Below are 269,848 nucleotides of genomic sequence, written 5' to 3' on the forward strand. Positions count from 1 at the left end.
GGTGCCCCTATCCTTCATTATTTCCTATGGAAGGAAGACATTTAAAAAGGTGTGCTGTCCCTTTAAATGTGATGGCCAGAACTCCCTTGGAGTTCAATTATGCTTGTCACACCCTTGTTCCTGGCTCTGCCCCAAAGTCTCCTGGCTCCACCCCCAAAGTCTCCTGGCTCCACCCCCAAAGTCCCCAGATATTTCTTGAATTGGACTTGGCAACCCTACGTTCAGCTCTCCACACGTTTTCAGATGCAGCGCAAGAGAGCAGGGCGCAAGGTACGAGTCAGCTTTTTGTCAGGAGAGGGGCCACTGAAGGCGTAGCCAGTTCATTTGGGCTATGCAACTGGAAGCCACTCCTGTTTTTATGAGAGGCCATTGGTGCCATGTGCTTTGAGGCAGGCGGCAGGCACCCCACTGGGCAAACTAGAAAGATCACGACACCAGAACATGGAGCCAAACTGCACATTACAATTTTTCTCTACCCAACTCATTTCTCATGGCTACATACAGCTTCGGAGAATGGCTTGGGTGGTGGGAGCCTAAACAGGCAAAGAATGATGCTGTTGGGGGAGAAAGGGCTCCTGTCCCTCCAAGTTGATTTCCCATGTAAAAACTCTGCCAGGGAAGTTATTTCACTGATTTTGCTGCTCCTTGGGGAAGGACAGAATGGTCCTTCAAGTCCCTGAGCCATAGATGGCCTTACAGGTAAGCACCAACACTGGGTTCTAACTACATCAATTCCTCCATGGTCCTCACCCAAGACTACTTCTACTTCCTCCATATTCTGGAGACAGATCTGTATTTTCTCCACCGCCTGAGGTCAAGATGGACAGAGCCGGTCCACTGGCGTAGAAGGACATCCCACAACCATAAACCTGCCACTTGTGAGTTCATGTTTTTCAAAGCTTTACATTTTATTTTGGGCATATGACTTTTGTGCATGCACACGCTACTTCTGACACACTGAGACAGAAGTCATCAGCCAGGACACACAGGTGGAGGGTGGGGAGGGTGTTGCTAGGAAGGGCTAATTAGAGTCAAAATGTGTAAGTTACTGAGCAATAAATACAGCTAAACTGGGTGAAGACAGTTGATAAAGACCTGTGAATAGCAGCAAATTAGCATACAGCATAATAAAAGAGTGTACAAACAGATGTGGTAACTGCATGACTTAGCATGTGTACTGAGATAAGAAATCTCTGTTAGACCCTGGGGGTTCCATTGTCCCAAGTGTTGTAGTAACTTGGAACTCATAAACCATTCTAATCCCTCAACTGAATACCCTGAAAGGTTGAATTGTTCTCCTACATATTTCTCAGTTTTCTGATTCCCAATATCAGACTTGTGTCCACTTAACCTTTGGCATAGAATCTGACCTGTTTGCCCTGTGTAGAGATCTGAAGGGCATCGTTGACATTTAATGGCACATACAATGTTCGAATAAGAGCCCCGTGGCACAGAGTGGTAAAGCTGCAGTACTGTAGTCGGAGTCCTCTGCTCATGACCTGAGTTCGATCCCAGCAGAAGCTGGTTCAGGTAGCCGGTTCAAAGTTGACTCAGCCTTCCATCCTTCCGAGGTCGGTGAAATGAGTACCCAGCTTGCTGGGGGGAAAGCGTAGATGACTGGGGAAGGCAATGGCAAACCACCTTGTAAAACGTCTGCCGTGAAAACGTTGTGAAAGCAACGTCACTCCAGAGTCGGAAACAACGGGTGCTTGCACAGGGGACTACCTTTACAATGGGCGTTTTCACACTTACCTTACGCTGGAGCGACGTCCCTCTTCACCGCGCAGCGTCTGCGCGGATTTTGCACTAATTGCTCCGCAGAACCCAGAAGAGCCGCAAAGTCCCGCGGCTTTTGCGTCGCAAATGTAAACTGGTTTTCGGCGGTTTACATTTGCAACGCAAAAGCCGCGGGACTTTGCGGCTCTTCCAGGCCCTGCGGAGCAATTAGTGCGAAATCCGCGCAGATGCTGCGCAGTGAAGAGGGACGTCGCTCCGGCGTAAGGTAAGTGCGGAAACGCCCAGTGTTAGAAGATGAGCAAGTGAACGAGCCTGAGATGGTGTAGTTGATGTTAGGTCCAGTGACTGTGTTGCCTGGCAGCAAAATTGGCATCTGGGTTTATTGTTGGTCTTCAAGATGCCCCTTCAAGGACTCCGACTTTGTTCTGCTGCTTCAGGCCAACACAGCAGAATCTGTTTATAGACTGTGCTTCAGATTAGCTTCACTCATCTGTCAAGGGGAGCGCATTATGGCTGGCTATAACATGATGCCTTAAAAGGTGCTCCTGTTTTCCTCTTTTCCTACAACACATGAAGCTGTACGTTAGGGTTGCCAATCCCCAGGTGGGGCCAGGGGATCCCCCAGTTTGGAGGCCCTCCCCCCACTTCAGGGTCATCAGAAAGCAGGGAGGGAGGGAGGGAAATGTCTGCTGGGCACTCCATTATTCCCTATGGAGACCAATTTCCATAGGGTATAGAGAGCCAGTTTGGTGTAGTGGTTAACTGTGTGGACTCTTATCTTTATTTATTTATTTATTCATTCATTCATTCATTCATTCATTCATTCATTCATTCATTCGATTTATATCCTGCCCTCCTCACCAAGGCGGGCTCAGGGCAGCTTACAACATAAAATTCAAAACAATAAGGTTAATAAATATTAAAATACATTGAATAATTTACAACAGTTATAACAAGAAAACGATCTAACAGTGCGGTGCTATTCTGCAACCTTCCTTCGCAGTTTTTAGGTACCAGTCAGTTGTATGCCAACCAGAAGAGGACCGTCTCACAGGCCTTGCGGAACTGCCCAAGGTTCCGCAAGGCCCTCACCTCTTCTGGTAGCTGGTTCCACCAGCAGGGGACTGTCGATGAAAAGGCCCTATCCTTGGTTGACTTCAGACAGGCCTCCTTTGGCCCGGGGATTACTAGCAGATTTTGGGAACCAGATCTAAGCACTCTCTGGGGAACATGTAGGGAGAGACGGTCCCTAAGGTAGGTAGGTCCTAGGCCATATAGGGCTTTAAAGGTGATAACCAGCACCTTTGGGAGAACCGGGTTTGATTCCCCACTCCTCCACTTGCTGCTGCTGGAATGGCCTTGGGTTAGCTATCTCAGGAGTTGTCCTTGAAAGGGCAGCTGCTGTGAGAGCCCTCTCAGCCCCACCCAGGGCCGGATCTGGGGGGGGGGGCAGAGGGTGCCTACAGAGAGGGAGGGTGCCAAATTGGGTATGGAGTCCACTGTATTCTATGGGACCATAAAACAGTATGACCCATAAGAGGGCATCATTTTTTTTTAATTTTGCCCCCCCTCAAAAAACATGTAGATCTGGTCCTGGCCCCACCCACCTCACAGGGTGTCTGTTCTGGGGGGAGAAGATATAGCCGCTCTGAGTCTCTGATTCAGAGAGAAGGGTGGGGTATAAATCTGCAGTCTTCTTCTTCTTCTATAATGGAGAATCAATCCATGGATATCTGGGGCTTGGGGGGTGGGAAGGGTTGTTTTGAGGTAGAGGCTCCAAATTTTCAGCATAGCATTCGGTGCCTCTCCTCAAAACACTCCCTAAGCTTCAAAAATATTGGACCAGGGAGTCCAGTTTTGTGAGCCCCAAAAGAAGGTGCCCCTATCCTTCATTATTTCTATATGGAGGGAAGGCATTTAAAAGGTGTGAGGTCCCTTTAAATGTGAGGGCCAGAACTCCCTTTGGAGTTCAGTTGTACTTGTCACAGTCTTGCTCCTGGCTCCACCCCTAAAGTCCCTAAACATTTCTTGAGCCAGACTTGGCAACCCTACTGTAGGTTCAGAACTGTGTGTCCCCTGGGGGTGCTGGGGATATTTCCCGGAAGCAGGAGGGACCTGCCATGTGTGCAACTAACATTAGGGAGCAGGCTTTGGGAGGGGGGCGGGATGTAAGTGGTCTTTTGGCCGCTTGAGGTTTTTGAGAGACAGAGAGAAACCTGGCATCTGCACAGAGATACTGTAGTTAACCGACATATAGTGGAAGATTAAAGCTGGAGCCCCGTGGTGCAGAGTGGTAAAGCTGCAGCACTGCCGTCCGAGCTCTCTGCTCATGACCTGAGTTCGATCCTGGCAGAAGCTGGTTCAGGTCGCCAGCTCAAGATTGACTCAGCCTTCCGTCCTTCTGAGGTCGGTAAAATGTGTACCCAGCTTGCTGGGGGGAAAGCGTAGTTGACTGGGGAAGGCGATGGCAAACCATCCCACTAAAAAAGTCTGCCATGAAAACATCGTGATGTAACATCACGCCAGAGTCGGAAACGACTGGTACTTGCACAGGGGACTACCTTTACCTTTTTAAAAGATAATAATCTCCTCTGACAACACTCTGATTGTTTTTTTCGGAAGGTAGCCATGGAAGTCTGCCATAGATACAGCTAGATACAAATCCGGGGGCACTTTTGAGGCCAACCAGATTTTCAGGGCAGGAGAGTTTTCAAGAGTCCCGTCAGATCCCCATTCATTTATATATTGCTCCTGATGCCCGAGAGGAGATCCGGAGTGCTAGCTTTTGCCACCCCTTTGGGAGGGAGATGACTAAAAGGAAGCCCTGCAAGTGAAAACTTGTGGCAGTTCCTGTCCTTTCCACTCCTGTCCCCGGGCTGCAGATTGACCTCAGCCCATCACATTGTCAGCTCGAGGGAGTGCCACATGGAGAAGCAAACGGTACGACAAACTAACAGAAGGCAACAGGAACCGGGCAACCAGCAAGTAAGGAGTTGTACTGCCTCAGGCACCCGTGGCAGGAGAGGAAGAAAGCACAGGGGTGGGGACCTTGTTATCTGAGCACATAAACGGTCTGAATGAACCAGAAAGAATGCATGAAATGTGTGCAACGACTGATCGCTGAGCAGTTGCCCTGGTTGGCCAGGCCAGGTAGCACCATATGATGTAGTCGCCAGTTATTGGCTCTCCCGCAGAAGGAGACAGAAGAAGGAACGGTTGACTTTTGCCGTATTTCCAGTGAGGTCTTAAGCAATGAGCTTACATGATAGGGTGCAGCTTGTACTGGAGCCAAGCAGGTGAATCACTGAAGAGAGATTGTAAAACGAACGGAAGTACATGGAGATGTTTCCATGAGTAAATGTGAGCGGGGGGGGGGGGGGGGGAGGGGCACATCTAAGTGAACAACCAGGCAGTAGGCAAAGAGTCAAAGGGATTCAAAGCTCAATTACGCAAATTTTTTGGCAAGAATTACACAGACTGTTAATCCTGCTGGGAAGCAGTTCGGCCTTTTCCCAGATATATGGAATTCCTGCACAGCAATTTCAGGTTAGAGCCATCACCCGCCAGCCCAATCTTGGGACAGTTGGTTGATATAGCAAGAGTTTTGCCCAGTCATAGAAGTGTGATGCTGCGTGCAATAAATAAATCTCCCAAGAAGAATATTGCAAAAAGGTAAAAACTTATGGGGTTTTTTTCCAGGTAGATCTAGTTCACGTTCAGTTGCAGTCAAAAGAAGTGAAAGAAGCCTAATCTAAGAGTATTTTCCCTATCATGAGTGGCCACTTAAATCCAGCATCACGTATATGGAAGAAGGAGGACATTATTTCCAAAAGTGAGCCCTGCAGAAACACGTGTCTCCATGGAAGTTCATGTCGAGGGAGTGAGAGGACAAACCAAGAGGAAGAGGGGTCACAGTCAGAGGGCAGCTCTCAGGTTAAGACAAAGAGAGACATCCCATTCTAGAAGGAAACACCCATAGGCCCCTTTCACATTACTGTTCTAAACTGGATATTATCTGTTGCTGACCTGATTTCAAGCAAAGCAATACAGCGACAGGGGGTTCATATAGCGAATTTTCCATGAGTGGTGTCTGAAGCCATCTAGTGTGATGCTATTTTCAGCCCTTTTTCACTTCCTTGAACTCCCCCCCCCCTACCATTCTAGATTAAGCGCTACAGCCCTAGAGCAATATAGTATCTCTCAATGTATCTCGACATTGCTGCTGTAGCACTGAAGTGCTATATTGATCTAGTGCTATAGCACTCAACTTAGAACGTTCAAAACAGAATAGAACAGAGGTGGCCAACGGCAGCTCTCCAGATGTTTTCTGCCTACAGCTCCCATCAGCCCAGCCAGAATGGGGCTGATGGGAGTTGTAGGCAAAAAACATCTGGAGACCTACTCTTGGCCACCCCTGGAATAGAACAAAGGTGGAGTCCAGTAGCACCTTTAAGATCAACAAAGTTTTATTGAAGTGTGCTAAAAGCACACTTCATCAGACAATGGTCTTAAAGGTGTTACTGGACTCCAACGTTGTTCTATTGCTTCAGACCAACACGGCTGCCCATCTGGATAATTCAAAAAAAGTTAAAGGAAGATCACACAGTGGGAAAAAAGGTGTGGGGGGGGGAAGCACAGCACTATTGGAAGTGTTGCAGATGTTTTAAACAGTACACTACAGCAATTCAGAAGTGCAAAGAGGTGAAAATGGAAGAAAGCCATTTACCTCAAGAATGGCTCAACTAGGCTTTGCTAACTGGACAAAAGTGACTTTCGATGAAAAGGTAAATAAAATCTGTTAGCAGCTAGTTGCTAAAACAGTTGTGTCTGAAATGTCACAAAAAAAAAAATCTGTTTGCAACCAGCCACCAAAACAAATTTCAAAGTCTGCCAGAAAGGGGCCTGAGAGTGATGTAGCAGCCCCCCCACCACACGTCCAGGGCTTGCCAGTGCAACTAACCCACCAGCTATACACAGTAGCCTCCGGGGGCTGTATACATTTTCTGGTTTTACCGCCTTCCTGGAACTGCAAAATAACAAGGGGAAGGGTCAAATGCCTGCATTTGGGATCACTATCACTCCCTCTGCCTTTTTACAATGTTCATTTCATGTCTGAAGCTGTTATCTTCCTTGTCTGGGTGAGCTGGGATACGTAGGCGGGGGGGGGGGGGCTGTGTGTGGCTACAGTAGCTCTTTGTAAATTATTGGCAACAACATAAGTAAAAACGTGTGGCCATTTCCTCTTGCTAAAAGAAGTCACAAGGTAAGGGCAACTTTAGAAGGCTTTATTTAGACTTTACAAGAAACAAATGGACATTTTGACTATAAAATTATGTCAGTTTTGGGGAGCAGGAAATCTCCCCCATTGACACTTTCCCAGTCACCACCTTCTACACCATTGTACACCTTCTCATCGCCATGTTGTTCTCTCCTCATTGCAATGCCTCTGTTGCTAATCACGCACACACTGCTAATTATAACAACTGCATGAGATCTTCGTTGGCATTTTATTTCTTTATCCAAGTTGGAGGGGCACTCATTTTTTAACCACAATTTGTAGGGTTTGGGGTTGTTGGTTTTTTTTTTTTTTTTGCAAACCTGGCAACTCAAACCTACCTTATTGCAGACTCCCATAAAAACCTATGAAAAACTAAATAAATTCTCTTATATCATCAATAATGAGAAGCAAGAGAAGGACATTGATAGGGGTCTTCCAGATCTTCATCAGCCCACTCACAACTGGGAACTAAGATGAGCCACCAAAATGTTATTTATTAACCAAGCAAAATTATTCTTGGAATTTTCCCCTCCCAAGATAGAGATATATAAGCTGGGAGAATAAGTGACAAACCAAAAGACATCTTAGCTATTTTAGGAATGAGATAAGGGAAATCGATTTAGGGACTTTAGAATGCTTAAGCGGTCCAATATGCAATCAGTCAGCCCTTTTGTCTTTTCATTCTAGATGTACACCTGCATTATGGGTGTGCAATAGGTTCTGAATGAAGCTTACTTAACAAAAGGCATTTCTGAAATTCCAGATTGTCCTCTCTTATGGGGGACAGGAAAACAAGACGTTTACAACATAAAGCAAAAAGAAGCAGACGATAGTTCTGTCCATCGTGTGAGGAAAGGACAGAAGAAGACCTGCCTCCTCTCTAAGCGGGCCATGTTGAAGAGAGAGGAAACATCCAGAATTAGCTTAAAATTTATTAAATAGAGAGTAGGCTTCCCAATCCCCAGGTCCCAGCGGGGGATCCCCTGGTTTTACAGGCTTCCCCCCTCCCCCAGCCAGCTGGCCGGCGGGGGAAGCCCCACCCCCACAGCCATTATGCACCTCCATGAACAATTCCCATAAGGAATGATGGGGAATTGATCCGTGGGTATCGGGGCTCTGGGGGGGCTGTTTTTTGAGGTAGAGGTGCCAAATTTTCAGTATAGCATCTAGTGCCTCTTCCCAAAATACCCCCCAAGTTTCAAAAGTATTGGACCAGGGGGTCCAATTCTACGAGCTCCAAAAGAAGGTGCCCCTATCCTTCATTATTTTCTATGGAAGGAAGGCATTTTAAAAGGTGTGCTGTCCCTTTAAATGTGATGGCCAGAACTCCCTTGGAGTTCAATTCTGCTTGTCACACCCTTGCTCCTGGCTCCACCCCCAATGTTTCCTGGCTCCACCCCCAAAAGTCTCCTGGCCCCACCCCCAAAGTCCTCAGATATTTCTTGAATTGGACTTGGCAACCCTAATAGAGAGTAAACCTCCACTGAGTGACCTCACCTTACCCGTGAAACCCCAAGTAATACAGCAACCAAAATAAGGCAAACCAGAAGAACATTCCAAGGAAACCCCTATGATTGACCCTTTCTTAATGGAGGCCGTGTTAACAGCTTCTTTTGGTTCATTGCCAGGGATGCCAGAACACACACACACTCCGTGGAGGTGGGGGGGCCCTGCTCCCAGGCCCCACCTCTCCACCATTGACCAGCTGGCCAGCAGGGTGTGGGGGAACTTACAGCAAAAAAAAGGGGGGGGTCACCTGACATTTTATTGATGTCCCCAACATAACTTCAACATGACCTGGAAGTGAAGGAGGCACATTGGGGATGTTGGGGTGACTCTCAGGTTTTTGGGCAAAACCTCTATGGTAGAAGCTAATTCTACCTATAATTCTACCTATAATTCTACCTATAATTCTACTAATGCTTTCCTATAATGGACTAGACCCTTCTGTAACCCTTACAGCATATTTAAAATTTCTGACTATACTCAGATACTGAAGTATTTTTTTGGCTGCCAGATTAAATGCCATATCATCTACTGAATTAAAAGGCCAATTTGCTTTTCAGAATGGTGCTTTTGTAAAATGGGGGAGACAGGAATCGCAGCTCACCTGATCCTTGAATGCCCTTTTAGCGAAGGTAGAGAGAGATGGATAAAACTTTTGTTGGATATGAGCAAGTATCATAGCTTTTCCTGTCTTCTGTAGGTTAAGGATCCAAATGTTACAAAATCCTTGGCCTTTTATCTTTTAGTAATCTCACATAAAATAAAAAAAATTAAAACTGAAGCATTAGAACGGATTCAGGAGGGGAAAGGAAGATTTTATATATATACTTCTGGGTTAGGTTTATGGTTAAATCCAATAAAACTGTACCATGGAAAGGGAGGGAAGGAGGGAAGGGAAGCTGAGGAAGATGACATTTATGTTATCTTCAGTGCATGGTGCACTGAAGAAAATACTGGCCTGGTGGGACTCAAGTTTCAGTCCCTACTTGGGGCTCAGCTATACAGACACTGTACATGGTCCATACCAATGTTCCCTCTAAGCTAGATCTCAGTCTTTTGCCTCCAGCTCACACATTTTTGTCTTCGCTCAGGAAAAATGGCCCCAGAGCAAACTCATGTATGCAGTGGCCCGCAACTTTAATGCCAGTAGTTCAGGAAGTAGAATTTTTGCTCACAAGACTCCACAGCTTAGAGGGAGTATGGGTCCACACATGTTTTTTTTCCTCTTTAAAATGTCCTGATTTTAAGCAGGCGAGGATGCTCGGGAGCAACCTGTATGGTAGCTGAGATTTGGCTGAGCTTCTGTCCCTCCTCTGGAGCAGGTATTTAGCCTGGGCTTGGAGAGATGGGCAAGTCAAAAGGCAAGAGCCAAAGGGTTTGTGTTCTGTTTGTCTTATCATCTGTGGCTCTGAGGAAGGTGGGCCAGCAAATTCCAGGGTAGTCCAAGTTTTAGTTATTATCAGGGCCGGATTAACAATAGGCCAAGTAGGCATTGACCTTTGGGCCCCCACACTGTTGGTGGACCACCTGGGTTTTGGTCAGTGTGTGACACAGAGACCGATTTCACACCACGGCTTGTTCCGGGTGGAGATCCCTTTTGCCCCCAGCGCTTCTCTTGGTTTTCGCACAAGCTGCCCTGGAGCTGCGAGTTGGCGCATCGCTTTTCCGCAGCAAGCAGAAACTGCTTGTAAGAGGATCTTGCTTACTGCGGAAAAGCGGTGTGCCAACTCACAGCTCCGGGGCAGCTTGAGCAAAAACCAAGAGAAGCACTGGGAGCAAAAGGGCTCTCCACCCGGAACAAGCCCTAGTGCGAAATCAGTCAAAGTGTTGGACTGGATGGGCCATTGACCTGATCCAACATGGCTTCCCTAATGTTCTTAGCTCTGCCCTTTCTCATAAAGTGAATAGACTAGACAATCTCTCTTAGCACACAAAACTGTTGTGAGGCTAATGTAGGAGAGGGGGCAAGCATATAGGCAGTTTTTCCTTGTATTATACTATTTTTAGATCTGATTTTCTGGTTCAGTTTCATTACACTGCTGTCTACTAAATTTTATTTTAAGTTTTCAGTAGGGGTACAGAAGGGAAAAGAGGGAAGTGGGGGAAAGGGGAGAAACATATTGAATTAGCCTTGTTATAATTGCCCAAATACACAATATATGGGCAGTTTTACCAATATGAATACTGAAGATATTTCTTTGTCAATGTACAAATAAGTACAAAGAATAATTTAGCAAATACATAATGCGACATGATATAATAGCACAGGGGTGCGGCTCAGGAATCACATGTGGCTCCTTCACACATACTTCACATGTGGCTCCTTCACACAAGCCGCCCTGAGCCCACCTCGGTGGGGAGAGCGGGATATAAATCGAATAAAATAATAAATAAATAAATAAATAAAATACTGTGTGGCTCTTGAAGCCCCCACTGCCCTGTTGAAGAAGGCATTTGTCTCTTTATATCACTTCTCCAAGCCAAACCAGCCAGCAGCCTGGAGAATGCATTTAAAGTTACTTTCTTTCCACCTCTCTCCTCCATCTATTTTCCTTCCTTCCTTCCTTCCTTCCTTCCTTCCTTCCTTCCTTCCTTCCTTCCTTCCTTCCTTCCTTCCTTCCTTCCTCATGTCTTGTGGCTCTTAAACATCTGATGTTTATTCTATGTGGCTCTTACATTAAGCAAGTTTGGCCACCCCCATATTAGCATAATAACATGAGAATATTTAATGATAAAGTATATATAACATATTGTGACTATTTAAGGTCCAATATAGCCTCCTATAGACTTTATCTATATTCTAATATCCTCTTACTTTCTTAACATTGTTATCCTATCAATTTGATCTGTTATAGAATATGATATAAGTAATCTCATAAGGGTCATTTTAAAGTTTTCTCGCTAGCATTTGTTATATTAAAATAAATAGTCACAACTAGAAGCCATGAAATTTTATGTTAAATCTATCATATCTCTCATACAATATTATCATAGACAGAGCTACTGAGCGACACATTTAATTACAGTTTTATTACACCGTTGATTGTTTTTAGTGTGTCCTCTCCTTTTGTTGACTGAATGTATTGTACCGTTCTTACGACATTTTATTTTAAGCTGTAATTTGCTTTCATCTCAGCAAGAAAGGCTGACTATACGTGAAGTAAACAAATGTGAACCATGCTAAGTTCTCCGCAGAAAAGGCGGGATAAAAACATGACCATTCCCTTCCCAGGCCTGCGGCTTCCCTGTGGAGAAGGAAGAATTATGAAGCTGCATTGAAGCTGAACTTGGGGTGGTGGAAAGGGCCATCGAGTCACAGCTGACTTACGGCAACCCCTTGTGGGGTTTTCGACGCAAGAGAGGTTCAGAGGCATTTGGCCGTTGTCTGCCTCCGTGTCACAAACCCTGGGCTTCCTTGGAGGTCTCCCATCCGCATTCTAGCCAAGGCTGACCCTGAGATCAGGCTTGCCTGGGATATTCAAGTCAAGTGCCACTGAACTACTCCACTGTTTTTCTTCTCTATTCACCAGTTCCACCATAAATAACTTTACTTAGCCATGTGCCACAGTGCCTAAGGTAGAGTCCATCCCCTCCTCCAAAAACATGGTTTATTCTGAGTCATTCCCACAGCTGGCTTTGAATGCTGCCCACGATCCAGTCCTGGAACATACAAGATATCTGTAACATGCTTCTCCATCCATAACTGCAGCTGGGCCTCACACATCTATCACTAGGGAAGTTGGACTTCCGTCAAGTGCCCTAGCAGCATCTCTCCTGTTTAATAATACAACCGATAGCCTGGGGATTCCCTTAACTCAGTTACTGGCTTAACTGTGCAAACAACTGTGATCTCCCAGGGCTCTTTAAGACACCGCCCAGATTGTTTTTATTGGAAGACGCCCTTAAGTTGTGTACATAGAGATTTGTAACAAAGGTCCTGGTATACTGATGGTTCCGCATTACTGTTGTGATCTTTGATGTTGTTCTTCAGTTATGGGATTCTGTAGTAATGCAAGTACAGGATCCCATAACTGAAGAACGACATCAAAAATCAGTTATGGGATCCTGTAGTGATGCAAGTAAAAGCCCCGTGGCCCAGAGTGTTAAAGCTGCAGTACCGCAGTCTGAGCTCCCTGCTCATGACCTGAGTTCAATCCCAGCGGAAGCTGGTTCAGGTAGCCGACTCAAGGTTGACTCAGCCTTCCATCCTTCCGAGGTCGGTAAAATGAGTCCCCAGCTTGCTGGGGGGGGGGAAGCGTAGCTGACTGGGGAAGGCAGTGGCAAACCACCCCGTAGAAAGTCTGCCGTGAAAATGTCGTGATGCGACATCACCCTAGAGTTGGAAACGACTGGTGCTTGTACAGGGGACTACCTTTTTCCTTTTTCTTTTTTAAAGTAAAGCAAGTGGTCCAATATCAGTCCCAGTTTCTTCAAGTAAAAAGTTCAGTGATTGGTTGGAGTTAAAATTGTGGGAGAGCCAGCTGCATTTCGGCATTTGCAAAATAAACTCCTGCCAGAATCTTTCTAAGAGGATTTTACTTTATAACAAAACTTCATAACTTTATAGCGGAACTTTATGAGTGGTCATTTTCTCCAGGGGAACGGATCTGGAGAAGAGGAGATTGAGGGGGGACGTGATTGCTCTCTTGAAATATTGGAAGGCTGTCATTGAGAGGAGGGCAAGGAGCTGTTCCGCTTGGCAGCTGAGGATAGGACCCGAAGCAATGGGCTCAAATTAGAAACAGAAAGGTGCCGGCTGGATATTAGGAAAAAATTTTTTAACAGTCAGAGTATTTCAGAGATGGAACCAGCTGCTAGGAAAGTGGGGAGCTCCCCTTCATTGGCAGCCTTCAAAACGCGGCTCGATGATTCTTTGTCGGAGATGCTTTAGGCTGATCCTGCATGGAGCAGGGGGTTGGACAAGATCAGGGTTCTCAAACTCATTTGTTACGAGGGCCGGATCTGACATAAATACGACCTTGTGGGGGTGGCTATGTACGTCATAAAATGTAATGCCAGGTAGGGGAGGTATAAACCTTATAAAGGTGTCAAGTCTGTGTTAACTCTGGTCAAGCCTGACCTCAATCCTTGGTTCAGGAAAGAAGCATCCTGGGTAAAGCCATACTGTATGCCAATGCTGCTAGCTTGAACTCTCCTCACCCCCCTCCTTTCCTTTGTTATGTAGCTTTGCTTTGAAATGGGAATATGTGAAAGAGATTATGGTGCCTTCTCAGGCCGGGCATCGGGGGAGGTTGGAGCCGAAGAGACGCTCAAGGCCAAAGCAGGCCTGAGAATGAAATTGTAACATCAATGTGTGAATATGCCCTGCATAGTGCCCCTCCCTCAAGAATCCTTTTGAACTATACCTTATATGATTGCATTTTACTGTATGATCTTTAGTCTTTCAATCTCCTTGTAGTCGAGAACTATGATATCAATAAACTAGTTACTTTGTATCAACAAAGCCTCGTTATTGAATCTGCCGACTTGACAAAAGGATGCAGACAAACACAAATATTTTTAAAAGACTTAAAATAAAACATAGTTAAAACATTAGCACTGGTTGGTCTTAAAGATGCTTTCTTGGTATCTCTCCTAAGACATCCAGGGAACTGGGCAAAGAAAGCTTTGGCTCTTTCCTTCCTTCCCTGGGGGATCAGGAGGGGGAGGAGCCTCAGCCAATAGATGGAAGAGAGGCTTGGCTCAGTAGCTCTGCTGTGTGATTGAGAGAGCCTGGCAAAGCAAGCTCTCCCTCCCCCTTTCCTCCCTAAGGGAGGAGCCTCAGCCAGTAGCTCCTGTGTGATTGAGCAAGCCTTGCAAAACAAACTGTGATGCAGAAGGAAGCAAAAGAGAGAGAAGGAAGCAGAAGACAGCCAGTTGCTTGGGGGCCAGATAGGAGCCCTCTGGAGGCCTGATTTGGCCCCCAGGCTGCATGTTTGATACCCCTGGACTAGATGGTCTGTATGACCCCTATCAACTCTATGATTCTATCTCTCCAGGAGATCTCCAGCCACCTCCTGGAGGTTGGCAGCCCAAGCCTGAAGATGACCGTGAAATAGAAATTCCAGAACTGGGTACTGGATTATATATCCATAATTCACACATAACAGGAAAAACATAATACACTTTAAAAGGTAAATAACTTTATTTTTAGCCATTCCAAAGCCAAAAGTATCAAAAAGTGCATAGCAATGACACCGTCAGTTTGGTAAGAAATGTCAAGAGAGATGTGAGGAGAGCCAACGGTAGATATTATATACATTTTTACAGAGTTTGTAACATCCAAAAGTAACAATTGCATACCACATTTACATATATGATCTTCTCTGTGTAAGAAAATAAAGTATGGAGCCAGTGTCTTCGGGTGGGCGGGGGGGACTTTGAAAAAATGTTTAAATATTTGTTTTGACAATTTACCTCTTATACACTGACACCGTTTTCGCACACAGCTTACCACGCGGTCACATTCCTGTTCTCTCCACAGCGTCTGTCGGATTTCCCATTATCTGCGCCGGAGTTACAGGAAGTGCCCTGGCTTTTGCGTAGCAAACGTAAACTGGGTTTTAGCGGTTTACGTTTGCTACGCTAAAGCCGCGGCACTTCCTGTAACTTCGGCGTCCTGTAACTTCAGCGCAGATAATGGGAAATCCGACGGATGCTGCGGAGAGAACAGGAACGTGACCCCGTGGTAAGCTGTGTGCGAAAACGGTCACTTTGACGTAAGAATCTTTAGCCAGGTACTTCTGGGTTAAATCTGGCCCACTCAATGGTATAATCTGATCCCCTCTTTCACACACAGAGTTGATAACATGAAAGCAAGAGAGGCATGGGAGAGGCAGTAATTATTATCACGGGATTTGCCAACAGTTCAGCTTGAACTGGGATGAGCGATCGCTCCAGTCCTCAGAGCAGACCTCTTTTAAAACTATATGCTGACCAGAACTGTAATGAAACGAAGGGCTATTTACAGTGGTTTTGACCTGGAACTTTGCACAATTTGAGCTAGGTTGCTCACGCAGTATAATTTAGCCTCCAGCATTCCTGTACCTTACTTACATTTTTTATCTTGTAACATTTTAACAACAAAGTGACAGAGAGATAGCCATAACTCTGAGCAGTATTCTTCAGCCACGTTTCTCTGATCAATATAATCTACATCTTCAACACAGTCACTGGATCCTCGTTCTGGTAGATTTTTAGGAGTATTAGGAGATGCTGTTGCCAACGAGGTCTCCCTTCCCTGGAGAACTGGATTCTCTTGTTTGGAACTGGGTGAGCTTACCAGTCGAAGGTGAGCGCTTGCTGGTCCCTTCTTGCACACTGAAGATTTCAAAACCTCTTTTGGGTCCTCACAGATGTTCTTCTTCTTCTTGAGAGACCTGGTGATTTGCTTCCAGAAGGCCTTCCTATTTTCTGAAAACTGTGGGCAGGAGGAAGGGTTGCCTGAAAATACACAGGAGACGTTGTGGTCCTCTCTCTTGCAATCTATTTTTAAGGTAGCCGTCTCGCTTTCACTCAGTGTCCAAGTGCATGGAGACTTCTCTTTGCTGATAAACCTGCCTTTATGGGCGCCTTTCTGTCCTCGACCTTGCCTTCCACCTTTCCCTGGGCGTGTTGGCTCTTTCTTTCTCTCTTTCTGTCTTTCACAGTCAGTGTGTAGGATCTGAGAGAACACAATCAGAGCGCACAAAAGGGCAAGGCATCTGATCTTCATGGTTCCTGACTGTAACAAACAAACAAACAAACATCATTATTTCATTTCTTCTAAAATAATGAATATATCCTGACAACTTTTGGATGGAGATAAAGCCTACTTTTTATGTTTTAAGCATCCATAATCTTTATTGCTCAGTTAGAGGAGGTTAAAACCCTTCTACAGGGCTTTTTTTTTTTTTTAGCAGGAACTCCTTTGCATACAGAGCCAGATTAACAATTAGGCCAAGTAGGCAATGGCCTACGGGCCCCACACCTTTAGGGGTCCTGGGCCAGCTCCCCCCCCCCCAGTTTCTCCCTTACTTACAGCCCTCCCAGTCTGCACACACAGACAGCAACTGAGCCACTCTTTGCCTGACTTGCCTGGTGCGGCTACTGCTGGTGTTGTTGCCAAGTTTGCCTCTCTCTGCCTCTCCTCCACAGCTTAGTAGAAGGGGCTTTTGAGAAGGTGCCTGCAGGCTATAGCAGGGCCATGGGCAGCTGGGCAGGGGCTCAGACTCTGAGGTAATTTGTGAGGGGCCCCTGAGATTTTGACTGCCTAAGGGCCTCCACAGGGTTTAATCCGGCACTGTTTGCCTATTAGGCTGCACAACCCTGATGTAACCAATCCTCTGGAAGTTTACAGGGCTCTTATTCCAGGGCCTCCTGCAAGCTCCAGGAGGATTGGCTACATGGGGGGGAGGGGGCTAATATGCAAAGGAGTTCCTGCTACAAAAAAAAAACTGCTCCTGGATCCTACAGTTGCCAAGGCCCAGCATGGTGCTTGCAGTCTGTAGCCTTCCCATGAACTGTCCAAATGAAGGCTGAGAGGAAGCAATGGGGGTCTGGCCTAGAAATGTGAAGGGCTGGGGGGGGGGGGGAGCAGAAAAATTCAAGGGAGGAAATTAGGGGAAAGGGAAGATTTCCCTCCAAGGAAGGTGTTGTGTTTTTCTTTTTGTTATGAAAAAATAGGGGGACACTGAGAGGGCGGGGAACTCCTGTGGATCCCCCCCCCCTTTAGGAATGAGTTAAATGCCTCAAGAGAAGGTTTTAGTCACCCAGAATGGATAGCCTGAAAAAGACTGAAGATTCCCCACCCCTCCTATTTTTTTCCCTTTAGAAGTTTTGGGAGAGCCCTGAAAGTACTCTTATGAAACTGATTTTTGTTTTCCTTTTGGAATGCGTGAAACATGTTAAGGGAACCCTGGAGATACAGTTGGCAACACTTTCTCTTTCTAGTACCAGCATATTTGCACTTCGGCTTGCAGAAAACTAAAGCCTGCTTCGGCGGGGAGGGCGGGGTATAAATAAAAAATTATTATTATTATTATTATTATAAAGCATTCATACTGTTAAATTCCACTAGGGTTGCCAATCCCCAGGTGGGGGCAGGGAATCCCCCGGTTTGGAGGCCCTCCCCCCGCTTCAGGGTCGTCAGAAAGCGGGGGGAGGGGAGGGAAATGTCTTCTGCGAACTCTATTATTCCCTATGGAGATTTATTCCCATAGAAAATCATGGAGAATTGATCCGCGGGTATCTGGGGCTCCGGGGGGGCTGTTTTTTGGGATAGAGGCACCAAATTTTCAGTATAGCATCTAGTGCCTCTCCCCAAAATACCCCCCAAGTTTCAAAACGATTGTACCAGGGGGTCCAAATCTATGAGCCCCAAAAGAAGGTTCCCCTATTTCCTATGGAAGGAAGGAATTGAAAAGGTGTGCCGTCCCTTTAAATGTGATGGCCAGAACTCCCTTTGGAGCTCAATTATGCTTGTCACAACCTTGATCTTGGCTCCACCTCTAATGTCTCCTGGCTCCACCCCCAAAGTCCCCAGATATTTCTTAAATTGGACTTGGCAACCCTAAATTCCACAAATGTGCCAACTAATACAATTTTATACACTTAAGTGATAAGTGGTGCATTTTATGCTGTTAAGCAGCAAAACAGATTTAGGTTTAATAGGAATAGAACAAAGTTTGAGTCCAGCGGTACCTTTAAGACCAACAAAGTTTTATTCTGGGGGCTCATACCCCATGAAAGCTTATTGACAACAACATCTAACTCCCAGAGTAAACTTTTGTTGGCCTTAAAGGCGCACGGGATTCAGACTCCTGCTGCTTCAGAAAAACACTGCTATTCACCTGAATCTAGGGACAGGAATAATATTTCAACCTTCATAAAAGTCCATTTCCCCCCTATGGCATCAGAATCCCTAGAAATTTTAAATCTTTACTCCGGCCCTCTCCTAGACTCCTGTTAATCTAAAGATTATCAAAGATTTCAGGTTTTCACGGCTGGCATCATCATTAGGGTTTGTAGGGCTCAAGTGCCGTGTTCTACTGGAGAAAGTTTTCCTCCCAGACGTTTCGTTCTCAGCTGCGGAGAACATCCTCAGTGGCGTTGCAGCCGGAGCAGGCGCTCAGACCTTCTTGGCTGCTGTGCATTGAGAGATTCGTTTGCACAGGGTCTATGTATGTACACAGGCTCCTTAATGTATGATCCAGTTTTCACAGGATACATATTATATCAACAAATGATGCCATAAGAAGTAGAGGGGGGGTTAAGTGGCGACAACCCCATTGGTACATTTCATAAACACTTTCACATGGCTAAAGAATCTGTTCTTTTTTTTTTAAAACGAATTTAGGATATTCTACATTGCAGACCAACTCAGATGAACAAGGAAAGAAACAATAGTTAGGAACAAAAGCCGTCGCAACTGAAACTACTATCTATTAGCAAGCAGATGAAAGTTTCATCTTAAATTTAAGAAACAGAATCAACAGAATTTAACATAAAATTAAAAGTACAATCGAACGGTTTGGCTGTAACGGAGGCAGAATCAAATAGCTAATTCCCAATTTAGCCTCACAATGTAGATTTTTTTAAAAAAAATCCTCATTATAGGGCCATGCTAGGATGGGGGCGGGGAATCAATGTTTCTGCAAGCCTGGGGGAACCCAGATTCTATGAATTCCTAGCTTGTAATCTTTGCGCTTTCATTACGGCTGCTCACATGACCAGTAAAATGTGCAGGTTTTAAAATGCTTTGTATTCTTGCCTCAGTAGAAAATAGCCGTTTGCCATTCCTCAGGCCCCGCAGGAATTACTTTCTAGGCAACAACATCTGGACTCCTGCATCAAACATGGACCTCTGAAGAATCATGAAAGGCTGTGAACTCCATGACACCCCCTTAGGAATAAATCCCCCTGAACTCACTTGGATTGATGTCCTAACAATCACGGGGAGAGAAATATTCTAAATGCGTTATGCAGGTACAATCTGTCCTCAGTTTCCATTTCTGGGTTTGTTTGAGTTTTTTTTTTTTTTCAAAGAAAAACATTAAAATGTACAGCAAAAATTGAAATGAAGAAGAGGAAGACTGCAGATTTATACCCTGCCCTTCTCTCTGAATCAGAGACTCGGAGCGGCTTACAGTCTCCTATATCTTCTCCCCCCCACAACAGACACCCTGCGAGGTGGGTGGGGCTGAGAGGGCTCCCCCAGCAGCTGCCCTTTCCAGGACAACTCTGTGAGAGCTATGGCTGACCCAAGGCCATGCCAGCAGGTGCAAGTGGAGGAGTGGGGAATCAAACCTGGTTCTCCCAGATAAGAGTCCGCACACTTAACCACCACACCAAACCGGCTCTCAAAGCATAAGTTTGAAAACACGTGCAGATTCAAAATGCATTTGCCTCCTTGAGAGGGGCTCCATAAACCCCTCTCTGCTGTGCAGTCTGCTCTGCTGTAGTTCATTCATTTGACTATCCACAGAACTGGAAGCAGCAGCAATGATTATTCATATTCTCCGGAACAGCAGTTTGTGCTGCGTTGTGGAAATGCGTCATTCTCTGCCACACTTTCCTTTTTCTAATGCCACTGCACCTTCTCCAACAAACCCTTTCCAAAGAAGTTCACGTTAGCTGAAGGCAAAGTTCACTCATGTGAGCCTCGCTATGCTAGCAGAACAGCCTTTAAAAAATAAATAAATCAGGGGATGACAATCTAATACCCACTGACTTCAAGTTCAGACTGAAACACTGAATCACCTTAGTTCAGGACGGCTGGTCGGTTTTGGTAGCAAATGCCAGCTGCAGCCCTTCAAATAAATGCTGCAATATTATTCTCCAGGAAAACTCTATTGAATGCAGTGGGGCTTACTTCTGAGCAAATGCATATCGGCTTGGGCTGCCCATTCCACTGAACTCAACCGGGGGGAAAGCATAGGTTGACGTGATGGAGCACGACCTCTTCCCTTCGCACTATTTGCTCTCCCAAAGCAGAGGAAAGGCCATCTATAGACCTTCTGCATTGGGAAGAAATCCATTTGGGCAGGGCATCTTTGAAGGGACTAACTGCTAGAAAGAAAGAAGTTAAGTTGCCCCTTACTCGTCCCATTGTTGTGTTCTCAGTTGCTGCTTTTTAGTAAAAAGAACATACAGTGGAAAGAAACACCAGGGGCATCCTAACATGTCTGGTTCTCATTCGGCAGCTAGAAAACAGACAGTGCCAGGAAACTAAGCCGACTACTTACACCCCACCCCCAGGTCCGCTTAAGTCAATCCACTTACAATGCGCTTTGCTTAGGATGGCACTCTAAGCCTCACCTTTCTGAGAGATTTCTGTTTCTATGGTAGAGGGAAAGTGCAAGTCGGCTGGAAAACATACCTCTCACTTTGTCTTTTGCGTTTCCCCCAAAATATAAATGTCAAGGTGAATTCTGTTTCTTCCAACGTTCCGCAGCCTCCCTGCTTATTTATACCTCCAGAGACACACCTACGGGCCTTCGAAAGATTATCACTGCGTAATTGTAGGCTTTCACGCCTTATTTACTTATCCTGACACACCTTCTGGCAGCAAGCCAAGTCTTGCCCAGAAAGGGGGGCTTTTTGAACATATGCACACACACACACACACGCACTCATTTCGGCTGCACTGAGAGATGTGTGCTGATGAAATGAAAGGCTTGTGCCAGCTCCTTTCCTTTTCGGACTTGGCAAGGGTCTGAGATACACCCCTTTGATAAACGCGCCATCCAAACAGGGATGAGCTAATATGCAAGAATGCACTAGAAGCGGCTGCAGTTGTTAGAACAAGCTGGTAATTAGGCAAATCACTTTCTTTTGTGGAACTCTTAAGCAGTCTGGTTGACTTTCCCCGTTTTGCGGGGGGGGGGGGGGGGATATGAAACACAATCCAAGTCCCCATTATCCCATTTTCTCACATTCAGTCCCTTATGATAGGCTTGCCCACTTCCAGGCGGAAGCTGGAGATCACCTGGGACTACAACTGACCTCCAATAGAGATCCGTTCCCCTGGAGAAAATGGCTGCTTTGGAAGATGGGCTGTATGGGATTATACCCCACTGAAAACACTTCCCTCCCCAAACCCCTCCCTCCCCAAACCCCACCCCAAATCTCCAGGTATTTCCTGTCCCAGAGCTGGCAACTCTGCCTTATGACTTCGCTTCCCTTCTCTTGGGCTCAGTTCAGACATAACACAAGAACCTGGTTTCATGAATGATGGCTAGTGTGCTTCTCTGTCCTTAACTCCTCCACTAACTATGGTCAGCTACACTCTCTTAACCCTGGTTTGAAGTTGTTTAATTAACCAAGGTTAAATTTAACTATTGTTTATCAGGCATGACACACAAATGCAGGTTTCTGGGCTTGTTGTTGGCCCTCAGGCATTGCCCGCTACAGAGATACTTGGCCAAAACAAAGGCCAGGAATCCAGGATTCAAGAGATCACCTTGAAGCTGAATCCTGGTTTCACAAATGAAACAGTTATAATCCAGGCTTGCATGTTATGTCTTAACTGATCTTCTGTTCTTCTCCAATTTAGACAAGTTTTTTTGTATTTGAAAATGCCACATAATGTCAGGCTGGAACCTGATATTTGGAACTCACATGCCCACCAGAGCTCTTCTGTAAGATGCGATACTTCTGGCATCCACTTTCCTATATGTCTTCAGGAAGCAGCCATCTGGAATCACAAGACTGGAATGGCCTTCAATATCAATTACTTGTGAAAAAATGTCAAGCATGGAGGTTTCAGATAACCAAGTAATTGTTTAACACAAAGTCTTAGTTTATTGATAATCCATTGTTGCTTCAAGGTGGAACACCTTGAAAGTGATACAAAGTACTGTATGGTATGAAGCTTTAAGGGTTACATCCAAGCGCATAGAACAGATAATAAAAAGACATAATAAGGACGTGTGAATTGCTACAAATATGCACCTTGCTATCTTTGCGGTTACAACTTCCTTCGGTCTCGTGCATTCCTGTTACAGTTGATAGTTACTACATGGAAATCTTTCCAGGAGGTGCCCTACTATCAAAGCGTTGCATTCCTACATTTGCTATTCAAAGGTGGGAAAGGGAAACGGGAGGTGATATCAAAGGGAGACTACTTAACTTTGATATGCAATTATACAGAAAAGAATTCTAGAGAACAGAACCAAACTTTCAACTTAATACTGAGTTTAAACCATATGCTTGACAAAAAATTGCCATAAGATGAAAGATACCATTTTAAAAATATGCAGAGTGAGTTTACTGAGAAATGCATTTAACACTTAAGAAAAAACTTTCTCAGAATTTTTCAAAATCCCCACTCAGCAAGGAATTTTCATTTTCTTACCAGGTACCAAGATTGGTTCACTTCTCAATCACAGCTGCTGGAACTGGGTGCCAGTGGCAGACTCCCAGCCTTGTGAAGAGATTTGGTCCATGTAATCTCCGCTCCTGAAAGAGGGTGCCTCCTGCTCAGTCATAGTGCTTGAAGAGAGACAGACTCTAATCCGGAGAACCAGGCTTGATTCCCCACTCCTCTTCCACATGAAGCCTGCCGGGTAACCTTGGCCTAGTCACAGTTTGATCCCACCTGCCCTTCACAAGGTGCCTGTTGTGGGGAGAGGAAGGGAAGGCGATGAAAGTCACTTTGGGACTCCTTCGGGGTTTAAAAACCTGCTCTTCTTCTATCTTTTCCTTCAGAAAGAAAGAAAAACAGAGACCATGTGGCGACTTACACCTTCCCAGAGCCCCTAGGTTCCTTCCTGCTACAGTGCAAATGTCTTCACATTTCTATTTGTGGAAGGTAAATGATACAGGGCTTTGCCTGTTATCACATCAGTACTTTTAAATGAGTTTAGGCTTTATTAAGAAGATAACCCAGAAATCCGGTGACACCAGAAAGGTGAACAAAAATGCTCCCAGCAATAGCTTCCATAAATGTCAGAGCTCAGTTCTTCACATGCTATGTGGGAAAGGTATCCTTCTGGAGATTTTTATAACAAAAAACAATCTCAAAATACTTGTTTAGCCTTACAGTTCCAAGATACAGGTAAGCATAGCGAGATTAAACGTGCTACCATCTGCAATTTCTAAAGGCCATATATCTGTCAGGTGCTGCACAATCCCCATCAATAACGACCTCTATGAGGAAATCAGAGTAGGTTTCTTCATTAAATGAAGATTTAACAGCTCCAAGACTTTCTCTTGGTGAGACCTGGTGAGACTGGGGCACGCAGGTTCAGGATTACAATTATTCCCTTGCAGGGTCCAGACCATTACATGTTTGAAGCACTAGCTGCCTTTTCTCTACCAATGAAGCATCCCCCTTTAACCCCAGTGGCCACAGTGGGAGGGCTTTTGGTGTCCTGGCCCCACTGATGGAGCTCCTGATGGTGTCTGAGGGTTTCTTTGGCCACTGTGACACAGAGTGTTGGACTGGATGCGCCATTGGCCTTTGGGGAGGGGGGGATGTCTGCTGACACTCCATTATTCCCTATGGAGATTGATTCCCATAGGGTATCATGGAAAATTGATCCATGTGTATCTGGGGCTCTGGAAGGGCTGTTTTTTTGAGGTAGAGGCACCAAATTTGCTGCATAGCATCCAGGGCCTCTCCCCAAAACACCCTCCAAGTTTCAAAAGGATTGAATCAGGGGGTCCAATTCTATGAGCCCCAAAAGAAGGTGCCCCTATCCTTCATTATTTCCAAATGGAGGGAAGGCATTGAAAAGGTGTGCCGTCCCTTTAAATGTGATGGCCAGAACTCCCTTTGGAGCTCAATTATGCTTGTCACAACCTTGCTCCTGGCTCCACCCCCAAAGTCTCCTGGCTCCACCCCCAAAGTCCCCAGCTGTTTCTTGAACTGGACGTGGCAACGCTACTCTAATATGATACAGCCTGTCCTCTCTGGCTTGATTTGTCCTTTTGTCTTCTTCAGATTGACTGATAGGACTCAAGACCTGCAGGTCAGAGGAGCAGAGACAGGCAGAAAGAAAGGTGAGGGGAGTGAAAAGGAAGGAGATGAGACCTAGCGGTGAATCCCATTGTAAACATTTCTGTCTGATTCTCTCTGTAAGGGACTGAGACAGATTTGGTTGTTCCATATAATGGACGTTGAGAGGTCAGAGATGTCAGCATTTCTTGGGATAAAAGTATAACGAAATTGGGTAAATGCTAAGACCATCCCAAAAACCACATCAGGTCTTCCTTCTCTCTGTTTCCTAGGCCCGTAAATTTCAAGCCAAGCCAGTATGGTCTGATGAACAGAATGCTGGGTGCAGATAAAGGTCGGCTCAAGGATCAGCCTCCTCAGATGGGGGTATCTGAAGGACCATCTTCTACCCCCTACATTTCTGCTAAGGAACTGAGATTACAGGGCGGGGCCTTCTTGATTGTTCCATTGACTGCAGAATTTGCCTGGTGGGCAAATGAGAGGGCCTTTTCAGTGGCAGCCCCCAGGGAGGTGGCTGACCCATTCTTCACTAACAGTCACTTCATCCCCAGGATCTGCTTTCCTCAGGTCAAGCGATCAATTCCCCAATAGTTGTTGTATGGCCGCATTTTGATCTACAGCTCCCTCCAATTTCCCTCACAGCTTCTGAATCTCAGGGGGGGAAAAATGAGCAGGAAGCTGTGAGGGAAATTGGAAGGAGCTGCAGATCAAAATGCACCTACACGGCAACTGATGGGGAATCGATTGCTTGATTTGAGGAAAGCAGAAGCCCAGGGGTGGAGCGACTGCTAGTGAGGACTCGGTCTCTGTCTTTAGGAGGCAGATGTAGACAGTCTTATTTATGACTTTTGGATCAATTGTTCTGTCTACCAGTAGTTTAAAATTATTGGGTTTAACTAGTGGTTTTTATGTATTTTATGTTTTTACTTTGTTTTATTATTATTTACATTGGAAGTCACCTTGGGTTTCTATAAGGTTTTTAAACACGGGCTGGATGGCCATCTAATAGCAATGAAGATCCTGTGAATTTAGGGGGAGGTATTTATGAGTTTCCTGCATTGTGCAGAGGGGTGGACTAGATAACCCTGGAGGTCCCTTCCAACTCTATGATTCTATAATAAGGTAGAAAGGTGGCTAATGAATGTTTTAAATAAGTGTTGTTAATATAATACATTTTACAAATAAAATATATATTACAAATTAGTACTTATTTTATTTATTTAAAACATTTTAGTCACCTTTCCACCCAAAAAGGGTTTTCAAGGGGGCAAACATTAAAGCAAACATTTGAGCATTAAAGCTGTCTTTAAAACAATACATAAAATAATTCAATTTAAAACATATAAAATATGACAAATAACACCAACAACAGGGAAAGCATAAGAACATAAGAGAAGCCCTGTTGGATCAGGCCAATGGCCCATACAGTCCAAAACTCTGTGTCACATAAGAACATAAGAGAAGCCCTGTTGGATCAGGCCAATGGCCCATACAGTCCAAAACTCTGTGTCACATAAGAACATAAGAGAAGCCCTGTTGGATCAGGCCAATGGCCCATCCAGTCCAACATTCTGTCACATAAGAACATAAGAGAAGCCATGTTGGATCAGGCCAATGGCCCCTCCAGTCCAACACTCTGTGTCACATAAGAACATAAGAGAAGCCCTGTTGGATCAGGCCAGTGGCCCATCCAGTCCAACACTCTGTGTCACATAAGAACATAAGAGAAGCCATGTTGGATCAGGCCAATGGCCCATCCAGTCCAACATTCTGTGTCACACAGTGGCCAAAAAAAATTATATATATATATACACACACAGACACACACACAAACACACACTGTGGCTAATAGCCATTGATGGACCTCTGCTCCATATTTTTATCTAACCCCCTCTTGAAGCTGGCTATGCTTGCAGCCGCCACCACCTCCTTTGGGTGAAGAAGTACTTCCTTTTATCCGTTTTAACCCGACTGCTCAGCAATTTCATCAAATGCCCACGAGTTCTTGTATTGTGAGAAAGGGAGAAAAGGACTTCTTTCTCTACTTTCGCCATCCCATGCATAATCTTGTAAACCTCTATCATGTCACCCCGCAGTCGACGTTTCTCCAATCTAAAGAGCCCCAAGCGTTTTAACCTTTCTTCATAGGGAAAGTGTTCCAAACCTTTAATCATTCTAGTTGCCCTTTTCTGCACTTTTTCCAGTGCTATAATATCCTTTTTGAGGTGCAGTGACCAGAATTGCACACAGTACTCCAAATGAGACCGCACCATCGATTTATACAGGGGCATTATGATACTGGCTGATTTGTTTTCAATTACCTTCCTAATAATTCCCAGCATGGCGTTGGCCTTTTTTATTGCAATCGCACACTGTCTTGACATTTTCAGTGAGTTATCTACCACGACCCCAAGATCTCTCTCTTGGTCCATCTCTGCCAGTTCACACCCCATCAACTTGTATTTGTAGCTGGGATTTTTGGCCCCAATGTGCATTACATTGCACTTGGCCACACTGAATCTCATCTGCCACGTTGACGCCCACTCACCCAGCCTCAACAGATCCCTTTGGAGTGCCTCACAGTCCTCTCTGGTTCTCACCACCCTGAACAATTTAGTGTCATCCGCAAACTTGGCCACTTCACTGCTTACTCCCAACTCCAAATCATTTATGAACAAGTTAAAGAGCATGGGACCCAGTACCGAGCCCTGCAGCACCCCACTGCTTACCATCCTCCACTGCAAAGACTGCCCATTTATACTCACTCTCTGCTTCCAATTAATTAGCCAGTTTTTGATCCACAAGAGGACCTGTGTCCTTTTACTCCATGACTCTCGAGCTTACTAAGGAGCCTTTGATGAGGAACTTTATCAAAAGCTTTCTGGAAGTCAAGGTAAACAACATCTATTGGGTCCTCTTTGTCCACATGTTTGTTCACCCCTCAAAGAAATGTAACAGGTTAGTGAGGCAAGATCTTCCCTTACAGAACCCATGCTGAGTCTTCCTCAATAACTTGTGTTCATCAATGTGCCTACTCATTCTGTTCTTGGTAATGGTTTCTACCAACATTCCCGGTATTGAAGTCAGACTGACTGGCCTGTAATTTCCTGGATCTCCTCTGGAACCCTTTTTAAAGATGGGGGTGACATTTGCTACCTTCCAGTCCTCAAGAACGGAGGCAAATTTCAATGAAAGATTACATATTTTTGTCAGATCCACAAGTTCAACTTTTAGTTCTTTCAGAACTCTTGGATGTATGCCATCCGGACCTGGTGACTTATTAGTTTTTAATTTGTCTATCAGTTGTAGGACCTCTTCTCTTGTCACCTCAATCTGACTCAGGTCTTTCAACACCCTTTCCAAAATAAGTGGTTCTGGAGCAGGCAAACACTTCTCATCTTCCACAGTGAAGACTGAGGCAAAAAATGCATTCAGCTTCTCAGCCATTTCCCTATCCTCCTCCAGTAATCCTTTGACCCCTTTTTCCTGCTTCTAATATATTTGAAGAAATCTTTATTGTTGGTCTTTATGTTTTTTGCAATATGCTCCTCATAGTCCCTTTTTGCCTGCCTGATCACAGTCTTGCATTTGATTTGCCACTAGGGCTGCCAATCCCCAGGTGGGGGCAGGGGATCCCCCGGTTTGCAGACCCTCCCCCCGCTTCAGGGTCATCAGAAAGCGGGGGGAGAGGAGGGAAATGTCTGCTGGGAACTCTATTATTCCCTATGGAGATTTATTCCCATAGAAAATCATGGAGAATTGATCTGCGGGTATCTGGGGCTCGGGGGGGGGGGGTGTTTTTTGGAGTAGACGATTGGACCAGGGGGTCCAATTCTATGAGCCCCAAAAGAAGGTGCCCCTATCCATTATTTCCTATGGAAGGAAGGAATTGAAAAGGTGTGCCGTCCCTTTAAATGTGATGGCCAGAACTCCCTTTGGAGTTCAATTATGCTTGTCACAGCCTTGATCTTGGCTCCACCCCTAATGTCTCCTGGCTCCACCCCCAAAGTCTCCTGGCTCCACCCCCAAAGTCCCCAGATATTTCTTGAATTGGACTTGGCAACCCTATTTGCCACAGCCTGTGTTCCCTTTCATTAATCTCACTTGGACTAGCTTTCCACCGCTTAAAGGAGTCCTTCTTACCTTTTACGGCTTCCATTACTTTGTTTGTTAACTCTGCAGGCCTTTTCTTATACCTGTTTGTGCCTTTCCTAACTTGTGGTATATATTTTATCTGAGCTTCTAGGATTGTAGTTTTAAATAGCCTCCAAGCTTCCCCAAGGGTTTTGGCTGTATTTACCTTCCCTTTCAGTTTCATGTTCACATGCCTCTTCATCTCAGAGAATTTACCCCTTTTAAAGGGAGGCAGGCCAATAACAGTTATTGTGAGTATTCCAAATGAAATTTTCAAAACCCTCTTCAACCACTCAAGGAAGAGAACTGTAGGGGGAGAATCGAGGATGGGGCCTCTGGGTTGGGAAATGCCTGAAGATGTGGAGGCTGGATTGGAACCTGGGGAGGGCGGGGCTTGGGGGAGAGAGAGATGTCAAGAGGATATAATGCCACAGAGCCCACTCTCCAGGACAGTCATTTTCTCTGGGAGAACTGATCTCTGTCATCTGGAAATCAAGTACTCCCAGGAGATTTCCAGTCACCATCTGATCACCCATTTGGGAGCCAAGTAGGAATTCAACCCCACCCCCACCCCCCGCCAGCAGATTGGCACTAACCCAGATGGTTGTTTCTTCTTCTTCCTCCTTCCCTCTTCTATTCTGAAAATTTTAATATGTAATCTTGATATGTAATTTTAATATGTAATCTCAAGCTTTCTAAGGAGACTCAGAAGGCAGCATTAAGCCTTCATGTACTTTGCCCTATGCAAGAATGCTGAGGGCCTAGGAATGTTCTGCCCTTTCATCTCCTTCCTGGAATACACATCTGGGGGAAAAGCTAAGGTAAATATCGGTCTCACCACTTTGCACGTTGTTAGTAAATGATTGTGTAAAGAATAAAATGACCACCACTGTCAAGAAGGCAGCAGCGTGGACAGACTGGTGTGAGATCCTCAATTCTTGAGTCGTGTGACACTCCTACAGGTGTGTGGCTTAATATGCAAAGGAGCTGCTGCTAGAATTCTGCTCCTGCATGTAAATAAATAAATGATTTTATTTCCCAACCGAGGGGTCAGTCCTCCTTCTTCTGCATCTGTAGGCAACCACGGATGGTCCCACCATTTGTCTTTTCAAATACCTTTAAGGCTGATGAGGCTTCTTTGAAGCTGTGCAAATGAACAGACATTGAGCCCTTTGGTGAGCTGCCTGTTGCATCAGACATATCTGGAAGGGGTTCTGAAGGCTGCTACACAGGAGTACTGCTGCCAAAGGCATGTGTAATTTCTGTTTATGATTTAAATTCTAACTGTAGGCCCTCCAAGACTTCAGCTTGGACCTATAGGAATGCAACATTTTTTAAACTGGTACTCTTCAGGTCAGGTCTGAAAAAAAGTTGGGATTTCCAAAAAATCCCAGATCCAAATACTGCACATCCTCTGCTGTTTTGGGATCTGTTCAGTAATTCCCGATTACATCAGGGATTTTTTGTGTGTCCCCAGTAAAACCCAGATACATTTGGGATGCTGAAATCTACCCCCAAAATAACAGTCAGGTAGATTTTTGGCTTAGGTAGACCCGAATGCATACTCCAACTGAACCCAAAAATGACCAGGTGCCAGCGTGGTGTAGTGGTTACGAGCGGCAGACACTAATCTGGAGAACTGGGTTTGATTCCCCACTCCTCCACCTGAAGACAGGTGGGTGACCTTGGGCGAATCACAGTTCTCTCAGCCTCACTGACCTCACAGGGGTGTCTGTTGCAGGGAGAGGAAGGAAAGGCAATTGTAAGCTGTTCTGAGACTCCTTAAGGTAAGAGAAAAGAGCGGTATAAAAACTTAGTCCTCCTCCTCTTCACCCTACCCCAAAGCCAACTGTCGGGGCATCCTTCAGAATGGATGGCAAAGGGCCATGAAGGGCAGAAGTGTGGGGGAGCGGAATTGGGTGCCTTTTTCTGGTAGCTTCATCTCTGAAAGTTAAGATACTTGGAGCAGAGGAGAGGGTTAAATGGGGAAAAGTGGCCTTAAGATACTTTTCAATATAAGCCACACTGTGAAGTGCAAGTCGTAGCCAAGCAAGGGTATGACCGATTCCCCACTAGCCTGACCTCGCTCTCGCTCCCCTCCTCTCAGTGGGGCTTCCGTCGGATTTCGCACAAGCTGCCCCAAGGCTGCAGCTCGCTCCGCCCCTTTCGCATGGCAAACAAGATCCTCTAAGAACCACTTTGTTTGCCGCGCAAAAAAGGCGAAGCTGGTTGCAGCCCCAAGGCAGGCAGTGTGAAATCCGACAGAAGCCCTGCGGATAAGAGGAGCGTAAGACCGGCACAAGGCTAGTGAGGAATCCGTCGATGACTTTGAAGCTGGGAATGAGTTGCCAGAGGCTTTCCCAAAGAGCTCAGAGACACTGGCACTTCCCAGCTTGCCTTAATGTTCCATTTTCATTCCCTGAGGTGACCAGACCTGTTTCTTGGGACCAGCCAACTTTGTTAACATCCCTGTACTGTCCCGGTCTTTACTCATCCCCGCCCCCGCACCCCATTCTTTCCTAAACTAGTTTTTCCTGGGTCCCCCCCCCCCCCATTGCAGAATGAATTTAGCCTCTTGCTTGGAATCTGAACATTTTTTTCCCACCTCATGGAATGTGGATTTGGGCAGCGAACTTTAATATTGGCATGCCAGTTCTGAAACATTTCAGGGTTCGAGGGCCCTGCACCCTTCTCCCACAGTCCTTCTGAGAGCCCCGACATCAGCTCCTGCAGATCGGGTGACGCTGACAGCTTCGTCAAGTGAAACCGCTTTGCTCTGAAGTAAGGCCCAGGGGAGGGAACCGCAGAGAGGAGGGGGCTTTCCTGGGGCCTCTTCTCCAAGAAAGGGCCCGGGTGCTGGAGACTGGGGCAGGCTGGTCCTGGAAGGAAACAGGCTGGTGGGTGATGGGCAGGGAATGCACCTGAACAGGGATTGCTCAGCCCCCTTGAGGCTGCTGAAACACTGCAACGCTAGGGTTGCCAATCCCCAGGTGGGGGCAGGGGATCCCCTGGTTTGGAGGCCCTCCCCCCGCTTCAGGGTCATCAAAAAGCGGGGGAAGGGGAGGGAAATGTCTGCTGGGAACTCTGTTATTCCCTATGGAGATTTATTCCCATAGAAAATCATGGAGAATTGATCCGCGGGTATCTGGGGCTCTGGGGGGGGCTGTTTTTTGGGGTAGATTTTCAGTATAGCATCTAGTGCCTCTCCCCAAAATACCCTCAAAGTTTCAAAAAGATTGGACCAGGGGGTTAAATTCTATGAGCCCCAAAAGAAGGTGCCCCTATCCATGATTTCCTATGGAAGGAAGGAATTGAAAAGGTGTGCCATCCCTTTAAATGTGACGGCCAGAACTCCCTTTGGAGTTCCATTATGCTTGTCACAGCCTTGATCTTGGCTCCACCCCTAATGTCTCCTGCCTCCACCCCCAAAGTCCCCAGATATTTCTTGAATTGGACTTGGCAACCCTATGCAACGCTTCAGCGCATGGGGGGGGGGGGACACCTGAAAAAAACCTAGAAAACCATCCTCAATGAGAACAGGAACAGATGGAACCATGATGGAGGGCGGGGGGGGGGCAATGTAAGTGTGAACCAATTGCACTGATAGCATGAGATCGCAACCAACGCAACACCCACGAAAACCTGAAAGGCAGCTGCAGTCTGAAAAATGCCATAGTTTTATGTCTATCTAGAGATCCTTGGGACACTCACAAGACACGTTTTCAGAGTTCCCCGTGGGAAAGTGTTGCACCCAAAGCCTATGAAACCCAGTTTTTCTATGTAGTGTAGATAGCACGCCCTCCTAATTTCAGTTGAGAAGAGTTGAAATGCTGTTTGAACAGCCGAAATGCTCCAGGTTCCTGAGAATGGATCCCAGCTGCTTATGAAGAAACGGTGCATGCTTATTTATCTTGCCGCCTCCCTTTCATCTGCACAGCATTACCGCCCAGCCTTACTGCATGTTCTGCATCTGTAATACCACGAGCAAGTCCTACGAGGCACACAAAGAACATGGGGAGCAGCTGCCGTGTTTGCAGTGGTAAATACAGCAGAGGATCTTGAGATGATCACAGCAAATGAGAGCCAGTTTGACATAGCGGTTAAGTGTGCAGACTCTTACCTGGGAGAACCGGGTTTGATTCCCCACTCCTCCTCAGGCATCTGCTGATGTGACCTTGAGTTAGTCAGAAGTTCTCACAAAGCTGTTCCTCAAAAGAGCAGTTTCTGTCAGAGCTTTCTCAGCTTCACCTACCTCACAGGGTGTCTGTTGTGGGGAGGGGAAGGAAAAGGAGATTGTAAACTGCTCTGAGATGCCTTCGGATGATAAAGAGCAAGATATAAATCCAATCTCTCTCTCTCTCCAAAGAAGTCTTTTTGGGAAAAATCAGAGCGTGCCAACAGTATGGTAGCAATTGAGCCATGCCTGGTCTTTGACATGAGATGCAATCAGTGACCATTAATACAATGTGACTGTTAAATGCCCTGTGACAGCCTGGAGCCTCTCCTTCAAATCATCCTATTTCTCCCAAAGCTTCCCCCAAACAGGACTATTTTCTAATCCTGAACTAAAATTCCATCAAGAACTTCCTTTCTTGTTGCCTTTTCCTGGTGCTGTTGAGTCAGTTCTATAGTTGTTCTCCCGCTATGGTGCCCCCCCCTCTCAAAGTGTTCTTTTATCTTCTGTCATAATCTTTTGTTTCTGGACAAGAACCCATTTTTATGCTCTGGGTCAACAACAGGGGAACTGGCCTGGCTTTAGAACCAGCCGTTGGAGCCTGATCCTGGACATCAGGGGAACTGCAACAGACTCCCATCTGAACACTAACCACTAGAATTGCTTCTCCCCAAGCTCCATCAGACCTCTGCTCCAACCATTATCTCTGTCTTGACCATGGGGCTCTCTGTAACTCTTTACCAAAGAGGGGAGAGAGACATTTATGGTCTCATATTGCAGACCATTGACTGAAAAGGTTGCAGTCCAGCTCCTACAAATAGCAGGAGGGTTTGGGGGGGGGGAGGATCCTCAAAAAACAGCAGCAGGTGCATTGCCATGTCACTTCCTGTGAAAGCCTGGAAATGACATCATGCCACCATGTGATAGGAATTTCCTCATATATCTGTGGGAAAGACCATAGAGATTTGGAGCATTTTTGGAGCCATGAAATTACTTCTGTTTTTTTGAACATATGAAGCTGCCTTATACTGCATCAGACCTTTGGTCCATCCAAGTCAGTCTTGTCTTCTCAGACTGGCAGCGGCTCTCCAGGGTCTCAAGCGGAGGTTTTTCACACCTATTTGCCTGGACCCTTTTTGGGAGATGCCGGGGATTGAACCTGGGACCTTCTGCTTCCCAAGCAGATGCTCTACCACTGAGCCACCGTCCCTCCACTTTTCATCAGAAGTGACCTTTTGACAAACATGAAAATGACACTGCCCCCATTTTGTGGGAAGGAATTGTAACCCGAACACAGATGACTCTAGTAACTCAGGCTAAAAGTAATTTTAAGGAGGCGTTGTCAAACAGACAAAAGCAGGGCCAGCGATTTGTTCATGACACAAATCAGAAAACAGGGTTTCTCGGTAAGCAAGGACAGATTTCCCACCAGCCTGACCTCGCTCTCACTCTCTCCTCAGTGGGCCTTCTGTCAAGATTTTGCACAAGCTGCCCCAAGGGCGCAACTCATTCCGCTTCTTTTGCGCAGCAAACGAGATCCTCTAAAAACCAGTTTCTGTTTGCCACGTGAAAAAGGCAAAGCGAGTTGCAGCCCCGGGGCAGATCGAAGCCCCGCTGAGAAGGGGAGCGTGAGACCAGCATAAGGCTAGTGGGGAATCGGTAAGGGACACTTGGGAGAGCATGCTGATGTGTCGTATTAGCATTGGTCAAAAGCAGTCATTCGGACCTCTTTTTGTAAATAAAGGAGAGAGTCAGGCCTCCAAGTTAGATTTAGGTCATTTTCGCACTCACCTTAATCAGCAGCGACACCCCTCTTCACCGCGCAGGATTGGCGCGGATTTCGCACTAATTGCCGCGGAGCACCCAGAAGAGCCGGAAAGTCCCGGCGCTTTTGCGGCGCAAGCGGAAACCGCCAAAAACCAGTTTCCATTTGCGCCGCAAAAGCGCCGGGACTTTCCGGCTCTTCTGGGTGCTCCGTGGCGATTAGTGCGAAATCTGCGCAGATCCTGCGCGGTGAAGAGGGTCATCGCTGCTGATTAAGGTGAGTGCGAAAATGACCAATGTGAAGAGTTCTAAAATGCTGGAATGATTTTAAAACTGAGACTCTCAATCTAGACAGGAGATGCCATGGCAGGTGGAGGGCAGCTCCATGGGCTCTCCCTCCTTGGCCATTTGCAAAGCACACCTGGAGATCTCGGGCTCCAGCCTTCCAGCCAGCACAAGCCAGGCTGAACTGGGGCCTGTGCCTCTTACAGGGACGGCAGCCGGCATTGGGCCAGGAGGTGAAGCCCCATGAACTGCCTGACAGCAAATCTAATAGTCGAAGCCCGGAGATGAAATGTACCACAGTATGATGTAAGTTTTAATTCTTAGAACTTGGCAATTGAAGGTCTCCGGGTTGAATGCAAGATCCTGAGAGAACCGCTTGTGTTCTTTTCCTCTGAGCTACTTGGACTGACCTCCCGTCCCTTGTCTTTCATGCCTGCATATGTACCACTGCAGAAGGTTCTACTCCACTATTTATTTATTCACTGATCCAGGCCCTTTTTTTGAGCAGGGACTCACAGAAATGCAGTTCCAGCTGGCTTGGCACCAAGGGGTGTGGCCTAATATGCAAATGAGCTCCTGCTGGGCTTTTTCTACCAAAAAAGCCCTGCACTGCTCCAGTGTTTATTTGTTGCATTTATACCTCTGCCTTTCTCTCTGTTGGGGACCCAAAGTCGTGTCCCTCTTCTCCTCTCCTCTGTTTTATCCTCACAGCTAACCTGTGAAGTTGGTTAGGCTGAGAGTGTGTGACTGGCCCAAAGTGACCTAGCAATTTCCCATGGCGGAGTGGGGGTTTGAACCTTCGTCTCTCAGATCCTAGCCTGAGTCTCTCACCATTGCACCAAACCAGCTCTCTTGCTGCACTTTCCTTTTCTATACCCCTGGCAGCCCTAAGACCCCAGATCAGCTTGATTTCATCAAAGCAAGTTGGAAACTAAGCAGGGTTGGTACTTGGAGAGGAGGCCATGGGGCTGCTGTGCAGGCAAAGGCAAGGGCAAACCACCTGTGGTCATCTCTGGCCTTCTTTGTGGTTGTGCCTTCAGTATTTTGCTTTTAAGAAACTCACTCCCTTCTCCATAAGGTCCTAGTGGTGAAGTGTGCGGACTCTTATCTGGGAGAACCAGGCTTGATTCCCCACTCCTCACATGCAACTGCGGATGTGACTTTGAGTCAGTCACAAGTTCTTGCAGAGCTGTTTCTCTCAAGCGCAGTTCTCAGAAAGAGCTCCCTCAGCTCCATCTACCTCACACGGTGCCTGTTGTGGGGAGGGGAAGGCAAAGGAGATTGTAAGCCACTCAGACTCCTTTCGGTAGTGAAGGGCAGGGTATAAATCTAATCTCTTCTCTTTTTCTCTTCTAGTTCAAGCTCCACTGTGGAACAACACTGCGGAATGCTCTCCCCTGGAAGCACACATTTCTTCTTCACTTACCTCCTTCCAGAGACAGGGTGAAGAGACTTTCTTATTCTACCAAGCATTCGAAGAGGAAGTTGAGATCTTTTAAAACTGAAGCATTTTATACCACTACTGAATTAGAGCAAGAGAGACTGCTGATTTGCAACTGATAGTGAAGCTTAAAGAATGCATCCTCCTGGACCGAATTGTGATCTAGGTTTCCTGTCTCACTACCAATGCTGATTTCTCCATGCCTACTATCCACCTGTATATCACATCTAATCCAATCACATCTGCTGTTGTCATTCACCTGCTAATGTAATTCAGCATCTGAAAATCACTCCACTTTCCAATATGTAGGACAGATGGACTCACATTCTAGCTGTGAAGTTTAGTCTGAAGAAGTGAGCAGTGATTCAACAAGGCTTATACCTTGTCACAAACTTTTGTTAACCTCTAAGGTGGTACTGGACTCTTGCTCTTTTCTACCACTACTGATAATTCGTATGTTTTCAGAGGATGTGGAATTGCTTTTAGGGTGTTCATTGTATTATTTTGATGTTTAGGTTGGATCCAGCTTAGCCTTTCCATGGGTGAAAAAAGGGAGGAAGGGTCCTCTTTAACCAACAGGAAGGCTGAACTGGCAATCAGGAGATCTGCATGGACAAAAGGCTTGTGGATACTGGGACTGTGGGAAGAAAGTGCTTGAGTAAGTAATAAAAAGCCTTACTGGGTCCATCCAGTTTCAAACTGAGAACAGCTTTGTGACTTTGTGGGCAAGGCAGTACAGAAATATGGCAAATACATACACATCAACTAGATTTAAGAGTAGACAAAAACCCCTCCATCCCAATGACACAGTCTTCTTTTGCAAATAAGTAGCCATCCTTTTTACTTTTGGTTTGATCCAAAGTTTTAATCCAATTCATCCACTGTTCAAATTACACAGCTGTAATCCATGCGTTCATTTTATTTACACAATCTGAGGACAAATTAAAAATAGGACCCTATTAAATCTATTTCCAACTTTATATATAATAGGGTAGTGGAAATAATCAATTTGTACTCTTAGGTAAGTTAACTTAAATTATTCCCAATTTTTATTAATTTGGAGAGCTGCTTTCATGTGCGGCATTTTTTCCAATACTGAGTTACACAGGAAAAAGTACTTACATTGGATGCCGTGTAGTGCATGAGTTAATTGCCACAGGTACATAGACTGGGCAAATGATGCACAAACACCAGGTAATTACGCAGGCCTAAGATCTCCAGTGGTCCCACTGAAGGGCCACCTATATGAACCAAGGTTGAGTATTAAAATCAGTCATCTTTGATACTCTGAAAGAGCTGACTCTTGTCAGAAGGTAAGAAAACGCCCCAACATGATAGGCCTATAAAGAGGATCCACCAATCAAGAGCAAAATGCCCCCTTATTTTCTCAGAGGGCTTTTAATTTTTGCCACACAGCTTTTGAGCAGTTCTTTTTACATTAGTGGTGCACCTTTTATGCCCGAATTCAAGACTTGCAGAGAGCCTCACCTTCCAAATACTGACGCAGTCTTGACAATCGCCTTTTCCAAAGTGCAGTGGACACGTTAAAACCATCGCAGGACTTGGTGGAAGGAAGGACTGGGTGGCATCTGCACTTGGGGCCTCCCCACACCTTTGGCAAATGGCATCATCTGGATGCAACAGCAGGTTTAGGCTGGTGCATCAGCTCCACCTTGTGCCCAGGCCTCAGTTCTGACATCTAAAATGGTGTGAATGCATACAACACATCTCTCTATATGCACGGCCAACACACAGTGTTTATCCCTAGAAAAGCTGGGCGCCGAAGGAATACCCAGAAATGTGGTTGCGTTTAGGCATTACATTGAACTGATGGCAGCAAAACCAAGGCAGGCCCCCGAGTACATTGTCTTTCTTTCCATTCAAGGTACATAATTTGCTGATGGTCTGAATAGGCCTTTGGACCCCACTGTCTACCATGCTATCTTTGCATAGGTTTCAAGGAAGGCTTTGCTATTCTGTTCCAATTGCATACTTGGCTGCCGTTTTCTTTAAAAATATATCCTTTTGGTCTTCATGACACAGTGCAGTAAATAATTCAGAAAGAGGGAAGAATAACCTTTTGATTATCGGAGCTTCTCCAAAGACAATGCACAAGATACTGCAGGCTTCCATACTTTATGGTCTAACGTGCCCGCTCAACAGAACAACAACAGAAAGAACAAAGACAAAAAAAAAACACCCTGATCGTATTCAACTGGTCGTTTGTGAAGTATAACAAACGGTATTTTAAAAAATCTGCTGCAAGACAGCTGTAAAAAACACTGATACAAAAGTGTCTGTACATAAAACATATTCTTCATGTAAACACAGTGATATGTGTCAACATCTCCGAACTTCAGAATTTGGACTGGGCAGTTAATCTGAAGTGAGCCCCTCCCTCCCCAAAAACCCTGTGTAAACTAAGCTGTTTATGCTACATGATGCAGAACAGACACGGAAGTGGAAAGAGAGTTTTAGAAAACAAGACCTCCAAGTCCTTTATAGTTCAACCTTAGTAACAGAACTGAACCGCAAATACTGGACGTTGTGTGGTCCAATCACCAAGGACTCCTCCAACATTTTATGGCAGAAGGTTCAGTCGCTTTCGTTCAGCAGGACTTTGGCCCCCAAACGGGGCAGTCTCTGGATTTAGAATGCAAATGTGGAACTTGACATCGTTGGAAAGATGCTGCATTTCTCAGGAGAACCTGAAGCATGATTTCCACAGACTGAAAAGGAAACCACAAGAGAAAAAATAAAGACAGAGTACGTCACAGTGCAAAGCGCTTGAAGTAAAAGGAGGTCCCGCCAAGTGACTGTTCCAGACACCGTTAGGGCTGGTTCAGATGTCAGGTGCCCCACATGGGGGCCTTCAGAGGAAGGGGAAGAGAGGGATTATCAGCAGGCCTCATCCTGGGCAGGAGCTCACGGGAGATGAATTCCAGAACCTCTTTCTTCTTCTCCCCACCCCCTGCTCCCCCAATACTTGCTTCGGGGCGTCATTGTTCAAACCCCCTGGGAGAATTTTGCTGAACTCTAAGATTTGACAAACTTTCTAATATTTCCCCCCACAAAAAAGGGGGGAAATAACCCAAACATACAAAGCAGACAGATGGAAATCTTCATCGTGCCCCTGAGGCCACATAGAAGAAAGTAATTTAAAAAGTATGATGGGAGTCAGGTTTTATTATGACAATTCTAATTCAAGAAGTATTTTAAAGAAGATGCTGAGCTGATACAATTTAGTGCTCTTTCCGGTGATGTCAGGGGTGTGTGGCCCTGACATCACCGAATGCAAATGAGTTATGCAAATATGAGTTGTGCTAATGAGCTCTGCTACCTCTTTTTCTATGAAATGACCCTGATTATCACTTTACATGAACCCCCCCTGAGCCCCCCCAAGAAAAAGACAAGGTACTGCAGGCTTTTGTACTCTATGGTCTAACATGGCTGCCCAACAGCACAGAAAAAACAGACACAAAAAACACCGTGACCATACTCAATAAGTCACTTGTGAAGTATAACTCTACTAGTATGTTTTGGGGGGCGGGCGGGCGGGTGGACAGTTGGGTTGTGAGGAGAGGAAGGGAAGGGAAGGGAAGGGAAGGGAAGGGAAGGAGGTTGTAAGCAGCTCTGAGACTTCAAGTGAAGGGCAGGGTATACATCCAATTTCTTCTTCTACTTTTTCAATGGACAGCGAAGGCACCTTCTTTTTGGGCTCAAAGAATTAGAACCCGGATGCAATCTTTTTAAAGCTTGGGGCTTTTTCTGAGGAGAGGCACCAGCAGCTATGCTGCAAATACCTTACTGGGTCTCCCCCCCCCCTTTTTTTAAAAATCTAAAAGAAATTAGAGTTTCTTTTCAGCCACCAATACAGCTGAGCCTAAACAAAAGATGAAATTTGTCTTCTGCTTGGGCGTGGCTTGGAGAAGGCATTCAAAGAAACAGCCGTCCCTCTGAATGCCTGCTAAGTTCACTTGCTGAGTTGTGCTGCTGCACTGGCTGCTTGTTTTGGAGAAGGCCACACTTTCTGCAAGATGGTCTCTTTAAATGCCTTCTCCAAGCCACGCCCGCCGGTACCGCAGCATCACAACTCAGCAAGTGAACTCAGAACTGCAATCTCTTTAAATGCGTTTTCCCCCTCAGTTGAAAGCAATGCCAAGTTAGGAGCCAGTTTGGTCTAATGGTTAAGAGAGGTGGACTCTAATTTTGAGAACCAAGTTTGATTCCCCACTTTTCCACATGCAGCCAGCTGGGTGACCTTGGGCCAGTCACAGTTCTCCCCTGAGAGCTGTCTTCTCAAGAGCAGTTCTGGAAAGTGCTCTCTCAAGCCCCACCTACCTCACAGGGTGTCTGTTGTGGGGAGGGGATGGGAAAGGAGGTTGCAAGCTATTCTGAGACTCCTTTGGGTAGTGAAGGGTGGGGTATAAATCCAATCTCTTCTGGACAATTGTGGGCCCGCAGAATTGGATCTCCAGTGCAATCTTTTTAGAACTGGGGACATTTTTGGAGAAGAGGCACCAGCAGCTATGCTGCAAATTTAACGGAAATTCAAACAACTCTCCTAGAGCCGCCCTGAGCCACTTGTGGGAAGGGCGGGATATAAATCCCAAATAAATAAATAATTAAATAAATAAAAATACCCCTGGATCAATTCTTCATTATACCCATTCGGTTCCCACAGGGTGTAATGAAGTTGAACAAATTCAGGTTTCCCAGCTCTTAATACCATACCGGTATTGGGATTTAGGAATATCAGGGAATGCCACTATTTTGCGGTTCAATATACTCGGACCTCTTTTATTTTATTTTTGCACACCCCTAGCGATGATAGGCTTGGGACCACACAGACTTGACATAACGTGCAAGAATTTGAGATCAAATAAGGTAGCCTATCCATGAGGGAACTTTTCTTTACATGGATAAACAATGCAACTTACCCCTTCGTATGTCTGGTCTGTACTACCACTGTTCAACAGAGCTGTAGGAGAAAACACACACAAAAAACAATCTTTTGGGCAACACCATCTTAATAGTGACAGTCAGCAATGTGAACAAAATGAAAAGCAGCTGGTTGTGAATGCAAAAAAAAGAAAGAAAGAAAGAAAGAAAAAGAAAAGGCAAATCCAAAAACTTCCTCTGATTTTTCCGAAAAGATTTCAAACCATGGTAGACAACTTGTCTCTGTCCTAGAAAATTTGTGGATAAGTTCTCCCTCATCCCCCAATTTGCTCATGCAGATAAACACTTTATGACCTTCTAGATTAAGCAGGGGAAAAACAGATCTCTCCCGCCATAAATATAGTGTTATAGTGAGGAACAGCTGCCAGTAAGCAAGAAATGAAAGATGCAAAGTTAGCAAAGATGTGTGACCTTGCAATGATCTAAAAAGTAAGAATTCGAAAGCTCTAAAACAGCTGAAAGACCAAGCAGGAAGGAGACAAAAATTGTAGAGCACTTCAGGCTTTCTCACCTTCTCATTTTTCCTTACTTGTGAGTTCCTGTTGCTTTGTTTTTTGTTCTGGCTGTTCTGCATGTGTTTTGCTTTCTCCAACGGTCAATGCAATATAATATCAGTTTACATTCAGTATAAAACCCGGCAGTTTAAATCAGCAGGGGATATGCCAGATATAAGAGTCCTGTGGCGCAGAGTAGTAAAGCTGCAGTACTGCAGTCTAAGCTCTGCTCACAACCTGAGTTCAATCCCGGCGGAAGTTGGATTCAGGTAGCAGGCTCAAGGTTGACTCTGCCTTCTATCCTTCCGAGGTCGGTAAAATGCTGGGGGGGGGGGAGGAGTGTAGATGACTGGGGAAGACAATGGCAATCCACCTCGTAAAAAGTCTGCCGTGAAAACATTGCGATGCGATGTCACCCCAGAGTCGGAAACGACTGGTTGCTTGCACAGGGGACTACCTTTACCTTTTTACGCCAGATATAAAGTGTTGTAATATTAAACTGACCACACTAGAGGGAGCAAAATGCACGAAGCAAGCAATATGTATGCACGAGCAAGAAAAATGAGAATGTGATAAAGCCCTTAGGCTAACTGCGCGTGAATTGTTTTTCCCTAGACTTCAGTCGCAGTCTCAGGTATCACATTTGGCATAAGAAACCTTGAAAGGGGCGAGGGCAGAGAATGATTTTAAGGGAGGACCTGTCAGTTAAAAATCATCTTCAATGACATTTTTGAAGTCAGATTTCTTTTAATTAGAGTGCTTTCGACAGATTGCTTTCAAGTACCCTCTTGGTTAAAAATTCTCCTTAAAATGAAGATCTGAAACCATGCAGGTAAGTGGAGAGGATTCCAGGCTCTCTTTGCCCACAGGGGCTTTGGGGCTGTCCCCTTCTAGTGACAGCTCCTCTCATTCCTCCTCCCAATTGCAGAGCACCCCCCATGAGGAGCAAGAGGTCAGGCTGGCCTTAGACCGTCCGGCACTTTAGGCAAGGCTAGCGTCTGGTGCCCCCCCATTGATAACATCACTGAGCCACATGGGACACCCAATTTGGCACCCCCAGAAGGCTGGCACCCTCGGCAATTGCGGAGTCGGCCCTGCAAGAGGTTGATGTTGAAGGGAGACCGTGTCCTGTTGCCCGTGCACACGGGAAAGCATTTCCTGCTTGCAGGAGAGCAATAAGGTCTCTAACACAGCGGAGCATTCCAGGCACAGTGGATGTCTAGACATCTGAGACCCATCCCCATCTAATGTCCAGCCCTTCCACTCCACAGAAGTGGGGAAGCAGGATGTCTGAAGCTCTCCTTCTGTCCTGCCATTCCGGCTCTGGAGATGGCTCGCCTGAGGAAGTCCTTTGCAAGCAATGCTGCACTCTTTACAAACCAAGAGGAATAATACTAATTAGAGTAATGAATGTACATGTTGCAGAGTAATTTCTTGTACATGTTGCAAGAAATTAATCCATGCAAGAATGAATGTTTTAGCTAATGCTTGATGGCAGAGGACAGGCTTCCATAGGTAGGAAATCCCGGGTTCAGCTCCTGGAATTCCCTCTGAAAAAGATCTCTGTGATCAGCAGGACTAAAAATAGTGCTGGATTAAACCCTATGGAGCCCCCTAGGCAGTTGAAATCTCAGGCCCCGCCCCTCCTTGCAAAGAGCAGCTCAGTTGCAGGCTGCGCTTGGAGGCTGGGAAAGCTCCAAGCAGGGGGAAAACTGGGGGGAAAGAAGATGAAGATATTGGATTTATATCCTGTCCTCCACTCTGAAGAGTCTCAGAGGGGCTCACAATCTCCTTTACCTTCCTCCCCCACAACAGACACCCTGTGGGGTGGGTGGGGCTGGAGAGGGCTCTCACAGCAGCTGCCCTTTCAAGGACAACCTCTGCCAGAGCTATGGCTGACCCAAGGCCATTCCAGCAGGTGCAAGTGGAGGAGTGGGGAATCAAACCCGGTTCTCCCAGATAAGAGTCCGCACACTTCACCACTACACCAAACTGGCTCTAGGGCCCCTAAAGGCATGGGGCCCATAGGCCAGTGTCTACTTGGCCTATTTGTTAATCCGTTCCTGCAGGGCTAAGAAAGGTGTCAGACCAGACGGTGATGGGCCCCTGCGTCAAACTAGGCAGCCCTGGCTGAGACGAATAGGAAGCTGGTGGCTGAGTCTATACGAGGCACCTTTAAATGGCCAAATATTTTCATCATATAATTATGAAGCCATCTCTTAGGAGGCACTTTTAACATCACGCCTCCTTGAGACAATCATTGTTCTGTATGACCCCTGAGGAGCTCCTACAGTGATACGAGGGCTCTCTCAGGAGGTCCAGACTTTCAAACAATTCTGGTTCACCCCCAAGCTCCTACTTTCATACGTGTGTGCAGCTTACCTCTACGTTCAATCCATTAGACATTTTTTACCTAAAATTCAGAACCACTTTGTTGAAAGAAAGCCTCTTATTGAAGCAGAGTGAGCAGCAAAAGAGCTCTCCTGGGTCTTCTTCTATCGAGTTGAGAGAGCTTCAAGATGTGCCTTTGATCGACCTAGATCATCAAGATCCTCCTCACTCTTCAATTTCCATTTGCCCTCCTTTAACAAACTCGAATGTGGACAATATGATATGAACCACCTTTTGTTTTGATACAGTTTAGAGCCAGATCCAATTTCACCGCTGCATGAATGCTTTGAGGACCAAACTGCTGGACAAGAAAATATTATTGCATTTTCTTATCTGACTCTTCAGTCCTCAAAAACTGTGTCCTGCTTTCCTTCGTTGCTGCTTTTTCCTTCTGTGTGGATGAACTACATGGGTGACGGCCACCCAAGAAGCTGCTGTGCATTGAATTACATCATACCATTACCTAGCCAATCAGATTTGGCTGTTGAAGGTCACTGAGGGCAATTGAAACCACTGTCTGAAACATTTTTACAAGAAGGGTGTGTCTGGTCAAAAAAGCCGGGGCATTTTTCAGCCCTGTAAAAAGGAAAAGGCACGGGAAGGATTTTCAGTTCAAACTAGTGGCAGGTCTCCATAAGATAGAAAGGCTTCTATATAGTGAATACCACCTCTGAGAATCTGCAGTTTTCAGAGACGCATTTGGGGGGAAAGCGTGGCTTAAAAGTTTTTGCAATCTGTGACATTTCATTGTGAAGTTATAATATCTCATGCTGTGTGGAGCATAAAAAAAAAAAAAACAGAACTAAGCAGGGCGAAGGCATGCAAAAAAGAAAACGTTCCCAGCTTTCCACATGCAGAGAAATGTGTTGAGTGATAGATTAAAGGAGGACTCAAAAGGCAGGCAGTTTCCAACATGGTTTACCTGGTCATAACTGGATTGTGTATACCATATAAATTCTCTTTATGATAACCATTATTACCATTTTCCAAACTGTAATAAAATAAATATACCAAGAAAGGACGGGATTAATGATAAAACGCAGCTGCATACAGAGTATGGTTACAAAGTTGATGAATGACAGCACGACAAGGGGGTTTCTTTCACTGGACTCAAACTTTCTTCTGTTGCTTCAGACCAACATGGCTTCTTCTCTGAATCTGTTCTTATAAGTCACCAGCTGCCTTTCCCAAAACTGTTGCCCAAGGCAACTTGCAACAAGCCCCCTCCCCCCCCCAATAATATAACAAAAAAATGCAAACAGCTCAATTTTTAGAAAGGTGTAACTAGGAACACCATTGCTCAGCCCGCAGAATAAGTGGGAGTGTACATGAAGCAGGTTGCCAGGTCCCCTCACCGCTCCAGTTGGGGGATTTGAGGGACATTCCAGGGATGGACAGGGATAAAATCATGTCGCCAGGAAGTGACGTCATCATCTTGGGGACGTCACATGGAGGACGCTCTGGATTTGGGGCAAACGCTATGGTATAATTGGGATTAAACCATAGAGTTTTGTCCCGAAACCAGAGCATCCCAACATGATGATGTCACTTCCAGGTGATATCATCATGTTGGGGATTTTGTGTAATGATGTCCCAGTTTAGGGGTGTGGTTTCCCCCACTGGCCAGCTGGTCTGCAGTGAGGAGAAGCCCCTGAAAACAAGGGATCCCACGCTGGGACCTGGGAACCTTAACATGAAGCCATAGGAACTGAACTAATTCCACAGAACACTCTTTAATATGCTCTGCACTGAACTAATCACATAGAGCAATATGCCAAAAAAGAACAAAAAGCAAGCCCTGTTTTTAAAAAAAAAAAAAAAAACAACCCCCCCTCAAATGCCACAATAGCAATCAAAATCTCTTACTTTTTCATGGGCATAGATTCAACACTAAAAATACAAAAAAAACAAAATAATGAATTAGTTATCTTCTGTGTGAATACAGAATTACGTGTGTGAATGGCTCAGGAGTCCCCTCCTGCTGTTCCAGAAAAGATTTAGCTTACAAAATTCGTTTGAAACCGAAAATAAAGATAGCGGACAGACTTACAGAAAAAAATGGCTTACAAAAAAATAAAAGTTAAAACCACAGACAAGTGAAAAATAAGTAAAAACAGCTATCATAAAGTAAAATGCCAAGTCCCTGAGACAGAGGAACTGTAAGTGGAAGAAAAGAAGACCAGTTAGGGAGAGCAGGATAAACTATGCAAAAGAAAAGCAAAAGGAACAAGAAAAATATCAAGTTGGCAAACTATATATTCAAGCTCATGTCCTCATCTACACCTAGGCCAGCAAGTGGCCCTTCGAGCTGGGACAGGCTCTGTTTTCAGGATCTTGTCCCAGAGAAAAAACTCCAATTGCATCATTTTTTTAAAAAGTGGCTGAATTTCATTTTCTTTCTCTATGTCTGGGTCAGCCAGGTCTGGGATTCTGCAGCACACTGTTTTATTTTTCACATAGAGGAAAGCAAAGAAACAGCAAAAGCAGTCCTTCAAATGCTGAGACCCAACCCAAACATTTGCAGTAATCATCCTTAAAAGTCCCACCTCTCCTTCAGAGCTTTGAACCAATCAATGTGGTTTAGGCCTCATACAAATCCAATCAGAGCCTGTGGAACTCCCCTGGTTGGGCGGGGTCCGTTTACAAAGGGGTCAAGAAATCTTTTTCATTTTGGGACAGGGATTTCATGGATCTGGAAAGGGGTGTCAGTTTAGACAGGCTTATATTATTGGGCTTTTTAATTAGGGTTTGGGCTTAGTTAGGCTTAGGGAAGAAGGCTTATTTTAGTGGCACAGCCCTTTCATTCCTAATGGGAGTGTGTCCAAAGTTCTGTGGAAACGTGAGCTCTGTGAGAGAAAGGAGCAGCCTTGAACCTGCTGAGGTAACCACCAGTCCCAAGAAAGGGGTATTCAGATCTTCCTTCAAGGGTTATTTACGTTAACTGTGAGCCAGCTTAACTTTATATATTTAAGCTATCTACACATCAGATTGACATTAAATAATTTACAAGGCTGGCCTGCGATACTTGCAGGGGAGATTCCGTCTTTCCCCACTTTCTCACGAGGTCCAGGGGCTTCGCTGCCGCCCCTGCCAGGCCCAGAACAACCCCCGGACCCAGTGGGGCCCTCAGGCTATGCAGCCACACCCAGGCCCAGTGGGGCTCCCAGGCTGTGCCACCAACACAGTTCTGGGGGGGGGAGGGGGGGTTGAGCACATCTCTTGGGCTGCAATGATGACTGCTGGAAGTAAGTGCTTTTGGGGGGCTTTAGATCCCCCCCCCATTTTCTGCAAACTGTGGAATCCCCCAAGTTTGCTGAAAAATCTGTGGAGTGTCTGCTTGGCCTCAATCTGCAGATTTAGGTATCCGCAGATGGGGGCCACATTTGGGAAATAGATATATAGATTTTCTGTTAAATAAACCTTTGCTGTTCATCTGTTTATTGATCACACAGAGGAGAGCAAATAAAAAAATCTGTCAAGTCAGAAATCTAGAGAGCCAGTTTGATGTAGTGATTAAGTGACTGGGCTCTTTTCTGGGAGAACCAGGTTTGATTCCCCACTCCTCTCCATGCACCTGCTGGAGTGACCTTGAGTCAGTCATAACTCTCTCAGAGCCATTCTCTCAGAACAGTTTCTGTCAGAGTTCTCCCAGTCCCACCTACCCCACAGAGTGTCTGTTGTGGGAAGGGGGAGGGGAAGGAGTTTGTAAGCTGCTCTGAGACTTCTTTGGGTAGTGAAGGGCAGGGTATAAATCCAATCTCTTCTTCTTTTCTAAGAAGTAGGGGTCTCTATTTACCTGAAGAAGAAGACTGCAGATTTATACCCCGCCCTTCTCTCTAAATCAGAGACTCAGAGCGGCTTACAATCTCCTATATCTTCTCCCCCCCCCCCCCCACAATAGACACCCTGTGAGGTGGGTGAGGCTGAGAGGGCCCTTTCAAGGACAACTGCGATAGCTATGACTAACCCAAGGCCATTCCAGCAGCTGGAAGTGGAGGAGTGGGGAATCAAACCCAGTTCTCCTGGATAAGAGTCCGTGCACTTAACCACTACACCAAACTGACATATAAGTACACAATCTAGCAGATTTCCAAATGAGGGATCTTAAGGCGTACAGAGCTTACATGCTACCAGTCTTTATTCTAAAGCTTGTGTCTACCTTTTTATTTGACTGTGGGTGGATGGAGTATAAAGAATCTATGGGAGATGCCATGGCGGGAGATTGGGTATTCTTCAATCCAGAATGTAGGCAGGGCAAGTTGTGCCTGAGAACTGGGTAACCTTTCTCCACTCCTCCTTCAAAGTCTGTTTCCCATGCTCTCCTTTCTTTGCGGTGGGGTGGGATACAGATCAGAAGAAAAGCCCGCAAGGAAAAGGTCAGCCCTTCCAAAACTGCACTATCCCTATCATACATTCTACTTCAACACACACAAGACCTCCCAGCATCCCGTGGACTTAAGCCTTTATCTGCACTATTAACACAGCGTGTCTTTTCGTTAGACGTCCAGTATGCCAACGAGGTGAATCCGTATTTCATCTAAATATTTACTTACTCGTCGTACACATCTTCTGTGTCCATCCTCCGGTAGTATTTGGCAAGTTTCACTGCACAAATGATGGCAGGGACGAGAAATACCGTACAACCTCCCAAACCAAACCAGAACAGGTTCTAGGCAGGAAACAACAGAAGAAAGTAAGACAGTGGTAGAGCAGTCATGAAGAAACACGTAAGTTTTCTTTGGAAGTTTGAAATGAGCAAAACCTTCGCTCTGAGCTTTAAAAGCTTCTCTGGGCAGAGAACAGGATGAAAGGGGGGGAAAGTCTGCTTTCCAGACTTAATTCAGCCCACCTTCATACAAGTGCTAATAGGTCTAGCTAGAGCACCCCTTTTATATCATTTCCATGTTCTCCTTCCACATCAGATCTGCTGACAGCAGCTCCCAAATGGCTGGCAGAACACTGAATAGGCACACGAGGTTGCTCTTGTTAATCAGATATGTTTTTGGTCCTGAACTGCCTCCATCTTAAAAAAAAAAAAATGGATTTCAGATTCTGACTTTGCCATCCAAAATTGTGACTGTCAGTTTTCACTTTGGATGTCACTGCTATGTATATTGCCAGCAACATTATCCTTGCTCATTATTGGTCTATAGTTGTTGTTGCATCCACATCTATATGATGTACTAACGGCATGTTGTGATTTTACTCATGAATACTAACATCCATTTATTTCCTTAGACATTTTAGAATTCTGTGTGCTGTGGAATATTCCAGGCCTGCAGGTAGAAGAGGAGCCCACGGAGACAGCTTTAATCTGGTCTCCATGGTAACACTGATAAGGGCCAACTGAAAAGGGAAGAGTATGTGGAACATGACCTTGACAGGAGGTAACACTGAGGCCTGAGAAAGGATTTTATATTTTATTTTATTTTATTTATATTTTATTTTATCATACTTATATCTCGTCCGGGCTCAGGGCAGCTAACAACAATTTAAAAACAACATATAAAGTTAAGACAGAATATGCAATAAAACCATTTTCATACAAATGTACATCCACCAAAAGTCCAAGATGTACGTCTATGTTTCTGATTATTGTTTTACGCTACATTCATTAATATTACTATTTATTATTTAGTACTCTACAGGTACAGTTATATTGGTTTCCGTTAGATTGCCAATGCTGTGGAACAGTAGCCGCCTCCCCTTAACTGTTGAAAGCAAGTTTAAACAGTTCAGTCTTATAGGCCCCGAGAAACTGTGGCAGGCCCCTCAAGGCCCTGATGTTTTTGGGGAGGGCGTTCCACAAAGTGGGGGCTATTACCAAGAAAGCTCTGGCTCTAGTGGTGAACAGCCATGCTTCTTTTGGCTCGGGGATCACGAGGAGGTTTTGAGAACTCAAACGTGGTGCTCTCTGGGGCACATATTGGGAAAGGCGGTCCCGAAGGTAGACAGGTCCCAGGCCATATAGGCAGGGGTGGCCTGATGGCCCATGGCACCCTAGGCAGACTCTCTGCCTGGCGCCCCCCCAAAAGCCCCCCCGTCCCACAGCTCCGTGCTCCCCTCCTCCCCACCGCGCCTCCTCCTCCCTCCCGACCCTTCCCCACATCGATTTCAATGCTGGAACCAGCTCTAGTGCCGCGTTCTGGCTATCTAAAGCCCCCCCCCCACTGATCACTCGATCTGTGGGCAAAACCACGACACGGAGCTGGGCTGCACTCAGTCTATCGGGACAAGCGTGCTGCTGACTCCTCTCCCATCCAGGGAGTGGGGAGTGGAGGAATCAGCAGCAGCAGAGCCGCCCTTTCAGGACGCTTGTTCTGACAGACTGTGAGCGAGGCCCAGCACCGCAGTGCGGTTTTGCCTGCAGATCGAGTGATTGGTGGGGGGGGGGGCGGGCTTTAGATAGCTGAACGCGGCACTAGAGCCGGTTCCAGCACTGAAATCAATGTGGGGTGGAGAAGGGTCGGGAGGGAAGAGGAGGCGGCACGGCGGGGAGGTGCAGAGCTGTGGGGGGAAGAGGGGAGGCGCGGGTGGCCTGGAGCCATGGTGGGGGAGGTGAAAGGAAGGGAATGGAGAGGCGGGCAGTGGTGGTGGCGGCCGGCAGAGGCACGCAAACTAGGTGCTTGCCTGGGGCACCAGGAGGTGGGGAGCCCAATTTGGCACCCCCACCATCCCAGCACCCTAGGCAACCGCCTAGTTTGCCTAGTGGGTGAGCCAGCCCTGCATATAGGGCTTTAAAGGTTATGACTAGCTCCTTGAAGTGAATCCGGAATGCCACAATTCCAAGGACTTTTGGCAGATGCAGAAAAAAGGGGAGCTGTTATTTTGTAACCTATAATTGCCAGGGGACTGCTAATTCACTTCAGTCTGGCAAGACCTGGTCTTGTGAATGCATGCCATTAATGTTTACTTTGAGCCTCATCATTAAAAACTTCTTTCGAAGCAACCTATGGAGCCTCAGTGACTGAACTTGGGCAAAACCTTACAGTGACTTTTTCCTGAGACTGCAACGATACAGCACCAAGTGATTCTTGTGGATTCTATGAGGAACTTCTAAATGCAAGTAGCTGTAAAGGCTGGGAAGGTGCCTCAGTATTGGGAGAAAGCGTTCACAGGGGAAAGCTGCCTACAGTTCACAACAGAGGACCTCACCCACCAGATGACCCCAATGACGCTTAACCCTAAATGATATTTATGGGGCGAGGAGATGAATGAGTTGCTGGTTTTTGATCTTATTTCGTGTGACCTGCTCTTGTGATTCTGGATTCAGCCAAAAGAGACCAGAAACTGGAATCTGAGTTTAGATAAGTCCCTAAATCAGATTGCATATGACATGGCTCTGCACACAAGGGGAACAGCCCCCTCCCAGCTGACTGTAAGTCTGCACAATCATGCTAGACAGGAGTACTTTTCCATGAATCCCAGTCCGAACCTCCTCATTGGAAGTCTCCAGAAGGCAGTTTCCAGGTGGTGGAAAGCGCCATCAAGTGGCAGCCAACTTAGGGTAATGCTGTTGTGGAGTTCTCAAAGGAAGAAATGTTCAGAGGTGGTTAGCCATTGCTGGTCTGTGTAGCAACCCTGGACCTTCCTTGGTGGTCTCCCATCCAAACACTAACCAGGGTCAACCTGGCTCAGCTTCTGAAGTCTGACAAGATCAGGTGACCCTGGCCTGTCCGGCTCAGAGAGGACAAAGCTACGCACCCACAACTCTGACAAACAAGAGGAGCCATTTCATGACTGGTAAAAAGAGCTTGGACAGCCATAGGCCACCTGCATCTTTCTGAAGGTTTCATATCCCTACCTTTTTTCTTACATGTTCCAGTATTATGCTCTTGATTCAGTTTGCAGGTTGCTTTTGCAGTGTATTGTGTAGCAGCGCCCCTCAATAAAATGCTTAATTGGTATCAGTAGCTTCCTACTGACAGCAGAGCACCAACGGGGGAGAAATAACCTCTAGGAACAGAGGCCCCCTGCTTAAGGCTACTGGATTAACACCTTTGTGAAAAGCGTTAGACAAACCCGCAGAGGATAAATCTTATAAATGGCTGGCAGCCATAAGCTAAGTAGAGCTGAAGAAGCTGAAGAGTACCACTACTGAACACCAGATTGTCAGATGCCAGCGGAAAATGCTACATGTTACAAGGAACTTGACTTTGCCATGGGGCAGTCTGCTCCGTCTAAATCAGACGCCTGGACATTGGTTTCTTTTTGATTGCTTTTTCCAGACATGTGACCCTGAGCTTACTGGAAGATACAGGGGGCCAGTTCTCCAGTCAAGCCCCTGCCAAGCCATCCGTGGCATGGGAGGCGACTGGCAGTCCCACCTAGGTCTGTGCCAGCCCTAGCTGCATCCAAGCCAAGCTCTTGTAGCAACACCTTTGGCCCACCTTCTCATGTCTCAACATCCTACAAGACGATTTGAGTAGGGATACGCAAAAACACAGGAGTCTGCGATCTCTTTCTTTCCCCTCCCTTCTCCACACGCAGTCAAGAAGAATGCAAAAAGTGCTTACCAAAGAATCTGTTACGTAGCTGCATAAAAATATCTCAATGGCGGTATCGATCACATTGGCAATAGGCTTACACGTTGCCACTTCCATAGTCATCTGGGAGAGATCAGAAATTTGATACTGACCATTTGTCTGATTTTAATTCTCAAGTAATCTACCTAATGGCGCTCCTTCTGTATTACCCAATCTGAATAACATTTGGCAAGGAAATCTTGGGGTGTGTCTTCCCTGGAGCTGTTCATTACTGTCTGTGCGAATTTAAATAAGGGCTGAAAAAGAAGCACTGAACTCCCAGCCTTGGGCACTGCTTGTGTAGGACAGCAATCAGCAAAAACTCTGTAGGCCAAGGAGTTCCATCCCACCTTGCCTGGTACTTTCCTACAAACCCCTTCTCTGAATGCATTTCTGCAACGAAACCTTTTGAGTGTTAACTCTCAACTCCTCCCTCAACCAAGGCAAGGGTCACACAGATGCCACAGCCCTTGCTCCGCAGAGTGGGTGGCAGGGGGAAGAGGAGCTCCCACCACTGAGTGCTGCTGATGGAGGAAGGACTGGAAGAAGATGAAGAAGGTATTGGATTTATATCCCGCCCTCCGCTCCGAAGAGTCTCAGAGCGGCTCACAATCTCCTTTCCCTTCCTCCCCCACAACAGACACCCTGTGAGGTAGATGAAGATATTGGATTTATATCCCGCCCTCCACTCCGAAGAGTTTCAGAGCGGCTCACAATCTCCTTTCCCTTCCTCCCCCACAACAGACACCCTGTGAGGTAGATGAAGATATTGGATTTATATCCCGCCCTCCACTCCGAAGAGTCTCAGAGCGGCTCACAATCGCCTTTCTCTTCCTCCCCCACAACAGACACCCTGTGAGGTAGATGAAGATATTGGATTTATATCCCGCCCTCCACTCTGAAGAGTCTCAGAGCGGCTCACAATCTCCTTTACCTTCCTCCCCCACAACAGACACCCTGTGAGGTAGATGAAGATATTGGATTTATATCCCGCCCTCCACTCCGAAGAGTCTCAGAGAGGCTCACCATCTCCTTTACCTTCCTCCCCCACAACAGACACTCTGTGAGGTAGATGAAGATATTGGATTTATATCCCGCCCTCCACTCCGAAGAGTCTCAGAGCGGCTCACAATCTCCTTTCCCTTCCTCCCCCACAACAGACACCCTGTGAGGTAGATGAAGATATTGGATTTATATCCCGCCCTCCGCTCCGAAGAGTCTCAGAGCGGCTCACAATCTCCTTTCCCTTCCTCCCCCACAACAGACACCCTGTGAGGTAGATGAAGATATTGGATTTATATCCCGCCCTCCACTCCGAAGAGTTTCAGAGCGGCTCACAATCTCCTTTCCCTTCCTCCCCCACAACAGACACCCTGTGAGGTAGATGAAGATATTGGATTTATATCCCGCCCTCCACTCCGAAGAGTCTCAGAGCGGCTCACAATCGCCTTTCTCTTCCTCCCCCACAACAGACACCCTGTGAGGTAGATGAAGATATTGGATTTATATCCCGCCCTCCACTCTGAAGAGTCTCAGAGCGGCTCACAATCGCCTTTACCTTCCTCCCCCACAACAGACACCCTGTGAGGTAGATGAAGATATTGGATTTATATCCCGCCCTCCACTCCGAAGAGTCTCAGAGAGGCTCACCATCTCCTTTACCTTCCTCCCCCACAACAGACACCCTGTGAGGTAGATGAAGATATTGGATTTATATCCCGCCCTCCACTCCAAAGAGTCTCAGAGCGGCTCACAATCTCCTTTACCTTCCTCCCCCACAACAGTCACCCTGTGAGGTGGGTGGGGCTGGAGAGGGCTCTCACAGCAGCTGCCCTTTCAAGGACAACCTCTGCCAGAGCTATGGCGGACCCAAGGCCATTCCAGCAGCTGCATGTGGAGGAGTGGGGAATCAAACACAGTTCTTCCAGATAAGAGTCCGCACACTTAACCACTACACCAAACTGGCTCTCCAGCGGCAAACTGGAAGCGGCTGCAGTGTGAGGCAGTTTCAAGACTACCGAATTGGCACACAGACCCAGGGTGTCAAACCTAGCCAAACCTCAATTGCTCTGGCCACATGCCTGCACTGTACTGTAACTTAGCCCCAGGGCTTTTTTTGTAGCAGGAACTCCTTTGCATATTAGGCTACACACCCCTGATGTAGCCTTGTAAGCCTTGAAAGCTCTTGGAGGATTGGCTACATCAGGGGTGTGTGGCCTAATATGCAAAAGAGTTCCTGCTACAAAAAGAGCCCTGCTTGGCCCCAGCACCACTGCTGCCTCCTGAGGCCTTGTGCTTGGGTTCCTCATCTCCTGTCAGCAGTAGTCATGGAGGAGAGATGGAATCTTCTCACACTAGAACTTCACTTACATACTAGAACTTCACTTATCAAGGAATCAGCAACCTTTTTGAGCCTGTGGGCAACCTTTGGACTTCTGACACAGCATGGTGGGCACAGCCACAAAATGGCTGCCACGGCAGATCCTGACAATGACAAAATGGCCGCCTCATCTCGCTTTCAATCCCACGGTGAAGATTCTTGCACTGTGGTGGCAGCTGTCGCCAAATAACATTCTTGGGAATCCACAAAGCCCCCCAGGCCCCAACCACTTTCTCAAAAACACTTTGTGGGTGCCATGGTGCCCACATGCACCACACTGGGGACTTTCCCCTTAATCCCTGATACTTTCATCTGTCCTTCTTCCTTCACACTGCTGTGCATTCCAGTACTGTAAATGAATCTCCACAAGCAAAGTCTCTGGTAGCTCCCCCCATGTCGTTAAGCGAGATCCCCCACACCCTGATGGCACCATGTTAAGTTCACTTTTTTTTTTTAGACCTGTTTTCTCTACATTGCTACAGCTTACAAGAGAGACGAACGTCTTACCGATTCCTTGACCCAGTCAGCATACTTCTTGAAGTAACCTATTATAGTATCCGTGTACCTTTTAGTTGCCTTTGCAGAGAGAGAGAGAGAGAGAGAGAAATGAAGTTTTATGATGTATTCTCAGGTATTCCAAGCTGATTAGTCTGATAAGTGCATTATGGCTTTCAAACAATAATGAAGCTTACCTCCACAATAACTGATGAAGCATTATGGGTTATAAGATACTGAGCATTCTCAACAGAGCTAATCACATTTTTCACTTTATCCTGGAAAAGAATGAACGAAGGGGCAGAGAACAAGAGACAGACAAGGGTGCCATTAATACACACTAATTCTTTGAGAATTATAGCAACAGGGTTGAAGTAACTTTTTGATTGGTTTTTTAAAAACCAGGCAAAATAGACACAATTAGAGTCTGGGTGAAACTGGTGAATAGAAACCAAAATCTGAGTCCAGCTGCACTTTAAAGATCAACAGAATCTTCCAGGGCACAGGCTTTCGCAAATCAAAGCTTGTTTCATAAGTCAAAGCTCATGAGAATAAAGATCCACCGGCCCTTATGTCTGGTCAGAAGGTGGGAGGGAGGCTACCAATTAGGTCGACCTGGAGTCAGGATGCAGAATGTATCCCGTTTGAACAGAGCCGGGAGATATGCATAGAAAGGGAAAATGCAGAAAATTAGCACAGGGCATTGTCCTGACTTGTTAATGGTGCTTAGAGCTCATTCATAACTGCATGCTGGAATCCATTGTATTCATTTGTGACATAGGCAAACATGGCAGCTAGTTGCACCACGATATGCTGGCTTTGACCCAAACCCAATGGAAGCACAGGGAACACTCCTGACCACCTTTCCCAATGAATCCTAGAGTGGTGGAACCCATGCAGATAAGAAGCTACACAGGCTGCGGGACTGCAGCACAGAGGGGGAAAGGGCAGAATAGCCACTCTTTCCATTGCCATCTGCTAAGCAGTGCTGGTGAAAGAGGAAGGTTTGGGGTATTTTGAGGCTGTCCCTTGACCCTCACTGCAAACCTCTCCCCAAGCCCCATGTGGCCTTTTCATCTGCTCATTATGACAGGATACATCAGTCCAGTGCTGGGGAGAAGAGGAAAATCCACGCACTTTTGCCTCTTCCCGCTGATCTACTCATTGGGTTCTTCCGCATTCTCATTTTCCTCACTTGAATGTTCCTTTTGCTTCAGAGGCTTTTTTGTTCTGCATGTGTTTTGCTCTCTCCAGTGGTCCATTAGATACTACATTACTTTATGTCTGGCCTAAATCTGCAGGTTTTTATGCCGGGCATAAACTGATGTAATATCGAATCGACCACTAGAGAGAGCAAAACACATGCAGAACAGGAAACAAACTGTGAAGCAACAGAAACGCACAAGTAAAGAATAATGAGAATTTGGAAAGTCTATTCTCTCATACGCTGGACTTCTCTCTGCTGCCACCAGCCAGCCTTTGATTAAATTGCAACTGCCCAGCAACCCCCAACCAGACTAAAAAGTATCAAAATGCCCTCCATGTTTCCAGTCAAGGTAGGCACAGGGATAAATTCTTTAGGGATATTCTCTACAGAGCAGCAACTCCCTGCTTCTCTCATCTACCTCGGTAAGCATGAGCTCAAGTGTGAGGCTTTTTGTGGCTGCAAAGAGCAGATGACACCACTTTCAGACAAAGAACTATTTCTCTTTAACGGGACAGCATACAACGAATAAATATATAAAACCAAACCTGAACAGTAGGGAGGTGTAAGGTTGCACAATGCTACAGCACCTGAGCATAGGAAAAGCAACTTTCTGTCCCTTCGCTTCGCTTATCTCTGGGGTGTTCAAAGAGACAGGCAAATCTCTCTTATCAGTTCCAGTCTGCTGTTCAGATAAGAATCATCCCAGCTACCTTCTTCACCTGGCAAGTCCTCAGGTTATGTCAGAGTATCTCTCTGCTCTCTGCAATGGTTGCTTTGCAGCTCCCCATCAAAACACTCCTGAACTCCCTAATACATTGCTCCAAGAACCCCCACTTGTCTAAATATACCGTGGTGAGGGGGAGGGCGAAGACTTCTCCATTGCATACATGACTGGGCCAAAGTTCTCTTCTCTCCTGCATTAGGCTACAAATTACTTTACTGACTCATCTCTGCTGCCTGGAGTTTAACTTCTGAGCATTCCTAGAATGCAAAACCCAACATTCACAAAGCAAAATGGAAAATCCTTTAAGTATCATACCATCAGAAGATGGTTTAAAAAAAAAAAAAGAAATTCAACAAAAACTTACCGAAAGTTCAGTTGATGTCCTCTGCAGTAGCCTAATGCTCTGGTTTAAAGTGCTCTAAATATTAAAAAAGAGAGAAAAATTATATCACATAGTTCTCTGGAGCTATAGTTTCATCCATAAATTGGTTAAGAGCAAGAGAATCTATCAATGTACCCTGTTTCAATGGGCTGAATCCCACAGATCTCTCCCCAAAATGGTGACACTTTTCTGGAGCAAAGACCCCTTTCTCCAGCTGAGGAAGGTGACACCATTAGTGGAACAGGCTGCTGGAACCCCACCCGGACTGTACATGTAATGGATTTATAAACATAGTTGGTGTATAAATGTACTGCGTTCACTTGGTCATGCAGAATTTTAATGCCAAACTCAGCTCCAGCTAGAGAAAGACGTGTGTCTAAAACAGGAAATCCACCTTGTTCCTCTACACACTTACACTAGCCCATACAGTTCTAGGAGGTCCCAAAGCCTCCCCCTTTGCAATGTTGGGAAGGTAGGGAATGGCTTGAAGATCAGACATGTCCATTAGAACAAATCAGGTGCCCACTGGATTGTACACGGTTTGCTTCAAGGTGGCCATGATGAATCACTGTACATGGTTTGCTTCAAGGTGGCCATGATGAATCACTGAAGCTGGTGGGTTGAAATTTGCCTCAAGCCAAAGCATTCCCATTCATCAGTGGAACTGGAGATTATGAGAGAGACTGCCCAGTATCACGACATGGTAGATATATCATAGGCCTTCAGGGCAAAGTAACTTAATTAGGGATGGGCACAAACAGAACCATGAAGCAAAATTCATGACAAATTTTGCCCTGGTTCATGGTTCAGGAACAGATGATGGGTTCACCTTCACAAACTTCCACGAACTTTTAGAGTGGTTCATGCATGCATGGAGCAGAAAGTAGGAGTTTAAAGGGACTCCAAGTCCCTTTAACCCCTGCTTTCTGTTCCTTGTGAAAGCTGCAAAAACAACTGTTTAGAGCAGCCTTCTGTAGTCCATATAAAGTTTAAAGAGACTGAAAAAGACAGTGTGAAAATAGCCGTACAGTGGGGGAGGCGCTCCCACCACAAAGCTCTTTCAGGCTGTCTTCTGCAGACCTTTTAAATTTTAAAGGAACTGCAGAAGATAGTGCAAAAAAAACCCCAACCCTGTGCGGCAGGGAGGTCCTCCCTGTCATGTAGCTCTTTCAGGATGTTTTATGCAGACTCTTTAAACTTTAAGGGACTGAACAAGACAGACAAAAGAGCTGAGTGATGGGAAGCACCTCCCCACGCTGCCTTGCAGTCCCACTACACTTCAAAGGGACTGCACAAGACAGCTGAGCAGGAGGGAATAAGATGCTTCCTGCTGCTCCACTATTTTTTGGACTTTCTGTAAATCCCCTTTAAAGGGAATCTGGTCCTTTTCAGGGGGGTTTGCAGGGCCACAAACCACATGAACCACAACTGAACAGCATTTCCCCAGTTTGTTCCCATCCCTAAACATCACACGATGAAGCCAGGGCACATGTATAGTAAACATTCTAGACTGGGAATGGGAGATCTTGATAAAAGGGCTACTGGCATTGTGTGGGGACCCCTGTTTTTTTTGGGGGGGGGGGCAGCGTATGGCTCCATCATAACCAGTTTTACAATGAGAGATGGTTAACAGGTGTAAAACATTCCCAATAGTCTTCAAGCCATGACCAGAACTAAATCTCTACATGTTTCAAATGCAAATTTTGCAATCACCCCCAAGAAGATTTTCCTTTAAAGCAGTGTTTTCCAATCTGTGAGTCAGTGCCTAAAAGTGGGGCCCAATGTCTCTGCAAGTGGCCACCCCCACCGGTTTCCATTGTTCTCTTCTATATTTTGAAAAACCAAGGTTTGACCCTGGAAATAGTATCTTCCATGTCATACTTTAATTAGTATATTTTTCTTCATTGCTGCATGTACATGTTGATCAACAAAAAGTGTCCTGTTGGTTATTAGAGTGAGTTTCTTAGGACCATGGGGGTTTTAGAAGAAGTCATGGGTCGTTTTCGCACTTAGCGTTTGCTCCCCTTATTCCGCGGCGCAATTATGTCCGGATCATTTTTCTCGTTTTCCCACTAGTGACTCTTTGCGGAGTCGCCTTCCCTGAAGCCCCGGCTCAAATCGTTTTCCCACTGGCATCGACTTGAGTTCGATGCCCTGTCAATCATTTTTTTTTTAAGCGCAAGTCTGGTTGCGTAATGACGTACTAACGTACTAACGTAACATCGAGCTGTTCCCTCCCCTTCTTTTCGTGGACAAACCGCATCACGTGTGCTGCTGCTGCTGCTTATGGATTGGCTGCAGCTGTAGAATCCTCCACAGCCCTTTATGTATTAATAGAAGCATTCACAGTGGAGAATCCTAGCACTAGATTCCCCCCCCCCCAAATTCTGAAGCACTAGATTCCCCCCCCCAAATTTCCTCCGCTCTCTTTCCCCTCCCCGGCTGGCGCTTGCAACGGGGACCTGACTGATTCCTGCTGCCAGAGCTCCCCCCCCCCCCCGCCCCATTCTCTCCTTCCCCTTCTGTGGCGCGTGTGAAGAGCGAGCTCGCATCTATTTTCTAACCGAGCGGAATGTAGCCAGGGAGAAGAATGCAAGACTCCAACTTCCCATTTTATACATGGCGATTTTGTGCAGGTCCAGAAATCCTGGTGGCACAGCTGAGGGAGGCATTCCCTTTTTAAAACACACACACATGAACGCTTTGGCCCGCACCGGCACTAGATTCCCCCCCCCCCCACAATGGTCGTTTTCGCATTATCGAGATAACGCAACAGCGAAATAACGCAACTAAAGTCAATAATAATAAAAAAAAATTCTAACGAAACCAATTGAAGTGGCAATTGAGGCTATTCCAGGAGGGTTTTTTTTTCTATTTGTTAATTTCGAAATATTGCTATTACGCAAAACTGTGAAGTTTAAAAAAAAAATGGCCGTGCCGGCACTTTGGGGAAGCGCCGCGAAAGGCTGATGATTGGCCAAGGGGGTGGATGGGGTGGGAGGACGGAAAGGGAGAGGGTGCCGCCCACACAGCAGTCGATCCGGCGTGGATGGATTTCCCACAGAAAACTCCGCGGAGTGGATCCGGAGGTTTTCAAAAACTCCGGAAGGAGGTGGATCTAGATACTCCGGCGTGAAACCCCTGCAGCGCCGGAGCAAACCGCAGCGCCGGAGCAACAGGTGGGAAAACCAGGAAAAGATCCGGAGGTAAATGGGGTGCTACGCCGGAGTAAACGCTAGTGCGAAAACGGCCATGGAGAAGGAGAGGGGGGGTCGGAAGCAGGAACCCAACCTTCATACGCAAAGGTTGTGTGTGTGCCACACTGCCCCTAGCTTGGAGTTCATAGTGGGGGCAGCTGCACACTTTGTGCAACACATGTTGCTTCTCAAAACCATCTGTTGGACAACTGTAGACAGAGGAATGCTGAACCAGATGGGTGTCAAGGTCCTAGTTTGCCTAGGGTAGGAAGAAACCTGAAGCCAGCCTTGGCTGGGTCAACATACCTAGTAAATTTGGACTTCTCAGTTGCTGTACAGGAAAAGTTGGGAATTGCTGCTTTAAAAGGAGACTACAGTGGGTGTCGGCAAAAAGAGTTTACCCTGAAATTCTAAAAATCCTATGCCCAGTTTCATTAGAGCCCAAGTATGTGTTGGTACAAATTCATCCTGCAGCCTTTGACTCTCCCTTCCGCTGGTTGCCTCAAATTTAGATTGCAAACTGCTTCAAGTCTTTTTGGGAAACTGCTCCAAGTCTGGGAACTGCCATATACAGAGACGACACTTTGCACATTCGAATAAGACTGATAAAAGCATAATGCTGAGCTTAAGAGAGTCAGCCAAATGGGAGCATAGCTCACGTATACTTGCTTGTGGAGTAAGAGAGGAAAAGCACTTACCCTAGCTCTAACATATTTCTTGACAGTCAGTTTTTGGAAAAAAAGAAGATGGAGAATGATTAAGAGTTAATTAGGAGAGGACAGAAGGAAAAAGCAGGCAAGCAACCAAAAGGAAGGTACAAAGTGGCTTTGCTTTTCAGAAAGGAGGTTGTTTAGAACTGGAATATGCAGAGTAACTAGTGCGAAGCAAAAGGGAAGGGGGGGCTATCGAAACTAGCTGTGTAGCAAGATAGCAAATGTAAGTGCTGCTCCCCCCACCCCCAGCCATTCCAAATTAGGTCTCTTCATATTGACAGCAGCATCATGGGCAGTGTTCCGTAAGAACATAAGAGAAGCCATGTTGGATCAGGCCAATGGCCCATCCAGTCCAACACTCTGTGTCACATAAGAACATAAGAGAAGCCATGTTGGATCAGGCCAGTGGCCCATCCAGTCCAACACTCTGTGTCACATAGTGGCCAAAACCCAGGTGCCATCAGGAAGTCTATCAGTGGGGCCAGGACAATAGACGCCCTCTCATTATTGCCCCACCCAAGCAACAATACAGAGCATCACTGCCCCAGACAGAGTTCCATCAATACACTGTGGCTAATAGCTACTGATGGACCATACGTTTATCCAATATCCATATGTTTATCCAATCCCCTCTTGAAGTTGTCCATGCTTGTAGAGGCCACCACCTCCTGTGGCAGTGAATTCCTCTAAACTGAGTTAGTGTGAGCTAGCTCACAATTTTCTGACCTCTGGCTCACACATTTTTGTCTTAGCTCAGGAAGGATGACCCCAGAGCACACTAATTCATGCAGTAGCTCACAATTTTAATGCCAGTAGCTCCCAAAGTAGAATTTTTGCTCACAAGACTCCACAGCTTAGAGGGAGCACTGGCCATGGGTGAAGAAGGAATAATCCAAGCAAAAATTCTTAAAACATGTCCAAAAAAAGCTATTATCTGAACTGCCCTTTCCAAGGAGAGTCTTCATAACCAGGCAGTCTGAAAGTTATTTGTCATCTTGCTTTGGACCAGCTCTCGCAGTAGACAGAAAGCTGAACTTAAAAACACGTCCTCAAAATATCTCTTGCTGTTCTTTTATCATTTGGAAAATGATCCTATAATGGGGTCAGGCAAAGGAGAAGGGAGTGGGACATCTGGCAATCCTGGCCTTTTCGGCTGAGATGTCTTCTCTGAGGTCTTCTCATTTTATGCAAAGCCGAGTTATTCAAGAGGACTTTTCTACACAGGCGATAGACTTAAATGAGCCACAAAGTTACTTAGATAAATTATTAGGGACTGCGGTCTCCACTGCTGTGTACAGCTTGTTGAAACTAGGATCCTGCTATGGAATTTTACATCATTCAATGTGTCATGTTAACACTCAAGCTTTGCTTCAGTTCTGTTTTCAGATTTCTGATGGGTTCTACAGCCTCATTCTATTGATTGTGTTGATTGTGAGACTCACTCTGTGCAATCCACCTTGAGCCCCAGTAAGAAAAGTGGACTATAAATAACATAACTAATTACATAATGGAGTTCTAATTGCCTCTGTGCATGAGAGTGCTGCTCTGCTGTAGCACTAAAACCAGAGTGGGGCTGATTCCTTTTTCGAGAAATGCTTGGAATCAGCGTGGCATCATGTTTACCATGTCTGACTAGGACTGTGGGGAGACCCATCTCCGAATCTCCATTTAACCATGGAAGATGACCGGGTGATGTCTGGCCATTCGCCCTTTCAGTCTAACCTCCCTCACAGGGCCATAGTGAAATTCAAGTGGGGTAGAGAGCCAGTCTAGTGTAGTGGTTAAGTGTGCAGACTCTTATTTGGGAGAACCGGGTTTGATTCCCCACTCCTCCACTTGCACCTGCTGGAATGGCCTTGGGATAGCCATAGCTCTGGCAGAGGTTGTCCTTGAAAGGGCAGCTTTTGTCAGAGCTCTCTCAGCCCCACCCACCTCACAGGGTGTCGGTTGTGGGGGGAGATGATATCGGAGATTGTGAGCCGCTCTGAGTCTCTGATTCAGAGAGAAGGGCAGGGTATAAATCTGCCCCCACCTCACAGGGTGTCTGTTGTTGGGGGAGAAGACATGGGAGATTGTAAGTCGCTCTGAGTCTCTGATTCAAAGAGAAGGGCGGGGTATAAATCTGCAATTCTTCTTCTTCTTCTAGAGAGAACCATTAATACCACCCAGAGATGCCTGGATGAATTTTCCCAGATTGCAGAGCTTTGCTATCACACACCATCACAAGTGAGCACACTCAGCCTGCATGACATTTTGTCCACATTCACATGACACAACCCCCTCCCCAGTTCTAGACCAGGGGGCCTGTGGGCACCATGGCACCTGCTTACACTTTTCCTGGTGTCCATCTAATGCTTTTAGGAAGTGGGCAGGGCCAGGTAGGGCTTTTGCCAGCAAAGCTTTTGATTGGCCACTGCAGATTTGATTGGCTGTATGGCCATACATAGCAGAACCAACTTCACTGTGTGACTGAAAGTAACCTCTGGTGGCCATTTTAAGACTGGCTGTGCCTTCTATGGCAGCTATTTTGGCCTCTTGTTGCACCCACCACCCCGTGACAGAATCCCAAAATTGTCCTCAGGCTCAAAAAGTCCTTGGACTCCTGTTCCTTTCCATCATTGTGAGAGTTGGATCCCTCCTAGAATCTATATATCCTGAGACAAAGTGTTGGCTGATATCCCAAAATTGTTTTCAAGTTGACAGAATTCCCTTTTCTAGCCCTCACAACAAATATAATTTCTTACCATTTCTTGCTCCAATGGAACAACCAGTTGGTTATGTATCATCCGGATCTTGTTTGCATGCCCTTTTAAGGCATTTTCTAATGCTCCTTTGGGCTGCAAATATAAAGAATTATAACTAACATGTTCCTTTTCCAACCATGGAGTGGTAGCACATGAAAGACAGGGGGAAACGATTAGTGCCCTTTGCTCTCTGTAGGTTTCTATTTAGAAGTCTTTCTCATGCATTGATGATTCTGACACGGGGACAAACTTTTCTTTTAGGCGAACTCCCATTCTTTTAGGCGGGTAGTTGCGTCGGTCCAAAGCAGCAGAACAAAGTTTGAGTCCAGCAGCACCATTAAGACCAACAAAATTTGATTCTGGGCACAAGCCTTTGAAAGAATAAACTCTGCTGGTCTTAAATGTCCAACTTTGTTCTACGGTACCTTTGCCACCATTGAGGGAGATGCAACGGCGCCCTCTGCTGAGGTGCTGCACACATGAAGAGAAGGAAGGCACTGGAGCGTTGCAGCTTGAAGAAGGTTTACAGGGTTGATCATTCATCCAAACAAACTTGACACAGAACCAGTTCCTCCGGCAGGTGCGGGGGGGGGGGGGACACACAGAGACCAGGAACTGCACAAGAAATTGTCCCTTTCCTGATAGCAGAAAGTCTGTTCAAAGCTAACGGTTCCCCCCACCCACAAAAAGGAAGATAGTATGAGTTTTACTATCAAAGAGGTCCTGCCACTCCTCTCCCTTGCGCTTGGCCTGAGGGCTGCCCTAAAGAGCCTGTGTCCTCAATCCTTGGAAGAAGGGCTTCCCCTTTCTGAACATCCCTGGAAGCAGGGCTAGTTCCAGGGTTTTTTTTTGGGGGGGAACAGTGCCCTGGGGGGCCCATCTGTCCACCACCAGCGGCCCCCTCGTGCCTTTCTTTCCACCCCCATGCCTGCCTGCCTTTCACCTGCCTGTGCATCCTTCTCCCACTCGCAAGCCCTCCCCACCACCCATGCTTAGGACTCTGCACCACCTGAATGCCCTTTCCCTGACAGCACTGGCCAGTGTGTGCCACTGAGGCACCACCACTGTGTACACCAACCACATGTCTTTGCTCAATGTCCCTTGGCAGTTGGGGAGCACGGGTACAGACAGGTGGCAGGGGGAGGCATGCGGGTAGGGGTCAAGGGCAGTGAACCCCGCTGGAAGTCCTGGGACCTGGCAGCTGCCCCGCTTTAGGTTATGGCGATGCCAGCCTTGCCTGGCAGTTAGATTTGCTGAGGGGGGAGGAGCAGATCGGCACTTGCCCCTGGACCTCTCTTCTGCAGGGGTCTGTGCTGCAGATGGGGAAACGGGACTGCAAACCGTACCTCTGTTAGGTCTGTATTATCAGTCTGCTGTATTTCTTATCCTGCACTCACTGCTCTGATACTTAAAAAGGTAAAGCTGGTCCCCTGTACAAGCACCAGTCATTTCTGACTCTGGGGTGACGTCGCAGCATGACGTTTCCGTGGCAGGCTTTTACGGGGTGGTTTGCCATTGCCTTCCTCATGTCCTGCACAGTTTATTGGACCTCGTGTAATACTATACATTTTGTAATCCAAGTCCTACTACATTGCTTATTGTACGTATCGTCCTATTGACTGAATTGACGTAACAGTGCATAAGCCGCCTTATGTCTCACTGAGAAAAGATGACTGGAAATAAAGTAAATAAAATAAAATAAAACCTCACCCCATCGATGGCTATCAAAACAGGAACGTATTCCACGTGGCCTTCTAGGAACAGCAGTTTGCCATGTCTGTATCCATTTGATCATTCTCTTTGTCATCCATTTTAACAATGGTGATTATATAGTTTTATGGCATATGTATCAATGGACTATTTTGTCTTTAGATGCCTGGCCATTTATACTTGTTGGTAGTTGTCACAATGATAGAAACAGTATGTTTAAATTACATCTCAAAGTTCACTTAGAACTGTACAGGCTCCCTACTTCTCTAGCTTAAGGAGCCATGAAATATGGGTTGGATCCAATAGCAGAGTTCACAGAAGTTCACAGAAGTACTCCCCACCCCCCTTCCTCCAGCTACCTCCACTGCGGGGAGGAAGAGGAGGAGGCAGGGATTTCTATGTCCTCAGCTGGGAGGAACTTTTAGACTAAGGTGAGAAATATCTGCTCTGCTGCCCCCTCTATGGACTTTTTCACTGGATCCAACCCATAATATCTTATTACAGACCCTCTCCCTTTCAGGGAAGAGCCAGAATGCTTCAGGTGAGCACAAATAAAACACCACCACTTGCCCTCAGTATCAACAACAGAGAGTGCCGCAAGGATGTCCCCCAAAGAGTCTCCACTCCGTTTCAGTTCATCAGAACTCACCAATTGGTCTGCACTTGCTTCCAGGTCATTAGCAAATGACAGGAGATCCACTTTGGTAACGCTCTTGTTGATCTGCGCACAAGACAGAAGAGGTCATACCGTTAACGTATCCAGAGGTTTCTGATAGCTTACCCAGGCAGCTGGGGTCCTAATGGTTGTGAATTAAAAATGGAGGCTCAGCTGAAAACAATGAAAGGAAGTCCACCTGGACCACTACTCCTACAGAGAGAGAGTGGGTGAACTCAAGCTATTTCCAGTGCACATCTGGATCAGGTGTGGTTGAATCATTCAGTCATCCCCATTACAGAAGTTCAACCAAATTAGCTGCCCTAAAAAAGGTGACTCACGGGCACCCATGGGAGACTTGAAGAGATCTGACTTATTGGTCATAAACAAAGCTGGACAAACGTTTCTGGCATCCTGCTCCAGGGCACAGGGCTGAACTCCTGGTAGGTGCCCTTCAGCAGCTTAACAGTTGCTCAGCAGTCAAAGCTTCACAAATGGATGGGAAGAGTCTCCAAGTCCCACCCTAAGATACAGAACTCAGATGTGCTCTGCTGAGGCTGTAGTGGCCACGAAGCTCTGGAGTGAGCACACTCGCAGCCCTTAAACCGTTAGAAGACAATTATATTTCACATTTATTTAGGAGAATCTCTTCAGGCACTCCGCCCGGCCTTCTCTTGCTGCCGCTTTTGGACTAGAATTCCCTCTAAGAACCTTCACAGGGTTCCTTCACCTCTGCTTCAAGTCCTCTCGCAGGCCCCACGTTCCCATGAAACCTTTGATTTTACCCCTTAACCCTTGTTCCAATTTTTAATCAAGCCCACATGTTTGCTCGCATCCACATCTATACTGTCCTTTTTTCTCACTCCCTTCCATTTATCGTTCTCCCATCAGCCAAACCAGCTTGTCAGCTCCTCAGGAAGTTCACAGAACTCTTAAGGGCCATCTTACACTTGACCACATGTTAGAGTAATGGTCCCCAGCCTTTTTGAGCCTGCACCCACCTTTTGAATTCTGACACAGTGTGGTGGGCACAGCCATGACATGGCTGCCTCAAACGGCTGCAGCGTGAGGCAGGGCCAGTCAAAAAATGGCTGCCGCAGCTTAGCTTCAGTCACACAGTCCTTGTGCTGTGGTGGCAGCTACTGCCAAAACATTAAAAAAAACCCCAAACAGCATGACCAATCAAAATTCAAGTGGCCAATCAAAAACTTATCTGGGCAAAGGCCTCACTAGCTAAAAACATTTGGTGGGCACCCAGAAAGGTGTGAGCAGGCACCATGGTGACCCCGGTACCCGTTTGGGAGCTGTGCATTACAGCATTACATGAGGATTTCGGAACTCCTGCCTTCTCCCAAGAAGCCCATTTGGGTGGCCATGGGCCAGTCAAAGTCTCTCAGCCAAAACTGCCTCACAGAGCTGTTGGGAGGATGAAATGGGAAAGAGAGCACCATTTTGAGGCCATCAGGAGAAAGAGAGGATAAAAAAAGGGCTAGCCAGACAGGCAGACAGATTTACAGCTCTGCATCACCAAAGAAAACAACTGCTCTGCTACACATCCATAGACAGGTTTAGATTAAAACAGAAACCTCCACAGTGAACATTTTGAACTGTGTTCAGTGTCAAAACTGCCCCCCCCCCTCACCGTGCCACTTGAGATTAACTTACCTCTGACAGATAGGCTGCATAGCTGATCTCATTTATTCCCGAGAAACTGAAATCCAATAGATTCTTTTTTCCTTTGTCATCCAGCAGGACTACATTGCTCAGATCGATATTAATTTGCTTGATTTTATGTGATACTTCTTCCGCATACTAAAAAGCAGAGAGGGAGGAAATAGCCAGAACTAATTCTCTCACCAAATCCCTACACACCTCAGAATTTGAACATCTGTAATGGCAATTCCACTGCTCTAACAGTATACATCTGCAGCAAAACTTCGTGACAGAGTGGACTGTACCATTTTTAAGTAAACACCCCCCTCACACACACACACACACACACACACACACACACACAAAGATACTTCCTGAAAGGAGAAAACAAGCCCACAAGGATGAAAGGGTTGTGATGGGTCTCCAACTAAACTAACTTTCTACTTGCAGGGATTCTTTTTTCATGCAAGGAGGTTTCAAAAAATATACAAGCCTCTCCAGAAGGTAGAAGCTATAGAGCCATATTATGTTTTTTTTTGGGGGGGGCGGGGTTTAAGGGCCCTCAAGTTGCAGCAGACTTGTGGCAGCCACTGCATGGGGCTTTCAAAGCAAGGTTGGAGCAGAGGTTGGAGCAGAGGTTGGCCACTCCCTTTCCTTGAAGAATCTTCCTTGGTGGTGTCTGTTCCAAGTGCCGACCCTGCTTCAGCTTCCAAGATCTAGACCAGCGATGGTGAACCTTTTAGAGACCGAGTGCCCAAACTGCAGCCCAGAACCCACTTATTCATTGCAAAGTGCCAACATGGCAATTTAACCTGAATACTGAGGTTTTAGTTTAGAAAAAACAACTCATAGTGAAATTAACAAACTGAAAGAACATTTGGTCTGGATAGCATTTGCTTAGGAAACCAATAAAATAGTAACATGTCAGAATGGGAGAATGATGGTGAGAGTGTCATAAGGCAATAAATGGAGGCTGTTCATTGCTTTGTTGCTTGCAAGTCTGGGTTAAACTGAGAACATGCCTTTCTCAGAGGTGTTCCTGTCCACCTAATTTACTTTTGAACATGTAACATACATTATAAACATCATTCTAGTTTGCCATTAGGAAAAAATAATACACTAAAATGTAGTGTGTTTAGTAGGAGCTGGTGATTAGAGTGTCCAAATCAGATCTGGGAGGTCCTGCTTCATATGTCCACTCTGCCCTGGCAGCTTGCTGGGAAACCTTGGACCAGTAATATACTCTGAGTTAACCTGCCTCATAGGTTCGTTGTGAGGATAAAAGAGAAGGGGAGAGTGTGTCAAACCACTTCAGTGTCCTTTTCGGGGAGGAAGGTGATGTTAGTTAACGAATTAAGTTGATGAAAGGAGTCCACTTGGAAACTTCAGGGATAGTGTGAATTGTATTAACTAGAAAGTCTGATGTGAGAAAGGAGGGCCAGTTTGGTGTAGAGGTTAAATGTAAGGACTCTTAACTGAGAGAACCGGGTTTGATTCCCCACTCCTCCACTTTCAGCTGTTGGAATGGTCTTGGGTCAGCCATAGCTATCACAGAGCTGTCCTTGAAAGGGCAGCTTCTGGGAGAGCTTCTCTCAGCCCCACCTACCTCACAAGGTGTGGGGGAGGAAGATGAAGAAGATTGTGAGCTGCTCTGAGACCATGAGATTCAGAGTGAAAGACAGGATATAAATCCAATATCTTCTTCTTTCTTTAAACTAAAACTGCAATCCTGTGCATGTGTAGAGAGTAGGTGCCACACTGCTCACTGTAGATTATTTCTGAATAACCTTGGAGATCAAGCCCAATGAGGAAAGGCTAAGGGACTTGGGGATATTGAGTCTGGAGAAGAGGAGGTTGAGGGGGGAGACATGATTGCTCTTTTGAAGTATTAGAAGAGCTGCCACATAGAGAAGGGCAGGGAGCTGTTCCTGATGGCAGCAGAGGAGAGGACTGCCGTAGGAAAAACTTTTTAACACTAAGAGTTGTTCAACAGTGCAATCAACCCCCTCACTGACAGTCTTTAAGCAGCGGCTGGACAAACACTTGTCATGGATGCTCTGGAAAACCAGAATAGTAGTGCAACAGTTCAAAAACAGCTTATCAACAATTTGCCTTATGGTCCCTGTAGCTTGAAAGAGCTCTGCTCAGATACTGCTATCAGAAGCATCGTATTTGAAAGCAAGGAAGCCTGCAGTTCCTCCCTTTCCACTTATAAACCAGAGGCTATCCCAGCCGCTGTTTCTGCCAGATTAATGGGATCCAACATTTCCTGTAATAAACCCACATCCCTTCCAAAAAATTTGCTTGATTCAAGGTCCTGAGCTCTCCTCCCCACCGCCATCCCCACACACCCATGCTCTCGTCTTCCCTTCAGCATGGACCGTGCCACAACAGTTTTGAAATATGAAATGCAACCATGTCTTGGCCACATGAAAACGTGAAGCTGCCTTATACCCATCTCTCTAGTGCAGGGGTGACCAACTGTGGCTCACACACATCGTGTGGCTCTTGAAGCCCCCACCAGAGAAGGCATTTGTCTCTTTACACCACTTCTTCAAGTCAAGCCAGCGACTTGGAGAATGCATTTAAAGTTCAAGTTGCTTTCTTTCCACCTCTCCCTCCCTGCTACCTCCAACCATCTATTTTCCTTCCTTCCTTCCTGCTCTCAGACATCTGACATTCGTGTCTGGTAGCTCTCACACATCTGTCATTTATTATATGTGTCTCTAATGTTAAGCAAGTTTGGCCACCCCTGACCTAGTGGGTCCCATCTAACCCCCTCCCTAAAACTGCAGGAACACCTGCAAGGAATTTTCCTCTGTGTGTTGTGCTTGGGAGCTGCATTGTGGTTGCACCCCGCCCCACATCAGAATTCCAAAGCTGCCCATGAACTCAAAAAGGTTGGAATGCTCTGTTGTCTCTCTGAAGGAGGCCCATTTAGGGTTGCCAGGTGTGGATTGAGAAATGTCTGGAGATTTGGGGGAAGGAGGAACTTCAATGAGATATGACTTCCAAAGCAGCCATCTTCTCCAGGAAAACTGATCTCTTATCGCCTGGAGATTTGTTGTAATCCCAGGAGGTTTCCAGCCACCACCTGGGGGTTGGCAACCCTGTTCTGCACCCATGCTCAGAAGGGTATAATGCCACAGGGTCCAACTTCGAAAGCAGATATTTTCTCCAGGCGAACAGACCTCTGTCGCCTGGAGATCAGTTGTAAAAGCCAGCAACCTCCAAATACCACCTGGAGCAGGGGTGGCCAAACCATAACTCAGGAGCTACAGATGGTTCTTTCACAATTATTGTGTGGCTCTCAAAGCCCCCACGGCCCTATTGGCCACCTTGGGGAAGGCATTTGTTTCTCTAAATCCTTCTCCAAACCAAGCCACTCAGAGCCCTCTCTGTGGGCATTTGTGCTCCCTGTCCCCCCTGCGCACAAGGCTCAGTTCCTCCCCCCCTGCCCCCCCACCTTCCCTCCTTCCCCGGAGCTGCAATGCAGCCACGCTCCATGGTCCCCCTCCTCCTCAGAGGCTCACCGAGCTGCGCGGAAGCCGGACCCTACCGGCTTCGATGCGGCCGGCACACCTTCTAACTCTTTGAAGATGGAAGTGAGGGAGAGCGAAGTCTTCTCCCATGCGGGCTTCAAAGAGTTAGAAGGTGCACTGGCCACATCGAAGCCGGTAGGGTCCAGCTTCGGCGCAGCACGGCTCACACACCTCTGAGGAGGAGGGGGGCCATGGAGCATGGCAGCATTGCAGCTCTGGGGAGGGAAGGCGGGGGGGGGGGGGGCAGCCGAGCCTTGTGTGCAGGGGGGGGGGCAAGGGAGTGTGTGTGCCCACAGAGAGGGCTCTGAGTGCCTCTGAGTGGCACACGTATCATAGGTTTGCCACCACTGGGCTATACCATGTTGCCTTCCCTCCAGAACCATACTGGTCCACACAAAATCTAAAAACAAAAATATGTGTAATGCAGGGCTGTCAAACATGCAGTCCAGGGGCTGAATCAGGCCCCCAGAGTGCTCCTATCAGGTCCCTGAGCAACTGCCTGTCGTCCGCTTCCTTCTTCTCTCTTGCTTCCTTCTGCATCACAGCTTGCGTTGCCAGGAGCTACAGAGCAAAGCCTCTATTTTCTCCATTGGCTGAGGCTCCTCCCTTGGGGAGGAAGGGGGGAGGGAGAGCTTGCTTTGCCAGACTCTCTCAATCACACAGCAGAACTAATGAGTCATGCCTCTCTTCCTTCTATTGGCTGCGGCTCCTCCCCTCCTGGTCCCCTGGGGAAGGAAGGAAAGAGCCAGAGCTTCCTTTGCCCAGTTTCCTGGATCCCATGGGAGAGATACAAAGAAAGTATCTTTAAGACCAATGAGTGCTAATGTTTTAAGCATGTTTTAATTTTTTAAAAACAACTTTGTGTTTGTATCCCTTGTAAAGTTTATCTCTCTGCTACCTGGAATTACATTTTATGACACACACGGCTCATCCCGACAAGGTCTCATTTATGTCAGATCCGGCCCTCATAACAATGAGTTCGACACCCCTGGTAATGGGTATAATCCTCACAAACCCAGTTTGGTTCATACACAAATCAACTGGATTTGTGGTTCAGTTCATGGTTCGCCCACAAACCGCAAACCGAACTTCTCTGCTGTGGTTCGTGCCCACTCCTAGTCTGCCTACCAGCCGATGCTGATTTTATAACTAATGGCAGAAAAGGACAGCTACTCTGTAAAACTAGCATCCAAGCACCATCTTTTCTCTGGGTTATCTGTCAAAAGTCAAAGAAAAGGACTGCACTAAACACACCTGCGGCTACAAGCTGAATCAAACTTACCATGCTCACGTTCAAAAATTCATAGATATCGAAGATATTTTCTAGGTGCATTGAGGTGTAAATCCCTTTGTTCTCTTTGCAGTCACTGCAGAAACACGTAAAGAGCACATTCATTAGGAAAACTAATTTTAAATGAGAACGTTTGCCACTAAAAAGCCAGAGATTAAGATGTCAGATGTCATCCATTTCAAGCATCTCAAGCACTTTGCAATCCAGCACAGGCTGGCTACCTAAAGCGGAAAAGGCCAAAATTCTGCTGGACACATCCAAGTGTTCTCTGGAGAGCAGCTAGCGACTAATATGTATATTTTTCAGAATAGCAGCAACAGAGCTTTGTGTGATAGCCATCATCAATTAATTCTACAATTAATGAAATAGGTTCAACTGCAGAATAAAAACACGACCCCTGATAAGTAAGGCTAACTACCAAAAATGTGGGACCCTGGAAGTAGGCTCGCCAGCTTCCAGGTGGCGTCTGGAGATCTACCACAACTGATCTTCATAGAATCCTAGAGTTGGAAGGGACCTCCAGGGTCATCTAGGTCATCCCCCTGCACAATGCAGGAAACATTGCACAAACACCTCCCCCTAAATTCACAGGATCCTCATTGCTGTCAGATGGCCATCTAGCTTTTGTTTAAAAGCCTCCAAAGAAGGAGAGCCCTCAAATGACAGAGACAAGTTCTCAGGGAGAAAATGGCTGCTTTGGAGGGTGGACTCTATGACATTGTATCCTGCTGAGGCCCATCCCCTCCCCAAGGTACAATATTTTCAGATTCCACCCTCCTAGTCTCCAGGTATTTCCCAACCCAGAACTATCAACTATATCTGGAAGGAAGGGTTGTACACAAGCAACAGAGACACAACAGCTTCCTTCTTCAACCCCTATGTCAAAATATCCTGAAACCAAAACACATAGATGGCTTTTCCAAACCAAAGTTGGTACCGACTCTGCCTTTCAACAACTAATTTTTGCTTGCCTTCCCCCTAGAAAATATTTAGTTCAAATGTATAATATCCGATAGATCTTGAATGTGCTTATTCTCCAAAGTCACTTGGACTTTAAGGGTTACTGTATTCAAACTACCATTTGACATTCCCAAATGGAATAAAGAAAGGGGGGGGGAGAATTAACAGCAGCCTTCCCTTCTCGTAACAAGTGGCAGCTTGCATTTTTCCGCCTGCACATTTTGCATTTGATGAATCATCTCCTTCAACAAGGCACCGGAGATTTTTCAATATGTAAATCTCGTATTTTGCTAATTAGTCAGTTTCATAACCAGACAGTTAAGAAACTACAAAGCCAGTTAACAGCACTTTCCAAAAAGACAGACATGCTGAACTCCAGTTATCTAAACTGGCACTTTCTCATTTAATCCTACACACCACATCAAGAGAGCTCAAGCAACAAGACTGTGCACACCAGATAAGTCTAGTTCTTTGGTTAGCATTTTAAATGTCTTCCAAGGTATACAGCAAAGTGTCATGCAAATTTTCGTTTCACACGATTGCTCTCATGTTGTGCATACCATGACACTTGTATGTAGACAGTCTCTAACAGTTATAAAGATCAATACTGCAAGTTTTCTTTCATTACAGTTGTTAAGTGGATGTATAAGTAACAATGGTGGGCTTTGTACACCCAACTCAAGAGTTCAGTTTTTCCAAAAAGGAAAACTCCTGGCCATCCCCAGAATCCTTCCTGTGATTTTTCTATAGTTAATGGGGAACACGCACATCTCTCCTATGAAGCCAGGCCTGTCTTGGGCTCATAGAAAAAGAACCCCCATGCCCCCCACCTGGACACCCATTTGAAAGACAGACAAGATACTCATCAATCCACATACATGGGAGGGATAGAAAAGCCTCTCTAGGGATCCACAATCACTCATTTTTGCTCAACAGGAACACACAGAATGTGCCCTTTTGCTTCAGGATTTCAAGTCAAGCTAAGAATTAAAAACAAGCAATTATGGATTCCTAGTAGAGTTTCTAGCTATGGCTGACATTCCAGCATTAAAAACATAATGCTGCAAAATGAAGCCGGTGAGATGCATGGATTTTGAAACTGTGGGGCAGGGAATTCTGCGCCCTAATTTTCCTCCCTTCCCCTTTCTGTACTGCCCCCCCCCCCATTTTTATCCCTTTGGAAAGGCCCCATGAATCCTCCATCTTGCATGCTTGCACAGGGACACACATTTAAAATAAGGAAGATACTGGCCATCTTCTTCCTACTTAGTTAAGAAAAGCTCTGAGCACAAGTAGGAAATCTTGCTTCCTGTGTCTGCCAGACCCCAAGTAGGCCCCAGGAATGCCTCTGTTATTTTCCAGGAAATTTCACACACACAAAGTGATAGATATTGTCAAAGGAAACAATTACCGGACAAAAAAATTAAAAGAGTTACCTGTAAACTTTTTCAAATGTCAAGCTAATATTTGGATTTTTAAGAATTATGCCAGAAAGATAGTGTTTCCAGTGCCGATTCAGCAAATAGGGAGTGTCCAGGATCTGAAACGCAAGAGAGCAGAACACAATTACACTTTGTCCACATTTCAATTGTGGGAGCTTTAATTACACACAAAATCCAAACATTTCTGCTAGAGTCTCCCCTACAATCGCCCCTCTTTTCTAAAGCTGTGAACTAGGCCTTGCTGCATTGAACACACCATTTATTTGGAGTTCCTCTTAGATTCTATTGCATGAAGAACCAGATGTGACGGTGCCCTCTGCCACTGCTCCTCATAATGTTTAGACAGATCAAAGCCACCAAGTAATACACCGGCTTACAGTTTGCAAAAATATATTACAAGGATTGTGTACAACACATAATAGATAGATAAATTTATTGTCATTGTTCTCAAAAAAGAAAATGAGAGCAACGAAATGAGGTGCTCTTCCACAAACATACCAACGCATCAACACCCACAAAAGGACATATACATAGACCATTTAAATGTATCTAAAAACAAATAACCATTCATAACCCTGCATTTAGCCTAACCATAGCACTTGGATAGAAGCTGCCCTTGAATCTATTTGTCTTAGCCTTCAACACTCTATATCGTCTGCCCGACGGTAAGATCTCAAATAGCAAGTGGCCCGGATGTGAAGGGTCCCTTAAGATCATTTGTATCTTCCTTTTACATCCCATATCATACAGATCCACCAATGAGGGGAGAGAACATCCACAAATCTTCTAATAAACAATACAATACAATATTGATAGAGGTCAGTGGTGCTAAGGCCTTTTAAAGTAACAGAAACCCCAAGGGGGCTAAAAAAAAACCCATCCCCAAATGAATAGATATGTCCAAATCTGGAAATAGTCCAACTGAAATTCACAAGGTGGGTGCTCCTAAGGAAGGTAGCTTCAATGCAGCCGCTTTCTTAAAAAAGACATCTCTCTAGATTTTGATGATGCTTCAATTCCTTCTTCAGTTTTAACGGCTCAATTATTTAGGAACCCTGTTCTACATTCTCTAATCACAGCATTTAGCTTCTCATTTTCTGTGTGAACATTGGGCTCTTTTATCTATTCATTTGCGGATGGGATTTTTTGGCCCCCTTGGGGTTTCTGTTACTTTAAAAGGCCTTAGCACCGCTGCCCTCTATCAATATTGTATTGTTCATTGTGTGTTGTACACAATCCTTGAAATATATTTTTGCAAACTGTAAGACGGTGTATTACTCGGTGGCTTTGATCAGTCTACTAATTACACCAAGTGCCCTTCAAGCAGCAGCCTCATAATGTTTAGGCAGATATTTATCACAGCTGTACAATTTCCCACTGTACTCCCTTCCTCAGCTGTTTCTGGCAAAGAAAAGAAAGCATGCCGAAGCTTTTTTCGGGGGAGGCAGGAGAAGAAAATTATGCCCTGGGGTTGCCCCTGCCCAGGATCATGGGCTCTTCTGCATTCTCTTTTTCTTCATTTCTTTGTCCTTATTGCTTTGGGTTTTTTTCCTTTTCTGCAGGCATTCTGCTCCCTCTAGTGGTCAATTTGATATTACATTGTTGTATGTTTGACCAGGAAACAGTGGCTACCTTGGGCTTGTTGAGCTTGAAGTGGGGGACAGAACAGAAAGGAAAGAGGGGAAGGTACCATAAGGAAGAGATACCAGCAAAAGGTGGACTTCCCTGCACAACTGCTATTTCTTCTGGGGTATCGCTAGTTTCTATTTAACTGCAACTAGCAGAGGACAGCCTGAGAGTGCACACACAAAGCTGCTCTGTACTGAGTCAGACCATAGCTCCATCAAGGTCAGTATTGTCTTGCTTCTGCAGATTGCGAGTGATGCTTCAGAGTTTCATGTGGACATCTTTCACATCACCCACCACCTGGTCCTTTTTACTAGGACTGAATCTGGGACCTTCCACACGCAAAGCAGAAACTCTTGCATTGAGGCATGTCCCCTCCCCTAGAACTGGAACACTCCCTGCACAGTCATAATTTGTAGGACTGTCACACCTGTAGATTCATTTTTTCCCAGTTGCCAGCTTCAGTTCTCTTTCCCACAGGAAGAACACTTAACATTTCCCATCCTTACATCCTAACTAAAAACCACCTACAGATAGTGCAGTGTACAGGTAAGGTAACCAATAAGTGTAAAAGTTTTGATCTTACCTGTACCATGAACTTCACAGGTGATGCTAGGCAAGCTCCCCTGCAGCCTTAACCCTACATCTTGCAATATGGACATAATAACAACGGGCTACTTTATAAGTCTGATAGATAGGGGGCTTTTCCATATTCTCATTTTCCTTGCTTCTAAGTTCCTGTTTCTTCAGGGGTTCTGTTCCACACTGTTTTTGCTCCCTCTAGCTGTCCATTTGATATTACGTTGGCTTATGCCTGTTATATCTCCTGGCAGATTTAAACTGTAGGTTTTGATGCTGGACATAAATCAATGTAATATTAAATCAACCACTACAGGGAGCAGAACACATGTGGAACAAGCAACAGGAGTTACAAATGCAAGGTATCATCACGGTCATCAATGTGGCTACAGACATAGGTGACTTTTAGAATCAGATATAGAGGGTGGTGTTTTGTGGTGGATCACTTAATGATCTGGAGGACCTTACTTGGAATAACGTCTTGTCTTCAAAGGGCTCGCAGACCAACTTCTCCATATTTCCCCCCGCAACAAAAGTAACCACGACTATCAGCATCAGAACCCAGGAGAAGAGGAAGCTGAAGCCCACGCCCCTGAAGGACACCAAACAAATGGAGACGCTTGAGACAAAGGCCAGCTGAAGTCCAAATACCAGGATGTTACTGTGACAACGTGGAGAAAATGGAGCACTTACAGGAAACAAGTTTAAGAGCAGCATTTGCATTGCAAGCAAACCTGCTGTTATACAACCCCAAAAGTTGAAAATGAAAAACAGGTGGCACTTTCAAATGTCACATCAACCCACATTAAGCCTGAATATGTATGAACTTGGTTTGTTGCCCACATACATCTCAAATGGAGTTCAGCGAAGGAATCCAGATTGAAAACTAACCCATTACCTGCTATGTACAAACAGAGGTGTCTGCCAAATCACAGTAAGGGTTCCCTCCACAAACAGGAATTTAAAACATGAATTAAACCTTGGTTTAAAATTCTGGTTTGTGAGGAGAAAACTAACTCTAGTTAAGCTGCATGTTCTATAGTCTGAATGCCAATTAACAAACAGTGCTATAGTGGTTAGACTAGGTCTAAGTTTAAATCCCCACTTACTATAGAACACTCTTAGGGACCTTGGGCCAGTTGACCTCTCTCAGACTAAATTACCTCACAGGCTTGTTGTTAGCATAAAATGCTGAAGGTGATAAAACCATTTATTAATCCATTTAAACACTTCATATGCTGACCTTCCATTAGGGTCACTGAAGCAGCAGACAATCAACACAATTTTAAAATACAGATCAAATTGTGCATGCTGCCCTTAACTCCAGAATTAAAATGTACTAAATAAATGACAAGAACAGAGGAAATCTGCAAAATTCAAAATGCAAAGCACAATGTCGACTTTCCTACATGCAAGTCCAAGACAGAAATTTTAATTGTCAACCCTCATACGTTATCTTATTTAAATCCACCTCCGAATCTGAAACTATACAACCATTCTTATGAGATGCCCTGGTTACAGTTTGGGCGTCATCCACGGGCAATACAGGCTTACAAATTAAATAAGAGTCGTTAACCTTCGGTGAAAACTTAAAATCGAGGAGCCTGTTGGTCTGATTTATGCAGTCCTTATGTTTTGCTGGAACTGACGCAGAAGATGGCAGAAGCTTGGGCTTTGACAGGCAAACGGAAGTTTCATTATTTTGACAGGAGGCGGCTGGTACGATTGTTGAAGAGTCTCTTTTAATACTCAAAAGCCTAAGTCTTAGGCTTTCCAACCTGGTTGTGATCCCTGTTTTTTCTGTAGCCGGTAGTCGCAAGAATGAGTTTAAGAGATCTTCCTCTATTGTGTTATCAGGAGAAAAATGGTTGGGATGTTCTGCCTCTGAAGTAGGGGGGGGGGGTAGGTGAAACCGACCAATGGATCAAATCTTTCTGAGAAATATCAAGGGGTCGTCGCTCCGCGGACCCATCGCTAGATTTCAGCTGAGCGGGGTCTGGACACTTCGCGAGCAAAGGAGATACAACTAGGTTGTCAAACACTCGAACTGGGAAACCCCCTTTTAAAGACAAAAAAGAATTTTGATGCAACAGCATTGTAGGACTCTTGGCGCTGTCAAAAGTGAGAAGAATTTTTGGGGCCTGGTTTGGGTTCTGTAGAGGCTCTGCTGAAGTTAAATCAATTGAAGAAAAACTCAAACCCCAAAGGGCTTTTAAGTGATGCTTGACCTGGTGTTTGAGTTTCCAAGACGGCACCTGGCCTCTAAATCTGCAAACTGCAATGCATACTTTGCAGGGCTGTAATTGAAGCTGATACTGTAGCGACCCATTTACTATCTGCTGCATATTCAGCCTCTCGGTCCCACCCTTATGTAGAATCGTATTTCCTTTATGAGCAATTTGTCCAAATGAGCAGGGGAGAGTGCACGGATGATTTGGCAACGACTGCCGTAGTTGCTCCATTTTAGTGTCAATGCAATTTAGTCTCTCAAAGATGAATTCCACAGTTTTAGCAGTCAGAGTAAGATAATTATTTAAAATGGAGTCCTCGGCCTCCGTCACAAATGTTCTGAGATTATCTTTATTGACTTCATTATTTTTTCCAAAACAAGTAGTTAAATCACTCCACTCATCAGCTTGACTTTCAGGTACATCATCTGCCAAAGGAGCAAATCGGTTTGACGTAAAAAAAACCCATCCAGTTTTGTCTGTTTACAAACCGGGGGAGGAGTTGAATCATCCGAGTCATGTGTCCTTTTAGTCTGTCCCCTTCGCATAACTGAGAAGAGCAGAAAAGTTCTTCTTTGGTTATATTAAATAATCCAGGCAAAAGGGATACATCAAACAGGCTCCTACAGCAGTTATAAAAATACAACAAATGAGAATGGGAGAACCACAAGGCAAGGCTGCCACACTGAGTGTACTCACAGCCGTAAAATGAAAGTTCAAGTCGAGGGGCTCTTGAAGCTGTAAATTAGGCACGTCTGTAATTCTCTATAATTCTCTCCCTAGAACCTTCATGTTTCACACCAGCTGCACAATGTAAGATTTAGTATTCGAAGTAGGATAAAATAAGAGCTTGGCGGCTGGCCAGCCAACAAAGCCCAGGAATGCTGAAAACGCCAGCCAATTATCCAAATAAGCCGGTGGGAGTTATATTCTGTAGTTATTCTTTAGTTATACAGCCCGCAGTTGGAAAGGTTAAAAAAAAAAATAGATTCCTCAAGCCAAAAACAATAATTAAAAGATTAAAACCAGTTAAAATTAAGTTTAAAAAGATTTATCATAGCAGGGCTGAAAGACTACGCGTCTGCCTCCCTCCGACGCCAAACCGGAAGCCAGGTAAGCCTTATGTTTCAGGCCTACATGCAAGTCAAGATACTGATCAACACAAGACAGTGACTTTCCTCTCACCATTTATAGAAATTCTCCCCAAGCCTACCAAACTCCCCGCCCCATTCTCTTCTGGGACATCATGTGGATTTTGAAATGCCTTCTTAAAACAAGCTTGCTTCAGGAAGCACAGTGGAAGTCTCCTTTTATATTGTAATTAGTGCGATCTTTTAAAGGTTTATAACTTCCCAAATGGTTTAAAAATAATTATTTGATAGCCAAGGGTGGTTCCTTCGTGACAACAAGGGATCTGGTGCCTGTCTTTTCCCATGAAAATGTTTAGATGCATTAAGTTTATTTTAATGCCATGTATTCTACCTTCCGGATAAAAGTGACTACATCACAGTAAGTGACAAGAAATCTGGGCTTTGCATGATGAAAACCCTCAACAGTGAGCTGCATCCATTCTCAAACATGAAAAATGCACATCTTTGCAAATACTTTACATTTGGAGGAACACAATTATGTTCTTTTCCTTTAATCTGATTAAAACTCCTTGACTAAAAGTCTTGAGCAGTCAAAACCCTTCTGTTAAGTAGCATCATCTGAACACAGCACTAAACCAAATGGGAAAATCTTGCAACCGCAAGGGTACAGTTAGGGAATCTGTCAGATAAAAGGAGTAAAACTAGCTTGTGATGAGACAAAGATGAAAAATTATCTAGATGCTGTGTTAAAAACCTACTTCTAAGGCTAATATAAAGAGGACACTCCAATAATATATTGATTAAAGTATCAATTTTCCTCCGACAGCAGTTACAAAGGTGGTATGTAAACTGTAAAGCAACTTTATTCATCAGAGCTGTGTTAATATAAGGTCTTTACTCTTTTGTGTTAACTTACTTTGTGTACACATTTCATATGCTACACCTGTGCAGCTCTCTCTCTCTCACTCTCATTATCTTCAGAATTTAATAGTGTAGAATGAGAGCTTGAAAGTTTTAATCTTAAGCAAAGCCAACAGGAAAAGAAAAATCAATGCCCTTCCTGAGGACCAGTTCTGTGAAGCTCAAAAGCATCCACACTGCACTGGAAACCTGGCTTGCCCTCAAAGGCTTGGCTTCTCTTTGGATTCTATCCCCCAATTTCTCCACCACACCCTGGGACCTCAGGTAAGATTGGAAAGGAGTAAAGAACTCACGCCATCAAGAAGTTTCCTCCAGTGTTGGAGATGCAGCCTCTCGTTGTGGGCGTGGCATTTTTGTCATATCCGCAGGTCCCACATAATAGTCCCAGATAGTAAAAGACAAGGATGAGCATCACCATGCAGCAGATAATTAAGCAACACAGCCACCTGATCAAAGCAACAAAGACAAAGTTTCACCCTTCAAGCGTATGGTGCAGTATGATGTTTAACAACTTCTCAGACCAAATACTCAAATAAAAGAAGTCTAAAATCCAGAGATGGAATTCTAGCAGGAGCTCCTTTGCATATTAGGCCACACCCCCTGATTGTCAAGCATGATATTTCTGATTATTGAATTAGTATGTGTTCTGTGCTCATACCTCCCCCCTCCCTTCCCTCTTTTCTGAATAAAGATTCCTCTTCAAAGTTCCCCCTACCTGTTAACTCTCAAGGATACAGGATATGCAAGTAATCTTACTATTGTAAAGCAAAATGCCTCTCCCCCGAGTTCCCATACATATCAGCAAGCCAGGAATGTGTGGGAACCAGGAGATGTTGCAGTACCCAAATGAATAGTTGATAGTATGGCTTTGAACCCTCTATGCAATTCACATCTGCATGTTATGCTTTTGAAGTTATCTGAAACTTTGTCTTTGAAGTAGCCTTTAAGATGCTATGCTGTGTAACATTCTGTATCACTTCCAAGGTATCGTTCCTTGGAGCAAGTATTAGATTAATAAAACGAGTCTTTGATTTAAACAATAGCTCGATTATTCACAATACCGATGCTTGACACTGATGTAGCCAATACTCCAAGAGCTTACAAGGCTCTTTTTGCTAAGCTCTTGGGGGATTGGCTACATCAGTGGGGTGTGGCCTAATATGCAAAGCAGCTCCTGCTAGAATTCCACCCCTGCTAAAATCTACTGGGATAGCTAGGTCAAATGTAAGTTTTATTTGCTCTACCATTTTTAATGCAAAAATCTGAGATCGTTCGACATTCCCCCCACATACGATATGGAGAGCCTTTAGTTTTACAGTTCCTCGAACAATCTGGCCTTGAGGCACTAAAGATCTTACTCAATGTGACAGGGTTTAGATACCAAAGTGAGTACATTTTTAAAAATTGGGAGTTGAATACCACAGCCAATTCCCACAAGGGCGGCAATAGCCTTTCATAAAGATATTGTTACAAACTTGAGTTAAAGGCTTATATGAACATATATGTGTGTGTGTGTGTGTTAGGTGCCACCCTGAGCCCGTTAGGGAAGGGCGGGATATAAATCTGAATAAATAAATAAAATATATGAAGCTGCCTTATAGTGAATCAGGCCCTCGGTCCATCAAAGTCAGTATTGTCTACTCAGACTGACAGCGGCTCTCCAGGGTCTCAAGCTGAGGTTTTTCACACCTACTTGCCAGGACCCTTTTAAGTTGGAGATGCCGGGGATTGAACCTGGGACCTTCTGCTTCCCAAGCAGATGCTCTACCACTGAGCCACCATCCCTCCCCTGCTCTCCAGGGTCTCAAGTGGAGGTTTTTCACGCCTACTTGCCGGGACCTTTTAGAGTTGGAGATGCCGGGGATTGAACCTGGGACCTTCTGCTTACCAAGCAGATGCTCTACCACTGAGCCACCATCCCTCCCCTGCTCTCCAGGGTCTCAAGTGGAGGTTTTTCAAGCCTACTTGCCTGGACCCTTTTTAGTTGGAGATGCCGGGGATTGAACATAGGACCTTCTGCATACCAAGCAGACGCTCTACCACTGAGCCATCATCCCTCCCCAAGTTTAACTAAAAGTTGGGAGAATAGTAGCAGTCATACTGGAGTCCTAGAAGCAGATGTACTACAGGCTTTGTGTGCTGTCACCAAAATGGTATGCATGTACCTGTAGAAGTCATACTGCTCCACTAAAGGAAAATAATCTTCAACGTAGGCCTCACTCTGAGTAAGATATAAACTGAAGTCTGCCAGCATCTTCTGAACAGAAAGTGTTTTAGTAAAGGCTGTGATATTTGAACCAATGGCTTCCAAGACATTTTTGATATCTGGAGGGGTGGGGAGGAAAGAACATGTTTATGACAACTGTCATATAGCTGCCTGGAATAAAACGACACACTAACAAAAAGACTTCCTGACTGCAGCCACGTGAAGCATAACACAGCACGAAGAAAAGCAAGCCACAAAGACAGCTCCAGTGTAAGAGAGCACTTAACCACATGCAGCAAAACGTGATGCAAAATAAAAAGCTTATGCATGTTGATGGAAGCCAGAGGTTCCGACTTCTGTACGGTCATAGGAAGCCCTGCCCTGGCTGAGCCAGGCTAGCCGGATCTCATTGGACTGTGGAAGCTAAGCAGAGCTGACCCTCATTAGTATTTGGATGGGAGACCACCAAGGAACACGAGGGTGGTGAGGTGGAGGCAGGCCATGGCAAACCACCTCTGAACGTCTCCTGCCTTGAAAACCCTATGGGGTGCTCATGAGTCAGCTGTGACGACAGCAAAAGGGGGGGGGGGAGAATGTTAATAGGGTTTGTAGAAGCTCAAGTGCCGTGTTCTACTGGAGAAAGTTTTTCTTCCAGACGTTTCGTTCTCAGCTGCGGAGAACATCCTCAGTGGCGTTGCAGCCGGAGCAGGCGCTCTGATCTTGGCTGCTGTGCGTTGAGTGGGGCCAGGGCTGCTGGAGAGCTGCTATTTGTAGGCTGGAGGGGGTGTGATGAAAGGGCAATTGGTTTGTGGATGTGCCCATTGTTTGGTGGGGCTTCCTGGAAGGGTAGTGATAAGGAAACTGGCTGTTGAATGTGACCATTGTTCTGTGTTAATTGCTGGGAGGGTTGGAAGGGGTTTGTTAATAGCAAACCTATGAGCCAGTTCTCACTATGGTGGGAAAGCTCCCTCCGGACTATAATGCATGTGGAAGATCACAAGATGGAATACTGCCAGTGTGTGTGTGTGTGGGGGGGGAGAGACTTGCATACATAGAAACACAGATGTCAGAGAGAAGGAATGTAATCTGGCTTTCCCTCTGACATGTGAGTGTGAATGGGTACAATCTAGACCAGGGGTGTCAAACATCTGGCCCGGAGGCCAAATCAGCCCCCCCCCCTCGATGGCTCCTATCAGGCCCCTGAACAACTGGCTGTCAACTGCTTCCTTCTCCCTCTCTCTTACTTCCTTCTGTGTAAAAGCTTGCTTTGCAAGGCTTGCTCAATTGCACAGGGGCTACAGAGCAAAAACCTCCATTTTCTCCATTGGCTGAGGCTCCAACCTTGGTGTCATGGGTGCTGGGGACCCTTCAGAGGAAGTTGAGTCTGATGAGGAAACTGTGCCCCTGCCACCTGCACCAGTGCCCCTGCCTCCTGCTGGAGAAGATCCCAGCCCCCCTGCCTCGCCCTCTCGGGTGGCTCGTGTGCGTGACCGCCTCCGGCAGGACCTCAGGGATCGGAGGAGGGCGGCACGCTCACAAGCAAGACGCTCCCTGAGCCCTGAGTTCTGAGAGGATTCTGGCCCTTCTAAGAGCAAGGATGCTTGAGTGGTAACAGGGTCCTGGCTGCCTCCCTGAGCCAGCAATTAGCCCAAACGGGCAACAGCCAGCAGAGGGCTATATAGCTGTGGGCTTTGGGAGGAAGCTTTGTGGAAGCAACTAGTCATCTCCCTGACATTCTAGCATCCACTCCGGCTTGACTTTGGTTCCTGACTCCCTGACTTTGGCTTTGGACTTCTGGACTCCCTGACCTCGGCTTCTGGACCTCAGACCTGCGATACTTCTACAGTGATTCGGATTTGGTGCCTCGGACCCTCCTGCTTACTGGCTACAGACCTCGGACTGCCTCTGGACTTTGCCTGACCCGGCCCCAGCCGTGACAGATTGCTTCCACCGACAAACACCCACTCCACAGGATGGATGCTGAAGCAAGTGGAACCACAGAACTACTGGCTGCGCTCCAAGCCCAGGTACAGCAGCTAACACAGGCAGTAGTGCACTTGCAGCAACAACCTGCGGCCAGTGCTCCAGCCAAGTGCCCAGTTCCCCCACCTGACAGATTTGGGGGTGCCGTGGAAGAATTTCCTGCCTTCCTAGCACAGTGTCGGCTGTACTTTGAACTGAGAGCACGGGACTTCCTCAATGACAAAACCAAGGTGTGTTTCGTCATCAGTCTGTTAAAGGGGCAGGCGGCCAAATGGGCCACACCCTTACTGGTCGCGTCCTCTCCCCTACTGACTGATTACCAGGGGTTTGAGGCCCACCTGTCTGCTGCTTTCTCAAACCCAGTCCAAGCAGCCACAGCCAACCGGAAGATCAGGGCACTGAAACAAGGCAACTCCTCGGTGGCTCAATATGCCACTGAATTCAAGCTCCTGACCCAGGACTTGGCGTGGAATGAGGCTGCCCAGATGGACCAGTTTACTGAGGGGTTGGCAGAGGAGGTCCTGGATGAACTGGCCAGGGTGGAGCAGCCACCCACGCTCCAAGAACTTATCACCCTCTGCCTCCGCATCGATGGCCGCCTGGAAAGTCGCCGCCAAGCCAAGACCAGAGGGCGCCAGCTCCCTGCGCCGTGCTACCTGGCTCCTCGCCCGTCCCCAGCTAGTACCAGCACCAAGGATGAGCCTATGCAGCTTGGAGCTGCTCGACCCCGCCTGACCCCAGAGGAAAAGACCAGACGCCGCACGCAGAATCTGTGCCTCTACTGCGGCACGGCAGGCCACTATGCCTCTGGCTGCCCTGCTAAGCATCGGATACCTGGACCTTCGCTGCCACCGCCGCCAAAAGGGCAGCCCCAGGCGTAAGTGGACCCCCCAGCCTGGGGCGACTAGCTGGGTCCTCCGAACAGCGGGCTGATACCCCAGGGCCATTCCTGCTACCAGTCAAACTCCGTCTGCCTGACGAACGCTGGCTGTTCGTGTATGCCATGCTGGACTCGGGAGCGGCCCACTGTTTTATAGATGCCGCCTTTGTGAAGCAGCACCAGATCCCTGTGCAGACAAAAGGGATTCCGTCGCTGGTGGAGGCTATTGACGGGCGCCTCCTCCGTTCTGGCCCCGTCACCCAGGAGACCTGTCCCATCACCTTCCACGTCCAGCAGCACCAAGAACAGCTGCGGTTTGATGTCGCCCGCATGCCTCGCTTCCCGCTGATTCTAGGCCTTTCCTGGCTGAAGCTGCACAACCCCATCGTGGACTGGGCCCAGCAGGAACTACGCTTCCGAGACCCATGCCCCCATCTGACTCCTCCCACCACTCTAGCAGCTGGCATCCCGAGTGGTGGTCCTCAGCTCCCTCAGAAGTATGTGGACTTTGCTGATGTCTTCGAAGAGACAGGAGCTGATCAGCTTCCCCCTCACCGGCCCTACGACTGTGCCATTGATTTGGTACCTGGGGCACCACTCCCGGTGGGGCGTCTGTACCCAATGTCGGAGCCGGAGTTGGCAGCTCTGCGAGACTTCCTGGACAAGAACCTGAAACGCGGATTCATCCGACCCTCAACCTCTCCCCTATCTGCTCCAGTGCTCTTCGTGAAGAAGAAAAGTGGGGAGCTCCGGCTGTGCAATGACTACCGGGCCCTGAACAAGATCACCATCCGCGACCGGTACCCTCTACCACTGATCCCTGAACTCTTGGATCGCCTAAAGGGGGCCCAAATCTACACCAAGCTGGACCTCCGTGGAGCGTACAATTTGGTGCGCATACGGCCCGGAGACGAATGGAAGACCGCGTTTGGGACCCGATACGGGCAGTACGAGCACCTGGTAATGCCCTTCGGACTGACCAATGCCCCCGCTGTCTTCCAGAGGTTCATGAATGACATATTCCGGGACCTGCTCGACCGCTTCGCGATCATATACCTGGATAACATCCTAATTTACTCCCGCAATCCTGCCCAGCACGCCGAGCACGTCCGCCAGGTCCTGCAGCGCCTACGAGCCCATGGTCTCTACGCCAAGCTGGAGAAGTGCGACTTCGACCTGCGCTCCGTCGAGTTCCTTGGGCACATCGTGTCACCGCAGGGGATCCTCATGGACCCGAAAAAAGTAGAAGCGGTCCTGACCTGGCAGGCTCCTCAGAATCGCAAAGACCTGCAGCGGTTCCTCGGTTTTGCCAACTACTATCGGCAATTCATCCCGGCCTACGCATCCCTGACCACACCCCTGACTCAACTACTCCGCCCCAAAGAACCCTTCCACTGGTCCCCAGAGGCCGATAACGCCTTCTCCACCCTGAAGACTCGCTTTGCCACCGGGCCACTCCTGAGATACCCCGACCCCCAGCTTCCCTTTACGGTGGAAGCTGATGCCTCCAACGTGGCCCTGGGAGCAGTGCTGTCCCAGCGCGAGGAGCCGTCCCAGCCACTACAGCCCTGCGCCTATTACTCGCGGCAGCTCACTGCTGCAGAGAGGAACTATACCATCTGGGAGAGGGAGTTGCTCGCGATCAAGGCGGCGTTTGAGGTTTGGCGACATTACCTCGAAGGGGCTCGCCACCCTGTTCAAGTGCTCACCGATCACCGGAACTTGGAACACCTCCAGACCACCCGCCGTCTCAACCAGCGCCAGATCCGGTGGTCCCTATTCTTCTCTCGCTTCGACTTCCGGATCTCCTACATCCCCCATACCCAGAACCGGAAAGCAGACGCGCTCTCCCGGAAACCGGAATACGCCCCTGCCTCAACTGAGACCGCGCCCGCTGCTCCAATCCTGCCGCCCTCAGTATTTGCAGCCACCTCCACTTCACCAGCACTCGTGGAGGACATTCGGGCTAGCCAGGCCAATGATCCCTGGGTCCAGCAACACCTCCAGGCTCTCCAAGATGACCCAACAGGGGAGTTCACGACTCGAGGCGGCCTCTTGCTACACCGCGAACGCCTCTATGTGCCGCCCGGGCCCTTGCGGGCAGAAGTGCTACGCCTGACCCACGACTCGTTACCCGCCGGGCACTTTGGACAGCATAAGACCACCCACTTGCTGACAAGGGAATTCTGGTGGCCACGAGTTCGCGCTGATGTTGCCCGCTATGTCAGCTCCTGTGACGTCTGCCGACGGGCCAAAGACATCCCAGCCAAACCCTCAGGGTTGCTGCAGCCCTTGCCCACATCTTCAGGACCCTGGGATACCATCTCGATGGACTTCATCACGGAACTTCCACGCTCCAAGGGTCAGACTTGTATCTGGGTGGTCGTCGACCTATTTACCAAGATGGCCCACTTTGTTCCGTGCCCGAAACTCCCCACAGCTCAGGAGACGGCCCAGCTTTACCTGCAACACATCTTTCGTCTGCATGGACTCCCAGCTCATCTGATCTCCGATCGGGGCCCTCAGTTCTCCTCTCGGTTCTGGCAAGCCCTCCATTCCAGCCTGGGTACTCGAGTGCACCTGTCCTCGGCCTACCACCCACAGACAGATGGCCAGACAGAGCGCACCAATGCCACGCTGGAGCAATATCTCCGCTGTTACACCTGTTACCAGCAGGATGACTGGACCACTCTATTGCCCCTAGCGGAGTTTGCATACAACAACGCAGTCCATTCATCCACCCAAATGACCCCGTTTGCTGCAACCTACGGGTACCACCCTCGGTTCTTCCCAGCGATCCTACCACCCACGAATGTCCCCGCCGTCGATGCCTACCTGCAAGAACTCCGTGCCAGCCAAGACTTGCTCCGAGAGCAGCTACAGCAAGCCAAGGAGGCATATAAACGGGCTGCGGACCGAAAGAGGCAAGAAGGCCCTCCAGTGCAGCCGGGGGATCAGGTGTGGCTCTCAACTCGCTACCTGCGCCGGCCTGGTCGGTCTCACAAGCTGGATGCACGGTTCATTGGACCCTACCCCGTCGTTGAACAAATAAACCCCGTCGCCTTCAGGCTCCAGTTGCCACCCCACCTCCGCATTCACCCCGTGTTTCATCGCTCCCTCCTTGTTCCGGCTGCACCCCCTGACCCAGCTCGGACTCCTTCCCCACCGCCGCCACCACCAGTGTTGGTGGATGACGAGGAAGAATATGAGGTGCGCCAGATCCTGGACTCCCGGTACCATCGTGGAGGCCTCCAGTACCTGGTGGACTGGGAGGGATACGGCCCAGAAGACCGGTCTTGGGAGCCCGAGGACAATCTTCATGCCCCGGACTTGGTGCACCAGTTCCACAACGACCACCCCGACCTTCCAGGTCCCTCGACGGAGGGGGGCCCTGGGGGGGGGGATAGTGTCATGGGTGCTGGGGACCCTTCAGAGGAAGTTGAGTCTGATGAGGAAACTGTGCCCCTGCCACCTGCACCAGTGCCCCTGCCTCCTGCTGGAGAAGATCCCAGCCCCCCTGCCTCGCCCTCTCGGGTGGCTCGTGTGCGTGACCGCCTCCGGCAGGACCTCAGGGATCGGAGGAGGGCGGCACGCTCACAAGCAAGACGCTCCCTGAGCCCTGAGTTCTGAGAGGATTCTGGCCCTTCTAAGAGCAAGGATGCTTGAGTGGTAACAGGGTCCTGGCTGCCTCCCTGAGCCAGCAATTAGCCCAAACGGGCAACAGCCAGCAGAGGGCTATATAGCTGTGGGCTTTGGGAGGAAGCTTTGTGGAAGCAACTAGTCATCTCCCTGACATTCTAGCATCCACTCCGGCTTGACTTTGGTTCCTGACTCCCTGACTTTGGCTTTGGACTTCTGGACTCCCTGACCTCGGCTTCTGGACCTCAGACCTGCGATACTTCTACAGTGATTCGGATTTGGTGCCTCGGACCCTCCTGCTTACTGGCTACAGACCTCGGACTGCCTCTGGACTTTGCCTGACCCGGCCCCAGCCGTGACACTTGGTAAGGAAGGGGGGAAGGAAGAGCTTGCTTTGCCAAGCTATCACAATTGCACAGCAGAGCTACTGAGCCAAGCCTCTCTTCCTTCTATTGGCTGAGGCTCCTTTCCTTCCTGGTTCCCTGGGGAAGGAAGGAAAGAGTCAGAGCTTCCTTTGCCAAGTTTCCTGGATCGCATGGGAGAAATACACAGAAAGCGCCTTTAAGACCGAGAGCTAATGTTTTAAGCATGTTTCAAGTTTTTTTAAAAAAAAATTAATTGTGTTTGTATCTATAAAGTTTATATCTTTGCTATCTTATATTAAACAGGTACACATAAGGCCCAGCCCAACACGGCTGGGCCCGACGTCTCATTTATGTCAGATCGGGCCCTCATAACAACTGAGTTCAACACCCCTGGTCTAGACAGAAAGCTTAGAACACCACCAGGAAAATAAGACCGAAGGCTCCGGTGTGCATCTCACAGATCCGTTGTGCTAAAAGGTAGCACCTTCCTCCAGCACAAGGTACAGTCAGCTGAACAGAGGAAGGCGAAATCCATCAATGAAATCCACCATGTTTTTCTCCAAGCAAGTGCAAAGTTTGCTTGAACTGGTGCTTCCTTGAAGGATGGCCAGTCTGCCCAACCCAGATTCATTCTGGATACAGATCAGATAGTGAGTCACCATGGTCGGAAACCTTGTATAATCCAGTTTAACCGTTCCTCTCCCCCCCCACACACACACACACCATGAGCACTAGAGGGCACCCAAGAGACAGAAAACTGAGATTTCTTCCAGGAAATTACAACCAGGCTCACGGAATGGGTGTTATACAAGCCTTACCAGAAAACTAGAGCTACACAGAAGCACAGTTTTCAAACTCAAGAAGCCTTAAATGGGGTCTGTGCAAAAGACTGTTGTTCCTAGGGATGGCCCGTTAGGCAGATTTCTCAATCAAATTTTGGTGTCTCCCCGAACAAATGGGCAATCATATGACAAGCATTCTGAAAGCAATATGCATTTCGGGGGGGGGGGGGGGTATTTTTCCCATGAACACTGGGGATATCTACTTAAAATTCCGTATGTCTACATACCTGTGACTCCAAAATAGAGAGTCCCCCTCCAAACAACCACCACCACCCATGCATTGCAAAATACAAGCCAAAAAGGTAAGAAGGAGGAGGACTTTTAAAAAGCATAAAGGACTAATAATTTTGGAGGGAATATCGTTACTTTCCCCACCCTGGTAATAATAAAGCTGTGTGCTTCTGCCACACAGAAACAAAAGAATAGAAGCTTCTTTAAAATTAGTATTTTGTGCTCCAATTGCCTTAAGGTTTCAGTTTTTAAACTCTTCAATAGCTGAAATGTTATTTTGTTGTTTACATTTAATTTAATTTTTTAATTTATACCCCACTCTGTCCCACAAGCAGGCTCAGGGCGGCTTACAACAGTAAAAACAAACATCAGAATTAAAACATCATAAAACATTGTAACAAATGGGTGCACTTTTCCTACGATCTCCTGTTCTTGGGATTTACAGGAGAACCGTATACCCATAAGACTTAAAACATCTTCTCCCCAGGGTTCATGTACGCATGGGAGACTGGGAAACGGGGGGGAAGCATCCTCTCTTTAATCCTCAAGTTCTGCTCCTCAAAGATGCAGGAAATTGGACAGAAGACTGTTGGAGGGAAACCTCTGGATTAAAGACAGGAGATTCTAATTGGAAGGAGCTGGAGGAAATCCACTCATCCCCAATCGAATCTCTACCTAACACAGTAGTAGCTGTTTTAACGGCATTCTGAGTTTCACGGGAGGTAACGAGAGCCTGCAAAAGGGTCACAAAATCCACTGCTAATAACAAAACTTGGGGCTTTCTAGATTCTATGGATCTGCCAGAATTTGAATTCAGACTCTACACATGAGACCCAAGAGGTTGTTTTCTCTCTCCTCTGGATGTTTCCCCATCAAGAGTGTCTGCAATACACTCTTCATTTGAGAAAGATACTCAAAATACTTGAGATGAGCACACGGGATAATCTCATCTAGAAAAAAGCCAAGGCCATTCACTGCTCATTATTGCTATGAATTTGATTGCTGCCAAGTGTTGGTTTTTTTCATGATGAAATGAAGCGGTATAAACACAGGGTGCAACCCCAAAACCAGGCAAAGACAGATGTAACGTTCAGCCGTAACATGAGCCCAGCTGCGCCTCTGCATCACAACTGACGCAACAGTGAATTAAACACTGGTTCAGATGTCAGTCTTGCTTTCTCCCAAAGATACTGGCAGGCCTTTTTTTTTTTTTTAAGTATGTTTATTCATTTGAACCTTTATTTATAGCCTTTTCACAATTTAAGTGCAAAATTGCTCTGGCAATCGATGCATGAAACATCACGGGCACCTTGGGTGGTGTCCACAGCAAGCTTCTACTCTATCCAAATTAATCAAACAAGCACACACTCCAGCACTAATGCAGTACTTGGGATTTGAGAGCTTGCGGTGGAAGATCATATAAAATAAGTTTGAATCGTATATGGCCGGGGATGCACGTTACATCTGTTTTATCCAAAGTAAGCACCCTTAAATCAAACCGATTTCAAACGGAGAGAGGTAAGAACATGCTCAGTTCTCCAACTGAAAACAATAACTCATGTACAGAAAAGAACACGATGTAAAAAGCTAATAATTTAATGCATATGAACAGCAACTGAGGAGCCAATTATTTTGCATATAACATCTCCCAAGTTAAATTACTTAAATTAAAAAGCATGGTATTTTGAGCAAGCTTTGACTTTTTTTTTTCCTGAAAGAGGAAAACAGTATGCCACGTGTTTAAAGCCATACTGGGTTTTGTTTTTAGCAAACTTACAGGGTACGGCTGCTTATATTTGCAGAACAGGTCCATAATGCAAGAATAAAAATTAAAAGATGTTAATACATATTCTGGTGTTCTGAGTACACCAACACAAGTCCTTTTGCCAACAGCTCAGGAGTTAGCTTCTATCATAAGTGCTCGTGGGCTTAGTTCGGCAGCATTTAAATGATACAAAAAAAAAATCAAATTATATATTAAAATCATCCTAAAGCAGGGAGGGGGCAAATGGAAGCTTATGGGCCAAATTCAGACTCTGAAGCCCATTATGCTGGACCCAGAAAGCACTGTCAAATGTTAATGGTGTGTGCTTGTGTTTTAAGAAAGTTTGTGTGGTTTTGCTCAAAAGGCAGAGAAAAATAGTTTCAAGTTGTAGGACTTAAGATCAAAGCCGGCCTTACCACTAGACAAACCAGGCAACTGCCTAGGGTGCCAGCCTATCAGGGGCACCAAATTGGGCACCCCCATGTGACTCATTGATGCTATCAGTGCGGGGGGGGGGGGGAGCACCAGAAATTGGCCTTGCCTGGGGTGCTTAAGATGCTGCACACACTAATGTTACATCAGTTCAGTTCAGTTTATTCTTACAGTCATTGACCAAAACATTTTAAGTCATTTAGAACCGTAAAAAATACCTTGTAGAAAGCCCCACAAAGAATCTGCCTGTTAAGATTTGATGACTTGAGGGTTATAACAGTAAAAAAAAATAATTTAAATGATTATTTAATCCTTACACATCTTGTTACATCTTTCTTTTGAAGTGCATATGCAGTGGGTACGTGAACATTCCTTTGTAAACGTGTAAGTAACGCTACCCCTGAGCACCTCTGCTTAAGAGGGCCGACTGTGGAGAGGAGAAAAAAGCGTCCTGTTCCTTTAGCAGAGGTTTCACATGCAGAAATGAGCAGCTCAAGCTTTTCATGACAATGTAGTAAATGACATCACCTGATAACCCCTGCAGATCAAATGGCTCTTAAAGGGAGAACTGGAGGGACCCTACCTGGGCTCCTGAGGTGTGAATAGGGCTGCCAACTCCAAGTGGGGCTGGAGATCCTCCACTATTACAACTGATCTCCAGGCAACAGAGATCAGTTCCCCTGGAGTAAATGGCTGCTTTGGAGGGTGGACTCTGTGGCATCATACCCTACTGAGGCCCCTCCACTCCCCAAACTTTGCTGTCCCCAAGTTCCACCCTCGAAATCTCCAGGTACTTCCCAACCCAGAGCCAGCCATCATAGTTGTGAAGCCTTCACAGTTAAGTAGCAAGACTTCATTGAGAAGCTTGAACTTCCTGGAGAGTTTTCTTTTTTTCCCTTTGCCAGCTTTTGGGCTTGGAGCAGGGGGTCAGTGGGTGCGGGGGGAAGGTACTTGTGAATTTCCTGCACTGTGCAGGGGGTTGGACTAGATGACCCTGGACGCCCCTTCCAACTACATGATTCTATTATTCATAAGGGTTAACTGTGGGATCAAGATTCTGGAAGCTGTGGTCCAGAAACCAGACCAAATTTGGTCATCCATTATCTAAGGCATTTCCACATGAAGATTTAACACTGATAAACCCTTGTTTCTTTCAGCCACAGTGTGTCTGCATATATCTACAATTTCGTGTAGAAGGCAGCTTTCCCACCCCTTAGTTCTTTGAGCCACATCCATATTTTCTGTTCCAGCCCTCCCCCCCTTCCACATGCACAGTATTGGAAGTACTGGAATCATACACCTGGAAGCAGCCATGCAGGCCATCTAGTCTAACCCCCTTCTTCCAAGCAGTCTGGAGTCCCCACTCCTGCCAGGAGAGCATGACCCTCCTCTGGGATTGGCTGGATTCCTATCGTCTATGCAATTCCCCCTCAAGTCACCTCCTCCCCCACATAAATAATTTCCTGAGGCCTTAATGGGCTCATACTTTCTCAGTCTACCACGAACAATAAACACACTCCAGTTCCATTTTTTTTCCAAAAAGTATTAACAATATTATTACTAATATTCAGTGGAAATCAGTTTGGACATTCTTCTGGCAAATTGCCAGATGTTTAAATGCCAATGCAGATACCGCTTATATATAAGAGTGATTTTTTAAATTTCAGAGATAAGGACTTTGCTAGTAAAAGATGACTACTGAGACAACAGCTCACTCAAAGCATTTAAACTAACACAGCTAGAGAACTCATTCTCTTTTCTTCCTCACCTGATAAAATGTTCCTCGTTTGATTGAGCACCAAATCGGGAGTACCGTTAAATGCCGCGTAGCCCTAGAATGAAAAACGAAGATGTTCCAAGAGTATCTTGGAGAGAGAAAGTCAATCCAAGTGTGCAGGCTCCAAATTTTTAAGGTGGAATATACATCAAGAGTTTTCAAGCTGATTCCCCCCCTCCCCATCTGATTACCCACGTGCTTACTTGGAGTTAATTCACACCTCCACAGGTGCCGCTCAGTGCAGAAGAGAGGAATGCGTTCGTGTGAAGTATGGTCTGGTCGCAGGGATTCAGATATTCTAAGCAGCATCACCAAGGGGGCTGGGATGTACAGGCACCTGGCCTGCCTCCATTTTGTGAGCTGCCACTATAGGAACTGCTGGAGAATACTTGCGGAGGAGGCGGCACAGAGAAGAAATTCCGCAACTGTGCACCACAAAGGGAGGGAGGGAAACGGGCTCCCAGCGTGGTGCCTGTGAGGGCATGGCACCTGCTGAAAGCTTCCCTGGAGCCCACCAAGTGTTTTTAGAAAGTGGGTGGAGCCAGGTGGAATTTCTGATGATTTGACTGGATGTACAGATTTTTTAAAAAAAAAAACAAACCTTTTTTTCAGCAACTGCCATCCCAGCATAAAGATCTTTACTGTGTGACTGAAGGTTAACTGCAGCAGCCATTTTGTAACTGGCTCTGCCTCCCATAGCAACTGTTTTGTGGCAACCATTTTGTGGCTGTGCCCACCACACTGTATCAGAATTTCAAAGCTGCCTGCAGGCTAAAAAAAGGTTGGGGATCCATGAACTAAAAGAATAGCTGAGAAACTGACCCATTAACTTGGTAAACTTCCTCACAGACTGTGAAGCTGGACCCCCCACCCTTCCCCTTTGGCCTTTGAGAAGCGGCCACAGGCTACATTTATCTTCTTGGCCTGCTGTCGTTTATTCCTAAAAGGCAGGAAGTGTCATGCGTCGGCGAGGCAAACTTCCCCAAAAGCACGCAGCTACTTCACCACAGAGAAGCTTACAAAAGGAATAAATTAAGGTATGTTAAACTCACAGCTCCCTTATGAGTGATGCTTTCGTTCAGACCTAATTAAAGAATCCTCTAGGCTCAAAACACCCAGCCACAGAGGAGGCTACCTACTACACCTCTGGATGATTAACTGCTCAGGCCTTTTCAGAGGGCAGCAATGTCGGTCTGCAGCAGAACAGCTAGATTTGGCTCCAGTGGCTCCTTAGCGACCAACGAGATTTTCAGGGGATGAGAGTTCAGAAGTCAAAGCTCCTTCATTGGATGCCTACCTGACAATGGAAGCTGGGACATGCAAAAGCTTACACCTTGAAAATCTTGTTGATTGTCCTCTGGCCTTGCCTTCTCCTAATCCTCCTAATCCACCTCCCCACTTTGGGCAGGAATTCCTGTTGCATCTCTGTCTCGAAACTATCCCTCTAGGACTAAAACAGATAAGAACTGCTTGTCAAAAAAAAAAGGACAATGCCTGTGACTTCTTGTATGAGTCACTGGCCTTGAAGAAACCCATCAAGTGTGAGTAGCAAGTCTTCTCACATGTAAGAGTGGCCTGTACCTCCAGTTTCAATTCAGACACACAGGCTGTGCATCCCCGCTCTGCATCTGGCACTCTATTTCTCAGGGCAACCTATTATGCAAACCCACACAAACGAGCAGCCCCAATCAGCTTTCCATTAGCAGAATGAAAGACTGTTCCCACCCCCACCCACATCTCCATAAAAAGATCTTCTGAAACCCACCTTTTGAACCAGACTGGAGAGGTCTATTTTAAGGACTTCATTGACTTTGGCAAGTTGAGGGCTCACTCCCGGCAACTGGAAGAAGGTGGGAAGGAAGAAACGTTTTGCCAGGTTAGTTCCAGCACGTATGTCAAGTTTACTCCAATTCCACATATGCAGTTTGAAACAGCGGGCTTTTCTGCATTCTCATTTTCCTCGCTCCCGTTGCTTCGTTGTGGTTTTTCTATTCCATGTGTGTTTTGCTCCCTCTTGTAGTCGATTCAGTGCTACATTACTTTATGTCTCCCTGAATAAAAAGTCTGCGGTTTCAAATGGTAGGGAGATATGCCAGACACAAAGCGACATAGTATTGAATCGACCAGTGAAAAGAATTTTTAAGTAGAGTGTATGCTTGCATAAAGAAGTTTGTAGGGTTCAGTCCCTGGCCTCTCTCTGGAAAGGTCTCAGGTGCTGGGAAAGACATTGTTCTGCCCAAGAACAGCTGCGGTGCTGACCAAGATGGACCAATTGTTTAACTCCGCACAAGGCAGTTTCAAATGTGAGAAGAGAGAGAGAGCGCGCAACATAAGAGAAGCCATATTGGATCACGCCAATGGCCCATCCAGCACAACACTGTCACACAGTGGCCAAAAAAATCAGGTGCCATCAGGAGGTCCATCAGTGGGGCCAGGACACTAGAAGCCCTCCCAAGTGCCTTCAGTGCAGACAATAAGGAAGCCTGTGAATCTGCCACTCAGTACACTGAGCTGAGCAACCACAGATGTGCATTCCGTGTGATCAAAGTGTGCGATTATTTTTTGTGTAAACCTTTTTGCACAAACTCCTGAAGATGCAAACAACTTCATGTCTTTCTCAGCACCTTTCCAGAGCGAGGCCAAGGACTGAACCCTACAAACTTCTTCACGCAAACATACACTCTACTTTAAAAATTACGTAAATTTTCACCATTCACAAGCAGAAAAATAAAAAGCACTACATAACGTGAAAGAAAAAAACCCACCAAAAATAAAGACTAAAGAAGAAAAGATACACACACACAAACACACACACACACGGATCACAATGCAAAGTAACAGAACTTATTGCAGTATCCGCACAATCAGCATCAGGCAGGTTTCTGTTTACTGCTTTTTGGATAAGCAGAAGAATCATTTCACATTTTGGGAACTTCATTGATAGGACCTTCAAAACTCTCTGGAAGCTTCTTGATGCCTCCTGAAAGGATTCTCAGAAACTGCAGACAAGCGTGACTCAGAGACTGGCCCCTACCCAACATGCCCCACAACAGGGGTCCCCAACCTAAGTGCCTGTGGACGCCATGATGCCTGCCAACACCTGTCCTGGCTCCCACCAGGTGCCTTCAGGAAGTGGGTGGGGCCAGGGAGAGCTGTTACCCAGCAATGCTTCTGAAGGGCCATTGGAGATGATTGGCTGTGCAGGTTTTTTTAAATGTTGTTCTGGCAGCAGTGGTCTCCACAGCTCAAAGATCTTCACTGTGTGACTGAAGTAAAGCTGTGGTGAATATTTTGTGGCTGGCTTTAACTCCTGAGGCAGCCATTTTGTGGATGCAGCTATTATGTCTTGTCATGATTCCAAAAGTTCCTGCAGGCTTCAAAAGCCTGGGGACCCCTGCTCTGTGATATCCTGCCTCAAGGAGCATTCAGGGAACACACCTGCCTGAAGCAAGGTTACATCCCAGAATCCCCTAAACACACAATGGTCCCTCTCTATTGGTAAATCAGTGCATAAAAGTTGCCTAGAAGCAGCAGAAATTTTTGGGACACTAACGTTCCGTGTTGAAGAAGGAGGTAGGCACGTGTGCATTCTCCAAAGCTATCCCCATTCCCCTCCCATTTGCAACCTCAAAGTGTACAAAGACAGATTTTCTACTGTCCTTGAGAACCGAGCCTCTTAAGAAGTGCAGGCAGCATCCCCTCTTACTCGGCTGAAGTTGGCGTTGATGTTGAGCTGACTCAGGGAGTTCCGGATGACGTTGCAGATGGAAGCCGCCTGGACGGAGTCGCACGCAGGATCGTCCAGCGTGTTCATCAGGTGGCCTCTTACTTCGGTTAGGTTGCCCTGCAGCTTCTCGGTGCCCTCTTGCAAGACTTCCACAGAGACGCTCACGTTCTCCAGGGCCTCCTTGGTTTCTCTGATAGCTGCAAGGATTTAAGATGTTTAAGTGAGCTTTTCGAGCTATAGCCTTAATGGAGGCATGAACACACGAAGCTGCCTTCGACCGAATTAGACCTGTCTTCTTTGACTGGCAGGGGCTTTTGGGGCCTCAGGGAAAGGTCTTTCCCATCAATTACAGCCTGGTCCTTCGAACTGGAGATGCCAAGGACTGAACGAGGGCCATCCTACATGCAAACAGGCCCTCGCACTGAGCCACAGGCAGGAGCTCTCTGGATACACAAGCAGAAGGAACTAGTGTCCACAAAAGGTGACAGAAGGCCAATTAGCAGCCTATCAGTTTGAGACATTATTTCAAAAAAGAATGTCTCAAACTGTATTTGTCACTGAGGGCTTCTTTCAGCCTTTGCCAGTGGCATGTTGCTAGAGCTCTGCTTGGAAAGTACCTTTCCCGACAAGCCATATTTAAGAGAGGAGTGGAGGGACAGAGTTTTAACTCCACCCAGTAAAACATCCTGCTTGCAGGTCAGCAGCCAGAGACAGCCTCTTCTACACTCTCTCCTGCCTCTTGTATGGCTGGGACAAAGCGATACCTTTCATGGGGAGGGGGACAGAATTCAGTTCAGGAGCCTACAGTTGACAATCTGTGCTGTTAAGCAAAGAATGCAATGATGTCTTGCTTTCTGCTGAGGGACACTGCTGCAGATTCTCTGCACAGGCAAGTTTTTATTAGAAGCAGAAATGTGAAGAGGGAGACTTTTAGACAGATGCACATCTATATCTAACAGCAACAAGTGGCTCCCATCTGGGGATGCTTTAGTCATGTTGGGATCACACCGGTGCAAAATGTATTTTTCTGCAAAGTTGGGGAACTCCCCAGGTTTGCAGCAAAATCTGAGAAGTTTTTGAAAATACACAGGGGATTGAAATCCTCCCCAATTTGTTTTTTTTAATTACCTGTTGAGCTAGCAGAAGCAGCCACCGCAAGTGTCAACTTCAGGCCCAGCTGCCATAGCAGAGGACGCCACGGGCGGGAACAGGCCTCACTGCCATAGTAGCAGACTCCAGAAGAGGCCTGGTACCCAGCTGTTGCCATGGCAGACACTGGGAGATGCTTTGGGCCCAATCGTGCTAGCAATGAACACTGGGAAAGGCCGTGGGCCCAGTGCATCAGCAGAACACTCTGGGAGCCGCTCCTTGCCTGGCTGCCGCAACAGAGCACTCAGGGAGCCGCTCTGGGCCTGGCTGTGTGGTGGAGGACTTCAGGAGAGCCTCTGGAGCTGGCCCTGGCAGGGGAGCATACAAGAAGCCACTCTGAGATTAGAGCGGCCCCTGGGTACCATCACCATCGTCGCAGGTGGGTGGTGGAACCTGCAGTTGTGAGGGGAGGGGAGAGATTGCTCTTCCCCCTCCCCCATGAATCTCACAGGCCTCCCACTTGTTCTCTATTGCTTTAACACTGGCATGAACAAATGAAGCTGTCTTATACCAAATCAGACCACTGATTAATACTTTCTACTCAGACTGGCAGTGGCTCTCCAGGGTCTCAGGCTGTGGTCTTCCACATCACATCACCTACTGCCTTGTGCTTTCAACTGGAGATGCCAGGGATTGAACTTGGGACCTTCTGCACTCCAAGGTGGTGCTCTGTCACTGAGCTATGGCCTCTCCCCATAGCATAACACTCAAATATGACTTGTTATACACAGGCCTGGCATATAAATATCTATGCAAAGGTAACGGTTATCATCACAACGTCACTACCAGGGCAGGGCAAGACTAAGCACAGAATAGGGGGTGGGGGGAACATGTGGGGCAGTTTCCTGAAGCTTCCTCCTATGATGAGGGCAGCTATTCTTATATGAAGCTGCCTTCTACTGAATCAGACCCTCGGTCCATCAAAGTCAGTATTGTCTACTCAGACTGGCAGCAGCTCCCCAGGATCTCAGGCTGAGGTTTTTCACACCTATTTGCCTGGACCCTTTTTTGGAGATGCTGGGGATTGAACCTGGGACCTTCTGCTTGCCAAGCAAATGCTCTACCACTGAGCCACCGTCCCTTCTTGAAAGACTCCATAGACCCCACCCATCCTGGGGTCTTCTGAAGTACTCCTACTCCAACAAAGTGGAGGAACATCAGAAACGGCTCTTCATGCTGGGAACAAGTTGTTTTGGGGAAGGAAGGCACAAATGCAGGTGGGCATGGCATGTTGGCACCTGCAACACACTGGTAGTAAGAGGATACATGCGACAAGTCGTGACTGACTTGTCCTCTAAATCTGTTACATATCCTCCCGTTTTCTTTTGTCTGCTTGGTCTTCAAGCACAGACAGCTTCTGACTACTGAGCTACTGCTAGGAATTCACTGGTTTCGTGCACGGGTTGCCAGCTGTGTTGAGAAATAGCTGGAGATTTGGAGGATGGAGTCTGGGATTTGGGGAAGGGAGGGACCTCAGCAAGGTTTAGTGCCACAAAGTCCATCCTTCAAAGCAGCCATTTTTATCCTGATCCCTACAAGCTGGAGACCAGTGTAATTCTGGGAGACCTCCAGCCACCATCGAGACTGGCAACCCTATGGACCCAACACCTTCAACCAGGAATTCCAGCAGGAGCTCCTTTGCATATTAGGCCACACCCCACTGATGTAGCCAATCCTCCAAGAGCTTACCAAAAAGAGCCTTGTAAGCTCTTGGACTGGCTACATCAGGGGTGTGTGGCTTAATATGCAAAGGAGCTCCTGCTAGAATTCCACCCCTGCCTTCAACTACCCGCGGCTATCTGCAGACTGTGGGCCTCATGATGCCAGTGTGCATCTTCCTTGATCCCAAGCAGCACTACTGACTTTTAATGGGACTCTCCTAGAATAAGAACATGGTGGAGGGCAGCTGACGACTGCTTGAGATTTCACCTTTGGAGAGCAGAACAGTGAAAGGTGGAGCACAAGAAGCACAGCGACAAGAGGAGCCACGCAGGAAGGGTTCAAGCAAACGAGGAAGGAGCTTCACACACAGCACTCAAAACGTTTTACCTTTAATGGCCCTTTCCACTTTGACTTCCAGACAAACAGAGAAATAAAACAAAGAAGAGAATAAAGATGCTGGAGAAGAAAAAGATTTGGGGGCAGCAAGCAAAACACTCCCAGTTGCTGGTGCACAGAACAAAAGAGACTGAGGACAGGAGTTGTCAGTTCTGTATTCCCCATGCTCCACCCCAAACCCCGCCCCGCAAAGGATCTGGGCCGGTCTTGGAGAACTCGACTCCCAGAGTTGTGGGACCTGCACAGACCAACAGCCTGGCAGGCCAGGCGTTGTGCATGGAAGGGAGTGAAACTGTCAGTGACACACACACACCGCCTTCCACTGATGCAAGAGGCAAGAAGGCAATTTCATTTCCCTCAATGCAGCTCCCCACCCCACAAGGCCATTAATCCACCTGGGTGCCCCAATATCAGGAGACCAGGCTTCTCTGAGTCCGAAAGCACAATGAGGGGGAGGATGGAGGGGAACACAGGATGCATTCACAACCACCACTACCTCCCGCTGCTGGCTCGAGGAATCCCATCTAACCTATAAGGCTGCCAAACATACTATAGCTACCTGCTTTTTACCAGCAGAATCCACCAACCTGCAGGCTACCTGCTGAGGGACACAACTGTGAACTGTAGGATTCTGGCTAAAACTATACATTTGACAGTCGATCTGAGCCTGGGAATCCTGGTCTCTGATTTCATGTGCTGACTAGTACATGAAACAACTTATGTACAAAAGCTCGCAATGCCCAGCCATTTCATATTTTCCTCTGGTCTTAGGCTCAAAGCATTGACAATGAGATTTCTGCAATAAAGGTCAGTAAATCAAACGTAGGTTTGCAACTTGCAGATACACACTTGGACAACACTTAAACAGCATCCTCAAGATAACTACAGCAAGGCATCGTTTCCAGATTTTGATGCAATAATTCAGAGCAAAAGGTGACAGTTATCTGAGATAAATAAACAAAATATTGCACGAGTGCTAATCTTTTAAGCATGTTTTAAGTTTTTAAAAAATCTTTAATTGTGTTGGTCTGTGTCCTTTATAAAATTTATCTCTCTGCTACCTGGCGTTACATTTTATGACACACATGGCCCAGCCCCAAAAAGTCTCAATTTATGTCAGATCCATCCCCCATAGCAGTCGATCTGAGCCTGGGAATCCTGGTCTCTGATTTCATGTGCTGACTAGCACATGAAACAACTTGTGTACAAAAGCTCGCAATGCCCAGCCATTTCATATTTTCCTCAGGCTCAAAGCATTGACAATGAGATTTCTGCAATAAAGGTCAGTAAATCAAACGTAGGCTTGCAATTTGCAGATACACACTTGGACAACACTTAAACAGCATCCTCAAGATTACTACAGCAAGGCATCGTTTCCAGATTTTGATGCAATAATTCAGAGCAAAAGGTGACAGTTATCAGAGATAAATAAACAAAATATTGCAAGAGCGCTAATCTTTTAAGCATATTTTAAGTTTTTAAAAAATCTTTAATTGTGTTTGTCTGTGTCCTTTATAAAATTCATCTCTCTGCTACCTGGCGTTACATTTTATGACACACATGGCCCAGCCCCAAAAGGTCTCATTTATGTCAGATCCGTCCCCCATAGCAAACGAGTTTGACACCCCTGTTCCAGAGCATAAGGTTTTGTGGGTCTAAGCTCACTTCATCTGATACCTCATTCGTTGGGCTTGAATTCTGATCTGCACCAAGGAAGAGCGAGCAAGCAGGGATGCTGCCAGGGATCCGTCACAATTCACTGGAAGATCATGAGCTGGTTCTGATCTAATTCTTCACCAAGGGGGGCAGGATCCAGCTGGCAAGGGGCATGGGAGACTTACTCTTCTGGAGGTTCTAGCATGTCTACCAGTTGCTCAAGACCTACAAGCCCAGGGCAGTGTGAGGAACCAGTTTGCTCTTCAATTCAGGGGTGGAATTCTAGCAGGAGCTCCTTTGCATATTGGGCCACACACCCCTAATGTAGCCAATCTTCCAAGAGCTTACAAGGCTCTTTTTTGTAAGCTCTTGGAGGATTGCTACATAAGGGGTGTGTGGCCTAATATGCAAAGGAGCTCCTGCTAGAATTCTACTCCTGCTTCAATTGATAGGGGAGTACTAGATATTCATTTGCATACTCACAGCAATGCGGAAAAAAATGTAAGCAATTAAGGACTTGAAGCATTCTAGTTCACACTGTTTGCAATTTTTAGTTCGCGCATCTGACGATGAGAGATCTAATTCATGAAAATTCATGCTACAGTAGATCTCTAGAGATTCTCTTTTGTTTCAGATGCTCAAAGATGCATATGCAAAATATAGAAATGTCCTTAGAGAAAAATCAATGCATGCAATTAAAACAGGAAGAGGGGAAAGTCTTTCAGAGGAAAAAAAAATTAGAGGTCTTTATTTTTTAAGTTTCGCTTTGTATTCCCACTACACCCGAAGTCCTTGTCCTTCAGCTATTACTAGAAATTGTACATAACGACAGGCACTGAATTCCCAAGCATACTTGGGAGTTTCACAGAAAAACTGGGATCCAAAGAGCATTTTGGCCATTTGCATTTTTTTAAAAAAATTACTGTTGCTCATTAAACAGTAGATAGTCTACTGTCTCCATCCCTAAATGTCAGGGGCCCCAAACTTTTTTGAGCCTGTGGACATATTTGGAATTCTGACAGAACATGGTGGGAGCAACAACAAAATGGCTGCCACAAAATGGTTGCTGCAGAAAGCAGAACCAGCCATAAAATGGTTGATCTTTGTGCTGTGGCGGCAGCCGCTGCCAAAACATTTTACAAAATCAATCAAGTCTCCAGCAGCCAATCAGAAGCCTTGCTGAGCAAAAGCTCCACCTACTTCCTAAAAACACCTAGTGGGTGCCAGAAAAAGTATCACTATGCTTGGGACCTCTCACAAGCTGTGTTTGAGAGCCCACTCAGTTGCCAAAGTGGGTTGCCCCATGGCACTGGGGGAGTTGCTGTTCAAAAGACTCAAAGGAGTGCAGAATTAGTTGTGTGGCTCTTTGGATTCCGGCTATGACGTGAGAGCCTCCACAGAGAATTCTTTAGGCTTAAATTGTCAAGGAGAGCTTTTACAATGTAAATATCAATAAATAGCTTAGCTTTTATCAGAGACAAAGTTGACGCAGTCCTCTAACCGTGCATGCCGGAAATGGAAGTCCAAATGGACTCCAAAATTAGAAATATATTGTTAGCTGACTCTAATCCCCAATTTACAAACGATTGTGCCAGATTTCTGGCAGCTGCTAGGAGAATTGGTGGTGATTTTGTAAAGGAGGGACTTTGAAGCTGAATGTTTTTATCCTTTTGTTCCGCAGGGCCTGCAAGACCACCCTCTTCAAGCTGGCGTTCATGAACTGCTGAATTATAGTTGTAATAAAGGAAAATGCCAAAATGGTTCGGTTCAGGGACCTTGTTTATTATTATGTCAACTGACAGGGATAGCGTCAAAACAACAATGTTACCGTCAGATTTAGTAATGTTTTAATTAAGTATTGACTGGTTTTAAATAATGTTAATTTAATGTTTTTATCTACTGTATTGTTTGCTTATGGATATTGTTAGCTGTCCTGAGCCTGCTTTGGCGGGGGAGGGTGGGATATAAATAAAATTTTACTTACTTTGTATATCTTATAATTTTGCAAAGCTCCCTTTAACAAATATTTTTTATTTTACTGTAACAACCGTGCCTAAATGTTTGAGTACTGCGGATATGAACGGACTGACTTCTTAAATTGTTTTTATTGGTTATGTAATAACAAATCTGAATTATTTAGACAGATAAGACAACTGTCAGTTAGCCATGGCCAATTTACCTCCTGCCATTGTCAGGGCTGTGTCCAGCGCGGGGCGCACTTGTCTTCCCAGCTGCTCCTGAACTCTGTTGCCAAGCAACGGCCCCACATCTGCCCCAAAAGAAGACAGGGGACAAAAACAATTAGCTCCAAGCATCAACCTAACGCACTCGCCAGGCTTTTTATTCCTCACACTTTCCCCATCTTGAAGAACAGAAACGTAAAGCTTGGTGAATATGATCTGGCTGCAAAGCATCGGAAAACATTTCAGACATGTTCATAAAGCACAGCACAAAAATAGTCATCCCCACCCCTGAACTGTTCTCGAGGCTAAAGTCAAGCACGCTTCTCTCTTCCTCTTCTGTAAAGAAGTTTTTGCTCAAATCGGTATTAACAGTTTTAAGAATTGTGTTACATGCCCCAGTTACTGCGGTGGTGAAGAGCAGTGGACTCCAGCCTGCAGGACACGGTTCGATTCCCTGCTCCGCCACATGAAGTAGAGGCCAGGAGCAACACAGGGCCTGCCAGAATCAAGGGGGAGGAGACAGGTTTGGCAGCTTGGAACCACACAGGGCTCACCATCAATGGTGGAGGGAAGCCTCGGTGGACCTGACAGTGGAGGCTGGGCCTGGCAGCAGTGATGTAAAGATAACCCACATGACTATCACTGGCTCCTCCTTGCATTATTTTATAATGGCAGAGCAGATTAAAACAGCCAGTCAGAAGCCCAGCTGGCCCCATCCACTTCCCAGCAACACTTGGGGGCGGCCAGGGGTGGGATTCTAGCAGGAGCTCCTTTGCATATTAGGCCACAGCCCCCTGATGTAGCCAGTACTCCAGGAGCTTAGAAAAAAAGAGCCTTGTAAGCTCATGGAGGACTGGCTACATCGGGGGTGTGCCCTAATATGCAAAGGAGCTCCTGCTAGAATTCCACCCCTGGTGGGGGCCATGTTGGGGATCCCTGACCAAAATAAACCTGAGCCAAGGAGAACCCCCCTTTCTTTGAATACTGACACTGCAGACCCTCTACACAGATCTATCTGCTATTGGGGGACAATTTCTGTTTTTTTTTTGTGGGGGGGGTGATTTGCAGACAGATTTTATTAATTCAGGAGCTGCCCATTTTAGTAATTAAACCCTAGTTAATTGCTATGTTTCCTATCACCGTTTTGAATCCTACCTTCCCCCCGCATGCCTTATGACCTGCAACATCTCTTGAGAGAAGAATGTAGGCGCTCTAATTAGATCAGCCTAGGCTGCTTGGCATGCTCATAAGCAAACCGCTGTTCCCTGGGTAGCTGAAGGTGTGCTGTGCTGCAAATCTATGGCTTCTAAGGCATCCGTGCACACAAACAAATCCAACCAAATTCCAATCACAAGTTTGCTTCTGATTAGAAAGGAAAGGTCCCCCGTGCAAGCACCAGTCGTTTCCGACTCTGGGGTGACGTCGCTTTCACAACGTTTTCACGGCAGACTTTTTAACGGGGTGGTTTGCCATTGCCTTCCCCAGTCATCTACGCTTCCCCCCCCAGCAAGCTAGGTACTCATTTTACCGACCTCGGAAGGATGGAAGGCTGAGTCAACCTCGAGCTGGGGAGACCAGCGTTCAGATCCCCACTTAGCCATGAGGCACACTTATGTGACCTTATATGGCCAGTTACATGCTTTCAGCCTAAGTTGTGAGGAAAAGAGAGAGGAGGAGGAGATGCATCCTTTCATACACAAATGAAATATTTACTCAGATTGTGTGAGTGAGGGAGTGCATGACATCTTTCCTCTCCTCTTGCAAAGGCCTCTTTCTTTGACTGTGGTTTAGACTATTAAAGGTAAAGGTAGTCCCCTGTGCAAGCACCAGTCGTTTCCGACTCTGGGGTGACGTCGCATCACAACGTTTTCACGGCAGACTTTTTTACAGGGTGGTTTGCCATTGCCTTCCCCAGTCATCTATGCTTTCCCCCCAGCAAGCTGGGGACTCATTTTACCGGCCTCGGAAGGATGGAAGGCTGAGTCAACCTGGAGCCGGCTACCTGAACCCAACTTCCGCTGGGATCAAACTCAGGTCGTGAGCAGAGAGCTCCGACTGCAGTACTGCAGCTTTACAACTCTGTGCCATGGGGCTCTTCCTTTATTGCATTAAAGGTAAAAGTTAAAGGTAGCCCCCCGTGCAAGCACCAGTCGTTTCCGACTCTGGGGTGACGTCGCTTTCACAACGTTTTCATGGCAGACTTTTTTACAGGGCGGTTTGCCATTGCCTTCCCCAGTCACCTACTCTTTCCTCTCTGCAAGCTAGGTACTCATTTTACCGACCTCAGAAGGATGAAGGCTGAGTCAACCTTGAGCCGGCTACCTGAATCCAGCTTCCACCAGGAATCGAATTTAGGTCGTGAGCAGAGCTTAGGACTGCAGTACTGCAGCTTTAACATTGCGCCACGGGGCTCTGATTGCTTCTGTTTACTGAAACCTTTATTAGGCTTTTGTTCAGAGGAATCCAGATAATAGGAAGTAGGAGGCAATACAGTTATATTATAATAGAAAATGCCATTCAAAACTATAAACATCTATATTTAGTATAAAATCAAGAATAGACTAAAAAAAAATATCCTGCCAATTTCTTCCCTAAGCTGATACACCCATTCTACTCAACTTAATTGTTGTCCTACAAGGACAAGGAAATAATAATATTCATTGAGACATGCATATAAGACAAGACATATTTGTTTAGAGTTAAAAAAAACAAAGATCTTACTTTCCAGTTTTGCTAAGAATACTCAGCATCAGTTAGCAGCAATACTGGGGGATTGGAAAAAAAACTGAAAGGGAAAAGACAGGTTGGAATTGGAAGAGTGAAATTGGAGAGGGAGGAACAGGTTAGGCTAACACAAAAGCAAGGTAGAGGAGGGAGGGGTGTGAGTTTGCTTCAGAATTTGGAACCCCAGATTCATTCTGTGATTTATCATTTCAATGATGTTATGGCTATTCTTAGAGATTTCTGAGAAGGTGGGATGGGGGGAGGGAAGAGAGAAGGTGTGAGAGAGTGGAAGTGAGAAAATGCACACACACCAGACAGAAAATGCACATGTCAAGTAAAATACTACAGAGTGGTTGCTCCCAACTGTAAAGAAAGGAACAGAGGTTCAGAGGACCACAGTTTGCTTAAGGCCCGTCAATAAAGACAGTATTTTCTTTTACTTACTGTTAAGATCAGAAAGTGCTCTCTGCTTGGTAAGATTATACTGGCTCACCAAATAATCAATTTGCTAAAAAAAAAAAATCAAAACACACATTTTAAATATTAAAAAACAAATCATATACAGTCACATACCAATACTTTAAACAGCAAGTTTCACACCACAGTGGTCTTACACTGGAGCAATTCTGTGCAGAACTTCACGGTTAAATTTATGAATTAAATTCTACTCCTCACAAAGAGCAGAAAAGGCTGAGAAATCAAGCTCAAATCTGTTATTACTTTAAGGCCGTTTTCCCACTGAACTTACCTCGGAGTGACGTCCCTCTTCACCGCGCAGCGTCTGCGCGGATTTCCCACCAACTGCTCCGAGTAACCAAGTAGAGTCGCGACTTTTGTGTCGCTAACGTAAACTGGTTTTTAGCGGTTTCCATTTGCGACGCAAAAGGTCGGGAACTTCCCGGTTCCTCAGAGCAGTTGGTGGGAAATCCACGCAGATGCTGCGCAGTGAAGAGGGACGTCGCTCCGAGGTAAGCTCAGTGGGAAAACGGCCTAAGTTACTTCTGCTGCTCTCTGTGGAATCCAACAGGCACAAATACCAGTTTCTCAAAAAGTTCTCAAACAATCTGAGAAAGGATGACAATACTCTCAGGGGTTCCCCTCAACTGGTTCCTTTATAGCATATGGCTGGGAGACGCAGCCTGAGCCTTGGGAATAGGAGTGATATACTGCGGCTTGTGCCAAGAGAGTATTCACGTCTGCCAGTGCGTGTTGATATTCCCTCATCGAGAGCTTGCTGAGGTAACTGTCTTGCTGAAGGACCCAACAGAGCTTAGAGAAGGTGATACTTTCCACCCAGGGGAAAAGGAATGAGGGGATGTATGAGAACATGACAGAGGTTTGGAACAATCAGAAAGAGGAGCTGTAAACGGTTTGAAAAGTGAAAATCTTCAGGGGCAGAGTTCCGCCCTCTGAGGATCTAATGGGGGACAGGAAACCTGCTGCCCTGCAGGACTGCCTCTTTGCTGAACCCCTGTGGTCCAGTCATACATTTGGCAGAAAAGCAAATAAGAAAGCATTTTTGGTGAGTATTGTGTGTGTGTGTGTGCACATGCCTGGAAGTTATGGTTAATTTCCGGCAACTCCCAGTGGGGCTTCGACATTTAGAGAGGTGGCTTGCTATTTCGGCTTCCCCAGCTCCCACTGAGGCGGGGTTTCCCCCAGTTTCCGGGCTCCCAACCTGCTGGGGGATCCCTGTCCCCAAAGAGCCCTGCCATGTGCAGTGGCGTGTGGCACAATGACATCACCCGTAAGTGATGTATCATGCCAGGCATGCCATGTGGGGATCCTCTAGGAATTCAGTGAAAATGCTGTGGGTTTGCATGGGGACGCTCTAGGAATTTGGGAAGGGGAACTCTATGGTGTCATAGAGTTTCCCCCCAAATTGCTAGAGCATCACCACGTGAAACCATAGACTTTCCCCCAAATTGCTAGAGCATCCCCATTCAATGTGCCCAGCACGATACATCACTTACAGAGGATGTTATCGTGCTGAGCGTGCATAAAAAAAGTCCCCCACCAGCAGTCGGTTGCAACCGTATTGCTATTGCCTGCCCCTGCATTCTAGCCCTGGTATTACTGGAGGTCTCCCATCCAACTACTTGCCCAAGGTCAGCCCTGTTTAGCTTCCGGTCGGATGATATTAGGCTTGCCTAGGCTATCCAGCTCAGTGCAATATGAAAGCATTTGGGAATGCAGCAGGCAGGGAAAGGAACGGCTGGTCTCATTAGGGGCACCACTGCTACCTTTTAGAAGGGAAGAGGACAGAAAGGAAGGGGAGAAAGTGGCTGGCAACATAAGAGAAGAGAATGAAATAATCAAGATAGACGATAAAGCCTGAAAAGTAAAAAGCGGAAGCCATTTTGCAGGGCTGGGTTAAAGGAAGGACTCCGCATCTGGAAGGCTGAAGCTACTCGCATAGAGCCATACATACACTGTGGAACCGAATCATATAACAAGAACCCTGGCTGGATCAGGCCAGCCATTTGCCTAGCCAAACGTCCTGCTTCACTCAGCAGAAAACCAATTGCCCTCGAGGGACAAACAGAAAAGGCCCAGAACCCAAGGCCTTCTCCTAATGCTACCTTCTAGCCCTAGACTGCCTCTGAATGCAGAGGTTCCCTTTAGTCACCTTGGGTAGCAGTTTCTAAGCAACCTACAAAAATCTCAAGTAAGGAAGATTCATTGAAATCACCAAAGCAGGGCTTGTGACCCACCAACCAACAAGAATTAAGGGTTTGAGATGGCTCTGCTGAGCTGCATGGTTTGGCACAGGGCCTAAACTAGGGGTGGCCAAACTTGCTTAATGTAAGAGCCACAGAGAATAAAGGTCAGATGTTTGAGAGCTGCAAGACATGAAAGTCAGATGTTTGAGAATTGGGAGGGAGGGAGGGAGAGAGAGGGGGGAGGGAGGAAGAGGGGTGGAAGAAAGCAAGGGAGAGGGAGGGAGGAAGAGAGAGGGGGGAGGGAGGAAGAGGGGGGAAGAAAGCAACTTTAACTTCAGGTGCATTCTCCAAGCCACAGGCTGGCTTGGCTTGGAGAAGGGATTTAAAAAGGCAAATGACTTCAAGCTGACTGATGTGGTGGTGGTGGGGGGGGGGCTTTGAGCCACATGTGGCTCCAGAGTCACAGTTTGGTCACCCCCAGCCCCCTAAACCAACAAGGCTGGTGACAGAAGCTGCTCTGCCTTTGGCGGCGTTTGCATCACAGAGATGGGAGTGAATTTAAAAAGCATCTCAAGGGACCAAATCAGAAGAGCAGGCCAATCACTCTGAAACACGACGGTTTGATTTTCTTTTGCCCATATGGATAGTTTGTTTTGGAAACTTCGGTTTGCACAAGCCACAGCCTGGTGAAACATTTGAGACGGAACCATTTTGCACACCACTTCTGTCTACTTTGCAGATAACAAACAAAACAAAGACAACCCCGCATGCACTTACCCCTGGAGTATCATTCAGGAAAATCCTCAGGTCTTTGAAATTACTGCTCACCAGGCTCTTGGCTCCCTTAACTTGGTTTGTGAGGTGCTGGTTAGCAACGTAAGCAAAAAGGACTCCAATACTGTTGGGAAGGGGAGGAAGATTTTTTACCTTACTTGCACTTGTGCAAGGACACGTTGATCAGAATTCAAATCAGAATAAAATCATCAACCTCTACACCAACTGACAGGTTCCGGTGCCCAATCTGAAATACACACTTCATTTTTAACCATTAGGTGGTGCTGTAGAACCAGATGCTTTAGGTCTGAGCCAATTATTTAGTCCTGAGGAATGCTAGAGAGTAGTTTTAGCTACACATTTTCAAACATACTTAATCTAAACAGCAGATTCAAGGAATACACAGACTAACTACTCCCTTGATTTCTGATTACTGTTTTAAAGGTAAGGAAAGATGTGCTTTCTCCTTTAAAAGGAGCCAGTTTCATAAAGCCAAGCAGAAGCTGAAAGGTTAAGCATGTCAGAGTTGCAGAAGCAGTTCCCACTGGGCAGACCAGTCACAGGAAGCAGTCCCAAGGAAGACACTCGAAACAGACAGCAGGTGAAACAAACTGTATTGGGTTCAGGCAGGTAACAGAGTCTATAGGCAGTCCAATAGTCATACACACACAAGTAGAGCCAGGCAGAGGCACAAATACAGAGTCCAATAGAATAGTCAATACACGGCCCAAAGTCATCAATTCAATATCCATCCAAGCAGTGTGCCACGCTGGTATCCTTCTTTCCTATCCCACAGTGAACTGGTAGCTGGCTACTGCATTTCTAGTGGTCTTAGCCAATCACATTACAAATTGGTTAGTGGCTTGCACCTGATGACAATGTACCACCTGTAGTCAAGGATGACTCAATCCCTGACAGTTCCAAGTCTCCTTAAAGGAATAGGACACTGTCAAAGCATTCTCTCTTCCCTGTACAACTCCCAGGCAAACTTAGATTGTAGGAACCTGCAATTTTCAAGTTATGGCTGTAAGGAGATGTGTAACCTTCTGCTAAACCATCTGAGTGCTCTGAGAACAAAAAACACAACTGAGAAGATGAGAGACTGCTCTTATTGGTAGTCTTCTAGTCAGGCCAACTGTTGATCTAGCTCAATATTGTTTGCTCTGTCTGACAGCAGCTCGCTGGCCTCAATGTGCCATGACATTCCTCAGCAAAATCTGGGTTGAACTGTCCACAAATCTGGTTGAGCATTCACAAAGCCAGATTTATTCAACATGCTTGTTCAGAGTTTTCACATCTACACCTAAAAAACAGCTGTTCCCTCACAACAAAATAAGTGGGCTGCATGGAATTGTTAATAAGTGGGCTTGTGGTTGTATGGCTTCTCCAAACCTTTTGAGGCTGCGGACATCTTTGGAAATGGGCACCATGGGGTGATGGACACAACTACTAACTGGCTGAAGCAGGAGGTGGAGCCAATAACAGAATGGCTGCCACAAGAAGTGAAGCCACACCCACAGAGGAAGCCCAAGTGGAGGGAAAAAGAGGTGATTAAAAAAAAAAACACTGGACAGGAGCAGTGAGGGTAAATAAAACTAACGCTATAGAAGTAGGTGCTGCTGAAACTCTGTTATTTCAGTCTGTATAGCCAATGAGATCCCTGGTGGCCACACACTTTCTAAAAATACTTAGCAGATGGCAGGGAAGGTGCAGGTATGTGTCATGGCACCTGTGGGTACTGAGGTGGGGACCCTGCTTTTAAGGGTACAAATTGGTTTTAATTTAAACGATAGACTGGGAATCACCTGCAAATGTCACTCAGTGATGCGTCTGCTGAAGCCTGTAGATTAGGAAGCCCTCCAAAAACTTGTGCCCCAGGGGAAACAAGTACCGTATTTTTGGACCATAAGACGCACTCCCCCCCCCAAAAAAAAAGTGGAGGGGAAAGTGTGTGCGTCTTATGGAGCGAAGGGATGATAGGACGTACCTTCCTCTGGGGGGGGGGCGATCCGCTGCCTCCGCCTCCGATCCCCACGCCTGCCTGCCTGGCTCCAGCTCTGCTTCCAGCAGATCGCTCCATGCTGCCCCCACTGCAAACCCAGCGCTTCGCGAGCGCCGACTGCAGAGGGGGCAGCGTGTTTCCTCCGTGCCTGTCTGCCTGGCTCCAGCTCTGACGCTTACAGCAAGCGCCAGGATCGCTCCCTCCGCCCTCCGATCCCGGCGCTTGCTTTAAGCATCAGAGCTGGAGCCAGGCAGACAGGCACGGAGGAAGCACGCCCCCTCCTCAGCCGGCGCTCGCGAAGCGCTGGGTTTGCGGAGGGGGCAGGTGCTTCCTCCGTGCCTGTCGCCCCCCAGGAGGAAGGTGTGTCCTATGGTCCGGAGCGTCTTATGGACCGAAAAATACGGTACCTCCCTGCTACAAGACTGGTTCTTGCCTTCCAGTGGTAAGAGCCTTCAAATGCTTTCTTCCAGCAGATCTCCTCTGAAAAGCCAAGGGACACACAGCAGTCCCTGACATCCAAAGGGTACCCATGATTTCAAATGCAGCTTTGTCAAGCCAGATGCCTGTTTAAAACACACACACCCACCAGGAAAAAAACCCCTCTCTGTTTTTGGCTGCTTCTGGAAAGAATAATTTCACAATGAGCTGCCAGAGGAAAAGTGAAAAATGCATTTCCAATTCACATAGCTAGAATTACATTAGCTACGTTTGTTCTTTAGAGGATATTGTTCTGCAGTTGTCAACTCGCAGTACAAAAAGCCAGAAGACTCAATGTACCAGGGAAGTACTTTGAAACAAATAAGAACATAGCAAGGTGAACCTCTGACGAGTAGAAAGAGGCTTTCTCTCAAAGACTGACACACAAAATGGTTACCCTAGTGAATTCATTTGTGAAGACTGTAAAAGCCAAGTTCTCCTTCAGAAGATTTGAAAAACACAAAACAAAACTGTCAATCTTTATTAAAGAAGGAGAATGCAACCAGATAGTTTGATTACCCGAAATTAGGAGAGTATCCTCTTTCAACACAGAAGTCAGTTTTATTGGTTGCTTTTCTGTGTTCATCCACAAGATACTGTGAAATTATATGTTTTCTTATAAATACATAAATGTGCTGCAACTTGTGTCATCAGAAATGCACGGTCCTAAAATGTAATGTAAATGTAATGTAAAATTTTATTTGTATCCCGCCCTCCCCCGCCAGAGCAGGCTCAGGGCGGCTAACAACATTTAAAAGTGAAACAGTACAATAATAAAACGTTAAGTTCACATTAAAACCAATAAAAGAAATCTATACTTCAAACCCGGTTTTTCTTCATGCCAACTGCCCTCACTGAACAAGAATGAAAAAATGTAGCTGACAGGCTGGCTTAGTCTTCCTGAGGAAATTAAAGACTCCCCACTGCAGTAGTAGGTGGAGGAAGAGGAAGGAGACAACTAGGAAGAACTGGATGAAGAGGAGGAGGAGATGGAGGTGGTGGTGATGTAGTAGTAGGAGGAGGAAGTTATAATCACCGTTCCCTTCCTCTACCCACAACAGGCACCTTGTGAGGCAGGTAGTACAGAGAGTTATTGGAAAACTGTGACTGTCCCAAGGTCACCCAGTAGGCTTTGGGTGGAGGAGGAGTGGGGAATCAAACCCAGTTCTCCACTGCTAACCACTACACCATAGTGGCTCTCACCAAGCACATATAGGAGCACATATTTCACAAAAATATTATTTCAGTTCCAAAGGAGATGTGTGGCTGGATTAAACCAGCATTTGGATACCTTAACATTCTTTGCCAGAAAAGCAGGCAGGCCAACGACCCACAACCAACTCTCTGCCCCACTCTTGTTCTAAGTGTCTATAAATTCAAGTCAGCATCAATCTCAGAATCCATACATTTATTTATTTATTTTGATATATATCCCACCTTTCCCGCATGACTACATACACTTTAACCCCTAGTTATTTAAACATCTGTGGAATGTAAAGAAACTTGTTATGGGGAAGGATGGTGGCTCAGTGGTAGAGCATTTGCTTGGTAAGCAGGAGGTCCCAGGTTCAATCCCCGGCATCTCCAACTAAAAAGGGTCCAGACAAGTAGGCGTGAAAAACCTCCACTTGAGACCCTGGAGAGCCACTGCCAGTCTGAGTAGACAAGACTGACTTTGATGGACTGAGTGTCTGATTCAGTATAAGGCAGCTTCATATGTTCATAATAAAATACCAAGCAGCTATGAAAAGAGCAGAATTTCTGACCACTAGCTTGTAAAGAAAAAAAAACCCAAGGTGATATTTTGCATAATCCTCTAGAGCAGCAGTTCCCATCTGCAGGGTCGCGACCCGGTACAGGGCCACGGAAGCCTCAATACTGGATCCCCAGGGGCGGCCTAACAGCCCCCTTTTCCCCTCCCCTTTCTATCTTTGGTGCTGCATGGCACACAGTGCTCCAGCCCCTGCCCCCACGCCTACACAGCCTGTAGCACTCAGAGACTGCATGCTGGCCAGAAGCCCTCCCTCCTCCCCCTCTGATGTTCAGAAACATCAGAGAGGGCAGGGAAAGCTCCTGGCTGGCACGCAGTCTCTATATCACTCCTTGATCGTCCTCTGCCCGGACCACGGGGAAGGAACTGGGCCACAGAGGGGAAAAGTTTGGGAAACCCTGCTCTAGAGACATGAAGGTCTACTTGACAGCCAGGAGGGATATTTAGATAAACGCTTTCCCGCATTTTTAATCAGCTTTTCCAGTGGTTTAGACATCCTGGGGAAGTGGGGCAGGGTGGGGGGACTCCTAAGAAATATAGGCTGTCTTGAAATATTCTCTTAAGAAGAAAATTCATTAAAAATGAGTAGTATGACATTTTGTCAGTCTACAAAATCAGATAACAAGAATCCTTGCATATACAGTAGATATACAAAGGGCTGCTGCCAAAGGGGGACTGGGAGGACAAATTTCAAGGGGACCCAAGACAACTGGGGCCCAAAGCCAGCCGCATGCATGGAATGCAGTTCTGACTGCAGCCACTAGGGAAGGCATACCACAGTAAAAAGCACTCAGGGGCTGTGATCACACACGCTAAATAATGCACATTCAATTCACTTTCAGTGCACTTCCCAACTGGATTTTACTGCATGAACTGGCAAAATCCAGTTAGAAAGTGCACTGAAAGTGAATTGAATGTGCATTATTTAGCGTGTGTGATCACAGCCGGGGTCTGCCAGCCTGGCCCTTTACACAAAGTTTACTTGAGATTGAGGGAAACCATTTGCTTATCAGATCCTAATAAACCCATTAGCCAAACCAGGACAAACTACAGCCAATGCCAGGATGCAGCCTCCTAATAAGGTCTATGGTTCCCAGCTCCTGCACAGCCAGATCTTGCAAAGAGACAGCCTTGTTAGAGATGTAACAAGAAAAAAAATAAAGCTTTCCTTGTCTTTTCCTACATTTCTCTAATTCTTTTCCACACTCTTCTCCTGCATTTTGCTCTCTTCCTTTCATGATCTGAAGAAGATGAAGAAGATACTGGATTTATATCCTGCCCTCCACTCCGAAGAGTCTCAGAGCGGCTCACAATCTCCTTTCCCTTCCTCCCCCACAACAGACACCCTGTGAGGTAGATGAAGATATTGGATTTATATCCCACCCTCCACTCCGAAGAGTCTCAGAGCGGCTCACAATCTCCTTTCCCTTCCTCCCCCACAACAGACACCCTGTGAGGTAGATGAAGATATTGGATTTATATCCCACCCTCCACTCCGAAGAGTCTCAGAGCGGCTCACAATCTCCTTTTCCTTCCTCCCCCACAACAGACACCCTGTGAGATAGATGAAGATATTGGATTTATATCCTGCCCTCCACTCCGAAGAGTCTCAGAGCGGCTCACAATCTCCTTTCCCTTCCTCTCCCACAATAGACACCCTGTGAGGTAGATGAAGATATTGGATTTATATCCCACCCTCCACTCCAAAGAGTCTCAGAGCGGCTCACAATCTCCTTTCCCTTCCTCCCCCACAGCAGACACCCTGTGAGGTGGGGGGGGCTGAGAGGGCTCTCACAGCAGCTGCCCTTTCAAGGACAACCCCTGCCAGAGCCATGGCTGACCAAGGGCCATCCCAGCAGGTGCAAGTGGAGGAGTGGGGAATCAAACCCGGTTCTCCCAGATAAGAGACCGCACACTTAACCACTACACCAAACTGGCTCTCCTTTGTCTATCCTCATTTCTAATTTTGCTTCCTTCCTGCTTACTTTTCAGCCTCACCTCCACCTCAGCCATCCTGGTTGGCAACTCACAACCATCCTAGTTGGCCACTTCACATTGGTACAGGAGCAAATGTTTGTTAATCTTATGAGCAGAAAGGGGGAGTTAATGTTTCCCTGTATCCATCAAAGTAGTAAAAGGATGCTACCTCCCCACATGCATGAAAAGCAGGGCTTTTGGGGGGATGAAGCACACAGAAGCGGAACTCCGCCTTCTCTGGCCATGGGGGGACTGGAAGGACAAATTTCAAGCGGACCCAAAACAGCTGGGGCCCAAAGCCATGGCTCTGGCAGGCATGCTGAGGAAAGGCACGGGGAGCTCCTGCTGGGCTTTTTCTACCAAAAAAAAAAGCCCTGATGATAACCAATGTTAATCTGCCTCAGTGGTAACAAATAAGGAACAGAAGTTAGAGCCTATGTGTTCATTTATCTATTTTATTTCTATCTCGCCTTCCTCCCCAAGGGAGACCTAAACCAGCTTACTGTTTTCCTTTCCTCTGTTTTATCCTCACAACTCCCCTGCGAGGAAGCACAGGCTGAGGGTGTGTCACCAGGCCAAGGTCACCCAGCAGGCTTCCACGGCAGAGGGCAGAGTCAAGCCTGCATGGCCCAGATCCTAGTCCAGGGGTGTCAAACATGTGGCCCAGGGGCCGAATCAGGCCCCCGAGCAATTGGGTGTCATCTGCTTCCTTCTCTCTCTCGTTTCTTTTTGCATCACAGCTTGCTTTGCCAGGCTTGCTCAATTGCACAGGCGCTACAGATCAAAGCCTCTGTTTTCTCCATTGGCGAAGTTCCTCCCTTGGGGAGGAAGGGGGGGGGGAGAAAGAGCTTACTTTGCCAGGCTCTCTCAATTGTACAGCAGAGCTACTGAGGCAAGCCTCTTCTCCCCCTCTTGATCCCCTCTGGAAGGAAGGAAAGAGACAGAGCTTTCTTTGCCTAGTTCCCTGGATTGTGCAGAGGAGATACAAAGCAAGCAACTTTAAGTGTGCTAATTTTTAAGTTTTTAAAAAAATCTTTGTGTTTGTCTATGTCCTTTATAAAGTTTATATTGCTGCTAACTAATCTTAAATAAGTACACACATGGCCCGGCCCAACATAGCCCTCATAACAACATGAGTTCGACATCCCTGTCCTAGTCTAACAACCTAACCACTACACGAGCTCCACTTTGCTTCAGGTGGTTTTGGCTTTGCTGTAGATTGTTCACTGGATGGCCCATCCTATTAATTTTGACTCATGCTACAATCTGCCCTGAATCTCTGTGAGAAAGGCAGACTACATATAATGTAAATAAAATAAATAAATGATCCACCTGCTGCTGGATGGTACTAATTTATGTTTCGGGGTGGGGGGGGGGGTATGTATTGCTTCCTCAAGCAAAATTTCCTGCACAGACAAAACTAATTAAGCTAAAACCTTTTCTTTGGAAGGCTAACATTGTAAATGCAGGATGAGAAAGCATTTAAATCATTTCTATTGTGCCATGTTGTCCAAAGGGGTACAGGTGGCCAATCGGCTGCTGAGCATGCAGATGGCTCTTAACATATTTGATCTAACTATGCAGCAAACGGTTAGCTATCAAATCAAGCAGCTCTGTTATACAACCCCCCCCCCCCCCTTCAACCCTTTGCCCTACTTTAGAATGGAATCCAGAGCTTGAATCTTTAGCCTTGCTTCCACTTGCACCCCTGTGTCCACAGCCGAGGCAACCCTCCACCGTGCAGCACTTCTCTCTAGCAATTGGTGCTTTGGGGCACATGGAAGGATGCTAGTCTTGCATGACTGGAAATTCCTAAAGCCGAAGGAATGCGTCTACAGCCAAAGACCTTTTCTGCCATGGAAAAGGGCAAGTGGAAGGCAGGTTTAGGATCCAAGCCCACAAGAGCAACAAACACAGTTCAGAACAAAGTTTCAGTCCAGTGGCACCTTTAAGACCAACAAAGTTTTATTCTGGGCTTAAGGTTATACCCAGAATAACGAAAGGTTAGACCCAGAATAAAACTTTGTTGGTCTTAAAGGTGCCACTGGCATCAGGTGTTTTTCTGCTCCTTCAGACCAACATGGCTACCCACCTGGAACAAAGTTTAGGTTCAACAGAAGAAGATATTGGATTTATATCCCACCCTCCACTCTGAATCTCAGAGCCTCAGAGCAGCTCACAATCTCCTTTCTCTTCCTCCCCCACAACAGACACCCTGTGAGGTGGGTGGGGCTGAGAGGGCGCTCACAGCAGCTGCCCTTTCAAGGACAGAGGCTCAGAGCAGCTCACAATCTCCTTTATCTTCCTCTTCCACAACAGACACCCTGTGAGGTGGGTGGGGCTGAGAGGGCGCTCACAGCAGCTGCCCTTTCAAGGACAACCTCTGCGAGAGCTCTGGCTGACCCAAGGCCATGCCAGCAGGTGCAAGTGGAGGAGTGAGGAATCAAACCCAATTCTCCTAGATAAGAGTCCTGCACACTTAACCACTACACCAATAAATAATAAACCACACCATGCCGTGTCCAAATGACAATTAAAAATATGCTGTGTGCAACCCCCCGATACTTGCCTGATTACACAAGAAGCAATCAAAAGAACTGTAGCAAAGGAATTCCGCAGACAATCTGCATTTTTCTTCTGTCTTTGGTGCATTTCCCCGCCGCAGTTGTCACAGCAACGACACATGCAGAAGCAAAGCCCTACCAGGGGTAGCAGCAAAACAAAGAGGAGGCCCAGTGTGGCAGAGACTAGAAACCCAATTTCATAGAACACTGCCTGCAGGTTGGACAGAAAGAACAGCAAGAGGAGAGGTTAGAGCTGAAATGGTCGCATCAAGCTTCATTGTTCCTGTCCCTTATTTGTCCTAACCCAAAGGCATGAGGCAAGGTGCTAGGGTGGTCTACAATTCGCCTTTACGGTGCTTTCCAACTAGAAACTACAGCCATGCGGGCTCTTAGTATGTACGAGGATTGGAGACAGGGTTGCCAGCTCCAGGTTGGGAAATTCCTGGAGATTCCCAGGGGAAGTGAGGATGGAGTCAGGGGAAGGGAGGAACTCAGCAAGGATGTGATGGTCAAGGAAGCCAACCTCCAAGCTGCCATTTTCTCCATCTCTGTCATCAAGAGATCAGTTACAATTCCAGGAGAACTGCAGGTCCTGCCTGAAGGTTGGCAACCATAGTAGGGGAAGGGGAATTAGAGGGGGGTGATCTACCTACACAGTGTTTTGTCACAAAATGTCACACAACACAACACTAACCTTAGCTTTGGAAGCAAAAAGGTATTTGCATATGATGGACATTTAAAGTCACAGTCTCCCTGCTATTTCTATCTAGAACGACTGTTTCTAAATTTCGATTTAGAATAAATGGAACATTCTAACTAGAACAAATGTTTCTATTTTATTTAGAATAAATGGAATAATTCCAGCTTATGCTTAGGTGCTGCTTCTCAACCACCAAATGAGTTACTCCCAAGCTATGTACTGGCCATGAGAGGGAGTGAAGCTTTCAGTCTCTGTGCTAGATGTATTCTCTCCACACACCCCCATGTTTTCAAGAGCAGAGACACCTGTGCATATTCAGACACACTATAACTTCCACCACCTCTCAGCTGATAGATGTGGGAGAATCCCAGATGTATGGATGCTGCTCAAAAAGCATCGCCCAGCCTTTGACCTCAAGTAGCGTTGCACCTGGAGATCAACCTGCTAATACAATTGATCTCCAGACAACTAAGGTAAGTTCTCCTGGAGAAATGGTTGCTTTGGAGGGAGGACTCTATGGTATTACACCCCTGATGATGTCCCTCCCCTCCCCAAACCCCACCCCCAAAATCCCCAGGCATTTCTCAGTCCAGAGCTGGCAACCGTAACCACAACTGCAAATAAGAGGACTCAGCACAGGCAACCTCACCTGAAGCAAACTGGTCAAGAAAACATGCACCTTCCAAAGTGTAAAATGTGCCTCCAGTTTTAATTCTAACACCCTCCACCCCCCCCCCCAAAAAAAAAATACAATTTATGCCCCAGGGAAAGTGCCTAAGCGTGTTCTTCAAAACTATACTTTGAAAAGTTGTCCGATTGCACTGAAAACCAAAAGCTAATTTTGAGCAGGGAAAAAACACTTAGGAAATTCTGCAACAAACTGAATGCTAATGAGACCCAGGTCTCCTTGGGCTGCCAACTCCAGCTGGGGAAGTCCTGAAGTTCTGGAGATGGTGGCTGGTAAGGGGTGGAATTTGGGGAAGGGGTGCCATAGAGTCTACCCTCCAAAGATGGCGCTTCCTCCAGGGAAACTGATCTCTGTAGTCTGGAGTTAAGTGGGAATCCAGAAGAACTCCTGACCAGTGTTCTCACTAAGCTGAGTCAGTATGAGCTACCTCACAGTTTTTTAGCCTCCAGCTCACACATTTTTGGCTTAGCTCAGGAAGGATACAGCAAACGGTCAGAGACAGACTTGACAATTAGATGGAATCTTCAGAGCCAGAAGAAAATAATAATAATAATAATAATAAATTTTTATTTATATCCCGCCCTCCCCGCCTAGGCAGGCTCAGGGCGCTTTGAATACTGGTTATTGGTGAGGGGGAGTTGAGGAGGGCTACCACCAACATGCCTCACTTTTGGCTTTCCGGAAACATCCGTCTGGCCACTGTTGGAAAACAGCACTGGAGGAGATGGAACTTAGGCCCTTAATTATTGCCTTAAACAAACCAAAGTCAGGCCAGATTTTTTTTTTAAAGGAATTAGAACACAAGAAGAACCCAACAGTCCATCCAGTCCAGCATCTTGCCTCACACGGTGGACAACTGGTTCCTCTCCAGGACCAACAATAGGGCACAGAGGCTGAGGCCTTCCCGTGATGTTGCCTCCTTCCACTGGGATTCAGAAGGTGGAGGTTCCCCTCAGGCATTGATAGACTCACCCTCCATGAATCTATCTAATCCCACTTCAAGCAGTTTATTCCGGTGGCCATCACTGCATCCTCTGGCAGGGAATTCCACATTTTAATCACTCACTGCGCAAAGTAGTATTTCGTTTTGTCCACCCCTAACCTACTCCCCATTAGCTTCATTGGATGCCTTTGTGTTCTAGTAATTGGGGGGGGGGGGGGAGAGAGGGAAAGAAAAATTCTCCTTGTCCAGGGAGTTCAATTTTCTCTCAAGGGACCTGAATTTTCAATGTCAGCAGGGCACCTCACTGCTCTTTACCTTTCGTGATGCTCTGAGAGGGCTGTTGAAATTCCCTCAGAATGCCCATTTATGGCTATTCTAGTGCCAGTTCAGGGCAGGGGGGAGGGAGCAAGGGAGAGAGAGAGGGACCAGCTGCCCGCCACCTTCCTCCAGGGCCAGCTGCAAGCCCGTTTCTCACCGGCTGCATCTCATCACGCTCCAGTTCCACTTTCAGCAAATCCGCCCCCAAACTGCTCAACTTCCTCAGCGAAAACAGCTTCAAGTATTAACGCTGCCATTTATACCCCTGATCCATTTACTATTATAAGAAGGGTTCCACTGGGGGGGGGGGCAGGGGGAGTCAAAATATTGAACAGCCACAAAGCAAGTGTTGAGAAGCAAAATTCGTAACAACTTGGATAATGCTCCGACTCAAGCTGTTAGAAGGAATGTCAGAGCTATCAGGGACAGGGAAAGAAAAACAACACAATATGGCATGCAGTAATTGGTTGGTTAACACAGCTTTTCAAGTGACAGCGGGAATGTCAGGGACAATGAGAAAGATTTACCTGAAGAGTCAGGACAATATTTTCTGGCTGTGGAGGTCAAGGTAGATGGAAAATGTGTATGATGAGCAGGCAGCATGCATAAAAACAAGGCAGGTGAGCAATGAATTAAACACCCCAAGACAACATTTGCTGTGCAATAAGTAAAACTAGAACATCAAGCATTGACGTCACTGCAGCTGCCATTTTTGCAAACTTAACCAAGTGAAGGTTTCTGTGTTGTTTACTTGGTGGTGTTCTTACAGCCCACGTGTCGATAGGCAAAGCTGAAGCCAGCAGGAAAAGAGGAGAACCAAACATAAAATGAATTGGCTCAATCAAGGAAGCCACGAGGGCCCACAGTTTGCAAGACCTGAGCAAGGCTTGTTTTGGAGGTAGTTAATTCATAGGGTCACCTTAAGTCGCAAGCGACTTGATGGAACTTAACAGATGCACACCGGGCTTTTTTTTTGTAGCTGGAACTCCTTTGCGTATTAAGCCACACACCCCTGATGTGGCCAATCCTCCAAGAACAGAGCTCTTAGTACAGGGCCTACAGTAAGCTCCTGGAGGATTGGGTACATCTGGGGTGTGTGGCTTAATATGCAAAGGAGTTCCTGCTACAAAGAAAGCTACAAAGACACACACCTTTCTGTGTCTTCTTTGACGTTTTATCAGAGAAAGACAGGGTAAATCTCACCACGGTGTCAGTTTTTCACTTTCTATTTTGACTACATTTTTCTATTCTGAGTTCTTAAGACAAATTTACCTTGTGAAAGGATTTAAAAAACAATAACAACCCTGGAGGACACTGCAGAAAATTTACTCTTTTTCTAACTCCAGCATACCAAGTAGAAAATGGCAGCATCAGTTACATATGGGGTGAAGGCCCCTGTGGTATTTGACCGAAACAACTGCTATTTTTTTTAAAAAGGCTGCACGTTTCCTTTAAAAGTTTTAGTCACATGCTTTCAATTATGGCTGCATTTTCACTCATGAAGACAGACTTGAATAATCTACTCTTCCCTGCTGTTCATTTAAAAGCCAGATATCTGGAAATGAGCCTCTACTTGTTCCACAAAAACCAGCTTCTGACCCCAGAACAGAGCTGCTTGCTGAGATAATTTAGGATGGCTCAAAAGGCCATAAAGGCTCACAAAATTTGCGGTAGGGTATGGGCTTTTGTGAGTCACTGCTTACTGCTTCAGGTGGGAGGGTACGTTATGGAGTTACAACATGCACCCATGCAATTTGCTGCAGCCAACAGTTACGTTACACGACAAAAAGCGAGTGAGTGAATCGCATGACAGAAAGAGGCTGGAATCACACAACCAAAGGAAAACGCCTCTGGATAATTAAGGGACCTTAACTGTAGGGAATTGACACCATGGATTGACACGATGTCAAATTTACTGCACGAACCTCGTGTAGCCAGTCCTGAAGCCCCTGGCGTGTTTTGAAACTCTGGTGTCCACTTGAGCGCCATTCAACTATCCTTGCCTATTTAGGGACCACTGGTCAGCTGTAACTTCAGAGCAGCATTTATGGCAGTGATAGGCATAAAGCAGTGCAGCCTGTGCCGTCTAGTGCAGTGATGACAGCTATATTTTGTTTGAGAACAGCTATATTTTATTTGAGCAGAACATGCCTATTCAGATTCTGAGAAGACTGTATTTCTGTTAGCTGATTTTGATGCCAATATATCTCATAGTATGGCATTGTATGCCCTAACAGCGAAGAAATTACGGGCCAAAGCTGTTTGTACTGGTGCTAATTAACTACTGTTTTTGTGGTTATTCTGTGATCGCAATATTTGTTCTTACTTTATGGTGTATTTTGCCCTGGTTTGTTTCATATGCGGTTTTTTGTATTCGCTTATATTTTTTTATGTATTTTTCACAATTTGTCTCATTTATATATATAATTTGTTCCACCTGAACATTTTATCTGTGTGATTTTCTTTTTGTTTGTAATGGCCTATGGCTTAACACAAATAAATTACTATTACTATTTGAGCAGAAAGAGATAGCTATACAGAAAAGTGATATTGCAACAAAAGGGAAAAACTGTATAAAAGTAACAACTGTTGATACAAGTCTTGGCTTGCTACTCTATATTTTGAAACAATTTATTATCAATGTTATTGACAAAAAAACCCACCACACACTAGATGCCAGATTTGGCGAAATTGGTACCTATCCATTTCATTCACCTTCTTCAGGCTGCAATACATTAGGTAAAGCGTGGAATTCAATAATCATTATTGATTTCCCTCAAATTTATATTTAGACACTCTCCAGCTTTTACAATTGTTGCGTAGACAGTTGCAGTTGGAGCCTCAGAGATCAACTGTCTTCCATTAGGGTTACCTTTTGTCAGATTCAAAATGCCTCTGTGCTAAGCTGATAATAAATTGTTTGTTTCAAAATATAGAGTAGCAAGCCAAGAATTGTATCAACAGTTGTTACTTTTATACAGTTATTTCCTCTTTTGTTACAATATTTTATTTGAGAACATGTTCTATGGCCAAGGTCCCCAACCTTTTTCAGCCTGTAGGTATCTCTGGAATTCTGATGAAGCAGGGTCTATGCAAGCACAAAATGGCTGCCACACGAGGTGGCGCCAGCCACAAAAACAGCTGCTGCAGCTTCCTTCAGCCACACAGTAAAGATCCTTGTGCTACGGTGACAGCTGCTGTCCAAATAACATTTATAAAAATCTGCACGGTAGCCAGTCAGAAACCTTGCCGGGCAAAAGCTCAACCTGGTCGCCTGCTTTCTAAAAACATTTGGTGGGCACCAAGTATCAGCAGTTGTCATGGTGCCCATGGGAGATCCCGTTCTATGGTAAAATGGTAAAAGTGGTCCCCTGTGCAAGCACCAGTCATTTTCGATTCTGGGGTGATGTCACATCACAACGTTTTCACGGCAGACTTTTTACGGGGTGGTTTGCCATTGCCTTCCCCAGTCATCTACGCTTTCCCCCCAGCAAGCTGGGGACTCATTTTACCGACCATAGAAGGATGGAAGGCTGAGTCAATCTTGAGCTGGCTACCTGAACCCAGCTTTCGCTGGGATCGAACTCAGGTTGTGAGCAGAGAGCTCAGACTGCAGTATTACAGCTTTGCCACTCTGCGCCACGGGGCTCCTTTCTATGGTATCTCAGTGTCAAATGTTCAAATATGCAAAGACGCTAACCAAAATATGTTTGGCTATTTATGAGGGGGACATTATAATGGAGGATAGGCTTTCTGTTAGGGGGAGTTTGGCCCTTCAGTGCTAACAGAACATTAGTATTATCTAAGTTCAATGGCTCTCTGACATCCTGGCAAATAATTCTCATCTCACCTGAATAAAAACGACAGAAAACATGACTTGAGTTAAAATAAATGATACTGATGGGATTGAAAGAATCTACTCTGTTGGCCGAAGTTTTTGTTTTTGTTGATGTTCTCATTTGCTATGCTTCAGCTCTTGTTAAAAACTTCAACTTGGTGAATGCAAAGATGGGGGTGCAATAATGAAAATTATGCTGCGGATCCAAAAATCTTGTTCTGCAGGGCATGAGGGCACTTCTGTCGGCAGAAGGGGGGGAAGTCAATTTTCCTCGATTCCCTCTTCCTACTACAGATCCCACTTTGTTTCCTGTGAGAACTGCAGGAAGGTGCTTTCATTCCTCCAGAACCGGAATTTCGGGGGGCGGTGGGGGTTGCAGCGGGAGGGAAGGGGAGTCAGGGAAGTCTCACTTTGGCAGCTGCACTTCGTCAATAGTATTTGGCATCCAATCCAAGCACAGCAACCAGCATTTTGTTCCCAGCACTTTTAGACCGCTCAAAAGCCTTCATGCACATTATCTTTTTGCAGCTTCTCTCTCTGAGGGACAGAGAGAGAGAAAGAAGACCTAGTGAGTTTGTGGCAAATCAAAGGTTCATTATGGAAATTTTCCTAATCCCTTCTCTCCACGCTACATCAGTTCTCACTTGTGTTGCATTCCACAATACTCATTCTTTATATGTGATCTGCACCCTGCCATGCTAGCTTGAGTATAAATTTAAAACTAAGTTATCTTCCCTAAGAGCAAAATACTTCTGGTATTCTGGGACGTCTGCATAACTGCTGGACTTGGAACAGCGGGACTTTCCTTCCTTCTAAACTAAATGAGAAGTCCACAAGCGGAGTTCTGGGAACAGCTCAGCTGGTTTCCCTATCAGCAGCCTGGCTTTCTCATTCCTGTGCTGCAGCTGGAAACGCTACGGCCAGAGCCACAACACGGAGAACATCCTGCAACAGTAGCAGCAACAATCACCCAAATCTTTTTGAAAATATTTTGATAATGACGCAGAAGCTCTGCCAAAGGAAACATTTGTAATGGCCTTATCATGCAGTCTCAGCACAAGGCAATCTGAAAACTTGGGATTTCTAAAACAAGCTAAAAGCAGGTTTAAGCAGTGTTACTCTGTTTACAAAGAAATATCGCTAAAAAAAAGCCCACTGTTAGCACAAGAAGAAAAGTTACCTTTTGATAATCACCCGGCGAACTTCCAAACTTTTGCAGTGCTAGTTTTTTTATGAGATCTGAAAATAAAGAAAGAACGGTCTCAAATTTCAGAACAGGTAACTGGGGGATCTATTATGTACAGACAATATTTTAATATTGTTTTCAAAATGAAATGCTAATCTAGCATCATTAACAGTTTTGTTGAAAAAATGTGTTGTGACAACTGCATGCATGTAGACACTCAAGGATGCAGAATCAACTAAGACTCTTCAGGAACCAGCTTTGGCAAAGGAATTTTATAGATCACAGGCAATGCAGTCTACAGCAGGGGTTCCCAACCTTTTTGAGACATGTAGAAGCAGGGTTGCCAAGTCCCCCGCTTCCTGTAGTGGGGGACTTCTGCATATGTGCAAAGCGTGCACGATGCAATGACATCACCCGGGAGCAACGTCATCAAAATGGCAGCACACACATACACACGGGTCGCTCTAGGCATTTCCGTGAAAACTCTATGGTTTTCCCAGATGCTCTAGCCATTTAGGAGGTAAAAACTCTATGGTACATATTGTACCATAGTTTTCCCTCCCAAATGGCTAGAGCGTCTGGGAAAACCATAGAGTTTTTCCAGAAACGCCTAAAGCAGCCCCGCGTGCATGCCACCATTTTGATGACATCACTTCTGGGTGACATCATTGCACCAGCGACACAGGGGGAGGTTCCCCCCACCGGCCCAATGTGGACCAGCAGGTTGGGAACCTCCTGGGCGGGGGAATCCCTGCCTGGACTGGGGGCTTGGCAGCCCTATGTAGAATTTTGAGACAGTGTGATGGGCACAGCACAAAATGGCTGCCATAGTCAGTGAAGCCAGCTACAAAATGGCTGCCACAGCTTATTTTCAGCCACACAATGAAGATCCTTGTGCTGTGGGAACAGCTGCTGCCAAAACAGCATTTTTAAAAATCTGCACAATTAAATATTTAGTGGCCAATCAGAGGCCTTGTTTCACCCATCCAATCTGCTTTCTAAAAAAACGTGGTGGATTCCAAGAAAGGTATTGGCAGGCATATGGTGCTGATAGCCACCATGTTGGGGACTTTTGTTGTACAGGGCTGATCACTTTATGAGTTTGATCTTAGCTTATGGGGAGATCAAGAATAAGCCTTGTATGGGAAGAGACTAGGGTTGCCAATCCCCAGGTGGGGGCAGGGGATCCCCCGGTTTGGAGGCCCTCCCCCCGCTTCAGGGTCATCAGAAAGCGGGGGAAGGGGAGAGAAATGTCTGCTGGGAACTCTATTATTCTCTATGGTGATTTATTCTCATAGAAAATCATGGAGAATTGATCTGCGGGTATCCAGGGCTCTGGGGGGGCTGTTTTTTGGGGTAGAAGCACCAAATTTTCAGTACAGCATCTAGTGCCTCTCCCCAAAATACCCAAGTTTCAAAAAGATTGGACCAGGCGGTCCAGTTCTATGAGCCCCAAAAGAAGGTGCCCCTATCCTTCATTATTTCCTATGGAAGTAAGGAATTGAAACGGTGTGCCGTCCCTTTAAATGTGATGGCCAGAACTCCTTTTGGAGTTCAGTTATGCTTGTCACAGCCGTGATCTTGGCTCCACCCCCAAAGTCTCCTGACTCCACCCCCAAAGTCCCCAGATGTTTCTTGAATTGGACTTGGCAACCCTAGAAGAGACAAAAGCCCACTTCTAGTTGTATGAGAACAGCCTATACCCCACTTCCAATTCAACAGCAGATATAATGTAGGGTTGCCAGCCCCCAAGCCCTGGCAGGGTTTCCTTACTTTTGGGGCCTTTGGTCCACTGCTGGCTAGCAGAATCAACAGGTTTACAAGGGGACTCTCCACTTACAATAGAGGCCCTGAAAAGCTATACTGCTTGCTGGTTTTTGCCATGAGGCATCTGAAAGCACAGCATGAGGTGTGATGCTGCCACTACAGTCCATGAATTTCCTTGACCTCTCAACCTCTCTATAAGAGGTCAAGCTTGGTGTAGGAAGCTGATAACTCCTCCACCGATCTCCGGGAAGAGTGTATTAAGAGGCTGGGGTTCAGTCTGGCATTCAACTCCTCCTCCAATGCAAAGCTGTCTCAGAGGATCAGATGCAGTTTTACCAGCAGGAGGTAATGCTGGCAGATGGCAGGGAATCTTCTTCACATGTTTGGACTGAGACATCCATTAGAGCCAGGAGAAGGCTTAGTTTGTTAAATCTATGCACTGCCTAACAACAAAAGCCTCCAAGGCAGTTTGCAGCATAAAAGCAACAAAACACAATTTAGGCAACTCCTGCCAGTGGAAGTTCCAGTCAGGGGGCAACAGCTGAAAAGTCCTCCCTCAGATTTCCACCAGCTGAACCCTCTTGGCCAACCTCAAGTCTTAGCCTGGTTGATACAGGTAGAGGTGATCTTTTGGGTGCTCTGGACCTAAATATTGGTAGCAGTTGACAAGCAGTTGATCAATAAGCGTTAAAGCCCCCCCAAGGACAAACTATAATCCAACACTTCAGAGGGGAAGACCACACCTTCGCAGTTCACGATGATCAAAACTGAACAATGAATAAGAGGTTGTCACCAAGCCTCAGCAGAGCCATTGCCTTGGGTTGCTAACTTCCAGGTAGATTGCACCAGAACAAGACGAAACTGTGGAAAAACTGAGCAACTATGCAACAAAAAGTACTCATGGCTGAAAATTACAGACACAATTAAATCATAGAATCACAGAGCTGGAAGGGACCTCCAGAGTCATTTAGTCCAACCCCCTGCACAATGCAAGAAACTCACAAATACCTCCCCCTAAATTAACAGGATCTTCAGTGCTGTCAGAGGGCCATCTAGCCTCTGTTTAAAAACCTCCAAGGAAGGAGAGCCCACAACCTCCCAAGGAAGCCTGTTCCACTGAGGAACCGCTCTAATGGTCAGGAAGTTCTTCCTAATGTTGAGCTGGAAACTCTTTTAATTTCATTCCAACCCACTGGTTCTGGTCGGACCTTCTGGGGCCACAGAAAACAATTCCACGCCATCCTCTAGATGACAGCCCTTCGAGTACTTGAAGATGGTGATCGTATCACCTCTCAGCTGCCTCCTCTCCAGGCTAAACATTCCCAGCTCCTTCAACCTTTCTTCATAGGTCTTGGTCTCCAGACCCCTCACCATCAATTGATACAAAAGTATTTATGCAAGAATCATCAATATCATACAACAATATATCTTTTCACCAATGTGCTACATAACACCACTGCTTGGTCAATTTCAATCCTTGACTTGCCAAATCCGGCTGCTGGCAGATACTGGGAAAAGCAACAGTTCAAAAACAATAAATTCCACTGCACAGTTTATAAATTTATGATGGGAATCTTCGCCCTTCTGCAGATTGCCAGTGGAAGCAAGAGTTGTACCCCACTAATTCTGGTAATGGGGCTGCGGGCTGGAACCGGTCCTTTCACATAATAGCTTCATCGGGTATTCAGACTGGGGTTGTACAAACTGTGTTCTCATTTACATCCATCCTTAAACGCAACGAGTCAAAAATGATGCTGGCTCCTCCCAGATGTCCAGCTCTGGAGAGCATCATGGCATCCTACTCTGCTGAAGTCCTTGTCCTTCCCAAGCTCCACCCCCAAGCTCCAAAAATTTCCCAATCCAGAGGGGACGGTCTGGCCCCAAATTTTGGTCAAAGTGAGGCCAAGTTACGTCCTATGCCCCAGCTTCCTGAAGATTCTGCAGTTGGGCCCATGATAAGCTGTATGAGGGACAGCATGCAGACCGATTCAGGTGAATCCTTCAGAGTCGCCCAGACAACACTAACACTGGACCAAGCAACATCAACTACACCATCTTGGGTTTGTTCACTCGCTCATCTTCTAACATTGTATAAATGCCAACAACGCCCTTCAGTTCTCTACATAGGACAAAAAGCTCAAACTCTAGCCAAAATATAAATGGACATATATCTGACATCAAGACTCACAGAACAGAGAAACCTGTAGAAGAACATTTCAACCTTTCAGGTCACTCAATGGGTGACCTCAAAGTAGATGTTTTATTGCAAAGGAACATCAGAAACAGACTGGGAGATTATTGAATTACAAGTTATTACAACATATTGAACCCCCAGGTCTTAACAGAGATATCAACTTCTTATTGCACTACACTTGCCAAGTCACTCAGTTCTTATATCCAGAAATCAAACTTAGTCTTAAAGGTGCCAGTGGACTCAAACTTGGTTCTCGCATTGGTTGCTAACTCCTTTATTATTTGTATGCCAAGTTGCTGCTATTTACATGTCTTACCTAATGTGTTATTCCAATCTCAGCTCCATTTGTTGCTCAGTTACTTAGGCACCTTAACTCTAATTAGCTCTTCCTGGCAACTTACCCCCCCCCCCCCGCCCACACACCTATATGTAACATTTGAGGAAATCTGTTCAATGAATCTGAAGGAATGTAGATGAAAACATGCTAAGTCAAAAACACACACTAGAAACCAAGACTTCGACAGACTGCCTGTCCCACCACATAGCAGCAGCTAGGGCTGGTTCTACACATTGTTAAACTTGTGTTTATCACAATCTTGTCCATTTAGTTTCTGAATTTTCCTATGCAATTATGGCAGTGCAACTCCTACCAATGTGAGAATCCAGGCAGGGTCTGGGGAACGCAGGAGAACGAGGTTGCAAAATCCTGTAGAATGGGAACCATTTCAGATAGCAGGTGAAGGATCACGTATTTTAACATTCCCCATGTAAAAACCCACTGCATGTAGAAAACTAGTGTGATTGACAGGTTAGGTTCCACCTCTCCCTAAGAGCAACCAATGAGAGCTGACAAAATGATGGAGAATGTCAGTTGGAAAACAGCAGTTAAGAATAGCAGTTGGGAGTTGGTAGCTGGGAAACTGAGATGGAAAAGAGAATGTCTGAAGGAGAGAAACCATGAAGGAAAGCGGCTTAGAGCTGGCTGAAAAGATTCAGTTTGTAACCAAAGGATCTCAATTGCAGGAATATGACCACAGCTCAAAAGATCAAGGGAAGCAAAAAGTTATAACTAGGGGTGGACATGGAGCACATTTTTGCAGTTCAGACCATGAACTGATGTGAAATGGGAGGCTGGTTCATGAACCAAACTGGTTTGTATGGGTTTGTGCGCCAATTAAAGTTTAAACCCCTGCTTTCTACTCCCCAAGAAAGCAGGGGTTTAAATGGCTCATAGACATTTAAACCACCGCTTTCTGCTCCTCCCTCCAAAAAGTCACAGGGAGAAGAAAGTATGGTTTAAATGGCCCCAAGACATTTCCTGGCCAGCAGAAACAGGGGGTGTTAGCTGCAAAAAACCATGGCCAGCAGAAAACTGGTTTAAATGGCTCAGTTGTTTTTCTTGAAGAGCAGATAGCACGAACCACCACAAACGGCATCAAAATATGTGAAAGTTGCAGCCGGCTCATAGTTCACAAACATCAATTTGTGAAACATGAACCAGTCGAAATTCATGACAAACTTTAGCTTGTGAGCTGATTTGTGCCCATCCTTTATTGTAACTTCTACCTTGCTTTCTTCAGTGTTATGTAAATACCATAATAAAAGTTAACTTCTTGTTTGATTTAACCCTATGGGCTGCATGTCTAACAAAAAGAAACACACACACAATTTAATATCTATCTATCACCTTAAAACAATTTATTATAATGTAATATATTATAATAGCATATTATCATTTGTTGTTAAAAGTTAATACACATACATTACATTTTCTCCACCCCTCCCCCCTTTTGGTGACCCCCGACAGTGCCAACCCCTTTAGCAAGCCATTCCCTATTACTATTTTATTTAATTTGTTAAAAGGTAATAAACTCTATCTATTAAAGAATCTTTCTTCATAATAAAAAAAAAACCTTCAAAAAGAAAAAACCATAGGTTACAATTGTAATCCATCTTCATAGTAGTCCTTTTTAGTCATTCACAAAGAAACGAAAAAGATATAATCCAATAATCTCATTTTTTTACTGTAATCTATATAGTGTTTCTTTAGAGATTACCCATTGTCAAAGATCGCCAAATTTCCTTTAACGTTCCATTGTTTTTCAATATACTTTTGAAACTTTCCGCACTCATTTTTAAACTTCTCTAAATCTTGTTCTTTTAAGATTCTTGTAAACTTGCCCACTTCGCTCCAATGCATAACTTTCAAAGTCCACTCCGACATTTCTGGTATTTTGTCTTGTTTCCACATTTGCACATATAAAGTCCGTGCAGCTGAAAGCATATAACAAATTATCGTTCTATCTTGTTTTTGAAATGTTTCCATTTTTAATCCCAACAAAAAAATGTCTTGCGCCTTCTTAATATTATATCCCAAAACTTTTGAAATCTCTTGCTGAATCATTTGCCAAAATTGTTTTGCCTTTTCACAAGTCCACCACATATGGTAGAAAGACCCTTCTTGTCTTTTACATTTCCAACATCTATCCAACACCTGATTGTTCATTTTTGCCAATTTTTAGGTGTCATATATACCTATATAGCATTTTAAAGCAATTTTCTTCAATGTTATAACATGTAGATATTTTCATAGAGTTCTTCCGTAAGGGTCCCCATGACTCCATCTGTATTTCTTTATTTATATTTATCGCCCATTTTATCATTTGTGATTTAACTTCTTCATCTTCCGTAGACCATTTCAATAATAGTTTATATGTCCTTGAAATCAGCTTTTCACTTTCACCCAACAGCATTCTCTCCAGTTCTGTTTGTTCTTGTCTTATTCTATAATTCTTGATGCCCTGTTCAAGCAAACTCTTTATTTGTTGCAATTGAAACCAATTGTATTGATATTGTATATCTTCGGCCGTCTTTAATTCCACCTTTCCTCCTTGAATTCTTAATAATTGTTTGTATGATAACCACTTCTCTTCTTTGGTATCTGAATACAGTTTTATTACTTCTGTTGGTAAAATCCAAAGCGGTTTCCTTTCATCACCATATCTTTTATATTTTGACCATGTATTTAACAAATTATTTCTAATATAGTGATGTACGAAGAAGCCATCCATCTTATCTTTCCCATAGTACATATAAGCATGCCATCCAAAAACATTACCATGTCCTTCTAATGCTAGTAACTTTCTATTTGATAATGTTATCCATTTCTTAATCCACACCAGGCATACTGCATCGTGATACAACTTTAGATTGGGCAGTTGAAATTGTCAGAACTTGTAACTTTATTATTGCTAGCTTAATGTAGAACCAGTATAATTGATGGTTGGCAAGTATGCGTAGAGGGGACCTGAGCGTTGAACCAGACCGACCCCATATTGTAACCTTTCTTAACCTGAAGTGCCTGAGTAGTAGTTAACCCTGCCCCGATGGTATCCAAAGTATTTGGGGGCTGTAGACTGAATAATGTTGTATCTCTGTACTTTCTCACACTGACACCCTTTGAAGCCGAATCGTGTGGCCTTCAGAGTAAGGAGGCAACGTCTTTGCTGATAGCACTGGTGGGAAGACAGATGTGCCTGTAACGGTGTGAATTAAAGCTTTGTGGGTTGTTTGTTTTACTATATAAAACTGGGCCAGTGCTGGCTCTCGCCATCACTGTTATCTTGTACCTTGTATCTAACAGTTCTTAGTTCTCTCTAATAAAATCCTAGCTTGGAAACTAAGTATGGGATCTGCCTGGAGTTCTTAAGTTCTGACATTATAACAGTGATCCCATTGTTTCGGAGCTTATCTGAACTGGAAACCCGGCCCGATGGCTGCAAAGGTTCCAGACAACGGAGAGCCCACCACTCCAACGGAGGACCCGCCGCTCGACCCGAAGGTGACGGGGGTGAGGCGCAAGATTAAGGTGCCCGCACCTTTCTCGGTGGACGCGTTCGCCGCACCCCGATCCTGGAGCCCGCGGAAGTCCACGGCGGCGATCGACGCGGCGGAGCAGCGGTACAGAAGTATGCTGGGCGACGGGGCAAGCGGAGACGGAGACGACGACCAGGGCGAAGGTCCAGAACCGCGAGGCGGGGACGACCCGGTCCGGAGCCTCCGCAACGACCTGTTCGACTATGTACGGGAAATTCACAACGACGTACACGCCTCCCGAGTTATGATGGCCGAGGAGATGCAACAGAACCTAGGCGCGATCTACGACCAGCTCCGCACCTTGCAGACGGCGGTCCTGGGGATCCCCGTGGGAGGGCTGCCGCTGGGGCAACCGCCCGTGGCCCCACCGGCCCCGCTGGCTCCCGCGCCGCCGGTGGTGCCCGCTCCAGCCCCACCGGCCCCACAACCAGTGGCGCCTCCGGCCCCGGGGGCCCCCGCGCCGCCGGTCCCAGCACCTCCGGCGCCGCCGGTTCCGGCGCCCCCGGCGGTCCCCGTGCCCGCACCGCCGGCGCCGCCGGCCCCAGCTGCACCAGCCCTACCGGCCCTGCCGGCCCCGGTGCCCCAACCCGCGGCACCCCCGGCCGCAGGGGGGGGGAGAGAGCTGAAAATTACATTCGACGGGAGCCCAGAGGACGTGGAGTACTTCACCATACAGTGCGACACGTTCTTTACCCACTGGGGTGCGGACTACCCGACCGAAGCCAGCCGAGTGTACCACATTGCGTCCCGACTGAGAGGTCCAGCCCGCAAATGGTACGTCGGGCTGTTCACCGCGAGGAAGCCCGAGCTAGCAACCGTAGCGGGGTTCCTGCACGCCATGCTCCGCCAGTACGGCGACCCGCTCCGCGAGGAGAAAGCCATCGCAGCCCTCCAGCGCATCGAACAAGGCAACCGATCCATTCGCGAGTATGCCACGGAGTTCCTGGGCTACTGCGCGGCAGTGAGAGGGTGGAACGAGATTATGAAATATACTGCTTTTTGTAACGGGCTGAACCCGAACGTCCTCGACCGCTGCTACAGCCACGGGCGACCCGACACCTTGGTCGGGTGGATCCAGCTAGCCGGGGAGGTCGAGACCAACATCCAGCACGTGGGGCTTCGCCGACAGCAACTGGCGAAGAAGGGGTTGAAATCCACACCCACCAAGGCGGAGGGGCGACGGGCCCCGACAACCTCGACCCCCACCACTGCCCGAAAGTGTTACCGGTGCGGCGACCCGGACCACCTCGCCTCTAACTGCCCAGCCAAAGCGGGGTCCACCCCGCCGACAGCCAGGCCAACCGCATCGGGGCCCAAGAAGAAAAAGAGTAATCGGCCGAAAGAGCCCGGACGGGGCTCCGTCGCCACCACCTTGGCGACTGACGAGGATTTTACCGCCGAACCAGAAACCGTGGAAGAATCGACCGGGGAGTCGGACGACACCGAGTCGGCGGGAAACGACAACGACCTGCTTTAATGGGTGCCGCGAAGCAGGTCCAGCAACAGCCGGCACTCCTCACGGTGAGAGCCACTGGGGGTTTATTGTTTATGGCCGTAACCCTTCTCAACCCGAACCTAAAGCGGTTCATGCATGCCCGAGCACTAATCGACTCGGGGTGCAACCGGGACTTAATCACCCCCCGCCTAGTAGAGGCGCTAGGATTAGCCACGTCCCCCCTCCCGCTACCCATGCTTTTCCAGCAGATGGACGGGGGGCCCATGAGGGGAGAGCCATGTAAGCTAGAAACGCAGGCGGTCCCCGTTGGGACCGAAGAGCATTGGGGGATCGAAACTTTTGTAATTGCCCCCTCTTGCTCGTTTGATGTGGTGATGGGCTCGGGTTGGCTCGCCCGCCACCAGCCAGACATAAGGTGGGAGGAGCAGATCGTCCGATTCCCGGACTGGAGGTGCGAACACCACCATTGGCGCCCCGAATGGGGGCCGCATCCGCCTCCCCGGAATGAGCGAGCCTGCCTCACCCTCGAGGAGGTCGCCTCGATCCCCAAAGAATACCGGGACTTAAAACTGGCCTTTAGTGAGAAGGAGGCGGATGAGTTACCACCTCACCGCCCCACGGACTGTGCAATCGAACTGATCCCGGGGCAACAACTGCCAAAAGCGAAACTGTACTCCATGGGTTGGGCGGAGAAAGCGGAACTCCGCAAATTTTTGGACAAAAACCTGAAGCGGGGGTTCATACGACCGGCAACAGCCCCCCATGCCGCCCCCGTCCTCTTCAGAAAGAAAAAGGATGGGTCGCTTAGACTTTGCACAGATTTTCGCTCGATAAACGGGATTTCGATGTCTAATGCCTACCCGATCCCATTGATTAAGGACCTATTGAATACTGTGGCCACAGGGAAAATATTCACAAAACTCGACCTCCGAGACGCGTACTTCCGAGTCCGCATCAGGGAGGGGGACGAGTGGAAGACCGCGTTCAATACCCCGCTAGGACAATTTGAGTACTTGGTTATGCCTTTCGGGCTACAGGGGGCCCCTGGGGTATTCATGAACTTTATCAACGAGGTTCTGCGAGAGTTCCTGTTTAAGGGGGTGGTGGTGTACCTTGATGACATCATTATCTATTCGCCAGATCTCAAGTCACATGTACCACTAGTCAGAAAAGTGTTGAGCACCCTGTGCAAGCACAAGTTGTATGCCAAACTATCAAAATGTGAATTTCACAAGACTGAACTAGACTATCTAGGCTTCCGAGTATCGGGGGAAGGGTTGTCAATGGACCCAGCAAAGGTTCAAGCGGTGCTAGACTGGGAGCCCCCACGAACCCGCAAACAGCTCCAAAGTTTTCTCGGGTTCGCAAATTTTTACCGCGACTTCATAAAGGGGTTCGCCACCATCATGTTACCCCTTACGGAGCTCCTTAAAACAAAGGGGAAGGGGGCAGAGGCAAAAAAGCCGGGCGCGCGCCTAACGTGGACGCCCGAGTGTCAAAAAGCCTTTACAGAATTGAAACGCCTCTTCACCTCGGAGCCCGTGTTGGCCCACCCTGACGAGTTAAAACCTTTCGTGGTTCAATGTGATGCTTCCGACGCCGCCGTCGGAGCCATATTAATGCAAAGGGGGGACAACGGGGTTCTGCGCCCCTGCGCCTACATTTCACGAAAGTTCTCGAACGAGCAGAAAAATTGGTCAGTGTGGGACAAGGAGGCTTTTGCAGTCATGTTTGCCTTGAAGTGGTCGATACATTCTCCAAACAAGCCCACTTCATCCCCTGCAAGCAGCTCCCCACGGCTAAAAAACTTGCCCAACTTTTCTTTACACACATTGTACGCCTACACTCGTTCCCAGACAAGGTCATTAGCGACCGCGGGACGCAGTTCGTTGCCAACTTCTGGCGGGAGTTTTGCAAACTTGCGGGTATTGAGCAGGGCCTCAGCTCAGCCTACCACCCCCAGTCGGACGGACAGACGGAGAGGGTTAATAGCCTTCTAGAACAGTACCTCCGCTGTTTCATTAACTTCCAACAGTCCAACTGGGTGGACCTACTCCCATTCGCTGAATACGGCTACAACAACAGCCTTCACAGCTCTACTAAAACCTCTCCTTTCCAAATCATAAATGGCTATGAGGGCAAGCCTTTCCCAACGCTTCCCCTCCCTGCCACCCCCTCAGAACCCACATCGTGCCAACAATGGTGGGAAGGCCTTCGGGAGAGCTGGAAGGGAATTCAGGAGAACCTGGAGGAAGCGAAAAAGGCTTACAAAAAACAGTTTGATAAAAAACACTCTCCTGAATGGGAATTGAGAGTGGGAGACACTGTCTTTTTGTCCACAAAAAACCTCCCCCTTCCTCAGCCCTGCCGCAAACTTGCGTTGAAGTTTCTTGGGCCTTTTAGGATCAAACGAGTAATCAATAAGGTGACTGCAGAACTCGAGCTGCCCAAGTCTCTAAGCAAAATCCATCCTGTTTTTCATTGCAGCTTACTCCGGAAAGACCCTGGTGCCACGTCCTTCCATCCCAGGGCTCCGCCGCCCCCTCCGACGACAGTGAGGGGTCAGAGTCACCATGAAGTCCACGAAATCCTGGACTCCAAAGTCAAACGGGGGAAACTGTATTACTTAATCAGGTGGAAGCACTTCCCCCCGAGCTGTGATGAATGGGTCGAATCTCAGAACGTAGCTGCGCCGCAATTGTTAAAAAAGTTTCACCTGCTGTACCCGCACAAGCCCAAGCCGCCACCCCCCGGGGGAGGGCGCTTAGGGGGGGCAGTATGTCAGAACTTGTAACTTTATTATTGCTAGCTTAATGTAGAACCAGTATAATTGATGGTTGGCAAGTATGCGTAGAGGGGACCTGAGCGTTGAACCAGACCGACCCCATATTGTAACCTTTCTTAACCTGAAGTGCCTGAGTAGTAGTTAACCCTGCCCCGATGGTATCCAAAGTATTTGGGGGCTGTAGACTGAATAATGTTGTATCTCTGTACTTTCTCACACTGACACCCTTTGAAGCCGAATCGTGTGGCCTTCAGAGTAAGGAGGCAACGTCTTTGCTGATAGCACTGGTGGGAAGACAGATGTGCCTGTAACGGTGTGAATTAAAGCTTTGTGGGTTGTTTGTTTTACTATATAAAACTGGGCCAGTGCTGGCTCTCGCCATCACTGTTATCTTGTACCTTGTATCTAACAGTTCTTAGTTCTCTCTAATAAAATCCTAGCTTGGAAACTAAGTATGGGATCTGCCTGGAGTTCTTAAGTTCTGACAGAAATCCACCCCTTTCTTTCGCATTTATCAAAAATTTTCATTTTAATTCTTGGTTTTTTTCCGGCCCATACAAATTCTGAAAGTTTCCTTTGCCATTTATTAAAATGTTTGTTGTCTTTCACTATTGGAATTGTTTGAAACAGTAACATAATTCTCAGTAAGACATTCATTTTAATTGCAGAAATTCTGCCCAACATAGACAGATTCAATTTGTTCCATTTTATCATATCTCCATTGATCTTACGCCAAAATTTCTCATAATTATTTTTATACAAATTGATATTTTTCATTGTTATTTCCACCCCTAAGTATTTTACTTTGGAGGTAACTTCACACTCTGTTAACCTCTGTAGTTCTTCCTGTTTGCTCTTTAACGTATTTTTGCACATAATTTTCGATTTTTCTTTGTTTATGTAAAAACCTGCCAATTCTCCATATTCTTGTATCTTACGAAGCAACAATGCTGTTACATGAGTGGGGTTTTCATTTATAAACATCACATCATCTGCAAATGCTCTGTACTTATAAGAAAAACCTTTCACTTCCAATCTTCTTGGAGTTGCATTAACAAAACCTCTAAAGTCATACATATCAATGGAGATAAAGGGCAACCTTGTCTAGTTCCTTTATTTATAATCATTTTTTCCATTAAATCTGCATTAATACAGAGCCTTGATGATTGCTCAGAATATATCGCTTTTACTATTCTTATAAAGTTTTCTCCCAATCTCAGTTTCTCCATCACTGCAAACATAAAATCCCAGTGCACATTATTAAATGCTTTCTCTGTGTCTGCAAAAAATAATGCTACTTCTTTTTCAGGGTGTTTTTCATAATATTCAATGATGTCTATAACTGTTTTAATATTGTCTCTAATTTGTCTCTTGGGAAGAAATCCTGCTTGCTCTTCTTTAATAAAACTGTTCAAATGCTGTTTAAGGCGTTCTGCTAAAATTCTTGCATATATTTTATAGTCATTATTAAGTAATGAAATTGGTCTATAATTTTTCACATTTGTAGCGTCTCTGTCTTCTTTTGGTATCAAAGAAATTACTGCTTCTTTCCATGATTGGGAATTCTCCCATCTATTCTTATAATGTTCATCAATTTCTGAAGGTTTGGTAATAGCGTCTTCACGAGAACTTTATAAAATTTTGCCGTAAAGGCATCTGGACTGGGTGCTTTTCCTAATTTCATTGAATTAATTGCCTCCTCTATTTCTCCTCTCTCAATTGGTTTATTTAATACATTCTCCATGTTTTCTGTTAAGGAGTTTACCTTAAATTTCTGTAGATACGCATCAATTTTTTTTCTATCCAAGCTATGACCTTTAAACAGCTTGGCGTAATATTTATAAAATTCTTTTAATTCCTTCATGATCAACAACGTCTTTTCCTCCCAACACAATTTTATTAATTACTTTATTCTCCCTTCTTTTTTTCATTTGCCAAGCAAGATATTTTCCAGATTTATTCGCTCCTTCAAAAGATTTGGAATCTTTTTAAATTCCATTCCCCTTCTTTATTCAGCAAATGTCTCAGGTTGCTTTTTAAGCTTCTTCTCCTTTTTTCCAATTTCTTTCTGAATGTCCATCATTTGCTTATTTTTGGCTCTTTTATCTTTATTATTCAATGTAATTAAAATGCCCCTCATTACCACTTTATAAGCATTCCACACGATTTGAAATTGAGTATCCTCATTTTCATTTATTTGGGAAAAGCATTTAGTTTCCTTTTTCAGAGACACCACTATCTCCTGTTTCTGTAGCAAGTCCTCATTTATCCGCCACCTTGGAGTCTTTTCCCCTGACTTTGCAGACCAAATTATTGGATTGTGGTCTGCCCTTATTTTAGGAAGTATCTCTATTTTTTTCATTAATAGTCCAAGATCTTTTGTAGTTCATATCATATCAATTCTTGAAAAGAATTGTGCCTTGCCAAAAAGTAAGTATAGTCATGTTCTTTGGGGTTTAGTTCCCTCCAAATGTCTTCTAAACTCTCTTGTTTTACCAATTCAAAGAATGACTTTGGTAATTTTCCTTCATTATTTTTTCCCCAGATCTATCCAGAGTATTTTTTACTGTTCCGTTAAAGTCTCCCATTATTATAATTTGTTCATGCACCACTTGGTCTAATTGTTGCATAATATCTTTTAAAAAAGTCTTTTGCTCCATTTGGAGCATATATTCCCAGCAGCAAAGTTCTTTTGTAGTTCAACGTCACTTCCACCGCAATATATCTAACATCATTATCTTTAAAAATTAATTTTGGGTCTAATTTTTGTTTGATGTAAAAAACTACACCCCTTTTTTTCTCCTTGGCCAGTGAACAAAATTCCACACCAAGTTGTTTGTTCCATAAAAATTTGTAATCCGTTTGTTTGATATATACTTCTTGCAGGCAAATTATGTTACATTTTTGTTTCCCAATCCAATGAAAGGTTGCCCTTCTTTTTTGTGGTGAATTAAGTCCATTTATATTCCAAGATATTAATTTGTAATCCATAATGGTTTTTATTCTTGATCTGTTCCCCCGAAGTCCTTATGTTCTCCCCAAAACTTTGTCATATCCTGCGTATTTGTGATGGTAAATCTCCGTCCTTTAAATTCAAAACTTAAACCCTCTGGGAGTTCCCATCTGTATCTCATTTATTTTTCTCTCAACTTTTCTGTCAATTTTTTATAAAGTCTCCTGCCGTTGATGACTTTCCTTGGCAATTCTTTCACGATTCTTACTCTACTGCTATCCACCTCCAGTGTGCTCTTAAATTGTTTATTAAGAATCCTTCCCACCATATCCCTTGTCACAAATCTCACCACCACATCTCTTGGTAACTTATTTCTTTTCGCGTATTCCGAATTTACCCTGTAAATGTAGTCATAGAAATGGTCAGTTTTGTCTGGGTCTTCTTCTAAAAATTCAGCAATAATTTTAATTATACATGTCCTTAAGTCAATCTCAATAGATTCAGGCACCCCTCTTAACCGTGTCTGGTTCTCCATTAGTTTACAGTCTAGTAATAGTGCTTTCTCCTGCATTTTTTGAATAGTGGAATCCACTTTGTCCATTCTTGTACCTTGGTTTTTCACCTTTTCCTCCACCTCTTGCACCTTCTGTAACGCTGCTTGAGTATCTTTTCTGAGATCTTCGATGTCTTTTTAAATTTCTTCTGTGCTGGACTCAATATCTTTTTAAATTCTTTTTTATTTCTATTTTTGTTTCTCTAATTATCTTTGCCAATCTTACTTCCATAGCATCCATTGCATCTTGCCATTTAGCCATTTTTTCTTCTTCAAGTGACCCAGCCCTCGTTCAGATCTGCTTTGCTGCTGGTCTTTGCTCTGACATCACTGTTTGACTAATGCTTAAATAGGCTCAAATGTTGACCTCTCAAATTCAAATTTCAAGTACACAGTCCTATAGATTAGACCATGCCCTTTTATATAAGCCCAAAATCACCATTCTCTGATGCTTCTAGGTCCAGATATTAATTTTAAAAAAAAAATCTTCAAAATGGCCGCCGCTGTTTTTCTGTCCTTTTAAAAAGGACAACTTTTCTGTCAACTTTTTATAAAGTCTCCTGTTGTTGAGACTTTTTTCCTTTTCTTTTTCTCCAAAACTGTACCAAAGTTAGTTCTAAGCATATAATCCAATAGATTTTACATTTTAATGACAATATCTGCCGGCTCCACTATTTTTCAATGTCCCGTTTTCTTTTAATTAGTTTTTAAACTTTTGACCTTCTTATAATGGCCGCTGGTACTTCTCTATGATTTTAGGTCCTAGAGAGGGCTGGGAAGCTTGTTATTTTTCCCTTCTCCTAATGACTCCTTCCTTTACCTTCCTTCCTTTCTTGTCACGAAGTCTCGTTTTCAGTGGTTAAAAGGTCTCGCGTTATTTCAATGATGACATTTCCTGTGTTGTATTTACCAAGTCAGCAGTTCTTCTCCGAGGGGGTTGTCTGTTCCCGACCACAGGTATTCCAAACAATATTTGTTTTTCCTCTTTTAATCTTATTTCTCCAATAGCACCAGTCCCAATTTTAACCCCTCCTTTATCTTCCTTAATTTAAGATGGTATATCTGGATCCAGACCTTTGTTTTTATTTTAATTTAGTCTTATATTAGTTCTGGAGTGATAGATATAAATCTTTTACCTTCAATTCTGATATCCTTCTGCGCACTGCTCTTTTAGATATTAGATGTTAATCAGTCCCAAAGAAGCTTTGTATCTTGGTGGATTTAAGCCAACTTAATGACCTCAGAGATCCTCTGTAGACGATTGAATGCAGTCCTTCTCGGGGGACTCTTCAAAGCCAAAAAGGAACCCCACTGGAGTCCCTCGTCAGCCAAAGTAAATCCCCTCAGAACTTAATATGCATATCCTGGCCTTCTCCCTTCCTGGAGGAAGTAGGCAGCAGGTGTTGCAATTACCTTCTCTGCCCAGAACAGAGATTCTGATCTGCTCCTCGACTGAAGAGCAGCTCAATCCGCCATGATCAAAACCCAGAAGCCTATTTAATATCTATCTATCTATCTATCTATCTATCTATCTATCTATCTATCTATCTATCTATCTATCTATCTATCTATCTATCTATCTATCTATCTTAGGATATGAATAAGTGGTGGCAGTGAGTGAATGGAACAGTGTTGAGTTCCAACTCCAGCTGTGTGAGGGCCTGTTATTAAAGGACTATCCTGTCTCTGGATGTATCTCTAAGTGAGAGAGAGGGAGCCTGAGAGAGGAAATAATCAAGGCTCTCTCACTTTGTTAAAAGAGATGAGAAGGATGGCAAGTGTTCTCCTGACTCACATGTTCCTGACCTGGGGGAGGGGAGGTAGAGGGTGGAAGGCCCTCTGTGTGAGTGGAGAAAGGGTGTCACATCTAGAACTGGCAGGAAAAGGATCATGCTAGAACCTTCCTCTCTCCCTCTTCCTACCATGCCAACTTTCTTCTAGAAGGAAGTCTGGATACAGAGAAGTATTTAAAAAGTATTTCCCCACCAGTTGCTATCAGAACTAGCAAAATATAACCTACCAGTTTATCAGGGCTTTACCCACATTACTCCGCTGTGGGATCAGGATTCTATTTACAGAAATCCCAGAAAACAACTTCATTGCCAAGATGTTGATGTCATCTATTTACCAATTAGCTAAATTACTTTTACTCTGTGCCACACCAGATGCCAGAATTGTTCCAGTGACTAATAATCCCAGGGGTTTAAATGCAGCACATGTTTCATCACAGGGGTTAAAAAGGGATTTGCCTGCGGCCGGGCACTCACAGGCCTAATTACATTAATTCTTTACTCCGCTGCTTTCCAGGGTCCCATCTGCCTCATCACACTCCCACTTATCCACATCTCTTTACGGCAGTGCCGAAGTCATGTTCCTCTGAGGTAAGAGTCACATAGGGCTGCCAGTCTTCAGGGAGGACCTGAGGATCCCCCGAAATTATAGCTCATCTCCGGACTACAGAAATCAGTCCCCCTGGAGAAAATGGCTGCTTTGGAGGGGGGACTCTATGGCACTGTACCCCACCTGAGGTCCCTGTCCTCTTTCCACTCCCCCCGCCCAAAAAATATCTGGGAGTTTCTGACAATTCTATACACCATCAGGTTCATGTTCAAATACCCATAAACTGAAAGACTGGCTATGCAGAACAAAGGTTTAAAGGTAATCACTCTTGACACTTAGCACCAACAAGAAACTGGAACAGCACCGCCCTACCAGGAAATCATCACACAAGTGAGTGGCAGAGAAAGACTTAACCCCCTTCTTCAGGATTAACCATACTACAACCAATAAAGCTTGCATGCACAATATGCCTGTCCTCTCCGCAATCTTCACTCCGAAATCCACAGGCTGTATAAATAAATGCATTGCAGGTGCTTTCCATCAGACCATTTTTGTGGCATTTTTGTGCGGCGACAAGAAACTGGCTTTTAGCAGTTTCTGGTTACCGCAAAAAAAAACGCCAATGCAAGCTGAAGCCCCGGGGCAGATAGTGGGAAACCGGAAGGACGCTACGCTGAAAAAAGGAACGTCAGAGCGACGTAGGGTGAGTGGGAAATCGGTCTCAGAGTCCAGCTCCAGTGGTACCAGCAAAACAACTCTGAAAACCCTTCTCGGACTAATGCCTGAGGTCACCTGCCCCAAGAATCTGTGTGGAAACAGGATCCTGAGTTACAAACAGCTGCTTATCAGCTATAAGCAAACCCCAAGGTGAGGGATCCAGGGCAACCATGAGCATGCGGACTCAGAAAGCATGTTCCCCTCCAGTTCAATGATCCTTACCCCCTGGGAAGTGCACTGACAACTGTAGCCAGTGAAAGGTTTGCAGGGCTTAGGATTCTCCAAGGGTATGAGCTTAAGTGCAGCACAAAGGATGAAGTCGGCCAGGATGGTGGTACGAATTGTACAAAGATTCTTATAGTTTGTTGTCTTGATAATATGGCTGCATTTCTACACTAACTTTCAAAGCCATCTCGCATATCATCTACAATCACTTGAGTTAGGTCAGTAAACGCATGTCTGAAATTGCAAGTTCTGCCTTGTCAGGATTAAAATGAGCTCATCAGAAACTTCAAGAAGGAGCTCAGCTGAGGCCCGGGCGAGCCACAGAGCTGGCAACCCTAGAAAGGAAGCCAAAACTGGCTACAACCCTATTACGTGCACATTTCATCACAAACCGTGTTGCCTAATAATGCCAAAGAATTATACAGTTGGAAGGGACCTCCAGGGTCATCTAGTCCAACCCCCTGCACAATGCAGGAAATTCAGAAATACCTACCCCCCTCCCCCTCCCACACACAGTAACTCTTGTTCCATGCCCAGAAGATGGCAAAAAAACCTCCAGGATCCCTGGCCAAACTGGCTTGGAGAAAAATTGCTTCCTGACCCCAAAGCCTGGAGAGGAGGCGGCTGAGAATTGATATGATCACCATCTCCAAGCACTTGAAGGGCTGTCATCTAGAGGATGGAGTGGAATTGTTTTCTGTGGCCCCGGAAGGTAGGACCAGTACCAATGGATTGAAATTAAATCAAGAGTTTCCGGCTCAACATTAAGAAGAACTTCCTGACCGTTAGAGCGGTTCCTCAGTGGAACAGGCTTCCTCGGGAGGTGGTGGGCTCTCCTTCCTTGGAGGTTTTTAAACAGAGGCCGGATGGCCATCTGACAGCGATGAAGATCCTGTGAATTTAGGGGGAGGTGTTTGTGAATTTCCTGCATTGTGCAGGGGGCTGGACCAGATGACCTTGGAGGTCCCTTCCAACTCTATGATTCTATGAAAGCATTTCCCTGGGTGTGTAAATAAGGGCCATGAGAACTAAGTACTGATGCAACCCTTCCTGCCCCCCTTCTCATGATCTGCTGAAATGCACAGAATCAGCACTGCTATCAGATGGTCATCTAGCTTCTGTTTAGAAACCTCCAAACCACCTCCTGAGGAAGCCTGTTCCACTGGTGAACTGCTCTAACATGTGTGAAATAACTAAGGGGCACAGCCGCTTTTTAATTCTTTGAGATGTGGTTAGTAGGGTTACCAACTTTCAGGCAGTCCCTGGAGATCTCCTGGAATTATAACTAATCCACAGACAACAAAGATCAGTTCCCCTGGAGAACGTGGCTGTTTTGGAGACAAAACTCTGTGGCATTATGCCTTGACTAGGAATAAGGCCCACTATGGAGAAAAATACAATGGGCTCTAGAAAGAGGCTCTGGGCATGTGCCCCCCACCCTTGCTGTCTTCCCACCCACCCAAGTGAAAGCATTCCCTCTTCCCACACACATACACCTCAAGGGAAGCTAATCTCTTCCATCTGGAGAGCAGTTGTAATTCTGAGTGACCTCTAGCCCTCATTTGGAGATTGGCAACAGTGGTTCCCCAGGAGGAAATGGTTGGTTTGGTGGGTGCAGTGTATGGCATTGTACCTCTCTGAGGTCCCATTCCTCCAATCTCCAGGAATTTCCCAACCTGGAGTTAGCAACTGCTAAGTCATACTGGCTGTCATAGAGGGGCTGCTGCTGAACAGGAGCAAGCAGCCAGGTCTAGTTAAGTCATGGCAGCAAGGTGGTTTCAAGTCACCCAGAGGGTGCTGCCAGGCCTAAGATAGCCAACATCCAGGTGGAACCTGAAGATCTCAAGATCACAACTGAACTCTAGATAACAGATCTCTCTCCCCCTGTAGAAAATAACTGCTTTGGAGGGTGGACTCTATGGCATTATATTCAGCTGAGGGCTCTCACTTTATTGATTCCCTTTACTGGTTGTCTAGCAACAGCCTCTGGCTAGCAGCTTCCCCAGTGGCCCAATCCTCATCTGTCCTGGGGTGAGGCTGAGGGGAGGAGGAAGAGAGGGAGTGACCGGAAAGAGGCAGCTGAGGAAATGCTTCATGAGGCCTCAGTAGAATGGCAGCCCTTCCTGGGTTGATGGAAAGGACATTTTTTTTAAGGACAGTCTAAAAAGAAGAAGCATCTGAGATGTGTCTGTCTCTGAGGTAAGACTGTTTTGGCAGTTTGTTCAGTGTTCCTGGGCCTGCAGTAGGCAGGGGACAGGGGAGTCAGCCAATGGGAACCCACAAGTGGTGACTGACACATGATGGGCCAATGATTTGTTGAGTGCATCCATCAGCCAATGGGAGTGCTCCATTTGGCCACCATCATTAGGGAATTATTATCTATGATTAGGTCCCTCCCTGCCTCAAATTCCACCTTCCTTAAGCTCCACCCCTCAAATCTCCAGGAATTTTGCAACCCATAGCTGGCAACCACACATAATAATGAATTCTCACTGAGGTGTCTGCTTTGCACCACAACTGAATGCTTCACATGAATAATTCCCTGCACTTAAAATGTCAAAGTCTTCTCCTTGACCTGCTAGTCAAGAGCCAGTTTGGTGTAGTGGTTAAGTGTGCGGACTCTTATCTGGGAGAACTGGGTTTGATTCCCCACTCCTCCACTTGCACCTGCTGTTATGGCCTTGGGTCAGCCAGAGCTCTCGTAAGGGTTGTCCTTGAAAGGGCAGCTGCTGTGAGAGCCCTCTCAGCCCCACCCACCTCACAGGGTGTCTGTTGTGGGGGGAGAAGACATAGGAGATTGTAAGCCGCTCTGAGTCTCTGATTCAGGGAGAAGGGCGGGATACAAATCTGCAATTCTTCTTCTTCTAGTGTTTTCTGGGTAGTGGTGGAGAGAAAGAATTTTTCTGTCCCTAAAAGATTTATTTACATACTGTGATGGTAACTGGGATTAAGAAAGCATTCTCAACCCACCTCTGCACTGAGGCCTACAGTGCATTTACCTAGCTAAAATAAACACAAAGGGAAGCATTTGAACCACCATTCTATACAGATTTTTTTAAAGACAGACTTTTTAAAACAAAATCACACCATATTGCTTACAACATCCATTGATCTCCACCATCATTCGCTTCAGCTGTCAGGCTATGCACACTACTTTCTCCAGGACACCTGTTAAAAGGGACTTGCAGTGAAGTTGCCAGGTCTTACTGGGGTTCCAGCAGGGGGCTCGCAGGTCCGTCCTGAGATCTTCTTGTGCACACAGTGTGATGAGATCACCCACAACAGACACCCTGTGAGGTACGTGGGTCTGAGAGAGCTCTGACAAAAACTTGAGAGAACAGCTCTGACAGAGTTATGACTGACTGACCCAAGTTGACTCCAGCAGTTGTATGTGGAGGAGTGGGGAATCAAACCCAGTTCTCCCAGATAAGCGGGTCAGTCAAAATGCCAGGAGCATCGGCACATGATGTGCCTAGTGTGATGATGTCACTGCTGGGTTGACTTCATTGTGTCAAGGACACTGACATGGGAAGGGGCTGCCTGGGGTGGGGTAGCGAATTGGAACCCCTGAAATCAGGGAACCCCCAACCGTGGGTTTGGCAACCCTAATTTGCAACCAATTAAGGACAACTTAATCTTTTTCGCTACAACAGAGGTCTCTGACTTTTTTCAATCCTGTGGGCACCTGTGGAATTCTGATAGGTATGGTGGGTGTGGCCACAAAGTGGCTGCCATAAAATGGCTGCTGCAGAAGGTGGAGCCAGTTACAAAATGGTTGCTCCAGTTTACCTTCAGTCACACAGCAATGATCCTTGTGCTGTGGTGGAAGCCAAAGCAAGAGCCAGTTTGGTGTAGCGGTTAAGTGTGCAGACTCTTGTCTGGGAGAACCGGGTTTGATTCTCCACTCCTCCACTTGCAGCTGGTGGCATGGCCTTGGGTCAGCCATAGCTCTGGCAGAGGTTGTCCTTGAAAGGGCAGCTGCTGTGAGAGCCCTCTCCAGCCCCACCCACCTCACAGCGTGGCTGTTGTGGGGGAGGAACGTAAAGGAGACTGTGAGCCGCTCTGAGACTCTTTGGAGTGGAGGGCGGGATATAAATCCAATATCATCTTCTTCTTCATTTTCAAAAATCTGCACAGCTAATCCTCCGGTGGCCAATCAAAAGCTCATCTGGCCCTGCTTACTTTCTAAAAACACTTGGCAGGCACCAGGAAAGGTGTCAGCAGGTGCCATGACACCCACAGGAGCCCTGCACCGCACAGCCTAAAAATGTAAGCTGGTTCACATGCTTCAGAACGACTCCAGTTTGCTCAGTGACAATTTCCACCACAGCAAAGTGTGTTTTAGATTACCAAAATATCTCCTGCCCCACTCTTTCTGAGGAAAGACCTGCAGACATTATCATTCCCTCTGGAATGAGGGTGTCGTCTGGCAACATGACAGCAAAGGACAGAACTCCCTGGAAGGCCAGTGGTCCCTCTAAACCAGCCTTGTCTCCTGTGACTGGATTGGCAGTGCCTCTACAGACCCTCCAGCAAGAACCCTCCACAGGTCCCTTGAGCAGCAAATGACAGGCACTGAAGAAATTTTTACATGGCAAAAAATTCAGGCTACTACCAAGCAGTTGACGCTCCCCTACAAGTCATCTTAACTAGAGCAGGTGTTCGATAACCTGTTAGGAAGAAGTCCCTGACAGTGTTCCATTTCACATTTGCTGTTGTTTGCCTGATACTTGCATTGCTGATGTTATTATCCTGGTGTTATTATCCTTGCCTATTAACAAGTTCATGTTAAATGTCGCCCATGCTGGATTTCATATAATACTAATCACCCCATTGTGCAGACTTGTTTTCAGTCACTAACAATCCCAAGATTTCCTTTTGAATGTTCAGTATTTTGTGGGATGTGGACTCACAGGTGGAAAGAGGCCGCGGGGCGACACGTCTAATCTGGTCTCCCTGGGCAACGCTGATAGGCACCAACCAAAGACAGGGCTTGACCTTGACTACTGAGGCCTGAGAAAGAACTGCCTATTATTCCAAAAAGACTTTTGTCGGGCGTGGAAAGTGAACAGCCGTTGCCCCCTCTTCTGTAATAGCTGATAACTTAAAGTTGTTTGCTTTCAGGGTTGTCATTAAAACTTCTTCTGATTCTACTCAAAAAGTCTCGTGACTGAACCTGGACAAAAGCTCAAGGACAGGAATCTGGAGTACCTGATTACATTTGAAGGTAGTTGTTTATGTTCATTCCTAAATATAGGAGTGTTAGGCTTCCCAACCCTCCCGCCCTGGCGGGGGACCCCAGGATTTCCACCCTCTTCCCCCACTCCCCAAAAAAACGGAAGCGGGGGGAGGGGGGAAACGGCGCCGGGGAGCATGGCGAGCCGCCCCATCCCGGAGCAGGCGAGGCCGAGGCGCCGCACCACCGCCGCCCCCTCCCCGGCCACTGCAGCTGCTCCTCCGAGATGGGCCCCGGCTGAGCCCATCTCGGAGGAGCAGCCAAGAGGCAGCAGCAGCGCAGGCAAAACCAGGGGAGGGTGGAGGCAGGCCAGGAGCATGGCGAGCCGCGAAGCCGGGCCCTTCTAGGACCCGGACTCGAGGCTCGCCACGCCCCCGGCCCGCCTTCACCCCCCCTCCGATTCCACCCCAGAGGCGGAGCGGGTGAGGCCGTCGCGCCACTGCTGCCTCTTCTCCGCTCGCCGTGGCTGCTCCTCCGAGATGGGTTGAGCCCATCTCGGAGGAGCAGCCACGGCGAGCAGAGAAGAGGCGGCAGCTGCGCAGCGGCGTCACCCGCTCCGAGACGGGGCGGCTGGCCACGCTCCCCGGCGCCGTTTCCCCCCTCCCCCCTAGCTCCACCCCAGTGTCTCCTGGCTCCACCCCCAAAGTCCCCAGATATTTCTGGGGTTGGACTTGGCAACCCTAAGGAGTGTGTTGGAGAGTCACGCTTGGGGGTCCTGGTTTGTCACAATCCAGAGTGATAAAGAGACAATAAAAGGGCCACCCCCATGAACAAGAGAGAGAAAAAGTAAGGCCAAGGACAATGGTGCAATATATATATGTATGTGTGTGTGTGTGTGTGTGTGTATGTATGTATATATATATATATATATACATACATACACACACACACACACACACGCACACATATATAATCACCCAGTTAAAATTCTGTAAAAATAGAAAGATACTGTGACAAGTAGACACTGGTACATAGAAGCGTCCTTCAGGTGGCAATTTGCTACTGATCTTGTACTCTTTTTTGAAGAAACACTGCAAGACTAACAGATTTGTAACATTTCTGTAGGCAGAAACAACCTTGGACACCGCCTACAGGAATGCTGAAAATCCGTTAGTCTTACAGTGTTTCAGAAAGTATATTGTCTTACAGAAAATATATTGCAGGATCCCCTGAAGAAGTCTCTTGGTGAAAACATTTCAGGAATTCTGGGAATTCTAACTGAAAACAACATGGTTTTGCACCGTCGGCCTAGGCCTCCTCTTTTATCTCACAATCCAGAGCGATTACAAGGCCAAGGGTTCAGCAGGAGAATGTTTTAGGGATCTTGCAGACCCAAAGTTGGCCTAAGGTACCATCTGAAAAAGGAAATTCTAGAGGAACAAGCAGTCATCTCCACCCAGATTTAAGGAGAGAGTCTTGTGTCACCTTAAAAACATTTGTTATGCATCACAAAGAAATCTGCTAGCCTGAAAAGAGCACTCTACATTCCACCCAGAGCAAGGAGGCTTAACACCTTACTCTGCTCTGAATGGAGGGAGAGGGAAAGTCTGTGCTCCTAAAGCCAGACCCAGCGCCGCTTGTTCCATTAATTCACCAACTGCCCACCGAGGTTCCTTCCTTCTACCAAACTTCTTGTAGCCCAGATTGTGGGTGCAGGTGGAGACCACTCAGGGACACCACATCGTAACAGCCTAAGTCTGGACTCTGCTTCCTTAAATTTCTACTACCTCTTCCACATACCCAGTTTGGGAGTCAGACGCCCAGTTGGTTTATTTATCTATTTAAAGCATCCATTAGTCTCCTTTCTTCCTTACAGAGCTCAAGGCAGCTTACAACAGAAATAAAATACCTAAAATAAAGTACATTCAAATACATAAGATTTAAAACCACAATTCAGGACTGCTTTAACCAAATGCAGTCCTAAACTATCTTCAGCTTCCTCCTAAATATGGGGTGCGAGGGGGTCAGGCACACCTCCCTGGGAGGCTGCTCCATACTTCAGGGTCTGCTGCAGAAAAAGTCTTCTCACGTGGGCCGACCAACACAAGCTTATTGGACTGATGTCACAGTCAGGAGGGCCTCTCTCTGGGATCTTGGTCACTTCAACAGAGGTCCAAACTCCAATATGTCTCTTGCCTGCAAGCTGTTCCAAATCCTCAAGAATTCAAACTTCTCTACCACTGACGTCTAGCTCTCAGCAGTGCTCGCCCTAGGGTGCATGGCGCCCCAGGCAAGCTCCCTGCCCCTCCCCGCAGCTTCCTGCCCTCCCTCTGCAGCACCCCCCTCCCTCAGAGAAGTGCGACGAGGCTGGGCCCTACTGGCTTCGAGGCAACCAGCATCTGTGCATTTTCCAAAGAAAGCGCTGGAGGAGGTTTCTCCCCCCCCCCTCCTTTCTGGAACCGGAAGTGAGGGGGAGCGAAGCCTCTTCCAGCGCTATCTTCGAAAAATGTGCAGATGCCGACTGCCTCAAAGCCGATAGGGCCCAGCCTCGTTGCAGCGAGCTTCTCTGAGGGAGGGCCAGGAGGAGCGTGGCAGAAGGGAAGGGGGGGCTGGCGGTGACGGCATGGCAGCGTCAGGGGGAGAGAGGCAAATTGTCTTGGGTACCGGGAGGGGGGCACCCAATTCAGCCCCCCCTCCCAGCGCCCTAGGCAACCACCTAGTTTGCCTAGTGGGCGAGCCGGACCCAGCTCTCAGCAACCCAAGTTCTGGTGTCTAGTGTCAGCCAGCTCCACCTTCATCCAAATACAACCAAATTCTGGGGTTTGACAGAATATATTAGTGAGGACTTTTAGATCTTAGTTCGTGCACCAGAATGGTAGTTCATCCATACATCTGTTTTCTCTGTTTCTGTACATCATGGTTCCCCAACATGGTTTCTGTGGGCACTGTGATGCCTACCAGTACTTCCCTTTACACCCACAGAGTTTTTCAGAAAGAGGGCGAGGGCTGCTGTAAGGCAGGACTTGGCATTGGTTGCCCTCTTTCAAAGGAAAGGTGCCTACATGCTCAAAAGGACTGGGGACCCCTGCTGTACACCGTGTGAATCCAATAGCAGAGGTTTCAGCATCTCAGTTATCTCAGAGGTTTCAGCCTCTCAGATGCTATCTCCAATAGCATGTCAGTTGAGATGCTGAGATTCTGGAAGAAATTCTCCACACCTAGCATAGGTCATTTTATCTTTGCCATCACAGCAAAGAAGTTGTGGATGTCTTGATTAAATATAGATTCTGCAGCTCCGTCGTACACCTTGCTGCTGCATCAGAATGCCAGTTGCCATGGCAGCACGGCACCATCCACAAAAGGACTCAGAAGACAACCGCTTTTGAGGACTGCAAATACAGAAAAGTGACTGAGTGGATGTGTTAAGCGGGATAATGAGACAGGAACGAGATACATGCTGTGCCTATCAAAGGGAGGCCACCAAAAATAACATGCTGATGGAAAGTTCCCTTTGCCCTCCCATAATGCTTAGAAGCACATCAGATGGCAAATTTCCCATCCACACTTGGCATGGGCTTCGGGTTGCCAAAGTCCTGCTATTAAAACTGATCTCCAGACAACCTAGATCAGTTCCCTTCCATTGGCTGCTTTGGATGGTGGACTCTCTGAGGTCCCTCCCCTCCCCAAACCCTGCCCACCCCAGGCTTCGCACTCCAAATCTCCAGGTATATCCCAACCCAGAGCTGGCAACCCTGCATGAGGTAGTACGACAACATAGCATCACAGGATGAGTATTCTTAGAAATTATGGCCAGGAGAGAACTTGCCACAGGAACTCCATGTTGATGGCCTCTTCTCTGCAGGACTAATGGGGTGGGCCCACTTAAAGTCTGACTAGGTATGACTGTCCCAGGGGTGGAATTCTAGCAGGAGATCCTTTCATATCAGGCCACAAGGATGTAGCCAATTCTCCAAGAGCTTACAAAAAAGAGTCTTGTAAGCTCTTGGGAGGACTGGCTACATCAGGGGTGTGTGGCCTAATATGCAAAAGAGCTCCTGCTAGAATTCCACCCCTGGCTGTCGCAGCTTTTCACAGCCATTGTGTCAAGATGCCTTGCCATGTTTTCTAGTTGCTAGTGTGCTTTCACTTTCCACTCTTCTGCTTGCATTGCATTTCTATGTAACAGTTATCACATTCCTCATGCCTAGTCTGAAGGGTTATCAGGGGCAACCAAGGTCGCTCTTCCAAGATTATGTGTACCTGTGAAGGGGCCTGGGAGAGACTTTGGAGGGAGGGATTGCTGCTTCCTGCTTTTCTTTAAACTTGTAAGAGTTTGAGCCAAACCTATATAAGAGGGGCAAAAGCCCACCAAGTCAGTTTTCACAAAGTTCATCCTGCCTTCAGCTGTCATGTATCAATAAAATATCCATTACTGGACTGTTTGTGATCACTGAACTGTGGGGGTCAAGTCGGACTTTGGCAACCGCCAAGTCAGTTTTCACAAAGTTCATCCTGTCTTCAGCTGTCATGTATCAATAAAATATCCATTACTGGACTGTTTGTGATCATTGAACTGTGGGGGTCAAGTCGGACTTTGGCAACCGCCAAGTCAGTTTTCGCAAAGTTCATCCTGTCTTCAGCTGTCATGTATCAATAAAATATCCATTACTGGACTGTTTGTGATCATTGAACTGTGGGGGTCAAGTCAGACCTTGGCAACCGCCAAGTCAGTTTTCGCAAAGTTCATCCTGTCTTCAGCTGTCATGTATCAATAAAATATCCATTACTGGACTGTTTGTGATCATTGAACTGTGGGGGTCAAGTCGGACCTTGGCAACCGTCAAGTCAGTTTTCGCAAAGTTCATCCTGTCTTCAGCTGTCATGTATCAATAAAATATCCATTACTGGACTGTTTGTGATCATTGAACTGTGGGGGTCAAGTCGGACCTTGGCAACCGTCAAGTCAGTTTTCGCAAAGTTCATCCTGCCTTCAGCTGTCATGTATCAATAAAATATCCATTACTGGACTGTTTGTGATCATTGAACTGTGGGGGTCAAGTCGGACCTTGGCAACCGTCAAGTCAGTTTTCGCAAAGTTCATCCTGTCTTCAGCTGTCATGTATCAATAAAATATCCATTACTGGACTGTTTGTGATCACTGAACTGTGGGGTCAAGTCGGACTTTGGCAACCGCCAAGTCAGTTTTCGCAAAGTTCATCCTGTCTTCAGCTGTCATGTATCAATAAAATATCCATTACTGGACTGTTTGTGATCATTGAACTGTGTGGGTCTTGACACACTGGTTGATCAACACCAACAACACAGTTTTATTTATTTATTTATTTATTTATTTATTTATATTAAGATTTATACCCCGCCCTTCTCACCTAAGTGTCTCAGGGCGGCTTACAACATAGTAATTAAAACAACTTCAGTTTAAAACATTTAAAAATACAATTAAACCATAAATTAGTAAAAAACAAGATAGAATAAAACCGGCGGCCTATAGATACATTTTGTTCCATCCAAGTTGTAAAAAAGGCTATGTTGTTAAAGCCGCTTTCAACATTTTTGCCATCATAGTGCTGGAAACTTTCATCGTTTTCCCTATCCATATGAAATCCAATACAGAGAATTTACCTGAAAAGCAGCACAATTGGTCAATTCTTTTTTTTAAAAAAATGGCAAAGCAGTTAAAAGTTTTTGCATAGAGTATCTATAGGCCCCATGCTAACGACCATTCATTATAATTCACTCAAAACCAACATTCAGTTTCTCATTTAGGAAGTTTAAGTTGTGCCGCAGTTCAAGAAAGTGAAGAAAGTCTCCCTTTAATGAGAATTCACTGAATATTCCTGAAGTTGTGAAATTTCAGGGATCCTGTTTCACACAGGAAGTGTCTTGTAGGTGGGAGGCAAAAAACGAGAACCTCCCTTGCAAGACACTGGAAGCCGAACAGTGAAATAACATTCCATATATCTATTAGATACTGGCAGACTTTCAGAACTTCAGTATTTCTCTCTTAGAGAATTTTCAATGGAAACCAGAGGAGCAGAGGAAAAAGTAGCAACGTATTTCAAACATAACAGGGAAAGCTTATCAGGAATGCACAAATCATTTGCTGCCAAGTTTCACTAAGGCAGAAAAAAGGAGCATAGGAAGTGTTTCTGTTTGGGCACCCTCCTATTGCTGTGTTCTCCCATGCGTGCCTGAAGCAAGGCACACATCCAAAGAATGGCAACACAATTCAGTGCCACAGGAAAGCTACAACTCCAAGTGCAGCTCTGGGGAGAGAATCCTCTGCTAAGAAATCTGCAGCTGGGATTCAGCAGGGAGAGAAAAGTGTTCCATTTTTCAAAACTGCTTAATTATTACAACCTAAGGAGCCCCGTGGTGCAGAGTATTAAGCTGCAATACTGCAGTCCAGGCTCTGCTCATGACCGAAGTTCGATCCCGGCAGAAGCTTGGTTCAAGTAGACAGTTCAGGAAGGTTGACTCAGCCTTCAATCCTTCCGAGGTCAGTAAAATGAGTTCCCAGCTTGGTGGGGGGAAAGTGGAGATGACTGGGGAAGGCAATGGCAAACCACCCCATTAAAAAGTCTGCCGTGAAAACGTTATGTGACGCCACCCCGGAGTCGGAAATGACTAGTGCTTGCACAGGGGACTACCTTTAGCTTTTTTAAAGGACTGTTCTCTAAAGCCATGTACGACCACTTGTAAAGACCAACTCAAGGCCTCTCTCAGAGTTCTGCAACCACTTAGCTGTCTCAAACGCAGAGCCAGTTTGGTGTAGTGGTTAAGTGTGCGGACTCTTATCTGGGAGAACCAGGTTTGATTCCCCACTCCTCCACTTGCAGCTGCTGGAATGGCCTTGGGTTAGCCATAGCTCTGGCAGAGGTTGTCCTTGAAAGGGCAGCTGCTGTGAGAGCCCTCTCCAGCCCCACCCACCTCACAGGGTGTCTGTTGTGGGGGAGGAAGATAAAGGAGATTGTGAGCCGCTCTGAGGCTCTTCGGAGTGGAGGGCGGGATATAAATCCAATATCTTCATCTAACTCCCAGGGTGTCTGTTGTGGAAGAGGAAGGTAAAGGAGATTGTGAGCCGCTCTGAGACTCTTCGGAGTGGAGGGCAGGATATAAACCCAGTATCTTCATCTACCTCACAGGGTGTCTGTTGTGGGGGAGGAAGGTAAAGGAGATTGTGAGCCGCTCTGAGACTCTTCGGAGTGGAGGGTGGGATATAAATCCAATATCTTCATCTACCTCACAGGGTGTCTGTTGTGGGGGAGGAAGGGAAAGGAGATTGTGAGCCGCTCTGAGACTCTTCGGAGTGGAGGGCGGGATATAAATCCAATATCTTCATCTACCTCACAGGGTGTCTGTTGTGGGGGAGGAAGGGAAAGGAGATTGTGAGCCGCTCTGAGACTCTTCGGAGTGGAGGGCGGGATATAAATCCAATATCTTCATCTACCTCACAGGGTGTCTGTTGTGGGGGAGGAAGGGAAAGGAGATTGTGAGCCGCTCTGAGACTCTTCGGAGTGGAGGGTGGGATATAAATCCAATATCTTCATCTACCTCACAGGGTGTCTGTTGTGGGGGAGGAAGGTAAAGGAGATTGTGAGCCGCTCTGAGACTCTTCGGAGTGGAGGGCAGGATATAAATCCAATATCTTCTTCATCTATCTTCTTCTTCATTTCTTACCTTGGTTCTTCTTTCCCACATGCCAAAGTTTATGTCTCTTGTTACATTTCAGCATTATAATGTTCAATGTATACTTTAGATTTTTAACTTACAGGAAAAAATATCACGCACTGGGAAAAGTTTTATAATTCCTCCCCAACGTATCTATCATCTGTCCCCTTGATGAGAACACTGCCTCGTCTAGAGCAGAACTTCCGACTGGTCATGGGTCAAGGGTGCCACAAGTTCCTGATTAAAACACCAGCAGTGAGATACTGTTTAAAATGAGCCCTCAGAAGGTTATACTAGGAATACGTTATCATGCAAGTCTTTCAATGCCTTCATTTTGCAATCAACCCATCGATGGAACATAAAACCGACACTCACTGCAATGTTTAATTTCTATTACAAGGACCATGTGATGACATAAATCCTGATGACATAAGCTAATTGATCATTTGAGTCTGCATAAATCTGCATGTAAACAATAATCTGCAGCAGTTAAATAGAGAGCAGAACTCCAGGGACATCTTCACATGGCCCTTCTATGTAATTTGGCAGGCACCCCTTCCACTAAGAAATTAGAAACCTCTTCGTCCATGGCACCTACACCCAAACTTTTTCTAACCGCTATTTTTTTTTAATTATAAAAAAAGATTTTACAGAAAGCCACCACCTAATTAACCTGGGATAGGAAAATTGCCCAGGCTCTTGACACGGGGGCCCCTAAGTGCTCTCCCCCACCCCCAGACGGAACCAAGCATTCTCCCTAGTTCACTGGGGAGCCAACTTGATGAAGCAGGAAGGAAGGTGGCTAGAACACCACTGGTGGGAAAGTCAGAGACTGAGCAAACACGCAGAGCCCATATGAGAGCGCACTCCATGGCAGTGATGATAGCAAACGAGCAATATCTCTCTGCCATCATTGTGTGTCTGCACATAATTGTCCAGAGGAGGACTGGCTGAGTGGGTAAGGGGAGTGGTAAATGCTTTCTTGAGAGTCAGTTTGACTCCCCACTCCTCCACTTGCAGCTGCTGGAATGGTCTTGGGTCAGCTATAGCTCTGGCAGAGTTGTCCTTGAAAGGGCAGCTTCTATGAGAGCTCTCTCAGCCCCACCTACCTCACAAGGTGTCTGTTGTGGGGGAGGAAGGTAGAGGAGACTGTAAGCCGCTCTGGGACTCTGAGATTCAGAGTGAAGGGCAGGTTATAGATCCAATATCATCCTCATCGTCTATCTGTGTTTAAGGAGTAAGTGATTAGACCTGTTTAAGGGGAAAACCCCTCCTTGAGCCCTATTATGTTGGAAAAATTAAAGCCAGTCTTCCATTGTCCATTCTTGGATAAGATGCTAGAGTAGTTTGTAGCTTCTCAGCTTCTAATAAATAGGCTGCTTTTCATCTTGAAGCCACCTAAAGCAGCTTATGGAAAATTCCAATTCCAATGCTGTTTAAACAAACATATGAAGCTGAACATATGAAGCTGCCTTATACTGAATCAGACCCTTGGTCCATCAAAGTCAGTATTGTCTTCTCAGACTGGCAGCGGCTCTCCAGGGTCTCAAGCTGAGGTTTTTCACACCTATTTGCCTGGACCCTTTTGTGGAGATGCCAGGGATTGAACCTGGGACCTTCTGCTTCCCAAGCAGATGCTCTACCACTGAGCCACCGTCCCTCCCCAAACAAAGGAACAACAACAAAGGAAGTGAAACTATATCTTGGTTCGCTGTCTTCAGTGTCGAAGATGGGAGGTGTTTGAACACTCCAGAACTGTCGATTTCGGAAGCAATACTGAAAGACCTGAGTTGGACAGAAGTGGCAAGAAAGGAGGTCCTACAACCAAATGGATAAATTAAAAACTGACAAACCACCAGGCTCAGATGGCACACATAGAATCATAGAGCTGGAAGAGACTTCCAGGGTCACAATGCAGGAAATTCACAAATACCTCCCCCCACACCCCTGGAGACTTCTGCTCCAAGCTCAGAAGAAAGCAAAAGGCTCCAGGATCCCTTGCCAAACTGGCCTAGAGAAAGACTGACCCCAACATGTCAATCAGCATTTCCCTGGGCATGTAAAAAAAGGCCACAAGAACGATGCACTGGTGCAACTCTTCCTGCCCTCCTTCTCATGATCTGCCTAATTCACAGAATCAGCATTGCAGTCAGATGGCCATCTAGCCTCTGTTTACAAACCTCCAAAGGAGAACCCACCAATTCCCGAGGAAGCCTGTTCCACTGAGGAACGGCCCATTGGACTTACCGTGAGGGGTCCTTCTCCTCAGAGGTTCGGAGGACATCTCTGTGGGTTATTCCTACTATTCCTTCAGGGAGGCAGGAACACTTTTTTCAACTTCCTGTTGGCGCCTTCGGAATAACCCCGCCCTCAGTTGTGGGACTCCGAAAGCAGTGTCGTCTTCCCTCTAACTAGAAGGACTATAAACACAACTAACAACTCGTTTTAACATGTAAACTGTAAACTTGAACTCCGATAATACTGAAAGTAACACAGTACAAGGGAGATAGGCTATAGAAAGAAACCTAAGCGATGAAATGAATCTGGGAGTGGCGAGATGTCCTCCGAACCTCTGAGGAGAAGGACCCCTCACGGTAAGTCCAATGGGCCGTTCTCCCTCAGAGGTTGTCGGACATCTCTGTGGGACCTATCAGAGCAGTCCCCTTTAATCGGGTGGGTCTTCATCGCTGACCTCCCCCAGAACATGCAGTAATACCTTTCTCCCAAATGCTGCATCTGCTGATGCCATGGAATGGATCTTATAATGTCTTATGAATGTAGACGGAGAGGACCAAGTAGCAGCTCTACACACCTCTTCGACTGAAGCCCTATTCAGCAGTGCCGCGTTTGTGGAGGCACTCCTAAGAGAATGTGCCGTGATTCCTCCAGGTACCTGTAACCCTGATGCCCTATATGCTTCGCTGATACAGGCCTTCAGCACTGCACTGATGGATGAATTAGACATCTTGTCTCCCACTCTTGGAGGAGAGATGTTGATGAACATGGATTCAGTTTTTCTAATTGACTCAGATCGTAGAATGAAAATCTTCAAGGCCCTGCGCACATCTAACGTATGCCAGACTACCTCCTTTGGGTGTTTGGGTTCTGGACAAAAGGTGGGTAAGTAGATTTCTTGTGAGCGGTGGAACCTAGAAGCAGCCTTAGGAATGAAGGAGGGATCCGTGCGCAGAACCACCTTTTCTTTGTGGAACACGCAAAGACCCGCCTTCACTGATAAGGCCCCCAGTTCCGAGACTCGACGTGCAGACGTGATGGCTACTAAGAAGAGAGTTTTCATTCGCACCCATTTTAAGTCCACCTCTCGAAGGGGCTCAAATGGCTTCTTGGTAAGCGCTGATAAAACGGTATGGAGCCGCCAAGACGGAAAGCGATGGACTGTCGGAGGAGATTTCGATTTTGCCCCTTGCAAAAATAATTGGATGTGTGGATGTTGAGATAGCCTATACCCTCCAACGACCGGTAAGACAGTGGACAGGGCAGCTATCTGCCTTCTCAGCGTAGCTGGTTTTAACCTGGACTCCAGGCCCTCCTGTAAAAACGCTAGTATCTCCGCAATGGAAGGGGAAAGCGAAGGAACCTTTTTCCTACGACACCATCGGACAAAGGCCTTCCAGGTGGTGTTGTATATGCGAACTGTGGAGGGCCTTCTTGATGCTAGCATAGTGTCCGTCACCTCCGGAGAGTAACCTAGATTTCTGAATGTCTCCCGCTCAATCTCCACGCGGTCAGATGAAACCACCCCGGGTCGGGGTGCCACACCGGACCCTGATGAAGCATGTCGGGAGGAACTGGAAGTGACATTGGAAGGTCTATTGATAGCTCTGTCAACATTGAGAACCACGGACGCCGTGGCCAATAGGGAGCTACCATGATGATTTCCGCCTGTAGAGCTCTCACCCTCCGCAGTACTCGAGAAACTAGAGGGACCGGAGGAAACGCATACAAGAGACCTGGAGGCCATATGGCTGTCAAGGCATCTGTCTGTTCGGCTTCTGGATGGGAGAACCTTGTGAAGTACCTTGGTAGTTGCGCATTTGTGTTTGAGGCGAAAAGATCCACCTCTGGTAGACCCCAACGCTGGCATATGAGGTCGAATATGTCTGAGCTGAGGGCCCACTCGCCCTCGCAGATTTCCTGTCTGCTTAACCAATCTGCCTGTATGTTGTCCTGGCCTCTGATGTGTTCCGCCCTTAGAGAGGCCAGATGTTTTTCTGCCCATGTCAGAATTCTTGATGCTTCCCGGTGCAACTGAGAAGACCTGGAGCCCCCCTGGTTGTTCAGATACGCCTTGGCTGTGATATTGTCCGTTCTGACAAGCACATGCTTCTGTAACAATTGGGTCCTGAATGCAACCAGGGCTAGACGAATGGCTCTGATTTCTAGCAGGTTGATGGGAAGCAGACTCTCGGACTGAGACCACCTGCCTTGGACTGGCTTGTCCTGAAGAGAAGCTCCCCAGCCCCCCAGGCTGGCATCTGTGAATACCTCCAGGTATGAGGGAGGATGGAACAACTTGCCCTGGCGAAGATGAGACAAGTCCGTCCACCATCGCAAACTCCTCTTGACTGACAACGGAATTATCAGATTTATGGCCTTTCTCTCCATTATCTGAAGTTGAAATGGTCGTAGGAACAGTTGAAGAGGCCTGGAATGGAATCTGGCCCATTGAATCATGTCTATGGTCGATATCAAAAGTCCCATTAGTTTGGCAAGCAACATCAGAGGTGATGATTTGCTCTGGATGACCCTGGAAGCCAAATCCTTGATGGCCCTGGCCTTGGACAGAGGTAGAAATAGCGAATTGCAAGTGGAGTCGATCATTGCGCCTAGGTGCTCCAACCTCTGACTCGGCTGAAGTGAACTCTTTTCTTTGTTCACCAGGAATCCGTGAGACTGAAGACACTGAATGGCCAGAGTTGTCCCCCGAAGGGATTTCTCCTTGCTGTTGGATCTGACCAAGAGGTCGTCCAGATAGGGGTGAATGTGAATACCCTGCTTCCTCAGCTGGGCTATTGGGTGAATTAACATTTTGGAAAAAACTCTGGGCGCTGTTGACAGGCCAAAGGGTAAGGCCCTGTATTGGAAGTGCTGATTCAGTACCACGAACCTTAGAAAACGACGATGAGAAGGGTGGATAGGGATGTGGAGATAAGCTTCGGTCAGGTCTATGGAAGTGAGGTACTCCCCTGACAATAGAGAGTCCATAATGAATCTCAAGGTTTCCATTCTGAAGTGACGTACTTTGACATAGCGATTTAGAAACTTGAGATCCAAGATGGCCCTCCAGTCGCCATTCTTCTTGGGTATGGTGAAAAGGATGGAGTATACGCCTTTCCCCTTCTCCAACCCTGGGACTAGTTCGACTGCTCGAATGTCGATAAGATGCTGAATTGCTTTTGAGGTGATGAGACGTTTGTGCTTCTGCTTGGGGGAAGGTGATCTGACAAATCTGTCTGGTGGAATGCGGTGAAACTCTATTGAATACCCCTCTTTTACAATTTCTAAAGACCATTGGTCTGCCTGAGAGGCCTCCCAGGCTTCTGCAAAGTGGAGTAGTCGAGCTCCCACCGGTACGTGACCGTAGTCATGCCTGCTTGGACTTGCCCTCTCTGTCAGGCTTGTCCATTTTGGAGAAGTTATTACGATTGAATTTGGAGCCGAATGAGCCTCTTTTGAAGGAATTCTTTGGTGTTTCCCAATTAAACTTCTTTGATTCAGAACGATATCTGGCCAAGGAATGTTGGGTCCGAAAGGACTGAGGGCCCCTCTTTTCATTCCTCCGAATGGATTTGGGCATGGCCTTCTTTTTATCCCTAGTCTCTACTAGGATCTTGTCCAAAGCGTCCCCGAAGAGACGATCCCCTTGAAAGGGATAGGCTGCCACTGTGGATTTAGAGAGGAAGTCAGCTTGCCAAGCCCTAAGCCACAGGAGGCGTCTAGCCACAGTAGCGGAAGCCATTGTTTTAGAGGCAAAGGTCAGTATATCTAAGGTTGCGTCAGCTGTGAATGACGCTGCCTTAAGGATGCGTGAGGCGCCCTCTAACATGCGTCTGTTGTCCTCTGGTAACATCTGGAGTAACTTACGTACCCAAACAATGGACGCCCTGGAGACCAGGGAGGCCGCGGAGGACGCCTTGACTATCATGGCCACAGATTCGTACAATCTCTTCAAGGTTGCCTCAGCTTTTTTGTCCAGGGGATCTCTAAGAGAACCCTGGCCGTCCTCTGAAACCAGTCCCGAAGACTGTAGAGCTGCTACTGGGCCGTCCACAGTTGGAGCTTGTAACAACTCATTGGTATAGGCCGGCAGTGCATATAACTTCTTTACTAAGTGAGGAAACTGCTTAAGGGAAGCTGGCTTTTCCCATTCTGCTCTAACCTGCTTTTCAAAGTATTCTGGAAAAGGGAAGACTTGTTCAGAAGCTTCCCCCCTGGGCAAGAACTCAGAATTACCACTGGTTCTTGACTTAAACTTCTTAGATTTAGCTACCTTGATTTCCTCATCAATAGGGCCCTCCTCAATTTCTAAGGCTGAAAGCGTTTTGGCTAGAAGGAACTGGTAATCTTCCTGATGGAAGAAACGACTAGCCTGTTCAGGAATTTTTACCTCCTCCTGTTCCTCCTCAGAGAAACATTCCCCCTCTTCCCTGTCTTCCTGGTCAGAGTCAGATGCCATAGTCTCGAGCTCTAAGGATTGGGAAGACTGCACTGGGGCCTTTCGCGCTGCCTTAGTGGGCCAGGAGAAAGAGCGGGGAGGGTCTGCAGGAAAGGTTGATCCTTGAGGGAGAAGCCCCAGCCGGGCGCAAAAGGAGCCCATTTCCTCCTGCATAGCTCTTCTAATAAAAAGCATAGCCTCTGGATTCAGAGGGTTGCCCATTTGTACATTACCCCCGTCCTGGAAGCCTTCGATGCGCGGTTGCAGGTAGTTCCGAGTCTCCGGAGTGCCTGCTCCTGGGGGTTGGAAGGTCTGAGAGCTACGCTCCGCACTTCCAAAATGGCCGCCGCTGCTTGCTGCCGCCCCGAGGGACGTAGCCTGGGCCTTCATTACGCGCCGTTTCTTGGCGCTGGCAGCTGGCTCGTCTGCGGCCGCGTCAGGAAGGGCGCGAACAAGCCGCAAAGGCAGGTCGGCTCCTTCGACGTGAGTCGGCGCTGCTAGAAGCGCGGCGCGCGACTCTCCCTCCTCGTCCGATAGGAAACCGTCCCTACTACAGGCCATTCTAAAACGACCCAGAACAAGTTTCCTCGGTAGTCTTTGATCAGCAAAGGCAGAAGGAAAAGGAGGGATAAGTAGATATGGAAAGGAAAGGATATGGAATGGAAATTGAGAAGAAGAAACAGAGAAAAAAGGCTGAGCCTAGCCTTGTGCTGCTGCTCCCTGTAGAGGCAGGAACAAAACTGAGGGCGGGGTTATTCCGAAGGCGCCAACAGGAAGTTGAAAAAAGTGTTCCTGCCTCCCTGAAGGAATAGTAGGAATAACCCACAGAGATGTCCGACAACCTCTGAGGGAGAACCACTCTGTCAGGAAGTTCTTCCTAATGTTCAGTTGAAACTGTTTTGATTTAATTTAAACATGTTGGTTCTGGTTTGACCTTCTGGAGAAACAGAAAACAATTCCACACCATCCTCTATATGACAGCCCTTCAAGTACTTGAAGATGGTGATCCTATCACCTCTCAGCTGCCTCCTCTCCAGGCTAAACATCCCCAGCTCCTTCAACCTTTCCTCATAGGACTTGGTCTCCAGACCCCTCACCATCTTCGTCACCCTCCTCTGGACCCGTTCCAGCTTGTCTAGATCCTTCTTAAAATGTGGTGCCCAAAACTGAACACAAGACTCTAGGTGAGGAGAGTAAAGCAATACCATTACTTCATGTGATCTGGACACTATACATACAGTAAGTATGTCGATACAACTCAAAACTGAATTTGCCTTTTTAGCCACCGCATCACACTGCTGATTCATGTTCAGTTGTTTTGTAGAAAAATAGGTGGTGGAGCTCAACCAGGGATTGTTATGCAGCCCCACCTACTATTCAATGGACAAGGAGGTGGAACTCTCAGAAAGGTTCAGGAGCTGCGCTTCTGTGAGCTCCCACTGAATCTGAGGTCTGAGTATCTCTCTCTCTCGGCTTGACTTCGCGAACGAAGATTTAAGAAGGGTGCAGTAGTCCACGTCTGCTGCAGGCTCGCTGGTGGCTGACAAGACCAATGCGGGACAGGCAGGTCCGGCCACAGTGGCTGCAGGGAAAAGTCTGACCTGGGGTTGGTGCTGTAGCAGTGCGATTCTTCCTCAATCTCCTTTTGTCCTCAAGACCAGCTATGCGTGCGTTCTCAAAGGAAGAGACAGCCTGGTGGATGGTGTGCCTCCATGCTTTGCGATCTGAGGCTAGGTCAGACCACTGGTGATGGTTGATGCGACAGGTACCAAGGGATTTCTTCAAGGAGTCCTTGTACCTCTTCTTTGGTGCCCCTCTATTTCGATGTCTGGTGGAAAGTTCGCCATACAGGGCTTGGGAAGGTGGTGGTTTTCCATCCTGGAAATATGCCCTGCCCAGCGCAGCTGCGTCTTCAACAGCAGTGCCTCGATGCTTGTAACCTCCGCCCGCTTGTGGACTTCAGTGTTGGTCACAAAGTCACTCCAGTGGATGTTGAGGATGGTGCGAAGGCAGCGCTGATGAAAGCGCTCAAGGAGTCGCAGGTGATGATTGGACTACTGTAATGCCCTCTACTTGGGGCTACCTTTGTGTCAGACCCGGAAGTTGCAGCTAGTGCAGAACGCATCGGCCAGGCTACTATTGGGGCTCTCGAAACGGGAGCACATACGGCCAGGGATGCGCAGACTGCACTGGCTGCCAATTACATACCGAGTCCAGTACAAAGTGTTGGTCATTACCTTTAAAGCCTTATATGGCTGAGGACCAGCCTACCTGAGGGACCGTCTCTCCCCATATGAACCCCAGAGGGCACTGCGGTCAGTTGGAAAAAACAAAATGACTATCCCCGGGCCGAGAGAGGTCAAGCTCCAGAACACCAGAGCACGGGCCTTTTCAGTTGCGGCCCCTGCACTGTGGAACCAGCTTCCGGAGGAAGTGCGGGCCCTGCGGAACCTTGACCAGTTCCGCAGCGCCTGCAAGACCGTCCTTTTTAAACAAGCGTATATTGACATCGACTGCTGAATTACTCTGAATAATGAACCGCCATCTATATTACTATGGAACTACTTAAACTGGCAGAACCAGCGCCAGAATATCTTTATTGCTGCCAGATATATTTAACTTAACTTAAATTATGTATTTTAATTCAATTAACTGGTTTTTATATGTTCGATTTTAATTGTTAAATTTAAAGTTTTTATCTATCAATGTAAATGCATAAAATGTTGTTAGCCGCCCTGAGCCGCCTAGGCGGGGAGGGCGGGATACAAATAAAATCTATATTATTATTATTATTATTATTATTATTATTATTATTATTATTAAACCCACAATTCGGAGCCGTAGATGAGGGTTGTCATCACAACTGCTTTGTAAACATTGAAGGCCTAAGGTTCACTAAAACCCCTAGATCCTTTCCACACATACTAGCGCCAAGACAAGTCTCCCCCATCCTATAACTGTGTACACTTCTGGTCACCACACCTCAAAAAAGATACTAAAGCATTGGAAAAGCTGCAGAAAAGGACAACTAAGATGATGAAGGGGGTGGAACACTTTCCCTGTGAAGAAAGGTTAAAGAAGTTAGGGCTCTTTAGCCTGGAGAAATTACAACTGATGGGTAACATGACAGAGGTTTACAAAATCATGCATGGGACAGAGAAAGTAGAGAAAGAAGTACTTTTCTCCCTTTCTCACAATGCAAGAACTTACAGGCACTCAATGAAATTGATCACCAGTAGGTTTAGAACACATAAAACGAAGTACTTCTTCACCCAACTGCCACAGGAAGTGGTGGCAGCTATAAGCATAGACAGCTTCAAGAGAGGAATGGATAAGCATATGGAGCAGAGGTCCATCAGTGGCCATCAGCCCCAAGGTATAGAAGGAACACCCTGTCTGGGGCAGGGATGTTCTGTATTCTTGGGTGCTTGGGAGGCCACAGTGGCTTCTGGAGTTCTGGCCCCACCGGTGGACCTCCTGATGGGTTTGGGCCATTGTTGGACTGGATGAGCCACTGGCCTGATCCAATATGGCTTCTCTTATTGTCATGGTCTGCCAGGCTGCCTACAAGAGACCACAGAACAAAAGTCATGTACTGAGAGCTGAAAGCCCTTTGACCTTTGTTTCTGGTCCTGTCCAAACTAAGTACCTGCAAGGAGAGGAGAACAAACTCAACCCAGAAAAGATCTTCCTTAATTCCTCCCTTGCCAGATAATTCATCTTCAGCTACTCCAATTCCAAAGATATTCAAAGATGGAAGAAGCCAGGAACTTGCCTCTCTGGCTATGCCTTGGAAGTGGTCAGAATGCCATCTAGAGCTACATGATTTCTGGCGGAAGACCAGTAGTGACAGGCAAAGCTGCCTTGCAGGGGAACACTGGTGATCACCATATTGGGGAACTCTTGGCCATCTTCTGAGGAAAATAAGGATTCCCACGGCCAGCTGTAAAACCACAAGATATTTTTATTCCAATTAAGAAATCAATGCCAGTACTCCAGCACCACCATTAAAAAGCCAGAGACTTCCATACTCCAAATGGTGATGGTTACATGCAGGGCATTTCTTGGAGAAAAGGCCCAGCAGGGACTCATTTGCATATCAGGCCACACCCCCTGACATCACCATTGTTCTGCGCAGGGCTTTTCTGTAGATAAAGCCCAGCATGAACTCTTTTGCATATCAGGCCACACCCTTGACACCAAGCCAGCCATAACTGCATTCCTGGGTGTTCCTGCTCAAAAGAAGAAGACTGCCGATTTATACCCCGCCCTTCTCTCTGAATCAGAGTAGCTTACAAGCTCCTTTATCTCCTTCCCCCACAACAGACACCCTGTGAGGTGGGTGGGGCTGAGAGGGCTCTCACAGCAGCTGCCCTTTCAAGGACAACCTCTGCCAGAGCTATGGCTGACCCAAGGCCATTCTAGCAGCTGCAAGTGGAGGAGTGGGGAATCAAACCCGGTTCTCCCAGATAAGAGAGCTGTGGCTGACCCAAGGCCATTCTAGCAGCTGCAAGTGGAGGAGTGGGGAATCAAACCCGGTTCTCCCAGATAAGAGAGCTGTGGCTGACCCAAGGCCATTCTAGCAGCTGCAAGTGGAGGAGTGGGGAATCAAACCCGGTTCTCCCAGATAAGAGAGCTATGGCTAACCCAAGGCCCGCTCCAGCAGGTACAAGTGGAGGAGTGGGGAATCAAACCCGGTTCTCCCAGATAAGAGAGCTGTGGCTGACCCAAGGCCATTCTAGCAGCTGCAAGTGGAGGAGTGGGGAATCAAACCCGGTTCTCCCAGATAAGAGAGCTATGGCTAACCCAAGGCCACTCCAGCAGGTACAAGTGGAGGAGTGGGGAATCAAACCCGGTTCTCCCAGATAAGCGTCCGCACACTTAACCACTACACCAAACTGGCTCTGGTTACGTGATGATTACGGAAAACAAAACCAGTCTTAAAAGAACCATCAGGACTATGGGATGGATCCCCTGTAACCATCAACAGTCTACTCTGGGAATCACAAGTCAAGCAAAGACAAAAGAGACAGAAGATATGTTTAATTTTAATTTTAATTGTTAAATCTAATGTTTTATCATTTATGTTAATGTATGAATTGTTGTGAGCCGCCCTGAGCCGCCTAGGCGGGGAGGGCGGGGTAGAAATAAAATCTATTATTATTATTATTATTATTAGAAGAAGATGGGGAAGCAGATGGGATTCAGTGAAAAAGCTGGCTGGATCCAACCCTGCATTAGTAAACATTCGTTCCTCTTAAACATCCTGAATGTAATGACTCTTCACAACTTAACAAGCAGCAGTGACAAAATCCCAGATTAATGTCATCTGATTGGGGCTAACACCTGGTTTCCATGGAAACAAAGTAGAAATCACTCTTTTAAGCAAACTGAGAACAAGTTATCGGTTTGTATGATCATATCTGGAGCAGCGAGCGAAGGCAACATCACGCAGCTCACAACCCGTGAAATTTATTCTGCAACTAATTATTTCCATTCCTAGTAAGTTGTGATACACTAGAACAAACTTTTCTTTCTTCTCGGTCGCTGAAATGAACAGCACAAATTGTCTGCAATTTTCCTGGAACTGATAGCACTTATTATAATACCCACACAAATTACAAGCTGGTTATGTTTCACAGGCTTAATAAGCAGACTCAACTCTCTTTCATTATTGCTTCAGTCAAGAGGATTTAGTAAATTCAGCCTAGGAAACAAGATACCTTTAAACTTTAAAGATTATTTTAGAAAAGAGGCCCACCTTTCCACATTTGGGGAGGGAAAGGGATAATTGAAAAGGGCTGAAAAACCTCCTATCTTAGAATGAAGCCTGATTGGCCAGGATCAGCCACATGATATATACTGGAAACCCTGCTCTTATGCTACTGGATTTGCCACTGGTTACACCAGCAGATTGTTAAATCTGATTGGTTGCATGGCGTTCTGAGATGTCCACTAAGATTCACTTGAATCGGTCAAGGAAGAATGAAACAGACAACTGGCCTCCTTAGCAGCAAAAGAAAAGCAGAGGCTGTGAATAGCTACGCACAAAAAGGCAGAATTTGATAGTTTTTCGGTGAGGGATAGAAGAATTGGCTTCTTCCAAAAATCACTGCTTTCAAGACTAGTAACCACTTGGCAAAATATTTAGGGAAGGAAGGAAGGAAAATAAAGGAGGGGAGGGAGCCATGGAAAGAAAGCAACTTTAACTTTCCATGCATTCTTCAAGCTGCCGGCTGGCTTTGCTTGGAGAAGTGATTTAAAGAGAGAAATGCCTTCTCCAAGCCAGCCAACAGGGCAGTGGGGGCTTTGAGAGCCACACAATATGTGTGAAAGAGCCACATGTGGCTCCCAAGCCACAGTTTGGCCACCCCTTCTGTAGAGTCACCATCAACCTTCAAGGGGGGCATGGAGGGTGTAGTGTATCAGTAAACAACTTTCGCCCGCGCAGAGGCTACTGGGCCATCCCAGAAGCCTCCAGCGCAGGGCGCGGAATCACCCGCCAATCAACAGCTGCGGCGGGTAGTTCAACAGGTCAGGATTGGCCTGACCGACCTAGTAGGCTGTACCGGGAATTGTATATAAGCGGGGCCCGGCCCGCGTGCTCGCTCTCTTGCAACGTGCTAATAAACTATGTTGCCCTACTCTCGTCTCCGCCTCGAGTACGTTACACTGGCGACGAGGATGGGATCATAGCCTCAGCGGCTAACACGGAGATCTAGGGCAACCACGAGTCCTGACCGCCGCCGCCATGGCCACACCGAACGGAACCACCGGCTACATCGAGACATTCGACCCCGCCAATCCCGAGGGCTGGGAGTCCTACGCGGAGCGGGTCGAGTTCTACCTCAGGGCCAACAAGGTCACCGACGCAGGCACAAAGAGGGACGTTCTCCTGAGCGTCTGCGGGCCAGCCACGTTCGAGATCGCCAAGGGTCTCTCGGCTCCCGCCCGCCTCACGGAGAAGTCCTACGAGGAGATCATCAGGCTCCTCACCGGCCATTTCTCGCCACAGCCTTCGCGGGTGGCCCGTCGGTTCCTGTTCCACAGAAGGGACCAGGCCGTGGGGGAATCGGCCGCCGACTACCTGGCGGCCCTCCGCAAGATCGCCGGGAACTGCAACTTCCCCCAGCTGGAAGACACCCTGGCCGACCGATTCACGTGGGGCCTCCGCGACGAGAGGCTCCAGCAGAAGCTCTTCGCCAAAGAAGAGCTCACCCTCCAGAGCGCCTTCAGCGAGGCGGTGGCGTTCGAGAGGACCTCCAGGACCTTCCCCAAGGCCCGGACAGAAGCCGCCCACCACGAGGAGCTGGACCACGACTGCCCAGAGGAGGAAGAAGCCCACCAGCTGCGCCGCCCAGCCGGGCCACCCAGCAGAGCCGCCCAACGCCCCCGAGCGGCCGAACGACCCCCAGCGACGGAGAGGGTCCCGGCCACCAAGTGCGCCAGCTGCGGCGACCCCCACGACAGGCGGGACTGCCGATACCGGACCTGGGACTGCCGGAGCTACGGAAAAACGGGCCACATTGCGAGGGCTTGCCGAGCCAAGCCCAACCGCCAGAGGCCGACCACGCATCACGAGTCGGCGGAGTTCCACTCCACGGACTCCACGTCCCTGCAGGTACTGAACTTGCCCCTCTCCACCCCCGATAAAATCAAAATGGCGGTCCTCATCGAGGGGAACCCCTGCCAAATGGAAGTGGACTCTGGTTCCTCCATCTCCATTATAGCGGAGGAAACCCTGAGGAAGCTGTGCCCCCCCCCAGCGGCTGCAGCTAAGGCCGGCGAACTTCATACTCCGGGACTTTCAGAAGAATCCGGTGCAAATCGCGGGGTGGGCGCGGGTGCAAGTCGAGCGGGGGTCCTTCTACGGCCCGCTGGACATCCTGGTGGTAAAGCGCCAGCTTGCCACCCTGCTGGGACTGGCGTAGTTCAAACCCTTGGGGATCCGGGTGGAAGGGGTGGGGCAAACCCTAACACCCAGGGGGTTCGGGGAGATATGCCAAGAGTTCCCTGACGTGTTCGATGGTTCTCTAGGGAGCTACAAAGGGCCGGCCATCTCCCTACCGCTAGACCCCACGGTCCGGCCGATTCGGCTCAAGGCGAGGAGGGTCCCGTTCGCTTTAAAGCCAAAAATAGAGGCCGAACTAGACCGCCTCACAGCCCAGGGAGTCCTGGAGCCTGTGGACTACGCCACCTGGGAGACCCCCATCGTAACCCCCATCAAGCCAAACGGGGAGGTGCGGATCTGTGCAGACTATAAATGCACGATAAACAAGGCACTGCAGGATAACCCCTACCCAGTGCCGGTGGTAAGCCACGTTCTGGCTGCCCTAGCGGGGTCCAAGATCTTCGGGAAGCTGGACCTGGCACAGGCCTACCAACAGCTCCCGGTAGACGCTAAGACGGCGGAAGCCCAAACGATAGTGACACACAGGGGGGCCTTCAGGGTGAGGAGGCTCCAATTCGGGGTTAGCGTCGCTCCCGGGATCTTCCAGAGTATAATGGACGCTCTCCTGAAAGGGATCCCCAGAGTCCAGCCGTTTTTTGATGACGTGCTAGTCGCCGCCCCGGACCCCGAAGAATTCGGCAACCGCCTAAGAGAGGTACTCCGCCGGTTCCAGGCAGCGGGGCTCAAAGTCAAGAGGGAGAAATGCCTGCTGGGGGTCCCACGGGTGGAGTTCCTGGGGTTCGCCGTAGACGCAGCGGGAATCCACCCAACGGAAGAGAAGACCCGAGCCATTGTGAAAGCGCCAGCCCCCACCTGCAAAGCGGAGCTACAAAGCTTCTTGGGGGTGCTTAACTTTTACCATTCATTTCTCCCCCACAAGGCGGCCCTACCAGAGCCCCTGCACCGCCTGCTGGACAAAAAAGCCCCTTGGGTTTGAAGCAGCCGCGTTTCAGGCAGTCAAGGATGTGTTGGTGTCTAATGCGGTGCTCCACCATTTTGACGAGGGCCTCCCCGTCATCCTGGCATGCGATGCGTCGCCATACGGGGTGGGAGCAGTCCTGGGGCACCAACTACACGACGGGAGGGAGGTACCGGTCGCATACTACTCCCGCACACTGACACCAGCCGAGCGCAACTACGCGCAAATAGACAAGGAGGCTCTGGCAATCGTGGCGGGGGTCCGCAAGTTCCATGAATACCTGTATGGGCGGAGGTTCACCATAGCTACGGACCACAAGCCCCTCTTAGGTCTGCTGGCCCCCGACCGTCAAACCCCCCAAATACTGTCGCAGCGCGTGTTGAGGTGGAACCAATTCCTCAACTGCTACACTTACACACTGGTACACAGGGCCGGCAAGGCTATGGGTCACGCGGACGCACTCAGCCGCTTGCCGCTTCCGGAAACGGGTCCAGACCCCGCCCCCGCACACCAGGTCATGCTAATGGAGAGCCTTCCGGAGCCGCCCCTACACGCAGCGGAGGTCGCCAAGGCCACCCAGAAACACAAGACACTAGCACGGGTGCTCGACTGGGTGGTGAGGGGCTGGCCGGAGGGGAACATGGGGGAAGAATTCAAGCCGTATAAGACCAGGAGGGAGGAACTAGCAGCCCACAAGGGGTGCCTGTTATGGGGAAGTAGAGTGGTGATTCCGCCCCCGCTGCAAAAGCGTGTCCTAGAATCTTTACATGAGACCCACCCCGGCATAGTCCGAATGAAGGCCTTGGCCAGAAGCTACGTCTGGTGGCCGGGGATGGACGGGGAGATAGAGGGCTGGGTCCGACGGTGCCAAACTTGTCAAGAGTCGCGGCCCGAGTCTCCCAGCGCCCCCGCCACTAGGTGGGAGTCAACCCGGAAACCATGGTCGAGACTCCACCTCGATTTCGCGGGGCCATTCCAGGGGCAGATCTTCATGATAATAGTGGACGCCTACACCAAGTGGTTGGAGGTCATCCCCGTAGGGTCCACCTCATCCGCCGCCGCAATCCGAGCGCTGCGCAGGGTCTTATGCACACACGGGATCCCGGACACCATAGTCTCAGACAACGGGACCGCGTTCACGTCTGCAGACTTCCAGGCGTTCCTCCATAGATACCTGATTAGGCACATAAGATCTGCCCCCTTCCACCCAGCCACCAACGGCCAGGCGGAGTGGATGGTCTGCACCACGAAAGAAGCCCTGGGCCGAATTGTACAGGGAGACTGGGACCACCGATTAGCGGCATTCCTTTTCGACAATAGGGTCACCCCCAACCCAGTCACAGGGGTGACCCCGGCAGAGCTCCTAATGGGACGCAAGCTGACAACCCGACTGGACAGGCTACACCCCGACCGGGCGTCAGACACCCGCGGGAGCCCCGAGGTTCGGGACGCAGTCAGGGGGTTCTTTGCGGGCGACCCAGTCTACGCCCGGAACTACGCAAGGGGGCCTGAGTGGGTGGCGGGCCGAGTGCTACGAGTGACGGGGTCCCGCCACTATGACATATCAACCGAGGGGGGCCAGGTATTACGGCGGCACATAGACCAGTTACGCCGCCGCACGCTACCGGAGGAGCCGGCGGACACAGAAGAGGCGTGGTCCGGGGAGGGGCCAACCGAGAGCCGACCTGAGGACGAGGCCCCAACGCCCATCACGCCGACGCAGGGAACACCAGAACGGTCCGAGCCCCAAAGACCCGCTGAGCCGGCCCCGCCGCCTCCGGCCACACCACGGGCCGCCGAAGCACCAACCGCGGAAGCAGCGCCTCCCCCACCAGACCTCCCTAGACGGTCCACCCGGGAGCGCCGACCTCCCGCGTATCTCAAGGACTATGTTCCTTAACTAGGGGGGGAGGGGTGTAGTGTATCAGTAAACAACTTGCGCCCGCGCAGAGGCTACTGGGCCGTCCCAGAAGCCTCCAGCGCAGGGCGCGGAATCACCCGCCAATCAACAGCTGCGGCGGGTAGTTCAACAGGTCAGGATTGGCCTGACCGACCTAGTAGGCTGTACCGGGAATTGTATATAAGCGGGGCCCGGCCCGTGTGCTCGCTCTCTTGCAACGTGCTCCTAATAAACTATGTTGCCCTACTCTCGTCTCCGCCTCGAGTACGTTACAGAGATTATCCAGAATAATAACTGATCTCCAGATCACAGAGACCAGTTTTCTTGGAGAAAATGGCTGCTCTGGAGAGTGGACTCTGTCGTTACAACCCTCCCTCCCCAGGTTCCACACCCAAAGTCTCCAGGCATTTCCCAACCCAGAGTTGACAAACCCCTCTGCAGACTCAAGGAAGTCACTGGTAGGACTCCAGAGACACCACAAGCGCACAGAGGGCTGATCAGTTTTGACTGGGCCGACAGTGGAGGCAGACATAAGAACATAAGAAAAGCCATGTTAGATCAGGCCAATGGCCCATCCAGTCCAACACTCTGCATCACATAAGAACATAAGAGAAGCCATGTTAGATCAGGCCAATGGCCCACCCAGCCCAACACTCTGTGTCACGTAAGAACATAAAAGAAGCCATGTTGGATCAGGCCAATGGCCCCTCCAGTCCAACACTCTGTGTCACACAGTGGCCAAAAATTTTTTTATACACACACACACACACACACACTGTGGCTAATAGCCACTGATGGACCTCTGCTCTATATTTTTATCTAAACCCCTCTTGAAGGTGGCTATGCTTGTGGCCGCCACCACCTCCTGTGGCAGTGAATTCCACATGTTAATCACCCTTTGGGTGAAGAAGTACTTCCTTTTATCCGTTTTAACCTGTCTGCTCAGCAATTTCATTGAATGCCCAAGAGTTCTTGTATTGTGAGAAAGGGAGAAAAGTACTTCTTTCTCTACTTTCTCCATCCCATGCATTATCTTGTAAACTTCTATCATGTCACCCCGCAGTCGACGTTTCTCCAAGCTAAAGAGTCCCAAGCGTTTCAACCTTTCTTCATAGGGAAAGTGTTCCAGCCCTTTAATCATTCTAGTTGCCCTTTTCTGGACTTTCTCCAATGCTATAATATCCTTTTTGAGGTGCGGCGACCAGAACTGCACACAGTACTCCAAATGAGACCGCACCATCAATTTATAAGAGACCATCTAGCTGCCAGTGGCTTATCTGCCCTGACGTCACAGAAGGAAACAAGCAGCCTTGGACTAAAAAGCTGTGTGACACTTGGGCTGGGTGAAGACTGTGCCACCAGTTTTCTGATGCCAAAAGGCAACCAAAACCCAAAGCACACATGCATCTGTTCAGTGGGTATTTCCCCTTTGACAGGTAAAACAGGATAGTTTTCCAACACTTTTCAGCCCTTCACTAGCCAAAGGAGTCTTAGAGCAGCTTACAATCTTCTTTTCCTTCCCCTCCTCACAACAGACACCCTGGGAGGTAAGTGAGGCTGAGAGAGCTCTGACAGAAACTGCTCTTGGGAGGAACAGCTCTGTGAGAACTGGTGGTCGACTCAAGGTCACATCAGCTGGTGCATGTGGAGGAGTGGGGAATCAAACCTGATTCTCCCAGATAAGAGTCTGCACTCTAAACCACTGCGACAAAAACCAATATATTTCAGAGCCTTTGGAGGCAAACGATGGAAGGGAAACCAGATGCAGGAGGAGGAAGAAGGCACCATTTCTTTGAATGGGGGGAGGGGTTTCAATACTTCCAAGGCCAAAAACAACAGAGAAGGGTCCGGAGGAAACAGTAAAGTCAATTATACAGGAAAAGGAATAATGACCAAAAGAGAGTTAGGAAACCTACAGCTATTAACACTTGCAACGTTACTAGAATTGCCAACTTTGAGTCCAGCAGCATCTCAGAGACCAACAAAATCTTCTAAAAGTTCATGAGCCAAAGCTTATGTCATCAAATGCAAAAACACCACCAGATACAAAAGCTGGAGCGCCCTCACACAGAGATCCCCAACCTCCTGGACAGGGGTCACGTTCTACTTTTCATAAAACACGAGTCTGGTAGCACCTTAAAGACTGTCCAAATGCATCCACCCAGCCCATTCTGATATCCTGGCTTCCCTCTCCTTGTGAGTCAGACACTCTGGGGCACACTTTGGGTCTCACTGGGGAGAAAGGCAGGCTACAAATGAAGTATAAATGAAGTAGTACTTCCTTGGGAGGTGGTGGGCTCTCCTTCCTTGGAGGTTTTTCAACAGAGGCTAGATGGCCATCTGACAGCAATGAGGATCCTGTGAATTTAGCGGGAGGTATCTGTGAGTTTAGAGCGGTTCCTCAGTGGAACAGGCTTCCTCCTCAGGAGGTGGTGGGCTCTCCTTCCTTGGAGGTTTTTAAACAGAGGCTTGATGGCCCTCTGGCAGCGATGAAGGTCCTGTGAATTAAGGGGGAGGTGTTTGTGAGTTTCCTGCATTGTGCAGGGGGTTGGACTAGATGACCCTAGAGGTCCCTTCCAACTCTTCTATGATTCTAACAGGCTTCCTCCTCGGGAGGTGGTGGGCTCTCCTTCCTTGGAGGTTTTGAAACAGAGGCTAGATGGCCATCTGACAGCAATGAGGATCCTGTGGATTTAGGGGGAGGTGTTTGTGAGTTTCTTGCATTGTGCAGGGGGTTGGACCATATGACCCTGGAGATCCCTCCCAACTCTATGGTTCTATGAATTCTAGGAGTCCCAGTTTCCTTCATCTGAAGATGTGAGTGGGCTCACAAAATCTTCTGCTGGAACAAATTGTTCAAGGTGCCACTTGCTCTCCTGTTATGTTGCTGTTACAGATTAATGTGTCTACCCCATTCAGAATTATTCCCCACACTGAGAACCTATTACGAAACCACAGAGATCAAACACTACTCAGGTCTCACCCAAAATTCCTTTCATCACAAAGCACACACACACATATATGCATCAAGAATTAGACAGTTTTTCCCTACAAGTTAGTGAAACTACTGACCTTCCTTCCTGGATCTATTAACATAATTCTTTAATTCATGAAGTATCTACAGCTATTTTTCAGAATATTCTCCAGCTCTGAGCCTTCAGGAAAATGGCAATTTCCTTGATGTTCTATTGCTGGCTCTTGTGAAGAGGAATTTCCCCCTATAGCTTTCTCAGATTAACCATTTATCAACCCTGATCAAAATTCACCTTCAGGGAACTCTTTCTACGCTGATCCACCTGCTCAGAAAGGGCTGCATGTGCTCAGAAAGGACTGCATGTTTCTTATGGAAGCCCAGAAAACAACTCCCAGGCAACTGAAGGAGGTAAACTCAATTGGAGGATGCATAAATCAGCTCTCTTGTATGGCAAGACCAGCATCAATGTGGAAACCAGAGAATACTGGCTAACTCTTTGACCTAACTGAGGAATTCTAGTGCAAAGAAGCATAGTTTGAAACTCTTGATGTTCCAGAATAAGCCTATAGCAACAGGATTTGTTGGGCTGGAGTCCGTGGATCCATTCTACTAACTTTTTCTTCCTCCAGCGCAAGTCACCAGTATCAGTAAAATGGATCCACAGGATCCAAACCATTCCAGTTATCTGGCTTCATCCTTTCTTTCCAGTATGGAGCACACAGGAAAAATTGTAGCATCCTGGCTCGAAAAATGTACATCACTGCAGCTCAAAACTGTCCTGACATCAGAGACCAAATCCAGCACCACAAATTGCTATTAAACTACCAAATACACCACTTTGTCTATTGTAGAGGGAGGCCCCCAGACGACATACTTCCACAACAGCTGTTGCCAACACAGAACTTCCAGCCACCAGCACACCTCTCCATACAGTCCTCAGACCCAAGGTAGACATTTTGTCTTAGTGCCACCAAGTTGTTCAGGAACACGTACCACTGTGCAAAAAGCCTTCTTCTGGTCACACTTCACTCCGGGGATTCCACACCACGTGGTCCCACTCTTCATGGTCATATGGGAGGAAGGCGCTCAGTCTCTTAGTCCCACGTATGGTAGCCTTGGCCCTCTCACCAAAGTCAAGGAGAAGCAGCAAATTGTAAAGATGACGCATTGTGTCTCCTATACTGAACAAGATTACTATTGCAATCACCAAATTGTGTTGTTTGACAACATTATGTTAAGTACTGCACAATCTTCCCCAATCAATACTCCATTTCCAATAAAGGTGTTTATTGAATAAGGCAAGTAGTTACAGTGTGAGCAAGTCTTTGCTGAAACTAAAGCATATGACCCCTGCCCACATAGATACCGTATTTTTCGCACCATAAGGCGCTCCCGGAGGATAGGACGCACCTTCCTCCTGGGGGGCGATCCGCTGCCTCTTCCTCCGATCCAGCGCTTCCCCCGCGGCTGCTTGCCTGGCTCCATCTTCTTCAGGCAAGCGCTGGGATCGCTCCACGTGGCCCCAGCGCTTCGCAAGCGTCGGCTGCGGAGGGGGCAGCGTGCTTCCTACTTGCCTGTGTGCCTGCCTTCAGCTGTGATGTTTAAAGCAAGCACTGGGATCGGAGGGGGGAGGGAGCGATCCCAGCGCTTGCTTTAAACATCACAGCTGAAGGCAGGGACACAGGCAAGTAGGAAGCACGCTGCCCCCTCCGCAGCCGACGCTTGCAAAGCGCTGGGGCCACGTGGAGCGATCCCAGCGCTTGCCTGAAGAAGATGGAGCCAGGCAGGCACGGGGAAGCGCCGGATCGGAGGAAGAGGCAGCAGATCGCCCCCCCCGAAGGTACGTACCTTCGGACTATAAGACGCACACACTTTTCCCCCCACTTTTTTTGGGGGGGAAAGTGCGTCTTATAGTCCGAAAAATACGGTATATCACAGGTCCAGCCGTTACATACTTCAAAAAGCTAAGCACCAAAATCTACCAATAGCTTCCCCCCCCATAAACATTCCAAGTCCCCCTGTCAGCGAAGGTTCATTGAAGCTCCCAAAATAAGCAAGCTTGATTATTTGAAACAAAGTTGCATTTATTGTATACCCCAAAGTTACTTCAGCATGATAGGCATTGGAACTGATGGCAAGCAGTTCAGGTCATTGGTATTTAACATTTTACATCAAAGCAATTACAACTACCCCCCAATTCCCAAAACAAAGGCTGCTTTTGCATGTGAGACTTTTCACACGGCTCCCCCTTATCTTCTACAGTTGGTGGGTACATTTCCCAGCGGCAATGTCCTTGCCGCCTCTAGGGAGGAGGTGAGAATCTGCTGGGCATTCTCCACTTCAAAGAATGCCTAGCAACCTTTGATGTCCCTGGGAAGCTACTCTTTGGCTATTCCCTACTTGGCCCCCCTCTCCTATTCTACTAGCATAGGTTAGTGAGCATATACGTGAATTAATCAACCTGGTTAGTAGCCAGCATTCAGCAATAGTATCAATGAACAGAGTCTGACACCCCCTAAGCATGAAGAAACAAAACCATGAAAGTCTCTGGGAGCCAGATAACAGCGGTTGACCATGGAGCCATTCTGCGTCTAGCTTCCAGGGTTGAAAATGGATACTTGATGCGTTGCAGACACAACAGGCCAGTGTGTAAGAACAGAAAGATAACAGCCAAGGACGACACAAAGGTTACAACAGGTTACATACAGGCACAGTTCTGATCCCATTAAGCTCATGGCAAGAGGGACTCTTGATACATCATACAGATCCCCTTTCCCAAGTGCTGATCACATATCTAAGGCACATTTTGTATCTAAGCCAGGTTCATGATAATTTTTAAAAAATCATTTATACGCCACCGACTCCCCAACAGAGACCCAAGGAGGCCTATATTATTCTCTTCTCCGTTTTATCCATTCAAAATGGAGGATAAGAACAGGAGCACAAACAACAACATGTCACAAAAGAGAGAAGTTAAGCTAGTGCAGGCGGTTCAAGCGAGCGGCTTCTTCCCCATCGGATTAGCAAGACACCTCCTGCTCCAGAAAGTACAGGCAGCACACAAAACAGACAGGTCGTTCGGGGAATGTGGAACCAGGCACACGTCACAAACTCCTGATTGCACAGAAGCAGCGTGGAAATAAAAATAAACCAGAGGGAAGACATAAGAGAAAGTATGTAAGGTGTACAATGGTGAAGTTACCTAGGCTAGGTGGGACGTGCTGTGACTGCAAAAATGAGTGACCCTGAAACTAGAACTAACTGGTCTGGATCAAGCCACGACCAGCAGCACAGAAAAGATCCTAAGAAGTCAGCTTCACCGATAAATTCCAAGCTGAAAGTTCTAACTGCACACTGCTAATCAGGGGAGACTACAAAAATACTTGGGAGAGGTACCCCCTCCTTCATGAGATTCTGCTTTTGCTGCCTCCTGCAATCACACAATAAAGAATTAAATGGCTTTGGAAATTACGTTTTGTGCCCAGCACCCAGTCTCATTTGTCTCGGGTCTGGTGCAAGCTTCTAGTTGCCTTCCCGCCCCCCACATCCCTTTAAAATATATTTCCCCACACACACATATTGGGGCCTTAAAGACCAGTGAATATGAAATGGGGTCAGGAATTTCTGGATTTATTTTTAAGCAGAGCAAATTACTGGCATGAAAATGTGTGACTTAACACCTGGAATAATAAACACCAGGGGAAGCCACTATACATTACCAGCACTGGCTTCTGTACCCTGCATGGCAAATTCATAAGGAATGATGCAAGGTAGTAAAAACTGTCAAACAGAGTATCCAAAATTTATGTCAATCTGCTCACAGTTGTTATTTGCACTGTATAATTTATGCATGCGTCGCAGAATTCACCTTTCCTCAGAGTGGAATCCATACTGCCAAGACATAGGGTTCTGTTTCTGTGTTTAGCGACAATACACCAGTGCACACACACAAACTCTGTGCACAACCCAGTTGCTGGTAGTGGGGTAGATACAACAGATCACATCTGCCAACCTAAAAAATGCAGCTCCTTCACTTCCCACCATGCAAACCCATCATTTGAGCATTGTTCACGCACAGTGAAAATATAGCCTTTTTTGGATTAGAGCCTCAGTTTTAATTTGTGTGTTTGGGAGAGTTTGCTTTCAAACCTGTCTTCGTAACTACAACAGAACCAGCTGCGTTTCAAGCTTTATCCAGGGAAGGGGGAGGAATAAAAAAAAAAACAATTAACTACATACATCAACACCACACTGAAAATGATAAATAGAGCAACATATGGCTGGAGAGATTATGGGATTAGCCAGTTAAACAATATTAGTTAAATCCATTCGGTGTTGGAGTCAGAGGCCGCTGAGATGCCCCACAGCTAGCCCTGAAGAAAAATGTTCAAAAGAAGTTCACCAGCTTGGAATCTACAATGCTCAGGACAGCTGAACCATAACCCAGAAGCCCTTTCACAGACTTGAACCGATATCCAATGGACGTTTTCATTCACTGCTATTAAGATGATTAACTGGACTACAGATGAAAAGCAAGGGGACCTGGAAGGAACTGTGAGAGCCCAAAAAACGTTCTATGTATTACATCAGGACTTAACCAGGATGCCAAGTTAACTTGATCCTCAATGGATCTTCAGGAAACCAACCTCAAAAAATCAAATTATATTTGGTGGGGTTTTGTGATTCTTTTCCCCTCCTCTTAAAAAACAAAACAAAAATGAGGACCCCGGCCCCTGACAGGAAGAATCTCAGCCAGCATGGAGGTGTTGCAGCTCCAAAATGCCTTCCCCAGTTGCCTTTCTCCGCATGGGGGTTTTCATTCACTGCTATTAAGATGATTTCTATCTTTTCCAGTTCTGGGTGGAAAAGTCAGCTGGGAGAGAAAAGAGTTTGAGCTAAAAAGCCCCAGATGTGGAAAGGGCAAGACAGCTTTTGGGCAGTGCATTTCCTGCCCACCATCCAGACTCATCCAAATTGCTTTATCTTTAAAAAGAAAAGTTGGAGGAAGGAAACATCCCGGAATGTTGCTTAATTATATGAAATCTGGAAAGGAAAGGTCCCCTGTGCAAGCACCAGTCGTTTCCGACTCTGGGGTGACGTTGCTTTCACAACGTTTTCATGGCAGACTTTCTATGGGGTGGTTTGCCATTGGCTTCCCCAGTCATCTGCACTTCCCCCCAGCAAGCTGGGTACTCATTTTACCGACCTCAGAAGGATGGAAGGCTGAGTCAACCTTAGGCCGGCTACCTGAATCCAGCTTCCACCGGAATCGAATTCAGGTTGTGAGCAGAGAGTTCAGATCACAGTACTGAAGTACTGCTGCTTTACCACTCTGCGCCATGGGGCCAATATGAAATCTGAGCCTAATACAAATGTACTTTGGTAGTCTGTGAGTGGCAAGAAGACTACATCTGACAGAGAGCCAGTTTGGTGTAGTGGTTAAGTATGCAGACTCTTATCTGGGAGAACTGGGTTTGAACCCCACTCCTCCTCTTGCAGCTGCTGGAATGGCCTTGGGTCAGCCATAGCTCTCACAGGACTTGCCCTTGAAAGGGCAGCTGCTGTGAGAGCTCTCTCAGCCCCACCCACCTCACAGGGTGTCTGTTGTGGGGGGAGAAGATGTAGGAAATTGTAAGCCGCTCTGAGTCTCTGATTCAGAGAGATGGGCAGGGTATAAATCTGCAGTCTTCTTCTTCTAAATATGGGAATCGGTGTGGTGTGGTGGTTAGAGTTTCCAGGTTTGAACCTTCATTCTGCCATGGAAGCCTGCTGGGTAACCTTTGGCTGGTTAGGGGTGCCAGTCCCCAGGTAGGAGCTGGCAAATTCCCCAATTTTTGGGCTCCACCCAGATGCCAGCCAACTGGCAGGCCGGGGAAGCCCCACCCCAACAGTGGTCTGTGGCCTCACTGTTGTGGCCCCATTGTGCGCGCCTGCCCCACAACCAGTGAATTTGCAGCTTGCAGGGCACGTGCGTGGAGCACCTGCTCTTTACAGGTGGGGACCACATGCTCCTGACCTGCAAGAGGCAAATTTGCAGCTTGCAGGGCAGGCATGCATGGCATCCAGCTTTTCCTCCACCATTAAAGGGAACATACCTGGCTACTCTAGTCACACACACTCAGACAAACCTACCTCACAAGGTTGTAGTTAACATGAAAAGGACGAGAGAAAAATGTGAGCTGCTTTGGGTCGCCCACTGGGAAGAAAGTGAAGCAAATAAATAAATACCAACACCTTTAAAGAAACCTAATTCAAGATGGGATGTCTGAGAAGCCCTGGAAAACCACTTCCCCTTTAATTGCCTCTTTCTAAACAGCTGTCTGAATCTTCTGAATCTTTATTTCCCCATTCATTTACTTCATTAATTTGTGGACTCCGAAGAGTTTCAAAGCGGCTCACAATCTCCTTTACCTTTCTCCCTCACAACAGACATCCTGTGAGGTGGGTGGGGCTGGAGAGGACTGGAGAGAGTTGCAGAGCTTTGGTGCCATGACCAAGAAGGCCATACAGACCACCTAGTCCAACCCTCTACTCCATGCAGGATCAGCCTAAAGCATCTCTGACAAATAATCCTCCAGCTGCGTTTTGAAGCCTTCCCATGAAGGGCAGCTCACCACCTTCCTAGGCAGCTGCTTCCACCTCTGACTGAACTACTCTGACTGTAAAAAAAAAAAATTCCCTAATATCCAGCCAATACTTTTCTGCTTGTAATTTGAGCCCACTGCTTTGGGTCCTGTCCTCAGCTGTCAAGTGGAACAGCTCCTTGCCCTCCTCTAAATCAGGAGTCCCCAGTCACCAGGTTGTGGACCAGTACTGGTCGGGGCCTACTATCAACCGGGCCACAGAGTGAGGCAGAGCAGCCCCAGACTAAAGAGACGGTGCAGCCTTGCTCTGAGGCAGCCTCAGAGTGAGGCCTCCTCACTTCTTTCATCCCGCCAAGTCCCAGGTCGGCAGAATGGGTTATAGATACCTTAAGCCGTCTAATTGCACCCGAGACTGCCAAAACCAGCACTTGCACTTTATACCATCAGAGATGAATTTAAATAGCGATGAATAACATCTATAAACATTGTGCAATACTTACCCAAGAGAACAATTGGACCTACACCACACCGATTACCAACGGCGGACCACTAATAGAACTTATTATAATTACTGTTAATTAATTTATTGGACATATTTTATCAATCAACTGGTAAATTGAATTATTATAATATATTTATGTATTAGAACATATATATTTATATTATAACCTTTTTAAGCTTATTAATAAGGTTGGGTTGGGAGGGAGTATATGTTTTTTAATAATGCTAAGAGCGAATAAATGTATAGAAATTTTTAACCAGTTGATTGGAAAGCAGATAGGGAAGGGTAATTAAATTGATTAATTTAAGATAAGTAGTGGGTCGGGCGGTTGGGAACCGGAGGGGTTGGTGAAGGGGGGTAAGTTGGAACGGCAGGTGCCGATAAATCGGGGAGTGATACCGGTGAACTTTATTTTAGGCTGGTGCAAATGTCCGGCCAAGGGATTCCAGTGCTCCTGGGGAGGGGAAGATACGACGGTGGGAATAGACAGAAATATAAAGGAAGGAGACAGAGACAAAATGGGGCTCAGCCACCTTCCAGTCTACTTCCCATCCCAACGGTGGCAGGTAGTGGGACCAAGAGGAATTGCTCACATCTGTCATTGGTGTTATGCAATGCCAGGTCCATAAATAATAAAACTGTGACCCTTAGGGAGTTCCTGCTTCGGCAGGACATGGACCTGGCTTGCGTGACCGAGACCTGGGTGAGGGACGGGGAGACAGTAGCTCTCTCCCAGATACTTGGTCTTCCACCAATCACGGATTAGCGGGCAGGGGGGAGGAGTGGCATTACTCATACGGGAGGGTTACTCCTTTCGGGCTCTCCCGGACCCAAAGATTGATGGTATCGAATGCTCTGGCCTGGCGTGGGATGTTGGAGAGGGGTTGGCAGTTTGGCTGGTGTACCGTCCACCTAACGCACCAGCTAACGCCTTACCATCACTATTGGAGGCAGTGGCGGGCTGGGCGTTGGAGTTCCCGAGACTTATAGTCCTGGGCGACTTCAACGTCCATGTCGACGACACGGCCTCCACTCAGGCAATGGACCTAGTGTCCTCCATGGAGACACTGGGGCTCTCTCAATTTGTCACGACTCCCACGCATCAGGCCGGGCACACATTAGACCTGATCTTCGCGTCCGGGATTTTGGTGAACGATATCGCTGCCAAAGCGGTTCCATGGTCGTATCACCTAGCCCTTAAGGCCCGTGTGGGGACGCCACCCCAACTCTGTATGGGCGGAGAGCCTATTTTGGCTCGCCCTCAGAGCCTGATGGACCTGGAACGGTTCCAAATGGCCCTGAGGGATCCCTGGCCCACTAGCAATTCCCTCGATGACCTGGTAGAGACCTGGCATGGCCAACTATCCAGGGCCATCGACAAAATTGCACCCCGGCGTCCTCTGCGCCCCCTGGTGAGGCTGGCCCCATGGTACACCTTGGAGTTGCGCCAGCTGAAACAGGGGCTCAGACGACTAGAGAGGCAGTGGAGACACACTCGGGACGAAGCAACGAGAGCATCCTACAGAACGTTTATGAAGTCGTATGAGATGGCAGTCAAGGCTGCAAAGAGGAATTACTTTGCAACCAAGATTGCATCTGCAAGTTCGCGCCCAGCACAATTGTTTAGAATAATTGGAGATCTTATAACATTGCCACAAGGCAAACCAAACGTTAGAGAATTGGAGATTGGCTGTGAGGCATTTGCGAAATATTTTGCAGATAAAATCTCGTTGCTCCGCCAAGACCTGCCTACCACTTTGGAAACAGTGAGTGAAACTGAGGCTCCATGCCTGTCTTCGGGTTTAGGGCTGGATCACTTTGACCCACTCAGCCTGGAGGAGGTTGATGGAATCCTCTCTGCTGCTCGCCCAACAACATGTGATCTGGACCCTTGCCCCTCTTGGCTGATTAAATCTTGCCAGAGGGAGCTTAGATGTCCTTTACGGGACATCATAAATAGATCCCTCGCAGAGGGGCATTTTCCAACGCCTCTCAAAGAGGCATTGGTCCGCCCTCTCCTGAAAAAATGTACAGCAGACCCGGCCGAATTGGTGAATTACCGTCCGGTGTCTAATTTACCGTTTTTAGGTAAAATTATTGAGAGGGCAGTGGCGTTGCAGCTACAGAGGTTTCTAGATGACGCCTCCGTTCTTGACCCGTGCCAGTCTGGATTTCGTCCTGGCCATGGGACGGAGACGGTGCTGGTCGCCCTGGTGGATGACCTCCGGCGGCAACTGGATCGAGGTGGCGTTGCGGTACTGATGTTACTAGACCTGTCAGCGGCATTTGATACAGTCGACCATCAGTTGCTGACGCGCCGCCTCGCCGACATTGGGGTTGGGGGGTTGGCCTTACGATGGCTTTCCTCCTTCCTCTTGGGCCGGGGACAAAGGGTGGCTATTGGGGATGAGCAGTCCCGGAGGCGCACACTAGATTGTGGAGTGCCTCAGGGAGCAGTTCTTTCCCCAATGTTGTTCAACGTTTATATGCGCCCCCTTGCCCAGATTGCCCGGAGGTTTGGGCTGGGTTGCCATCAATATGCAGATGACACCCAGTTCTATCTTCTAATGGACGGCCGGCCCGACTCCGCCCCGGGGAATTTGGACCAGGCTTTACAGGCTGTTGCGACGTGGCTCAGACTGAGTGGGCTGAAGTTGAACCCAGCGAAGACAGAGGTCCTTTGTGTGGGTCGCGGAGCTCTGCGGGGGGAAATAGCTCTCCCGGCCTTTGATGGCACGCCATTGAAATCTGCGCGCCAAGTAAAGAGCCTGGGTGTTTTACTGAAGCCTTCATTATCAATGGAGGCCCAGATAGCAGCCACTGCCAAGTCAGCATTCTTCCATCTGAGGCGGGCAAGGCAGTTGGCCCCTCTCCTAGAGCATCGCGACCTCGCAACAGTGATCCATGCAACGGTCACCTCAAGGTTGGACTACTGTAATGCCTTCTACTTGGGGCTACCTATGTGCCGGACCCGGAGGTTGCAGCTGGTGCAGAACGCAGCAGCCAGGTTGCTGTTATGGCTCCCGAGATGGGAGCACATACGGCCAGGGCTACGCGGACTGCACTGGCTGCCAATTACCTACCGGGTCCGGTACAAAGTGTTGGTCATTACCTTTAAAGCCCTATATGGCCGAGGACCAGCCTACCTGAGGGACCGTCTCTCCCCATATGAACCCCAGAGAGCACTGAGGTCAGTTGGTAAAAATAAAATGACTATCCCTGGGCCGAAAGAGATCAGACTCCAGAGTACCCGAGTACAGGCCTTTTCAACAGCGGCCCCCACCCTATGGAATCAGCTTCCTGAGGAGGTGCGGGCCCTGCGGAACCTTGATCAGTTCCGCAGGGCCTGCAAAACCGCCCTCTTTAAACAAGCATATATTGACTGCTGCTGTTAACTAAGGACACGCCAACATGGTCCTGTCCAAGGACCTATGTCAATATGGAAATAATTATGCTGGCAGAAATTAGCGTCAGAATGTCACCATTGCTGACAGATTAAATTAAACTATGAATTTTAAATACATTAACGGGTTTTTATGATGTTAAGTTTAAGTTTTATTTTTAATTTTAAGCTCTTATATTTATTGTATATGTATAGATGTTGTTAGCCGCCCTGAGCCCGCCTAGGCGGGGAGGGCGGGATACAAATAAAATTTTACCTTACCTTACCTTACCTTACCAGGGCAACCAAGACTGTTTCAGTCCCATAATCAGAATTATCGAATAACAGAATCATAGAGTTGGAAGGAACCTCCAGGGTCATCTAGTCCAAACCCCTGCACAATGCAGGAAACTCACAAATACGCCCCCTACATTCACAGGATCCTCATTGCCGTCAGATGGCCTCTGTTTAAAAACCTCCAAGGAAGGAGAACCCACCACCTCCTGAGGAAGCCTGTTCCACTGAGGAATCGCTCTAATGGTCAGGAAGTTCTTCCTAATGTTGAGCCAGAAATTCTTCTGGTGTAATTTCAACGCATTGGTTCTGGTCCTACCTCCTGGGGCCACAGAAAACAATTCCACACCATTAGGCCCGAAAACAGACTGAAAGCTACCAGGAAGACTTGGGCTTGTCCAGCTTCCATCTGTTCAATCACCTCGCTCAAGGACAAAACATTTGAGACTGGCCAGCAATTACTCTCTCCTGGTTCAAGGGAGATAATACTTCTTTCGATGTGGCTGCACTACAGCCTGTTTTAAGTACACTAACAGAATACCAGTCCTGTCTCTCAATCCCAAATGAACTACACAGCCTCAAAACCCAGTAATGTTCTGGATGCTGCATTGTGCTAAGGAGATATAATCTTCACTGAACTACAGCAACACCACCTCCTGTTTTTTTCTATGACTGATCTAGCATTTAACAATTGGATTTGTAGCCTGGCAGGTTGTTGATACAGTTATTAACGTCTCTTCAGCTGGGAAAAGAGCCAGAAGGAGCAACATAATGCAGTTGTCTGCTATCTCTTCCTCTTCCCCGCCTGATCTTCTCCCACCACCACATCTCCTCCATTATCTTCAAATCTGGATCCAAATCTCTTGCACGTGAACACACACCAGCTTCAGACACCAAGTTCAAGGATGGCAGCTCGATCATGGAAAAGTTATTTCTTAAATTATCTAAATCCAGCCTTTCTCATGACATCTAATGAAATGTGAACCTATTACAGACTAGAACGTATCAGTGCCATTAATAACAGGTCAATCTGCAAATAGTTATCCCCAAAAATGTCCTATTCAACCCTTCTGTATAGTTTCACAATTATGCCAACTATCAGATGTAAAGATTCCCTCCTGGTGAGAAAAATGTTTCAGCAGGAGCATGTGGAGGGCATGTTCATAGAATCATAGAGTTGGAAGGGACCTCTAGAGTCATCTAGTCCAACCCCCTGCACAATTCATAACGTAACAGGAGATCATGTGATCTGTTGGTTATGTGGGCCCCAGACTGTAGAGGACTTCAAAAGTAAGAATCAATACCATAAACCTGGAGGCAAACTGGAAACCAGCAGCAACATTTCTAAACAGTCTTTATTAATAAAATAAATACTGACTTTTAATTAGATTTTGTTGAAATTCTGGTTTTATTACCGTTATGGTATTGCTGTGTTGTAAGCTGCCTGAGCCTCATTTTGGGGGAGGAGTGGGTTAAAAATCTAATAAAATAAATAAATGTATATGTTCAGGATGACTGGTGTGAGACAAAAAAAAAATAGGCTGTTGGCGACTTGTGTTAATTTTAGTTTCTGGCTCCAGTAAGTCCAGCCTAGAAATGACAACAGCGTGGATCATCAAAGCTAGGCTGGATATCTTCAAGATATGGGAAAGGGTGTTGTTAGCAAACAGGACCAACCTGCTTTCCCAAGCTCTTCACAAGACCCATCAAAGATAAGAACATAAGAGAAGCCATGTTGGATCAGGCCAATGGCCCATCCAGTCCAACACTCTGTGTCACACAGTGGCCAAATTTTTATATATAAGAACATAAGAACATAAGAGAAGCCATGTTGGATCAGGCCAACGGCCCATCAAGTCCAACACTCTGTGTCACACAGTGGCAAAAAAATTTATATACACACATACACTGTGGCTAATAGCCACTGATGGACCTGTGCTCCATATTTTTATCTAAACCCCTCTTGAAGGTGGCTATACTTGTGGCCGCCACCACCTCCTGTGGCAGTGAATTCCACATGTTAATCACCCTTTGGGTGAAGAAGTACTTCCTTTTATCCGTTTTAACCCGACCGCTCAGCAATTTCATCGAATGCCCACGAGTTCTTGTATTGTGAGAAAGGGAGAAAAGTACTTCTTTCTCTACTGTACTGTAAAAGTACTTTCTCTCTCTGAGATAGACCCCCTCAGAGATTTCAACAAAAACCACGAGACCCCAGTGGTCCTTATACATCTGCTTTAGTCCCCACATGATGAATGGGCACATTAAGATCACCATGGTCAACAACAGAACAAAATCTAGCGAAACACAGCAGTTGCTCAGAAGTCAACTCATATGAATGTTCTTTGGCACATGAGGGGAGAAACGATGGAGGTGTATGATCTTGTAGCCCCGTCAACAGCTAAATCCTCCTGGTTTGCATTTGCAGTATCTCCTGTTAGGAAAAGCTTCACCTGCTAAAATACTGAATATCTTGCAGCAGTCATAAGTAATCCAGCAGGAAGTATTAAAAGCAAAAAAGGTAATCGCTGTCCAGAATATAGGCATAGGTCAGGGGCGGCCAAACTTACTTAACATAAGAGCCACAAAGAATAAACCTCAGATGTTTGAGAGCCGCAAGACAGGAAGGAAGGCAAATAGATGGGGTGAGGGAGGAAGAAGAGGTGGAAAGAAAACAACTTTAATTTTAAATGCCTTCTCCAAGCTGACTGACAGGGCAGTGGGGGCTTGGAGAGCCACACAAGGTGCTTTAAAAAGCCACATGTGGCTCCTGAGCCACAGTCTGGCCACCTCTGGTATAGGTAATAACAGGGCTTTTGTTGTAGCAGGAACTCCTTTGCATATTTGGCCACACACCCATGATGTAGCCAATCCTCCAAGAGCTTACAGGGCTCTTCTTACAGGGCCTACTGTAAGCTCTTTGAGGATTGGCTACATCAGAAGGGTGTGGCCTAAAGGAGTTCCTGCTACAAAAACAGCCCTAGATAATAACATAAATATCCAGCAACTTGCAAGATGCAGATATATCAAGATCTGGACAAAACAGTCCCTATGATGTAGTCATCTTTCAAGAAGAAATCAGTCGCTGACCCAGAAAACGACAGGGTTCAGAATGACAGAAGCAGCTCCCTTATATTGAATCAGTCCATGGTTTCCTCCAGATCGTTATTGTCTACTGCAGCAGTGGCCAAACTTGCTTAATGTAAGAGCCACACAGAATAAACATCACCAGATATTTGAGATCCACAAGGAAGGAAGGAAGGAAGGCAAATAGATAGGGTGGAGGGAGGGAGAGGTGGAAAGAAAGCAACCTTCACTTTAAATGCAATCTCTAAGCTGCTGGCTGGCTTGGCTCAGAGAAGTGATTTAAAGAGACAAATGCCTTCTCCAAGCTAGACAACAGGGCAGCGGGGGCTTCAAGAGCCACACAATATGTGTAAAGGAGCCACATGTGGCTCCTGAGCCAACGTTTGGCCACCCCTGGTCTACTGAGACTGGCAGGGTTCTTTCACATCACTTGCTGCCACGGTTCTTTGCCTAGAGATGATGGGGACTGAACCTGGGACCTTCTCCACTTGCCAAGCAGATATTCTACCACCAAGCCGCAGCTCTTCCCAAAATCAATCCAGAAGTAGTATTAAGCTGATGTTACAGTTGTCACAGAAGTTCAAGAATAACTAAACTCTAGTGCGAATTTAGGCTCCTGTTCTCACTTTATTTCTTTATTTATTTAGTAGGCTTATATTTCGCCTTTTCCCGTAAACGGGCTCATTATTACTTATTCTTACTGTCAAGCTTCCAACCTACCAGCAATCATCTCTTCAGCAGGGGAGGGACTGTGGCTCAGTGGTAGAGCATCTGCTTGGGAAGCAGAAGGTCCCAGGTTCAATCCCCGGCATCTCCAACTAAAAAGGGTTCAGGCAAATAGGTGTGAAAAACCTCAGCTTGAGACCCTGGAGAGCCACTGCCAGTCTGAGAAGACAATACTGACTTTGATGGACCCAGGGTCTGATTCAGTATAAGACAGCTTCGTATGTTCATGTGTTCAAGCAGGCAAACACACAGAAGACCCCGCATCAAGGGGAAACGGCTTTTGCGACCCAGCTGCTGGGAAATGCAGCCTCTACCCGCATCCATGTTGGTGTGGTGGCAAAGAACATGGAGAGGGCAGGAGGGACAAGAGACTGAATCCAGACTAAAATTCCCCAGTTGTCAAAAGGGGGAAAGGATTTCCATCAGTTCCCTCCTCCGACTGCAGACCTCAACTCTGCCCCCCCATGGTGTGTCTCTCACCCCAGAACAACAGGAAAGTTCTGTTCTTCAGAAGGAAATGGCTTTCTGTTCATGGAAAATTTAACCTGCTGAGATAGAACCTGAAAGTCATACTTAGCCCAGTTGTACTGCGTAGGTTCTATCTGTCTGGGGCTTGTTTCATTTCTATACATTAATTTTTATTATTATTATTATTTTGCATGGAAGTAAGGAACTAACACACAACTGCTGTAGAAACGTTACTAGGAAAAATCATAGAGTTGGAAGAGACCTCTAGGATCTTCTAGTCCAACCTCCTGCACAATGCAGGAAACTCACAAATACTGCCCCCTAAATGAAATCATTTGCTTCCAATACACACCCTTTGGAATGTGACCACCACCACCACAACAATAACAATAACAATGCACCCATAACATTTACTCCTGGGAGCTGGATCCTAATGGAGAGATTTTCTACTCAAACACTTACTTTCAGTACTGTCCCATTTCAAATTACAAATTTGAACAACTGCTGTTCTCTGGAGGAGGCCCCTCCTCAAGATCCTCCTTGGTTCCATTCATGCCTCCCCTCCCCTGCCAGGTATCCCCTGAAACCATCTCAGACTGGCCAACCCCTGGCCTTCAACGGGGAAGCAAGAGAGATGCTGTACCAAGCAAAGTATTCTGATGTATGGCTGTTAGGCACACATCCCATCATTTGCACTCACAGCCCTATAGACCTATAAAGGTCTGTGGACTGCAGTCTTAACTCCACCCACTACTAACATATGGAGAAGACATCCCAGGTTCCCTCCTATAACCAGCCAGCCAGGGATGCAGAAGAAAGAGGGCCGAAGGGACCACAAGGTCCCCCATGTTCCCTGACTTGATTCCTGGATCAGATTGGCCGTTTTGCCTGCAGCCGTAAGGGAAGGCATCCCTGCCTCTCTTTGGATCTTCAGTTTGTGCCAAGTACCTTTATAAGCAGCAGGAATATCAAAACAGATTAAGTTCACCTGTAAGCTGTTGGTTCTACCACTGTGTTAAGGTCCCATGGAAGGAACAAGACACACCATTTAGGACAACTCTACTCTGGAGCGAGCTGAGAAGCAACTTACACCCTCGAGATTGAACAGGAACTCAGGGAAAGGAGAGGGAGAGAGGGAGGAAGTGCACAATTCCTGCCCTCTGGATCTACACATAGGCAGCCAAGATGGAGGGGATAAAGCTGTCTTAAATGCCTCTTCGCTTTGACCCAAATGATTTAGAATCCTAGAGCTGGAAGGGGCCGTACAGACCACCTAGTCCAACCCCCTGCTCCATGCAGGATCAGCCTAAAGCATCTCTGACAAAGAATCCTCCAGCTGCGTTTTGAAGCCTTCCCATGAAGGGCAGCTCATCACCTTCCTAGGCAGCTGCTCCCACCTCTGAACTACTCTGACTGTAAAAAAAAAAAAATCCCTAATATCCAGCCGGTACTTTTCTGCTTGTAATTTGAGCCCACTGCTTTGGGTCCTGTCCTCAGCTGTCAAGTGGAACAGCTCCTTGCCCTCCTCTAAATCAAGAGTCCCCAGGTTGTGGACCAGTTCTGGTCGGGGCCTACTATCAACCGCGCCACAGAGTGAGGCAGAGCAGCCCCAGACTAAAGAGACGGCGCAGCCTTGCTCTGAGGCAGCCTCAGAGCGAGGCCACATCCCTTCTTTCATCCCGCCAGGTCCCAGGTCGGCAGAATGGGCAGCACTATTGCGATCTTAGCTTACCCCTCATTTATAGACCTCTACCGATCAGCTGATCAGCGGGGGTCTTTAAATGGGAGAGGGAGGCAGAAACAGCACTATCCCCCCCCCATATAAAGACCCCCTGGGGGCAGGAATGTTGCATGGGTGGGGGGGCAGCCTGGGGTGGCAAAACCCCCAGCGCCGCCTCCACCCACCGGTCCGTGGAAAAATTGTCTTCCACGAAACTGGTCCCTGGTGCCAAAAAAGGTTGGGGAACCACTGCTCTAAATGATAGCCTTTCAAATATTTCCCACGCTTCCGTGCACTGGGAAGTAGCTAAGGACCAGTCCCGTCAAAGCTCAGTGGCTGCATACCTGGAGGGGGTGGGGAGGATGAGACCCCAACCCCCCACAAGTAGACTATCATGGCTCAGGGTCTGGCACAGCAAGTTCAGTGTTGTAGAAGCAGCTGGAAATCAAAAATGTGTTCTCGGTTCAGGCTGCTTCCCCCCCCCCCCCCACAGACTGACGTGTCCTTCCTAAACACCAGCCGAATACCTCCAAAGGTTTGCACTTCTGTGCCCAAGAAGCTCCACAGGCCCAGTGAGAGGACTGCTCTGGGGCACTCGTGTCCCAGGATATTAAAGGAAGCTTGGAAAGTTTCCTCATGTCCAGGAAATCTGAAACACGCTGCCTTAGATCCAAATCATTAGGAGTGTGGAAGAGGAAAGGGGGACGCCACTTAACGACATCTAGAACATGAACTCTTCTAACAAAGAGCATATTGTCAGAGTCCAGCCTCACCAGGAACAGGAAAAACACAGCACAGGGTTATGCAAACCACAATCTTTGTCCTGTCAAATCTGAAGTCTCTATTTTATTTATTCATTTATTATTTTCTATTTATAGCCTGACCTTCCCAAATGGGCTCTGAGCAGGTAACAACAATCAATTAATACAAAGTTAAAATCAGATTCATATAATAAAAACAATGCAACAGTCTAAAAACAAACTCTAAAACAGCACACGCTGTTTTAATGTTAGCAACTTACCTTGAGGAAAATTATTTGGTTGCACTAAATAGAGGAACGAATGAACCACTCGAAACAGAATTCCTATCAGGCCCGGTTCGTAATATGTGCTGGTGTCGTAGACCCTCGAAGGGACGTACCCAAAATCCAGAGCGTCAGAAGGCGGCGGTTCATGAAAAGGCGGCACTTTGGAAATCGTACTCCTGCAGAGTAGAAACAGGAGCAGCAAACAGAGTTCCCCGGCCATGGCTGAGAGCAATTCATAAAATGAGGTAGAAACCACAAAAAATCAATCTGAACAAAAAAAAAATCACTCTTCAGCACATTAACAATTGCGTCGGAGGCAGCAAAAAGGTCAGTCAAGGGGAAAAGAGCCCGTGTCAACGATCCTTCACGTACTCCTGGACGTACACTCACTTCTGGATGCTTTCTGGCAGCTCTATTCAGTTAGGGCTTCATCTCTGGCAAACAGAAGGGGGGGGGGGGGGGAAGGCTGTTTAGTAAGTGCAACCTTGCTCCAGGAGGGCGCATAACAACCGTGTGAAATGCATGCAATCTTCTATGGATCTGAACACATCCTGCCATGCTGGCACGGGCAGCCATTCCTGTGCAATCCATTTGCAAAAAAGAAGCTGCATTTTATTCAAAAGTGGGTGGGGAGCAAAAAAGGGGGGGAACGTGTATAACTTTTACACAGTTTTAAAACAGAAGCAGAGAGGAACTGCATTTAACAACTATTTGCCTCTCCCACAATGGGAACAGAAGAGTTATACTGGAAGCTGGGTCTTGCCTGACAGTTTCATGTACATGATTCCTTCCAAATGCTTAGACTGGAAATGCACTTTGTGTCATGCGCGGGTGTATTCTTGTGTCAGGAGCTCCTTTGCATATTAGGCCACACCCCCTGATGTAGCCAATCCTCCAAGAGTTTACAGGGCTCTTAGTACAGGGCCTACTGTAAGCTCCAGGAGGACTGGCTAATCAGGGGGTGTGGTCTAATATGCAAAGCAGTTCATGCTACAAAAAAAATCCCTGGTCATGAGGGAATGCCTGCTTCCAGATGTATCTACTGAGTATGATGAAAAGAAATATATAAATTATATAAAGATATATACATATTTTTTTTTCCCCACTGTGTGACACAGAGTGTTGGACTGGATGGGCCATTGGCCTGATCTAACATGGCTTCTCTTATGTTCTTATGTGACACAGAGTGTTGGACTGGATGGGCCACTTGCCTGATCCAACATGGCTTCTCTTATGTGACACAGAGTGTTGGACTGGACGGGCCACTGGCCTGATCCAACAGGGCTTCTCCTATGTTCTTATGTGACACAGAGTGTTGGACTGGATGGGCCACTGGCCTGATCCAACAGGGCTTCTCTTATGTGACACAGAGTGTTGACTGGATGGGCCATTGGCCTGAGCTAACATGGCTTCTCTTATGTTCTTATGTGACACAGAGTGTTGGACTGGATGGGCCACTGGCCTGATCCAACATGGCTTCTCTTATGTTCTTATGTGACACAGAGTGTTGGACTGGATGGGCCACTGGCCTGATCCAACAGGGCTTCTCTTATGTTCTTATGTGACACAGAGTGTTGACTGGATGGGCCATTGGCCTGATCTAACATGGCTTCTCTTATGTTCTTATGTGACACAGAGTGTTGGACTGGATGGGCCACTGGCCTGATCCAACATGGCTTCTCTTATGTTCTTATGTGACAGAGTGTTGGACTGGATGGGCCATTGGCCTGATCTAATATGGCTTCTCTTATGTTCTTATGTTCTAAATTCAACTATTCTAAAACTTCAAAGAACACACTTTTTTTTTATACGAAGAGAGTTATCGTCAAACTTTCATCATGCTGGGAATCCCTTCTAAGTGGAAGTCCATCTAGGAATCCTTGTGTTTCGACTGCATACTCTGGTTTCTCCTCAGATCTGTACCAACTGCTGAACTGTGGCCTCTGGCTGTATTATTGTTGAAGCTGTGACCCTTGTTATGTTTTATGTTTATGAGATATTTTAAATTTGCTGTGTTTAATTGGATATGTTTTATTTATTGCGATTGCAGTGTTTTAATGTTGTAAGCCGCCCTGAGCCCGCCTTATGGAAGGCTGAGTCAACTTGGAGCCGGCTACTTGAACCCAGGGATCGAACTCATGTTGTGAGCAGAGGGCTCCAACTGCAGCATTACCACTCTACACCACGGGGCTCTTACCCACCTCTTGACTGTACAACTACAACAGTCAAGGCTCTACCAACATGGGGAACAAATTAAGCTTAGCTGTGGTTCCAAGTGCTTTGCAGTGGAATTCACATCCATCCAAAATGAACAGCTATCTATCCAGAGCGTTTGCAACGAATGCTGCGCAAAGCAGAGTAATTCTGAGCTTTCAAGTGGTAAACATGCACAGGATCCTACTCACCCAGCCAATGCAGCCGCTTAGATACTAAGGAGTTTCACGGCATGGGGAAGTCATCCGGTGTCTCGCCTCACACACACACGCACATAACCTGAAAGGAAAATGCGGGAGGGGGCTCAGCATTTCCTCTCTTGGCAATTTTTCAAGGTTTATCCCCACTTTGGAAAGCTACAAAACACTTCTCTTCCTACATGTCTGTCCCAAAACCACTCACTTTTTTTTTTTTTAAAGTGATACACCAAATTCTATCAAAACTAAGAGGAATTAACTAAGATAATGTCCAGTCAGGATACTGTTTAACGAACAGGGGAAGAATGAGGAATAAAGTTAAAATCACACCATCTTAATTGCAAAACGAGTATATGGCTGTGGTCAGGGCTCACTTCTAGCAGGAGCTCCTTTTGCATATTAGGCCACACCCCCTGACGTAGCCAATCCTCCAAGAGCTTATAGGGCCCTTCTTACAGGGCCTCCACGAGGTTTTCAAGGCAAAAGGTTGGCCACTGCCTGCCTTTGTGAAACAGCCCTGGGCCTCCTTCGTGGTCTCCCATCCAAGTGGTAACCAAGGAGGATCCCGCTCAGCTTCCAAGATCTGACATCAGCCCAGCCTGGAGCACCCGGGTCAGAGCAAAAGGCATATCTGTTCGCTAATGTTCAAGCCCATTTCAATAACCAATTCAGCCAAAAGAGTCTGATGGGAAATGCTGAACTTGCACAATAAACCTTAATGCCCGCTCTTGCACCCTTCCGATCTCTTTCACTCACAGTGACATCAGGCTGTCGTTCTTCACCAAGTTGTAGCTGGCATGGTGACCCCAGGCAAGAGATGCGCAGAGGCCATGGCCTGCCTCCACGTCATGACCCTGGTATTCCGTGTCAGTCTCCTGCCCCAATACCAACCAGCGGGGTAGAATTCCAGCAGGAGCTCCTTTGCATATTAGGCCACACACCCCTGATGTAGCCAGTCCTCCAAGAGCTTACAAGGCTCCTTTTTGTAAGCTCTTGGAGGAGTGGCTACATCAGGGGTATGTGGTCTAATATGCAAAGCAGCTCCTGCTAGAATTCCACCCCTGCCTTCAACTACCTGCGACTACCTACAGACTAGGGTTCCCAAATCCCCCGCTAGGCCTGGAGACCCCCGATTTGGAGCCTCCTCCCCCTGCTGGCCATAAAAGGGAAAGCGGGAGGAGGGGAGGGGGAGAACGGCAGCCCTTCCCACCCAGCCCCGATCGCAGCAGCCAGAGCTCTTCCGTTTTCTCAGGCTGCTTCCCGCCCCCAGTCAGCTGGCCGGTGAAGGGAGGGGAGCCCAGCCCCGCCCCCAAAGGACCATGTGCCTTTGCGCCTCCGGAGGTGAGTGCGTTCTGCCGGCTTCCTATTCCATGCCATAAAGTGCCCAGCTGGTGTGCCTGTGTTGCTGTGAGAAGCTGGCAGCAACTCGTGAGTACAGAGGCCAGTTCCCTGCATCAGATTTGCCAGGAACGGGGGGGAGGCGAGGGGGAGGGGGGTGGAGAGGGAAATGTCTTCTCATAGGGTATAATGGGGAATTGATCTGGAGGTTTCGGGGGCTCTGGGGGAGCTGTTTTTTGAGGTAGAGGCACCAAATTTTCAATATAGTATCTAGTGCCTCTCCCCAAAGTATCCCCCAAATTTCAAAACGATTGGACCAGGGGGTCCAATTCTATGAGCCCCAAAAGAAGGTGCCCTTATCCTTCATTATTTCCTATGGAAGGAAGACATTTAAAAAGGTGTGCTGTCCCTTTAAATGTGATGGCCAGAACTCTCTTGGAGTTCAATTATGCTTGTCACACTCTTGTTCCTGGCTCCGCCCCAATGTCTCCTGGCTCCACCCCCAAAGTCTCCTGGCTCCACCCCCAAAGTCCCCAGATATTTCTTGAATTGGACTTGGCAACCCTACTACAGACTATGGGCCTCATCACGTCAGCGTGCACCTTCCTTGATCCCAAGCAGCACTACTGACTTTTAATGGAACTCTCCTAGAATAACAACATAGTGGAGGGCAGCTGACGACTGCCCGAAATTTCACCTTTGGAGATCAGAACAGTGAAAGGTGGAGCACAAGAAGCACAGCGACAGGAGGAGCCACGCAGGAAGGGTTAAAGCAAACAAGGGGTGTGTGGCCTAATATGCAAAGGAGCTCCTGCTAGAACCCCACCTCTGCTAACCAGGACCAACCCAGCTCAGCTTCTGAGATCAGGTTGGCCTCGGCTATCCAGGTCAGGCCTCTTGTAAATACACCCAATAATATGAAGTAGGGCTGGATTCGGCCCACTCTGTAAATATATGCGTTGTTTTATTTTATGCTTCTACTACAACTAATATGGACACCCATCTGGAATCGTCTCAAGCTTACAGACAGGATATCGTTGATTTTACACACCATTAATGAAGTAGGCACTCAGCAGAAGAGGGATAAAAAACTACGTAAGGTAATGTCATTTTCAAATGTTAAAAGTTCATCCAACAACTGTAAACTCCATGGCTGAGTGGGGATTTGAGCCCTGATCTTTCTGGGGTCCAAGCCCCCTACTCAACCCGTTACACTCCACTGGCTCTAGCCGGTGTTGGCACATTAACACCTTCAGGAGCTGGCTGCTTACCCATCGTTGAAAGAGCAGCCAGATGAAGCCGCTTCTGGCAAACAATATGGGAAAATGCAAATCTGGCATTATTCACACAGACTTCAATATGAACCTATCTGACTGCTACAGTCATCTTCCAATGTCCTGCCCTTCAGGTGTCCTCACCTTCTGAGGCTGCGTGTGGCAACCAGAGACAGGGCCTTTTCAGCCACGCTGCCTCCCCCAGTATATCCCTCCCCAGGAATATTTGTCTGTCCCCTTCTGTCCTACACCAAGAGGTAAAAAACTTTTTTTCTGGCCTGATATTGCCTCAATAATCTTTCCTCTTTTAATATCGGCAGCTCGTACAATAGCTGCACAATGGGTAGACAAGACTCCTCCTACTTCATTAGCCTGGCAACAATGTTTATGGGAGTACTTTATTATGTCTAAAATTTCTGTACAATCTCAAATGCCTTCAACAGAAAAATATGAATCCTTCTTTATTGCTGTATGGTACCCAATAACTAGTGAAGGATGCAAATTGAATCAGGATGTTCTCCAATGTAGAACGATATACAGAAAGATGATGTATTTTTAGTTTTGTATCTAAGATACTAGCCTCTATGAATACCAAGAATGGAAACAATTTTATTTATACGTAACCTACCTTCTAAGTTCCGGGTAACCTGATTTAAGAGGGGTTTTTTGTATATATATGTAGTGAATTTAACATGAAAATAAAGCTTATTTTGAATCTTAATATGAACATATGAAGCTGCCTTATACTGAATCAGACCCTTGGTCCATCAAAGTCAGTCTTGTCTTCTCAGACTGGCAGCGGCTCTCCAGGGTCTCAAGCTGAGGTTTTTCACACCTGCACCCTTTTTAGGTGGAGATGTCGGGGATTGAACCAAGCAGATGCTCTACCACTGAGCCACCGTGCCTCCCCTTTAACTAGGGTTGCCAAGTCCAATTCAAGAAATATCTGGGGACTTTGGGGGTGGAGCCAGGAGACTTTGGGGGTGGAGCCAGGAGACATTGGGGTGGAGCCAAGATCAAGGCTGTGACAAGCATAATTGAACTCCAAAGGGAGTTCTGGCCATCACATTTAAAGGGACGGCACACCTTTTCAATTCCTTCCATAGGAAATGATGAAGGATAGGGGCACCTTCTTTTGGGGCTCATAGAATTGGACCCCCTGGTCCAATCTTTTTGAAACTTGGGGTGTATTTTGGGGAGAGGCACTAAATGCTATACTGAAAATTTGATGCCTCTATCCCAAAAAACAGCCTCCCCCCAGAGCCCCAGATACCCACGGATCAATTCTCCATGATTTTCTATGGGAATAACTCTCCCTAGGGAATAATAGAGTTCTCAGAAGAAATTTCCCTCCCCTTCCCCTGCTTTCTGACGGCCCTGAAGCGGGGAGAAGGCCTCCAAACTGGGGGATCCCCTGGCCCCACCTGGGGATTGGCAACCCTACTCTACAGTCAAGTGTTGATGGTGGCTCAGGTTCCTGCACTCTAAAAGAACCTACAATGTTGTGTTTTGCCAGTGCAAAGAAAAAAGAAAAAAAAAGCATGAAATCTGAGTTTTAAAGAATGGTGCTTTGTTGTTAACCAAAATAAAGATTTGTCATATGGATATTCTAGAAGTAGCTCTTCATCATACCACTGCAAAAGTCAAATAGTCTTTTACTCTTAGCATTTGTTTAAACTCGCTTGCCGTTTCTCTCTTACTGCAATATGAAGCATCATTCCCTCAGCAGTATCAGATTTGAGCTCCAAAGCTTCATTTCCACCTCTTTTCAAGAAAAATCTACTTGTGCCCAAATTCCATGCTGGGAATTATTAGGAAGGGAATTGAAAACAAATCAGCCAGTATCATAATGCCCCTGTATAAATCAATGGTGCAGTCTCATTTGGAATACTGTGTGCAATTCTGGTCACCGCACCTCAAAAAGGATATTATAGCATTGGAAAAAGTGCAGAAAAGGGCAACTAGAATGATTAAAGGTTTTGAACACTTTCCCTATGAAGAAAGGTTAAAACACTTGGGGCTCTTTATCTTGGAGAAATGTCGACTGTGGGGTGACATGATAGAGGTTTACAAGATTATGCATGGGATGGAGAAGGTAGAGAAAGAAGTCCTTTTCTCCCTTTCTCACAATACAAGAACTCGTGGGCATTCAATGAAATTGCTGAGCAGTCGGGTTAGAACGGATAAAAGGAGGTACTTCTTCACCCAAAGGGTGATTAACATGTGGAATTCACTGCCACAGGAGGTGGTGGCGGCTACAAGCATAGCCAGCTTCAAGAGGGGGTTAGATAAAAATATGGAGCAGAGGTCCATCAGAGGCTATTAGCCACAGTGTGTGTGTGTGTGTGTGTGTGTGTGTGTGTATATAATTTTTTTTGGCCACTGAGTGACACAGAGTGTTGGACTGGATGGGCCATTGGCCTGATCCAACATGGCTTCTCTTATGTTCTTATAATGCAAAGCCTCCTCCCAAAACAGCATGTTAAAAAAGACAGGCATTCTTAACACACTGTGTTTTATGGATTTTAATTTTTGTACTAGATTTTTATATTTGTAAGTAGCCAATATTTGCTGAAAATAATGGCACTAATATTATAAAAAATATACTCACTGGTGTTTACCCTTGGTTAAGTAGCTCACTGCCCAGAGACACGGCTGATCATACCACCTTATTCTTCACATTATATGGTGTTGTTATTACTTATATCTATGCAAATGTTACCATGCCCACACAACAAACACATGAATATTATGTTCAGATCAACAAGGAGAATTAGCTTTGCATGTTTGTACAAAGCAAAGAAAACCAAGATCTTTTACCTCAAGTGGCAACAGTGAGGAGCAAGTTTTCAGTTGGAAAAGGATGGCAGAGATCTGATTTTAAAAGGGATACAAAATTTATTCAGAGAGTTGGTACGGTAGTGTGTGTGTGTGTGTGTGTGTGTGTGTGTGTGTGCAGGGGGAAATAACCTTAAGCAAATACTAGAAGTACTAAATCAAAAACACAGACATATTCGTTATCTTATTAAATATAGCAACAAATAGCAGAACTGCTCCAAAGTGGAACAAGGGATACTCTTTGGGCTAAAGGTGTACATGTGGTTTGGAAAATAAGAGAGGGACAGATCAAGAAGGAAAGCAAAGACTACCTGCCGTATTCTGCAAAGAAATCCAATGGAAGAAGGAGGGATCCAATGTATGTGTTGAGAGCAGACTCTTCGGCTCGCTTTCGGCCGCGTCTGGAGGGGGCGGGGCTTCAACGCTTGTATTGAAGCCTCCGCTCCCCGTCTCGGCAGTCCTCTCAGCGTGTTTGGGCTGCAGGGAGCGTGCTTGCACGCTGTTTCTGAACGGGGAGGTGATTAGGCCGGGAGGCTGGTGCATCGGTGGATCACAGCAGCGGGAAGCAAGGAGCGTTGTGGGACGTCCAGTTCTGTGGCTCACTTTTCCCTTTGCCTCCACCATCCCCTTATCTCATTTGACTTCAGAGGCAGAGCGGGCGACGCCGCTGCGCTGCAGCCTCTTCTCCACTTCAGTGTAGATGGGCTCAAAAGCAACCGGACTTGCAGATCACCCCCCTTCCCCCTCCTCCCGCTTCCATTTGGGGGGGGGGCGGGGGAAGGAGCTGGAAATCCAGAAGACTCCCGCCAGGGCGGGAGGATTGGGATGCCTACCTTTAACATGAAAATAAAGCTTATTTTGAATCTTAAAATAATAATAATAATAATAATAATAATCTTTCCTCTCTGCCATATGTTTCTAAAGGAGGCTTTATAGACCCGGGCGGGCAGCTGTGTTGGTCTGAAGCAATAGAACAGAGCCTGAGCCCAGGGGCACCTTTAAGACCAACAAAGTTTTATTCAGGATTTAAGATTTCACATGTGACTCACTGTACCCCATTTCATTGTCTGATGAAGTGTGCTTTTAGCACACAAAAGCTTACATTTTGAATAAAACTTTGTTGGTCTAAGGCTATGGTCACACACACTAAAATAATGCCGTTTCAACCCACTTTTAATGCTGGAATTTACTGTGTGAACTGGCAAAAATCCAGTTGGAAACTGCAATGAAGGTAGATTGAAACTGCATTATTAAATGCGTGTGATCACAGCCTTAAAGACGCTACTGGACTCCACCTTTGTTCCTTGCACTTGGTACTGCTTTTTAACTCCTTTTATTGCTTTGTTTTAGCGGTTTGCCCCGACAGTGGGCCTGATTAGACTGAAAGATGGAGTCAAATATGCTAGAGCAGTTTAGAAGAGGCAGTTTTTCAAAAAAACTAAACAAGTGACACCATCAAGTGAGTCTCGTATGAAAACTTGGGGGGGGGGGAGTTGCAGCCCCCCCTTAATTCCTTTTTAATCCATCTTCCGGTCAACATCTGTTGATTGGGAAAAAGTATCAAACAAAGGCAAGGAAATCCCTGGCGATTTGGGGGGTGGGGCCTGGGGAGGACAGGGTTTGGGGAGGGGAGGGGCCTCAGTGGGGTGTAATACCACACAGTCCACCTCCCAAAGCAGCCATTTTTCCAGGGCAACTGATCCCGCTCTAACCTGGAGACCAGATGTAATTCTGGGAGGTCTCTAGCCCACCACATGGAGGCTGGCAACCCCAAAAATGTGACTATTTTCTCGTCCACTAACCCAGCTTCTTTCCAGCCTGACTTCTATTTGCATGGCAGGCAGCCTTAATGTCACAAGAGGTGAAGGATGCAAATTGAATCAGACAAACATCGGGGATTTGGCTTCACCAGGCACATGGCCATAAACAACTGCACCTGTCGCCTCCCAGGTGAGCCAGCGGAGGAGATCACTTTGGGAAAAGAGCCAGCAGAGCGGTGAAGGTGGGAAGGCAAAAACAAGGGGCAAATAAAAGCTATTGCCCCATTAGAACTCACGCCCCCCTTTAGAAAGGGTGAGCAGCACCAGTCGCTGGCTCATTAAGACCTAGAAAAACTTTCAAAGGGGGGAAGGGAGGGCAAGGATAGAATTAACACCAGAAGCAAGAGTTACCCAACCCCCAAACTGAAAGCTGGTTTGCAATCCAGATCATAATTTTACTAAGTGCTACGAAGGTCAGACATTCAGTTATTATTCAGTTTGGGGAGGGACGGTGGCTCAGTGGTAGAGCATCTGCTTGGGAAGCAGAAGGTCCCAGGTTCAATCCCCAGCATCTCCAAAAAAGGGTCCAGGCAAATAGGTGTGAAAAGCCTCCGCTTGAGACCCTGGAGAGCCGCTGCCAGTCTGAGTAGACAATACTGACTTTGACGGACCCAGGGTCTGATTCAGTAGAAGGCAGCTTCATATGTTCATATATGTTCATATTTATAAAGTATTATCTGGGAAGGCATGGTGCAGCAAGACCTGAAATACCCTTCCTGATTCCTCGCCTGAAGAAGTGTGCATGCACACGCGAAAGCTTACATTCGGAATAAAACTTTGTTGGTCTTAAAGGTGCCACTTACTCCTACTTTGTTCTAACCCTTCATCGGTGTAGCACCAGCCCTAGAAAACTGCAAACAGTGGGAAACTGGGGAGGGATTCTGATTTACTATATATTTTTTTGGAGGGGAGGGTACTAAAACTTTTCAGAAACAGAATGATGTGCTCACAATGTTTGTATGTTCGGTTTTTATCAATTTATACAAATATTTTGAATGCTGTTGGAATGTTTGCTAGCTTGGGGGCCTTATTTGGGAAGGAAGGCAGCACACAGTCTCCAAGCCAGAAACCCCGTTGCTGCTAAATTATCTACCTGATATCCCCAGTGACCTCTTAATGGTTGCCTTACACATGATTAATGCTGCCCGGTTGGTCTTTGCAAAGAATGGAAACAAAAGGGGGGAAGGGGGGGAAATACTCCCAAGTTACAAGACTGGCTGTTAAAAATAGAGATCTCTACTCTTGTGAAATCAGCAATGTACCAGAAAAGCAGACACATTTGGCTTGGACCTGGTATGGTCAGGGGCAATACAAAGACACAGAACTGGCCACAGAACAGACTGAATTAATACCAAAGCTGTCCTATGCTGATAAAGGATGTCTGCGTCCCTGGCTTTAAAGGGGGAGAGGATGGTTATGTATTTTATGTATCTTTGCATTTTCTTTTTGTTTTAATAAGTTTTTGAAACAGTGGGGGAGGAGGCAGCACAGAAATGTTTTAAATACATACCTGGTGTGGAGAGCCAGTTTGGTGTAGTGGTTAAGTGTGCGGACTCTTATCTGGGAGAACCGGGTTTGATTCCCCACTCCTCCACTTGCACCTGCTGGAATGGCCTTGGGTCAGCCATAGCTCTGGCAGAGGTTGTCCTTGAAAGGGCAGCTGCTGTGAGAGCCCTCTCCAGCCCCACCCACCTCACGGGGTGTCTGTTGTGGGGGAGGAAGGGAAAGGAGATTGTGAGCCGCTCTGAGACTCTTCAAAGTGGAGGGCGGGATATAAATCCAATATCTTCATCTACCTCACAGGGTGTCTGTTGTGGGGGAGGAAGGGAAAGGAGATTGTGAGCCGCTCTGAGACTCTTTGGAGTGGAGGGCGGGATATAAATCCAATATCTTCTTCTTCTTCTTCTTCTCCTAAGACTGCTTTCACACTTGCTAAATAATGCGGTTTCAAACCAGCAACCGTTTACAAGTGGATTTTGCCATTTCACACAGTAAAATCCAGCTGCCAAGTGCACCGAAAGAAGAATGAAAGTGAGTCACTATTTAGTGTGTTAATTCTGATTATGAAGAGATTTTCACCTGTCTTCAAGTGACCAAGCAGGGAATTAATTTTTGATCAATCTAGCCCTACATCCATGGTATTTTTAAGAAATGCTCACTCCAGAGCCACAACTAGTGCCCCCTCCCAAATCTGCCAGACACATTCTTTCCTGGTTCCCCAACTCCTCTCTTGTCTTATTTATGCTTTGTTCCATTTGATCCAGCCTGCGTCATAAAACCTTCTATGGAAGTCCCTCTATTTAGGTCTCATCTTCAGCAATGGAGCAGGAGAGAGCTACAGGGCCTTCTCTGTGGTAGTTCCAAACACTGAACCGCCCTGCCAACTTCCACAAGCCTGGCGATCTTTTGGTGCCAGTTAGAGACCATTTTTGCTCATCCAGCTTTTGGTGAGCAAAGACAGAAGGAGGAGGATTTGACTGGTGTTATTATGGTCTACCACCAGGAAGATCTGCATTGAGAGAAAAGCAGGATATAAATCTTGTTTTAAAAGGAAAGGAGCTGATAATATTACTTTCTGGCAAAAATTATTTACATGATCAGCTATAATGCCGGGAGACCTTTCAAACATCCGGCTGGAGCTTGGCAACCCTATTTATTAAGCCTTGATTAACATTTCATAGGGATGCTGAGATTAGATAAAAATTCCTTCGGGGCCTTGATCAGCTCTGTAATCCCTGTCCTAAAGGCCAGCCTACATGTTATGATATACACAAATGGGGAATTCACTATGGGAACTTGCAGCCCAACTGCAACTCCAAGGCTGCAGGGGAAACTCTGTTTAAAAGTACTGCAGGGGTCTGATTTAGGCAGGTCAGAGCCTCTACATGGGGGGAGGAAGAGCTCCTTCATCCCCCCAGCACCATTGACCAAGACAGCCCATAGAGGGTTAGGGGAGGTACTTGTATAGGGGGGGAGGTTAGGCTTCCCAACCCTCCCGCCCTGGCGGGGGACCCCAGAATTTCCAGCCTCTTCCCCCGCTCCCCAAAAAAACGGAAGCAGGGGGAGGGGGGGAAACGGCGCCAAGGAGCATGGCGAGCCGCCCCATCCTGGAGCGGGCAATGCTGCCACGCTGCTGCCGCCCTATCCCCGCCCACCGCAGCTGCTCCTCCGTGATGGGCCCAGGCTGAGCCCATCTCGGAGGAGCAGCCACGGCGAGCGGAGAAGAGGCGGCAGCTGCGCAGCAGCGTCGCCCACTCCGAGACGGGGCGGCTCGCCACGCTCCCCAGCGCCGTTTCCCCCCCTCCCCCTAGCTCCACCCCAGTGTCTCCTGGCTCCACCCCCAAAGTCCCCAGATATTTCTGGAGTTGGACTTGGCAACCCTAGGGGAGGTACTTGTGAATTTCCAACACTGAGCAGGGAGTTGAACTAGATGACCCTGGAGGACCCCTTCCAGCTCTATGATTTTATGAAAGGGTGTTATCCTGCGTGGATCAGATGGTGCGAAAGGCCCCATCCTCAGGGACTTGAAACAACACAAACTCCACGCTATGAAAAGCCTTCAAGAACAGGCACAGCATGATGGGAAGGGACGCACAAGCCATTTGTAAGTTTTAATGAGGGCATGAACAATAACTAACACATTTGTTACTCCTTAACATGCTGGGTGAACTTGAGAAACCCACTGCCAAGTTTCATATGGAGATTTCAACTTCTGCTTTGCCAGAAAATGCCAAACGCAAAGGAGAGCTCCTTGGTCAGAAGTTAAAGCAAATGTTCAAGTGGCCCCACACTCAACCTCTACCATCACTGGTTAGAAGACAGTTCATTCGAGTGGGGATTTTTTGCCCAGGGTCCCTAACCTCTCTGAGTCTTCAGGCACATTTGAAATTCTGACATGACATGGCGAGCGCAGCAACAAAATGGCTGCCACAGAGGGTGGAGCCGGCGACAAAATGATCGCCACAGCTGAACTTCAGTCACCCAGCGTAGTGACTTCTGTGCTATGCTGGCAGCTGCCGACATTTTAAAAAACCTGCACAGCCAATTAAATCTCCAATAGTCAGACACCTTCCGGGACAGAAGCCTCATCTGGCCTCACCCACTTCCTCAAAACACTTGGCAGGCCCCAAAAAAGGTGTCAGGGGGTGCAATGGCGCCCCCAACATCACACTGGAGATCTCTACTTGATGGCATAGCAGAAACTAGGCAATAGTGGATGGCATTTCTGGAAGCCACCTCCAAGTGTCACTCGTAAAGTTTCCGTCAACAACTAGCGCCAATTAGCTTCCATAGTGTTGAAGAGGGCAGCCAGCCAGTTCCTTTTACACAAGTGAATGTGTTCAAGACAATGCAGGACCCATGTTGGGTAGCTCAGAGCAAAGAGCAAAAGTTTTATTCATTCATTAATTTAAAGTGTTTTTATCGTGCTTTTCTCCCTTAGATTCAAGTTGGTGAACAATGCAACAACTGAACTGTAAGGACATAAATAACAGTTCAATTAAAAATAGAATCCTCGAGTTGGAAGGGATCCCCAGGGTCATCTAGCCCAACCTCCTGCACAATGCAGGAAACTCACAAATACCTCCCCCTAAATTCACAGGATCAGCATTGCCATCAGATGGCCATCCAGCCTCTGTTTAAAAACCTCCAAGGAAGGAGAGCCCATCACCTCCTTCCTTGGAGGTTTTTAAACAAAGGCAGGATGGTCATCTGACAGCAATGCTAATCCTGTGAATTTAAGGATTAAACTGTGAATTTTAAAACAGATTAAAATACACAGATTACACATTGAAAAGCATTCAGATTTAAAACATGTTAGAATTAACAAGATCAGAAAACCTGCAGCCAAAAAATGCTGGAACAACCCATCCGCCCCTCCAAATGCTGTCTGGAATAAAAGTGTCTCACAAGCCTTCCTCAAGGTAGCACCCTCCACACTCAGCCTAGCCAGCCATTCCAAAGGACCAGGCTGGCCACAAAAGATGCCTGATGAGCAGCTGAAGGTCATAAACGCACCAGCAGAATCTCTGTTTAGCAGTAAAGACAACATTGCAAAGCCGATTCACTAGCCACATTGAACGGACGCCATGTCTGGTTCTTAAGCTTCAGGACTCACAGCATGGTGCAGCGGTTAAGACTGACAGACTCTAATCTGGAGGACCAGGTTTGATTCCCTCCTCCTCCCCCTCCTCCTCCACACAAAGCCTGCTGGATGAGTGACCTCAGGCCAGGCCTAGTTCTCTCAGAACTCTCTCAGCCCCACCTGCCTCACACGGTGCCTGTTATGGGGAGAGGAAGGGAAAGGCAATTGTAAATTGCTTTGAGACTCAAGGCAGAGGAAAGGAGGGTATAAAAAAGCATACACTCTCTTTCTTCTTCATAGCATTACAGGACTCACTTTTTAGAAAAATAAACTGGCAGTTTCAAACAGGTTTTACCAGACTTTGTACCAATATCAGTTCATTATCACTTAAACTATTGTCAATTAAACTAAACTATGTTGCTTCTCTCTCTGAATCTATGACCACCATCCAATATGTGTAACTACTAATTCTGTTGATTTAAAGCTTGACTCAAATGTTGTTCTGTTGCTTCAAACCAACAGGGCATCCCACCTCAATCTGTTGATTTACGTTGACTTATGACAGGACTCGCACACCTACCTTTCCTCATCAGCTCCTCTTTCCCTCTCATATTGAAAGAATCAAGGACTGATTTCACACTCACCTTACGCCGCTCTCAGTCGTCTTCTCAGCGCAGCTAACTTCTGATTTCCCACTATCTGCACCGGGGCTGCAGCAAGGATCAGCATTTTTGCGCAGCAAACAGAAACTGATTTTTAGTGGTTTGTTAGCTGCACTAAAATGCTGATCCTTGCTGCAGCCCCGGTGCAGATAGTGGGAAATCGGAAGGAAGCTGCGCTGAGAAGACGAACGTGAGAGCGGCATAAGGTGAGTGCGAAATCGGCCAAAGTGTAATTCACCCAAAGCCTATCACTCTCCCCACTCCATACTTTTCCCATAATTTCCCCCCGGTATGGTTTTCTTTTCCTATATCTAACTTAAGTGGGCTGTCAATCATCAGAGTTCATACTGAAATAAATGTGGGTGGGTAGCCCTGAAGGAGCTAGAAAAGAGTCTTTAAGGATCTGTCACTGGTGACCAAAATTAAGCTAATTCATGCCCCATTACTACATATGAGCAGGGCTTTTTCTGAGCAGGAACACAGTTCCGGCTGGCTCGGTGTCAGGGGGTGTGGCCTAATATGTAAATGAATACCTGCTGGGCTTTTTCTACCAAAAAAGCCTTGCACATGAGTGTGAAAGTTGGACAATGAAGAAGTGGCAAGAAGATTCCTTTGAAATGTGGTGTTGGAGGTGAGTTTTAAAGATGCTCTGGACCCCCCCAAAAAACCACTGAGAGAGTTCTGGATCAAATCAAGAAGATAAGAAGAAGAAGAAATTGGATTTATATCCTACCCTCCACTCCGAATCTCAAAGCGGCTCACAATCTCCTTTATCTTCCTCCCACACAACAGACACCCTGTGATCAAGCCTGAACTCTCCCTAGGAGCTGAAATGATTAAAACTGAGGCCATCGTAACTTCCATCACATTATGAACAGATGAGAGTCACTGGAAAAGACAATAATGCTAGGAAAAGAAGAAGAAGAAGAAGAAGAAGAAGAAGAAGAAGAAGAAGAAGAAGAAGAAGAAGATGATGATGATGATGATGATGATGATATTGGATTTATATCCCGCCCTCCACTCCAAAGAGTCTCAGAGCGGCTCACAATCTCCTTTACCTTCCTCCCCCACAACAGGAACCCTGTGAGGTAGATGAAGATATTGGATTTATATCCCGCCCTCCACTCCGAAGAGTCTCAGAGCGGCTCACAATCTCCTTTCCCTTCCTCCCCCACAACAGACACCCTGTGAGGTAGATGAAGATATTGGATTTATATCCCGCCCTCCACTCCGAAGAGTCTCAGAGCGGCTCACAATCTCCTTTCCCTTCCTCCCCCACAACAGACACCCTGTGAGGTAGATGAAGATATTGGATTTATATCCCGCCCTCCACTCCGAAGAGTCTCAGAGCGGCTCACAATCTCCTTTACCTTCCTCCCCCACAACAGACACCCTGTGAGGTAGATGAAGATATTGGATTTATATCCCGCCCTCCACTCCGAAGAGTCTCAGAGCGGCTCACAATCTCCTTTCCCTTCCTCCCCCACAACAGACAGCCTGTGAGGTAGATGAAGATATTGGATTTATATCCCGCCCTCCACTCCAAAGAGTCTCAGAGCGGCTCACAATCTCCTTTCCCTTCCTCCCCCACAACAGACAGCCTGTGAGGTAGATGAAGATATTGGATTTATATCCCGCCCTCCACTCCGAAGAGTCTCAGAGCGGCTCACAATCTCCTTTCCCTTCCTCCCCCACAACAGACACCCCGTGAGGTGGGTGGGGCTGGAGAGGGCTCTCCCAGCAGCTGCCCTTTCAAGGACAACCTCTGCCAGAGCTCTGGCTGACCCAAGGCCATGCTAGCAGGTGCAAGTGGAGGAGTGGGGAATCAAACCCGGTTCTCCCAGATAAGAGTCCGCACACTTCACCACTACACCAAACTGGCTCTCCAGAAGGCAGCAGGAAAAGAGGAGGTCTCAAGATGAGATGGACGGACTCCTAAAGGAAACCACGAGGGCCCTCCGTCTGCAAGACCTGAGCCAGGCAGTTAACGTGATAACATTTTGGAGGACACTGATTCACATAGTCGCTATTAGATGGAAGTGACTGCTGTTTTATAGGATTTTTTTGGTATTTGTATGTGCATGTGTGCATGCACACGTGAGAGTATATGTGCGCACCTGGAAGTCATGATGACCTCTGGTGACTGACCTGTACTTCTCTGAATATCCTCCAGGCCCCCAGTATGGGTCAGGAAAAGGGACCTAGAGGGGTAGGTAAAAATGCCAGGCCTTGTTTTCAGGTGTACGGTCTTTTAAGCCAGCTCCTGCACAGCCATACTCAAACAGCCTGGATTGGCTGCCCCTTCCTCTCAGCCCCACCCACCTCACAGGGTGTCTGTTGTGGGGGGAGGAGACATAGGAGATTGTAAGCCACTCTGAGACTCTGATTCGGAGAGAAGGGCAGGGTATAAATCTGCAATTCTTCTTCTTATACTCAATCGAGATAAGCAATAAGATGACAACAGAAGACACCCCATTGAAAGCAGCCGTCTCCTGACTTGCGACGGCTCGGGGAGCGATCGTGAGCAGAGTGACTCCAACACCAGTCTCATTTTATGTGTTCTTATGAAAGCTGCAGCCTCAAACTACCACCCTATGGACCATTTCTCCGTAGTTCAAGTTGAAGCCACCAGGAAACCTCAGCTTTCCTCACAACAGCTCCAAAATTATTTAAAAGGAACTCAGCAACAAGAATTGCAAGGGGCTGGTGGGGGGGGCGTTCTGGACTAAGGTTTCGACAACACCCTCTCCTGGACAGCCGAATCCTCACAGAACAAAACTCCAATCCACCCACAAGGACTTCAGCACTAACATCTCGCTACCTGAGGAAGTGTGCTCGCACACAAAAGCCTTGAATAAACTTTGTTGGTCTTTAAGGTGCCCCTGGACACAAACTCTGATCATTTTACTTGTTAGATCCAGGTGGGGCAGCCATGTTGATCGGAAGCAGCAGAACAAACTTTGAGTCCTTTAAGCGGCACCTTTGAGACCAGCAAACCCTGCTTCAGAATTAAACTTTGCGGGACTTAAAGGTGCCGCTAGACCGAAGTTTTGTTCTGTTTTGTTCCAGGATGTACTTTTGTGGGTCACACAATATGGGAACAAGCATTGTCCTACTCTCTCCGGCACCACTAGATCTCAGTTTTATTTTTGAGATAAAAGACAAAGGCAGCTAAGTCCTGCAAAGCCGCCCTGAGCCTGCTTCGGCGGGGAGGGCGGGATATAAATAAAATTTATTATTATTATTATTATTATTATTATTATTATTATTATTATTATTATTATTATTATTATTATTATTATTATTATTAAAGTTCTCAAGCAGTCTGTTCCATGTCCTGACCCAGCATTCAGGCAAAAGGGGGGGGGGGGAGGAGAGAAATCTCCATTCTCCCTTTTACTACCAGAGCAGTGTGAGCTAGCTCACAGTTTTTAAGCCTTTGGCTCACGCAGTTTAGGAAAAATGACCCCAAAGCAAAAGCAATTTATGCAGCAGCCAAATCGCTCGCTCCCAACTTTAGCGCCGGCAGCTCGCAACGCAGAATTCCTGCCCCCGAGCCTCCACAGCTTAGAGCACTGCACCTGAGCGCGAAATGTCCCCACATCCACGCAGCCTGTGGCCACCGCTGCCCACCCAGGACACCCTCGAAGCCTCCCATTAGAGCAAAGGGCGCTTTCCTTGCCCTCGGCGCGGTTGCCAACCTCCAGGGCTGACCTGGCGCGCTCCCCATATTGGAAGTGACCTCCAGCTGCGCCTCAGCCCGCCCGGGAGGGCTCCAACAGCCCCGCGGCACTCCCCCCAGCCCCCTCCCGCCGGGTGGCAGCCCAGCTCCCCTCCCTCCCCGTGCACGCCCGCGACTCGCAGAGCTCCAGTCGGCAGGCTCCCTCCCTCCCATCCTTCCCGGGCCCCCCAGCCAGGGCACCTGCCGCAGCCGAGGCGACTCCCTCACCTGCGCTGCAGGGCAACGAGGCTCCGTCCGTCCCGCCGCCGCCGCCGCCGCCAGCCTGGCTCCCCGCCGCCGTGCACGCGCCCCCGCGCGCCCCCGGGGAAGGGGCGGGCCCGCCGGAGCTGCACGCGCGCTCCCCCGCGCCCCCGCGCCCAGCAGTCCCGCCAGGGGGGGGAGGAGGCTCGCCGCCTTCCAGCGGGACGCGCGGCTGCGCCACGGTGCCAACCCCCCGGCGGGAGATGGAGGTCCCATAAGAACATAAGAGAACATGAGAGAAGCCATGTTGGATCAGGCCAACGGCCCATCCAGTCCAACCCTCTGTGTCACACTGTGGCAAAAAATTTTATATACACACATACACTGTGGCTAATAGCCACTGATGGACCTCTGCTCCACATTTTTATCTAACCCCCTCTTGAAGGTGGCTATGCTTGTGGACGCCACCACCTCCTGTGGCAGTGAATTCCACATGTTAATCACCCTTTGGGTGAAGAAGTACTTCCCTTTATCCGTTTTAACCTGTCTGCTCAGCAATTTCATCGAATGCCCACGCGTTCTCGTATTGTGAGAAAGGGAGAAAAGGACTTCTTTCTCTACTTTCTCCATCCCATGCATTATCTTGTAAACCTCTATCATGTCACCCCGCAGTCGACGTTTCTCCAAGCTAAAGAGCCCCAAGCGTTTCAGCCTTTCTTCATAGGGAAAGTGTTCCAGCCCTTTAATCATTCTAGTTGCCCTTTTCTGGACTTTCTCCAATGCTCTAATATCCTTTTTGAGGTGCGGCGACCAGAACTGCACACAGTATCCAAATGAGACCTCCTGCTTTGGGGCGGGGGGGGCGGGAGTCTCCGGCCCTGGACTCTGCGGAGGGCCCCGAGCTGACGTGGGTTAAGAGTAGATGCAGGTGGGCAGCTCCGTCGGTCCTAAGCAACAGGACGAAGCCCCCGGGAGACCAACAAAGATTGACCCCCGAGGCCCCGCTTCCTCGGAGGCCGGCCGGCCGGCACACTGGCAGGCGGCGTGCTGGAAAGGTCTGGTGCAGGCGGCGGCGGGGGGGATTTCGTTCAGGGGAGACAACGGGGAAGCTGCACGGATGAGAAATGCGCGGAAGGAGCCTTTCTAGTTGCGAGAAGTTGCGAGTTCGACTGAGACTTCCAGTTTCGCACGAGACTTTTCAGCTTGGTTTAGCCCCGTCCCTAAGCTGACATTCTGCGCTAAAATCATAGAATCATAGAGTCATCGAATTGGTTTCTCTGATTCTAGTGCAGAATGTCAGTTGGGAGACAGGGCTAAACCAGGATTAAAAGTCTAGTGCGAAATTGACAAAATCCAAGCCAATAGTTCATAGGTAAAGAGCCCCATAGCGCAGAGTGGTAAAGCTGCGGTACTGCAGTCTGAGCTCTCTGTTCATGACCTGAATTCGATCCCGGCGGAAGCTGGGTTCAGGTAGCCAGCTCCAGGTTGACATATGAACCTATGAAGCTGCCTTCTACTGAATCAGACCCTTTGTTCATCAAAGTCAGTATTGTCTTCTCAGACTGGCAGCGGCTCTCCAGGGTCTCAAGCGGAGGTTTTTCACACCTATTTGCCTGGGCCCTTTTTTGGAGATGCCAGGGATTGAACCTGGGACCTTCTGCTTCCCAAGCAGATGCTCTACCACTGAGCCACAGCCCCATTCATGGCTCTCCAGGGTCTCAAGCTGAGGTGCTTAATGCCTACTTGCCTGGACCCTTTCTAGTTGGAGATGCCAGGGATTGAACCTGGGACCTTCTGCTTCTCAAGCAGATGCTCTGCCACTGAGCCACCGTCCCTCCCCTTTGCCTTTGTTTGCAGTTTTATTCAATGTCCTGTTTATTATGCTGAGCTTAAGACCCTTGGTAACAAAGAAAGGAATGGTTTATTGACTAGGCTTGAGGATTAGTCTTCAGCCTGCTGATAAGACTGCGCTGTGCTTGTGGACCTTAAGTTCAGGGTCAGAAAGGGGAGAAGTTTGCCTTGAGAGCCTTTGTCTGTTTCTGTAGCCTTGATAAGGTTATTTAGACACCCCTCTCTATGACTTTTAATTTTTTAATTGCCCTGAAATAATAGCAGTTTGAATAACACTTTAGCAATTTAAACAATACTTGGATCTTTATTTAGAACTTTGTTGCCCCAAAAAGGGCTTTTGATTGTATTTTCCACGCCAGATTGTGGGAATGATAGTATCATAGAATCATAGAGTTAGAAGGGACCTCCTGGGTCATCTAGTCCAACCTCCTGGACAATGCAGGAAGAACTAGCAATGATCTCTATGGACCATCAGCTTCTCCGGTTAATTCATAAAGTATACCAAAATAATACTGCAGATGTGGAAACAGCAGTCAGTTGACCAAAGAGATCAAAATAAATAGAGGTGTTCAATAGAGGTGGCCCCCTACCTTTTTAACCTCTATATAAATGACTTTGATAGTCTGTTTGCTTGTTGTTATTGTAGTCCTTAGACCAGCCATACAAAAGGAAAATACCAACATACACATCAATAGTCACCTTTCTGGTGAACTCATCCACCCACCTCACCTGCCTTTGAAGACCTATTTGAAATGATGCCATGTTGTTATCTTCTATTGAATGCTTTTGCACTTTACTGTTTCCAAGAGTCCTTAGATGTAAATTATCAAAAGACAAAAGTGATTGTTTTCTGAAAAAGTGCACCTTCATGCCATCTACCTTGGTCTACGAATGGCCATCACCTCAAGAAGCAGAGGACATCTTTTTGCTATCTAGGTGTCTTGTTTTCTTATAATTTGACCAGACGAGTCATATTACCGCTGCTAAGAAAGTGGCATCAATACATTTATTAGCCCTTCTGAGGTTCTTTCTGACCACAGGAGGTAACTATGCCTTTGCTGCTATTTGTGCCTTTCAGGCAAAGGTAGTTCCAATATTATTATATGGTGTGCCATTGTCCATAGCTAAGGTCAATCAAAAGTATGATTCTTGCTTAATTTCTTTCCTACATTCATTGTCAAATCTCCCTAGGTGTGTCTCTGATCACCTATCCATTTGGAATTTGCTGAAGCATCTCTAAAGCCTGGATAGCAACTTTCTTCTTTGGGCTGATTTTTTTTTATCATTATTCTTTGGAGGAGTGCTGTCTGTACCACCTAGTCAAGGATGGCTTTTGAAGTTCATGATTAAAATTAATTGATGATAGGCTACAGAGAACGGGCTTTTCCCTTGAGCTCTTTAATGAAATTATTATCCCTCTGCATGCAAACTGACCAGATCTAGTGTCCTAAATTTTGATAAATGACATACTTATCCACGTATTCACTCATTCGCTTAGAGCGGTTCCTCAGTGGAACAGGCTTCCTCAAGAGGTGGTGGGCTCTCCTTCCTTGGAGGTTTTTCAACAGAGGCTAGATGGCCATCTGACAGCAATGAAGATCCTGTGAATTTAGGGGGAGGGGTTTGTGAGTTTAGAGCGGTTCCTCAGTGGAACAGGCTTCCTCGGGAGGTGGTGGGCTCTCCTTCCTTGGAGGTTTTTCAACAGAGGCTAGATGGCCATCTGACAGCAATGAAGATCCTGTGAATTTAGGGGGAGGGGTTTGTGAGTTTAGAGCGGTTCCTCAGTGGAACAGGCTTCCTCAAGAGGTGGCGGGCTCTCCTTCCTTGGAGGTTTTTCAACAGAGGCTAGATGGCCATCTGACAGCGATGCGAATCCTGAGAATTTAGGAGGAGGTATTTGTGAGTTTCCTGCATTGTGCAGGGGGTTTGACTAGATGACCCTGGAGGTCCCTTCCAACTCTATGATTCTATGATGCTATCCCCAAAGTCTCCCTTTCAGTGATCTCTTGTCTGAAGTATGGTTGGCTCTCCAGATGTTTTTTGCCTACAACTTCCATCAGCCCTAGCCAATGGCCATACTGGCTGGGGCTGATGGGAGTTGTAGGCAAAAAAGACTGGACTTTAATTTGGTATTTGCTCTCAGCTGCTAGGACATTGTATGCGCAGCTGTGGAAACAAGAAAAAATACCAGAGAAATGGGATTGGATTATGAAAGTTTTATCGTGGAGAGAGATGGACAAACTAACTAGAACTTTAAGAGACTGTGATTTAGACATATTCAAAAAGGAGTGGAAGAAATTTAAAGGATATATGGAGAAAGAGTGGAATGTAAAAAGACATTGGACAATTTTTTAGTATTAATGGGGAAAAAAATATTGAACTTTGATCGGTTAGTAGTACCTTTAGTATTGAACTTAAATCTATGACTTCGGGGAAGTCAACATTGGAGGGAGGGGGGATTGAATTACCATATGGATTAGTACAGAAAATTTTATAATTGAGTTTTGTAACCATATGTTATCAATAAATTGTTAAAACTAAAAAGTCTCTAGCTTCTTCTGCTAGATATGCCTGAAGATATGCCTTTCCTTTTATATATCCACAATGGAAGAAGCTAGAGACTTACTTTCTACAAATGAAAGCTGAGAATTCAGAGAACCTGGTAAACATTGCTATACTGCTATAATATTTCAATATTCATTGTAGCACAATATTCATTTAATATATTATAGCAATATATTAAATATTGTAATAAAACAAAATGAATATTGTAATAAAACAATATTCATTTAGTCATATTATAACAAGTAATAGTTTTAAAAGCAAATCAGGTTTCAGCTTTTTGTCTCACTGCTTTTAGGGATCATCAAAAAACCCAAGTTACCCACCAAGAAATCTCACCTAATGTTCTGAGGCTTCCATCTAGAGTACTCTGAGTTGTCTGTCACATAGTGCATATCTGTAGAGAAATATCAGTCTTATCTTTCACTAAATATGTTCTATCATAATCATGTGATTATTATCTAGATTGGTTCATGACTAAATATGAGATAATCAACATAATAGCATAATAGCAAGTAAGCCAATCAGCAGGTATTTATGAGGTACATCAATAGCTATTAAAAATCTAACTTTTCTGTAATTGTTTCAGCTAAGATAGAAGTTACTTGAGGCGAACAAGAGTTTGTTGACAGTTGAATTTGAATTTGCTGAGTTTCCAAGCAAACCATACCTACCTGCAACTAAAACCTACCAGGGCTGAACCTGAACTAAGCAAGGCCCCTCCTATGCAAGCCTTGAGGGGGAAACTAGCCTGTGCGGGCTCCCCTAAAGGCATACAAACATATGTTCATCACAGGGTGCAATATCCCTTCCCATCCCACCATCCAATGGAGACCTTCATCGGAGACAAGTCCTGAGAAACCACCACAAGTTCTGCACCATGAAGCCTGAGTGAGCTTTGCACTGGATAAGAGCCTGAAAAATGTTTCCTGTTCACCGTTTTGTTTCCCAGTGCATTCACTCAGTAATAAGCCATTAGGTGAGAAATTCTGTCAAAATTGGGAACAAGCAGGGCAGAATTATTTCCCAGGTTTTGTGTGCGTATGTGTGTGCACATATAAAGTGCTGTCAAATCACTACACTACAGTAAACAATGCATTTTACATCCAGTGTAAGAATAGCAAAAATCCAGATGTAAATCGCATTATTTAGTGTAGTGTGAACACAACAACAGTCAACTCATGGTGGGTTGTATCCAGCCTGGGGCTTTTAAGTCAAGTGAGAAGCAGATGTGGTTTGCCCCGACCTTCCTCTATGGCAGGGGTGGCCAAACGTTCTTAACACAAGAGCCTCATAGAATAAATGTCAGATGTTTGAGAGCCAAAAGACATGAACAGATGTTTGGAGGGAGGAAGGAAGGAAGGAAGGAAAATAGATAGCGAGGGAGAGGTATAAAGAAAGCAACTTTAACTTTCAATGCATTCTCCAATGGAAAAGTGATTTAAAGAGACAAATGCCTTCTCCATGCTGGCCAATGGGGTGGTGGGGTCTTCAAGAGCCACAAAATATGTGCGAAAGAGCCACAGTTTGCCCCCCCCCCTGCTTTATGGAGCCTTCCAAGTACCTACCGACCCTATTTGTTTTCTGAGATCTTATGAGATCAGGCTATGCTGTGCTGTTTTCCCTCTTATTTCACCACCAGTAGCTGAAACCGGGTGGGGGGGGGGGGGACCATCTCAGATTGTAAACTCTATTCAGTTCTTCATGTTTAAAAATCCATTTATTTAAAAATAAAGCCATTATTATTTCCATAGCTGATCTGGTGTTTCAAGCGTACTTGTTAATCAGCGTCCATTAACTGTATGTTGCTTTTGCACTCTGAGTTTTTATTACACCTCCGTCTCTTCTTTACCGCTTGCTGCCCTGACGTTGCTCTAAATATGGAATTATTAAACCCTCATGGGCTTTCATCCGGAACTGGTTGCCATAGTAGTCAATAAATTCACACTTTTACATGTTTATCTTTAGGAGCATCTCTGGGGGGAATTGTAGGATGAGTATTATTAGTACTTCTTCAAAGAGGGGAATCCAAAGCATCCGGATGCAAAAGAGTTTTCCACTCGAGGGTCTCGCTGCCCTTTGCAGGACCAAGAAGAATTCCAGCTGGGGACTGAACCCAATGAGGCTGAATTCCCCCTCCAGGAGGGCAAAGAGGCATATGAAAGAAAGGCTCAGACTGCCCAGAACACATCCCGAGCTCTCTTTTAAAGGCACGTCTAACAGGAGCATATCATGCTGCGGACATGGGGAGGGGGCCTTTTTTTTTTTTTAAGTGTTCCCACAAAGCAGAAATATTTATTACTGTCAAAAGTAAATATGTTTAAAAGTAGTGCACTCCCTCCCACAAAATTACTACAGTGAATCTCAAGAAACCTTCAGCATCTCTTTAAGCCCTGCCATAGATTTGCCATTCGGGAATGGTGGTGAATCCCATACTGCAGAACTCGTATGCTTCCGCTAGCGTGGTTTGCTCTCGTAGAAGATTTCTTCCAGTTTGGAACTTTTCATAATCCCAAAGAACGCATTGGTATCGGGAGGATTATAATATTGGTGGATGATGGCCCGGGTTAGCTGATTTCCAGTTTCCCAAGTAGGGATGGGTTTGCGGGGCTGGCTCTTACCGTCTGTGATCGCTATTCAGATCCATCCCATAATTATTCCCTTCAAACTTTGGCCGTTTGGGACCACGTGGTGTCACTGGGTATGAGTTACAGGAAGGTGAGCTCTGTATCTCTGTTGTTACATTCTGCTGTTTATTGCCAACCGTTGTATCAGGAGTAGATTTCTGCTTCTGCTGTTCCTCCTGCAGTTTCCTCTCTCTCTCCTCTGCCTCTTTCTGAAGGGGGGGGGGGCTGTTCGTTTGTGTCTTTCTGTCTTCCCTCTGCCACACACAGGGGTTGGGACTGCCTGCCATTGGCTGACTGAAAGAGCCATCACAGTGTCATGAGCCCTGAGGAGGGGGAGCTGGAAGGATTAACAGACCAGGAAGAACGGCCTTCCAGTGCCTCAGTCGAAGAAGCAACAGCTGGCCCATCAATCACTCTTCCCATATCCCAGGCACCCACACTGGCTGTTGACAATCAGTCTCCTCCAAGCTCTCCCAGCCCCATTTCAAGAATGCGGCGCCGTCTTCGGAAAAGACTCTCAGAACGCAGCCACGAGGCGCACCAATGCTTCAGATCTCTTAGCCCCGAATTCTAGGAGAATTACGGCCACCCGGGGAGCAGGCTGATTGAGGCTCCCATATAACTCACACCCAGGACTTGGCAACCTCGTGAGAGCAACAAGTCGATTCCCTGGCTTGCATCCACGCCCCTTCCTGATTCCAGTTCTTGACCGGTTTGAATTCCTTGGCACCCTGACCCTTTGGCTCTGGACACTGACTTCTGCTTCTGGTTGGCGATTTTGCTGTGGTGACTCGGCTCCTGATTGACTTGCTGAACGTTGACTTCGGACCGGCTTTAGACTCCCTCCTGCCTGCGCCCTGAGAACGTGACACACAATGTCCTCTGCTGCAGAACACTTCCAGCCCCAGTAACCAGAGAAGTCTTGTCCCTACCATGTGGAATGAAAGTGATTCATAGTGATGGCAGAAGCACTACCTTCCAAGGTGTTTTGTTTCCAAAGTGGCTTGCACTCTTTTCCACCCTTCCGTTTTATCCTCGCAACAACATGTGAGGCCGGTTAGGCTGAGATCTGTGACTGGCCAAGGTGACCCAGCAAGAGTCCATGGCAGAGTGGGGATCCCAACCTCGGTTTCTCAGATTCCAGTCCAACCCTTTACTGCTACAGCACACTCACTCTCCATTCAGTTCTCTTTGAGGCCCGAGTTGAGAAATTCTTGGACTCTTAGGGAGAAATTTGAAGGGGGGGGGGACGTCACTGGGATATAAGAGCATAGCATCCACTAGAGATGGGCATGAACCACCTTGTGAACATCATGAATTTTGGCCAGTTTGTGGTTCGCAAAGCAAAGTTGGTGGTTCGCAAAGCAAAGTTTGTGGCAGGGAGACTGGCACAAACATTCTACGAACTTTCACACTGATCATGACACTTCATGAATGGATACATTTCCGGACAGATTGTCTCCACTCAATTTAAAAGTTCATAAAACTTCAAAGCAACCAGGGGGGAGGATTCTCCAGCATTGCAAGCCGGGCTTTTTTTGAGCAGCAACACACAGGTTGGCTTGGCATCAGTAGGTGTGGCCTAATATGCAAATGAGTTCTTGCTGTGAAATGCAATCGAGTTCTTGTGTGAAACAATGGCGACATCGGGGGTGTGGCCTAATATACAAATGTACTGCTGGGCTTTTTCTACCTAAAAAGCCCTGACTGCACGCACCCGTAGGGGCCCTCCAAAGCTTAACAGGCTGTGCTGGCTGCCAATAACAGAGTTCCCCTTCTGCTCTATGAGATCAGAATGCTATATATACCCTCAGCTCAACTCTGCACTCTCTCCTTTGTTGCCTGTTGGCAGTTAGACAGAGAGGCAGGGAACTTGTTGAAAGCAAAGCACATTCATTAATTCCTGGCTGTGAACTCCTCTCACCTGCTGGAATTGGATGTTAGGGAAACTCAGGGCTTGGCTACTCGGTGCCTCAGCTAGGGACCCACATTTTGACGGGTTGCATCCTCTCTGCAAGGAAGGGAAGTGTGAGCTGGCCTGCATCCGTGGCCCTTGGGTAAGGCAGCATTGCTCTCTGGAATGCAGAGCCCATACAATGGAAGTGTGAACTCTGCAAAAAGTGCAGAGGGCACAGGCCAACAGATGTGGCCAGAAGGAACAGTGGGTGGAAGATGCTGGGGGGGGGAGGGAACTGCAGCCCAGCACCTCTGCCTCAAGGAGCCCAGCATGGAGAAGTCCACTATTGGTGGTCAGTGGTGAACTGGGAGGTCTGCAGCAGTGAGGCTGCCAGGTGTGAAATGGTGGAGATGATGTTGGTGGGGAGGACCTCACCAAGTCCCCTGAGCCTGCCTCTGCTGATCTCCTGGGGCACTGGTCACACAAGGCTGTCATTTGACCCAGTGCCTCTTGCATGGTCGTGAGTCATCTCTCCTGCCCTGCCCTTCCACCAGTGTCCAGAAGGAGCAGGTCTTCCCCCACCTGGGAGACATTCTCAGCCCCACTGTTCCTGCCAGGGCCCAGCTAGGGTGGATGCCTTGGCCTTCCTCAAGGTCAGCCTCTCCCTGCTGGGCTATCCCTCTCTGGACCTAGGGTTGCCAAGTCCAATCCAAGAAATATCTGGAGACTTTGGAGGTGGAGCCAGGAGACTTTGGGGGTGGAGCCAGGAGACATTAGAGGTGGAGCCAAGATCAAGGCTGAGACAAGCATAATTGAACTCCAAAGGGAGTTCTGGCCATCACATTGAAAGGGACGGCACACCTTTTCAATTCCTTCCTTCCGTAGGAAATAATGAAGGATAGGGGCGCCTTCTTTTGGGGCTCATAGAATTGGACCCCCTGGTCCAATCTTTTTGAAACTTTGGAGGTACTTTGGGGAGAGGCACTAGATGCTATACTGAAAATTTGGTGCCTCTACCCCAAAACACAGCGCCCCCAGAGCCCCAGATACCCGCAGATCAATTCTCCATGATTTTCTATGGGAATAAATCTTCATAGGGAATAATAGAGTTCCCAGCAGACATTTCCCTCCCCTCCCCCCCCGCTTTCTGATGACCCTGAAGCGGGGGGAGGGTCTCCAAACCGGGAGATCTCCTGCCCCCACCTGGCAACCCTATCTGGACCTCAAGGGGTAAGATCTAGGCCTCCTGGAAAGGAGGGGGGAGACGCCTCCTCCGTCCACTTCTTCGCAAGCTGCAAGAAGCGTCTTCCCCAGCATGCCAGCTGGAGCCCTGGCCAGCCCCGGTGGAGCTCCGCTCCTGTGCGCTCCTGCCCCAAAAAAGCCCTGCTTCCGGCCACAAGAGAATGTGCATGCATTAAATGCTTCCCATCGCACCATACTGCTGCCCTGTTTGAATATGCTAAAAGCTGCCGGCAAACAACTAAACTTCTTGGTGAAAAATTGCCCCCCCTGCTGCAACTAGTGAGCAGAATGTGACCCTAATCACCAGGGGTTCAATCATTCCTAACATAAATATGATCTGGAGCTTTTTTTTTTTTTTTGTAAAGTAAAGCCTGATTTAGCAATGTTGTGGTTACATAGTTCTTTGTTTCTGCTCTTATTTTCTCCTCCTCCTGCCAATGGTGAACTCAGCATGCCTGTTGCAGAAGAGTGTAGGGGTACAGGAAGAGTATCAGAGGCCATGCTGGCAAACCACATGGTCCCTGTGCTGCCTGCACCCTGCAGGGCCCCAACCGAAACTGCTTCGTGTGCATTGTACTTTGCCCCGGCACGGCACTGTTGTAAAAGGGTATCAATCATTACCTGAGCCAACGCCTGGCTTACAAGGATATAAAATAAAGCACCGCTCCTGGCCCGAGAGAGCAGCTTTTTACCCCACGGTCGTCTCGTCTGATTTCTTGACTCCCACAGCATCTTGACTCCCACAGCTTCTTGGCTCCCACAGCTGGTGACCCCGACGTGATCAGCTCCCGGCTCCTGCTCACCCGACCCTTCGGTCTTCACGGTGCACCAATTTCAGGTGAGTATGGGGAAACAGGTAGTGCATGCAGATGAACTATGTCAGTCGCAGCAGCCAGTCAGATGCCCGTCAGGGAAAAAGATCCTTGAGCTCCTGCGGGAGATAGACTGCCAGTGTCCATGGTATCCACAATGTGGTTCCATGAAGCCCAGTGACTGGGGGAAAATCGGGGCGGAATTAAAACAGGAACCCCGCGCTCCTATGTCTCTGCTCATAACCTGGCAGCGGATTCATCATGCTATTTGCCAGTTCACCCCGACTGATAACATCCTCTGTAAGCCCCCTGAGACGTCGGGTGAACCCCCTCCTCATCTCTACCCGGCCCTGGCCCCTTGGTCAGAGGCCTCAGCTCCCGCGGGAGCTCCCCAGACGGTTGTGTCTCCCCAGACGGTTGTGTCTCCCAGTGAGCCGCTGGGCTCAGTCCTCCCGGTGCCCCAGTCCTCTCCCGCCATCCTTCTCAGTCCCTTAGAACTCTCTTTGGCTCGAGCCCGAGAGGCAGGGGAACTGGACTTGTCAGAGGATTGGGGGGGGGGAATCTCCAGGGCTGTTCCCCAGAACACGAGGACCAGATCCTAGTCACCCTGACCGAGTTTAGCAAAGCAAAGCAAAGCAAAGCAAATTTTATTTTTATATCCCGCCCTCCCCCGCCAGAAGGCGGGCTCAGGGCGGCTCACAGACCTGACAAGCATGATTTGGTTAAAATAGACAACAATGGTTTAAATAATACAATTACATGAATTAATAAAGTTTTAAAATATAAAAATAAGAGAATAGGAGATTAAAAGATATAAAATATAAGGTAGGTAGAAATAGGTGACCTGGACAGGACTACCTTATTCTGTCCTGAGAGAATTGAATAAATCTATTAAGGATTATGGGTTAAAATCCACCTTTGTGCAAGGGACCTTGGAGGGCATCGCCCAAGGATATGCCATGTTGCCCTATGATTGGAAAACCCTCTTGAAATAAACTCAGCCAGATTCAGCTTGAGTTAAAGAAACTGGAAAGAGTTACAATTTTGAGCCCCACCCAGGCAGAAAGCTCATTATGTCCCTCTTTTCCACCTTTCTTTGTAAAAACTTATCAGGATTAGATAAGAGAGTACTGGCCAAATCCATTGTGTCTGTTAAAACCTTCCCCTTCTTTCCCATCTAGGGGGGGAGGGTGGAAATAGTGTGGAAATATTTTTGTACTATTTTGAATTCTCATCTCCTGATTTTGGGTCTAAAAGATATAATTTCAAAAGTCTTTCATTACCAAACCTTTTTCTAATATTGCAGTCTCTCACAGACAGCCTCTCCCCAGCCAGAGAAATACCTGGATGGAAGATGTGCATACTACTTTGTTTTTGTAAGGTCGCCAGTCTCCAGGTGGGACCTGGAGGTCTCTCCCGAAATCATAGCCTTTTCCCCAATACATTGAGGCTAAAGCCTCTGGAGGGAATAGGTGTCCAAGGAAATGAACTGCATGCCTTGTGATTCTCACATCTGATTCAATATTTCAGGAATCTCCAGCCTGGAGCTGGCATCCCAAAGTTCTACTTACAGCCAATCCTTCTCCGCTGGAGAGACTCCTCTGCCTGTAAACTGCCCTAATACCAGGAGTTCTCCTAGGTTAATAATTTTCTAGTGACTGGTAAACCCTTTTAAAATAGTCCGCCTATGATTTCCATTGTTCTAAGGAAATGGTGCACCTAATAGAGAATCCTTTTTGTTATTTCTAGTAGTTTTCTTATACAGGGCAATGTTTTAAACTTTACCTCACAAATTTTGGTTCCTACAAGCAGTATAGGACATCTGTACATTTCCTTGGGGTAAACTTACCCTCTCCTTGTGCTTTTTCTCTCTTAAGCTTCCAGACCTCATACTCTTGTTTTTTGGCAGAATTCCTGAAAGTTCTTGGTCTCCCTTAGAAATCTGGATTCCTCAAATGTATTTCAACTATTGATATCTTCATTTGCCCTCTGCATGTCATTTGTAGTTATGTTCCATCTATGATCAATCTTCCCCTTTCTAGCTATTTGGTGCAGCTTGAGTTTTAATTGTTGTTTAATCCAGTCTGCCTGTGGAAAGAGGTATCCACATGTTCTTAAAAGGCCCCACCTTGTGGGCTCAGTATATCTTGTTAGAGTCAGACTTTTCTGAGTGAACACCCTTTTCTATTTTCCATGTTCTCAAGGAAATGAGCCATAACCTGTTAGATTCTTAATGTAGATCCCTCAGGGTTCATTTCTGATCATGATTTTCTTCTTGCTACTAAATGTCCTTTTGTGTTATTTTTGCCTCAATAAAGGCCCTTCAATTTAAGTCTTGTTGTCTTATGCTCAACTTTTGGTCTACTTGGTATTTCTGACAGCGTGTTGCCTTCCAGCAACACATTCTTTGCACTCTGTGTATGCACAGAGGAAACTCATTCTCTGGCACAAGCCTTAAACCTGGAGCATTGTGCCATCATCCTAGTTCTACCTTTTACTCCATAAAAGGTCTCTTCTTAAAGGGATAAGCTTTCGTGCTTCTAGTCTTTCTTTTGACTTGTCCTTGCAACAACTCAGCATTTTAATCTTGGTCCTACAGATGCCTTGACACATCTTTTCTCTTTTTATGCATTGTTTTAGTGTGTCTATCAAGGTATTAACCATGATTTGCTTTCTAGGATGTTGTGACTGTTTTTGTTAAGTTTGCTCATCTTTTCTTTCAATATAGATGTGCAGGGGATCTGGACCTGCACATCAAATCTAATGCATGCTCAGTAGTTCTAAAGGTTGTTGATAGTCCTGTTAAGAATTGTTTTATGTATGTGTAACCATTATGTTCCTTTTCAGAATCCTTGTTTTGTTAAGTTTTTGTTGAAATCTATGCTCACATGTGAGACCCCCATGCCAAGATCGTTTTAGCTGACCTAGCCCAGAGAAACACTGGATTTAGTGGGACCTGATCACCTCACTTATGTCCAGGTTTTTAATTTCTCTGATCTAGCTCACCTATCATATAAAGCTAGCTAGCATTGTTCTATTGAGGCCTCAGTTTTTGTTTTTGAAGTTTTTATATTGTTTTGACAATTTATTATATTCCAAGGCTATAGCAAAGGTTTTCTTTTGTCTCTTTTTTATGGAACTATTTTCATCATATGGGGGACACCCCAAACTATGGTCATTTTCCTGGATTGTGCACAATGTTTTATTTTAAGTTTTATGTTGCAACAAAGAATATTTTGGGTTGTGTTTTCTGTATTGTGTATGTTACTTTCCTCCCTTGACAAGGAAGAAGCCTCCTGAAGTCCTGAATGCTTAGTGTACTAGGCAAACCTGCCCAATGCAGGCCCCTAACGTGACATATGTACGCTTGTGACGTCAAAGCTCACTGGTCACCATACTCTGGACAGGAAGACGCTTCACTAATAACTTTTTAAGACTCCTTTCTTCATGGTTGAATGTATGCATTTTTGATCTGCTTTCACTGCTCCCTACACTGGTACGGAGTCATCTCCATGTTGTCATGTGTGAATGTTTTTGGTTCCTTTTTGGTTTTTTTCCTCAAGCCCCTGTTGCTGTATGGACCATCGGTGATACCGGCAGGACAGCACCGTTGCCAATTCTATGCTGGGTTACAGGAGGAATTCCCTTTTGGCAACCATAAAGACACATTTCATTGGGTGCTAGGGGGGGTGGGCAGGCTCTTTAGTTCACCCTCCCCTAGGCCTTTCACATACCCAATAGGTCCATGGCAGAAGATACTCTTCCTGTACCCCTACAGAAGAGTTGTCTTCTTTCTGTGTGCAGACATGGCATGGTAATGTAGACAAAAGTTATTCCTTTCTCCAAAGGGAAGGGGGGGGGGAGCCAAACTTGAACAGCAGAAATATTCTGCTACCTGTGCAGTCTTCGACTGGAAAGCCAACATGACTCTCTATTGCAAACCTTTGATTTGTGCTCCTTCGGGGCACAATGTTGGGATTGCGACGGAGATTTCCCCAGCTTGTATATCCCTTGAGGGAGATGGGAGCTTTGTCATCTACATGTTTCTTGTCTTTACGCCTCGCTCTCTCTGCCCTCTCAAAACCGGGCCAGCTGGAGATGACAACTCATCGAGGAAGATTTAAAACGATGTAACTTTTCATCTTCTGAGAAAGCCACCATTTGTTTTCACTGCAGACTTCAAAGCTCAATAAAGAGGCAAAGAGGCAGGGATTAGATGCTGCACGCAAGCCATTTTCAGCCGCGCCCGCTTCACGATTTCCATAATGTGTACATTTTTACTTCTGCCTTTGGGCTTTGATATGCAGACAAATTGGGACAGCAAAAACAGAGAAACAAAAATGGGGGGGAGAGCATACAGCTCTGGCAGGCCATGAGGTATGAATGTCCTCCACAGTTGCTGTGATGGTCCTCTCAGTCTGGGCGGGAAGCAGCAGCGAGTGCGGTGGGGCAGGTGCCAAGGCCCACACCTCCTGTGTGTCATGGGAAAAACGGATATTGCGGTTGGGTCCCCAATCAAATCAAAAGAAATATATTAATATGCTATTGATTTGCAGTAGTGATAGGCCTAAGAGCCCCGTGGCTCAGAGTGGTAAAGCTGCAGTACTGCAGTCTCTGCTCATGACCTGAGCCCTCTGCTCAAGACCTGAGTTCGATTTTGGCAGAAGCTGGTTCAGGTAGCTGGCTCCAGGTTGACTCAGCCTTCCATCCTTCCAAGGTCAGTAAAATGAGTCCCCAGCTTGCTGGGGGGAAAGTGTAGATGACTGGGGAAGGCAAGGGCAAACCACCCCATAAAAAGTCTGCCATGAAAACGTTGTGAAAGTAACGTCACCCCAGAGTCGGAAACGACTGGTGCTTGCACAGGGGACCTTTCCTTTTCCCTTTAATAGGCCTAAGTCACAGGCGTTCTCTTTTCTCTGGCTTGACCAAAGCTGCTAGCAATTCACCCCCTTTCCATTCACCCCCCTTTTCTGGCACACACCCACATTCCGACCCTGATGCCAGCAACAGGGAGGAGAGACATTGAATCACAGAGAAAGATTTGCAATTCGCACATGAATGACCTTGCAGCCCCAAAGTGCTTAATTGTTTAAGGAAGAAAGCATTCTCCTTTTTGAGGGTTTTAGCAAGGTTGCAGGAAGAAGGTCTCAGCCCAGTGCATTGAAACAGTAAACAAACAGATCCTGACCATCATAAACTGTTTTATTACACTTGCAAAAGAAAACATGCTTCAAAGCACATCCCTTGCACACAAAATGACATCTGTCTTGTCCTCCCTTGTCAATCTGAAGTCATCAGTTGTGTAAGCTCTGACTATGCTGGAATGTTGTAATGACTGAGGGGTCGTTTTTTGTAGAAAAATAGGTGGCGGAGCTCATCCAGGGATTGCAATGCAGCTGCACCTACTATTCAATGGACAAGGTGGGGAGGAGGGGGAACCCGCAGAAAGATTCAGGAGCTGCGCTCCTGTGAGCTCCTGCTGAATCTGAGGCCTGATCCTAAGGGTATACATTGTCAGCGATCCCAAAGTTCTTGGTCTCTCTGGTCGTGCTCTGAAGATGCTTTGTTCTGCCACTCAGCATCACGGTGAGACCCGAGAGCTCCCATCTCTTGGTGGGGGGTGGGAGGAGGTTTAGAAACATGAGGTGAACTTTTCTTTCTTGTTTATTAGTGTTTAAGATATTAGCAAACGGGGGGAAACTTGATTATTGTTAAATATTATTTTTATGTGCTTTCTGGGAACTGGCGCCTGCTGACAGCCGTCCCAGAAATGGCGAAGGTTATGTTGAGATCAGTAGTACTGTGAATAAAGGAAGTTTTGCATTTTTTTTTCATTCAAGATGATAGGCTTGCCAATCCCCAGATCCCAGTGGGGCTCCTTCCCGCCCACAGTCAGCTGGCCAGCGGGGGAAGCCCCGCCCCCAGAGGACCATGTGCCTTTCTACCTCCGGGGGCTTCAGTCTCCGATTGAAAGGCTTTCTCTTGGGATGGGGTGTCTGTGTTGTTGTGAAGAAGTTGGCAGCAACTCGTGAGTAGAGACGCCAATCCCCTGCTTCAGACTCGCCAGAAACGGGGTGGGGGGGAGGGAAACGTCTGTTGAGCTCTTCATTATTCCCTATGTGGAGATCGATTCTCATAGGGTATAATGGGGAATTGATCTGGAGGTTTCAGGGGCTCTGGGGGAGCTGTTTTTTGAAGTAGAGGCACCAAATTTTCAGTATAGTATCTAGTGCCACTCCCCAAAATACCCCCCATGTTTCAAAACGATTGGACCAGGGAGTCCAATTCTATGAGCCCCAAATAAGGTGCCCCTATCCTTCATTATTTCCTATGGAAGGAAGACATTTAAAAAGGTGTGCTGTCCCTTTAAATGTGATGGCTAGAACTCCCTTGGAGTTCAATTATGCTTGTCACACCCTTGTTCCTGGCTCCACCCTCAAAGTCTCCTGGCTCCACCCCCAAAGTCCCCAGATATTTCTTGAATTTGGACTTGGCAACCCTATGTATTGTTGGTTATTATACTCTAATAGATAAGGTTAAGCTTTCAGTATTTAGGCTGAAGCCTTGGGTAAGGGGCTCCTCAGAAACGAGGTCCAAACCGAGCAACATGTGTGGGGAAGGGGGGGAAATCCCTGCAGAGAAGGGTCCCCCTCCCCCCAGATTTTTACATCACTGTGAAATAACTGCATTTTCTTCTCACATTACAAACTTCACAACACTGCAAAATAGAAAACAGCCATTTTACTTTATGGAGAGGGATGGTCAACTCTCACCAAGGCGCCAAAGGACAAATTGCCACACGCATTCCTCCTCCCTTTGTTAACAGCAAATCAACGGCTATCAAGGAGAATATTTGGGAATTTCCGCATGTCACAGGTACAACGGGGAAAAAGGTCTTGCAAGCATCATAGTTGACAGGATGACAGAAAATTGTTGGTGTCTAATATTTGTGGCCAGTACCAAGATAATAGTCCCAAAGGAGAGCAAGCCATTATTCGAGAAGAAGAAAAAATCCATGTAGTTCTTAAGGCAAGAGACATTCAGAAATTATTTGCCATTCCTTGCCTCCACCTCATGGCCCCTCCATTCCTTGGTGGTGTCCCATCCAAACACCGACTGCGTTTGACTTTGCTTAGCTTCGGTCAAGATGGGGGGGAGCCTGGGTTATCCAGGTCAGAGCTATACTTTTAATACTGTAAAAAAGTAGATTTTTAAAATATTTTTGATTACCTTGAAGGCCTTACTTGTGCCGAGGTGGCCCGAGGGCATTTGGCACCCTAGGCACTCCCCCCACCCCCTTCCACCCCCACTGCCTTCCCAGGCAAAGCCAGAGTGTGGGGAGGGCGTGTACAGCAGCACAGAGGGGCCACAAGCCCCCACTCGCCATTGCTCTGCCTTCCAGAAGTTGAGCAACAGGAGCCGGGAAGCATGTAGCCTCTCTGCTCTTTACCCCGCCAGTGCACATGCCCTCCCTGCCCTCCAGCTTTGCCCGCAGGGGCGGCGGAAGGGGGCGGGCACCACAGAGAAGGCTGGGTGGTGCGTAGCCTCTTCCCAGCTTCTAGGGGCCTCTCTTCCTGGGCGATATCAATTACCCTGGAGCCAGGGGTGGGGGGAGGGCCCAATCCAACACCCCCAGCCTGCGCCCTAGGCAGCCACCTAGATCTGCCTAGTGGATAGGCCACCTGTGTACTTGTGTACAAAGATGGCCAAGTATATGTTTTGCTTGTGCGTACTCTAATGATCAAGATGTGTACCATGAGAAAGCACCTTGAATGCGCTGACTGGTTGTAGCAATTACAACAAATTGATTAGTCGGCAACCACTCCAACATTTAGTGCTCCAAGATATCCGAGACAGAGTTTTCACAGTCGGTTTAGACAAATGCTGTAAGATCACTTCCCAGCATTTCGTTCCTCCAGGGAAAAAAAAAAAGAATAAACGCAATGTAATATTACAAAAAAAAAAAAAACCATTCCCTGGCCAGAACTGCCTGTAGAATGTATCAACATAAGATCCCAGCTGTGACGAGAACAAGGTACAAACAATCTTTGGGTTTCTTTTTGCTGGAACAATGGCTTCCCCCCAGGGCTGGATTAACAATTAGGCAAAGTAGGCACTGGCCTATGGGCCCCCATACCTTTAGGGACCTCGGGCTGGCTTTCCCCCCATTTCTTCCCTGCTTGCAGCCCTCCCAATCTGCCTGCTCAGCCAACAACTGAGCCGCTCTTTGCCCGACTTGCCTGGTGCGGCTGCTGCTGGCGTTGTTACCAAGTTTGCCTCTCTCTGCCTCTCCCCTGCGGCTTTGTCAAAGGGGCTTTTGAGAAGGGGCCTGCAGGCTGCAGTGGGGGCTTTGGGCCGGATGCTCCAACTCTGAGATAATCTGCGAGGGGGAGCCCCGAGATTTCGACTGCCCAGGGGCCTCCCCAGGGTTTAATCCGGCACTGGCTTGCACGCCAGAAGGGAAGCCATTTGGGGACTTTTGCTGCCATGAGGGATCTCTGTCCAAATTCCAAACGTGCCCACTGAGGACCCTTGCTTCAGGAGGTATGTTATGAGGCAAAAATTAAATCCTCCGGTCCCTGCTATTGCTTATCAAGCAGTGCTGTTCGGCTTTGCTCAACAACTAGTTTTGGTGAAAGGTCCGTTGGGAAACATATTTATTTATTTATTCGATTTCTATCCCACCCTCCCCACCAAGGCGGGCTCAGGGAGGCTTACAACATAAAATTCAAAACAACAAGGTTGATAAATATTAAAATACATTGAATAATTTACAACAGTTAAAACAAGAAAACGATCTAACAGTGCAGTGCTATTCTACAACCTTCCTTCGCAGTTTTTAGGTACCAGTCAGTTATATGCCAACAATGTGGGGCTGAATTGACCCAGTCAACAATACTGGGGGTGGAGTTTGAGGATAGGAGGGACATCAGCAGGGTAGAAGGCCGCAGGCTCCACCCTCCAGAGCAGCCATGTTCTCCAGGGAAACTGATCTTGCTCATCTAGAGGTCAATTGTAATAGTCAGGTGCCACCTGGGTGTTGGCATCCCTGCTTAGTAAAGATTAGGGTTGTCTGGCGAGATGTTTCTGTCCCCTGACATTAGTTTATCTATCTGCAAATAGACACAATGTTAAGAAGAAGAAGAATTGCAGATTTATACCCCGCCCTTCTCTCTGAATCAGAGACTCAGAGCGGCTTACAATCTCCCATGTCTTCTCCCCCCACAACAGACACCCTGTGAGGTGGGTGGGGCTGAGAGGGCTCTCACAGTAGTTGCTCTTTTAAGGACAAGCTCTGCGGTAGCTATGGTTAACCCAAGGCCATTCCAGCAGGTGCAAGTGGAGGAGTGGGGAATCAAACCTGGTTCTCCCAGATAAGAGTCCGCGCACTTAACCACTACACCAAACTGACTCTCTTTACCTTTAAAAGGTAAAGGTGCAAGCACCAAGTCGTTACTAACCCATGGGGTGACATCACATCACAATGTTTTTTTGGCAGACTTTTTACAAGACGGTTTGCCATTGTCTTCCCCAGCCATCTACACTTTATCTCCAGTAAACTGGGAACAATGTTACAAATGGATTAATATGATATGGCCCATGTATCTCCAGAGGGAAATTGATTATTGCCTGGCTGTGTAGGAAGAACTGTCTCTGTATTTCCCCCCAGATCAAGTTAAACACATTCCCCATTTTGCAGTGGTTTCTTGACAGGTGAGGGGCAGAAAATACCTCTCCAATTTTTCTTTTTTTTAAAAAAAACCCCAGGCCCTTAGAAGGCCTCTTTCCTGCCTATCACTGGTCATCTCTGGGATCAAGAAATTATGCGATTTGCCAGTCTCCAGGTGGGGCCTGGAGATCTGCTTTTACAACTGATCTCCACCTTGCAGAGATCAGCTCCCCTGGAGAAAATGGCTGCTTGGAAGGATGGACTCTGTGGCATTGCACCTTGCTGAGGCCCCTCCCCTCCCCAAACCCCGCCCTCTCCAGGATCCACCCCCAAAGTCTCCAGGTATATTCCAACACAGACCTGGCAACCCTATTCCACATCTTACAAGTAATCAGGGTATCACGCGCAGATAACAACACTGAATGGGGGTTTCAAAGCTCAAACCTCTGAGGCGATTTCATTGTTCTTCCACACTGGGTCTTTACATGTGTCAAATTTATTTTATTCTCACATTTATATCCCACCAGAAGGCACAACAAGCCCTGAGGACAGCTTAAACATTTTTTTAAAATGACTCTTTCCCTCTGAAGGACAATGATTTTTCAGCAGGGCTGCCTCAGGCATCAGTGACTGCCAGATGAGGTGGGAAAGACTGAAGGAACCCGGGGCAGTCCCCTCTCCGCCCCCCTCCCCAGTGTTTGGTGGCGCTTCTGATTTTTGAGGGATGAGAAGGCTCAATTCTGTGTGCACAAAACCATTAACGAAACTGTCTCCAGTAGACAAAAGTTTGGCAGTAAAGGTTTTTTCCCCCTCTGTGTCTAGTACCAAGTTGTGCTCCTACCATCTTTCCCCTTTTTGTCCATTGGCCAGACACACAGCTGCTACCCCATCAAGTCACTGGGCATTTAGTTTCCCCCTCTGTGACCTATCCAGACATCGGGATGTTCTTCATTTTTCTGTCCCCACCTCCCAATCAGATTGGGAACGGGGACAAGGAAATTCAGAGCGTGCTGAAATCAGAAGTGGATCGTTTCTACCATTGTACACCTAATTTCACACATGTTGGATAATGCACTTTCAGTGTGACTTAGGAAAATCTACTTGCAAACAATTGCTAAAGTGCATTATCCAACATGTGTGAAGGGAGGAGGAGGAGAAGAAGAAAAGGAGGAGGAGGCCACAACATGTCAGTGTGGAGGAAGAGGAGGAGGAGAAGATTGGATTTATACCTTGCCCTTCACGCGGAGTCTCAGAGTGGATTACAATTTCCTTCCTCTCCCCTATGAGGTAGGTGAGGCTGAGAGCACTGTGACTGGTCAGAGGTCACATCAGCAGCTGCAAGTGGAGGAGGGAAGAATCAAACCCAGTTCTCCCAGTTAGAGTCTATGCACTTAACCACTACAAACTGGCTCTCAGAAAAAAGAAGCCAGGTTAGGAAATAGGGTGGGAAAGGAAAAAAGGAAAGGTCCCCTGTGCAAGCACCAGTCATTTCCGACTCTGGGATGACGCTGCTTTCACAACGTTTTCACGGCAGACCTTTTTACGGGGTGGCTTGCCACTGGCTTCCCCGGTCATTACACTTCCCCCCCACCAAACTGGGTACTCATTTTACTGACCTCAGAAGGATGAGTCAACCTGGAGCTGGCTACCTGAACCAGCTTCCGCTGGAATCGAACTCAGGTCATGAGCAGAGGGCTCCCACTGCAGTGTTGCAGCTTTACCACTCTGTGCCACATCTAATGCTAAATTTGCCTCTCAGAATATTTACAGAAGTATGTGCCTTCTGTTTTATTTAACTCAAAAGTCTTGGTGTCAGAAGAGACCTCCTTGGCCATCAGATTCAACTCCTGCAAAATGTAGGAAGTCCAAAGCTATAACATGACTAAGAGATGGCTGTCCATCCAGTGGTTGTAATTTATAGTGAGGGAGAGTCTGCCCCCACCCCGGGTGATTAATTCCCTTTTTACACTATTATTTTCACTTCATCAACCAATGGGTTGAAATTAAATCCAAAGAGTTTCTGGCTCGACATTAGGAAGAACTTCCTGACCGTTAGAGCGGTTCCTCAGTGGAACAGGCTTCCTCGGGAGATGGTGGGCTCTCCTTCCTTGGAGGTTTTCAAACAGAGGCTGGACGGCCATCTGACAGCAATGCTGATTCTGTGAACTTAGGCAGGTCATAGGCAAAAAGGGCTGCATCAGTGCTTAGTTCTTACGGCAAGAAGAAAAAGAAGAGGAGGAGAAGGAGGAGATTGGATGTATACCCTGCCTTTCACTACCCAAAGGAGTCTCAGAGCAGCTTACAATCTCCTTTCCCTTCCCCTCCCCACAACAGACACCCTGTGAGGTAGGTGGAGCTGAGAGAGCTCTGACAGAAATTGACCTTGAGAGGAACAGCTCTGTGAGAACTTGTGACTGATGACTTAAGGTCACATCAGCAGGTGCCAGTGGAGGAGTGGGGAATCAAACCTGGTTCTCCCAGATAAGAGGCTGTGCACTTAACCACTACACCAGACTGGTCCCCACATACTCCCAAGGAAATGCTGCTTGCCACCCTGGGGTCAGACAGCAATTTTTCTTCAGGTCTCTGGGATTGCGGGGGAGGGGGGAGGGCGCGGGAAGAAGGTATTTGTGAATTCCCTGCATTGTGCAGGGAGTTAGACTAGATGACCCTGGAGGTCCGTTCCAACTCTGATTCTATGCACCATGTATGCTTTTAGCAAACAGGGCAGAGGGGGAGTAAAAGGCTTTAGAAAGGCACTGTGTGATGAAACCAGCTAATTGCTGTCTCTTATTCACCAGCTTTGGAGGATGTTGGAGAATAATGTCTCCTCTGGAATCCCTCTGCAAAACACACAGAGTAGATTTACTGGTATCAGCGCTAACTCGAGGCCAGTCAACATATTGTGGGATTAACCTGACACAGCCCCTTCTGAGCTCCAGTTTCTATCTTTAACAGCCGTGCCAGTCTCCCAGAAGGAGCTGCCTACATCTCATGCAATACAAGCGGTGGGGAGGCCCGGGATAGGGGCGGGAGGAAAGGAACCATTGGGAGGGGATGTTTGTGCGGAATGAGGTTTTTAACGTAGGACAATCCACAGAATTGGGGAATGATACTTCTAGTGTGAACTGTAAATATACACACTGCTTTCAAGGGTATATTTGTTATCGAAATGTGTCTAATTTTGTCCACCATATAGGCTAGAATATATATATCGTGATATGCTGTTGACTATTTTTTGGCTGGTAAAAAAAAGGGAGACCACAGAATGTGCTGAGGATCATGGGAGCTCCACGGACGAAACCATGTGGGGCTGTGGCAATGAGGGGAATAGTGTGAGAAAGAAGTGAAAAAGCTTGTCTCCATCCACCCCAGTGTTTTCCGTGTTCACTGTTTATACCTAGAGACATGAAATTGCACCTCTCTAGACAATGCAACAGAGTCCCATGGCGCAAAGTGTTAAAGCCGCAGTACTGCAGAAGATATTGGATTTCTATCCCGCCCTCCACTCCGAAGAGTCTCAGAGTGGCTCACAATCTCCTTTACCTTCCTCCTCCACAACAGACACCCTGTGAGGTGGGTGGGGCTGAGAGAGCTCTCACAGAAGCTGCCCTTTCAAGGACAACTCCTAGGAGAGTTATGGCTGACCCAAGGCCATTCCAGCAGCTGCAAGTGGAGGAGTGGGGAATCAAACCCGGTTCTCCCAGATAAGAGTCCGCACACTTAACCATTACACCAAACTGGCTCTACTGCAGACCTAAGCTCTGTTTATGACCTGGGTTTGATCCTCTGTGGAAGCTGAGTTTTCAGATAACCAGCTCGAGGTGGACTCAGCTTTCCACCCTTCTGAGGTCGGTACCCAGCTTGCTGGGGGGAAAGTGTAGAGGACTGGGGAAGGCAATGGCAAACCACCCCATAAAAAGTCTGCCATGAAAACATTGTGAAAGCAACATCACCCCAGAGTCAGAAACAACTGGTGCTTGCACAGGGGGAGAGGATGCAACAGCAACTGGGTGTGGTCCCTCCATTTTCTCTATAACTCTTGCTCAGGGCCTTCTGTTATTTACTGCTTAGCTGACCTGGCAATCTGGCATGCTGCTGTTTATGACCCAAGATAGTTCCTGTTGTGTCTGCTGTGGAATGCGAGATGTCACCCGCCGTGGTTCTCAAAGTTCTTATCTATTCGCAGGTCTCTGGTAGAATGCTTTGTAGTGGAAATGTACTGTGTTTATGTTAACTTGGTATCCTTTAGGTTTGAATATTGCTGCCGTTTAGTAACGGTTTATGTTGTCCTATATAGTAAATATGTAACCTGTATTGCCTTAATCTTTTCACTGACCATGTCAGTGATGCATCTCCTGTTATTCTAATAAATGCATCTATTTGAAATAACAAAGGATCTCATTTTTGGAATATCGGGGCTTGACACTGGGCTACAGTAAACCAGGGACAGCAGTCATCCCCTGCCCTCCCTGAGCCACCACCTGCTGGCACCCCATCCCCCCCCCCCCCCGTGGCATTGGTGGGGAAGCACCAGAATGACCAGAATCTTTCAGGCCCTCCTGAGGCCTGGTAATCTCTCTTGCCGCCAACAGCCCAGAGGCAGCTTACTGCTGTTGAAGGGGGAAAGGTCCTGTTAAAGAGATGAAAAGAGCCCCGGAAAACCAGTGCTTTCAAGGGGGCCAGTGACATGCCCAAGCAGCGAGCAGTACAGATCAAGTTGTTTGAATGCTGTGCAGAAAAGCTTCTGTGAGATAATGAAGGATTCATCCTCAGGCCAGATCTGGGGGCTCAGCGCCTTCACGGACCTGAGACAAGAAGCCCTTGAGGCCTTTGCAGCTGGGGGACAGGCAGTGGCCTTGAAAACCATGAAGGCTTGGTAAGAAGGGAAATTAACCATACATATGCTGATTTTTAGGAGCCCTGTGGTGCAGAGTGCTAAAGGTGCAGTACGGCAGTTCAAGCTCTGCTCAGTTCTGGCGGTTATCCAAGTTTCCGGCATTGTACAGGGGCTTGAACTACATGACCTTGGAGGTCCCTTTCAACTCTATGATTCTATGTACTATGTATGCTTGTACAAAATAGGGCAGAGGAGGAGTAAAAGGCTTTAGAAGGGAACTGGGTTCAGGTAGCCTGGCGGAAGCTGGGTTCAGGTAGCCAGCTCAAGGTTGGCTCAGCCTTCCAGCCTTCTGAGGTCGGTAAAATGAGGACCCAGCTTGCTGTGGGGAAAGTGTAAATGACTGGGGCAGGCAATGGTAAACCACCCCGTGAAAAGTCTGCTGTGAAAATGCCCTGATGTGACGTCACCTCAGAGATGGAAACGACTGATGCTTGCACAAGGGACTAGCTTTATGCTGAAGGTCCAAGGCTTGGAGCCAGGGTGGCCTCATCCACAGCACGACACCAGAGGAGGCTGCCTGGCTCTTCTGCATCCCACACTGCAAATGAGTTTAGAAGGGGTTTGATCTGCAGGCCCTGCAAAGTCCCTAAAAGGAAGCAAATAAAATAAACTTGGCCCTTTTTATTACCCAGCTGAAGGTGTCAGCTCTGACAGTTGCCAGTCCCCAGGTGGGCAAACCGGAAACTGCAGTGTACTGATTAGCAAACCCTAGAAATAAACCACTGCTTTTTATGTTGCAAATAAACGCTTAAGCAAGGATGCTATTATATTATTATCACCACAAACCAAAATTCATTAAATGTCCGTAGAAAAATCAGTTATTTCACACCACTCTTGTAAGGTAGTACTTGCAAAATCAGAATGTTATTTCACACCACTCTTGTAAAGTAGCACTTTACAGTCCACTGTCTCAGTTCTCCTTGGCTTGAAAGACGTAGACAGCACCACGCTTGTATACGATTCCTCCTATGGGTAGCAGACCGAAGTCTTACAAGAGTGGTGTGAAATAACTTTTTGATTTTTCTATGGACATTTAATGAATTTTGTTTTGTGATGTTAATCATAATTGCATCATTATGAAAGAAATTGCTTAAGCATTTATTTGCAGCATAAAAAAGCAGTGGTTTATTTCTAGCGTTTTCTAATCCCCAGGTGGGGGCAGGGGATCCCCCGGTTTGGAGGCCCTCCCCTCGCTTCAGGGTTATCAGAAAGCAGGAGAGGGGGGAAATGTCTGCTGGGCACTCCGTTATTCTCTAAGGAGATCAATTCCCATAGGACATAATGGAGAATTGATCTGTGGGTATCTGAGGCTCTGGGGCAGGGCGATTTGAGGTAGAAACACCACATTTCAGCATCGCATCTAGTGCCTTTCCTTAAAAAAATACCCCAAGTTTCAAAAAGATTGGACCAGGGGGTCCAATTCTGTGACCCCCAAAAGAAGGTCCCCCTCATCCTCCATTATTTCCAATGGAAGGAAGCCATTTAAAAGAAGCATTGTGCCTTTAAATGTGATGGCCAGAACTCCCTTTGGAGTTCTGCTTGCCACAACCTTGCTCCTGACTCCGCCCCCAAAGTCTCCTGGCTCCACCCCCAAAGTCTCCTGACTCCGCCCCCAAAGTCTCCTGGCTCCACCCCCCAAAGTCTCCTGGCTCCACCCCCAAAGTCCCCAAATATTTCCTGAGTCGGACTTAGCAACCCTACAGTTGTCCTTATTCCACATCCACAAGAAATAGGACAGAGAACAAGCGACTTCCTCACTCCATAGCATTAGTAAGATTGTAAGAGGAAACATTATTGTTTTGTCTTGGTTAACCAGGAAGAAGTAACCCAAGCAGTAACTGCCTTATTGCCTGCATGTTCCATTAAGTGAAAGAAATCATCAAACATCAAGGCAGCCAGCGGCTCCATGCACTGTCTGCTTGTTGCAGAAGGGAATCTTTTATTGCAAGTTTCTTTGTCTCCCCAGTCTATCCTGTAATGTCACTCATGATTGGCTTTTCAAATACCTCTAAGAGGTTTAAAGCGGCTTGTTCTTAATCCAAGTTAACCTTCAGTCGCAGCATGTGAATGTACATGATGTCACTGTTTGCAAATTGGCCCGATCAAAATCTAGTCCAGATTCACGGTTCCTTGGGTCACCGTAGAATTATTAAAGTAGTGTGCACCAAACTGCATCCAGAAGGAAAATATCTCCCAACTAATTGGAGTCTTGTTAGCCCAACTAAATGGAGGATTTTCTCTCTCCCTTCAGTAATCTCAACTAATTATATTAATATTACTCATTCAACTAAAATATGCTACAATATGCATGGGGAAAACTCTGAACCTTGATCAATGCTTCCTGTATCAGAAGAGGTGCCCTGTGGGATTGGATCAGACTTTGCACAGCAGCCAGTCAGTTTCCACTCTTCCCCCGTGAAGCTCAGATGGAGCCACATGGGAATTTCCACATTTTTTCATCATATCACACATGTGCAGCTTAGACTGGAATACTGTGGCTCTGCAAGTGAGCAGGCATTTGAATCTGGCTCTTCACAGGTCAAAACTTTGGCGCAACTGCCCCTCTTTTTCGGGGGGTGGGATGCTTTTTTTTCTTATGCAAATACAGCTGTGTAACAACCCTGAACTTCCTTGGTGGTTGCTTCATCAAGGAGGAGAAAAGTGATGGGGGAAACCCTCTCCTCTCCTACTATTTTCATGCTCAAAAAAGTGACACCCAGGGGTGGAATTCTAGCAGGAGATCCTTTGCATATTAGGCCACACACCCCTGATGTAGCCAATCCTCCAAAAGCTTACAAAAAAGAACCTTCTAAGCTCTTGGAGGATTGGCTACATGAGGGGTGTGTGGCCTAATATGCAAAGGAGCTCCTGCTAGAATTCCACCCCTGGTGATACCTACACCCCAACTGCTTTTGCTCCTCCTGCTGGGGAAATCTTACAGATACCTGTATTCTAGGCCCCCTCTGGGGAGAAAAGAAGGCTATAAATGAAGTAAATAAATAAAATAAAAATAGAATAAAATAAAATAATGTGATTTGGAAAGACAAATGTACCAGCATGGTTTTCTTCACAGAGAAAACCAGCATGGTTTTCTTCACATGGTTTTATTTATCTAGTGATCTAGTGGAGAGCCAGTTTGGTGTAGTGGTTAAGTGTGCGGACTCTTATCTGGGAGAACCGGGTTTGATTCCCCACTCCTCCACTTGTAGCTGCTGGAATGGCCTTGGGTCAGCCATAGCTCTGGCAGAGGTTGTTCTTGAAAGGGCAGCTGCTGTGAGAGCCCTCTCCAGCCCCACCCACCTCACAGGGCCCCTGTTGTGGGGGAGGAAGGGAAAGGAGATTGTGAGCCGCTCTGAGACTCTTCGGAGTGGAGGGCGGGATATAAATCCAATATCTTCTTCTTCATCTATGTGTAACTGTGCTGACTGGAAAATATCCACGACCTTTTCATCTGCCTCTGACCTTCATGAGTGACCAAAGTACCAGAATAGCAGCCATGTCAAAAGGTTTCTTAATATTCCTTTCTGTAATTCATTTTTCAGTTCTGATTAGATGAATTATATTTATTATTTTCAATTCCAAAACTCAGTCAATCTCAAAGATACAAAAGTCTGCTTCCCAAACCCAAAAGTCTGCTTGCCATGCTCCACCACAGTCCCCTCACCCAAATCGATTCCTGTGCTAGTGAATTGACTCCCAAGAAACTCAGGACTAAATTGAACATGTGGAAAGTCCAATCATGTGATTTCCTTGCTAGCTGACAAGAGGGCATTGGCCCTTGAAAGTTTTTACTCCACCCACCCCCCAAATCTTGTTGGCTTCTGTGCTACTGGACGAATTACTTCACTGCTTTACTGCTGAGCGAGATGGCTGCCCTCTGAGACGATCTTGCCAGCTGGGAATAGACATGGATTCCTTCAGATATTCACAGGCTTAAGTGAAGTCCAATTTGGGGCCAGTTATGTTTTCTTTTGACAAATGAGCAAAGTAGTGCTGAAGGCAAGAAAAACAATGCTGCCTTCTGTCCATAATTTGGCGTCATCTGTTATGCTATCACTGTTGTACTGTACATAGCAAAACAGTATGTTGCATCTTTTATTCATGTAGCATCTTTATTCACAGCTGGGAAAATAACTGTGCTTGGTCAAATTCTTTCCCTTCTACCCAGTTCTTGAATTCTTTTGCTGGGCTATAAGAAACGTTTATGTTAAACACACACACACACACAAACCCCTAACAACAGAAGGCCATTGGGACTCTATGGCATTATACCTTGATAAGGTCCCTTCCCTTTCCAAATCCTGTTGTCCCAAGGCTCCACCTCTCAACCTCCAGGAATTTCCCAACCCAGAGCTGGCAACCATATCTCCAAAGCTGGGTCAGTCCTCGCCAAATGAGAGCCTGTGGCATTCCAGAGAGAGAGGATCCCGAGACGGTTGAAACCTTCTTTCTGCACTAGGATAGTTGCCAAACCCAACAAGCTCTGTGTGGTGCCTGAAAATTCCCATTCCTCAAAAGGAATAGTGACAAAAGAGTGGAAGAGTGGCAAAAGAGTGACATACTAAAGTAGCTTCATTGAGGAAACCTTAGCAATTTTAAGAGAGCCAGTTGGGTGTAGTGGTTAAGTGCACGGACTCTTATCTGGGAGAACCAGGTTTGATTCCCCACTCCTCCACTTGCGCCTGCTGGAATGGCCTTGGGTCAGCCATAGCTCTCGTAGGAGTTGTCCTTGAAAGGGCAGCTGCTGTGAGAGCTCTCTCAGCCCCACCTACCTCGCAGGGTATCTGTTGTGGGGGAGGAGGATAAAGGAGATTGTGAGCCACTCTGAGACTCTGAGATTCGGAGTGGAAGGTGGGATATAAATCCAATATCATCATCATCATCATCATCAACATCATCATCATCATCTTCTTCTTCATAAATATTTGGATTTACACACACACACACCACGTATACTTTTATTTGTGGTAACTGCCTCATGAATACAGGTGACACTGTATGCATAAGAACAAAGTTTGAGTCCAGTGGCACCTTTAAGACCAACAAAATCTAATTATGAAGGTATCTGAAGAAGTGTGCCTGCAGATGAAAGCTTAGAATTAAACTTTGTTCTACCGCTTCAGACCAACCCGGTTACCCACCTGACTGTATACATAATAAATTGATCACTCTAATTGCAAATGTGTGTAGTTTTCTGAAGGCGATAGCAGCTGGAAACCCGTTTTTCAAAGCAATGGCTCCTTTAATTTAGTTTCCCTTCCCTTTCTAGTCCTTGAGCAAATTAGAACACGAGAGTGGTGAGCCCTAAGAAAAAGGCTAATTAGCACATCTAAATGACAGAAGAAGCATTCGGCAGCTGTTGGGTTACTTTGAATCTTCTAAATTGGAGATCTGTCTTTGCTTCTGAGAAGTTTTTAATAAATAAGATGGTAACAAGAAGGGCTCACAGGGAAAGAGAAGCGGCCTCCATCCAACTGCCCTCTTCCTCGCTAGCTCTTTCTTTGTCTCCTCCCATCTTTGGCCCTCACTCCCCCGTTCACTACCTTCCCCTTCTTTCTTCACTTTGTGTTAGTGGCTGCCAAAGCACACTGGTTGCCAAAGCTGCTTGTCACAATGGCAAGGTTAAGATGAAGATTGAATAGAGAAACTAGGGTTGCCAAGTCCAATTTAAGAAATATCTGGGGACTTTGGGGGTGGAGCCAGAAGACATTAGGGGAGGAGCCAGAAGACATTAGGGGTGGAGCCAAGATCAAGGCTGTGACAAGCATAATTGAACTCCAAAGGGAGTTCCGGCCATCACATTTAAAGGGACGGCACACCTTTTCAATGCCTTCCTTCCATAGGAAATAATGAAGGATAGGGGCACCTTCCTTTGGGGCTCATAGAATTGGACCCCCTGGTCCAATCATTTTGAAACTTGGGGGATATTTTGGGGAGAGGCACAAGATGCTGTACTGAAAATTTGGTGCCTCTACCCCAAAAAACACCCCCCTTCATAGCCCCAGATACCCGCAGATCAATTCTCCATGATTTTCTATGGGAATAAATCTCCATAGGGAATAACAGAGTTCCCAGCAGACATTTCCCTCCCCTCCCCCCGCTTTCTGATGATCCTGAAGCGGGGGGAGGGGCTCCAACCCGGGGGATCCCCTGCCTCCACCTGGGGGTTGGCAACCCTAAGAGAAACAAATAAAGGAAAGTCATACAGGGCTTACACTTGACCTATCATAGTCTTCAGAAGAGCAATCCAATAGCAATAAAAATAAGGGAAGAGGGATGTAATGTACTGAGTTACGAGACTTGAGGAGGCAACATGCTTTATTGGCGAGTACATCACAAAGAGGGCATGGCGGGGCCGAGTCCCCAATTATATACATCTCCCGGAACAACCCTCTTGCCTGGCCAGGTTCAATCCTGGCCAGTTAAACTTCCCGCCACAGATCTTCATAGGCGGAGTGTATTTACGTCCTTACATCCGGTGACCTGCGGTCTCCCACTGGTCACCTCTGCGCGCACGCACACGCGCTGTGTTGTGAATTCAGGGACCGAATTGCAAGACACAGCCAGCGTATCTAACTATATGGACCCAAAACTGATCAGGTTTTGGAAGTGATTCTAAACAGCAAGGTAGGTATACTGTGAGAAGCACACCTGAATGGACTAGCGCATGGCTTTTTATAACCAAGTTCATATTCCCAGACCATGATATCAGGTGACTCATGACACAGCGGTCAGATGACCCATGACACTATTCCACATGGTCCCTGACGTCACAGAGAAGGAGTCTCCCAGTCATGTTTGGAAAAGGAATTAGGAGTGTTGATGAACTTAACTGACTTACACAAAACCTGATGGGATAATAGTGGGCCAAATCGCAATCTGTGGTGACACCAGAGCTGAACACAATGGGGATGGCCTCTGTGGCTGGAGTTGTGTTGTGCATGTAACTGGTTTGGCAGTCTGGCAGGAACAGTCTTTTGTCCAGGTGAGAAGATGGAATTCACAAATCCATGGTTCACCTAGATTTCCCCCATTTGCACCTCCAAGACATATCCTGAGTACACGGGCCTTCTGGAGAGCCAGTTTGGTGTAATGGTTAAGTGCACAGACTCTTATCTGGGAGAACCGGGTTTGATTCCCCACTCCTCCACTTGCGCCTGCTGGAATGGCCTTGGGTCAGCCATAGCTCTTGTAGGAGTTGTCCTTGAAAGGGCAGCTGCTGTGAGAGCCCTCTCCAGCCCCACCCACCTCACAGGGTGTCTGTTGTGGGGGAGGAAGGTAAAGGAGATTGTGAGCCGCTCTGAGACTCTTTGGAGAGGAGGGCGGGATATAAATCCAATATTTTCATCTACCTCACAGGGTGTCTGTTGTGGGGGAGGAAGGTAAAGGAGATTGTGAGCCGCTCTGAGACTTTTCGGAGCGGAGGGCAGGATATAAATCCAATATCTTCATCTACCTCACAGGGTGTCTGTTGTTGGGGAGGAAGGTAAAGGAGATTGTGAGCTGCTCTGAGACTCTTCGGAGTGGAGGGCGGGATATAAATCCAATATCTTCTTCTTCTTCTGCTTGGCTCTCATGGCATCCAGAGAGGCTTGATGCTGTTGTTTCAGGATAACCCAGGCATATGGCTTCTAGACTGCTTAATGGCTCCCGGGAAAAGGAACGCAGTTAGGATCTGCAGGGCTGAACAGCTCAGAGAAGCACGATCTGGAGTCCCCTTTGGGGGGGGGGGACAAGGGGAGTGCACAGTCACAGCAATGGCAGGAACAGGCAGGAGATCTCCCTCAGTTTAGTTGGAGTGCTTGTCATATGTCCTAGCTCAGGGGAGAACATCCATAGCAGGCTGGTGCTCATGGACTCAAGTACGGCTGAAAGTCCAGTAGATCAGGCCACCTGTGTTTATAAGGATACATAGTCCATAAATAACTAGGAGTCCAGGACATCTGGCACCAGGGTCACAGTGGACATAGTCCATCCAAGATGGAAGAGGGGGCTCAGGCTTACACCAGCTCCACCCCCAAAGTCTCCAGGTATTTTCCAACACAGACTTGGCAACCCTAAATGTCAGGCCAGCAAGGCTTCTGATGGACTAATGGGGAATTAATTAGCTGCACAGCTGTTTCAAAATCTTGCTTTGGCAGCAGCTAAGTTAAGGTGGCTCCACCTCGTTTTGTGGCTGCATCTACCATTTTGTGTCAGTTAGAGCCTAAAAGCAGAAAACACAGATGGAGCTGCCAATAGCAGCTGCAAATCCTCAGCTCAAGCTGGCAGCCCAGGCCAACTCATAGGCTTCCCTCCAGCCCTGGCGGGGGACCCCCGAATTTTCAGCCTCCTCCCCCGCTCTTAAAAAATCTGGGGGCGGGGGGAGAGAGAACATACCTGTAGGCATCATGTTGTTTTACAGTTTGGGATCCGTTTTTAAAATGTGTCCCTTTAAGGCTGCACAGGAAACAGGAACAACCCCTCCCTTTCTTTTCCTGTGCAGCCTTACTTTCGTTTTCACAGCGAGCACGGTAAGTATTTGTGTGTGTGTGTGAGAGAGAGAGAGAGAGAGGGAGGGAGGGGGCAGGGAGGGGGGATTCTCTGGTATGGAGGCCCTCCCCCCCTTTAGAAAGCGTGGTGGGGGAGGGAAATGTCTACTAGGCACTCTATTATTCCCTATGGAGAACGATTCCCATAGAGAATAATAGGGAATTGATCCATGGGTATTGGGGGCTCTGGGGGGGCTATTTTTTGAGGGAGAGGCACCAGATTTTTAGTATAGCAGCTAGTGCCTCTCCCCAAAATTACCTAACCCCCAAGTTTCAAAAATATTGGACCAGAGGGTCCAATTCTATAAGCCCCAAAAGATGGTGCCCCTATCCTTAATTATTTCCTATGGAAGAAAGGCATTTAAAAAGGCGTGCTGTCCCTTTAAATGTGATGGCCAGAACTCCCTTGGAGTTCAATTATGCTTGTCACATCCTTGTTCCTGGCTCCACCCCCAATGTCTCCTGGCTCCGCCCCCAAAGTCCCCAGATTTTTCTTTAATTGGACTTGGCAACCCTACCAACTCATGAGCACTGAGCGGCATGCTGAGATATGGGCAACTATTTACTTAATTATAACTTACTACAAGGGAGATGAAATCCAGTTAGCCAAGTGAGATTTTTTTCTGTGTGTGCGCACCTCCATACCTGCTCAGAAATCTAGGGAAGTAGGACATGATATTGACTCCTTGCCACTTCGCAGACATCGCTCATTGTTAGATGTCCACCGCTGTAAATTTACCACATGCCAAATGGTCATTTTAGACATTCAGCCCCCCCGCACACACACACACACACACAATTTTTACTACAGAATTCGAGCTCTGCTCTCACACACTATCTGTTTGTGTTTTCTGTCTTATTTACTTCTTTTAAAGTGAGTCAGTTTTGTCGAAACACTTGTCAAAAATATATTCCTTTAAGTTATTCAGTCCCAGTAGTACAAGAGTTAAAGTTTTGCTCCCCAACAAAAGAAATGTTTCAAATACCTGTGTGATGTTCATGTTGCTTCTTTTGGCTTGTGTTTTCCATATAGGACACCCCCCACCCTTCAGGTCAGCCTTGATAATGATCTCTTCATTAGAAAGTAAGGCCTTTAGAGAGGCATATCTGAGAGAGAATTCATTCTTTCCTTGTCTGTCATCAAATATCATCATTACAACAACAAGAAAAAAATGGAATCTCAATTATGGCCATGAGAAGAAACAGAACATCTTTCAAAATGAATCTCTGGATGTAACTGGACCATTTATTTATTAGTGTGTGAGGTCAAATGAATAGGAAACTTCTTGTGCTGGGATACAAAGGTGCATTATTTATAGGTACAAAGGGGACTTTGAATGAGGTCTTCTAATCTACCCTCCCATGCTCAATCTAAATCTGCAGAGTTCTACAGCAATTGCAATTTGCTTCGGAGCTGTGTTGTCACCTTGCCATCCAGTACAAGAGGAGGGAATCAAATAGGGTTGCCAGTCCCCAGGTGGGGGCAGGGGATTCCCCGCTTTGGAGGCCCTCCCCCTGCTTCAGGGTCATTAGAAAGCAGGGGGAGGGGAGGGGAGGGAAATGTCTGCTGGGAACTCCATTATTTCCCTTTGGAGACCCATTCCCATAAAAGATAATGGAGAATTGATTTGTGGGTATCTGGGGAGGGGGCTGTTTATTTGAGGTAGAGGTGCCAAATCTTCAGCATAGCATCTGGTGAATCTCCTCTGAATACCCCCCAAGTTTCAAAAAGTTCGGACGCGGAGGTTCAGTTCTATAAGCCCCCAAAGAAGGTGCCCCTATCCATTATTTCCAATGGAAGAAAGGCATTTAAAAGGTGTGCAGCCCCTTTAAATGTGACAGCCAGAACTCCCTTGGGAGTTCAGTTATGTTTGTCACAACCATGCTCCTGGCTCCACCCCCAAAGTCTCCTGGCTCCACTCCTAAAGTCCCCAGATATTTCTTGGATTGGACTTGACAACCCTAGAATCAAACCTTGTGAAACCCTGAAAGGGAGTCAGGTTGAAGGAGACAGGGCTGTAGATTCAGCAGCACATCTGAGCAGAAAGGCAGGAACAAATGTTGCCTCCCACATTTGTGGGGCCCTCAGGCAAGGAATCTTCACTTGGCCCCTTATCCTGGCCAGCAGAGACACTCTCACACTGCCTTCATCCTTTCGTAGGGACCCCTTGAGCACTGAGAATGGTGCAGCTGTTGAGATGGTGGACCTTTGCTGATCTTGGGGCCCCAAAGTCTGACTAATCAGCTACTTCTTGGGTTGTGTCTTCTTTGGGCAATGGAAGAGCTTCATGGAGAAAGCAAGGAAGCCCCCTGTACTCATCTGGTTGCACAAACACTGGAAGACCATATTATTTAGAAAGGTCTTTGAAGGCAATTGTGGTGTGTTTGTGGAGGAGGTCCTGAGACATTTAAATATGGATGCTAGATCAAGATGGGTCACCACGGTAGTCTCTCCGTAGTAGAAGAAAAGAACAAGAGCCCAGGAGCACCTTCAAGACTAGCAAAATTTGTGGCAGAGACACAGAGTGTAAACTTTCATGACTCCCTGCTCCCTTCTTCAGATACAGCGAGAATGTGAGTCCATCTGTCCTTATATCTTGGAAAGTGGGCTGATTTCAGATGGCGAATGACAGTAGCAAGCAAATGGCGATAGCAGGCTTGATTGGATTAGGTGTGACATGCAGAGGGCCTTTCCCTACGACAAAGAATAAAGTCTGATATTAGAAACCGCAACACTCCAAAAACAGCCAGGGAACATTTTAACGTCCAGGACATTCAATTGCTGATAAAAGAGCAGCAGTTCTCTTTCAAGTTTTCTTTAAAAGGGAGATTAGGAAGAGAGACTGCGGAATTGCAACTGGTGAAGAAGCTCAAGACAGTGCACCCTCCTGGACTGAATTGAGAGCTAGGTTTCCCGTCTCATTACCAATGATGATTTCTCCATAGGCCCTCTGCATATCACAACTAATCCAGTCACGCCTGCTATGTCATTCACCTGCCATTGTCATTTGCCTGCTGAGACATATAAATATCGAGATCAAGATGGGTTGCCATGTTAGTCTGTCTGCAGTAGAAGAAAAGAGCAAGGGTCCACGAGCACCTTAAATTTGAGACAGAGATACGAAGTATAATTTCAGATTCAGCATCTGAAATCACTCCACTCTCCAGGATATAAGGACAAATGGACTCACCATGTAGCTGTATCTGAAGAACTGAGCAGTGACTCACAAAAGCTCCTGCCCTGCCAGAAATGTTTGTTAAGCAGGGGCACTGTTTTAATATCTTTTCCCCTAGAAGGCTGGCTTGTAAGTCACCTTACATGGATAGTGAGAAAGGCAGGACAGAAATGGTATAGTAAATAAACAAGCCCTTTCCAACAGCTGGCCCTGTTGTAATGTACCAGGCAAAAAAACACCCCACCAGTCTACACTTGAATGTTCCCATCTAGTATCCCAATGCCACTTTGGGGAAGAATGATGCCAGGGCTGTTGGAGGCTCAGGACTCGAACTGAGGAACAAAAGGGCACTTTATAGTGATGTGACAGAAATCCAGAATGACAATGTGACCTTCAAATAGGGTTGCCAGGCAACCGGCAGCAGATGAGGGAGGGGAGGGGTACTAACTGATATTAGAAAGTGATCACGGCAGCCATGGAAACTGATCGTGGCGGCCATGCCATGATGCCTTTTCTGGTGCAATCCAGAAGTCCCAGTAGAGTGTCTAGATGATGCCCTAGAAGTGGTAGAACACTGCTATGGATAGTTTAAGAGGACAGCTGTGTTGGTCTCCAGTAGAAGACCTTGATTTGAATCCAGTTGCAGATGTCAAGTACTGCACAATCGTTATCAATCAGTTCTCCCTCATTTTTATAAAGGTGTTTTATTGAATAAGGGAAGTCTTCACAGGCAAGAAGGTTCTTGCTGAAACTAAAGTGTATGACCCCTGCCCACATAGATATATCCCGGGACTGTCCATTACATATTTAAAAGCTAAGCACCAAAATCTACCAATAGCATCCCCCCCATAAACATTCCAAGCCCCCCTAAGCATGAAGAAACGAACCCATGAAAGTCTCTGGGAGCCAGATAACAGCGGTTGTCCATGGAGCCGTTCTGTGCCCAGTTCCCAGGGTTGAAAATGGATACTTGATTCATTGCAGACACAACAGGTCAGTGTGTAAGAACAGAAAGATAACAGCCAAGCAGGACACAAAGGTTACAACAGGTTACATACAGGCACAATTCTTATCCCACTAAACTCATGGCGAGAGGCACTCTTGACAGCAGAGACCAACAAGATTTTCAGGGGATAAACTTTCATGAGTCAAACCTCCCTTCATCAGATAGTATCTGGCAAACAGGGCCGGTTCATCCACTAGGCAAACTAGGGAGTTGCCTAGGGCACCGGGAAGGGGGGGCACCAAATTGGGCTCCCCCCCAGGTGCCCAAGACAACTGCCTACTTTGCTTGCCCCTGCCGCCACCGCTGCTGCCGCCACCGCCAGCCCACTCCCTTCCCTTCCACTGTGCTTCCCCCCTCCCCCGCAACTGCTGCCACTGCTCACCCCTCCCCCCCCAGTAGCTCGCCCGCCAACCTCTTCCTTCACCTGCCTGGCCCTTCTCCTCCTCAGTAGCCCACCCGCCCCTTCCCCACCATCTTCTTCCTCAGCCCAGTCCTTCCCCTCCTTCTTAGGTCGCCTGCCCCGCCTTCTCCCCGTGAGCTTCCCAAGGCTCTCCCCACCCCTGACGTGTTCACAAGAACGATGCGATCCTCCTGCTTCCCCACTTTGGCGGACATTCTCTTAATAACGAGCAGCAGGAAGGGACTCAAAGCCCCTTCTTGCTGCTTGCTATTAAGAGAATGCCTGCTGAAGTGTGGAAGCAGGAGGATGGTGTCGCTCCTGTAAGCGCTCCTGTAAGCGCGGGGTAAGCGCTCCTGTATCCCCTGGGGGCGGAGTGAACACATCAGGGGTGGGGAGAGCCTTGGGAAGCTCACGGGGAAGGGGGGAAGCGCAGTGGAAGGGAAGGGAGTGGGCTGGTGGTGGCGGCAGCAGCGGTGGCGGCAGGGGCAAGCAAAGTAGGCAGTTGTCTTGGGCACCTGGGGGGGGGGAGCCCAATTTGGTGCCCCCCCTTCCCGGTGCCCTAGGCAACTCCCTAGTTTGCCTAGGGGCGGAGTGCATCACCGCGTTGTGGCAGCATGGGAGAGGGACAGGGGGTGCCCATGCGGAGGGGGAGGCTGGCAGTCGGTCTGCCTGGGCACCATGCACCCCAGGGCCAGGCCTGCTGGCAAATCTGACAAAGGGAGCATTGGCTCTTAAGAGCTTCTTCTCGGAAAAAAATGTTGCTCTCAGCTGTTCCTGGACTCAGTCTAGTGACAGAAGCCATAGAGTTCTGGGGCAAGTGGTAGAAGTGATGTCATCACTCAGAGACAATGATCTCCCCTCCCCCGGGATGGCCAGCCAATTTCTGCCTGGTGACCAGCTGAACATTGACAGCTAGGGCTGACCCTGCCACTAATAATAATAATAATAATAATAATAATAATAATAATAATAATAATAATAATAATAATAATAATAATAATAATAATACTTTTTATTTATATCCCGCCCTCCCCGCCGAAGCAGGCTCAGGGCGGCTCACAACACGTAAATACAATGTACAGTAAAACCATATGTGATAGTGACAATTACAATTATAAAATCATCCTTAAAACAATAAAACAACTTGTATTAAAATTAACATTATGGTGCTATGGCTAAGGTCTTCTATAGAATTCAGTGACTTAGAACATAAAACATATCCAGCGAGACTTTCTTGGCTCGGTGTTAAGTGAAGGCTATTTTAAACTAGGCAAACTAGGAGACTGCGTAGGGTGCCGGCCTTCTGGGGGGCAACAAATTGGGCACCTCCCTTGTGACTTGGTGACGTTATCAGTGTGGTGGTGGTGGTGGGGGGGAACCAGAAGTTAGTCTTGCCAAGGGTGCCAGACCGTCTAGGGCCAGCTCTGGCAGCAGCCAAAATTGTCAGGCATTTGTCTGCAAAAAGCAGGCACTGCCCCAGTGTCGCGGTATGGATGGAGGAGGGAGCAGAAGACCCATGATCAGGCCCCTCCCCCCATGGCTTTCTTAAAAATAGCAACCACAGCTCCTCCTCAGTAGCATTGAGGCCACCGCACGACAGGGTCCGAGCTTGTTTGTTTTGCCCTAATTATTTCATTTATTTCTATTTATTTCCATAGATTTATAGGCCGCCCTTCCCCGAGTGGGCTCAGGGCGGCTTCCAACACGATAAAACAATCAAACCGATTTCAAACAGTGGTTAAAAACCGATTCAATTCAAACAACAGATTAAAATTCAGACAAGCCAGTCACAACTCACATTGGATAGGCGGCATAGATGGTATCAACGGATCGATTAGGCAAACTTGTCCCAACCTAGATGTTCAAGATGTGCAGGGGAGCCCAGTTGAATAGTAGGGCGTACGTCTGCCTCAGCCATAGGCCCAGTGGAACTAGGGTTGCCAATCCCCAGGTGGGGGGAGGGGATCCCCCGGTTTGGAGGCCCTCCCCCCGCTTCAGGGTCGTCAGAAAGCGGGGGGAGGGGAGGGAAATGTCTGCTGGGAACTCTGTTATTCCCTATGGAGATTTATTCCCATCGAAAATAATAGAGAATTGATCCACGGTTATCTGGGGCTCTGGGGGGCTGTTTTTTGAGGTAGAGGCACCAAATTTTCAGTACAGCATCTTGTGCCTCTCCCCAAAATATCCCCCAAGTTTCAGAACGATTGGACCAGGGGGTCCAATTCTATGAGCCCCAAAAGAAGGTGCCCCTATCCTTCATTATTTCCTATGGAAGGAAGGCATTAAAAAGGTGTGCCGTCCCTTTAAATGTGATGGCCGGAACTCCCTTTGGAGTTCAATTATGCTTGTCACAGCCTTGATCTTGGCTCCACCCCCAAAGTCCCCAGATATTTCTTAAATTGGACTTGGCAACCCTAAGTGGAACAGCTCCGTCTTACAGGCCCTCCGGAATGGTAACAAATCCTGGAGGGCCTGAACTTCCACCGGGAGCTGGTTCCATCAGGTCAAGGCAAGCCAGACATCCTTTGGGCCAGGGATGGTCAGAAGATGTTGGCTGGCCGATCGTAGTGACCTCCGGGGCTCATATGAGGAGAGACGATCCCGCAGGTATGCTGGTCCCAGGCTGCACAAGGCTTTGAATGTCAATACTAAGACCTTAAAGCGGACCCGGTACTCAATTGGTAGCCAGTGCAAACTGCACAGCATCGGCCGACTGCTTGCCCATACAGGTGATTCAGTCAGCAATCGTGCTGCTGCATTTTGCACCAGCTGAAGCTTCCGGGTCAGTCTCAAGGGCAAGTCTGCATAGACCGAGTTTAGGGTTGCCAAGTCCAATTCAAGAAATATCTGGGGACTTTGGGGGTGGAGCCCTGAGACATTGGGGCGGAGCCAGGAGCAAGGGTGTGACAAGCATAATTGAACTCCAAGGAAGTTTGGACATCACATTTAAAGGGACAGCACACCTTTTTAAATGCCTTCCTTCCATAGGAAATAATTCAGGATAGGGGCACCATCTTTTGGGGCTCATAGAATTGGATCCCCTGGTCCAATCGTTTTGAAACTTGGGGGGTATTTTGGGGAGAGGCACTAGATGCTATATTGAAAATTTGGTGCCTCTAAATCTCAAAAGACAGCCCCCCCCAGAGCTCCTGATACCTCCAGATCAATCCCCCATTATACCCTATGAGAATCGATCTCCACATAGGAAATAATGAAGTGCCCAGCAGACATTTCCCTCCCCTGTCCCCTGTTTCTGGCAACTCTGAAGCGAGGGATTGGCATCTCTACTCACAAGCTGCTGCCAACTTATTCAAAGTAACACAGACACACCATCCCAAGAGGAAGGCTTTCTCAAGTAGAGATTGAAGCCTCCGGAGATGGAAAGTCACATGGTGGCTGTGGGGGCGGGCCTTCCCCTGCTGGCCAGCTGACTGGGGGCGGGAAGGAGCCTGGGAAAGCAGGAGAACTCCCACTGGGACCTGGGGATTGGCAAGCCTAAGAGAGTTACAGTAGTTTAACCTGGAAGTGACTGTTGCATGGATCACTGTAGCTAAGTCCCGAGGGACCAGATAGGGTGCTAGTTGTTTGGCCTGCTGAAGATGGCCAGCCGATAATTCTCTCTCACACGTAATAATTTGAGCTGGAATGGACCTGCAAAACAATAGTGGACGAGTCCTATTACAGTAATTCCTTCACTTTCTTTGTCTGCGGGAAAAGATCTGGATGAGAGGTAGAGGAGAAGGTGGAGGAGGAGGCGGCGGCAAGCAATTAACAGAACACTTTAAATAGAAATATGTGTTTCACATTTCTTAGCAATGTTTTTTGATCTACTTTATCGGCATAATTGAAAAACAATTATTCTTAGAATGTTCATGACCCGTCTTCTGTGCCTAGCGGGGTCCCGGAGTGGAAACGCTGCCCGCTAGAGAAAAGCGATTTCCAAACATAGGCTGGGTGAGGGGTTGCCTGGCAACAGGATGGGGTGGGGGATATAAAACGCCAAGAGAAAGAAAAGGGGCTTGAAGTATTTTTCTCCGGAGCGAGTGGGACATTTCTAGGGAAGAAGAAATGACAGAAGAGACAAGTGGGAGTTGGCAGAAGAACGGTAATCTTCTGGCCTGGCCTTTGAGCCATGGTGTTTAATTAATAGTTTTTCTGTTGCTGTGAGGAAGAGAGGCCTCACCAGACACCCAGGTCTTCTTGGAGTTCTAGAGACTGAGCCTGGAGGCAAAAGAAACTGAACTTCTCCCACCCTGACTTTGGCACCACTCACTGCATTTCATCACTGAGAACTGTTTTGTTCAAAAAACCCAGGTGTATGCCCCCTTGTTCTCCCTGCTTTTCAATGCTGTGGTCTGTAAAGCTGGATTTGATGTAATAATATTGTTTTTATTATGCTTTGTTTTGTAAGCTGCTTTGAGCAGGTTCCCTGGAGTTGCAGTATAAACATTTGCCAAATAACGGAGGGACGGTGGCTCTGTGGTAGAGCATCTGCTTGGGAAGCAGAAGGTCCCAGGTTCAATCCCTGGCATCTCCAAAAACGGGTCCAGGCAATTAGGTGTGAAAAACCTCAGCTTGAGACCCTGGAGAGCCGCTGCCAGTCTGAGAAGACAATACTGACTTTGATGGACCAAAGGTCTGATTCAGTATAAGGCAGCTTCATATGTTCATATGTTCAAAACAAGCAAGCTGTTTGTTTAATATCTAGGACAGTTCAGGTTCTGACTGGAACATCCACAACACTTTGACCACTAACATGGCACTTTTGAGGCTAAAAGGCTGACAGTTACGTGCCTTTTTTAACTTGGAATCAGGGGTGGGATTCTAGCAGGAGCTCCTTTGCATATTAGGCCATGCCTCCTGATGTAGCCAATCCTCCAAGAGCTTACAAGGCTCTTTTTTGTAAGCTCTTGGAGGATTGGCCACATCAGGGGTGTGTGGCCTAATATGCAAAGGAGCTCCTGCTCGAATCCCACCCCTGCTTGGAATCATTTGCTGATACAGGTATTTTTAACCCAACGTAATTTTGAATCTACTTTTATGGGGGAATTTTAAACTGTACATTTTGTGGAGAGAAGGAATTATGGAGGAAATGTTGTACAGAAGGTGTGTATTTTATATAGTTGTTTCATATGGATTTTGCAGTTAAAGCTAACTTTTAAAAAAGAGAGATTCAGTAACTGAGAAGACGGACAAACAACACAGATACATCGTTTATCAAAACCTGGGTTCAAGGAAATTTGAAAAAGGGCACTTGAAGAGTTTGTGACCAGGTTGTGTGGCAGTTCCCCGTGGGAACCTGGCTGTCTCAGCTAGGTTTCACATCCACAGCCCCGATACACCTGGCAATTTCTTGTTGGCCTTTTTCAACAATGCCAAGAAATCTTCATCCATGTGAATATATGTATGTTGCTGGAATTCAGCTGAGGACCACATTGAATGAGGAGGTAGAAGAAGATATTGGATTTATATCCCACTTTCCACTCCGAAGAGTCTCAGAGTGGCTTACAATCTTCTTTACCTTCCTCCCCCACAACAGACACCCTGTGAGGTGGGTGGGGCTGGAGAGGGCTCTCACAGCAGCTGCCCTTTCAAGGACAACCTCTGCCAGGGCTATGGCTGACCCAAGGCCATGCACGCAGGTGCAAGTGGAGGAGTGGGGAATCAGACCCGGCTCTCCCAGATAAGAGTCCGCACACTTAACCACTACACCAAACTGGCTCTCCCTGCACAAAGTAAAACCTATAAGCCCAGCTCAGAACCCTCTGGTCCCAGATATCAGTCTCTCTGGCCAGTTGGCTAACTATAGAACTTTTCCTTGGCCACCTAACTTTGTTGAAGGTTGAATGTTTTGATGGTGTACATGTACTTGAATGGCTAGCGTGTTGATTTTTGTGTATTCAACTCATACGTATTGTCTTGTTGTGCTTGGTAAATAAAATTGTAATTTAAAAGCTCCGCAGTCTTGTGAGCAAAACACTTGTGAGCAAAAAAAGCTAGTAACGTTCAAGTTGTGAGTCAACATTTGACTATCACATAAATTACGGTAGTTTTTTAGAAGGTTAATCCCATAACCTTGTAAAAATCTCAGAATGAATTCTTTTAAACTATATTTTAAGAATAATCTAAACATTATAAGATAAAATAAAATCAAGTCCAATTTAATCACAGAAAATGTGGTTCTCTATGGGGGAGACCAGGCCTCCAGAGAACAAAGTGAAATACGAGAAATTTACTGGTCAAACATAACAAAGGTGAATCGCTGTCAGAACCCTGCCTAATCTAACAAACAGGAAGGAGGGGAGTGAGATTCCTCAGGAGTAGAGAGACTTAAGTTTGGGGTTTGAGGAGAGCGAAGTCAATGAGTTGCCCCCCCCCCCCCGGGCTACGGACTGTGTCATATAATTGATCCTGGGGGGGTCCCGGCCAAATGCCAACCTGTAATTGATGATGTCAGCAGAGAAAGCAGAACGGAGAAAGTTCTGAGGTAAGAACTTGGCCAGGGGATTCATACATCTTGCCAACTCGCCCCATGTAGCCCCGGTATTGTTTCAGAAAAAGGAAGATGGGAATCTGCAGTTGTGCAAAGACTATCGGGGGCTTAATGCAGTATCGATGTCTAATGTCTATCCAATACTGCTGATGGAAGACACCTTGGGGGAAGTTGCAAAGTGGAAAGTCTTTACCAAGTTGGACCTAGGGGGTGCCTACTTCTGAATTAAAGAGGGGGAGGAGTGGAAGACACCTCACTGGGACAGTTCGAGTACCTAGTAATGCCCTTCAGGTTATAAGTGTCAGAAATGTCTCATTGAAGTTATTAATGCCATATATTTACTAACCCAATGTCTGAATGAAATATTGTGCAACTAACACCTGTGCCCTGCAAGAGAAGGAGGAGGGATGGGAATGGAGGTGCCTCGGCCCTAGAGGCCAGCACGGCCTTTGAAGTGCAAAAGCACCAAGCTCGCCTCTCCGGCGCCTCCCAAGCAAAGCAAGGACACCACCAGGGGGGAGAGACCGGCCGTCACCGGCAACAGATAAGCCGGTGTGTGAAGAAGTTACTTGCAGGGCCAAATGCAGTTTTATTATGAGAATTAGTTTAAAGCCCAGTCCTTTGAAGTGTATACATAAATGCTAAGGGGTGAAGCCACCCGTTATCAGTTTCAATGCATCCTAGTAGAGAGTAACATTGTTGTAATCAATAAATGAAACTTAGTTTTTAAACAAAGACAAGTCTGATCATTTTGGAACTTCAATGAACCCTTTGCTGACAATAAGGGGCCCCTGGAGTATTTATGAATCTGATCAACAAAGTGCTGCATAATTTCCTTTATAAGAGCGGGGTCATTTACCTGGATGACGTGTTAATTTATTCACAAGACCTCCCCTCCCACATAAAGTTGGTGAGAGAGGTCCTCGCTACTCTGTACGAGCATAAACTGTTTGCTAAGATGTCCAAGTGTGAGTTCCACAAAGAGGAACTAGGCCAGGGGTGGCCAAACTGTGGCTTGGGAGCTACATGTGGCTCTTTCACACATATTGTGTGGCTCTTGAAGCTCCCACCCCCCACCCTGGTGGCTGGCTTGGAGAAGGCATTTCTCTCTCTCAATCAGTTCTCCAAGCCAAGCCAGCCAGCAGCTTGGAGAAGGCATTTGAAGCTTGCTTTCTTCCCACCTCTTCCTCCTTCCCACCATCTATTTATCTTCCTTCCTTCCTTGCTCTCAAACATCTGAAGTTCATGCCTTGCGGCTTTCAAACCTCTGACATTTATTCTATGCGGCTCTTATGTTAAGCACGTTTGGCCATCCCTGAACTGGACTTTTTGGGATACATCCTTCCTCAGATTTACTCCTTTCTACAACCGTTCATAAAGAACTTTGCTCAGGCGGCGCTGCCGCTTACCCATCTATTGAAAATGAAGGGGAAAGGCCCAGAATATAAAAAGCCGGGGGCCAAGCTCCACCACACTAGGCAGTGCTTTCTGGAAAGGGTTGGGGGAGGAGGAATGAGAGATTGTTCCGCAGGAGCAGACAAACCCCATTGGCAAACTTCACTTTCCACACTGCGCTGTGGATGTGTGTTTGTTCTCTGTGAAATCCAACATTCATTTGCAGGCTTTTCATTTAATTCAGCTCTGGGTTTAACAGAGGTTAAAAGCTTCATCTCCTGTCCACCGTTCCCTTCCAGCACACCTGGAGCTGTGCTCTGTCTCTCTATTTGGTATGGAAATACTCAGCTTTAAGCCTTGGATGTTTATCCTTGTATGTACGGTAAATGACTACTTCCAACAATGTTCTTTCTATTTCAGTGTAAAATTTGTGGGTTGCAAGCAGTTGTGTAACTGTCTTGTACAGCTGCTAGTGGGCCCCAGATTGAGGCAGGCGGACTCGAGTGCCACATAATAATAATAATAATAATAATAATAATAATAAACAACTTTTATTTATATCCCACCCTCCCCGCCAAGGCAGGCTCAGGGCGGCTAACAAGACATGGTAAAACCATGATACAATAAAACTAATATTATTAGTTTTAATTTAATTTAATTTAATATTATTAAATTAATAATTTAAACAGTAAAACCAATAAAACAATATAACATTATAACATTATAATAAACTCACTAAATATCTGGGGACTTTGGGGGTCCAGGAAACTTTCCCATTCCTGTTCAGAGTAAGAAAAAGAGCAAGGACATGGTAGGCCCATTGCGAGGGCAAGAAAGTGAAATTGTAATAGAAGAAGATATTGGATTTATATCCCGCCCGCCACTCCGAAGAGTCTCAGAGCGGCTCACAATCTCCTTTACCTTCCTCCCCCACAACAGACACCCTGTGAGGTGGGTGGGGCTGCGAGGGCTCTCACAGCAGCTGCCCTTTCAAGGACAACCTCTGCCAGAGCTATGGCTGACCCAAGGCCATGCTAGCAGGTGCAAGTGGAGGAGTGGGGAATCAAACCCAGTTCTCCCAGATAAGAGTCCGCACGCTTAACCACTACACCAAACTGGTAATATGTACTACACCAAATAGGTAATGAAGAGAGGGCAGAACTGATCAGTTCCTACTTTTCCTCACTCTCCTCTGAGGAAAACGGTGCTCAACATGGCAAAAACAGAACATATATGTTCCAACCTAGGATCAGCATAGGAGTAGTACATAAGCACCTAGTTTCTTTAAATGAAACGAAGTCCTCAGGGCCAGATGAAATGCATCCAAGGGTTCTAAAAGAGCTTGCGGATGTAATTTTTGAGCCTCTGGCTATTATTTTTGAGAATTCTTGGAAAACAGGAGAGGTGCTGGAAGATTGGAGGCGGGCAAATGTTGTCCCCATCTTCAAGAAGGGGAAAAAAGACGATCCGGGTAACTACCGACCCGTCAGCTTGACGTCTATACCTGGAAAAGTTTTAGAACAAATCATCAAACAGTCGGTCCTGGAACATTTAGGAAGAATGGATGTGATTACTAAGAGCCAGCATGGGTTTCTCAAGAACAAGTCATGTCAGACTAACTGGATCTCTTTTTTTTTATAAAGTGACTACCTTGCTGGATCAGGGGAATGCTGTAGACATTGTTTATCTTGATTTCAGTAAGGCTTTTGATAAAGTTCCACATACTATCCTTGTTGACAAGTTGGTAAAATGTGGTTTGGATCCTGTTACCGTTAGGTGGATCTGTAACTGGTCGACAGATCGCACTCCAAGAGTGCTTGTGAATGGTTCCTCATCCTCTTGGAGAGGAGTGACAAGTGGAGTGCCTCAAGGATCTGAAAGGAATGCAAAAGGAGCAGGATTGTGCTCTCTGGTTTCCTCTTTCTCTCTCTCTCTCTCTTACACACACAGCTCTTCCTGTTGCCCCCCGCCACACTAGGGTTGCCAGGTCTTACCTGGCTCCAGGCAGGGGATGATGGCCTTTCTCTTTTGGTCTTTTCTTGTGTCCGCAAAGCACACCAGGCATTACAGGCCGTGGCAACTTGGCTTAGGCTGAGTGGGTTGAAGTTGAACCCAACGAAGACAGAGGTCCTTTGCGTGGGCCGCGGCGCTCTGGGGAGGGAAATACCTCTCCCGGTTTTTGACGGTGTGCCGCTGAAAGCGGCGCACCAAGTCAAGAGCTTGGGAGTCCTGCTGGAGCCTTCATTATCAATGGAGGCCCAGATAGCAGCTACTGCCAAGTCGGCATTTTTTCATCTGAAGCGGGCAAGACAGTTGGCCCCTTTCCTGGAGCGTCAGGACCTGGCAACAGTGATTCATGCGACGGTCACCTCAAGACTGGATTACTGTAATGCCCTCTACATGGGGCTGCCTCTGTGCTGAACCTGGAAGCTGCCACTGGTGCAGAATGCGGCGGCTAGGCTGTTATTAGGGCTCCCGAAGTGGGAGCACATACAGCCGGGGCTGCGCGGACTGCTCTGGCTGCCAGTTACATACCGGGTTTGTTACAAAGTGCTGGTTATTACCTTTAAAGCCCTATATGGTCGAGGACCTGCCTACCTGAGGGACCGTCTTTCCCCATACGAGCCCCAGAGAGCACTGAGGTCAGCGGGGAAGAACAAGCTGGCTATCCCCGGACCAAAGGAGGCAAAACTGCAGAACACCCACACACGGGCCTTCTCTATCGTAGCTCCACACTTATGGAACCAGCTCCCGGAAGAGGGGCGGGCCCTGCGGAGTCTTGACCAATTCCGCAGGGCCTGCAAGACCATCCTTTTCAGAATGGCCTTTGCGGATTGCTGATTGATGGATTCGCCTCAGTGACTTTCGCCATCATGCCAACTGACAGAATAGCACCAGAAATGCCTATTGTTAATTTATTGTCAATTTTAAACTAGAATGATTTTAAGACTAATGTTGATTTTAAAAGTTTGTATAATTGCTGTATGGGCATGTTGTTAGCCGCCCTGAGCCTGCCTAGGCGGGGAGGGCGGGATATAAATAAAATCTATTATTATATTATTATTATAATGACATCACCCAGAAGTGACATCATAGCACCAGGCACATCATGCAGGAGATGCTCTATTACAGGGGTGGCCAACAGTAGCTCTCCAGATGTGTTTTGCCTACAACTCCCATCAGCCCGCCATTGGACATGCTGGCTGAGGCTGATGGGAGTTGTAGGCAAAAAACATCTGGAGAGCTACCGTTGGCCACCTCTGCTCTATTGTTTTGGGGGAAACTCTATGGGTATCATAGGGGTTTTGCCCCAAATGCTAGAGCATCCCCTCAGTGACATCAGCACGCTGGGCATGTCAGGTGGTCTTTGGGGCACGGCTTCCCCACTGGCCAGTTCCCTGGCAGTGAGCTGGAGGCCCCAAAATCATGGGAACCCCAACTCCCACAGCTTCAGTCTAGCTGAGATTTAAAGGCACATACACAGAGCTAGGAACTGGCAAGTTTAGTGCCCCTCCAAATCTATTTCTTTGGGTCCTAAACAGCTTCTTTTAGTTGTTTTTACCCATTCTTTTGTGTGCAGTGACGTTATAAAAACACACATTTTACCTCGGAGTTTGTGCCAACAGTTAAGACAATTAATATTCCAGTGCAAAGTCTGCAATATACTTTACACTGACATAAAATACTTCCATTAGCTTTACGCTAAGACTCTTAAGTGGCCCTACAAGAAAAATGCTTAGATACTATGCCCAATGAATTAGAAACCGATTTATTGAATGTCATGGAAAACTGGCCCAGTACTTTTCTTCTGTTGGCTATTTTTGCTGTCTTTTATGTAAAGTGAATATCAAATGTTTGTTTCACAACAGAAATGTTGCAGTTTTCTTTGTATGGAAGAGAAATTTCTATGCTAAACAGTATAAAGTGTCTAGTTTACTGCTTAAAATTGACATTTTAAAATAGTTTATTAACATAATTCTGTAGAACAAAGTTCGAGTCCAGACCAACAGTGTTTAATTCTGGAGATAAGCTTTTGCGTACAGGACCAACAGAGTCTAGAGGTCAGAGCCTTCCCCTTGGTGTTCCTAGCACCGATATTCAGAGATCTGCTGCCCCGTGGCCAGAAGCACTGAGAGACCTCTCTGCCAGGAATCTGTCACACCCTCTGCTATAATGCCTATCACTATTTTCACTGGCAGTAAATTCCATCTTTTAATTAATGCTATTTATTTATTACTGTTACCGAGTAAAGTAGTATTTCCTTCTGTTCACCTCGAATCTATAAGCCTGTGAATTTTGGAGGGTATC

The 269,848-nt window shown here is 46.9% G+C and overlaps 2 protein-coding genes and 2 non-coding genes across 6 annotated transcripts; all 4 read right to left on the reverse strand.

Annotated features, from left to right (window-relative positions):
* Positions 1–15,569: 15,569 nt before the first annotated feature.
* Positions 15,570–16,238, reverse strand: FGFBP1 (fibroblast growth factor binding protein 1). The gene has a single exon (XM_060247290.1). The coding sequence runs from the start codon at positions 16,233–16,235 to the stop codon at positions 15,570–15,572; it is 666 nt and encodes a 221-aa protein (XP_060103273.1). The 5' UTR covers positions 16,236–16,238.
* Positions 16,239–37,096: 20,858 nt separating this feature from the next.
* On the reverse strand, positions 37,097–219,074 carry PROM1 (prominin 1). Of its 3 annotated transcripts, XM_060246183.1 has the most exons (31): positions 219,006–219,074; positions 202,036–202,123; positions 199,625–200,064; positions 129,684–129,742; positions 125,193–125,219; positions 122,022–122,227; positions 113,229–113,349; positions 110,233–110,296; positions 107,061–107,150; positions 103,217–103,240; positions 99,998–100,215; positions 98,057–98,131; positions 96,283–96,346; positions 84,337–84,496; positions 82,465–82,617; positions 78,400–78,523; positions 75,721–75,824; positions 73,316–73,400; positions 68,504–68,650; positions 66,833–66,904; positions 64,474–64,566; positions 61,715–61,732; positions 57,802–57,855; positions 55,704–55,784; positions 55,519–55,587; positions 52,623–52,715; positions 48,660–48,775; positions 45,973–45,996; positions 45,029–45,097; positions 41,200–41,240; positions 37,097–38,988 (listed from the first exon to the last, which is right to left on the reverse strand). In XM_060246183.1, exons 3-30 carry the CDS (start codon positions 199,848–199,850, stop codon positions 41,222–41,224), a joined length of 2,655 nt encoding a protein of 884 aa, XP_060102166.1. In that variant the 5' UTR covers positions 199,851–200,064; positions 202,036–202,123; positions 219,006–219,074; the 3' UTR covers positions 37,097–38,988; positions 41,200–41,221. The 3 variants fall into 3 exon arrangements, with proteins under 3 accessions (XP_060102166.1, XP_060102167.1, XP_060102168.1); XM_060246184.1 differs by lacking the exons at positions 61,715–61,732; positions 103,217–103,240; positions 125,193–125,219; XM_060246185.1 differs by lacking the exons at positions 61,715–61,732; positions 103,217–103,240; positions 122,022–122,227; ... (3 more) ...; positions 202,036–202,123; positions 219,006–219,074 and adding an exon at positions 113,486–114,019.
* Positions 219,075–220,604: 1,530 nt separating this feature from the next.
* Positions 220,605–220,676, reverse strand: TRNAP-GGG (transfer RNA proline (anticodon GGG)). The gene has a single exon. It is a non-coding gene; the product is annotated as a tRNA-Pro (tRNA).
* Positions 220,677–220,741: 65 nt separating this feature from the next.
* TRNAL-GAG (transfer RNA leucine (anticodon GAG)) lies at positions 220,742–220,808 on the reverse strand. The gene has a single exon. It is a non-coding gene; the product is annotated as a tRNA-Leu (tRNA).
* Between the last annotated feature and the right edge of the window lie 49,040 nt (positions 220,809–269,848).

This window comes from Heteronotia binoei, chromosome 9 (assembly GCF_032191835.1).
Source record: "Heteronotia binoei isolate CCM8104 ecotype False Entrance Well chromosome 9, APGP_CSIRO_Hbin_v1, whole genome shotgun sequence".
Taxonomy (NCBI): Eukaryota; Metazoa; Chordata; class Lepidosauria; order Squamata; family Gekkonidae; genus Heteronotia; species Heteronotia binoei.

Excerpts from the sequence above, each read along its gene's own strand:
- FGFBP1 (XM_060247290.1), bottom strand. The coding sequence starts at position 16,235 with ATGAAGATCAGATGCCTTGCCCTTTTGTGCGCTCTGATTGTGTTCTCT.
- PROM1 (XM_060246183.1), bottom strand. The coding sequence starts at position 199,850 with ATGGCCGGGGAACTCTGTTTGCTGCTCCTGTTTCTACTCTGCAGGAGT. Across the intron at positions 107,151-110,232 it reads AGCACTTTCTGATCTTAACA|ATGTGGGGCCGTTGCTTGGC; the intron begins GTAAGTAAAAGA and ends CTTTTGGGGCAG. Across the intron at positions 82,618-84,336 it reads GAGCAGTATGACTTCTACAG|GTGGCTGTGTTGCTTAATTA; the intron begins GTACATGCATAC and ends TGCTTTGATCAG.